This window comes from Fusarium solani (genome assembly GCF_023522795.1).
Source record: "Fusarium solani strain SB1 chromosome Unknown bctg00000017, whole genome shotgun sequence".
In the NCBI taxonomy this organism is placed as follows: Eukaryota; Fungi; Ascomycota; class Sordariomycetes; order Hypocreales; family Nectriaceae; genus Fusarium; species Fusarium solani.
In genome coordinates, this window is record NW_027072140.1 from 1 (window position 1) to 224618 (window position 224618).

Consider the following 224618-nt stretch of genomic DNA (forward strand, 5'->3'; position numbering starts at 1 on the left):
TGTTGCTGGTCAGTCGCGCTTAGTTTTGAAAAGTCTTCGGCGTCTCGCAGTTCAAGCCAGTCTTCGATAAATGCCGCTTTGGCCTCCCTGAGATTAACTATGCCCTTCGTCCGCCGCTGGGGGTTCACGGTGGACCTGGGGGACGGCAAGAATTGAGCTGGCGAAGATCCTCTATCGCTTTGCGACAGCCCTCCCCTGCTCCGTGATGATTTGCCCGTGCGCCTTGACGGCCGGGTCCCGCCCCTCGCCATGTTGACGTCCCCGACTAGAAGGGGAACGGATGGCGACCTGCTGATCGCCCTCCGCCGGCCCTCCATGGCCTCGATGTACCTATGTTGAGACTCGACCGCAGCCTTGTAAATGTGGATATCGGCCAAAGACTTACTTCCGATTATGTTTCGATAAGCGGTTCGCGTTTCCCACCTCTTGTCGTCCTTTCCATCCATTGTCCATCCCACGAGAACGTAAGTGACAGTATGCGTGAAAGACTCGTTACATCCAGGATCGATCAGCTCCAAGTCATCCTCTAACTCACCTGAGTTCAAACCCCGCCAGGCAACTCCCCAGATCCTGGGCGCTTCCGCATCGGGATAGTGGAGCCTGCCGATACCCGGTAGTGTGTCTCCAAATCTGTTCCTCGCACTTCCCACGTTCTCATCTTCTGGTGGATTTTCCGCATAGCTACGGGGGAATGCACGGTTCTCTAGGCGGTAGGTTGCTGAATTCTTTTTCCCATACATGTTGATGTACTTGCGAAGGTGCTTGCCGAACCATCCGACCGTCTTCACACCTTCTTCGCTCACGCCACTTGTGGAAGGGATAGTCAAGAGCGGCTTGCCATACTCCGGATCTTCAAACTCTGTCGTTTCATCATCATCTTGGAGGAACAAAGATCCATTCGGTTCGTCAGCCTCAATGGACTCCATAACATCAGGGCCCGTCCCGCCGCGCCATGTCTCTGGTTCTTGTAGTTGCCCTCCTTCATCTGCCGCCTCAGGCTCGTGCCCAGGCTCATTTTTGCCGTTGCCGCTGAGATTTCCGGGTGCCTTTGAGCCATCATCATTCTGGAAAGATGATGTGCCATTGCCGGACGGGGGCCCTATTGGGGAGAGGCCACCGTCATTCCCATTCGTTCCTTCCAGACCCGCATTGTCTTGGAGAGTGTCTCCTTTTTCGTTTGGTCCCTGGTCAGGCGGGTCTACAACCATCGACTCGGCAACTGCACGGAACGTAGTGACCTCATTACGCATGCCATCAATCTCGCGTTGTTTTTCCGGACTTGCCTTATCATAGGCTGCAGACGCGCGTTCCAGTGAGGCCTTTTTTTCTCAAGCTGTTGTTGTACTTGCTTCGATCTTGTTATTCTCGCACTCTCAGCTGAGGGTAGTGCCTTGGACTTCTTTTCCTTTCCCTTGCCAGGTGCCATGGCTATTGCAAATGAAATGGCGATTTAGATGTTAGCCACTGAGGGACTGCCTTGCCTTAATATACCTCTCTTGCTTCCGTCCTTGTCAGCTACCGAGGAGCGGGAGGCGTCCGTACTCGGACGATTACCAGCAGTGAACCACTCCTGATTGAAAAATAGACAATGAAGCTCAACTCTGACAGCCATTACGAACCACCGCGGCCTTGTAATATCCAAGAATGGATTTTTAACATTGATGAGTATGAAATATGATTTTCTTTTTAGTCTCTTTGCCTATTAGGCTTCTAAGTTGATCTGTGGAAGCCTTTTGAGCAAGATATCTAGAAGTGAGTCCCGTTGGAATGACTATGAGTCCTCCATATTTGCAACTGGCCATGTGAGCCATTTCGCCGGTACACTCTGAGCCCCAATCCCCCAAAGCTCGCTTGAGATGCTATCGCGGTGTGATGTTTGCCAGCGCCCCAACAAAAACCGGCCTTGGATGTCCCCGTAACAACTTTCCAGTTTTGACGCGCCGCCAATCAACGCCCGATCTGGATTCACTGGGGGCTTATTTTTGGGCGCTACCGCCGTAGAGAAACACCAGTTGCCGTATCCCGCTCTGCAATACAGAAATATCCTTGGACATAGCATGAAGTCTCCCGGAAATGGACAAACTTCTTCCAATAAGGCCGAAAATGGACTTCGCCCCTGCGGTGCATCTCACATATCTGTAAGCAAGCCAGCGCCTGCCGTCCCAGGACGCTTTACGTCTTTATTAATTGGCTAAATCACTTTCTAGTTCCGGAGATGAGGCTGCTTTTACGTCGCTGCCTGGACTTGCTTTTTACCACAAAGGAAAAGGGTAGGAATACCCCGGATTTATCAACAAAAGAAGAATCACAAATTGGGTCTGAACTCAGCCAATCGGATCTGAGAGGAGGAATTGATCCGCAACGCTCGGATACGTACGGGCCCGTTGAATCTCGCTTATGCCCCACACCTTCAGCGTCTACAACCGAAGCAGACAATGTAGCCTTGTGTTCAATCGAGACTGAACTTGTAGCTCGCCATTGTCGATTCCGGTATTGGTGGAAACCAAAACCCACTTACTTCGAGCGGTCAAGAGCACCGTCTCCAGAGGATTTGAGCTTCTAAAAGCCAGGAGAGTGCTGAACGGACCGATTTTGAAAACCGCCTGCTTATCCTAATGTTGTAACTACGCACGGCCCACTCAATTTAGGCCGTCTTGCTATCCCTTAAGCAGGCAAGGAGCTCTAGCTAAGTCACTCCGGGGGGTTCAGACCAATCATATTTATTGGTCTAAGAGATACCTCGATTATCGCTACATCCTGCCTCGGGGTAAGTACTCATGGCATAGTGTTTTAACAGGTGAGAGCGTTCTTACCGCATAACCCAGTTACCCCGATAACACTGGGGCGAAGTACGGACCGGAGCCCCTTGCCAGCTTAAGGGATGATCCCAATATCTCCAAGCCGTAGCGTCCTACCAGCCCAATTCCACTCTCGCGTTGATACTTTTGCCGTTCAAAGTTCGTTGTTCATTGTTCCAGACGAAATCGTGGCGTGTGATGATGGGGTAATGGGAAGGTAGGAAGGTATACAACCACCTTTTCAATATATCAACTCTGGGCGAGTGCGCAATCGTTGGCAACCTCATGTAACATAGGCCAGTCTTGGCCTTCTCTCGCAATTCAAGTTTCGCTTTTTTCTGTTCATTGCATATAATTCTTTACCGCCAAGAAATATGAATTGTTTCCTTTGGCCTCTATTGATATGAATGAGGGTTGGGGAAGAAGATTCAGTCAAAACCCTGCACGCTCTTCTCGAAGTGTTGAGTCTGCAAATACTTGAGAGGACAGTAGTCCTTGACATGATGACCGAACCAAGTCAAATGAATTCAACGCCGGCGAGATCATGGAAAATTCTTGCGACCAGAATGTGAACAAAAGCATCTGCTCACTACAAAGGTGCTGCACCAATTCGGTGGGCTCGTTGAGCAAATCAATTACCCCAAAGGCGACTTGGCGTTGTCGTATGGAACGTGTGATTTAGTATATAGCTATATAGGATTAACAGTTCTAACAGTTCTAACCTAGCTTCCAATCACCCTTCTTCTATTCAAAGTTTCTATAACACCGGTACCTCCCTAGGGCCTCCTGCATTATCCATCGCAGTAATAGTCCAGCCATTCCCGGCCTCGACTCGTCAGTCAGAAGGCCAGGGAATTCCATGTATTTCTGAACGGATTTGAGGGCCAGAAGCGTCATCCATGCATCGGAAACGGATGATAAATGTGTATTCGTCCGACTGCAGCTCTCCGTCATCGATTGCCTCAGACATGGATTGCTCTCCAGTGTTCAAGCACACGTAGGGCATGGTGGCTCGGACTTTGTCCTTCCTACAGCCGAACAACTCAGGTTGTCCTCCTGGTGTGACCTTGCTGCAAGCATTGTTGCCACCGACTGAACAGTGCCGTCCCCCCATAACATCGCCTAGATGTCTAGCATCATCTTGCAGAGGGCATAAATCGACCCGGGGAGTGACGTCGTGTTTTTCGCCACAGAGTTGAGGAAAGTGCGCCCAGACAATCTCGATGTGGCTCCCATTTAGGCTGCTGCGCTTCCACTGAGGTGACCAGAGTCCTCGCTCATCGATTTTTGTACCGCCCGGTGGCGGAATGACATTGCTGTCTGTCAAAACCATGTCCGTCTCGCGGAGCTTTTTGATCCCCGCACCGTAGGTCGTGGTTCCATCCCTCAACACCAAGTACGTGGCATATCCAGAGCTCATAAGCCTTTGTTGTCTCCCTCGATGAACTTCACGAGAAACCCTGACGGCCAGCCAAATCCGCAAAGGCTTCTCGTCTTCAAAGCTCTCACCCCCAAAGCTCTTCCAGTAGCGTAAAGGGCTCCTAAGCCTCGTCATCAGACGTGGTACATCAGAGCCAACAAGGAAAACGGCATGGCCCTTCGAAGCCATCATGTTGATCCATTGTTCATGCCCAGGGATGTCTCTGATGGGCTTGATATACTTTTCCGATGCTTTGGAGTCTTCTTTTTCGGGCAGGTTGACGAGAGCAAGAACATACGCGGCTTCGGAGGCCGACAATTGCGATAGAATTTCGTCGAGGATATGAGGGCATGAGTAACATATTGTATGGAACGAAGAGCGATTCGGTCGTAACGTCATGTTCATATAGTGTACAGATAAGACCTGGCTTAAAAGGAGTAATGATGAACCGATTGATTGAGACGGGACACTCGTTCGAAGCCAAGTGTCCCATAAGCTATATATGTTCCCATGACGACTTACCCTTGCCATTAGTAATATCTTATCAAGACAACGTGTATGGATGTTTTCTTGGGGAAACCATAGGGTGAGGCTCAGGGGAAGGTTGGTTTTCTCTCGATCGCCATGTCTCACGATGATCCTTCTACGCAAGTTTTGAGGTATTGATATGATAGCACTAAACTAGGTAACATAGTTAGATTTTTCGTATCATGGAAATAACCGTAAGAGGCTATCGTTATGCGATATCGCACTCTGGCAGGCGACCGTCTTGATTTTGGGATCAAGATGCCCTCTTACAGGTGAAGGGAAAATCACGGGTTGGTTTCAACCGGAGTGCTACGCCCCAGCCACAGGCGCCCCAAATAGCTTCCGTCGCAATCTCTTCATCTGAGTCATTTCCGCGTACCCTTGAATCTCAAGAAGAAGATCATGTCCAGCTTCTGCAGAAATCTTGTCTCATTTGAAGATCTGAGAATGCCGTTGTGGATCCTGAGGGAGATGAGGGATATGCAGATGAATTGGTTCTGCATTGCCTCGACGGTCTCACGGCCGTAGCCGTCAAGTGTCACCAGATCACCATCATTTCAGTCAAGTATCACGTTTTCAATCTCCCGGATAGTATGTTGTAAGCTAGCCTTTGGTCTTGTAGCCCGGGAGTTTATTTGGCGATTTCTTCATTTTCCGTGCCGAAATAGGGCTTCTCAGTCAAGCTATCCACCACGTTCATCGTGGCTCTTTCATCCCCACAGCTCTCTCATAAACGGGACGGCCCTTCCCTTCTTATCCGCGATGGTTAACTCGACGTAGAGGACCATCTGCAACTGCCAAAAGTCAGTCCGTGGCGTCTTTTCCAACGTTCTCCCCAAATGCCTGGCATCCGGGCGAACCTGAGATTGACAAGATACAGACAGTATCTGTGAGGATCTAGCACGGGCTGGATACCGTCATCTGTGGCACCTATTCAGTCCTCCCTGGGGCGCCAATAGAACGGGGCGACTACCTAGACATTGCCTTCTCTGCTTCGGCGCATGTATTATGCATTGAGTGAAAAAAGTTCGCTCCAAGTCTCCTCTTCATCCTACCGAAACTTTACTTTCTCCATTTTTAAGCATTAACGTCCCCTGCGAGCACGACCCCGGCAACTAAAGCTAGATGCAACACCTAAGCCTCCCAACTGCCCAAGAACCAATTCACTCGGTTCATACACGAACACGGACCGTTCAACTCACCAATCAGGGTTGCTTTTGGGCGCCTCGACCATGGCAATCATCAATCTGTCATTGGTTGAGCCACGGCCAATAGAGTAGAGTGGGTCTTTTGGAAAGAGAGGCAAGAGCGAGGCTTTGTTTTGTGTTCTTGACCTAGAAATGCGACCGGCACATAGCGTGCAGGTTGCCACGAGTCCTGTTCTGATCCTCCCGCATTATCTCCCTCTTCATGTTTTGCTCTGCCGACTCAACTTCCATCTGGTGGCGTTCCTCGGTGTTGTCAAATAGAGGACACTTGCCAGTGATACCAAAGTGGTTGTAATCGCAGGTTGTGGAACATACATAACATTGCATGTTGCCGCAACTTTTGAGGGGGCATTTCATCCTGTTGCACCCGTCCGACTTGACAAAGGGGGTTTGACCTGTGTCCGTCATTCTTTAGTTATAGATATGCCAAAAAGAGGGATGGTTCACACATTTGTTGCATTTCCGGATGAGGGCCATTGACTTGGCCTCCTCCACCCTCTGCGCATCGGTTGCGCTTTTCTGGCCTCGGCAGGCTGGCGATCAATTCAATTCAATCACACATCTGGTGGACAAAAGATCAACAAGTGAACCGTGCGAGCGCGCAAGTGCCATAGAATTGACCGTGCCATCCATGCTTCAACTCAATCGATGTCCTAGATTGAATTGATCGCCAGCCTGGGCCTCGGACAACACCAGCACAACCCCATGGTTCATGGCTTTTGTCGTGGCATATACGGCAGCTGATGATTTCGCATGCAGGATCCTGGCAATAGAAGTTCACACTCGACTCAATAGGGGGTAGATGGCAGCGAAGCCGCAAAATGGACACTGACTTAGAGGCTCAACACCATCCCTGGCAAGGAGTTCCTTGACTTCTTTGGCCTCAATCCGGTCTAGTGCCTTCTGAAGAGTATCGTCAATGAACTACTTCCGCTGCTGTTGTGAGAATCCAGCACCGCAGGGTTCGATGGACATGCAACGAATCTCATGCTGCGCTCTCCCGACGACAGCTTCGGCATTGCGACAAGCACACTGCACGCAAAACCACTTGGTAAAGTCAACCAGCACGCCAAATAGAATCAAGAATAGCACTCAGCATCACTTACGTGGCTTTTCTCGGCATTGCAGCGTGTCATGCCAGATCGGGGAAAGCTCCCGAAGCAGCATTCACACTCGGCCGAGTTTTCGTCACTCCGGGGGCCGGGACTGGTGCGCTGCTTAGACCCCGTAGTTGCCAGGTCAGCAATTCTACTCCGCAGCCGCTCCCTTCGCTCCTCTCTAAGAGCTTGAAGCGTAATGTTCATCTCTCTCCTGATGGCATCGTTGAGCCTTATATCCATCAGGCAGGTTTCAGTTTCCCTGCTGGTGTTCGCGGCAGTGCACTTCACAGCCCATGGCGGATCGTCGACGTCCCAATAGTTGACCATGTCGCTCAGCTCGAGGTAAGATCTCCTGAGGTCGTATTTGTTTGTGTCTAGCGCTTTTTGGATGTCTTCGGGAGGCAAGAAATGAAATTCCAAGCTGATCAAGTTCTCTCTGGCGTGAGGTTAGCGCCCGTGGCTGCGGGAACAGAAGCTCAGGGGTTACTGAGATGGCTTCTTCGTAAATCCAAGATGCTCACATATACTTTTGTTCAACTCTTGTCGAGCTATGCATGTGCTGGCCCTCGTGTTTCCGTTTAGTACCCATTCTCGATGGGGCTGTAAGCCGGAAAAAATGTCGATTATTTCTTTCTCCTTGATTGAGGCACAAAAAGTGGCAACAGAGTGATATGCGAGGAAAGACTTGGGGTTTCAGAGACTGCACCAGGAGACACTATTTATAACATAGCCCTTATCCTGCTTGAGCTTTCGGATGAGACAGGGTGGCGCCAAGACGAGGCATAATCCCGAGTACCGAGTACCACACCTTCCTGAGACCTGCCCCAGACCGATGTAGAAGGTACAAACCCAAGCACGAGGCGTACACGTTCCTGGAGGCTCACGGGATGACGTGGCCCCCGAGATACGTCCACAGGACCCGACCGTTCCTAGATGAACCCGGTAGCGCAGTTCGAGCGGATACTGGGGTGAGCTCATACCCACAGTATTAGTGAGTTCTGGGCATAGCAATCGAGAAATTAAAGAGTTCGTTCGCATATCATACCGCACAATCACTGCTCTCCTCTCGCTCTTGTACGGCACACGACCTCTCTCGTTTTTCCCCAAAAGGGAGCTTCCACCCGAAGTCTTGCCTGAGGCGGATCCGATTTAAACGCAGAACGCGGTGTAGTTCAACCACCCCCTCTCTCCTGGGCATCCCCTACCGTCCTGCTAGGAAACGCTTTCTACTAAACGGTAAGGTCGGCCCTTCGATGAGGGAAGTGTCTTGGCCACCAAATAAAGCATGCATACTATGGACGAGGGTTTGACGAGTGTTTACGAGTCACCAGAACGCACAGCAGCTATCACGGGAACAAGGTGCAGCCCACCCTTTCTCCTCCTTCAACGACAGTGTCTCCAAGGATTTGCTTAAGGCGCAAAAGAAGCTTACGTGCCATGAAAGCCCGGACATTGAAAATGAAATCGGGCATCGAGAGGGCTCCACCGCCCGCCTCCCTTGGCTTGGCACGCTTCCCGTTACTGCTATCAAGTAGCGTATCTGACTTGTCCATCCGGATTTCACCCCCAAAACACACACATACACACGGTGTCCACTCTGCAAGGCGCTGTGGGGGGACAACGTAAACCTCTGACGAGGGCGTCGAGTCCACGTTCGGGCAGCTACCAGGAGTGGAAAATCCTGCTTCGGCGGCCAAAGACATAACAGGATACCTTGATCGTCTATTTAATCACCTGAGGCCAAGGGCAATCTTTGCCTTCTCTATACTCGGCCAGGTCCATACTTTACCTCCTTTACATCGCTGCCTTTTACCCGAGATAGCGGGCCATCACGACAACACCCTCTTCATCGAATTCAATATGGCCAACCAGCATCAAAGTCTTACTGCTGAGGAAGTTTTCAGCTCGAATGGTCACCAACGGCAAGACATCATTGCCGGGAAGCTTTCATGGCTGATACGCGACGAATATCTAGAGGACATCATCCAGCATAGAGAGTATATGGAGGCATGTCCGAGCATCAAGCGCATTTCCATCATGACTTTTACTGATCAATACTAGAATGAAACTCTGCCCAATACTTCTCTCATTGACACGCAGCCCCATATCCAATGGTTCATGAGGCCGTACCTCATCGACTTCCTCGTCGAGGCCCATGCTGCCTTCAATCTCCTTCCCGAGACGCTCTTTCTCGCAGTCAATCTCCTTGACCGGTACTGCTCGAAGCGACAGGTGTATAAGGAGCTTTACCAGCTGGTCGGATGCACCGCACTCCTCATTTCCGCCAAGTACAGCGATAAGAAGCGCCACGTCCCCAAAATCCACGAGCTCAATACCATGTGCTGCGAACTGTACAACGTCAGCATGTTTATCCGGATGGAGTGGCATGTGCTCGATACCCTTGAGTGGGTCATTGGGCACCCGACTGCCGACTCTTTCTCACAACAATTGGTGGAGGAAGAAGGAGAGGACCAAGAGGTTGAGCACATGGCCGCCTACCTACGCGAGATCGCCCTCTACCACCGCGATTTCGTTTCAACGAAGCCTTCCATTATGGCCCAAACCTCCCTCGCCCTTGCACGAACTATCCTTGGTCGGGCCGAAGTCAGTGACGGAGAACGGGATCAACCCGATTATCTAAAGCTGTCGGACCACCTCCATAACCCTCCACCCACTCTAGTCCTCAAGTACTCGACTATCCACTTTTCCTGGGCGTCACAGAAGCTTGTCAAGTTCGTAGCTGAGCAAGCTGCCATCACCTGCCGAGCGATGAATCCTACCATGCCTCATATCGAGCACACCAACAAGTATGCAAGCGACGTCAATAGTCCGCCCCAAGAGGGCCACGTGGAAGGCCGAGACTATGTTAGATACCCCACTCCTCCTTAATACATGGCAAACAGCACGTTCAGTATAAGACAGAAATGGCGTAGCAGCTCATACCGGTATGGGGAGCATTCAGGACAATATTTTACGTCAAGTTCCAGTCAAATTAGATACAGTTATCGTCCCTCTGAATATTAGTTTTGTTTTCGCTGTGTGTAGTTGTAAGTCAATTCGTTGCCAGGTTCAAGCCGAAACCAATGTGAGCACCCATTCAAGTTGTCAGAGGGATTTCACACCTCTATGCGGCGAGGCACAACGGCAAGTATGCTGAATGACGCAGATCTTAGAGAGCTGGCTCCAGGTGTTTGCGAGGGTGCGTAAGGACAGGCTTTCACTGCCCAGCGAGTCACGCTATGAGGCTCTCGTTGCTCGAGTTCACAAGCCGTTCTTTCCATCTCTTCCCACCGTGCTCCCTGCTTGAACAGTCATGTAGAGGTTCCATCAGGCATGAGTGGTTACTAGGGCATTTTGGTCAAATCCTTGGCACACTTGACCGTGGTCTTTCCGGCTCAACGATTACTATAGCTCGAACTCATTTTCCAGTCTTGTGGAGCATGGGAGGCCTCGCCTTTGACAGTTCGACGGAATGACAGCGGAATACTGGGGAATTTTCAGCAACAATACAGCAGGCACCAAGAGACAGCGCTCGTATCCATGAAGCAGATGGCTGCCCTGTTGCAGGGCTGAATTGAAGGAGTAGGCTCAGTCGTAAATTACACACAATGACGTGGTCGCGAATACACCTCCCTGATCCTCTTGCTCCGCGTACGGATCCCCCACGGCGTAAAAGGGCATATGGAGAGCACAAAATGGAGAGTGGGTGAGAACGTTCAACTTTAGGCGCCCGGCGCCCAGTCAGAGAGAGTGGCGGTGGAAGCCTTCATCAGAATGCGGGAAGAGACGGGCGTGGGGTGCAAGGCAGACCGCACATGGCGAGGAAAGATGGCTTGAGACATGGACCATAGGCCATCACCAAGCGCTGGATACGCCCTCAATCCTCCCGCGGCCTGGTGGTTCACCCCTCGTCACTCCCGTGCTGGCCTTTCCTACGCCTAACGTTGGGAATATTTAATCTACAGTGTCTGCTCCTCACCTACCGTCCGCTCTCCATCTATTACCGATTCAATTACCAGCTCAGGTCTTCATAGCCTTGGTTTGCTTTTACGCTTTCAAACTCTTAAAATACCACCGCCTCTCCTCGAACAATTCGTCCTTCCACCACATCCATCCATTCTTGCCTGTCAATTGCGTCCATATCAGAGCCAGACCGACAGAAGGGGGCGAGCAGAGGTTCGACTTATCGTCCCAACCGTGCCTGGGCTATCTAGAGCTTCGTCGCTGACAAGAGCGATATCGAATCCCGCGACGCCTCTCTACTTCAACTCCCACTATCAACCAACGTCCACCTTGCCCAAAATGTCTACCTTCATGCCACAACCCGCTTACTCACACGTGGCAGCACCTTCTCTTCCAAGACAATTCTCGCGTGCCAGAAGTGCTTTCAGCGCTTTTGCCAAACCCGATGAGGACTGGATCAAGATTTCTGACCTTGCCGAGCGCCGACGGATACAGAACCGCATTGCTCAGCGCAGCTACCGTATGTTACTCCGCTTGGCGACCCCAAGAACCTGGCTTCCACCCGGCTAGACTCCCGATGACTTCTACAAATCTGATTCTCAACAAAAGCTGACGCCCATGACCTCCTGTAGGGAAGAAGCTCAAGCAGCGTCGCGTGGATCTTGAGCAGAACTCGAAACGATCCTCCAAATCCGGAACGCCTCAACCTTCTACCGCCGCCAAGCCTGTCGTCTCTCAAGGCCAGTTCATTCCCTCAATGGAGCCAACTGACGGTTTTTTCCCCGGGATCTATGGCCCTCGAGCCCGCTCCGACAGCCCCCCTCAGTTCACTTACTCGACTTATTCTACTTCCGACGAGGTCTTCCTGGCTCCATTCGGCTCCGCTCAGTCCTATTCGATAATGGCCACCGCTGGTGCCTATCACAGCTGCCCCCTAACTTCCACCGTCCCTATGATGCTTACCTCGGCGATGCACGCTAGCGCCGCAACCAAGTGGGAGCCCTCCAGCGATGACGAGCTGGCCACTGACATGATTTATGGCTACATGCCTCCTATGGATTTTAATATGCTCAGCCCCTGCGACCAGCCAAAGCCACACGTAAGTTACCTACGCCGGTCCAAACCTCCTCCGAGATAGTTCAAGATCTATGTTTCTAATGAAGTTTGCAGATTTCTAACTCTTCCGACTACTTAGCCAACTACTCAAAGGCCGGTTACGAATATCCTACCATGTCTGTGTCAAAACCAAATTAGCCTGGCCCAGCTCATCCCCAGAGGGAGACTGAAGACTATATCCGCCATTTTCACCTGAATACAACCAAGGCGAAGACGATGACCAAGACATAGTTTGCTATCGATCATGAGCACGGCCAAATGTAATCAACGGAGTACGGGATTGTTTTAAGTGAATAGATACGCGGCGGTGGTGTTGGGCAGATGTTATCGAGCCATGGGAGGAATTAGATGACGAAGGTGCAACATACTGTATGGATGACGCGCCATCCGAGTTCTAAAGTTACAATTGATCGATTGCAAAACTGCGAGCCAGTGAATTAACCAGAAGATCCTAGGTTCTGGCTTTACTCGGACTGCCTGACGAATGCTATCCGACAGGGCATTGGTCCTAAGGCACTCATGAACCTGGCGCTCGTAAAACACGATGCAGGTGCAACTGTCTAACTGCTATATTAATCCTCAGTCTTGGTGAGAGGCCGAATGAGACAACCACAGTGGTTGGGTTTGCTGGGTACCAAATCTCTTTTTTCGGTACCAAATATTTCAGACTGTTCTGCCTTGATATGCACGAAGAGGAAGCAGCATCAGCTGACACTAGCACAGAGGAAGGCCATTCATTGTCTGAGAAGTGACGGCAAAGAAATGGGTCTTGTGGATCATCCTCCGACGCCTCTACTGGTTAGGCCGAACTTGATGGAGCTAATTAAAAAAAAAAAAAATCCATTGGCGACCTCACGCAGTCAAGAGGGGCAGAGTGTGTATAGTTTGGCCGCAACAGGTCACCTGTCGCTGCGGTCTTATACGTAAACGTGTTAGACCGTAGCGTCAGAGAGGGCCCGTACGCGCTCCCCTGTAGGGAGGCAAGTGCCTGTATATTGTAGTAGTGCTATATACAGAGGGAAGGCGGGAGGGTGAAAGTCGAGTCTTGACTGCGTGAGATGACGAGATACCTGCCGAGGCGAGCAATTGACTCCCCGTAAGGCCGTTACAGGAGAGAAGAAATCCCTCAGGAACCCCTCCGAGTCGGGAAGTCTATTCTGTAGTGTGGTCATCACGTGAGGCAACCCCAATAAAACTACTCCCAAAAAAAAAAAAGGAAAAAAGTTTTTGCAGGGGGAAAGTTGCGCCGCCGCCCCCTAACTTTAGGACCAAGTCTCGACGTCCTAGGTAAGAGTTCAAAAAATCTTAGATAGAATCACAAACTCTTATGCCGATGATGATAGCAGCAATCGTCTCAATTTTATCGAGTGCATCCAGCAACTCTGCACAGTTTTACAACACGCCGCGGCCAAATTCTAACTCAGGGAGAAACCCCAAGCGCTACTGGTCCGCGTACGGCCTGGTCACCTGAGTGCCGCCACAACACAGCCTGAGTTGTTGGCTCATCACCGCTTTGAGACACGTCACGATCATTATCCACGCAATCCAAGTTTCGGCGACGCCGTGAAACAAGAGGCGTGTGATAAGGCAGGGCGAACATGCAACTATGTTACCGCAACAGAAGAAGCCTGAGGACGTTGTCGATAGCGTTCTCAGACGCGCCGAGTTAGCCAAGGTAAGTCCGACAGCGCAACTCGGCCCACCCCACCCCCACTGACTTGGTCTGGATCTGGTGATGGCCCCAAAGAGATCGTGCTGACTCGTCTTTGTCTCTACGGGAAGATTGCTCGCCGGCTGCAGAATCGTCTCGCCCTTGCCCAGTTTAAAACCGACCATGGATGCGAAGACCTTTCCTTCGGCGCTATAGAGCTGGCATACAGGGGCGAGATACGGCAAAGACATTTGACCGAATACGACCTCCTTTCCCGCTCTGCTGCGTTCACTGCCCAGCTTCCGCACCCTTCTGCCCTCCCAAGCCCGCCGCACGAGGCGGACCCGTGCTCGCAGGCCAATGGGCACGCCAATGCGCGGAAGCGCGCTCTTTGCCCATCGTTTGTCGAAGATAGCCCATGTAATCCCAGCAAACGACCCTGCCCATCCCCCACTACTGTGACAACCTTCAACGACCAGTCACGGAAGCATAGTGAAGATAGTGAAGCGCGTTCTCAGCCATCGATCGTCGACCAAACCTATCGCGGACGTATCGCCTCAGTGGTCCAATATATCGGTAATCCCCCATTTAGCCCGACCGTTCCTGAAAGGGACGACGACTTATCAACTGCCCGACTTTTCCACGCCACTAATCTGCGACCGTCACTCATGCCAAGGTTCCCGTCTACTGCCTTACAGGAAACAAATAATCCAGACCCGGTTCCGTCAGTCAGCCCACTCGGCAGCGGCAATCTCGTCCCTGCCACTCCAGCATCACACTTTGACTGGGCAGATTTCATCAATGTCACACCTAATAGTCCAGCTCAGAATGATGGGAAGACCATGTCGTCTATCCACTCAAAGCTGCCTCCTGTAACCGTCAGGAAGCCTTAAAAGGCCGAGGTCACGATAGCTGGATTTGCCCAGCTATCCTTCACAAGGGAAAAAAAGAATGAAAAAAAAAAAAAAAAAAAAAGATGGCGGAGGATCGATACGTTTTACGATCCTTCGCCATTCATCAAGCAAGATCCGCGGGCGCTGTACGGGAGCTCATACTTGGAGGTTCAATATGCTGAAATGAACATCAGGCGGCTGATGCCAGCCATGGTCAACATCGTCAGCGGTCGAACTAGCGGCACAGGAACATTGCCACGAAGGGCTCTGACAGGAGGCAATAATTAGAGAAGCACATAGAATACCGAGCACGCAAAGAGTCGAAGGCTGATGAAGAAGATGAGTACATTGACAAAGCTGGTTGCTGGGTAATATGACAGGTGTCACGGTCGCTGTCAAGATCAGGTCGCTCATTCAATAGTGTGACACCGATAGGGCCTATCCGAGCCGGATAGAGACTATCCGAAGGATCAAACACACAGAAGTCTCAGTTCTGGCAACAGACTTTAACTATAAAAGACTAACATTTAGACCCTCATTAGATAGAAAATAAAGAGTCATCCCCAAATTCGATCTTGGCAAGAACTTCAACTACGGAAGCAGAATACTCAGCTCTTTTGTCTTCTTTCATTCTTCCCTTCTTTCTTCCCCTTTGCGCCGTAAATACGAGAAACGGAACGGAAAAGGTGCCGGGGGGCCAAAATAGTTTCTCCAAGATTAGGACGAAACCGTCTGCGGAGAACATTGGCGTACTAAGGCCGTCGTAAAATCAAGAGCCTGATGTGTCTCCCAAGAAAAATATATAGATCAACAACTTCCCAACGCGATGACAGCTAGACAATACGGTTTTTGAGTTTACGAACCCCTAACCCCATCTTCCTTGCCGATCGACCATGATGAAATCTAAAGGGCATTCAGCGCATGGTGCTACAAATAGCAGCAAATATAGGCCATCTAAAGGCTCTTTGTCTAATGCAGCACGGGTTGGAATTATTATCGCCGCAGTCATCTTTAGTCTGCTGTTAATCACATTCTGCTATTATGCGGTCAAAGGTTAGTCGACAACCCGTCGGAAGGTTTTTGAATTCCGATATAACATGGCAATTCGGTGCTGAGACAATAGCATAGAGCGGCGCCGTGCACGTAACGAACAAGACACCTTCAGTTGGCACAAAGTGATTCGTAAGACGTTACGTGCTGCCATCTGTCTTTGGGTGTTTCTCCCGGTTTATGCCGCGCAGAAACGACGCAAAGCAGCCAAGATTGGGTCATGACAAAGTAAGCTCTGAAAGAAGTCCGAGTGCTCTCATTTCCCACACTTTCCCATGCAATTGTCTAAATAGAGGGAAAACAGCAAAGAGTCTGGGGAGAGGGCTTTCTAAGTTGCTCTTGAGAGTATCTTCATCCAACGCCTGGCTTTTATGGGATCGATTATAACTGTAGTACTGTCCATAGTTGGTAAAGAAGTGACAACTACACCACTCAAATCCTACCATGAAGCACGTGGGAACAAAAGGCACCATCTAATACAATATTATACAATTCGTTGCACGATGGGTAGATGGAATCCCTCCGGGTCTGGATGCGTACGCCTCAAGCTTCGTTTGATCTCTGTGGTGACCGATTATCATTAATCTTTTGTTCGGCAGGTCTTCAGGGCTGGAATGGAGTTGGCCCTTGTTGTGGTCCACATAGGTATGTCGGACCCGAACTTCACGCTGATAGTGTGGCTATGTGTTGTTTCATTCCCAGATACTCTACTGTACAAGCCTCATTCCAAACAGACTATCTAGAGATAAGCGCGCCGAATATTATTCGGAAGGGAGATCGGACGGCTCAGAAATACCGATTTTTACGGCCAAATAGCGGCCTTGCGATCTCGGATTCTCTGCTTATATTGTCCAATTCCCGCCTATTCCACGTCTAAAGTATGATAAAATCCTAAATAGTGGCCCGCCTGGAGAATAAAAGAACCCACAGAGCTGCCATTGGCAAGTGGTCAGGTCTGCACAGTAAATCCTTGCGAATCTGCCATTGCTCGACATGTCAACACTTGCTGATTCCTCTGAGCCATCCGCGCCACGCCTGCTTAGCGTTCAAGGCCGACTTAGGACTCTGCAAGAGTCGCTCAGCTCGCTTAGCAACGATTGGGAAAATGCTCGATCGGTAAACGACTTTATGTTGATTACATGCTCACGAAACAAAGCCGCAACTCGTCTCGTATCGGAATCGGTGCTACTTGAGCGAAGAGACACGATAGCAGAAACCATAGCCCTCATGGAGGATCTTGGTTTTCGTTTGTTCTCCGTTCAACAACTGGCGTATGATATGGAATGGGAGGGGGGCAGCGAAGATCAAACCACCCAGAAGCTTGACAGCCAATTCGATGAAATATCGGACATGATGGCGCGAGTGAAAAAAAACGCCGAATCGCTGCATATTGGGACAAATGCCATGATCGAAAAACTAGCCGAGTGGATGAAGCCATAGCAGTATTACATCGTTTCTTAGGCATCGAACTGGAAAGTACTGAAGCAGATGGATGGAAGCATTTCAACATTAGCGGCCCAAGGCAGGGTAGGACGTTTCGTGCCAAAGGGGTTGTAATCATACCTTGTGGATGATTATTACTTATACTAGAGATCTTGGATTATTTGGTAATAGATCTAGGAGTCAAGTATCTCATCCAGACTTAGTATGCCTATGATAGCCTCATGGTGAGAGAAAGCTCTCATTTCGCAAATCGCCAGAAGAAAAATAACCAGCCCCTGATCCAGCTGCTTGTACCATCGATGTTTAGTGATTCTAAGGATTATTTTCCACCCCGTATTAAGCCGTCGTAAACCGTATTTACCGTGCTACCTTTGTCATTAAAGATCGCTATCGGGGCCAACCCTAGGCCTGGCCGGTCGGTTCGCCCGGTTGGTCTTTGAAAACGGCCATGCAGGGACAGTTTTTGCAGCCTCATTTTCCCTTATTGTTATCAAAACACGTCTATACAATGATCAGAAGTCTCGAGGCTTTCAAAATACGGTCACATGGTTGGCCATTCTGCCGCGTTCTAGGTAAACTTTCCGCGCTTTTCATCAAAAGAGATTATCTTGTGGTGGTTGTAACTAAGTTACTCTGCAATACCCTAGCGCGTGGCTTGTACCTTATGGTCGATATTGGGGGTCGCCTCGGCAAAGTATCTCTACCTACTGACGATGCCAAAACGGAGCAACTCATGTCGCGAATCCGTCATTCTCGGGTGTGGAGACATCTGGATCATCTCGCCCATATGGCACCATCGCAAATCCTTGATTTGTGACAAAGTAGGCACATAGTGCTCACAGGCATCAAACTCGATCAAGAACGAGTCACTGTCTTGGGCAGAGCGAAAAGTCCATTCCTCCCCGTTGTCAGACGCTGTTATAAACCAAAATCCGCGAGTGACGTATTTTTCCACGGCATCTTCCGCCTTTCGATGGACAGCTTCAGGAACTTGCCAACGAAATGCGCGCTTCCCTGATGCAAGACGGTAATACAGATGTATGGCTATATGCTTGCTCAGCATGCACTGCACGTGGCTTCCGTAGAAAGACAAAATGCTCCCAAACACCGTCTGCGATAAGCCATCGGTGATGGAGGTCATTCGATGATCGATTGTTCCGACCACTAACTGGACGGACACCGCACTTCCGTTCCGATGGGCCGTGCCAGAGAGAACCTTTGACGCGACGTTCTCGGGATATACATGGGTGATCTCTTCGTGCGGCGGCAGGAAAGTTACACGGCCGCCCTCCCGTATGAAGATGGGAATGAGATCCTCCATCCAGCCGACCGAGCCATTCTCGCGAACGTGTATTGTCATATCCCTTAACGCTGGGTACATGTAGCGGACGCTATTGATCACTATCCGCTGCTCCATCGACCATGAACTTTTGTTAAAGAATGCCTCGTAGGCGATAGAAACGATCTGGTTCTGGTTCAAAACCACTTCTGACTTCTCTCTCTCAACTTTCGGGCGGCCGACTCAAGGCTGGATTCAAATGTCACACCCGACTTCTCCAGGGCATTCTTGACTGCTATGATCGATGGCAGTATAGGGGGCACATAGAAATCCCAATCGGAATCGTTTGTGGAAGACCCCGGAACAAAGTATTCCAGAGCTCTAGATCCGGAAAGCACTGCACCGTGTCTTGCCATTACCTCCAATAACTCGGTGCTGTCGGCAAAAGGGCCCGTGCTTTGGAGGTATCGAGACGGATCGATGCGTTCAGCCAGAACCGGTAAAAGGTCATGTGTTGCGCGCTTCAGGGATACAACGTCTGCGATTGGCAAGAGACCAGCGAGGTGCAGGATAGTCTCGTTCGGTAGCAGCTCGAAGAGTCCCGTTGGTGTCTCTATCATTATGATTGAACGGCAAAGCGGAACAGGTTCGTTACAACAAGGACCTAGAACCGTTGGCACCCGGTCGTTCCCTATGACACTTGTGTCAGGTAATACGGTTTTCCCAAACTCGGAATTGACTGAAATCCAACGAGACTCGGGCTTGTGTAAGCTCCCATGACATGCTTTTCAGATCTGAGCCTAGTCGCTTTATAGGGGTTGTTCCTCGCTCCGGATGGGGCATTCGGATTTGGCCGGGACTCAAAATGGCAATTACGTGCCTCTACTGAAGCGGACTAAATAGTATCAGAGTCCAAGATCTGCCGTATAACCTTCAACAGATCAGCCCCTAACAAACCACCCCACCTGCGGAATGAAGGAAGGATGGCTCAAACTGAGAGTGGGTGCGTGATACGCAGGTGGCGACCAAGTTGCCGACAAGTGGTGGCCAAGAACGGTCAGCACGACCGAGGGCAAGGCGTTGTGGAATGAACTTGCGACAAGTCGGGTCAATATTGAGACGTCTGACGAAGAGCAGAGCAACTTGTTATAACTAACTTGTTGCTTTTCTGTCTTTTTATCCTACACACGTACATTAGTCAACTTCATCACTAATAGACAGACGACTCGATTGATAATAGGCTGTAATTGGCGCGTCCAACCAACTGTGGCCTGTGAATATGATGCTCTCCGACTACCATCTGCGTCGTCCCAATGTCCTCGGAAAATGCCCCGCCGACTCGAGGCGAGCCTGCTGCCGACCGTCAATTCTCCACCTGGCCATGACAAGGTTTCTTTTCCCCTTTGGAATTCGATCTTTTCTTCCGAGACTGCCGAACTTACCAACAACAATAATACATTCATACATCTATGCCTAGCTCGCCTCAAAGCCCTAGTCTCATCACACCCTTGCGATGATCTTAAAGTCCATCGCTTAGCTCGCTATAAAATATTTGATATGGTCAAGATGCAGTCGCAAAGCATCCGTAGATTGAGGCACCAACATAGATATACTTGATGACCTATTCAAAGCACGCAAGGAGGCAACGTCGCGCGCAAAATAGCTAGACTACAGGTCCCCATCCAAAGGCGATGGATGAGACACCATTCTGAGTTGTGCCAAAGGACCGAAACAAGACTGCGTCTTATTTGTCCCAGTGTAGTCTAGACCATGCGAGCGACCTATTCATGCCTGCATCGCTCCTTTTTAATAACCTCGAATGCCCTACCCAGAGCAACTCATCCTCAATGTCTTTTTGGCATACTATATCTAACGCAGCTTACTGTTACTTCGCCAAGGCATCGCCCACCAACGGACTAGCAACCAAACATTCCTACATGAGGGCCGACACCAACGCAATGAGCCCTCACACTTCTGACGTGCCGGGGGGTGGGGGAGGGAGGGGTACTAAGAGCATCTCTTCGCACAGAGGGAAAAGTAGAAGAGACAAGAACGAGTCATCGCAGACGTCAGTCGACCGTATATGGACGAGATTCTCTCAACGGGAGTTTAGTCAAGTCGTTAACGTCATTCCTTCCGACTCGGACCCGGGCGCCCTCAATATTTGTCAGTCGAACAAGTTGCTACAAGATGATTATGCCTGAGCCGCCGTAAAATGTCGAAGAAAAGTCGAAAAGACTGTTGACGAATGCAAGCGTGTCAATATGCGGTAGCGTGACCTAACTTGGGATCTGGTCAGTTCGCCTTCTCCCCCGGCTCACCAACGATGACTGGCCTTACTCTAGGACTGGGACTTGAAACACTAGAAAGGAGATTGTCTGAATGGTTTATGTGAAGAAAATTACGACTTGAGCGCCGTGTCTCTGTCAAGCTCGGAGGACAAAGTACCCAAGGCCGTCAAGCGAGTCCACGAGATATTCGAGCAGCCCACGTTCATGGAACGCATCCAGGGTGGCGACATTACGCAGGGCAACTTGAGCGACTGCTCCTAACGGTTGAGGATAACATTCTGTTGGAAGAAGTACGGACGAAGCGGATTGTGTAGGTAGTGAATACACTCAATTTCGAAGAGCATGGTCTTTGGTAAGCGTGTTGCCGTCTGACTACGAGAATATATCGACGTCCTGCAGGTCAGCGTAGCTACTCGGCATGAGATTCCTAGTCAAATCAGGAGCTGCCAATCAATTTGTCATTTCGTCAGCCAACCCACCCAAAAACCCCAAGTCCACTCCTTGTCGATGTCGTCGATCTTGAACTTTACGTTCGGTGGCACGCTGCTCTACAAAACCGCCCAGTGATTTCCAGACACAACTTTCTCGACGCATCAGGGATGTATGCATGTATATTTTGACGCCTCAAGAATGATTCTGGGTCGTTTTGGTCTAGGGTTGCTATCACGCTTGTCTTGAAGGAAGGGAATACCTGTGAGCGCATCAAAGAGTCAGGTATGCGGAGTAATAAGCCCAGCAAGAACGGTAGTAATTGTGAGATGTATGATGAGGAATCCGACCAAGCCTACTTCGAACGAAACTGTGGCAAGTTCCAAGGGTATCGAGTGGGAATGTCAATCAGAGAACCCTTATCCCAGGGCAGGGCTCACGACTTCGACCTAGCGGTTTGTGTCTGTGCTATCTCGAGGCGGTGAGACAGAAATGTCCAGCCCGGTTGTACTCCAGGCAGCAGCCGTAGCTGCAGAAGGAAGAAAATCTCTGGGCAGTGCATAACTGCAGAGGTCGGTCACGCAGCATGAAGCTACGGAAGACAAGGAGTGATTGAGGCCCTGTATGTTGAGGGCCTGAGAGGGCCCAAGTGGTCGAGTAGCTGGCGGCTGCTGGTGTTGTATGGGCAGCCGGGGCTGCCGAGGTCGGTCGTACGGGAAGTCGAGGGCACGGGGCCGAGAGTGTCTAAGGCTCGCAAAGCCGGAAAGTCGAGGCTCAAAGAAGCCGGAAATACTACATAGGAAAGAGCGCCTAAAGGCGATGCCAAGAGCTCGCGAAGCTTAGTGTCGTTGGGAACAGGCGTCACAGAGAAAGGTCAACTCTCTGAATCCCTCTCTTTTGGCATCTGTTAGAGTCCCGTTAGCTCTACAACTGCGCTTGCTGCCATTTTGGCCTGCAAATATTTTCGCCCTAGCAGAATGCTAACAGCGGGTGCCAAGGGAAAATGTTAACAGGAGAGAGTTGGGCAGCAGGTCGGGTGTAGAGTAATCGAACCAGGGGGGAGAACGACAGAACATTTCCTTAAACTGCTAGCGTTGCAATACTTCAAATATCAATCGATTCGTACTTACGTTAGTCTCTTTCATCGAATCTGACTTAGCCTCGCATTCTGTGCTATCCCATGAGTGCCCACAAGACTGCAAACCGTATCTTGCCCCAGTGTTATGTCATTAGCCATCAGCTGCTTCTCCTGGTCGCATGACTGCTAAGGCCTTAACATCGCGATACTTCGTTCTCAGGCGGATAATAGAGAGTAACGAAGTATCGTCGCCACTGGGAGTTTTGATTGGCCTCAACCCCCCGTCGTGACCTGGTTGCAGTCTTGTGGGCACTCATGGGATAGGACCGAATACTGAATGGCGGGGCCCAGCGCAAAGCCGAAGCCTCTCGGATCAATGCTCATCCGCGGCACCCCACCTCGTCAACGATGTCAGCGAGCTGGCCTCCGATTTCCCGCTTTTCTCTTTCTCTAACCTCTCTATCTACGCTTGTCGACTAGCCTCTATAGACACCAGCAACTCTCGAATAACGTAATCTTACCTGTTGTGGCCGGCTTGGAGGTTTGTGTCGCCTTGATACGCATCCTGTTATGGGGGGTTGAGATCATGTAAGAAAACCCCGCTTTGTGCCACCACCTGAATCGATTGTTTATTTGGACTCGATAGCTTCTAGGCTTCAGCCCAGGTATATCCATAACCGCTGCAAAGTGTTGAAGAGGATGACTCACAATAGGCGAAGCAATCTAAGGCCATCACAGTCAGGACAGTGGCTGTGCAGACCAACGGGATGCAGAAACAGGAAAAACAGAAAAAACAGCAACGAGCTGACTCACGGATCAAGAGAATCACTCAGCAGCGTAAGCGTCGGTTGCAACTAAACAACGAACTCTACAAAGTGGGTGTTTTGAAGGGCACAAGTCAGCCACCGCCCCAAGGCGATCCCAGCAGACATGTTTACATATATTTTGTAAACAGTAGCAGATACTGCCTGCAGGATGGCAGCCGAAGGGAAGTCTGTTGGGAGAACGTCGAATTTAGAAAAGGATATGCGGCTAGGAATCTGGAAGAATTGGCGGTCCTGGTGATTGGAAAGATAGTGAACCGGACTGAAAAGGAGTACATTCGAGGTGAAGTATAAGTCATCATCTTCGGCCACCTAGGTAGCGGGTAGATGGAGACAGATGTGTTTGTGATTAGTGATAGCCAGCAAACGTCACCAAGCTATGCGGCAAAGCCAGTCCAGTCAGCGCCCGCGTAATATTATGTAAATTATTTCTGGAAACGGATGGCCTTTGACTTGTCTCCAGCCAAGGGCTTGTTAGCAGCGGAAGTTTTACTTCCCAAGGCACAAACTCTAGACTTTCGCCCGTGGGCGGCATGTGGAAGCATGTCTCGCTCGTGGTCTTCCTTCCTATGTCGTTTCATATGTTGGCCGACTTCGAACTAGCTATTGCCGGCCCTGGAAGAGAAGAAGCACTGACATGCGACTCTCGCGATCCACGGTAGTTTGGGAGTAAACTGGACATCCTATCGTTGATGATCCTGCATTGTCTGGGTTGATGAACATCGAGGCCGCACACTTCAGTCAATTCAGCCTTGCTGCAGCAGGGCAAGCACGGGTTCGGTCGTTGGTGGATGCTACTTACTACTATTTCAACCTGGTCTGATTTCATAGTGCTTTGGGGACTTTCTGTAATATTCGAGCCAACCTGACTCGGCGGTGGCTCAGGATTGGGAACCGGTTGTTACGCGGCATGCATCATTTACCCGACTGCTGGAGAGATCAGTGTGGCTAGTCAAAGCAAATCCATGGCGTCAAAGGAGGAATGGCGATCAGCAGGTCAACAGCGGTCGACATCATCCTTGCGTCTCTATACAAACACAAGGCAGTCGCATCGGTCACAGTTCTCACGCATGCCCTCTTCATGAAACGACATCTAGGCGATACTAAATTGGGTAAATTGGCAACTACCTCCGCTTTCCTAACCAAGAGCCCCTTTTCCTAATCAGTGACTCTTCCAGAGGGTCATCGCCGGACGGAAGGGCCCCCCAAATAAGCGAGTACCCTTGGCCAAGCCTGAGCTTCAGCGTAAAGTCTCGGGCTCTTTCCCTACAATGGCATCACCTTGATGCCGCTCTTTCGCTGCATCTTCCCGTTTGTCACGCTGCTGATCGTCATGGCTGCCGTCGAAGAGCTGCCAGCCTTGCGGCCGGAGTCGGTACACTTCCGCTTTGCCACTCCACCCGTCCAGTTCTTGCCGGCCCGTTTCTTACTCCCCGAACATTGCACGTTACCTTCACCGCTCCCGTCGGACATCCTCGGCCATTTGACTAGCCTGCTGTCAGTCGCCCCGTCTTCCGATACTTGAATCGACAACATCAGCTTCCGCTGTCCTGAGAGAAACAGGCGGTGTCGCTCCGAGTTTCAGGTACTGGATTGCCATGCCGTGATTCCCAACGTGGTTGTTCTCATCGAATACCTTCTCGGCGGACAGTTTGTCGATAACTCGGATGAGCTCATGCTTCTTAAGGCTCTTTGCCATGCCATACCAGTTGTCCGAGAGATGAGCCGCATGGGGCGGGTACTTCTTCCCCATCAGGATGTCGGCGCATTGCACCGCTGTAATCCGGCCCTGTGCCTGGACGACGCGGATGGCAGCAAGCGCGTGCTCGGAGAAGTCCTGCTGCTCAAAGATCAAGCCCGCCTTGCAGTTGTCGCACGTCTTGCGACACTGTCCCGCGATGAATTCCTCGCCGAAATACCGAAGAATCTCAGCGCGCCGGCAATCAGACCTGTTGTCGCAGAACGCTGTGACACGGTTCAGCATAGACATCTGCCGCTCCTTCTGTTCCTTGCTCCCTTCGCCGTCGGCGATCAGCTTCTTCAGAACCCTTATATCCCCCTTGCCGTAGAAGAGAATGCAGTCCGACGGGTTGCCGTCTCGACCTGCGCGACCAGTCTCCTGGTAGTATCCTTCCAAGCTCTTTGGAAGTCCATGATGCATGACGAATCTCACATCCGGCTTGTCTATGCCCATACCGAACGCAACAGTAGCAACGACAACCTTGACTTGACCCCTTTGCCAGCCATCCTGCACCTCCACCTTTTCCCGAGGGTCCACGTGAGCATGGTAATGCCTGGCCATTATCCCCTGTTTCGTCAAGCTCTCCGCAACCTTTTCTGCATTCTTCCGAGAGATGGTGTAAACAATCCCGCTCTGATTCCGGTATTGCAGTCTGATCAGCGAGGCAATGCTGTCTATCGTCTTATCGTTTGTCGTCTTTGGGCGAACTTCGTAATACAGGTTTGGGCGATTGAAGCTCTGCGAAAACGTTTGGCACCTGTCCATCCCGAGATTGTGCCTAATGTCGGCGATGACATTCTGTGTTGCCGTCGCTGTGAGAGCCATGACCGGCACGCCAGGGTATCTCTGGCGGACCTGGCCCAGCGCCTTGTAGTCTGGTCGGAAATCGTGGCCCCATTGACTGATGCAGTGGGCCTCATCAATGACGATGCGCGCAAGCTTGCCTCTGCCATGCAGAGTTTGCATCCCACTGTTGAAAGCAGTGCTCTTGCTCACCATCTCGGGCGTAACATACAGGAGCTCAACATAATTCTCCGGGCTTCCCTCCTCGAACGCAGCCATCACTTGCCTCCTGTATTCGGCAGAGCACTCGCCATGGAACGCGACAGCCTGAATGCCCAGTCTTTTCATGTGGTCGACCTGATCCTGCATCAAGCTGAGCAGCGGCGACACCACTACGGTGACACCCTGAGTCTTGCCAGTCTTGACAATAGCCGGTAATTGATAGCACAGGGACTTGCCGCCACCCGTTGGCATCAGCACGAAGGCATCTTTACCCCCCAATGTGGCATTGATCGCCTCAAGCTGATTATGACGGAACTCTTCCATTCCGAACCGGTCTTTGAGCATCCTTCGGACTTCAGGTGACCATGGGTGTTTCATCAGGTCAGCGGGGATTGATCCTGGCGTCACCGAAGGCAGTGGCTTCCTTGACGTGGCTCGAGACTCTGCAACAGCTCCGCCGTTGGTAAATGTCTCCGACCCCGAGGAGGCTTCTCCAAAGTCTTGCGAGACGGGAGCATGGGTCTGACGAGCCTCGTAATCTTGTGCAAAAGCAAGCATCTCCTCGTCGTCGTTAAATTCGCCGAATTCAACGTCGTCGGGGAGGTGATGTATCGCCTGAGGCCTTGCCTGACTATCTGGTACCAGGTTGCTGGCAGCTCTGGGCGCCGGCTGGGGCTGAGGTTCATCCAGATCGGAGAAGCCGTCATCATCAGCATCCAGCCCTCCTGCATCCACAAGCATGGAGTTCACCGCCGAGGGCGTCGTTGCCGGCTCTGGCCGGCATGGTGCACCCGTCTCTCTTGCCGGTATGGCATCCTTCGACGCCACAGATGCGGACACGGTGACGCAGTTCTGAAGCATGTGCTGACCGCCCATCACGACCGATGGTGCAGGAGGGGTGCCGGAGGTTGGTTTCCGAAAGGTCTCAAGGAAGCCAGCTACGTCCAGCCCACTACCATCGATTGTTTCGACAAGGCCCTGTTCCACCGCATGGATTTCATCAGTGAGGTCGTCGAGTCGAACCTCGTCCCCATCTGTGTCAAGGCCTTGGACGTAGGCCTGGGTAATGGTTTGGGCAAGCTCTTCACGATCCCTACAAAGCGCCCTGTACTCATCCGCCGTCGCAGCGAGATCCCTGATGGCCTTCTGTTGTCGTAACAATCGCTTCTTTTCCGCCTTGATCTCGCTTCTTTTTTCCTTCGGCCAGCGTTCGCTCATCGCTTTCATGAACTTTGCACCGTTTTGCTCAATGAGCTTGTCCATCAACTCACTCCATCTGGTCAAGGCCGACGGTTGCGAGCTCAGCTGATACAGAAGAGCCGGCACTCGACTCGACTGGGAAGGAGGTTTACGGGGACGCTCGGCGGACGAACCCCCGGGGGTCGCCTCGGTGGTCTGCGAGCTGCCGCTTGTCGCCACGGCGTGCGCTCTGGAAGCCGCATTTGCAGGACATGTTTGGCATTGTGAGGGTGAAGCAACGTCTGCCAGGGCCCGAGGCACGGGTGTCGGCGCTATGTGCGTACCCGATCCTGTTGTGCTAGTCGTGGGGATCTCCAAGAGAGCGATTGAACTATTGTCAGGAGGCGCCATCAAAAACTTGTCGCGGGGCTCGGGAATGAACGGTTCATCCCCGCCATCTGTGAGCGATCGAGTCTGATGAACGGCGTCGGAAGCTTCCGATCTTGCATCAGACCTTTCCAAAGAGCTTGACGCTTTCTTTGGGGAAGGTCGAGTGCCAGTGATGGGCACCGTCTCCTGCTGGTATTGTCGCTCGCGGGCAAACTGACCGTGCACACGTCTTGACGGCGATGCTATGGCATCTGAGTCCTCCTCGCTGACGGGTAGAATTTCGGCCGAAAGAGGATGTTTGCTTTCATCGCGGGTTCGGTGTGTTTCTGTGCGGCACGATCCGCCGCCTCTTCCACATTTTCCAGATTGACCTCGAGGGCTCGGAGCAGGGGGGAGGTACCGAGAAGCTGATAGATGTCTGGAAAGTCGCCCGAATCGCTCGATTCTTTCACGCCACTCCCTTTGCCCCGCCCGTCTTTACCGCTCGACGCAGCTGGCTTTGGTCGAGATGCGCAATCTTTGCACCAGAGTTTCCCATCGCTGCCGAACGGTAGCGAGCCCGAGGAGGCAATGGTATGATCAGGAAGGTCCAGGTACGCCACACCGTCGGCGTTGAGGTCGCCGGACTCGGGGCTTCTCGCGCGAAGCAGTCGGGTCTGGGTCTGGGTCTGGGTCTGAGTCGGGGTCGGGGTCGGGGTCGGGGTCGGATTCTTGGGTGAGGCGCCTTGCGCATGTGTCTTGCCAAGATCCGACCTCGATGTGCCTGGAGCACTTACCGAGATTGGCGCGTTGGGTAGGAGTATCTTGTCGGGCTGAGCGATCAGCGGCGATGGAGATAGGAGCGAGAAACTGCTGGGATCTTGAAACAAGACGAGGCTTCCTAGATTTCGAACTCGACACCAGTCGGGTCATGGTGTGTCGCCCTCCGATATCACCTCGTCTGTATCTCGAAAGCCGGCGCCGAGCTCGCCTGGTCCATTGGACGTGGTCGACGCGTCGTCACTCGAGCGCGTTCTGTCGTCGGATCGATTTTGACAGCCCGGTACGAAAGCCCCGTTGTTCTTAGCAATACTAACATCCATGTATGGTTTGTCTCGGCCATCTTCTCGCCACCCAGGCAGCCATCAGGGTGGTGTTGCCTAGCGCGTCACGTGTCAGCTCCTTCGGCAAGTACAATCACGCCCAGGCTTGACAGGCCGCTTCGCGCACCTCTGCCAAGCTCATGCCTCGACCAGGTCGAGGACATTTCCAATAAAAACTATTGTCTCTGATGGTCACTGGCAACCTTTGACTCAAATTTGATCAGATTGGTTGGATTGATGCTCTATATCATTACGTGGGTTGTGTCTCAGTAATCGACCTGCGTGCTTCAAGATTACCCAGCAATTTCGACAGCAGCCAACCAACGAACACACTATTCCTGTTCATTGTTTCTACCTAGTGTTCTTGCCCTTCTGGCACGCTCAGTGCGACGACCCATCTCATTTCTCCCAAGGGCGTCCAGGACCGGGCGGGCTCTGGGCCAACTTTGTTGTAACTGGTCGAAGGCCCACAACGAACAAACCCTAAAACGGCTAGCCCCTTAGACGCAAAGCTCAACAAGGGAGGGATTCAGGCGTGAGCCCGATAGGAACCTAGCCTTTTACCATCGTAGCTCATATAAACAAAATTATCGTCTTCGTCCGTCCCCACTGGGTTGCAAGTCGAGAACCTCTGGACGAAGCTAATGCCCGACAGAGCCCGTCGCGAATTCAAGCAGAATAGCACCTACCACGTTAAGCAATGGTTTTTACCCTCGTCGGTACATGTGTGCCACGACACGACGCGCGCTTCAGGGGTCCACACGGCCCACCGACAGGTTAGGACGGAGCAGCCTCCACCATGACCGTTTTCCCGCGACGGTGTCTCCTCCCACATCCATCGTGCTAGAGTGCAACAACATTCCCGAATGCGCGCCTGCCCATGACGACGACCCTGGTGGGAGCTCGGAGGTCGCTTCAAGTTATCAACATGAGCAATAATCCAGCGCGACGATCGGGCAAGCGCCTTATCGGTAGGTGTGGGTAGAACGACGAATCATAATAGGGATGGCGCGCTGAATGTAATCTAGCAGCTGCCGATTTTGAACAGGACGGTGACTTCCAGTTTACCCGCAATTCAAAGAGGGAGAAGGTAAAGGAGCCGGAACCCGTCAAGAAGGCTGAGGGGTGGGGAGCCGGACATCAGCGGGACCGCGCGCTACTGGGGGCTCGGCGATCAATGGAAGCATTCCGGAGGAGAAGGACGTGGGGACGAATGAAACGATTGCAGCGGCAAAGCCTGCGACGAGGAAGTCTACGAGGCGAAAGGCAAGCGCCGATGTGTCAAACAAAGAGCCCTCGCTCGAAATTGTCGAGGGACGAAGCAGGAGGAACGTACGAGTATCGGGAGAAAGGTTGGAAGAGGCAGCTCCCGCGCCAGGCTCAGTTGCTGTTGCGCAGACAAATGGCGCACGTCATAAGCGTGGAGGTCGCGCAAAGGCACCTCCTCGGGGCCCCCAGATCCGAATCAGTCACAGTAGAACGAACCGTCGGTGCAATCAAGCACAGTCGCCCTCGCGATGAGCGACACGCCCGTCATCAACCGGAACAAGGAGATGCGAAAGAAGGGCAACACCAACCGACGTAGCAGCTTGGGCATGAGAGGGCGAAGGGCCAGTTCCTTGATCGAGAGTGGCCAGGCGGCCATACCACACCGGGAAGTCAACCCGGTCGAGTTCTACAAACACATTGAAGCAGAAGGCCTGACGGAGCCTCGCCGGATGAAGCAGCTATTGATCTGGTGTAGTGAACGTTCTTTGACAGAGAAGCCTCCTCGCGGAACGCCAAGGTCAAATGCTATTCTAGGTGGTGAGTAGTCGAGACGTATCTGACCATCTTTCTGCAGATCCTGTTTCAGGGGCCCAGCTTGCTAACGCTGAACAGCCCGTGCTATCCAAGACCAGCTTCGCAAGGACTTCTCGTCTCGGTCCGAGCTCTCGGACTGGTTTAGTAGGGAAGATGAGATGTCAAAGGCCCCCGTGGTCCTGCGGGCTAATCCCAGGAACATGGAGCTAGATGAGAAACGGGATCAACTGGAGATGAACGTTAGAAGGTGTGTATAAGATAACTGGTGCTTTATCCTGAGACTACAAGTTCTGATTTTGGATAGACTACAAGAGGAGAAGAAGGCGTGGCGGGCAATAAGAAAGCCGCTACTCGATGTACCACCTCTCTTCCCCAAAGGTGAAAATGGGCCTGTTGCTCTGGCCGATTTCGATTTTCTGGATCCCGACGAAGGCAAGATCAGGGGACTGCTGACAGACGAAGCTGCATCTTTCAACGCAGTTCGGACAAAAACGGAATCCCGATTGGGTACCATACAGTCGTTGCTCGAATTCCAGATTGACCAACTCGCAGACGCCGTTCACAAGCTCGAGCAGCGGGTTTTTCTTGCAGGGAAAGAGGCGGACAAGGTTCTCAGCATTAGTGCCCTGCGTTTGCGTCAACGAGAAGAGAAGGAGAAGACTGCCGCAGGGACGAGGGATATGCCTGTTATGGAGGTTCTTCATGGCTTAGGCAGTATTTTGCCCAAGAGAGGCGGATGAGGACATACTAACTCGGAACCGGACACATGAACTTTGATGCCCCGGTCCTCGTCCCTTGCATGCTCGGCCCATGAAGTTGATGGGGAGATGAGAAGGCCCTTTTCTTCAATCGATTCTCTCATCTAGAACTTGTGCGTGTAGATTACTGAATGGCTTTTCGATGGACTTGGGTTGGTTTACTATGGATTTTCTCTTTCTTGTTCCTAGTGAGCTAGGCATTCTATGTGCTTTGTGGTCCTTCCTTTTTTTTTCTTTCTTTTTTCCTAGTGTTATTGTCTTTCTCGGTGGCCGGCGCCTGCTACAGAGGCGCCCGGGCGCGCTTTTAGACCTCGCGCGCCCGGACGCGCAACTCTCGCCGCAACACAACACAACCGCAGAGATCCGAGGCTGGAACAAAACGAATGGGAGAGAGAAGTCTGGGCTTTCCCGTTGTGGTTGGGATCAAGACGGCGGAAGTGTAATTGGCTTAGCGTATCCAGCGGCCCTATGAGATTAGTTCTCCTGGGCGTAATAAAACCTACCTACCTACCATCTTCCCGCTAGATATGCAAAGAAGCAGAGAACCCCGATAGTATACTATACCCAGTACACGAGTCAATCTCCATCTTGCGTGACGTTTTGAACTTCATGATCCGCACGTCCAAAGATAGCTGTTTTTTTTTCTGCTTACGTAAAATTTTTAATTGATCGAGGCTCGAGAACATGTCGCGATGGGGGATATGTCTTCGCCGAATGCCGTGAGTTGCGACGAGCGAACTGACTTTGCTGCGTTGTCGCCCCCCAGGAGAGCAGGGGGCAGTGATAAGGCCCATTCCACTTTCCGAGGAGGCATTGCCGTCCTGGAGCGTCATGGGATGCCAGTCCATATGTGTTGCGTGACGCCTCTCCCTCTGATTGGTCAAGAACAGTCCCTATTGTGGGGCGCTAGGTGGCTGATAAAACCGGCTCTTCAGCCACTTTCCTTTGTAGAAGAACAAGGCTCTTTCAACCTCAATTCCAACGCTTGCTACTGTGAAACGCGCTCTGTTTAAGACATCCTCAGGCCTCAAGACGCGGGTGACTGACTACTAGATCAAAAGACGACCGAAAAAAACAGCCCATCACCTGCCCCGGGGCGTCTTCTCCAGGACCTGTAGTGAAGCAACTGGATGGGAGCTCGCGCGGGACGTTTGCGACCGGCCGGCCGCTCCTAGATAGTCCCAATATACGACGGTGCAAGCACTGCAAAGAGAGTCTGCTGGCGACGGCGGCAAAGGGGCACATTGCGCGGTGTCTTCGACTTAAGGAGGAAAAGGCGTAGAGGAAAAAGGAAGCGCGTGAGGCTAGAGAAATGGCAAAGAGGGCTGCAAGACAAGAAGAGCAGGCACGCAAGGAAGATGGGGAGAAGGGTGAAGGCAAGGGTGATGATTGCAACTGCAACGACAACGACGACGGTATCGCAGCCGACAAGAAAGCCGCCGGGAGCAAAACTGGCAAGGAGGCTGCCGGGAACAAGTCCGACGACGACAAGGAGGGTAGGAAGCGAAAGGCCGATGGCGATCCAGATAAGGGACCCAAAACCAAGAAGAAGAAGGATGAGCCGAAGGCCAAGGTGCCCAAGCCCAGGGGCAAGTGTTTCTTAATGACCCTTCTGTCGAGTTTACTAACTATTCGCAACAGGCCCTGTGGACTTGGACTTGCAATGCGGTATAATGTTAACCAACAGTCAACCGTGTGCCAGATCACTGGCATGCAAGAGGCACAGTATGCGTGCCAAACGTGCCGTTGCCGGCCGAACCCTGCCATACGACATGCTTCTTGATACATACCGGAAGGAGAAGCAGGCAAAACAACAGGGTAAGTCGGTCCTTGTTGGTCGCCAGGTACCGAGTGATCAAGACAGATGGCTAATATTTACTTCCTTGGCTGGTCCAGAGGCAGCACTAGATGTTAAAGCTCCTGTGGAGGACGAAGGCCAGGCAGAAAATGGATCAGTCGGTCGACCTAGCGGAGGAAACAACAGCTGGCATGAGTCCGCTGGTCCATTGGAAGCCGATGCCGGTGCTTTCACAGATATCCACGCATAGAAGTGTGATCGGGTTGGCGCGAGGTTGCGTGGGACATAGCGCGACGGTGCCCTAAAAAGTTTTAAACAGTTAGTTGCCAGCGCTATTCTGCCCATCGCTAATCAGTACTATAAGCTTCCCAATCTCTCCGGAGGATCTCTCTTATTCTAGAGTATAGCTTCTCATCCTCTCGTTCCCATGGCTTGTCTCGAGGGAAAATAAGTTTTCGCAGCCCATTCAATAATGGGATAAGCGGCTCGTAGTGCTGCGTGAAATTATCGGAGATTGTGTCCATGAAAATCCCCTCTTTCGCCACGGTACCCAACTTTAGTTTTGCCAACTCTTTCATATCAACATAGTTCCACTTATCGAACTCTTGGACGACTCTATTCTCGCCTGGCCCGTTGTAGTGGATGCATATCCAGAACAGCACCCAGAAGAACGACTCGAGATCGTGCATAAAGGAATGCTGCTCGCCCAGTAGCGCCCCGATTGCCATGAAAGCCCGTGTTCCCGTTTTCCCCTTTGCCACTGACGCAGCCTCTCGCGACTCTTTGATGGCCAGGTCAAGGTCGATCACAAAAGCAGGCCACGACGGATTGTCGTCATCCTCGTTGATCATGAGATTGTTGATCGAGACGTCTCGGTGAAGCAAGCCTGCTCGGTGCAGAGACTCATGTCCCTCGATGCAGCGCTCAAACGCAGCAAGCAGAGCCGACCGGGAGCTTGCCTTGTAGATGGGCATTCCATAGTCTCGGACAATGAGACGCCGATGTACCCGGTTTGGTATTATGCTGGCGGCCTTTGTTGGAGACACAGAACAGGACCGCTTGCTAGAAGGAAGAGGAGCACCGATTTGGCTAGATGACCGCTTCCTGCTGGCACCGGCTCTGCCGCGATCCCCTCTCGATGTGCCGGACGCGACGTTGCTCCGCCGCATTGGTCGTTCCGGACGGTAGTTTGCAGCTTGCGTAATGTCCAGCCCCCTTCGAACGTTATTCCGGATGTCATCATCTTCCCCGTGAATCTGGACCGTCTCGTGGTGATAGTACCGAGCTACGTTAACGACACCCTTGTCAGTCACCTCGCGTAGCAGTTCGCCTTCTTCATCTCGTTCCGGATACTGCCACGAATCCTTAATGACAAGCAGCATCTCCGGCTGTCCTTCGGGGGTGGGCTTTCCAACATGTCGTCGCTCTACCAGCTATGCAAGGCGCCCGCTGCATCTTCTTGTCGATGATGATCCGCTCGGTCGAACCATTCCGGTTGACCTCGATGAAGCGCTCCCCGTTTGCCGTCATAATCGTCGGGTCGAACCCTAGCTGCTCCTCGTTCATCCAGAGAAAGCCAAGGACCGTGGACACAAACTGACGCCCATCTTTGTTAATGTCGAACTGCTCCGATGCGATGCCCCCGAGCCGGTCAAACGCCCATACCCTCATGAGGGACCCGCAGATGGTAAAGCCTAAGACGAAGCGACGCGTGTCCTGCGCAGTAAGCACTTCCCTCGCGTACCTCCCCAGGTCAAGCCACGCCATCGAGGCTTTGTCGGCGGATGGGTTGCTCTTCAGCTCTCCAGGCACCAAGATCTGCGACCAGTGGCACCGCGAGTCTTTTCCAGCCTTCGTGTTCTTGACGAAACCGACGTCCAGCTTGTGCTCTCCGGTGGAACCTTGAATTGGCTTGTTGGGTTGTGTAAGAGGCCGTCGTCGATGTTGATGCGTTGAGATTGACCCGTGGCCGTCTGCGAATGCCGCTAGCTTGTCGCTGAAGTCGGAAAACCAGCTCAGCACGTCATCCTGGTTCGCGTCCTCGGGCCATCCCTTCCAACCGTCCTCAAAGAGTGGATCGCTGCCTTCGATGCACTGGTCAAAGAACGCCTCGGAAACTGCGTCAAGGCCGACCACGCCTCCAAAGTACGTGTTATGAAAGTGACGGAGCCCGACATACATAGACCCAAGCTCCTCTTTCAGCACGTCGTCCACGTATTTGCGGTGCTCGGATGAGTTTGCGAAGCTGCTTGTGTTGCGCAGCCATGGGGTCTGTTGGAGGGACGAGGCTATCGGTCGGGGAGGCGGGGTGGATTCGGTAACGGCGACGTAGACTTGATCCCAGATTAGGGTATCAGGTTCGCTAGTGAGGGCTGATTTCAGGAGAGGTTTGACGCGATCGAAATTAAAGTCGTCGGAGACGGCAGCGGAAATGAGTCTGAGGAGATCGCCTCGGAGGGTGCCACGACCGGTGTTTGTGAGGAGCAAGCCCGAGACCGTATGGCTTTGTAGAGCGAAAAGGAGAGGGAGCGTGAGGTTTCGAAGATCTAGAGGCTAGTTAGAGTAGTGCTGCAACAAAGTGTTGGGCGCCACACCTTCTTGGTCAAGTTCGTCTAACGCGTCTGGACAGCAGGAGATACCTGCGCCTTCGCATATCGAATTGAAGGACGCACAAAAGGCATCAAGGCCATTTCCAATAGGGTTGTCCTCAATAACCTTGGACTGCGATTCATTTCTCATGGCGGATGGGACACATTCAGAAAGACAGGAAAGAACCGAGGTCGCGTTTGTGACATCGCGTTTCTGGTTAGCAACCAGACCGGGGCAACCGCCGGCAAATCTTTGATCCGTCATGGCCTGTGAATGGCCGGATGTTTATGTATCTTATCTTATCATATCATATCACATCAGACAAGAGCAGGGACCTCGCGCGCTGAGTGGAGACTTCGTTTTATTCGTCATCTTGTTGGCTGTGCCCTTCCAGACACAACCGAAGACCTAAACCCATCATTGATCCCCTCATTTTGCATGTAAAGTTTGGGATACCCCGGTCAGGGGCAATGAACAAGGCGACGCGACCGGCTTAGACCATAAGAAGAACGCGTGGCGCGCAAACGCCAGCCAATTTGCTCGACTTTGTTTTTGATCAATGTTTCTCGACTCCTCACGCCCGTCCCACGTTATGACTACCCTCCTATCGCTTCCGGTGGAGACTACCCAGTTAATACTAGGATACCTCTCCGCCGATGACCTCTGTGCGTTCCGACAAACGTGCCGAGATATAAATGCAAAGACTTTTAGTCGATTCGCGCGTACATACTTCCAGACGCGTTATGTAATGCTGGAAAAGGAAAGCTTGAACACGCTTATCCACATCTCAGAACACCCTTGTTGGGGCCGGAAGTGCGCACGTTGGGACTCTGCACCGATCACTTCCCGGAACCAGAAGATGACTTGAGGGAAAGCCAAAGCCTCTGGAGCATTATGGCTGGATACTCAGACTCGGATGGGCTTGACTTGTGGCCTAGCGGGGAGCTTAGTATGTGCCCAGAGGATGATGATGATGATGATGATGACGACGACATCCTCAACCAATCCTATGCAACTACATATCGTCGAAACTTCGATGCCCAAGAGGACTTTCTATCAGGCCCGGATATCGAAGCACTTGGACGAGCCATGAGTCGCCTCAGCAACTGCACAACACTCCTCCTGACCGATGCATGTATTCCTTGGGGCGCCGCTCGGTTGGAAAGGGAAATAGGTGAACTCGACAGAGGCCTAGGTTATGACGATGCTGGTAGCGAACGGTTTGTGAAGCATGTGTTGCATGTCATGCTTACGGCTGCAAATGCAAGCAAGCTTCCTCTGGAGGAATTGTGCATCTACCTTGGTCAGGAAGATAGGCCCCAGACCAAGTCCCCAATCGGCTTCCACCTGCTCGACTTGCCACCGGGGCATATGGCGCAGTCCGAGAGTCGCAGTGACATTACCAGCCTTACGACTCTAAAGTTACTTGCTTCTCCGCCGTTTGAGAAAACCTCCGAGGAGAATGATTCCGCCCCTACTTGGAGCCAGAATCTTACCCGTTTCATTGGTCTTTTTCCTCACCTGGCGCACTTTTCTTTGGCCTTCAGCAATGACTTCGATCTCCAAACTATTTCTCCATGTCTTTACAGCATATTGTCAATCCCCCCAGCTACGGAAACTGGAATTAGCCCGGTTGGAAGTCACCGAATCGGAACTGGCTGGCTTACTTCTCCGCCATCAATCAACACTGGAGGAAATCAGTCTTCGGGAAGTGATGATGGATGACAAGGTTAGTTGGACAATGCTGTTGAAGAAGATCGAGCAGATGCCCCAAGTTCACGGGGGTGACGTTGAAAGACTGCTGGCTCTCCGCGCTCAATCGCTGCGGTGTAACATATGATTATGAGCTAGGTGCGGTCTATATCAGAAACAGACAGGGTTTCAAAGAGGCAATAGCTATGGTGGAGGAGCTGGAGATGATATGGAATCTGGACTGAGCCATGTATAGGTCTTGTTGGAAATCCGAGGATCCCCCTTCCCTTCAGGATTAAGACCATCAGTCTGAAAGTCCTAGACTTGGAGTTCAAAGTCCTAGATGGAATCATTTAGAGATATAAACCCGACAGGAACTCTCATCTCAACAATAACAATCAAGTTCAGTCGATACCTGCATTCAGCACCCCTGCGTAATATTTCCAACATAGAATCGCTGGAGCGAGTGTGTTGGACATTCATCTTCGACTCTAAATATAGCCCATTGTATCCCACATTGACTTTGACGAAGCAAGCCGCCTAATTCGGCCAGGTGCAAATAGTGATGCCGGTACGAGCCTCGACGCTTCACATCGACACACTCTGATAAATACCAGTCCTCGCGCCGCTCACACCACACACTTCTAACGCATCACAGCATACATTTCAACATGAATAAAGAACACCATGAAAATCCTCATATTTCAGTGAGAGTTACTGATGTTCAAATCACTGGACGCGGAGTGAAGACCGTTCATATTGATGGTGAACCTCTCAACCGTCCAGTACGCAGCTTATTCGATATTCGCCGCGTGTACCAGAAAGCGCTGCAGATTGCTGAGTTGGAGCCTCTATTGAGCCAAGCCGAGAAGCCTTCCCGAGGGATTGGTAACGATCGCGTAGAAAAACTCCCTCCTGGCATAGGTTTCTACGTGCAAACGCAGAAGACATTATACATCTACTTGCTTCGAATCTAGGTGTGTATCCTACATGGAGTTACCACAACCATCACGGAAGAACAATCAGCTCCCATAATGACTACCATTACACCATCGCTCACTATAGGGCACACTGTCAGGTGTCGAAGGCCCTAGGCTATTTACTGGTTGTTGTGGAGCAAGAGGGGGGGGGGAGAGAGGAAGGGCGAAGGCTTTGAGTTTGTGGATTAAATAGTATCCTCCGCCAGTACGGTTTTCTGATGAGGAAATGAGGAAAAAATAAAACCAAATTTAGCATCAATGTAGTCACACTCTAGCTTCAGAGAACAAAGACTGCCTCATGGCAGTGGTGACTACTCTTTAACGTCTCGACTGTAACATAGCAACAGCAACCTCCGATCCCGTAAGTCAGGGCGTAAAACAGCTCTCCGCTACGCTACGGCAATAGCGATAGTGTACCTTGTTTCGAGTTTTGGGACTGAAATGGCCGTTGTATCTTTGCTAATCCAACGTCTTTCTAGGTTATTAAGTCCTCACAGCATTTCAATCCCGGGCAACCCCAGGTCCCATGCTTCCTGCATACTAGCCGACGGGTCTGACAAAGGACGTAGAAATTTGGACTAAAGCCCAAGTTGAGTAGAATTCGGCTAGAGAAATCCAGAGCATGTAAATGTTTTTAAGATCTGTGGCACCCAGGACCAACGGCACCTCGTGCCCGAATGCCCCCAAGCACCCACCAAGAGGGCGGAAGGCGACAGCCGCATCACCATCGTAGGCTTCGTACATATGATAGAACTAGTATCTCCAGGTGCTCTTCTCGTTGCTAGAGCTGCGGGCGATAGACTGCCTGGTGGCGCGCAGAACGACCGAGGCATTGGCGTTGTTAGCTTCCTTACCGCCGTCGGCAGCGGATCTATCATCTTTCTCATCCAGTTCCTTTTGTTTCTATTCCTCAGAAACTATCTAGTCCGTGTTTTGTGAGTTCGCTGGCCTCCACCTGGGACCACACCAGATACTGATACGCGCAATCAGCAAGTCAAAATTATATCTAGCCCCCCCCGCACGAACGGCCGGAACGGCAACGCTACGGGTTCGTCACCACCGTCAAGTGGCTGTGGAACGTGCGTGACGAAGACACCATAAAGAGGTGTGGGCTTGATGCGTACTTCTTCCTCCGATACCTACAGACTCTGCTTGCTATCTTCGTCCCAATCGCCGTGGTGGTGATACCCGTGCTAGTGCCATTAAACTATGTCGGCGGACGGGGTAGTCAGCTCAACTCTGACGGAGGGGGAAACTCCACAGGCCGGCACCCGGATCAGACCACGGGGCTGGACACTTTGGCGTGGGGGAAATGTGCGGCCGACGAGCACGCATCGCTACTGGGCGCACCTCTCAATGTCTGTCGTCGCCGTGACATGGGTCTGCTTCATCTTCTTTCACGAGATGAAGAGGTACGTAGAGGTGCGGCAGAGCTATCTCACGAGCGCCGACCACCGGGCCAGGCCTTCCGCAAGGACCATATTGGTAAACTCGATCCCCGCTTCGTTGTGCACCAGAGAAAAGCTGCGGGACCTGTTCTTCCTGTTTCCCGGCGGGGTGGAGAACGTGTGGGTGAATAGAGACCTCTCCTCTTTGGCAGAGAAGATTGACCGCCGCGATGCAATCCATCGTAAGCTCGAAGAGGCCGAAACGCTCCTCGTCAAGGCTACCCAACGGGCGTGGAGAAAAGCGGGCAAACCGGTGTTGAGACCTGACGGCGTGTTGGAAGTCGCAACCAGCGGGTACGAGAGGTCGAAATCGGCGTCTGGGCGTCGGATGCCCCGAGTTCCAGGCCTCAGTCGTATGGATTCCGAGAAGCAAGGGAAATTATCCATGAGAGACTCTGGTGATGGCAGCGGTGGCGGTGGCGGCGGCGGCGGCGGCGGCGGCGGCACTGACTGCGAGAAACATGACAAGGTATGGCCTTGGTGGGAGATCCTGAGCAGTGACGACCGACCCTCCCATCGGCTGCCGCTCTTTGGCTTGCCATGGCTTCCCGGGATCGCGCCCTTCTCGAAGAGGGTCGACACCATAGACTGGTGCCGAGAGCAGCTGGATGCTATGAACTCGGAAATCGAACTGCTGCAGAAGAACCCGGAAGATCGCTTTCCGCTCCTGGACTCGGCATTCATCCAATTCAATACCCAGGTGGCAGCTCACATGGCCTGTCAGAGCGAGATTCTCCGTCTCCCGGGGCAGATGACCCCCAGAATCATCGGTTTCTGCCCCAAGGGAGTCATTTGGGCCAATCTGGGCCTATCCTACCGGGCGAGCTGGTTCCGATCGATGGCGGCGTACGGCATCCTGCTCGTCATGATCTCGCTTTGGTCCATTCCCGTGGCCTGGACGGGCGCTCTGAGCCAAATCGACCAGCTTGTCGAGGGGAGCCGCTGGGAGTCGCTTTTGGAGGACAGACAGATGCTCAGAACGGCCGTCCAAGCATTCGCAGGCCTCCTGCCTACCGTACTGTTGGCACTTCTCCTCTACCTCTTGCCGCTGTTCCTGGAACTCCTGGCCGAGTTCAAGGGCGTCAAGACCCACGCATTAAGGGACGAGTTCGTCCAGAGATTCTACTTCGTCTTTCTGTATATCCAGATCTTCCTCGTCGTCTCCATCGCCTCCTTCTTTACGGCATCGATCGGCGAATTGGCAGCCAACGTGCGTGAGCTGCAAAGAGCACGAGACGTGCTCGACATGCTGTCCAGGAATCTGCCCAAGGCGGCCAACTACTTCTTCTCCTACATGATCCTGCAGTCGCTCTCAGCCAGCTCCGCGACGCTCCTGCAGGGAGGCACTCTTATCACACGCTACGTTCTTGGGCCGCTGCTCGATTCGACACCTCGTGCCAAATGGCTCCGCCATACTAGCCCCGTCTCTGTCAGATGGAGCGCTGTTTTCCCTGCCTACACAAACTTTGCGTGTATCGCCCTGACGTATTGTATCATTTCTCCCCTCATATCTGCCTTTGCTATTCTCACCTTCGCCCTTCTCTGGGCCGCTCAGCGGTACATGATATTCTACGTCTACCAATCTGACTACGACACCGGAGGGGTGCTCTACCCCCGCGCGCTCAATCAGACCTTCACTGGCGTGTACGTGATGGAGCTCTGCCTCGCCGGTCTCTTCTTCATAGTGAAGGATGGAGATGGGAGGCTCGCTTGCACGGCGCAGGGCGTGATCATGATTCTGCTATTCATTGCTACAGTCCTCTACCAGATCTGGCTCAACAGAGCTTTTGCACCTCTCTTCCATCATCTGCCAATAGAAGGGAGCGATTGTTTGAACGAAACGCTGCGCCGGGGCTCATCCACCCAGGAGCATCGCGTTGCCGAGTGCAACGTCAATGACGAGGCCTGCAGCCGGAGCGACAAAGTCACTAGCCGCAAATACCTTGAGGTGGCCGCTGATAGTGCAGAATATTCCGAGCTTCCCACAAGGTTGGAAGATGTGCCCGAGGGTATGAGAGACATGCTCGTCCGCACTGCCTTTGAACACAGAGCCCTACGTGCTCGGTGGATACCTAAAGATCATCTTGGGGTAAGCGATTGGGAGGTTCGTCAGACGGCGAGGGGGCACTCGCCACGTTTCCGTGTGTAACCGTGGCGCTTCTCTTGATGAAAAGGGTGTCGTATCGTTTGACTTGTGTCCTCCGGATCAAATGCAGTTTGATCGAGTCAGACTATAGACAAGGGTGTGTCTTGTAGGATGAAGCCATGGTTTTAGGGAGCAGAATATACCATGCACTACCACCCTTTCGACTCCACCCTTTCGACTCCACCCTTTCGCCACGCAAAAAAAAAAAAAAAAAAAAAAGGAAAGAAAAAAGCACCACCAAAAATCAGCAACTTTACTTACACAGAACTTGACCAAAATGATAGATAGGCATAAAATTTTTCGTTCTATAAATAATAAATGCACATATCTATTGAATCCTGGTTCTTTTGATAACCCGCCCTGATCGCGTGGTTTGTTGATGGGGGTATGGTTTCCTCTCCGATTTCAATGACCGAGCCAGCCTCCGATTCTGACTCCGGCTCGCCTGAACAGCCACCTTCCACCATAACAGCCATATTTTGAGTCTTCTCTTCGGATATGGCTTCTCCACCAGCTAGAGTCTCACCAAGAGTTATAAAGCGTTTGTTAGGATTCGGCACCGCCTTCCTCTTCTTCCCTCTCTTCAGGCGAGCCAGTTCCTCCTCTAGGCTAGCAATCCTCCTCAGAGTATGCGCCGCTACCATCTGCTGTTGAGCCTCAAAGCCCTTTGCTATTACGTTGTACCGCCTCCGTGTCTTTGGTGTTTTGTTCAGCCCAAGATCACGAATTTGACGGCTCGTCTGTGGTGTATCGTCCGAGTCAAAATACGGCGTGGGTTCGGGAGTCGCTCTTGGGGCTGCCATTTGGCCTATCTTGTTGGATTTCTGGGTGCCGCAGCGCTTTGGCACGTGAGATCGGCCAGTTCCCAGTAACCTCCAGCCGGAGAGTATGTGTTCTTCTCAGTCATTCCAACTGGACGCGCCTTGGCGTAGGCCCTGATGAAATTGACCTTGTCCTTTGGAGTGGAATCAGTCAATGACGCGAACTTTTCCAACTCTCGTCAATATGCGGCTTTGGAAGCATTGAATACTCCATTGTCCAACGGCTGGAGCCCATGAGAGCAGTGTGCTAGCAGATAACAACAATAAACGTTGTTCAAAAAGCACGTGGCCATCCATTCGTCCTTCCGTCGCTCAGTAGTGATCTTGAGCTGAAGGAAAGGAAGAACATATCGTTTCATGACTCCCATGGCCATCTAAAATGATCAGTCTCGCGTCAGAGTCGTCGGCAGGCATGGTCTGGGGCAGATAGACTCTTTCAAGCCATTCAACACCAATGTGGTCGTCAGTCCACCCGTTAGGCGAAGTTATGTAATACCAGTCTGCTACCTGCTTGAATTCCCCAAGAAACCACTGTTTCTGGAGTTTTTTCCCCTTGAAGATTATGCCAGGGATTAAGCCGCGGCCGTCAGCCATGACAGCTTCGATAAATGAAGTCCAATTTCGAGTCCGTGGTCCCTTGAGAAATGTCTTCCGCTTTGGGTCCGCGCTTCCAACAACCAGGCTATCTAAGCCTAAATAAAAAGGATTAGTCGATCAAATTTCAAGCACTGACAAGGTATACAGATAGATGCTTGCCGAAACCAGTCATAATACCCCCTTCGTCAACGTTGACGATGTTTTCAGGCTTGATCCAGCCATACTGGCCCTCCCTGATATCAAAGTACCAGTGAACTGCCTTGGGCGTGAAAGAGTTGAACCTGTTGACTTCCTGACGTCTACCCCATCTTGGTCTTTAGGTCTATGCGGCGCTTGATAAATCTGGTCACCCAATTGCGTCCTAACTCGGGATGTTCGTCCTGCTGTCTCAACAAGCGGATGACGCAAGCGAGGATCTGTTGTTGGATTGCGCAGGAATGCCGAGTGCACTCGATAACAAATTTTTATTATTGCTGTTCTTAACTCCTTACAGTCGAAGGACCTTTGAGGTCTTATATCTTCGACTGATTCCGCCTAGGACTTGAGTCCTACAGAGTCCTAGATGACAGTCCTACGATCTGAGTTTTGGACATCAAACTTTTAACTTTAATCTTGATCCTGAAGTTGAGGGGGAACCCTCAGTTCTTCCAACAGGATCTGACTGTGGAACGGAGCATAGCCCAAGGATTTCTGACGGAGTATCCAGAAAGCCAGTCTGTCCTCTTGATTCTTGGACAAACGTCGGCGAGGCTGAATCTACTCTTTCACGGCTGTGCGGCCGTTACGTCTGTCGATTAGAGTCCCTCGGGGCACTCCTCGTCTCTGAGCCGCTTGAGAGGGCGAAAAGCCATTATCAGTAATATCCAATATAGCCTCAACCATGTCGTCCTCTGTATATTCCCATCGAAGCCGCGAGATAGGCATTTTTTGTCGTTGTCAAAGACAAACACAAAAGAACACGAGAAAGAGCAGTGACGAGCTTAGTGATTAAACTGGCAATGTTTCAATAGCACGACCTGCATATATCGCGTACCCCGCACAGTCTTACGGAGTCAAAATAATCACCTCCAATCATTTCTATAATCAATAGAGGTACCTTCTTTTAGGTAGCTATTTATTTTGGCCGACTTTCGTGTAAGTGAAATTGATGAGTTTTGGTGGTGCTTTATTTTTTTTATTTTTTTTATATTTATATTTATATTTATTTTATTTTTTTTGCCTGGCGAAAGAGTGGTGGCGTCGAAAGGGTGGTTGTGCATGGTATATCAATCATTTCAACTTAGAAAATCGGATGATTTGATTAGATTGAAGGATGAAATTATCCAACTCGGTTGGTATGATTGTTGTGTTTGATTGACTGGCTGACATACGGGGAGCACTGATTATAGGCGTCTGCCTGACAGTATTCTTCCGCCACCGACCTCATCGTTATCCCAAATCTCTTCCATCCTACGTCGACGACAGCCGTGACTCGACAATGCCCATTCCGCCTAAAGCCAATCCCTAGCATCTCTCCTCTCATAGATAATTATGCACGCAAGTCTCTTTCACGATGAAACATCATCCTAGCCATCGGCCGTGCCCACGCGCCCTAAATGTCTAGCATGCCGCTACACTTCTCTACCCTAACATCTAGTGGCGACAGCCATCATTGCATATGGTAGGTATACTGTTCATGCAACTGCAGGAACAGGTCCCCAGGGACACTACGCGTTTGGGACGGTTCGCGAGCCCCATTTGGACGCCAGTGCCCAAGCGCATCTTCTACGCGAGCGCCCCTCACACCCTTGATCGCTCTGGAAGGGAACAACGGAAGGACCACCCACTTTTCCTACGCCAAACAGACGGATCGCCCACTTTTCTTCTCACACCGATCAAGAGCGATCCACATTTTTTTTTTCTTCTGGGGGCCTCTCCTTATCAATCAGAATTATTCACCAAGGACAATGTCCAGGTGCTACAGCCACGTAATTTCATTGCAAATCCAGCAGCTACATGTGCTGGTCATATCAGGATTGCCCCAAGGCGAATAGGAACGTAAAGACTAATTGAACAGGGGTGGTCAATCGGGTATCATTTCCGGTTGATGTCATCCACGTCACACATACCACCTCCTCAGGCGGGTCAAGAAAGAAAACGGCCGGTACTACCTCCAAGATCGTATGGGGAGTGTGGTGGTCGTTTCTTCGACCCGCCTACAGTCAGATATTGAAAGTCTGTCAGGGTCAAAGAAGCCCAAGCCGTGACCCTCACCATCTGCGGCAACGGATCAAGGCAAGGCGGTCGTAACGAACGGGAGGTGCGGCATGCTCGACTTGCGCCTTGCCTGGGTGCTGCTTCCACACTTCCATGACCATCAACATGTCATCCACGTTTTTCTATCTACCAATTGGTCTACCAATTGGTCCACCCATGTGCTTCTTTGAGCAGACGCCGTAGGTTTGTGATTACTGGCGCTGGGGTCGACGCAGACAACAGTGTAACAAAGACTGGCGAATAGGCGAGACGTGTAGACTCAAGTTCGTCTACAAGACCAAAGCAGAACCCGGTACGTGCAAGCTCTGTAGCGACACCGAGAAGAAGCAGCGTCGGTAGGACAAGATGAACCGTGATGTCGAGCGTTGGCAGCGCGATGGCAATCGAAAGGCTAGGGTTGAACGAACATGCGATGAGACGCTTGCTTTGATGAACGCAGTCAGCCGGATGAAAGCAAAGTACGAAGAGAAGTTAAGATCGCTGAGATCATGTAATATCCACGAGGCGTTTCGAGCCAAAAACCAATGATGCAGGATCAAAACGTGGTCAACACCCGGCGGCGCCAACGGCGACAATGGCTCCGCCAGTACAACTTCGGGGCCCGTGGACTATGAAAAACCATGACCAAGAACGTGGATGTAAATGAAGGCAGACTGGAATCGAATAGATCTCATCAGGGCACTATTCATTATCATCATATCAGCCTCCTACCCCTTGGACGGCACATCAACCTCCCTTTCCTTCTCTGTTTTGCATCGTCTGTTCAAGAAGACGGACAGGCCCAATGCTCCTACACATGCTTCCGTCAGTCTGGACTAGTCTTGACTACAACTTCTTCCAATTTCCCCTAATCAGCTAGATTCTAATACACATTTCATGCCAGGGCCTATCAAATATATAAATCCCTCATTACCACGCTGTCATCAATCCCAGAGTTCACGTCGCAACGTCTGCTGAGTCCTTCCCACTCCAACGCTGTCTCTTGGCGACATGGGCAGGCTCGTCTGCTGGTTCTTCCCCGAGGCTGCTCTTAGCCACCTTCCGTTTTCCTGTTACGTTCCTTGATTCCTCCGGAGCCCTCGTCCAAGTTTCCATCTCGTCAGCGTTGAAGACGCCAACGACATCTTGCCCAAAGGCCTTGCCGAGCCTCTCTCGAAGACCCAGAAAAGGCCATAATGGAACGCTTGTGTATTCGATCTTGAAACCGGACATGGTCGCGCCGCTGTCATCCGGTAACGCCTTGAATGGGTCGTGAAATTTGCGCAAGAATTCTTTCGTCATGTGTGCTGTGTATACAATGAACGCGCGGACGTGGCTGTGTCGTGGATGAGGATTTGTAGCTTGACATCCTTGAGGCTGGAAGATGGAAGGCGCTCCCTTTGGTCAAGACGACGCTTTTGCATATCCCTGGACGATAAGTGAGGGTAGAAATGGCTTTGGGCCATGGCGAGGAAGACACCCGCAAGGTACGGATCGCGCTTGGAGCTCGCTGGCACGAGTTTGCGAGCCTTGACTTGATGAAGACGGGCTACCGGCTCGTTCAGAGTTCCTGGGGGCCCAGATCTGACGTGAAAACAATGGTTTCGAGAAGAGGCAAGTTGAACCATGTCGATGTAACAAATCATTCGAGGTCTGGTTCGGCTCGAGATGGGAGAAGATTGGGAAGATATGGCGTCTGAGGTCAAGTTCCACATGAGCTCCGCGGTCACCACATCTAGAAAGGTGGAGGTGCCGACATGAAGACTAAGCCCAACTGAACAAGACGGCTGGCTGAATGTGTTGGGCCAAAATGTTTCAAAGACAGACCCGATAGCGCCAGTGACCAAGGCTCGCTCTGAATCGGGAGGAGCTTCCTGTATGTGCGTGAGCTCATCCATAATTGACGTAGCGGTCGGCGGACGGTTCAGATGTCCGCTTGAAGATGCAGCGCTCGAAGAGGAAACTTGGCGAGGTGTGTCGCATGGAGAAAGTTCCTGCCATCGGACGTCGAGGAGCTTCATGTGAAAGTCGGTTCATGTATTGGGAGGCACGAACAGCGGGGTTCCTTCATTTTCATGGAGGATATCATACAATGAGCCCCTATCCGATCTATGGATTCGAGGCCGTCGCTTCTCCCGCCGAAGAGGAACCGGTTTCTGCGGCGCACATGGCGTTGAGCTGGGAGATGCGCTGTCCAAGGTTTCGATTGGAGTCGGACATGTTGTCGACGAGGCTACCTTGTCTTCAATGACGCAATGGTTAATGAGACTGCCGTCGTTACTGCCGCGATGCAGATTGCAGATGTGTCTGCGCATGAAGAATGAAGGACGAGCTCCCTCGTTGCGTTTCCGCTTTGTCGTGATGTATTGCTTCGGTTTATCTTGACACTGACATGATGCGTCTGCCCTATATATATGTACTCAACAAAGACGCGTCGCCAGACCGTCGTTGTGGGCGAAATAGACGCGAAACCGACGCAAGCTTATGAATGGGGCCGTTGGTTGGAGGGAAGGTTATGTGCCAAGAGGTCGGCCTAGACGCCACTGGGAGGACACAGAGGCTTCATATAGACGCAAGCCATAGGGGCGCATCTGTGTTCGTGGGAAAAGAAGAAAAACCTATGGGAGGGAACCTTCCAGCACTCCCACGAGGGATCGAGCAGGTACAGTAATCGGCGCAGGGACAGGGTTCGTTATGCAACGAACCATGCCATCTCCCATGTCAAAAGGGCTGACAAATGACAAATTTACGACGGCATGGGAGGAGCAGGGTACCCGACCGGTAACAGGAACAGGAAAGCCTCGATACTGAATACGGTAATGCCTAACCCCACGTCGTGGCGTGGTCGATCCCAGAACCCCGCGCCATAGAGTACTGTCGCACTGAGCGTGCTAAGAAGGATCAAGGATCAGGTAAAGAATAATGGGCAGCAGCAGTGTGTTGATTGATTGTTGTCTGAGGTTGTCTCTTGTGCGGGGTATTCCATCCCGCAGAGTTATTTAAAGCATACGGCTAGATTACTAACGCAGTTGTTTCATGAGGCCGCGAAGATCATGCCTACCCTGCGACAAGTACCCTAGAGCAACCAGAAGCAAGCCTGAGCGCCAGGGTCACTTCTTTGTCAAAAGGCTATGTACACAAGGGGGCGGGGGCCTCGGAGCACCTGAATAAAAAAATAAATATATCTAATAGGAGCGCGGAATACATATATTTGCATGTAGATGTGGCCTAATCCGATTAAAGGAAGAGAGTTTAAGACTCTAAATAAGGCTAAAGCTTTTAATAACACGTAGCTGTGATAGGCGGGTATGCCTTTATAAATATAATTAATAATTAAGAACTAACTTATAATATGGTCTATGATTTAATATAAACCTTAGATAAGTAAATAATATAAAGTATTACTTATAAATTTTATTTTTTTATATTATAGGTTTTTTAATAATAAATAAAAATACTTAAAGAGTTTTATAACTAATTAAATTATAATTAATATGTATAATAAGTAAGCGATATAGATGTATAAGTAATATACTTTTTCTTATCTCTTTAAACGTTATCAATATAAAAATACTATAAACTATTTAATTAATTAAAACTACTTATTATATTTTTCCTTAAATATCTTAATTACTACTTAATATATTCTTATATTATAATTAGTCTTACTATAATATTATAATACTAAGTACCTAGTTATACTAACCTCTTTTAATTATTACTCTTTAATAATTTAGCTACTACTTATATATTAATATCTATCTAATTAATTACTCACCTTCTTTTTTTATTATTATAACTCCCCTTTTCTATAACTTAGTCGTTTTTGCCCTTTAGCGCTAGCTTAATATCTTATTTATTACTTAAAGGTCTTAGACCTCTGCTCTTATTAAGGTTATCTTATATATAACTACTTTTATTTCTTTTATTATTAACTTTAAAGCTTTAAGAATTAACTCTAGAGAGCTATTTTTATATCTTTTATTTTATCTCTTAAGGTATTTAGACTAAGATTAAGGCTTAATAATCATCTTTGAAGTCTTTAAAACCTAAGGGGTTAAGGGCTTAACCTCTCCCCGGCTAGTATTAAAGTCTATAGCTATATATAAAGCTTTAAACTATGCTTTCTGTGTGACGAACCGTCACAGCTGTGGGCACCTTAACCGCTGCGCCACGGGGCAAAAGATTGGGCCATAATCGCTATTGTAGCAATTATAGAAGGCGCTTCAACTGCCTATAGAGCCTATCGCTTACAGGGGGACCAAGCCTGTAACATTCTGGGTTAAAAGAAATAGACCTAGCCTCTTTAAAAAATACCTTAATACTCTTTTCTATTATAATAGCTTAAAATAAAGCATAAAGGGTTTGAAAGCACTTAGTCTTTAAAATATATATTATAAAATATCTAATTAAATACTTTATTTCTTTCTTATAAGCTTTCTTAAGTATGCTAAAGTATTTAATATTAAGTAGCTATAATAAATAAAAGTAAATAAAATAATATTAAAAGATGGTTTAACCTTATAAGATACCTAAAGGTAGATTAGTTATGAAGTTAAATTTATTTTTTAATAAAGCTAGATAATCTTATTATACTAGTAATATTTGTTAAATTTAATAAAATAATAACTTTTATAATTATTAAGAATTAAGAGATAAATAATAATTATTTAATTACTTAGCTATAAATAAGCTAAAGTATTTAAACTACTTAAGACTAGTCTTATTATTAGTCTAGCTATTTTAAGTTATTATAATTACTTAATTACCTAAAATGTTACTTTCTTAGTATTAATTAGCGAGGTAGTATTAGCCTATATTAATAATAAGTAATATAATTAGTTAGCTATTTATATTAATTACTTAAATTACTCCAATTTATGCCAAGTTTCTAAGCTATATTACTTTTAACTTTAAATATCTATCTAAGCCTATAATACTTATTTTACTTATAATTATACCTATAAAAAAAAGCTAGTCTGATTAAAGTTATAAATGATATTTAATTATATATTATACTTTATAAATTACATTTAGTATAAGTATAAATTAGTTATAAATAATAATTAGATATTCATACTTAGCATTTTAATAGTTATATTTCTAAAATATAATTATTTCAAGCTCTAAACAGTACTTAATAAAGTTTAAAGCATAATATATACTAATTAGTAACTTACTATAGCTAGTAAGTAATTAATTAGTTATTTGTTGTATAGTATAAAGCTAAAAGGGAAATCCTCAAAAACAAAAGTTAAGAATAAACTAAATAGAAATCTATTATTCTAGACTAAATAGTTTTTAGAATCTAGGGATAATAGTAAATTAAGCTTAAATCCTATTCTAGCGCTAATATAGTCTTGGTTTACAAACCTAATAAGACTTTATAGCCTTTACAATACTTAGGTTTAAGTTATTTTAAAGAGCCTAAAGGGTTAAAAAGCTTTTAGCCTTAATATTTAAGTAAAATATCTTTAATAATTAAGAATAAATTAATTAAATAAAAAGTTAAAGATAAGAGAGAAATATATAATACTTACTTATTTATAGATCTTACTTGTTATATATATTAGCCTAAGGTAATTTACATAAGTATTTTTAATATTTTTAAAGAATTAAGAATTATAAATTATAAATATAAAATAATAACACTGTTCAATATATATTAAATAAAAAACCTTTTTTATTATTTAATTAATTTATAATTTTTATAAACTTTTTATATATATTTAATTACTTATAGAAATTACTTTAAGTTAATTATTAATATTAATAAAAATAGTTTCTTTATTTAATAGCTTATATTTATATTTAAATAATTTTTTATAATCTTTAAGCTATTTATTAGCTTAGTAGTTTATAAGATATTTTGCAATCATTAAAAAAGAATTTATTTGTTTATTTTATTTATTTACTTTTTAATTTATATTTTATAATTATAAGTTTTAATTACTTTTAAATAATAAAATGAAGGCTATCTTATATTATTATTATATTATACTTATCTATTTAATCTTTACTTATAATACCTCTATATTTTAAGTATATATAAGAAAAGCCCTCTAAGGAAAGAAACTTATATATAATATTTTATTATAGCATATATATATTAGGCGTAGAGTTCTTATTATACACGTATTCATATATATCTCTATAAGTTAATTTAAAAGGGGAATAAAACTAAGAGTAAAAATTAAATATATTATTTTTTAATATAAGATATTATTAATTATATTAATTCTTATATGTATTATTAATTTATGTTAAAAAGACAAAAAATATTTAATTTAGTTTTAAAAAATAATTTACTATAAGGTTAGCTTATAAATATTAAAAAGTTATAATATTAATTTATATCTTAGATTAAATCTATAAAGTTTTTTAAATTAAGAAAGTTTAATATGGTATTTCTTAAGTCATTTTTAATAATAAATTATAAAACAAATAAGTAATTTAAAAAATAAAAAGTTTTTTTAATTTCTTTAATTTAAATTTATTTTAAGTATTTATTAAAAAGAAATTAAAGAGTTATAAAAAATAAGCCTTACTAATAAATTTATAAATAAAATTTTAAATAAAAGCTAAATTTTTATAATATATATATCTTTATTTTATTTAATATTTTATACGAAATTAGGTATAAAAATTAAAAAAAAAGTGTTATATATATATTTAGCTATAATTACTTTAGGTAATTATTACTTTTAAAAATATATTATTTCTTTATATTAAGAATAAAATATATAATATTAAGAAATAGAAGTTTTTAAAACTATAGGTTTAGTTAAAAGAATTAGCTCTCAGAGTTATTATTAGATATTTATAAATTTTAAAAGTAATAATATTAAGGCTTAATATTAAATTAAAGCTTAATAATATATAAATATTTATAGGCTTATCTAATTATATTTATTTAATCAAGTCTATGATATAAATATCTTAGTATATATAAGTATACATAATAATAATTTTTCTTTTTAATATTAAATTGTTTATTATTTTTATAATTTTTAAATACCTGAAGATATAAAGTTTATTTTTAATATTATATACATTCTTATTAAAATTCTTATTATATTTTTAGTTATTTATAAAGACCTTAAATTTTAATTTAATTAATTAATTGAGATATCGTATATGATTAGCGAGCCGGACAGCAAGCGAGCCGGACATTTATACTGTATAGCTAAAATAAGTAATTTTAGATTTTCTAAAACTAGCTATAAAATAGCTAAAAATCTAGAAAAAATAGTCTTAACTATTTAACTTAAAATAAAACTATATAGTAATTTCTTTAGATTTTTAAAGAAATTCCTTTATAAAGAAATAGCTATTTATACAGTGCGAATAGGATATTTCTAAACTAGCTTAGTAATAATTGTTTTAAAATCTAGAAAATTTAAATATAGCTTTTGTCTTATATAATAAACCTAACTTTAAAATATCGTCCATTTTAAGCTTAGTTTGAATTTTTAAGAATTTTCCTAAAATCGCGCTTTAAGGTGTATTTTATAAGTGTCCGGCTCGCTTGCTGTCCGGCTCGCTTATCATATACGTTATATATTATTAAGATAAATAATAATTATATATATAAATTATATTTATTTAAGCTTTTATAATTACAGTATAAAGTTTATATTATTAAGATTATTATAATAGTAATTAAGATACTTTATTCTTTTATTTTAATTAATATAAAATAGTAAAGTATTATTAATATATTATAAAATTATATTAATAAGGTTTAAAATACAATACTTTAAAAAAAGTTATTAACAAAGTAATATATAAGATAATAAGTAAATAAATTAAATTAAATAACTTATATAGCTTTATAACTTAATTAATTAAACAGATTAAAATCTAAGATTTAATTATATTATAATATTTAAAAACTTTTTAGAATATTAGATTAATTTTTATTAAAATTATAATATACAATATAAAATATTAATTTTAAACTATTAGTAAGCCTTATAATTATAACTTAATTTATAAAGTTATATTATATTATTATATAGTATATAATAAAGAGATTAAATTAAATTAAAACATTAATATTTTAAATACAAATATATTAAAAATACAAGTCTTTATTATTGAGTATTATAAGAATTAAAATATAAAAGATAAAGTTCAAAGTTATTATGATAAATAATTAATACCCTTAATTAACTTTAAATTAGCTTTATTAAGATTTATTACCGTTAAATAGATTTAAGTAATAATATATTTTAATATTATACCATTAAGAATAATATATATTAAATATCAGCTAAATTAAACTAAACTTTTTAATGTTTTTAATTATTTAAGCTAATATAATAATTTTAATCTTTATGTATATAAATTTAGTTTTTATTATAAATGTTCAGTAATAAAAAAACTAATAAGCTATAGCTTTTTATATAAGGTATTTCTCTTAGGGATTAAGTTTATATTTTCTTTTAATTTTTACAATGAATTAAATTAATATTATTTTTATCATTAATAATTAATATTAAGATATAAATTATTTTATAAAAAGCTATTTTAGTTTATAAATATAATTTCTTTTTTTTTTTAAAAATAAATTTATTTTAATTATAAACGCTTTTTAAGGATCTCTTATAATATATTAAATAAAAGAAATGAAATTTAAATATTATATAATTGCTTAGTAAATTATTTTCTTTAATATTATTTATCATAATAAATATTAATTTAATATTAATTATATAATATTATAATGAAATTATATTACTTTTTATTAAATATTAAATGTAATATATATTTATATTTTTTCGTATTATATTATAAGAATTTAATATATTATTATAAGCTCATATAAAAAGAATTATAATTAAATATAAAATATTATTATAACCTTTTTATATAATTACTTTTAATTTTATTATTACCTTATTATAGATTCTTACTATAGAAATAATCTAATTTATCATTTATCTTAATAAGTTTAATTAATTAACTTTTAATAATTATATATACTTAAAAAAGATAATATTCTTAATTAGATATATATTAGATATAATAAACATTTAAATAATAATACTTATTAATTTTTATTTTTTTAATATATTGAGGTATCTTAATATTAATTAATAACAATTAAGATTTAAAAAGCTATTTTTAAGTCTTTAATAATTAATGTTTTTATAAGTATTATTAATTAATTATTAAAGTTCTCTTAAAAAAAACCAAGTTAAGAAGAGAATAATTAAATAATACATAATTATAATATGCCTTATAATTAATTACATTAGTATTATTATAAAACTATATTAATAATATAATATTAAATTAAATTATAAAAATACCTAATAATTTAATATATAACTTACATTCTTAATATAATATTAACCTTATACATATTATTTAAAGTAAAACTAAAAAAGGTTATACTTGAATATTAAAAGTAATATAAAGATTTCTTATAAAGAAATAAAATTATTTATTAATAACTTAATATTATTAATTAAGATTTAATATAATATAAAATATAAAGAGATTAAGATCAAAAAAACTAAAGTAAATTACTTATACTTATTTAATTTAAGATCAAAATTCTTTTTATCAATAAGATTGATTATAAGATATTTCTTTATATATAATAAATATATCAGTTTAATTATTACTTATTTAATATATAATAATTTAATTTTTATATCAAATATTAAACTTTTATATTAATTTATCTTAAGTTAATTCTTAAGATTAATAATTATAGCTTCTTAAGCGAATAAATTATAATTATACCCAAGTAGCTTTTAGTACTTCTTAAATTACTTACTAATAAATTAATTTCTTTAATACTTTAATACTTTTATTTTATTATTTCTTCATACTAAAAATATCTATAATACTTTTTTATTAATTAAAAATAAATTAATATATAATTACTTTTTACCTAATTTTTATTTATACTAAATATATCTTTATCTCTTAGATTAATTTTATAAATCGTTTTATTTTAACAATGTTTAAAAGGTTTTTCTTAGCTTATTAGTAATATCATATTATAAGACCTCTAATATCTCATAAGATTATTATATTTTTCTTAATTTCTTTACCTTATTTTAATATTAAGATCTTTCCTAAATTTTATAATTTTTATTAAAAGTTTATCCTTATCATGTAATATTTATAAGCCCTTTATATTTATACTTAGAGGTAATAAAAATAAAAAAGAACTATAATTTTATATAAATTAGTAATAACAAATAATTATCTTAATATTTAAAAATTACTTTTTACTCCGTAATTAGTATTTAATATTAAGATATTGTATTCTTAATATAGGTTAAAATTAGTACCTTCGTTAAGGCTATCTTAAATATCTAAACTTAAGTAATAAATGCTTAATAATAATGTAATATATATTTATTATAATAGCTTTATAACTAAGAGTAAAAATAAGCTATAAGATAATAAGAACTCTTAATAATAATTAATATCTTAAAGTATTACGCCTATTACTTATAAGGACTCTAAGAATTTTTAAATTTGATCTATTATTAAGTACTTATTAAGGTTATTAAAGACCTGTAAGGCAAATTAGCCCGCCAAGTATATAAGCTATTAGCCTTGAAATTTACTTTTAAATAATACTTGGTAGTAAAAACTCTTATATATAATATATTTAAAAAAAAAAAAAACTATATAAATAAAGAGTTTCCTTATAAAGATATTTTATTTATATATATAAAAAATATATTTAATATATATAGTTTTATTAATATTTTAATACAGTATTATTACTCTTAAGGATAAGGCTATTATATACTTAATATATATATATATAATTAAGGTTAGAATAAGGGTCCCCTCTATATTTTATAAAGAGGCGCTATAAAGCTATATTGATGATATAATACTTATTATTATGACTTAATATTAAAAATTAAGAGAAGTAAAAGGTAATGCTTTATAAATTATTAAGTAAATAAATAACTTTCAATGAGTCTTTAAGTACTTCCTTATACTTAAGGTTATTATTTTTAAATAATATATTTTATATTTAATTATTAAAGACCTTCTTAAAAATATAATAATATTATTTTTATAACGTTTATAATAATTTAAGATATTAATTAAAAATATATAAGTCTAAGATTGTTAATATTAAGGATTTATATAAAGGCCTAAAGAATTATTAAAAGATATAAGGATTATATTGTTAATACCTTTAAGTTATTATATTATAAAAGAAATTAATTATCTAAGAGTAAAATATATTGAGAGCAAAGATTTTTTATTAGTATTATAATAACCTAAGAGTACGGTGTATATATTGATATATATAAACCTTAGTCTTTATTAGTAATTTAGTATTAAAATTACTATTCATATTATTAATTACTATTATATAACCCTATTAGCTACCTTTTTACTTACCTCATAGCTAATTAAACTAGGAGTTATTATATGTTAGATACAATAATTTAACTGATAGATTTTATAATTAGGTATATAATTAACCGCCATATGGGCTAATTAATTAAATTAACGTATTTATACTATAAGGTAAGGCCTAGGGAGCTCTCTACCTTTTAAGTAATTTATTATATAATACTCTCTTTTTACTTAGCCCTTTAGCGCTTAATAATAATGATAAATATAATATAATAAATATTACTTTTTAATATATATTTATTATAACAGATAAGGCCCCTTAATATTAGTTCAATAATATATATAACGTTATATGTAATTATAACTTAGGTTTTACTTTCTAGGCTAATAATAATATATTAAAGCTCTAATAATAACGTATATATAATAGCTAATTTCTTAGTTAATATATCTTTATATAATATCTCTCTTATTATATAATATAATTACCTTAGTAAGTTATTAATTAAGTTTTTATTTTTAAGCTAATATTAAATATTAAAATTAAAAGTAAAAAGCTTATAAATCTATTTTATTAATTTACCTCTTAGTTTTTTTAATAATATTTTTATAATACCTTTAAGAGCTTAATAATTAATAAATATTAAAGATTTCTCTAAAGGGCCTTATAAACAATAACTTTAATATTTAAGGCTATTAATTATAGCTAATAACTCTTATTATTTTATAACTTAGTATTATTTTATATCTTAAAGCTTTTATAATTAATAAGTAATAAATTATTATTAAAAGTTTATTAACTAAGTCAAAATACTTAAAATAGCTTTAATTAATATATTTATTGTAATTATAATTAATTTTAATAAGTCTTCATAATAAAAAATAATTATAAAATAATAGATATATTTTGAGTTATTAAAGATATAATTAATTTTTATAAAATAATTAAGGTCTTTTAATGTTATTCTATTTTTATTATTGTTGAATTATTTTATTAAAAAGCTTATTATTATTAAATAATATATACCAAATTTTTAATAAAAATCATAAAACACTAAGAAAACTTATATATCTTTAAAAAAGATTAAGATTAATTATTTTTTAATTAAATTAATATATAAAGGCTTTATTTAAATATTTTTTTAGATAATAAATATATCTAAGGAATTTAATATTTTATTAATAAAAATTATACTTAAATGCCTTTTTATAGAGTTATATTTTAATAAGCTACTATAAAACCTCTTATAAGTAATAAATATATTTTTTCTTAATCTAAGAGTATATAAAGATATTATTTATATATAAGATATAATATATATTAAGTAAATTAATAAGTAATTAATAAATATATATTTAAAAGGTAATTAATATATGTATTAATATAAAAAACTATAATAATATGTTTAAAGTAAATATAGATTATTTAGTTATATTTATTATACTTTAATAATAATTTATTTTCTTTTTATTCCTAATATAATATTAATATAAATATATTTAAATTACTTATATTATAATAATTTTATTTTAATATAAAGTATTCCAGGTATTTTATAAATACGCTTTTCTTAAAGCTTCTTTTATAGGTTGTATTTTTAAGGGAATAATATTTTCTTATTTAGCTATTTATTATTATCTTATAGCTATTTCCTCTTAAGGTAATTATTTTAATTTATGACTTAAATCTAGAGGTATTTAACTTCTTAAATAATATAATATGCTTTTTTTATAAGCTACTTTTACCTTTTAAGCTTTTTCTTTAATTTATTATATAAGTTATAAAAGAAATAATAAATTATAACTTTATTATTTTTTTATTCATTTAATAAACTCTTATAAGATATATATTAATAAGTAAAGTATTATATTGCCTTATTAACTTTTTATATTAGGGTTTTAACTTAATTCCTTATTTATTTCTCGTAGAGCTTTAAGTTAATATCTTATTTTTATATAAATACCTTAGATTCTTTTTATATAAGACTTTTTATTAAGCCTTTAATATAATTAATTATATTACTTAATTTATAATAAATAAATAAACTTATTTATTACTTATTTAATTTATTATTTTAATATTATTTTTCTATAAAATTAATTACTTACATTAATTACCTTAAGCTAATTATTAATATTAATAATAATAGCCTCTTAGTTAAGATCTTATAATTATATCCAAGTATCCTCTTATAGTCCCTTAGTTATATATTAATTAGCTAGTTAATAAGGTATTTTATGATCTTTAATAAAAAGTCGTCTTAGTTTTTGTTCTTTATTTACTTTTTTTATTTTTATTTTTTATACTTATAGCTTCTCTTAGATTTATTTAATAAAATTAAGGCTAACAATAAAAAAAAAAAAAAGCTTACTAAGCTTAATTATTATTTTCTTCTTAATAAGGTATATCTCTTAGCATGAGATCCAATTTATTATATTAATTTTAATATAAATTATTAGCTTGTACCTAAAAAGTTTATAATAACTAATTTATCTATTAGGCATAAATCTCTATACGTTTAGCATATAAGTAATAATAGCACTTGTTAATTTATAGCCTCTTTAATTAGCTCTTTAATATCTCTTAAATAAAGATAATTTAATAATATATTTCTTAGGTTATTATTTATAAAAGATTATAGAGTAAGTAGGTATCCTAGGTAGTAATAAGGGTTTTTTAAATCTTTTATCTTAATTTTATACTAAGTATTTATTAAAAAGAAAATCAAGAATTATAAGATAATAAGCCTTAATAGCTAAATTCAGGTAGAATTATGAATTAAAGGTAGGTCTTTAATATATATAAGACTTTAATTTACTAAGCCTTTGATAATAGCTTAGCTGTAGAGATTTTAAGAGTCCTTTATATATATAATATTTAGCTAGGGTTATCTTAATTAGTTACTAATTTTGATAGCCGCCTTATATCCTTATGGCGTAGTAATAAACTTAGAAATAAATAAAGGTTTACAAGTTTAATTAAGTAACTTCATTTAATTAAATATATAATATATATATCTTAGCTTATATAAATATAAATGTATTACTGATTTTAATAATAATTTTAATAATAAAACTTATTAAAATATAACTTTATATAGGGCTATTTAAATATAATTTATATTAATAAAATATTAAATTTCTTAGATATATTATTATATAAAGAAATATTTAAATAGACCCTTTATATATGAATTTAATTAAAAAATACTTAATATTAATCTTTTATAATAATATATAAGTTTTTTTAACATTTTATAATGTTTATTAAAAGTTTATTACTTATTACTTGATAGTTATAGGTTTTTTAATAAAATAATTAAAAAATAAAAAAACAAAAAAAAATTAAATACTTTATTTAATTTATAAAAATGAATTATATCTTTAAAAGCTTAAAATATATTTTTATTTTATAATTATTTTTTATTATTAAGACTTATTAAAATTAATTAAAATTAAAATAAATATGTTAATTAAGGCTATCTTAGTAATTTTTATTTGATTAATAAATTCTTAATAATAATTTATTACTTATCAATTATAAAAACTTTACAATATAAAAACTTTAAAATATAAAATAATATGAAATTATAAAATAATAAAAATTATTAATTATTATTAATAACATTAAATATTAAAAGTAAAGATTACAATATCTTAGTAATTTTAATAATAAAGGCTTTATACTTAAAGCTAAAAGTCTTAATAGGCTTAAATTAATAAGGTTTATTTATATAATTATTAATAGCTTGAATGACACGCTAAAGCTAGCTCTATTTATAATAAATAGCTTATATTTTAATTAATTAAAGAGGTTAAAATCCCCTTTATATAATAGCTCTCTCTTTTAATATTAACCTTTTACTTACCCTTATAATTATCAATTACTCAAAGAGATTAAAAGTACTTTTATTATTCTTATAAAAGGGGGTTTAAGTATAACTAATGATAACTATAACTAATTAATTAACTAATTAATAACTAATGAAGTAATAAATAATATATTAAAGAAATTATAATAGCTTTCTATAAACACCTTTAATTAAATAATTAAAGTAATATAGGTGATACCTATTAATATACCCTCTAATATAACTAAGGTAGCCTTACTAAGAAAGCTTATAAGCTTCATAAGAATATAAAAAGTACTTATAATAAGCTATAAGTAATAATATTAAATAAAGACCTTAAGAGAATTAGTATAAATTATAATTGTATTAATATATTTTGAATTACTTAGCTAATTATAAGTTAATTAGTTAATTAATTTTAATAACTATTATTACTTTTAATTAAATCTCTTATTATAAAAATAATAAAAGTAATTTTAATTTTTTTTAAAGTAATTAAGAATTATAAAAATAATTAAATAATAAATATTAAAAGAGAGAGCTATTGTATAAAAAGAATTGTAATCTTTTTAGCTAATTAAGATATAGGCTATTTATTACAAATATAGCTAGTTTTAATATATTATTAAAGTGATTAATAACTATATAGATAAAGCTTATTAATTTAAGCTTATCAAGACCTTAGGCTTTAGGTATAAAGCTTTTATTATTAAAATTACTAAGATATTAATTAAGATACTTTAATCCCTATTTTAGGTAATATAGAGTTAAAAAAAAAGAATTATAACTTAATTTATATAATTATGATATATTATTATAAATTATGTAATAAAAACATTAACTTAATATAATATTATTAATATTTTGAATATAAATATATTAAATAATATTATAATAGTTAAGTGAAATATAAATCTGTTATAACTAATATATATATAGAGAATAAAGACTTATATATTAGGTTAATTATATACCTCTTATATAATAAAAAATATAATACTTAATTAAAAAATTACTTAAAGGTTAAGGAGATTTAAGGTAAAATAAAAAATTATAATATTAATAAGCTAATATATTTTATAAATAGCTTAAAGAAAAGTAACTTGTACAAGATATTATTTATAAAAAAAGCCTTTATAAATACTTAAATTATTATAAAAAGCCTAATATATAATGTAACGATTTATTATTAATTAAACTTATAATCTTTAATTATATTAATCTTTTTTACTTAGCTTTTTTTTACTGAGTTATAATACAAATAAAAGGTTTAGCTTTTTTAAAAAAATGCTTTTTTTATTAAAGGCTCTTAAAAAATAGCTATAAAAATGGGAATATCTTATTAGTAAAGATATTAAATTTCTTCAAGACTTAAAAAATAATACTTAATATAAGGCATAGATTATAATACTTATAATAACTATAAAGACCTTTTATGTCGCTGAATAAGAAGATTAAAGAAGTTGATTAGCTAGGATCTAGCTACACAGCTATAGGTATAATATTAGGAAATGAGGGTTATTAGCATTATAGGTCTTAGAGGGATTAGTTCTTAGAGTTAGTATTAGAGTTTTATAAACTTAAAAAGAGTTAGCGTTAGGGCTTAATACTAGACTAAAACTTGGAGGTAAATAAAGGTCTATAGGTTTGATTAATTAAACGTATTTAATTAAATACATAATATATATATCTTAGTTTATATAAATCTATAAATAATAATAATTTTAATAGTAATTTTAATAATATTAATACAATTATAAAAAGAGAAGCATTATTAAATTATTATTAAATATAAATTAAAAATTTTAAAAAATAAAATAAAATTAAAAATGATTACTTAAGGGTTAATAATATTATTAGGCTTAATTTTTATTAAGTCTTTATTTTTAGTCATATTTTTATTATAAGTAAAAATATAAATAATATAAGCTTACTTAAAAATAAAAGAAACATTAATTAAGGTATTAATAAAAATATATATAAATTAGGGCTTATAAAAATAAATAAGCTTTATAAGCTAATAATAAAGTATTTAATTATTAGTTTTCTTAGCTAGGTTAATATATTAATTCTTAATATTATTTTAAGTAATATTATAATTATTCAAAGTTATAAGATAATACTAAATAATAATATAAAAGTTTTAATATTATGAAATAGTATTAAGAAGCTTATTAGAAATCTAAGCTAATAATTGGTAATATAAAGTTAGTATATTAGCTAAGAGAATTTATAGTATTATATCTCTAAGTATAATACTTATGATAAATATAAATAATAATACTAATAATATATATTAAGTAAATATTACTATAAATATAAGTAAAATAATTAAAATATAAGTAATTATTAGCTGATTAATTTATAATATTGATATTATTATTAAAGATATAATAAGGCTTAAAGATATAAGTATTGATTTTAAAAATAAATATTTTTTATAAAAGAAAGCTAATACATAAAAATAAAATATATAAAAAAACCTTAAATAAAAAATAAAATATTATGATAATAAAAAGAATTAATCCTAAATACTTAAGGTAATATAATAAAGAGCTTTTACTAAGGCTTTATTTATAAATTAAAAGACTTAAAGGAATTATTCAAAGCTTGTTTATTTACTTAAAGATCTTAAGGACTAAGATCTCTAAAGGGGAAGTAGTTATAAAGATATAAGATCGCTGGTAAAGTTAGTAGTTAAGTAAAATAACCTTAGCTAAATATTATATCTATAAAGACCTCTTAAAACGTTTATAGCTAAGCGATTTATTGTAAAAGGCTTAATAAGTTAAAGTCTTATATATAATAAAAACTTACATTTTATTTATGATTATACCTTAATTTAGTTATTAAGGCTTATTATTTTATAATATGTATGATATGTATATTTAATAAAAAAGAAACTTATATTAATAAATAAATAATTGTAATTATTTACTTATAATTATATTATATATAATACCTTATCTTAATTATCTCAAGTAAAGCTAATATATATTTATAAGTAACCTTATATATCTTAATTAATTATTTTAGGCTTATTATTAATTTAAGAGTAATATATTATATTAAGGCGCTATTTAATCCCTATAAGCTAATAAAAAGCTTATTAAAAGGTATATATATAATCAGACCTTTTATTACTTATAATTAGTTTTAATATATTATATAAATAATAAAAATAGCTAAGGAATTATTACGTATAGTATAATATTTACAATATTTATTACTTTTAATATTATTACTTAGGTTAAGTAATCCTTAATTACTTATAGATATTTTACTCTTAAAGGTCTTATAAAAGAAAGATTTAATATAAAATTTATAGTAAAATTATTATAAAGTTATTGAGGTATTAATAATAACTTAAATAATCCTTACTTAAGTTATAATTAACTTATATTTTACTTATAAATATTATAATTCATAATAAAACTATGAATAAGTTATAAATTTCTTAGTTAAAAGAAATATTTTGAAATTAAAGTAATTATATTTTTTAACTTAGGTATTTTATAATAAATATAATATCTTTTACTTAAATAATATAAGTTTATAAGGTGTTTTCATTATTTTTATTATAATTATTTATTTTATTACTTCTTAAGACTCATAACTTATTATAATAAATTAACCTTTCAAAAATATAAAATTACTTATTATAATTTAACTTTATATTACTAAAATAAGAATTAAAGTATCTTAATTTATACCTTAGTAATTTTAATAATGAAGGCTCTATACTTAAAGCTAAAGGTCTTAATGAGCTTAAATTAATAAGGTTTATTTATATAAGTATTAATAGCTTTAATAATATATTAAAGCTAGCTCTATATATCATAAATAGCTTATATCTTAATTAATTAAAGAAATTAAAAATCTAACCCCTTTATATAATAGCTCTCCCCTTTAATATTAATATGTTAATTATAATTCTTAATTACTTAAAGAGATTAGAATTACTTTTATTATCCTTATAAGAGGTGATTTAATTATAATTATTAATCACTTTAATTAATTAATAATATATTAATAGTTATAATAATTATTTCTTATAAAAACATTTAAGTAAGTAATTAAAACAATATAGCTAATACTTATTAATATACCTGTTAATATAATTAAGATAACCTTAGCGAGGAAATTTATAAGCTTTATAAAGGTATAAAAGGTATTTATAATAAGCTATAAGAAATAATATTAAATAAATACTTTGAAAGTATTATATTAAATAAAGACCTTGATAATGTAAAATATATTAAATTTTTAACTTTTAATTGTAATATATTTTGTATTTAATTTATTTTTATTTAATTATAATATTAATAAAAAGATTAATTTTATTAAAAAAAAGCTTTCTTTATTAAAAGCTTTTAAAAAAAAGCTAAAAAGAAACAAGTTTTTATTAATACAGAAAATTAATTCCTTAAAGACTTGAAATATAATTAATATATAACATAACTTATAACTCTTATTATAAATATTGATACTTTTCATTATATAAATGAAAAAATTAAAAAAATCTTATTATAATTTATTAAGATCTAGCTATATAGCTATAAATATAATTATATTAAGAAATAAGAGTTATTAATATTATAAGTTGTAAAAGATTAATTCTTAGAGTTAATAGTATTAGAGTTTTGTAAACTTAAAAAGAGTTAATATTAAGGCTTAATATTAAATTAAAACTTAGAGGTAAATAAAGGTCTATAAGTTTAATTAATTAAATTTATTTAATTAAATATATAATATATATATGTCTTAGCTTATAGAAATATATAAATAATAATAATTTTAATAATAAATAAAGTCAATTATATTTACTTCAAAAAGAAATAAAAGCTATAATTCTTTTATTAAATTATTATAATGCCTTTTTCATAAATCTTATCACTTAGTCTTATAATTTATTATAAGTAGTTTAACTTTAAGTCTTTAAACAAATACTTTAAGTAATTATATTTTTTTTATCTATTTTTTTTAATTACTTTTAATAATATAAAAGTTAATATTCATTAAAAGTAATACTTTTATTTTTTATTTTTAGCTCTTTAACATATGTCTTGCTTATACTAACTTAATATATATCAAGTATTATAGCTTTATTACTAAGTTAATATTTTAAGCTAAAACTAAACTTAGCAATTTTCTTATTTATTTATTTTACCTTCTTACAAGTATCTTTTTACTTATAAAGTATTACAAGTTCTTATAGTTTATAATAATTATAAAATAATTATAATTATATAGCTCTTACTTTTATACTTCTAAGTAATATATAATAATTAATATTTCCTTATTATAAATAAGTTAATTATATTTTATAAGGTTATATTACCATAAAAAGAAAGTAATTAACTTAAGTCTTTTTATAAGTTTAATTATATATGTATACCTTTTTAATATTACCTAAGAAATTAATTTTTAAATAACTTTTTTAAAAGGGATTAAATTTAATTCATATAAGAGTGTTAATTAAATAGTCTTTTAGCTCTTAAAATTTTACTACCTCGTAGGGATCTTATAAAAAAATATCTCTTTTTTATAAGCTTTATTAAAAATATAATAGTTCTTAAGAAATTAAAAATAAAGATTTAATAATAGTTAATAAATCTTATAAAGGTTTATATATCCTTTATTATAAAAGGTATTATTTACTTATAAATAGCTTATTATTTCTTTAAGTTATAAGTTATTTTTTTGTATTTTAATAATAAAGCCTAAGTATTTCTTAAATAATAAACTTATATTTTTTTAAATCTAAGTATAGTTTAGCCTTTTTAAAGGTATTAAAAACTAATTAAACTTTTATTATATAATTCTTATAAGTTGTATTTATATAACTTAAAATAATATTTATATATATAATATTAAATTATTATTATTATTATTATTATTATTATTAAAATTATTTTATTTATATATTTATATAAACTAAGATATATATATTATATATTTAATAAAAAAAAATTAAGAAATTAAACTTATAAATTATTATTTATTTTTAAGTTTTAATTTAATATTAAGCCTTAATATTAACTCTTTTTTAAGTTTATAAAACTTTAATATTAACTTTAAGAATTAATCTTTTTAAAACCTATAATATTAATAACTTTTATTTCTTAATGTTATTATATTATATTATAAGCTTAGGCTATACTTAGTCCTTAGGTTAATTATATAACTAAGGTTGAATAACTAGCTCCTATTTAGGGCTTAATCTAGGTATAACTTATACTTAACTTAGAATCAAGTTATAAAAAAAGATTTTTTTTATAAGATAAAAAAATTATTATTAATGCTTATTAATAAATATAATAAGGCTAATTTATTATATTTCTTTAACTTGTTTTAGCCCAAGAAAATTATAATTTTTTATTTATTAAACTTTTATTAAAAATAGATAAATAAACAAAAGCTTTTTCTCTTAGGGTCTTAAATAAATAAAAATTAAAAATAATTACATTATCCCTAACTGTAAAGGAAATATAATAAATAATATATAAAAAGCTATATAGCTTATTATTAGAGCTAATAGTGATAATAAAGACTTAATACTTAGCCTTAATATAGCCTTTTTTACCTCTCTTTAATCTTATATTCCCTCTCGGGGGGATAAAATTAGCTCCTAAGATATAATTACTAAGCGCCCTCATAATAAGGCTTAAAATTACCTCTTAGCGCTAATAAAAAGTAAATATAAGCATAATATTTAATAAGGATTAAAGGTATTTGTATATATAAAAATTACTAATAAAATATATATTAATATTAAAATTCTAAAGATATAAGGAAATAAAAGAATTAATAAATATAATTTTAAAAAAACCTTATGAGAGAGATTTAAGTAAAGCTTATAATATTTTTTAAAGAAAAAATAAAATATAGCTATAAGCTAGCTAATTTCTCTAAGTAGTTTAAGATCTTACATAAAAACCATTATTAAATTATGATAATTTAAGCTAAGATTAATTATATAAAATAAGGTCTTAAGGAGGTAAGGATATATTTAAATATAAGTAATTAATAAAAAAAATAATTTAAATTATTATAATTTAACTTTCTATTACCTAAAATAGGCATTAAAGCATCTTAATTTATATCTTAGTAATTGTAATAGTAAAGGCTTTATACCTAAGGCTAGAGGTCTTAATAGGCTTAAATTAATAAGGTTTATTTATAAAATTATTAATAGCTAATAATATATTAAAGCTAGCTCTATTTATAATAAATAGCTTATATCTTAATTAACTAAAGAGGTTAAAATCCCTTTATATAATAGCTCTCTCCTCTAATATTAACCTTCTATTTACGCCTATAATTCTTAATTACTTAAAGACGTTAAAATCGCTTTTATAATCTTTATAAAAAAAGGTTTAATTATAACTAATAATAATTATTTTTAATTTATTAATAACTAATTAGTTAATTTATTAATAACTAATTAACTAATTAATAATATATTGAGGAGATTATAATTGCTTTTTATAAAGAGGTTTAAGTAAATAATTAAAGTAGCGCGGCTAATACCTATTAATATACCTTCTAATATAACGAAGATAACCTTACTAAGGAGGTCTATAAGCTTTATAAGTGCACTAAAAATACTTATAATAAGCTATAAGAAATAACATTAAATAAAGCCCTTTAAAGTATTATATTAAGTAATAGCCCTAAGTATTTAAAATATATTAAACTGCCGATTTTTAGTTATAATATTTTTCTTTTTCTATTTAATCTCTTTTTACTTAATTATAATATTAATAAAAAGATTAATTTTATTAGAGGCTCTTAGATAAAGTCTAGAGAAAAGGTAAGATATTATTAATCGAAATAACACCTGTCTTAAGGGCTTATAAAATAATTAATATAAGGTATAACTAATAACCCTTATTATTAATATTAATACCTTTTATAACGCTAAATAAGAATATTAAAAAAGTCTTATTATAACTAGCTAAGATCTAACTATATAGTTATAAGTATAATTATATTAGGAAATAAGGGTTATTAGTATTATAGGTTTTAACGGGATTAATTCTTAGAGTTAGTATTAGAGTTTAAACTTCAAAAGAGCTAATACTAAGGCTCGGCGCTAGATTAAGAGGGAGATAGAGGTCTATAGGTCTAATTAATTAAACCTATCTAGTTGAGTATATAATATATATATCTTAGCTTATATAAATATATAAATACCAATAATTTTAATAGTAATTTTAATAATAAAATTTAAATTATGAAACTTAATTAAAATTAAATATAATATAATAAAAAAGGAATATAAAGTAGTTTTTTATATATTTTATAACCTTAGAAGTATAATATATAATATCTCTTTTCTTTTTAAGATTGATTTATAAATCTTAATTTATTAAATTAATAATAAATTAAATAATATCCTTAGATCACTTATTTTAAGATAAATTAATTACTTTTTATTATTTAACTTTATAATTAGGTATTATACCTAGAAAGAAAAACTATATAATGAACAGGCTATTAAAAAAGTATATAAGACTATTTAATTAATTAGATATATAAATTAAAAGAGATATTAAAGACTTTATTAACCTTTACCTTAATATAATTTATATTAAAAAAAAACTTAATATCTTAGATAGAGTTTATTCTTAGGAATACAAGGATATAATTAAGTATTTTTATATATTTAAAAAGCCCAAAGGGCAAATAATGTATTTATAATTATATTAATTTAAAAAAAAAACTCTTTGTTTTTTAAGCATAATAACTTTAAAAATAAGCTAAATAAGATTATAATTTACTTTTATTAATAATAAATAACTTAAAAATATAAAAGAAATTAATTAAATTATATTATATTAATAATAGCTATGAGAAGAGAGAGGTAATTTATAACCTTATAAAAAAAAGATACTTTTAAATAATATATAAAATTAACTCTCTAAAGTAATATAATATTACTTGATTTATTAAGTAAATACCCCCTAGAGGCTATTAAAAGCTATTGAGTATACTTAATATTTTAATTTTTTAATTAAGGTTTATTTTAATTATTAATATATATCTCTTAATAATAGATATGATATAATAAAATAAATAAAAGTAAGTTCTTTAAAAAAGATCTTAGGTAAGGCGCTGAGGCGCTTTATACCTAACTTTATTTACTAATTTAATATAATCTTTATAGTAATTATAGATAATAGGCCTAAATTTAAAAAAGAATTTTTATTTTTAACTAAGGAATTAAAAATATAAAAGATTATTGTATCTCTATATAACCTTAAAGTTAATAATATTAATAAGAAGGGATATTATTTTATTTTAATAGCCTTAAAGAAAGAAAGTAAAAAGAGAAATTAAGATAATGTAATAACCTAGAGAGAGTATTTTTTATTAATAAAATAATTATAAAAGTATTATATAAATACATTTTTATATTTTTATTTATAAATAGGAGCTAATATACCCTCTAGAAATTAACTTTTTTACTTAATAATTAATTAATTCAGACAAAATATTATTATTAAAAGAGCTTATTTTTATAAGGGTTAAAGACTTTAAAAAGAAAAAAAGATATAAAAGTAATATAATAAAAGATTAATAATATATTTAAGGTAAAGATTATAAAGAAATAAAATAAAAAGAATCTTTCTAAGCTAGGAAAGACCCCTCTCAGGGTTAAAGACTTAATATTAAGATTTAATATCCCTTAATTAAAAAATATATTAAGAAAAATAAAATTAATATATAAACAATATAATTTATTTTATGTCTTTAAATATTATGATAAAATAAATTATTATAAGCTTAAGATACTTAATAGCTATAAGACTATTAAATTTATTTCTAAGAATTAGTTAAAAACATCTATAAAAGACAAAAATAATTAATAAAAAGGGAAATTAAATAAAAAGGAAATTCTTAAGAAAGTTGAAAAAATTTAAAATAATACGAAGTAATATATTAGTAAGTAATTAAATACTTAATGAAGAAAATATTAATAAAAGTAATAAGAGAAATAATAAAAAGAAAAATCTTATTAAAAAGAGTAAAACATTATACCTAAGGAAATAAACTCTATATATAAAAGTCTCATTCTTTAGTTTTAGTATTAAGTAAGCTATTTAATATAAAAATCTTTAAAAAGAAATATAAAAAAATTCTTTAATATTAAACACTTATAAACACCGTAAGGTTCTTAATAAAAAAAATTAATATTATGATATAATTATTAAGATTTTTTAACAAAATTTAGATATTTACTTTATAAAGTATATATCAGGTATTTAATTAAATACTAAGGATATTACCTAATATATAAGAAATATTATCTAAGATGCGTAAGATATAATAAGAAATAGCTATAAGATTATTTATAATATTTTAAATATTATATTTAAATTTATTAACCGTTAAGAAATAAACTTAATATAAGATTAATAAAATATATTTAGAGCTAAATAAAGGCCTTAATAAAAAGACTACTTATAAATAAAAGTTATTAATTAATTAAAAGCAAATATAAACAAAAAATTATATTATATTATTAACTAAATAAAAATAAGAAAAATACCTTATTATATTTACTTAAATCTATAATTAATTAAAATATGTTAATTCTTAGAAATTAAATTAAGTAGCCCTTTCTTTAAGAATAAGCTTTTATATTTCTTTAAGGAATTAATATTTTTACTTAATAAACCTACTAATTAAAAGATACTTATACGAAATATAAAAATAAGATATTAAGTTTCATTAATTAATTTTAATCTTACTTGAGGGATGTTTTAAAGTTTTTTTTTAAAAGATAATTAATTCAAGAGACTCTTAATTATAGATTTAAATGAATATTTAATTATAAATTCTTACTTATAAGACTTTTAATATTAAATATAATTAATATATTTTGTATTTATAAAGCCTTTAATAAAAATAAAATTTAAAAACAAGCAAAAGATATAATTAATATTTATTAAGTATAATTAATAATAATAATAATAATAAATAAAGTTATAATAATTAAGAAAAGTAATTTTAAGAGTTTCTTAATACTTTAAGTATATAATTAATTACTTAAAGAATCATCTATAAAATAAATAAAATTAATAAGAATACAAATAAGCTAAAAAAATATTTAGAGATTAAAGAAATAAGCTTTTTAATAATCATGTTAAAAATATTATAATATTTAAAGAATAATTATATAAATACTTTTAGGTTTTAGCTTAAATTATTATTAAAGGTACGCTTTATATATAAAGGGTAATTATCTTAGTTAAAAATAAAATAAAAATGAATCTAAATATTAAGATATTTATAAATTTATTTAATTATTTAATTAAAAAAGGTACAAAAAATAAAAAAGATTTAAAAATATACCTTAAGAAAACTAATATTTTTAGCCTCCCTGGGGGTAATCTTAAAACCCTTCTAGTTATTTTATTATAAAGAAATACCTTTCTAAAAATTCACATATAAGATCTAAGTTTTAGTAACAGCTTAGATATTAAGAAAAAGATTTTATTACTTAGTAATAAGAATCTTAGTAAAAAGTAATATAAATATAATAAATTAATTAAATAAAAAATATAAAGAGATATAAAAGTAAAAAAATTTAAAAAAAAATGAAAAGTTATATAAGTACTTATATAATATATAAGCTTTATTTCTTTTATTTAATATATTATAAGAGACCCTTAAATAGTTATTATAATTAAAATAAATTTAGTTTAAAATATTAATTTTAATCCTTTTAAGCTTCGATACCTTTATTATAATTATATATATAGCTTAATTTAAATTCTTTAATATAACTTTTTATAATCTATTAATATAATTTAAAAGTAATTTTAAGTTATATTAATGTTATTTCATTAATATTATTATAAAATCTAATTTATTATAACTCCTTTTATTAATTTACCTAATTAAATTATCTTTAATTTATAATTTTAAAAATATATTTAAAATATTATGAAATATATTAAGTATATAAAATTTAAATTATGTATATTTTAGTAAATAATTAATAGCCTTAATTAACTTTAAATTAGCTTTATTAAGAATTATAATCTTTAAAGAGATTTAAATAATAATATATTGTAATATTATATAATTAAGAATGATATTTACTAAATATTAGCTATTTAAATTAGTTTTTTTTATTTTTTTAATTACTTATGCTAATATAGTAATTTTAATTTTTAATAATATAAATTTAGTTTTTATTATAAAAGTTAAGTAATAAAAAAGCTAATAAGCTTTAGCTCTTTATATAAGTAATTTCTCTTAGGGATTAAATTTATATTTTCTTTTAATTTTTAAAAAAAGTAAATTAATATTATTTTTTTAACTAATAATTAATATTAAAGTATATAATTATTCTATAAAAAACTATTTGAATCTATTAAATATAGGTTTTTTTTTTTTAAAAAAAAATATAAAAATAATTATAAAACTTTTTTAATCTCTTAAGAAGTTTTAAGATTAATAATATTAATTAAATAAAAGTATTAAGTTAACCTTGTATTTTATAGAAAGTATTATTACTAATTTTATATTTTAATAACTTTATAGTATATATACTTACAAACATTTTCTAATTCTGTTTTTTTAAAATATCTCTTACGGAATTAAAAAAAAAATATAACTGTTATATTTATTAGGCTTTAAATTTATTAAATGCTAACTAATTTGGAGAGAGGCTTAATTTATTAAGAGGCTATTATTGTTTATATATATCTTCATATAATATACTAAAGTAATATAGTTATATTTTTTATAATTAAAAAATACATTAATTTTTTTTAAAAATCTTTAAAAATAATATTAATATGAATAAAGATATCTAAGTTACTTATATTATAAGAGCCTTTTATTAATATAATATATAAAGTATATTTATTAAACATACTTTTCTTAAAGTATTTCTTATAATTAATAATATTAAGAAAACAATAGTTTTTACTTAATTATTATATTATAATTATTTTCTTTTAAAATAATTATTTTAATTTATAATTTTAATCTTTAAGCTTTATATTTAATTTCTTATTTAAGTTATAAAGAAATTATTAATTTATTATTTTTTTTATTTCTCTCATAAGGTCTTATAAAGTATATATTAATATATAAAATATTTTATTAATACCTTATTAAGTCTTAAGGGGTTTATATAAGTCTTTAATTTAATTTTACTTTAATTATTTATTAAAAAGAAATTAAGGAATTATAAGATAATAAGTAAATCTTTATTTTACTTAAGACTTTAATTAATTTTGCCTTTTATAATAACTTAGCTTTAAAGATTTAAGATATTGTTATATATATAAGATCTAACTATTATTATTTTAATTAATTATTAATATTAATAATACTTTATATTTTTATATGTAATTATTTTAAATTATTCCTTTTTTATAAATAATAAGACTTCAGTATTATTATTAAAAGATATTATATGAAGCTATAAAAAAATCTTAAACATTTAATAATATAGCTTAATTATAATATATTATATATATTATCTAAAAGCTTTTTTAATTAATTATAATTAAAAGATTAATAATTATAAGTGCCTTTATATTTATTAAATTAAATCTAAATATTAACTTAATAAATAAACAAAAATGACTTATAAGGTAAATAAATAAATTAAGATTTAATAAATCATTTATTAATATAATTCTTAAAAAGGTTTTATAATATAGCATAATAAACATAATATAACTATATAAAATACTTATATTAAATGTAATATCTTTTTATTAATAAAAGAAATATAAATTATAATTTAACTAAAAGTTTAAATTATTTTATATATAATACTTAAGATAATAAATATAATTAAATTAAATTTTTAATTAAAATAAAAAATAAAATATATCAATAAATAAGTAATATAAATATGTAAATAAATAATATAATTTTTTTAAAAGACTTATTATAATAAAAAGAATTAAAAATTATTTTATTAATTAATATTATATTAATATTATATTCTTACTTTAATATCTTAATTACTACTTTATATATCTTTACATTATAATTAATTTTATTATAATTAGTATTATATTAATTCCGTATTTATATTAACCTTAAATAATTAGGATTTGATAATAATTCTATTAATATTTATATATTAATATATATTTAATAAATTAACTCTTATTATTCTTGTCAGTTTTTGCTTTATACTTACATTTTTGTTTAAATAATGTCTTATTCATTATATATCTTATTTATTCTGTAAAGAATTTTCTAAATATTTATAAGGGAAAGTAATTTTAATCTTATAAATATTTTTTAATATATTTTTAAGACATTAAGACTTAATTTTAAAAACTTATTTTAATACTTTTCAACTTTTTTTCCTAACAGATTTAAACTAAGAATTAGCCTTAACAACCATCTTTATATACATAAAAATATAATGAAAAACCTAAAAAAAGTTATATTTTAAATTATATATTATAAAATATATACTTTAAGATTTCCTTTTATATATATTTTAATTATATTAAAATATATAATAGTTAGGGGCTATGTAATATAAAATTAATACATTAAGGTTTAATTTCTCTAAGTAATATATTTTAATTATTTTTATATATTTTTAAGTTTAAAGAGAGATTTTAAACTATAAGTAATATTATCCTTTTAATAAATTTATTTATATTAATTATAAGCTTTATCATATATTTTCTTTACTTAGTAATTTTAATATAAAAAAAATATTCTATATTACGTTATATTAATATAATTTGAAAAAGATTATAAAAAGCATAATCCTTAATAAAAAAAGTTTAAATATAATTATTATTTAATTTAATAATAATTAATATATTTTTAATAAAGTATTGATTTTTATAATTATTAATATTTATATATTTTTTATAAATTATGATATATATATTATATAATAAATCTAATAAGTTTCTTAAATTAACCTTTAAGATTTTTATTATTAATAAAATTTTATATTAACCCTTCTAATTAATACTTTTTAAGTAAATATTCTAATACTATATCCTAAAATTAATGTTTCCTAATTTATAATCTTAATAAAGCTTATCTCTTAATATAATTATATTTTAAATTAAAAACTTTTAATTATTTAATTAATAAAATTTTTTTTATATTATGGGTTTTAATATATTTTAAATTATAATTAATTAAAAAACAAATAATTTAAAAAGTATTATAGTTCAAAATTATAAGTTTAATTAATATTTAATTATTAAGGAATATCTTTATTTTAATATTTTAAAGGCTTTTATTTAATATTCTTACATATAGCTTATTATAAGTATTTTTTATATTTTTATTTAAGGTTATATATAAATAAAAATATAAAAATAAAATACACTTAGAAAATATTACAATTAAAACTAAATAATTAAAAAAATAATTTTTTTTAATATTATATAATTATATCTTTTATATCTCTTAAGTATTATAATAATTTATAATTTTTTTTATTTTCCTACTTTTTTGATTAAATTATTAATATAATTTTATAAAAACTCTATAAGTTTTTACATTACTTATAATATAGGTATATTTTTATTTCTAAGTTTATTTTATTTACTTTTATTGATAAAGTTTATTATTTAAAATAAGTTTAAAAATTTTTACTAGGTTTATTAATATTTTTATCTCATACATAAAATATAACACGATAATTGATAGAATTTGTATTTTTTTATTATTAAAATATACATATATTATTTCTTTGTTAAAAACGCATATATTGTTATTATAATTTATATTCAATTCCTCTTTTTAATTATTATATATATAAAAAGCCTATATATATAAGAAGTTTATATATTTTATTTTACTAAAAGTTATTATAAAGTCAAGTTAATAGTATTTAAATGTATCTTATTAATTTTATTTCTCCTCTATAGCTTTAATAACTATAAAAATAATATGTTTTTTAATAGCATTTTTTATTAAATATATTAGCTTATTTATTATTATATTTTATGTTGATATATTAAGTATACCTTACGCATTAAAGTTCTTTATCTTTCAATTATTATAAAGCTATATAAGTAAGTGTTAAGTCTTATTTAGTTAAATTATTTATAAAAATTAAGATATTTATTAAGACTTTTCTTATTATAATATAATTAATTCTGAGATTTTAAGCTCTTTAATTAATTAAGTTATAAAGCTATATAACATATTTAATTTAATTTATTTACTTATTATTTATAGAGTATTTCTTTAATAACTTTTTTTAAAATATTTTATGAAAATATTGTATTTTAAACCTTATTAATATAATTTAATAATATATTAATAATACTTTAGTATTTTATATAATAAAAGTAAGAAATAAAATATCGTAATATATATTATCATGTTCTTAATATAAAAGACTTTATATGTTAATTATAAAAGCTTAAATAAATATAATTTATATATATAATAATTAATTATCTTTATAATATATAAAAATTGAAAATTAATTATCTTAATAATATCTATCTTAATTATTTAATTAAAATAAAATTTAACCTCTTTATATAATATTAATTTTTCTTTTTAATATTAAAATTTGTATTATTTTTATAAGTTTTAAATACTTAAAGATATTACACTTATTTTTATTATTATATAGGTTAGTATTAAAAGTCTTATTATATTAATAATTATTTATATATATATATATTAAGGTATTTATATCATAGATTTCATTAAATAAAGTTAATTATTTAAGCTTATAAATTTTTATATACTACTAAGCTTTATTTTAATATTAAGCCTTAATATTATTACTTTTAAGGTTAATAAATATTTAATATTAACTCTCAGAGCTAATTCTTTCAAATAAACCTATAATATTAAAAACCTTTATATCTTAATATTATATAATTCATTCTTAATATAAAGAAATAATATATTTTTAAAGTTCATAATTACTTAAAATAATTACAACTAAATATTATATATATAAGAGTATCTTTAATTTTTATAGCTAAGTTATTATAAAGTATTAAATAAATTAAAATTATATATATAATAAAGATTTAGTTTTTATTTCAAATTTTATTTATAAATTTATTATTAAAGCTTACCTTTTTATAACTCTTTAATTCTTTTTTAATATATAATTAAAATAAATTTAAATTAAGAAACATAAAATAAAAAAACTTTTTATTTTTTAAAATAATTATTTATCTTATAATTTATTATAAAAAATAAGTTAAGAAATACCATATTAAATTTTCTTAATTTAAAAAACCTTAAATATTTAATTTAAGATATAAATTAATATTATAACTAATTATTATTTATAAGCCAACATTATAATAAATTATCTTTAAAAAATAAACTAAATATTTTAAGCCTTTTTAATATAAATTAATAATACATATAAGAATTAATATAATTAATAAAATCTTATCTTAAAAATAATTTATTTAATTTTTAATCTTAGTTTTATTACTCTTTTAAATTAACTCGTAGAGATATATATAAATACCTAACAAGTATGTGTCACACCTATACTGTGCACTAAAAATAATAAATCTTAGGCTTAATAAAAATAGCTACAAAATAGCTAGAAACTTAAAAAAGAATTTTCTATTATTTAACTAGTAAATAGACTATATATAATTTTCTTATATTTTTTAAAAAATCCCTTTATAGAGAAATAACTAATTATACAGTGTGAATACTTTTTTTTTTTTTTTGGAAACGCTTAGTAAGTAATTTTTTAAAAAAATCTAGAAAATTATTTTTATATTTCTAGTTATCTAATAGAGCCAACTTTAAGCTTTTAGCCGTTTTAAGATTAAATTAAATTTTCTAGAGTTTTTTAAATTACTTTTAAAAATAGGTGAAAATGCTAAGAAATGTCAAAGTGTGACACATACTTGTCTGAGACACATGCTTATCATGTACGTTATTCTTTTTAAATACAAAAATAATATCTTTATTCTTATAAATATTGTATTTATTTTTTAACTTAAAGGGCTTAATTACTTATTTATTAATACGGTAAATTATTTTAATCTTAAAGTTAAATTTTCCTTATATACTCTATATCTTTAAAGCAGTTCATTTTATAATTTAGAAATCTAATATTAATATATATTTAGTAATTCTTATTAGCTCTCCGTAGGATTTAAATTAAGTTCTTTAATAATATCTCTATTACTAATAGGTTTTTACCCTTAGCCCTCTTTAACCGCTTTTCTTAATTAATATTTAATTAAAAAGATTTATCTTATAGGACTAAGGTTTTTATATATAAAATCTTTTTAATATAAAAGTGTATTATATCATATTACATTATTTTAAAAAAAAACTCTAATAAGTTATAAGAAATATTTATTTTAATAATAATTAATAATATTCTTACTTATTTCAGCCCTTTAGCCTAACCTATCTAATATATAATTATTTTGTAAAGGCCTAAGACTATTAATAATTCTAAACTCTAAGGTTGTTTTTTTTATTTATTTAATTAATTTAATAATATATTAATTAAAAAATAAACATTATAACTAATTTATAACCTCTATTTAAAAAGAAAGTATCTTATTTAATCTTAGTAGATTTAGCTTAAAAATATAAAAATAATAAAGAAATTAATTAATATTAGACCTAAGTAGGTCTATAAATGATTTAATAAATTAAATACTAAAAACAAAATCTTTTATGTTAATAACTTTCAATACGATAAAGTAACCATCAACCCCAAGTAATACCTTTAAAAAAATTATGCCTAATAACTCTTAAGTATTCATAGCCCTTACTAAATAATATTAAATGATAAATCTATATATTAATAATCATTAGGCCTTATTTGGTTAAAAGGCATAAAAGACGTAATTAAAAAGTAAAAATTATTACGAGTTTTTAATTAAATAATAAGTATATATAGCTAAGGTAAAGCTAAGAATAAATAACCTTATATCATTAAGGGGAGGCCTAATATTTATAATATTTAAAACTTTATTTATTTAAATTATAAAAATAATAAAATATAAATAATTAAGTTTATTATAAAAATTATACTGATTAATTTTAAAAAAGAAATTAGCTTAGCGAGGTATCTAATTTGCTAACATGATAGCTATTAATTAATAATCATATAACTTATATCCCTACTAGCCTTATAAACTTTTATAATAAGATAAATATTAGTTATTTTTACTTAGCTGTAAATACTTATTATAAGATTAAAAAAAAATATATATAAAAAAATAATAATAAAGTAAAAATATTTAATTAAATAATCTATAATAGTATAATATTTATATAAAAAATATAATAATAAAATAAGAAATAATAAAAAAAGATATAATAAAAAAGGTTTTATAAGAATTTTTAAGAGCTATAAAATAAGTATTAAAGCCTTATAAAGACTTATAAACTAAGGGAGAAAAAGTCTTAAATTATTATAAGCTATTAAGAAATTTCTTATATATAAAAAAGGGTTTAAGATAGGTTATTTTTAATTATTAGTATTTTAATTATAATTAGTAAAGAAATAACTTTTAAACTCTTTTTCTATTTAAGTCTGTATTATTATTAATTAATTACTTTTATTATTTTAAATTATATTTACTTTATTAAGAAATATATAAGGCCCCTCTTTTAAAGTCTTTAATAAAGTCATTAAAATATTTCCCTCTAGCTATAATTAGTATATTCTATTTCTCTAATAAACCATTTACCCTATTCCTATAATAAAATCATATAGTCTGTCTAATAGTAATTCTTCGTTCCCAACTCCTAAGCTACTCTCTATATTATTGCCTATTAATTAGTTATCCCTCCTTTTATTTCCTTTAAGCACGGGACGAGTTATTAAGCTGGAGCCCTTGAAAGACGTTTCCTCACAACGGGGGACAGGCTCCTCCAAAGCCAGTCAGGGGTCCAAAACAAGCTGTTCCCAAAGGTCCTCTTATATACTCTAGAAACCGGATCCCCCAGTATCTCTCACAAGTAAATCAGCTAGGTTTACGAGGAAAATTGATTTCGCCAGCAAAAGGTACCCAGATCTCACTTCTGGCTCCAGATAAGTCCTATATAACGCCAGAATCATTCACATACTAGTTGTATATTTATTTTAAGAAGCTCTAAAATTTCTAGACCTCTGACCACCACACGGTGACGTACCTTCGGTCAGCAAGCCATACAGGCCAACCCTCCCCCTTTAAACTTGTCGTCCTCGTGCACACACTCTCATGTCATCTTCGATGTTTGTATCTCTTCATTCCTCAATGAATTTCTCGCCAAGCTATCACTCGTGGGGTTCTCATAGCGATCGAGTTGAGGTGACTCCATTCCCTCTCACTCAGCACCTTACTCCGTTCGGTATTCAGACCACCATCGCCCCCCTCCCCATAGAGTTAAAGTCCTACCGTACTTCCGACCGAAATAGCTGTATGTGTGTAGTAGAGGCCTGCATAGCTAGCAAAGCATCTCATGGCTTAGGATTTCAGGGGGTGAGGCACTGAAGATGGTACATAGCCTGCTCATTTTGAGACTGCTAGATGCATAGCGAAGCACAATTGGACGTGCTTCCTGCACAACTTTCCCATACACATCCTTGTTTCACTATTCAGCCACAGCGATATGCATATTTCTGAGTTACTTAGCTAATAGCATAACTTTGTCCCGCACCGCGCCGCGCCACACAGGACCAGTTTCGCACACCCTCCCTGGTCTTACTAAAACACGGCGCAGGTGGTAATTTACTCTTGTTTGTGTAGACGTTCCCTCCCTCCCCTCACCCCTAGGAGGTGGAGGGGGGAGGTTAAGGTATAAGCATGGATTCCCAAGAAGTACCCGCCTTAGACGCTATTACACGGTTACGCAATAGAAAATAATTAACGCAAGTAAACCAAGCCAGGCAGTGCTGGCCACTCACCAGACCTCTGCGTAAGCCCAAAGCGAGCTAGCTACCGCCTAGGTTCTCCTCCTCCTTTTCTGTCACGGCCTCAGCCGCGACAGGCGGTTGGCCCCGGCAGAATCTCTCTGTGTCACCTAGGGCCAATAGGGATACCGGGTGATGGGCCAGCTAGCCTGACGAATCACAGGAGGAGCGATGGAGCGACCAGCAGCGACGGCTTGAAGCATCAACGCTCCCAACGCTCCCAGCGCTCCCAAGGAACAGCACGAAAGTGTATAGAACACCCTCACTTGCATTTCCCTATGTACCAGCTACCTCAGCTATCAATACAACTTGGTTACACTCAATACCCTTGAGCACATTAACAGACGTGACGTATACCCCGTTCAAGACAACGCCAGTATCCCCTGCCAACATAAACCCAGCACGACCGGTTTATCCCTTGGGAATAATACGATGGTCACAATTATATTCCATAGCTGTTCTCAGTTCGGTGCGCACTGCCAAATTCATACTCATTATAGGCGCTCGAACTATGAACCACTACGATATACTCATTGATGAAACACCTCACTCTAGTCCAGGTATTATCATTGTGGATATTCGGTTGCTCTTCCGTGTACTGCTTTCAGCCTTATAAGCTGATCATATATCACGGGGATATATGGTTAAGGCAAAGGCTAGAAGGGTAATACTCTATTGGGACGCACAGTAGATCACTATACAAACAACAGGCTAGACATATCTAATGCGAATGCAGAGTCCAGGGGGCTTGAGCTAAACCGTGTCCCATTTCTAGACTAAAGGAGCCCAGAACGGATGTTATGGAAATGGGCACCGTGGTCGGACAGATGGGATTTTCACGCTTTCACCGTGGCCATAAATAGCTCTTACAGTAGTACTTATATCAAGGCACTCCTGCCTATTCAACATTCCGTGTTCGATTTTAATGGATTACAAATATGACTTTGAAGAAACTCTGTGTCTTGACTTTGGCCAGCTAGCCAAGTGGGATAAGGCCTGGGGCGTCCTCGTCGGGGACTTCCACAGTTTTACCTAGCCCCTAGTCCTATGAGGAAGGCAGGGGACATGGGCTCTTATTAGGGCTCAAGCGAGCAAACGTAAGACTCCAACGCCCATAAGAAGCCCGTCCCCAGACATAGGACGGGACACCGCTGGGAAGCTGTCTGCATGAGCCTTAGGAGTCTCAGTAAGCACCTATGATGTCCGTGGAGTTTTCACATGAATCTACCCTTGGTTCTTCAGACAACAAAGATTTTCATAGTTGGTGCCTTGATTGTCTGCGGTATAGATAAGATTCCCATGATGAATAAGCAGGAGATGGGCCCGCGGTTTCTCATCAGTCGAGAGAACGGGGAAGGGGTAAACCATAGGATTTCGGTGCTTCTGGAGGAGTTGCCTAAAGATCAGGCCCGGTAAAATTATCTTTCCTCTTAGGTATACTCTGGTTCTATTCTGGGCCGGGGAGAGGGGGGTGTGGAGGCTGGACAAATTACCCGTTAAGACAATGCCAAATGCCATTGATATCCTCCGAGGTTTAGGAACGCTGCTCAGCTAAGGGAATATGTTTCTCTACTTACACGTTGAAGTGTATTGTATGAGAAATATCATGCACATGAAGAGATAGCGGAACTTTTAGCGAGACGGCTGTAAAAGAAGCTGATGTATCCCACTGTGCCTCTTTACGTAGAGACTGTCCATCAATATATTAGAGAACTTGATCATGTAATGTATCAAGGGATAGTTTGTTTTTCCTGAATAGCATGCCACGGTCATGAAATGGTCTCAATGCCGTTATTACGATAAAATCTCTGTCCATGATATATTATGCCCTGTGATGCTAAAGCCGCATCTTGCAAGCCATAGCCTTGAGATGAAGCAGGGAAGATATATTTTCTGAGGTAAAGATGGAATGAAGGTAGTAGATATTATAATCTAGCTGAGGAGGGGAGGGCCATGCACGTGTAGCAGATGTGATGCTTTTGTCCATAACTTGAAAACCTAGAGATATGATCGGCCTGGTAAAGGATTTCCCCTAATGTCCTTGGACTATTATGGCGGCCGATTGTCACGCATTTACCGCCTTCCTAGTCATACCATCAAGAAGTCCAGCATTATGTGGTGCTAGATCTATAACCATCCATTCCAGCACCAACAAGCTTCCTTCGGATTCATGTCGCTTTCATAACTACACAGCACATATTGAAGCAACGAAACAAGAACAAACAGAGCTAGGAGTTATAGCCGGGCGAGTTGTAACCTAAACATACCACGAGTATGGTCAATAAGACGCAAAGATCAACGCCGGAGGAGAGTATGCCAACACAGAACGTATGAGGGTATACTAAAGCTGTATCAAATCCTTATATTTTTATCTATGCTACGTTCTTAATCTCAGAGGCACTTACCTGTAGAGGCGCTATAGGTACGCCCGAACTCAGACCTCGCGCTAGTCAACTTCTTGGCCCGTCTCCCGTTGGTGCAATGCTTCTTGGACCTTGCATTCCCCATCGTTCTGTGCCCTCTTCCCCCTACTCTTTTAATTTTGTTGTTGCCTCCTCACAGCATGACCAGACAACATTCGATTCACCTTGAATGCCTTATCCCATGTCTGGACAGCAGATATAAAGTTCTCCAAGGTGCCTTGTTTACTCTACTGTGCCTTACCTAGGGAAGTCGAGGTCACCAGCTACAAAGATGGAAAGCGCCTCGTAGACTGCGATCCTTACGATTCTGGCGTTGCAGACTTCTCACACCCGGAGGGAAGTAAGCAACTTCGAATATGTACCTCTTATCCCCAGCCTGTCTGCTGTACTGCTGTTCTCTATCCCAAGGGACGCCAATTCCACCACAGACCTGAGACCCTGCCGACAATTGGGGATAATGGGGTTTTCCATGTGCCATCCAGAGTGTCATAATTACTTCCTCGACGTCCATTGACCGGTGATAAAGCTATCCGTTTTAAACAGGCTCCAGGAACTGGCAATGGAATCAGATCCATAAAACTAGTTCACTGTCCTAAAAGTGAGAGACATACAAATGACAGAACCCAGACCAGCTATTTTGGAGGGATGCGAACCATTCACCCGCATTTTGTCTTGAGGCCAGTTGAAGACCAGGAGCCACAAGATAGGAGGCAGCTTACTATCATAGACGGCGGTTTTTCTTTTTGTTTTCTTCCTTTCCCACCCCTCTTTCTGGTTCTTTTAGGCTATACAGCACGCGTACGCGCGCAGTTCTAGCATATTCAATGTGAACCTCGCGAAAGGGGCTCACCGCCTTCTAATCGAACTTCCAACGAATAAAACCGGAAAGATCGCCAATTGAGCGGGCTCGGCAAGGCTAACAGCACGAGGGCCTTACATACGAGTCTTAGAAGTTGATGATGCTGAACCAACTCGCTTTTGCCTAGGCGTACCAGTTCAGAGAGCATTCTTCTTCCTCGAAAGTAAACGCCAAAGGTGGGGGCAAACGAACCGAGCAAAATGGAGGTCAATGCAACTAGAAACATGTCCTAAATAAATCACAATGTTTCTGGAATACGTCTTATCTTGAAAGGACGGCTCATATCGCACGTCCACCGCCCACGTTCGTACTCCACAAGAAATCATCAAATACTCTTTAGGCGGCCTCGTCTACCGGTGCTACCACTAGGTCTTCAAGAAGTTCACGCAGTGACTTGTACTCTGGCTCTTTCATATACCTCCACTCATTTGCATCTTTGGACCAGTTGTCTGTGTTTTTAAACTCGTTCCTCCACTCAATGAGCTCTTCCTTGGTAGGAGGGCGGCTTTCTAGAACTGCCTTGCATTAGAAAGAAGCCTGTAGGTGTTATTCAATGATCTTACCTAGTTTGAGAGCCTGTTTCGCCTTATCCTCGCTCGCATCGTCCTTCAAATAACGAGCTGCTCTTAACAAATCTTCCGCAAGGAGCTGAAAGCCGGATACCAAACACCATCCCAACGAAGGTAGCGTTGTGCCGCAGAGCTTCAGCGAGGGGTTGCTGGACATTGTAGCGAAATGGAACACAAGTTAGGGATGAGTAAATGAGCTGTTTAGCTAATGATGAGAGACAAGGTGCAGTCATTTGAGACTTAGGCGGGAATGAATCAACCATTTTATACTCTGTGTCTGAGCCCTTTAGGGCGGGCCACCGCCATGTTTCGAAGACAATTACACCGCCCTTATGTTTGGTACATCATCGCCCATACCACTTTCTGTGGCTACGCAAAGCGGAAGTAAAAGACGAGGATTGAGTCAAGCGGGTCAATATTTTAGTCTGCTGCCTATCAACTGCAGCACCTCACAACCGACCGAGTTTGTGACTTTGGGCGACAACAATAGCAGGGGCAACAAGGCAAGAAGCGAGGCAACAAAACGCGACAGAAGGCAACGGCGAGATAGCATGGGTGGTTCGGAGCCTGGTGGGAAATGAAAGGTTATCAGAGGTGCCAGGATGTTGACGGTACGTCAGTGGGCCAATCCTCATTGTTGAAGCGCATCCATTGCCGGGTATCATCACCATACTCTTCCGAGTCATGTAGCGGATCAGTGGACCCAGGGTAAAGAGCCAGCATGTTGCATGAGGTGAAATAAGTCGATGAATGCTCAAGAGCCTCCATCATTGGCTCACCAGACTGACTCAATTGTGCCTAAAGGTTCGGGAGGCTTGACAAGCGCCCGTCTAAGGCACGCTTCGAGGTGAGCCAACATGCGTCTTGCGGATGTGCCATTCCGCGGCATCAAATGGGCCGAGGCCGAGTTTGCGAGTACGAGGTGGGCGGGTAAGTCTTGCCACGACCCGTGGAGGTGTTGATGTGGATCATCGGTGAGAGCTTTGGTAGTCAAGAATTTCTTCTGCACTTCTCACAATGGAAAGTCTACCCGCGTAGCAGACACCGGCAAAACCGGAGATGCTGGGAGGCACTCACCGGTCTTTGTCAAACCAAGGATGAACAACGCTTGGCCTGAATCGCCTAAAGGGGCCTTTCCATTCTTGGTTTCCGATGCAGCCATGCTACTGTACAGTACACCTCGATGGCGGCAGCCACATGATCGAAAAGGGGCGGACGGCGGGTGACCTGATCCACTTCTCTCCTCTGGCTTCAAGACGAGATTAGATGTTGGCCTGGGCAAGCTTCCCCCGTGCCACCTCTCATGCTCTCAACCGAGTCGATTCATGCAAGTCTCCTGCCTACATGCTTCGTGCTTTCCAGCCCCTGCAGGCTTGGTAGCGCGACGCCGTTCGAGGAAATGTCGAGGAGGTAGGGGCATGACTGGTCAGCTTGACAGATGAGGTGTGGTAGGGCGGGCTTGACTAAGGTCGGCTGAAACCCGCCATCTCCCCGAGTCATACCATGCGGCTGATCACAGTGTGCTCGGATCCTTGGGGGCCTCAACCGTAATTGTAAGAGATCACCATCGCAAGCGGCAACGGGGCACATGTTTGATTTGGGTAAGCTAGACCGTCGACGCTGAGCCTTATTCACCTAAGCAAGGGAGCCTGCTTTAGCTGCCAGGTCACTTTAATTATGAGGCCAACGACCGAACAGGCTATCCCTATGTGAGTCATGTATCTGCATCCTCCCACAGAAAGTCGCTATTCTCGCCCTTGCTCCGAGACCCCGGCGTGGAGGAAATCAGTGCACGGACTCTGACTAGGGGCGTGATGCCTGCCTTGGCGCTGTTTTCAATACCCGGACTTCCTTCTGCTGGGTCTGGAGCGTGAGTCGGTGGCGAGTCGATCATTGGTCAAGGGAACTAGATATGGAGACGAGTTGCTCAATGAGCGGCTGTCACATATACAGACTATCCCCCAACTTGACCTGTTTTCTTCCTCTATCTGCACTCACATGCACTCGAACTCAACATGCCTTACATAGATGATAAAATCTCTTACACCGATGAGCCTCGACGCCCTCCTGGCTCGCAGTTCGGTGCTCCGCTGAATATGAATGCATGCCCCTGTCTTCCATTGCGAGTGATCCCATTTGCCAGATATCCCGGGCTTGTACCTGACGCAGGTGCTGGAGCGAGACAACGAAATCAGCATTCAAGGAGAGCCGGGCTTGACGGAGATCTCGCTGTTACCCAAAACTCGGAAAGGAGGTTTGTTAGGCAAGGAGAACCAGGGTCCCGACGAGGGGCGCCGCCGGATTGATGAACGAACGTGCGGATAGCAAGGCAACTGCATAACCCCTTTGCTTTTTATCTGCAGCCTTTGTTCATATTCTGGCGAGGTCGCTTGCTCCGGGAAACACGGCACACCTCGCTAGACATCGATGGCTACATTACATGGGACCCATCTCATCAACGGACAGATCGCCCACTTTTTCTCCGCCAACAGACAGATCGCCCACTTTTTTTACGCCAACGGACAGATCAATCTACAACCTAATTTTCACGTCGGCCGATCCATGAGCCCCTTTTCACATTTCTCACCAACAGGCCATTCCCCACCCAGACAGTGCTCATCGAGAATTAAGTACAGGTGTTGCACCCTCTCTCATCTCATTGGTGCACCTAGCCGAGTTAGGGCTCAGGGAATTGGCCGTGGAGTGCCGACGATTCACCATGGGCCTTACCGTCAGCAGCTCTGTGCGGGCAGTGAAGTGCGCAAGGTTAGTAATATCCCCTTGCATAAACGGAGCCTATCCTGAGCTTTAACCTGGAACGTTAATGTGACCCTCGGCAATGAGTCTGGAGATATGAGTCGGAACTCCCCGTGCTTTTATGAACACGTCAACACAAACGGGTTTCACGCAGAGCTTAACGCAGCGCGGGAGAGAGTGCAGCTAGTCTGCCTACACGGCCCCTCTACCCAGCAGCCCAATAAAAATGTTTGTAGGCGGCGCTGGTTGCCGCCGCAAAGACTTTCAAGCAGCAGACGCTTTGGCTATTGCTCCATCACTGATTTCCGGCGAAGATATTCATGGGGTCAGGTGATGTTCTGACGCTGATACTGTCGTCTCTGTACCAAGCACGTCAGGCGTCGAAGACAGATGTGTGTCGGTGCATTTGCCGAAGGATCGAGCACTGCGAGGGTTGGAACTCGAGGGGGTGCTAACGCTACCCAGCTAGTATTCAATATGGCTATCTAGAAAGCTGGTGAGTGCACGAAGGAGACAAGATAGCGCTCCCCAGGGCTGTATATGATGCTCCCTTGTGTTGATCGTTTCGTTCCTGCTTGGGGGGCTCAGCTCTAAGATAGAATGAAGATGTCCAAATGAGCCAGCAGCAACCGTTTCTATGAACCCCCCTGCCAAAGCCCAAACATTTTCTTCCGTCATCAAAGTTTCCCGGTGAATCTCGCTCGGGCTGTTACTGATGGCCGCGCAAGGGTTTGTGCGCTCAATGCCTTTGGGGATGCTTGTTGGGTTGCCCAGACGGATAGTATTGCCTCTTTGCATCCAGAGCATAACATTCCATCGGTTATTTGCACCCAGGGCTCTAGATTCTCTGTCGAGGGCAGCAAGGCTGCTATGGGATCTTGGTGATGTGGCTGACGGCTCACTCTGCTGGGGGAATCACGGCGGTCCATCTGATTAGCGTTGTGGACTGTGTTCAGATGAGAAGCCTTATCGGAGAATAGGGTAGACTACGGCTCTAGGCATGTCAGGCCGAAACTAAAGCAATCTGGCGCCGGTGGCCGAGTGGATTCAACTAATGTCTCGGTGTTGGTTTAGTTTATTGCGATGAATCGAGGGGGAAACTACTCTTGTTTCTTCTAGCGAATAAGAAGACATTGTTATTGTCGTCAATGAAGGCCCCAAAAGAGGCCATCAGGCACATAGCAAAAAGACATGGTCATAGGAAGACGCATATTTAGAGTTAGGATCGGACGCAATGTCTCAAATGCAACAGGATAACAGGATGATACAACAGCCGCCTCAATGATGGCTTTGCTGCTGAATAGGCCCTCTGTCCAACACACTTTGGTGCTTCTTTCCTATGAATAAGGGCAACTGGGCCTGACTAACTTGAATCATGAAAACTACCCTTGAACTAAAAGTGATCTGTGTATCGCCTATAGCCGGAGGAAACATATCTCTGAGTGGGCGCAGTTCATTCCGTACCTCAGGCGACTGATGAGTGACTGACATAACATCATACTTCGCCTTGGACACCCTCGGCGCTGGGCTCCTCGTCGTCAAGCTCGGTGGCACCCTTCTTGCCCATGCCCCTCCAGGAACTCATCGCCCTCCATGATAGTGTGGAGCTCAAGACCAGAGTCCTTGGAGTAGACCCGGATGCCAACGATGCAGACGGCATTCCATGGAGCAGGCGCCCCCTCTTCTTCGGTCTTGTCGTCGTCCTGGACTGCTGCTTGTTTATAGGGAATGCCGTGAGGCTTTGAAACTCTCTCATTGGCCAAGTGGACAACCTCCCAGTCCTCAACGGGAGAGTCTGAGGACTCGTCGGCGGAATTGTAAGCAGGCCGCGCCCTGACAGGCAGGGTCTCTTTCTCTTCAGAGAGAGCAGGTGTTGCTCCGTCGATCGGACGCACCTCTTGCTTGTTCCTAGCGGCCCCATCCACAGATTCCACCGACTTGGGGGTCAGGTGTGGTGAGCCAGGCGAGATAGACACTGCACCAGCAGTTTCAGCCTCAGGGCTCTCGGGATCACTCGGGCCCTCAATGGAATCCAGAACATCCTTGTCGGCACCAGACTTGGTCTCAACGCCATTGAATGCTTCGCCCCCAGACTCGCCGTCAGCCTCGTCCACCGCCTCAGAAACCTTGGCCTCAGCCTCAGTAAGCCTCATCTTCATCTCAGCCCTCTCAGCCCTCTCAGCCTTCACCTTGGCATTGTACTCCTCGCCTAGGCGATTCTGCTCGGCCTCCTAGGCCTCACGACCCCTCTGCTTCTTCTCCATGTTCTTCTCCTTCTGCGTTTTGGAAGCGCGCCGTCTGGTCGAGCGCAGCTCCCGATCGAGGCGGCGCCTTTTCTGTCGGCACTCAGAGGCCTTCTCCTGGCGGAGCTTGATGCGCTCATCCATATAACTCCTCGCCTTGCCGTGGGCCAGATCATATGAGTGACCGACCTGGGGAAACTTCTTATTCTCAACCCTGTTGCGGCACTCGTGCTCAACGACTTCTTCGACGGAGTAGGCATTGACGTCTCGCTCGCAAGTAACCTTAAGATGAACAACATAGTTGCCTGCAGGGAGTTCTGCAAGATCCACCGACACCGATCGGTCCATGACATAGTGGCCATGGGGTCTCGCAACGTAGTCCTCAGCATCGGGGCTATCCTCTTTGTGAAGCCGAAAATCTAGATGGAATGAATATTGTCCCCAGAGACCGACGTAGTACCGTCTATCGAGTTGGGACAGAACCAGGCAAAGGGGTGAGTTCTTGGTCAAATTGAACTGGAACTTCTTATAGTACTCTGCCTTCCATGGTATGTCGACTGCAATCCAGCGCTGACAGCATCGCCAGTCGAGGCCACGGAAACGTCGCATGCAATCGAGGTGGGTAAACTTTTTCATGAAGTCCTCGTACGACACCCAGAAGACAGAGTCGCTCCCAAACGTATGGCCGAGCTCTTTATTGGCCTGGGTTGTCCACTCCTTAAAACCATCACTCCAAGGCCCTTTCCAGGTACCTTCGCCAACCTTGCCTCGAGGATCCCGGAGTTTCACCAAGCGCTCTCCAGATTCGAGCATTCGAGCGTCCATAACGACGTAGCAATGTCCTTCCGAGATGCCGTCAGGCCGAACGTAGTTGCGTCCCAGATAACCTGTTGAGGCACCAAAAAGGAACTCGTCATTGGCTCTGGACATTTTTTTTATCCCAAAACTCGTCCATTTTGGGGATGTTGGATATCTGTATCCCGGTGGCGACGTTGCCTGAGAGGTCTTCTAGACCCTCGCTCATCCAGCCGCCAGATAAAGATGCATAGTCCCCGTGAGCTTTAGCATAGGCCTTCTCCACCAGTGGGACCCAGGTCTCGTTCTGGTCCCTACACTGGGCAAAGAAGAGGGCCTTAGAGCCGGTCTGGTAGGTGTTTCGATACACCTCCTCGTTGTCCTCGCGGCTGATTTGTTCTAGGAGGTGTCGCTAGATGTTAGGAGGGTTCCAGTCGGGTGACTTGAGGTAGAGCTTGTCGTCAATGATGGTTTGGATCCACTCGCCATCTCTGAAGAACACGAAGGCGTAGATACCAACCTCGGTATCGTAGGCGACGCAGATGCGCTTCAGTTCATCTGGAACATTGCCAAGAGCTGTCAGAGCCCCCGTGAACCAGCAGTTGCCCAGAGCTCCTTGTTGGACGTCGCCGCCGTTCACATTCTTCATGAAGGTAGGGTTGTCGAAAATCTCATGGACTCGCTTGACAGATCTGGGGGTTAAGGCTGAGGGGGAAAGAAGTGTATCCTTGTCGAGCTTAAAGCGCTGTGAGCCAAGGCTATTCAAGCAATGGCCCTTCTTCTGTTTGAGGTCTCGATCCTATCGCAATTAGCAGCGGAATTCACCGTGTGCAGTATTCTATCTTACCAAATCCCAATCGTGGTCCTCGTATCTCATGCCCACTCTCTTGCATTCTTCGGCCTGATTCTGAACTATGCGCCTACACTTCTCCGCAGTGCGCTCGTACGGGTCCAACAGCAACTCATTTGATTGACAATAATCAGCCGCACTGAGCGAGAGGGATCCAGAGGGGAGGACGGCAAGGGGTTTTCCAGGGTGGCGGCTGAAAAATCCATCCCAGGTGCGGTCGATGGAGTCCTGAGGCGAAAGTCTCTTCTTTTCTTCTTTCGCCCGTTATTTCTGGTGATAGTGACGGTGGACTGCTTTCGAGGGCGCCCAGAGCCATCTGACTCCGACGACGAGCTATGACTGTGCATGTCGTAAGCCGTAGGGAAAAAAAGTTGGAGGCCCGGGAGAGGGTGTAATGCTGCTTAGGAGAAAGAAGAGCAGGTGAGGGAGCCAGTCGTAAATGGTTCTCTATACCTGACGCTTTTCCCTCTCGCAGATGGATTATTTGTCAGGGGTGAAAGGGCAATGGCCGACACCAAGTTCCAATGCCTACACCGGCCCGACCTCGACCAACTACTTCTTCGATGTCGCCGCCAAGCCAGCCAACGACCAGGATCCTTCAGACAGCAACCCTTCTCCCTTGCGCGAAGCCCTGGACTGATTCGCTCAGTTTTTCATCGAGCCGCTCTTCCTCCCCAGCACGCTGGATAGAGAGCTGAAGGCCGTCGATTCCGAGAACAAGAAGAACCTCCAGAATGACACCTGGCGGTTGCATCAGCTCGAGAAATCTTTGTCGAATCCCAATCATCCCTTCTGCCACTTTGGGACGGGTAACTTTGAGGTCCTCAAGACCCTCCCTGAGGCCCGTGGTATCAATGTGCGGGACAAGTTCATCGAGTTCCATGCCAAACACTACTCGGCCAACCGCATGAAGTTGGTTGTCCTGGGTCGCGAACCGCTTGACGTTCTCCAGAAATGGGTCGTGGAGCTTTTCTCTCCCGTCGTCAACAAGAAGCTGCCACCAAACAGATGGCCCGGCGAGCTTCCCTTCAGAGAGTCCGATCTCGGCATGCAATGCTTTGCAAAGCCCGTCATGGACTCGCGGGAGCTGAACCTTTACTTCCCCTTTATTGATGAGGAGTTCATGTTTGCCAGCCAGCCCAGCAGGTATATCAGCCATCTCATTGGACACGAAGGTCCCGGAAGCATCATGTCGTACATCAAGTCCAAGGGCTGGGCAAACGGCCTTAGTGCGGGTGCTTACCCCGTCTGCCCTGGCACTCCCGGCATCTTTGACGTCCAGGTCCGCTTGACAGAAGAGGTGCGCCATCAAAACAGTGTGTTTATGACCAAGTAGTGCTAACATGACGCAGGGCCTTAAGAACTACCCCGAAATCGTCAAGGTTTTCTTCCAGTACATTACCCTCCTTCGCGAGTCTCCGCCCCAGGAATGGATTTTCCAGGAGCAAAAGGGAATGGCGGACGTGGATTTCAAATTTAAGCAAAAGACACCAGCAAGCCGTTTCACCAGCCGAATCAGCTCGGTCATGCAGAAGCCCCTGCCTCGAGAGTGGCTGCTCAGCGGTCACAGTCGCCTTCGGACATTTGAGCCTAAGCAAATCGAGGACGCCGTTGCCATGATTCGCCCTGACAATTTTCGAATGGTTATCGTATCTCGCAACTACCCTGGAAACTGGGACCAGAAGGAGAAGTGGTATGGAACCGAGTATCGTTACGAGAAGATCCCCGAAGATCTCATGGAAGAGATCAGGCAAGCCGCCTCAGTATCTCCCAGTGAGCGCCTGTCATGCCTTCACTTGCCCCATAAGAACCAGTTCATCCCCAGCCAGCTTGAGGTTGAAAAGAATGAGGTCACAGAGCCAGCGCTCAACCCACGAGTGCTGCGCAACGACGGCATCGCCAGGACATGGTGGAAGAAAGATGATACCTTCTGGGTTCCCCGTGCCAACGTCATTGTCAGTTTGAAGACGCCACTGATCGACTCATGTGCCGAGAGCGACGTAAAGGCTCGTCTCTTTTCGGATTTGGTACGCGATGCGTTGGAAGAGTACTCATACGATGCGGAACTCGCTGGCTTGCAGTACAATGTCAGTCTTGATTCGCGAGGTTTGTGCTTGAACGTTAGTGGCTACAACGACAAACTTCCCGTGCTTCTGGAGCAAGTCGTTACGACGATGCGAGATCTGGATATCAAAGAAGACCGATTCGAGATTGTCAGGGAACGCCTGACCAGAGGGTACGACAACTGGCAGCTTCAGTCGTCCTACCACCAAGTTGGCGATTATACCACCTGGCTGAATGCACCGGAGCGAGACTTCATAGTGGAAGAGCTTGCCGCGGAGCTTCCAAGCATCACCGTCGAGGGCGTGCGACTGTTCCAGAAGCAGATGCTGGGCCGGCTGTTCATCGAGGTCTATGTGCATGGCAACATGTACAAGGAGGATGCTCTGAAGATAACGAACATGGTGGAGTCTACCCTGAAGCCTCGAGCCCTGCCTCGAGCTCAGTGGCCTATCCTTCGGTCGCTCATCCTGCCGCGAGGGTCTAACTACGTCTTCAAGAAGACCTTGAAGGATCCTGCCAATGTCAACCACTGTGTCGAGACTTGGTTCTATGTCGGCAGTAGAGAGGACCGTGTCATTCGCACCAAGACTCTCCTTTTGGACCAGATGCTGCACGAGCCCGCTTTCGACCAGCTCCGTACCAAAGAGCAGCTGGGCTACATTGTCTTCAGCGGGCCTCGAGTGTTCTCAACAACGTACGGTTTCCGCTTCCTCATCCAGAGCGAGATGACTCCCGAATTTTTGGATTCCCGAATCGAGGCTTTCCTTAGGAGATACGTGGAGACACTAGAGAAGATGAGCGAGACAGAATTCGAGGGCCACAAGCGAAGTCTCGTCATCCGTAGACTGGAGAAGCTTCGAAACTTGGACCAAGAGTCGTCTCGCCACTGGTCACAAATCACCAGCGAGTATTACGACTTTGAGCTCGGTAGGTACAAGCAAATGGAAATATCTAGGAGCATGCTAACTTGTCATAGCTCAACAAGATGCTGAGCAAGTCAAGAAGCTGACGAAGCCGGAGATGGTGGAATTTTTCAACAAGTATTTCGACCCTGCCTCAAGCGAGAGGGCTAGGTTATCGATCCATTTACACGCGCAAGGAAAAGCTGAGGGAGTGGAAAAGAGACAGGAGGAGGCTCAAAAGAAGGCCGACGAGGAGGCGCCGGCTGGAGATATCCCATCTGCCATTTCCACCGCCGTGGAAATCACCGACGTACGGGTCTTCAAGGCAAACCTACCAGCCAGCTCAGGGGCACGACCGGTCAAGGGAGTGAGCGAGTATGAAGATACGAAAATGAAGTGACCGCAGTCTTGTCGGACTATAAGGGGGGCCGGATCCGGAAGGAGGTCGGCCAGGCATGGTCCCGGGTTTCGCGCCTTGTGTCTCCGTAGCCCAGTCTCTACGGGGAGTACCTACACTTACTGTGTTCCTTTAGTTCTTATCAAGACAATGAATCACGATGTGCAAGAGATGATGTTTCGGCTGCGTATCCGTTGAATTACCAGTCTCTCTACTCCCCGTGTCGCTGAAGGTAGCAACTGTAACACCCCTACAAGGTCCTCGCGCCGTCTCCTGTGGCACACTACTCTTTCTCAACAATCTTGATGGTACATTCAATCTGAGTGGCAACCAGACACCAGCTGTCTTCTTCCGGATCATCATCTCCCTGATGAATCTGCATGAGAACGACAAGCATGTGTCTGAGCTTCGCGCAGCGGCGATAAATCATTTATCGCCTGACTGAGATGCTTAACGCCAAAATCATTGCAGCCCTTTTAATAACAGTGGCTGGCATGTCTTTGACTGTGTAATGGTTGCTGTGTGTGATGCACATCACCAGAAATGGGACCTTTTTTTTTTAAAAAAAAAAAACATCTATGTAATAATACAAACATATCTTACAAACATATCTGATCAATTTCGGGTCTCGAAATTAACTACTCACAATGATGCCCAAGCCTCGTCTTTGCCTCATTGTGACTCCTCAAATAAGCGTGGCCCAACGATGGATAGAATTTGTGTCCTGGAATACTGTTTCTCCCGCCTTCCAATCTAAAGGCCTTGTATCTGATCTGTCCATGTCTTGATGAAACGTGCAAGTGGAGTCGAGGAGTGATGCTCGACACGAGGGACACTAGTTGTCACCGTGAGGCAACTCCTTCATGGAACCTGACAGAGAGACTGGCCAAACTGGGATGCAAGGCACCATGGCTTCCATGCCCCCCACCAGACATGTTCGGCGGCACGAAGGCCTGATACCATATCACTGTGGGAGGAGGAATCAGGCATGTAACATTGTGATGGCCGGGAGTAGTCGTGCGAGGAGTGGCTGTTGAGGAAGGAGGCGGCGGGGCCCGGTGGACAGGCCAGTGTGCAGGGTAGGCATAGGCATAGGCATAGTGCGCATCTCCTCGAAAGGGGGAGGTTCTCTCTTGCCGGCTGGGAGGCTTTTCAGGATTCGTGGAGGGTGAGGAGGGTACCCGCGATCGCAGCATGCTCTGGGGAGGAGGTGGCGCCGTGCTGCGGTACATGGGTATGCCCATCCGGCCCATTTCCCCTCCTCCGTTCTCGATCTTGATGCGCGGTTCGGGTGGGGAAGACGACCGTAGCGCCGGGAGCTGATGGGTGCCGAAATGCGGAGACGGTGCGTACCGCGGGGGCTGCCGGATGGCGGGCAGGGGGACCTGCTCCAAGGCGGGCAGGCTCGCGCAGCTCGAGACTGGCGAGGATCCATAGTCAAAGGTCTCTGAGGGGCTGCTAAGCGCTGTAGGAGAGCACAGGGGAGCTGGGAGGATGATCCTATTGCAAATCTGGCGACGGCGCTGCTGGCGCTTCTTGCAGTTGTACTTGCCAATGTCCCAGATGTCAAAGTGCTGCCGATAGGAACGAATGCTATATCCCGCGAGCTTGTCAGCAGTTTTCTCTTGTAATACTGTATAGGTTCATAGAAGAGCATAGAAGCTTACCATGCTTTAAAGTTGTACTCAGTCTTCATAATGCCCTGTACATCCTCGAGCGTCCTCCCCTCCTGGATGTAGAGCTTGGTAATTGTCGCACGGTGCTCGTTCCAGGGCTTCGCCATCACCTTTGTCTGTCAATGAGAACTCGGTCAAAAACTTTGGTTGGTTTGAGGGAGGGGAGGAGAAGAGTGCTGTTATGTCAAGAGGGGATAGTTTCTCGAGTTGCCCTGTCTCAATCCTATGGGACAATGATGGCTGAGATGATGGTAAGAAAGTCGACGGGCATTGAGGTACTACAAGGAGATGAATTGAATCTTTCTTTCCCCTTTCTCCTTCCCTGATCCTTTTGGTTGGTGTAGTATATGAGTAGCGTTGGGTGGGCGTGCTGTTGTTCTTCAAAACCCTGAGGCGATAGGGATGGAAGGGTTAAGAAAAAGATTGAGACGAACAAGGATCAGAGGCGTAGCTCGCTTTTGAGAGAAATCACATACGTCTAAACTGAGTAAAAAACAGGAGCTCAGAGCATTATTAAGTACTTCGAAGAGTCCCGCATGCCCTTAGAGCCTCGTTCTCGCAAAGGGTGGGAGGGGAAAACTTCACAAGGCAGCTGCAGTAGCGAGGCAGACATACAGGGATAGTTGAGTTGTATACCTATATTTTCGACTTTTTATTTTCCCACTTTTAACCATGTACATCCTCTTCTGCAGGACTTTCGAGATGACTGATATTAGCCAGGCTTGTGTTAAGGTAACACACACGTTGACGGGCCAGGCTGGTCGGTGGTGGCGGTTCAACCTCATCCTGCTGCCAAACGTATCACCCACAATCATCGTAAATCACCCGATACTCTCAGATGAGATAAAAATGAAAGTGCGGTTCACATAGGAGTGGGAACAAGGTGAGAAAAAAAAAAAAAAAAAAAAAAAGGCCTGCTGGGCTTGGCCAGGCTGCCGCTGAGCTGGCTAACGCAAGGCGGCCAGGCTACAGGGCGCGTGCCCCTTCATCTGTGATGGGATGCTGCGTCTTTGAGTGGTTCGCCCCGGAGCCTGATTCTCACTCACAACCGTGGGCGCGATTTTGTCTTTGTCCCTGCAGCAGGAGGCTCGGCGGTACGCATCCTACGCAGGGGGTTGGGGTGAACGACAAATCCTCTCCTCTTCAGCGTGGCACTTGCTCTAGTTCAAAGAGGCTGGCAGCAAAGTGACCGCTGGCGAATGCAACCGATCATCCTGGCCACCACACGCAGTGAATCTCCAACCCGGTGCAAGGCGCACAGTGGCGGCTCAATCATGCTAGTGTGTCTGTGTGTGCTTTTTCAACCTAGGCCATAAGATTGCAGCTCCGAAGCCACAGTGGATTGTCTTGCATGTATCCGTATGACCTCGACGCTGCTGGGTTGAGCAATAGGGAAGGGAGGCTTTGTGAGCTGAAGTTATGGCTACCTCCACCTTGTCTCAGCTTGGCCGGAGAAGCCGGACGGTGTTCCGATCCTTGCGGCGGTTTGCCGTTGCCACTTGCACAAGCTGTACATGGGTCTCGTTTGATCTCCAAGCCTTGTTGTCCCCTCTCCCACCTCAAACCATGGTTGGTGGACACCATGCACAGGACTCATAAGCAGCCACATCTTCGGGGCTGTCACAGAACACCTCGGATTCATGGAAAAGGCGTCACCATCCCCAGGCCTGTCTGCTCTTCGCTCCACTTTCAGCACCTTTCAGCATCCAGCCCCAGATCCCCAGGGTTAACTGACCACCTCACGAAACCTGCACTACTTGTTCTGTCAAGTCACAATACAGCTAAATGTCAACGCCGGCGGTATGTGGCCTGCCTTGGCCCAAGCCTCGACCTTTCCCCTCGACCCTTTTTCTAATATTAGCATTTTCCTGTCTATAGCAAAAAGCCAATCTTGCCCGGATAAGGGATAACCAAAGGAGGTCACGAGCCCGCAGAAGAGAGTATCTCCAAGAGCTCGAGCAACGGCTCCGAGTCTACGAACTCCGGGGCGTCGAGGCATCCTCTGAAGTCCAGCAGGCCGCCAGGAGGGTGGCTGAGGAGAACCGTCAGCTTCGCGGCCTCCTCAGCCTAAACGGTATCACTGATGAGTACATATCTCATTATTTGCATCGCGACACCGCGACAGCCCAGACCGACCCGACGCCAATCCCTCACTTCCCTTCGAGAAACCCTAGCGAGGCCGTTCAGTCACTCCAGCACGTTATAGCGCCCAGGAGACCTGATTCTCTCGATCCCGGCATCTCCTGTAGTATGCCGTCGCAGATCAGCTACGAAAGTAACGACTCGACGAGTATCTCGACGCTGTGGGTGCCAGGGCAAGCTTACCAACCTGGTCCGGCAAACTGCCACCCACTCTCTGGTAGCATTTCCATTATAATGGTACCGTCTCAGATGTACCTACCGCAGCAAATATGCTCGCTCGTTCCGGACACTCGAGCACCACCCACTGAAGCCAATGACTCAGTTGCAGAATTGGAACGCCCGCCCAAAGGCGCCTAGGGCACGGCTGTTCCGTGGCGGCTATAGTCGTAGTATCACTTAATCTTGCTCTCTAACGGGGTTCGGAAAATACTCATTGAAGGTTGGGGAGATGGCTCTCCACGTCGCCAGCCCTCAATAAATGCAGCTATACTACGCAAAGAATCCCCCCTTCGATCTCAGTAATGGTTGCTACGAGCCTTTCCCACCAGGGATCCCTCTCACGAATGGCCTCTGGTAGAACCACTGGAAGCGTTGGCGTCTTGATATCATTGTCGATCCAGCACCAGGTGCGCTTCAGACTCTGTAACAACAAAGGAACGCTCTGATCCAAGCTCATTAGCATCCTGGCCTTGAAGAAATTGTCATGGGTGCAAAAAACATCTCCACTTACACTTCGAACCGGTGTCTTGAGGACTTGCTCAAACCACGTTTGCGACACCTTCTTGTGGTCGGTGCCAATGGCGAGCAAACCCAAGATGAATGCAGGCAGGAGGGGTGCTTGTGCTGTGAAACACGGGCCTGACGTAGGTATGATGCGAATGCATCTCGGGCGAGGTCATCCATTTGGCCGACAACTGACGGATGATTTCGGGGCAATCTTGGGTTTCTGTCAGCGCCGTGGGCCTCCTGAGCCAAGGCAGCGAAGATAAAGGTATACTGATTCAGCAGGTTTCATTCGGTCCTTACCTGAGAAGTCGGCATAACAGGTAGATTATTGCTGTGATCCTCCATGCTTCAGCTGTCACCTCTGCCACCTCCACTTTTGATTCGGTGATCATGACAGTCGACCTGGATCTAATCCATTCGATCGGCTGAGGACTTTCTTTAGTCATCTCCCAGGATTTATGCCCACGGCTCCACTGCCGGGTTGTCTCGAGATCACGGAGAAGGTATTTCGGTGTCATCTGGAAAACAATACTCTCTGGCTTTCGCATAAGGCAACTGACACAATACGACACCTGTGCTATACTATGCAATAGCTGCCTCGACAACCCGCATCCGCCATTGATCTCCAATGTCTCTCGCTCATTGCCGAAAAGTAGCCAGTTAAACTCCGTGGCCCGTTCCGGTAGGTTCAGTAGATCTGCGTCGGGGAGAGGGGCGAGTAGCTGGGAAAAGATCAGGCCGCGGCCGACGATGACAGACAGGGCATCGCGGAGATTACTGCGTTGGACGGCCACGTTCTCCCAAAACGGACCACCGGGATTTGTCTGGTGCAGAAAGTGTTTGTATTGCTTGTAGCCTTCCAGCTAGGATGGAGAGCTAGGTTTTTTATGGCGCTCCTCAACCTGGACAACCTGCAATAGCGTGAGAGTTGAAGGACAGTGATTTAGGATCACCACTTACATGGATTGTGGAAAGAACGACCCCGAGGGTGATAGACTCCTCTCCTTCCCCAGGTCCACTACTCCCTAAGCCATTAAGTAGCTCTTGGTAATACTCAGCAGCCATTGCGTATCGACGGCAAACTGCTTCCCGGATGCACTCGTCTGCTTGGTAATCGTAAATATACATACCAGCCAAGCACCCGATAGCGCTAGCAATCGCATCAGAAACAGCTGTGTTGCTGCGTGCCTGCGCTAGGATTAGGGGCCATGGGTTCGTTTCTGCAAGAACGCTCCTTCCGGTACACCAATTCTTCAGGTCTTCCATCAATGTCAGTATTTGATACTTGAACAGGGGCGAACGGGAAACCATTTCGTCGTACAGAATGTGAATAGCTTCTTGTCAAATCCGTCCTTCTGACTCTGGAGTCCAGAATCCGGCGACGGAGACATCGATCTGCTTTTGCGCGGGTCGGGCCTGATCGAGTTGGGTCCATGTTTGCTTTGCGCGGGTCGTGATGTTTGTTGATGGCACAAATGTCCGGTCTCTGTCGGTTGTCAACGATGATGTAGATCCACTTGCTGTATGGGACGGGTTACGTGAGACCGCAGTCTTCGTCTTGCTAGTACGAAATGGCAGGCGCCCGGAGGCAAGAGCGCCCTCGTTACTGTTCCTCTTCGATCGAGATGATATCCCCAGCGTTGGCAGCCGTCCCGAAGTTTCGGATGGGGGCCAATTCAGCTTGATGTAACCATTTATTTTACCGTCGTTTGGTCGAGAGTATCGAAGATCGTGCTCGTGTAAAATGTCCGGGGAATCTTCAGGCAGAGTGAAAGGACTGTTGAGAGGCCTCACATCAGACGATGTGGTTCTTCAGGGCTCCGCGTCAAGCGAATCTTCAGGTAGAGTGGAAGGACCGTTGGGGGGTCTCGCATTAGGCGATGTGGCTCTCTGGGGCTCCGCGTCAAGCTTTGCAGTTCCATAAGTTGGTTTGGGTTGTAATAGTCGTGGTCGAGGTCAGTGACGGGCTCGTGAATAGGAACACAAAGGCTTGCCTGGTGAGACGGGAGTAGAGCATGGTTTGACTGCGACGGTTGTCAGCACAGTGGTCTACCACGCCATGCCACAATTCTCACACGCTTTCACACGATCGATGAAAGCTTTTTGATTGGGAGCGGTGATCTAGGTGACGAGGCGACGATGCAAGAGGTAGAAGAGGGGTAGACAGCTTGACATGGTTCGCATACTCACCTTGATGAGGCAGTAGGGTAGAAGGATTGGTAGATTCAGCAAGGTGAAAGGTCGAATCTGGCGAAGCTGCTGGTGGCAAGGGCTCGGCAGGGAAGTCAAAGACTTGGGAGTCCCATCCAATGTTGTTGCCGTAGTCGTCACCGTTGCCCTCGTAGCCGTTCGCCCATGGAGGAAGGCCGTTGTGACTCTCAAAGTCAAGCCTGACGCGCTTGGGACATCTGGTCAAAGCATCGGGGCTTGTCAAACACTCCATGAGAACCGACCGTCGTCGCCCTGACAAGGGAGCTAGCGATAAGAGAGCTGAGGTCGGTTTGGGGTGTGCCGCACTCTGTGGGCTGGAGCTGGACAGCAATCACACCGCCTGGACCACCGCCGGTCGAAGAGTTGGTTCGCAGGAGTAGACACAGTGCAATTTCTGGGAAGAAAAAAGACCGGTGAGAATTGAAAGGTGGATTAAGACGAGGGAACAAAAAGGCAACCGCAGGAGAACATGGGTTTATGCGAGGTTCTGAGCTCCGCCTGTCAATAGCAACGATGTACCTATCGCCATCTTGCTGTCGACAATCTCCAATCCTCACGGCTAGGCACAGATCAAGGCGTTGCTGAAGGTATCGATCGAAGGGAAGCGAGGGTGAGACCAATCCTGCCCAATCAGACGGATTTAGCGCGACGATGCCAAGAAGGCCCACAGAAACCGCGACTTTTAGCGCGACGATCAGCGTTCAGGGGTGTTCGGGCCCTGACTATCAAGCAAACTGTCAAGGGGTTTAGTGGGCCCCCATGCCCTGCAGGAGTTAGCGGGGGGGGCCCCTTGGCACTCGCACTAAAAATCGCGGATGTGGTGGGTAGGTATGTCACGAGAACCTTGTCCCCAAGGCTGAGAGCCCATACCCGACGTGCATCGCACGCCCTCTCTTTTGTTTGCAAAGCGGGAGAGGTCGGGAGGAGCTAAAATAAGAAACGCTAGGAACCCGCCGGTATTGTTTGGAGTGCACGAGGGGCAGGCCTCGTTGTGGTGGCCGTGCCGGGTGGCCAGCTTCACCCTCATCTTGGGCTGCGCTGGGTGGCTGAGTATAGAACTGTTTGGGGGGTGGGCGAAATAGGCCTGCCTATGGACTAGGCACGAGTAGACAATCCTGAGGAAATGCTGAACGAGGACATCCGCGACGAGGGAGGGTAGCCTACCCAGAGCACGACCGGTGTATGCGGCAGGACTTGTTCCCTTTCATCGTCATCCTGCGGTTCTACGCAGCCAATGTAAGCGCGCTTGCTTGATTGACCCGTTGTCCGAGTCGTGGCTACCACAAGATGAATGTGTCAGGCCCGTGGGAACCAACCAAGCCACAACGCATCAACACCCAGACGCCGCCCCAGGAGCAGATACCAGTTGGGGAGCGGTACGTGACCCGACTTGATTTACAAACAGGGCTTGGTGGAGCAAGCTCGATGAGGCAAAAGTGCCCGAGTTACTCGCACTGGGCTCGGGGGACAACAGCGCTAAGATGGGTAGAGGCTCACCCGCCCCCTGCCAGGCCACGGTCTATGAGCCAATTCCCTTTACTCCGATCAAGAATTGTACACCTGTGCTCTCCAGCGCATGCTCAGAAGGTCTGAGGGCTTGCTTCCTCCGTTTGGGCGCCGCAGCAGTCGGCACGTCACTCTCTCCTACTACTGCACCTCCACAGCCTGGCCAGGAGGGATGTGCCTTGAAGAGGTATCAAGAGTCACCCCTAACCCAACTGACACCGCTCTCTCTCTCCTCATCACCAAACTCTCCTTCTCCTCTACCGTTCAGACAATCATCTTATCACTTTGTGGCCGGCATCATTGCCCTCTGTCTATCATCTATTGTTGCTCCTTTTTGCCAAGGCAAGCTACTCCGAAGGTTACTGTACCACAGTTTTGCTGACCTCTCTACTCACAGCGCACGAAATGTCCGCTCCGAAGAAGCCCGGTGAAGAGGTCCTGCAAATTGGGGCTCAGATCATCACGTTAGATGCTCAGCTGGGGCAGTGTCTTGATAAGGAGGAATACGGCACGATGCTTGATGACGAAAACGCCGCAGAACGTATCAACACACGACTGAAGTACATCGCCGAGTCGGCTAAGTATAAAGTCGGTGAAAATGACACCACCAAACCGCACAAATTGCTCGACATTCTCTTCGGAAAATTTAATGACCCTAAAGTGGGCCTCCCTTTAAGAAAGGTTTCATTCAAAAAGACGTCTCCTGAAAACGAGACGATGGGAGGGCCCAAGGACCGCGACTGGCTGACTCTGGTACACGCTATTGGTGTTACCTGCGGGAGTAAGGGCGAATATCCTGATTTTGAGGGTCACTCTGTCAGGAGCTGGGCGAAATGCTATTTCAAGGAACACGGGGGAATGCCGGAGTATAAGGATGGAATGGGCGTTTTCCCTCAGTGATACAAGAGCGGGCTGCCAAACACCGAGATCGTAGACAAATGTAGTTACCTCCATGTATCTCTCAACAACACTGTCCTATGATCTATGCTGTTGTAACTTAAACTAGTTAGAATGAAACGCATTTACCTGTGCGCGCATTGACATCAGGGATGATACCGTAGCTCCTACTGAAAATAGTGCTTGTCGGAGGGTCAGAGATACCACTGGTATGGTCATGTCATTTTCCAACGCAACGAGAGGCTTATGATGGAATAATACCGAGTCAGGCGTCGTCAAAAGCGAAGCTATTGAAGAGAAAAAGAATATGAGCCAATAAACAACTATAGAATACATAAACTAAGAGCAGTTTTTGTCCCTACCCAGGCCTCAAGCTGGGGATTCACTCGATCGCTTCTTCCCCCTGACTCACTTTCTGGCTCCGACGGCTTCTCACTCCGTAAGAATCGAGTGCGGCGTAGAACTCAGTCCAGTCCTCTAGTAACATTGCCATAGAACTGTGGTGTGACGAGCCTGAAGCGCATCCTGGAGTCGTCGTTCCGTGCCTTGCTCCGCCGTCATATGAACAGCGAACATGGACATGCGTGCGCAGCTCGAGGGGAGGACAGTGCGCATACACAAGATGACGCCGATCCCTCATTCCAGCGCAGCGCGCGACCCGAAACATCAAAACTTAGTAGTGCTGGCATTGTAGAACGTGATGGTCTGTGGTATAGTTTCAAGCAGGGTCGATTCCAGTGCGCTCCAGAAGGAACCACTCAGGCTAACAACTCCGGGAACGTTCGTTGGGTTGACCACGTTGAGAAAGGCCGCCTTGCGGTGTAGTAAGTGTGCGAGGATGGCCGTCCGCTTCTGCTCGTCGCATGATGCTTGAACTTTTGCCATCTGCAGGCCCGTATATTGGGTATCCCGCTACTCCAGCGGAGGAGCCTGGTGGCTAGAAGCAAGTCCAGATCCTCGCAGACTGGTCCCAGATCTTGCTAGGCTGGGTTTGGCTCTTTGTTGTCGAACGCCAGAGAAATGCTCCGTCCGGAAGCTCTTGCTATGTGTGGCACATATGGATCAATCACTACATCGGACCGCGGGAGCTGCAGGACAATGACCAAATGTAGTGTCGCCCCTGGCAAGCTACTCGGCCTAATCAAGGGTAGGAAGATGCGGAACTTCTTCACCCACGGTAAGACACCCCCAACTGCTCGGGTCTCATCGCTGGAACTGCGGTTCCGCCTTGTAGGATGTGGACTTGTTGCCCCCTTCGTTGCCGCTGTCACTCCCCATCGGCGCTGTTACCGAACCGGATGTCGCCCCTTCTATCATGCCAGGCAAACATGACGAGAAGAGCGACTTGAAGGAAGCATCGGAAACCCGTGGCCACGGCATTGTAGACCGTATCAACTTCCGAGGGGCGGGGCACAGCTATAAGTTCGACAATAAAGAGCATCTCCTACAAGACCATGGTGGCACAGGACCGCAGGGGGGCATGTCAGGCCGGCTTCCCCGCCTCCTTGTTTTCGTGCTTCAGGGCCAAGAGAGAGTCGATCTAGTACAGGAGCGCGAGGGTATATAGGATCGTTGTCGCCACGGACCGAGCGTCGGGTAACTTGCCAGACTGGATGGTAAGAACTGTTATCAAGCCTATGTCGGTCGCTGAGACGGGGAATATGGCAGCCAAAAGCCAGAGAAAAGGTCTGGCATTACGCTTGCGCGTTTTGGCCTGCTTAGACTGAGCTCTGGGGAAGTAGAGGCAGGCTGTTGCGGCGGGGGTAGTCTGAGAGACCTCGAGGACGGCTAGGAGGTTCCATATGATGTTGAGCTCGGAAAGGTCGGGGGAAGGGTGATAAGAACGGGAGGCGCGGGGGGGTATGACCAAGTCTGTAAAACTGTTAGATCTTGACCTATTTTTTGTAATATCCTGTGAAAGCAAAGAAAGCTCACTGGCATAGAGTAAAGATTGAAGCCGCAAGCTAGATAGCATCCACCCACAAACCACTTCCAAATGGCTCCTGCCTACGGACGCATCGGGAGGCAGCGCCTAAGGATGCCTGTGTCGCTACAAAGCTGGAGACGTTCAGGCCTAGGGATCTGCGGCTTGCGTATCTCTTGAAGTCAATATAGTCGAGCAGACCGAGCTCTTGGTCCTGTTGTCAAGTTTGGCGACGTGGGCGTGGCACAGGGCAGTCCTGAATCTCAGGAGTTATCGTGACATCGTGGAAGCATGTTCCATGCCGGTTAACAGGGTAGAGACCAAAGGCCCTCCCAATCCTGCGGGTACCAGAGGAAATGGTTGTCTTGGAAAGTCTTGCAGTGGATGACAGTCTTTCTTTCTTTTTTCTTCTGGGCAGTTTCCCCAGAGTGAAAATGGCTGGGCTTTCACAGTGCCTCAGACTGACGAGGATGTTGCGGCACTGTTTTGCAGGCTCACCCTGACAAGCCAATATCCGCCGCAGACTCGCAAACAAATGACTTATCCGGATCTGATCAAATACTCGCCAAGACGTTGGACCCAAGCCGCCAATTGGACATCATGGTCCTGCTTGACGCTTGTGAGGTAGCGGTGAAGCAGGGGGGGTACGTCTGGAAGAAGCGCGAAATCTCATGCGCCTGACACTGGACAAGCCGGATACAGTGCTTGATGGGATGAGGTGGGGGGTGCAAAAGTTCATCCGAATGATGGACGAGCTCCACCTGTACGGTGTTGTCGGACTCCGTACGTATGAGCTCGCGGTTCGCCGTCGTTCGTTTCCCCCCCAGCCTGATTTGGCCATCCGGATGCTGAGTACCCAGGTGCAGCAAATGCGCTCTCCAAGGTGGCGAACTTTACCAAGCGGCACATGGAAATTCTTCAGGGGAGTACCAGAACATCTATCGACCACAGAGATCATTTGATTCGACCTGCCTGCGCGTTCCCAATATCGTTTACGTTCTTTTCGCTGGACGCTTTAGGTGAGAAACGTCAATAAGTAAATAAAAGGCGCTGTGTTAATCGGGAAGCCGTGATGCCATTGAAGGAGCGCATCGATTGCATGGCCAAGATGCACTGGGTGAACGGTTCACTTTCCGAGTTGACACTTTCTGCATATTTATCTCTCTAGACACTGCTTTTAGGGAAGTCCAGAACATGGCTGGTAGGGAGGTGGTCAGCCTAGCACCACTCCTCCAGCGCCCCGGCCTCCTTGATTTGTTCCCAAAGCTGCTCGACTGTCTCAAGGCCAAGGTTGGTGGATTCTCAACGCGGTCTTCCCCTACCCACGCTGACCAGGTCAAAGCACAGCCTGATCGCCTCGGTCGCCGAGAGTCGGGGATGGAGGGTTGTCAATATGGATCATTGGAAGCCACAGGTGTTTCGGCTTGAGCCAAATGCGACCTTTCCAGTATCCCAAGGCCACCTCAACACCGTCGTACTCCTTCAGGAGTGTGGAATGGTCACCCTAGCTGATCACAATGGCAGGGAGCTAAGGTGGCAGCCGGACCAACTACTCTGTTACGCCGGGCAGAGTGTGCATCACAGGAACGAGAGGGACAGACCCCTTTGCCTATTGATTCAGCTAGAGGTAGAGGAAAATTGACACTGTTAGGTCTGGAAGCGCCACGTTGATGATCCTGTTTGATGAACTGGGAAGGGGTGCGGACAGCCGAGGGATCAGGCGAGAGAAGACGAAAGCATGCTAGCTAGATAGGGATGCTCAACGCTACTCATGCAAGACGTATCCACTCACTAGTGAGTCAATCCAACAACCATAGGCCCAAGACAGCCACACGATGATGCTACAGACCGAATCTTACAGGTGTTACTAATGGGCCAAAGCATGGCAAGATTGGGGGCGGTCATGATGGCAGTTGAGTCCCAATTCCGTCCACCCCCAGTCTCGACCGCCCCCAGTTATCGCAGAGCCGCTTAGAACGTCCATTGGTGTGGTGTTTTCCATGGTGTGGATGTTTTCTTCACTCCAACCAACAGGCGGCGGTCTTCTCAGGCAGTTCCCCCTAATCTGGGAGGCTAGCGGGGGAGAAAATACACGAGGCTGAATCGACTGTGCCCTCACCTCCCTGAGTCTCGCGTTTTATGCCCCCCGCTGGGGAGGCCACAGAGGGATAGAACACACCCACAGGCAAGTTTCCTCCACTCTTCAAGAACAATCTCCTACCTCTGTTGGGCTCTAATTCCTTCTAGAGAGCCCTCGACCGATGGCTTACCCGTGAATCGCCACCCTTCAGCTTCCCGCCGCCGAGTTCCCCATCCCGGAGCTGCTATCACCGAGTCGTCCACCCCAAGTATCCCACCCCCGACTCTCCCTCCGTCGACTCATATGTCTTGTTGCTGTACCGCGACCCATGGCAAGCAATGTCCCGTCAGTCATCTCAGGCCCGGCAGCGCAGCGGCATTGACCAGCGCCAGTCATTCAAGGCCAGTACTACAGTCTCTAAACCCCGTGATTCATCTGGCTCCGCTAATCGGTATCATGGCAGACCCTCTGAACACGATTGGCCATGACGCCCAGTTCGCCGAGTCTCGCGACGATGCTGTGACCACGAAAACGAAGGCACGATAGGTTTTCCAAGGCGATGACCGGACTATGAATGAGATGATCGTCCTCTCCCAATCCAAAATCCATCCTCCAGGCCAATCGGTCTTTATCCCGTACCACCCTTGGGCGATACTACCACGAGGGTTTCTATCAGCCGGAACAATTACAGCATGGCTATGAGCCTTGTTCATCCCCTCGCCGATCGAGCATATAATCCCTTATAGGCCAATGAATGAGATGGTCCTCTCCCAATCCAAAATCCATCCTCCACTGGCGCCGGGCCAACGTCCTACCTATCATTGATCACCGCTACTGTCTGGAGAGACTTTTTCGGAACGATATTGCGCCCTAAGAAGGCACTTTCTATACTGCGTGGAATCCTTCCAGGGCGCACCCTATCTGACAGTCACGGAAACCGTGTTGTCGGCGAAGCGTGGTACTTCTTGGAAACAAGGGAAACAGAATGCATAGATAGTGGGCAGAGTTCTGTGAAGTATGGCAGAGGCTCAGGGGCAGACTAATGGATAGTAGGATCACCGTGTTCGAGTCATGAGGGGAATCAATTCAAGATGGCGCGCAGGCTTCCATGCCACGTCGCCAGCATCTCTTTCTGCGCAGTAACTTGCTCGGGATAGAAAGTCAACGCCGCTCCTATTGCTTCTTTTGTGCTTTATTGCCGTATCCCGTAGATCGTATCCCGACCTTGCTGTGAAACTATGTTGCATACCTGGGTTGCAGACTCATACCGTCACTTTGCGGACTGTCATGATGATTTCGTTCTTGGACACACAGAGATCAACATCTCTATTAAGAGTGACGTGAATTCGTGTCATATAAGACGGCAGAATCGATATCTTTTTTCGAGATGTAGATAGAGAACCTCGCGTCCTGCCCATTATGGACGACGCTTTCGCCGATCCAAGGAAGCTACAACATCCTGAGTCACAGCCGCAGTCCAAAGCCAGTTGAGCCACTGATTCAATCAGTGTGCTCGAAACATTCCCGAGAGCCTTGCCCAATCAAGGGAGAAGAGCATTGAGATGATAAAAAGCTGCACATCCAAGACAGGGTCGATCAACTGCATCATGGGCTCACATTGCACAGGATTACTCGCGTAGAGTGTGCCGAGATAAACTCACAGGTACCTTTATAAGCATTTGCTGATGATTACACTGTTCTGCTCAAAGAAACCCGATCGCAGATCCACGCCATCATCTTCGTCGCCCTGGCAGAGGTCGCGATTGGATTGGGCTCTCAGGTGAGAGCGATCAATGGCATGGTGACTGAGTGATGGGGTCTCGTAGAAGCATGGAGAGCAATGAGACTTGGTATGAGAAGATAGATCAAGGCCTCAGATGAGCTCCGACGGTCACGGCTTGGCCTTGCGGATGAGTTGCCTTTCCGACACGCGTGATCCAGAAGACTTGGCCCAAGGCGGTACCTAATTTATCCACATAGGGAAGAACATCATCCACACCAAAACGGAAAGTCCACTGGTGAGGATGTCAGAGTCCTCAGAGAGATTCAAGTCATTGAAGAACACGCGGTGCTTCAAGATATAAGAGTATAATAAAATATACCGAAAAACTCCTATAGAATACACAGACCAAGTGTGGCTCTTTGTTCCCACCCAGTCCTCAAGTTATAGATTCACTCAACCTCTTCTTCCACCTAGCCCACTTTCTAGCTCCGATGGCTTCTCGCCCCTTGAGAATCGAAGGCAGCGTAGAGCTCGCGCCAGTCTTCTGGCGACATTGCCCTGAGTTCTGCTATCGTCGGAAGGTAGAGTTCGCCGTCCTCGTCTAGGAACTTATTCCTCGTCGGTGCAGAACCAGTGTTGGCTTCCTTAGTCGCTCTAAGGATTGAATCATGCTAAACAACCGTCATGTAACTATTGATACATTTGTCTTGCAGAGCATGAGAAGCCTTTGTTTTGTCACAAGCTTACCTCTAATGAGCCGTCCTTTTCACTCCTCAGCTGTGCCACTGTTCTGTTAGTCTTGACAGCCTGTCGAGTAAACCCATTCGCATGACGGCCTCCCAGAGTTGAAGTATCTGGTGCATTCGCTTCAGCAGCTATCCGTCGCTGGTAACCTGTAGCCGTTTCCCCTTCGAAGCAAGGTTCGGGGTGCCTGGCTGCTCCGTGTTAGTAATCGCTCCTCTCGTAATTCCACCCCCAGATCAGCCATACAAATGGCATTCAATATTAACATGTATAATTACCTGGTTCAGTGGCGGTCGTCACCACAGAATCGTGCATGAAACTGGCTGACGTGAGGCGTTGGATATTCCCAAGTGCAGGCCCACGTTTGACTTGTTGTCTATCTGGGCTCGCAGCTCGGTGGCCATTGTGCCCATGTAGATATTCCATGATAGTGCAGAGTACAGAGTTACAGAATATGGGTGTAGCGTGATATAAATACTTTGGACTTGGCACCCACAACACAAACCTGCGTGTCCACGTGGGGTCGGCTAATCCTGATACCTCCTCTGTCGCCATGGTTAAGGCATCCCGTATCTTTATTCTATATTAAGAGTTATGTTTGAGGCTGGCGACGCGCGGAGCGTCAGATTTTTGGCAGTGCTACTGTTGCCGGTGGCGTGAAGGTAGCCCGATGTGTAATTTTAATGATTAATTATAGATACAGCTGCTTTCTCAATACTTGTATGTCAAGCAAGTCATGAGGGGTGGGTTGTCGTTGTTGCTGAAAGGTGCCGCAAGGTCACCACCGTACGACAAACTAGCACCCTGTAATGTAGAAGAGAACGTAATAAATTTCACCGCGGAGCACAACAGTTCGCACATCCAGAAGATGATCGTTCCTTGTTGTTCCCTGCTCCTGCCACTCTAACAACACCTGCGAGGTTTCGCAGCGGGCCAGATAAGTGACTCCGGTCTAGCCATCTACAACCTAGCCTGCTTGGCCATGCGCTGACAAGACTCGTCGATGCACGTCCGCATCCCATCGCTGCCACATGATCACCGTTGGTGGGGGCCCTTCTACACGCGCCTACCAACGTTCCGCGAGCCCATCGGCTTTATAAAACATCGGTTATTCACTCGGATTGTCTTCACTACCCGCGACATTTCCGCTTCGAGCCACTCATCACGAATCTTTCCCACTGCCAGTAATCGATTGTCTTGTCCACTTTCCTTGCCCGTCTGCGGCTCGGCTAATATCATGCTTGTGCCACTTCTTCCTGCCTCGGCTGCTCCATTCGCTCCCCGAGCCTCGTCCGTCAGTGTCGTCCTGGGTTCAAAGGTTGAGCCTTGGCTCACACAAACCCTCAAGCGCATCAACCGAGAAGAGCAGCGTCGCCACAACCGAGTAAAGCAGCGTCGCCTCAACAGTGCCCCTCAGCACCAAGGATACCTCACTGAGACTCTATCGTCACCCAATGCCATTTGGACCCTAGCTTCGATCATGCTCCCTAGTACTCCCGAGGCCGACTTTAAGGGTGACGCCAACAACCTCTTCGTCGGGGCCATCATGAATTACAAGATCATTCACATTGAGGGATACGTCGTGTGTATCGATATGGTTTTGCGCAACAAGCTCACCTACAAGCTCACCAAAGATACCATCGACACCCTCATCGAGCACCACAGGGAGGTCTACTGCGTCGACGTGGCCAACACCTGCGATGGGGAGCAGCGGTGCAAGAAGCTTCATGAGGAGTTTGTTCAGACCATTAACAAATTTGTCTTCCACGCCGACGTCTCGGCTCTCGAAGGACTCGAAGAGGGTGGAACTGGCGAACTTCTCAATGGCGAGAGCGAAAAAGTGAAGAATAAAATCCTCTCTCTCATGGAACATCCTCACCCGCGCGTTGGTGATGTCACCCAACAGACTCCGGTGTTTCCTAAGGACAACGCGTGGCTGCAACATGGCATGCCGAGTAGCCAGCTGCCTGTTGAGCTGTGGGGAGTGCCCTCTTCGAGCTCCAGCGTTGCTTCACCTGCTAGCACCGATAACTGTCTCGTCTGTGTGTCTATGGCACAAAGCAATCCGGCGCCTGCCCCCGCTTTCACCCAGCCGCACTCAACAACCCACCTCTCCTACAATTTGCCTCAGGAGACGGCCCTCATCTTTGCCCTGTCCCTCTCCAGTATGTCGGCTGCTACACATTACGGCGTTGGCATGGCAATGTCTGGAATGGGTGACAGTTGCAGTTTCTGCTCGGGTCAATGCCAGGAGTGTGCGGCTATGCATGTCTTTACCATAGCCCGAGGCGACAGCCTCTCCTCAGTGGTGGTGTGATCGAGCAAATACGCTTCTTTTCCCTTATCCATGCCCAAAGCTCTCGGTTAGTTGAGGCCTCGTGGCGTCGCGCATATCAGGGATAGTGCTCAGAAAGAAGTCTACTCATGTGTTACACAGTGACCACGACTGACACCATCCCAGATACTCGCGTTTTATCGGTGGGACCACACCTCGCCCTGGGAGGAGCAAAGGCAAAGCGGGTAGCCAGACAGCGTGATGGATCATTTTTCACTCAAGCACCGTTTAGCTGATAGAGCTATGAAGTTCTCAATCCAGTTTCGCCCAGGACAGACGCCCCGGCATCGTGCTCGAGAAGAAAGGAGAGGTCAAGACAGATATTACGGTTAAGCCAAACACGTAGAAAAAGCCATAGAATAGACAATAGGGTCCGGGGGTTAGGTAGTGAAATGTGCGAGGATTCCTACTGTTGACTCTCAGAACAGGATTTAATCGTGATCTAATTTTTATATACCTCGCATGTGTTACAATTACTCTTTGTATGGAAATGTACCTTCGTTTGAAAATACATAGAGCGAGCGTATTGGAATCGTCATCGAAGGCAAGGCTTCGGATAAACCTCTCGCAACAGGGCAACTCAACCACTATTTAGCTATACCGGCATGGCCCAGTGCTCTTTCCAACCAATGTACTCTTTGCGTTGGCGTCTATCGAGGGTGGTTCAAGACTGATTGGTCTCGCCTCGCTGAATGTCTTGTGATAGGCTTGCTTGAAGGCCAATTTCTCCGAGTGTTTGGCATCCTATCTTCTGCAACCAAAGCATGATCTCACTACTTGAGGCTATTTGGTGTTAATATCACCGGACTTTGGCCTCTAAATGCTGACAGTTTTTCGTCAAGTCTCCTCGTGTTTATGGAGCATATAATGACCGCTCGCACCGCTCGCACCGCCCGTAGGTTAGGTGCCTAGGAACTTTGGGCTATCTGAAGCTGACAAGGGAATAGGATAGAGTATCGAGCACTCCTGACCGACAATGTAATTGCAGACAGACTGATATTTACTAGTTATCTCCCGATACTTCCTCTACCTTAGCCCTCCATTAACCTAGTCCCATCAACACATTCTCATCTCTGCCACCAACCTCAGCCTCGCCCAACCTGATGACTCTAGCTCTTTCAATACGGGACCTGAAAAAGTTTCTTCTCAAGGCCTGCGAAACTGAGCTCGAACCCTGTTGCAATCAAGGAGTCCACAATGGTAACAAACGACTTGGGAAAAAATGCGATTTCTCTGTCCACCCACTCTTGATGGAAGTAATCCCTCTTGGTCTGGAAAGCTCGCAAGGCCTGTGAGATCTCTTCTCGGGTTTCCTTAATACCCTCAGGTCCAGTTGCGAACTGCACCGCCAATCGTCTTACTTCGTCCCATACGTTGCGGCGTAGCCTTCTGTTGCCCTTGAGAAGACGGACCGTAGCTTCGGGGCCGATAAAAAATGCATGTTGCATCTTTTCCGCGATGACATGGCCTGGAATGTCCGGGTTGCTCTCCCCAATGCTCATGAAAACATCAGCTGCGTAAATCACCTCTTGTTCTTCGAAAGCATCCCGTAGCGATTTTCCCAATGGCAAGAGCGATGGAATAGCCGCAGGCCTCTAGTGACCTAGAAGATAAAGTGGTAGCAGAGAGCCCCCAACATAGAAGGTACCCCACATTGTGACGAAGGCGTCCTCTGTTATCTGCACGCCATGGGCTTTGAGATAAGGTATCATTTCCTGGTAGGCTCCTAGGGGCGAATAAAGAGCCGCTTCGAAGACGTGTGTTTGGTCGTTTGGCCCAAGAGCCCATCCTTTACTCAAAAAGAGCTCAAGTATGGCTTTGGATCCAATAGCCACAGCCGCGTAGATTGCAGCGTTTTGATCCTGTTTCGATATCGAGATGCGGTCGACCAATGTCCGTACAACACCAAGCTTATTTGCGTACACAGCTGCTTCAAGAACACTTCTAGAATCTGTGGTCTTTCGTTCATGGGGCACGCCGATATCTAGCAGGAAGTCGACGGCTCGGCTGAGCCCCAGAGATGCAGCCACGTGTAGGGCTGTTTGGGGAACCCACTTGAAAGACTTAGACTCTGGGCAGAAGGTGATCGATTGTTTAACTGCGGTAGGCTTAGACCCAGCATCTATTGCCTTGCGAAGCAGACTGAGGCAGATGTCTGGATCTTCATATGTAGAGACGATGGCCGGTACCACCGCGACCGTGGATGACGCAGGGAATTGGCTGCCGAGGAGCTTTAGCCAGCCGGCGTTGTGAAATAGACGGGATGTAGAGATAAGGGCAATCAAGTCGGGGAAGTTGCAGTATCCCATTATCCTACAGAGTATTTCGGATGATAGGCGCTCCATTGGAGTCGCGAGTGGTGTATGGAAGGAGCAAAAGCCGTTGGTGGAAAGGTGAACAGCAAAGGAGGCAGGTTTGAAGGTTAAGGTCATTGTGGCCCAACGAAGCCTTTATAACCCTTGCAAGGGCATGCCGGTGACAAATATGCTTGGGAATAAGATGCTGGTTTCGTAAGGGGCTCCTTGGCAGATCAAGGATCTTTTTCTGAATCGTTACCCTCAGCGTAGCCCAACAATGGTTGCAGAATTGCAGCCGACATACCCACATCCAGGTGCACCTGCTCAGCCAGGGCACACTGGATAAAAGGATGCCAGTTCTATCATGTCTTCATGTATTTTAATGCGTAATTGGGGTAACTGGAATCTTGACATACACTGTTCCCTTCTTCCTGTGTTGCTGAAGCTTCGGTATAAGGTTTAGTTGTGTTACGGCTGTGTTATTTCCGTTGGGTTGCTCAGAAGCCCACCCCTCGACCAAGCACTGTTCCCTTTCTCGCCCAGGAATCCTCCTTCGCTGGCTGCTCCCAACCCCTGCCTCTGCGGAAAGAGGAGAAGGTCATGATGGCCTTATGTTGGCTGAGGACTAGAAGTCAAGGCCCCGCGATCTCTGCATTTGACTGGTTCACAGTGTCTTTGGCTTCGGCAGGGTCATCCTTGTGGATTTAGGCGAGTTTTCGCTCTCGGCAAGGTTCGTTGCATCTCTCCCGGCTGCCTCGTGGACCATGTCGGTCATTCCGAAATTCCTACATTGGAAACACTAAACGCGAGGTATGGCGTCCCCAAAATAGCCCATCAGTCAGAACAACAGAAGAGACAGTAATCAGTACATCAAAAGGCAGTGCCGTAAAACACTGCGACTAGACGCACACAGTCCTCCCGCGCACTTTATGGCCTAACAATCAGCTAATAGACCTAAGGAGACATAGGCGGGCATATCTAGAGACTACCCCTAAAGTGCTAGGCCAAGCAAGATACATCAACTCCTATGGCACGCCGAGTTTTACATCTCATCTCTGCGCTGGCACTGCTTGAAAACCATACACTTGTTCCTTGAAGATGCACTGCTTTCTTCACTTTCCGAACTTTACTTTCCGAAACTTCGACGTTGGATATGCTTATTCCAGTATTGACTGCTACGCAATGCCGCCTATACTTAGCCTGAACATCACCGTATTACTTAATCGATATTCCAGAGTGGCCAATCCGATATTTCCACCTCCTTAACAACATAGCCCTTACCCTCGATAGCTACGCATAACCGTTCCTCATGTACAAATAGAGAGTAAGGCAACTCTCCGAGGACCCAATCTATCTTCCACCCGACCCGAGCGTCGCAGATGGCACAGACTGTTTTGTCTTCCTTCTTCCCTATCGCTCCATCCTGATTTTCCTCTTTGCCTACTGTAGCTCCCTCTCTGCCCCCACTAGTCCCCCTAGGTTTCCAATCGCAGGGCCAATGTGTTGGTTCCTTTCTTATTAGCAACGTACCCTTCATATTCGTGAGGCACAACACGAACTCTCAGCCGGGGCCTCTTCATTGGATGATTTGGAAGCTGTTCTGCGTGGTGCAGGCCCACAATGAGCTTCCTTTTCATGTCGCCGAAAATGGGTTTTGTTGTGGTCCACGTTTTAACAGCTACTCATCGATCGCGGGAAGAAGGGGGATGAAAACGATTGGTAAAGTGAAGAAATTTTCATTCTGCAGAAGAGGCGCGAGCGTCCTTTTGTTTCTCGAAATCCCCTTGTAAGAAGGCACTGGTTGCCTTCGCAAGGCAACCAAGCACAGACCACCTGCTTTCCGGCGGTGTGATGCTCGCTTCAGCGATTTACTGGATTTGCAACAGCCCATCTCGTGAAGGCGACGAGATGCTGTCAGTTTTCATGTCCAGTTGTGTCTCGATGGCTTCAATTGCCTTCTTGGCTCTGGCATATCGAGATTGCGCCCGGTATTAGCTTCAACATCCTCTGTTATTGTGGTCGAGGGCCTTTTTCGGCGATATCGTGGAAATCAACAGCAACTGTGAGGCGCTGTCTACATCTTTCATATTGGCGCCCGAATGGTCAGCGGCTCAAACGCGTCCTTTGAGACCGTCCCAGGCACTGTCGAGAAACGTATCCATTACCAGGCCTTGGGACAGCCCTGGGGAAACAAAGACTATTCCAGTTGCAGGTAGCCTCCTAGATTGGGTCGGCCGTCGGGACCAATCAGCATGAGTTGTACCAGTTCAGAGAAGAGGGAAACAACTTATCCCATTGGCCGCTTTGAAGGCAAGGTTTTCCTTTGCGCCATCCGTCCCGTCCTTTTCAATCTCTTGACTAATAGCAGTCCCATGGTCCATGTGATGATATACGAGTTTCACAAGACCTAAGATTGGAAATGGTCAACCGGCTTGTAGGGAGTTTGCTGCAGGAAACAAGCAGGCGTGTGTTATCCCTACGAGTAGATCCTCTTACATAACACAACGCAACTCACCGGGTCGTGAGACTATCGAATGTAACCTGGCTCCGGCTCCATCCGTTGATGGAAGCTCGACTGACCTCATATTTCACCAGTAGCTTGTCCGGAAAGAAGCCTTTAATAAGTATTTCACAATACAGTCCCGCTCCTCATGTTAGGAGAGCGACACACTTTGCCAAGCTCAAACCAAAGCCCCAGTGCCAAGATGCTGCCTGTCCGAGGCCGGAGTCCGCAGTGAGTCCGCAGTGCTTCCAAGGTGGCAGCGACGAAGTCAGATATCTCATCAGCAGCTCCAGGAAGTCAGCTTTCTCATACATAGACCTCACTGACCTTGGCGTTCCTGCGGCTCAATAAATAGCATCCCTATTGCATCTAGTAACCAGCGCCTCCTTCATTACTCTAGAACTGTCATGATGTTGTAGCCATGCCAAAACATCCTGGATTGGACGAACAAGCCATGGGAGTCGTGCTCCAGACGAGGAGTAGTACAGGGAATACGTCATGTTGGGCATGGATTCTTGTTGCTCGATGCCGGTTCTATGACAGACTTGCCCCATCGTGGCCTTCCGTCCGCGAAAACCCAACTTACATCGTCTTCGAAACAGAGGAACAGTCAAATAACACTCTTGTTCCCGCCTCATTGTCAAGTGCCCCAGTACGGCCGACTTTTTCAACTATATATTACCCTAGTCAACCTTAGTCCCCAGCATTCATCGCATTTACTCAGAGTTCACCTGCAGATAAATGTAAAATCTTTGTGATTTCGAATTGGAGCCGTGTCAAGTGGGTCCTGCCCAATTTGACTGGCCGGATCATAGAAGCAATAACAACAAACAATAAGCCAAGCTTTATGTTGATTTCCTAGCACTACAGTCAAGAACTATCGTAAGAATTCAGAACAAAAGAAAATCTCATCCTTTTTAATGAAAAAGGCCACACTGGATTCTCGTTCGATTGTATTGTGAGGGTTGCGGGTGTCGTGGTGACAGGACTAGCGGCGCTGCATAGTGGCGAGAGTTCAAGCCTCCGTTTCCGTTTCCGTTTCCTCGCCTGCCTTGGATGGGCTTGCTTCGGAGGCTGCGGAGGCTGCGGAGGCAGAGTTGGTGGTTTAGAGTCCGAACAGAAGGTGGTGTATAGTATCATTATCTTTCTGGACTTGAGCTGCTCAACCTCGTAGGAACACGACGAGTCATCGAGATGCTGACGAAGCTCTCGCTTTGTGAAACTGCACCAGCAACGGAGGCAGATGGCGCTAGCGGCGTGCTCTCTATCGTCAAAGTCTTTGTCTGTCCACGTCTGAATGTTGCTACACCTTTGACACTGTGAGGTGCCGCTAGGAAGCTCGTGGTCGCTTCGACAGACCGTAATGTACCTTTTATGACCCTTCATACGTTGACTACTTCGAATGAGGCCGTGATAGGTAACGGCATGGCTGATGTTGTGGGATACCGCCTTATGACTGGACAAACAGGGAAGGTTGCCGGCAAACTTCTGAGGCTGGAATGCGGCAAAGAAGCAAACCTCTGTAAACCCCTCAAAGTCCGCTTCTGTGAGAGCCGATTGTGCGTTGATTGGGGTCGTTGGCTTTAGGGAGGAATGCATCTCGCTGGTGAAGATCGAAAAATAAGTATGACATAGAAGATTCTGAGTGTCCATCTGGAAAAGGCAAGTAGAGTTGTTGAAGTGGCTGGACTACCTCTGAGAGGAAACGTCAACAAAGAAACCAGGGCAAAAAATGAGACTGAAACAGCCAAACCAATTAGAAAAGGTGGAAGGCGGACAGTTTTAACTGCCTGATCCACATCGGCTATGGTGGGGGTCCAGCCAGGCCTTTTAGCCTCCCTCGGTTGCTTCATCTCTTCAGTCTGACGACGGCCTCTCTCACGGCTTTGCCTTCGCAATCCTGCCTTCCACCCGTACCTCCGCCTAAGAGTGGACGGACCCTCCCCCAGAAACATCCAAGTCCTACAGCCTACGTAACATACAAGAACGTTGCGGCCACATTACGAAAGGGTCCCCGAATCCCAGGAGTCGATGATATGGAGATCTTCTTGATGAAGCTGTGCTAATGTGGCAATATTGCGTTGAATATGAGACTTGGAGGAAGGATCCCCTCAACGTCTGTGATTGCTAGGGCCCATCTCTGAGCATTGATGAAGTGGCGTCGGTTCGCGGATGAGACTCTCCACCAGGAGGCGGGGGCCATCCGGGATCGCCTGGGTGCATGTCTGTCAATCCTACCTGACACACCGGGGTGGGCTTGCTGCTGGTGGATGCAATCCCATCCTGGCGTTGATCAATCATGGACCCCCTCCTAGAAGATTCTCGACACTGTGTTGGACACTGTGTTGAGCACGCCAGGCGAAAGGGTCCAATGGTGGACTTACATGGGTGGACGCACGGTCGGACTAATGCAGGTTCCAATTTTATGCTTCCTTCTGGGCCGAGGAGCTGAACGACCATCTCGACAGAGGTCATCATGCTTGCTTTTCGTGTGCGACATCCCCTCCGCCGTGCACCAGCCGGAATGGGAATGCCGGGCTTGGTAACCTTGTCCCAATGGCCTACGCACTCTGGCTTACATCAGCACCCAGCGTGCTTCCAGATGCTAAACACTCGAAGCACAAATTTGAGCCACCTCTCCTCTCTTCACCATCTAGCCTCCCACGCACGCCACGAGGTCCCTGTTTATCGCCAGAACCACGATGGTCAACACCAGACGCACTCGCCGCCAGACGCACTCGCCGCCAGACGCACTCGCCGTATAATTGTAACGCAATCTCGCGAACGATCATCGAGGCGCACAAGATGGCCGGTCCTTCTACAGTCTTCCATTTGCAGCGATTGCCGGCTTCGAAGTTCAACGATGCCGAACTGACCATCATCCGTTCCTACTGTGAAGAAACGTATCGGCTGTTGCTAGAGACTTTGAACGCCCACCAAGCCGCTACCCAACGTACCATCAATCCCAATGACGATACCAAGAACCTTGGGCGGTTGGCCATCTCGCATTATATCTTGAAGCTGCTCGAGGACGCTGAATCCACCCTACTCTTGCCTTCGAGCTGTGGCCTCACACTTGAGCAGCGTGTCAAACGCATCCAGGGTCACCGCAATATGAGGGAGTGCCCGCAACATAAGCGACCGGACGTCACGGCCTCACAAGCACTTCTTCATTTGCGGCGCTACGAGAGTCTCAACGCCGACTACGAGAACGGGAGCCCTGACGAACCTCCCGACGAACCCCCTCTCCATGCATTGTGCTTCGCATCGAGAGCATTCGGTGCTTTGTACTATAAGCTCCCACCTGACATGAGTCACGAAGACCCATGCCTACCTCTCCTCATCCCGCTGTACGATTGGCATTACTGGTACCTCATGAAAAACCATTATGAACAAGGTATTGAGGACCTCTTCTTTACCTATGGCTTAATTCCGCCTAAGGAACCCGACCAAGTCGGCGCTCCTGAAGCGCAAGCCTTGGACGCTCGGCTTGCGGAACTCAATTCCGATCGGCTGAAAGACGTGTTGTATCGGTTGCAGGATGTCTCGAATAGGATGAGGTATGAGGTAAATGGCCGGCGAGTAATAGGCCTACCTACTTATGGGTAGATTTTTGTGGGTGCTGCCTCGTTGTACGGGCGTCAAGTGATGGAAATGTTGGCTGGTTAGAATAGTTACTTTTTCAATGTTCGACGAAATGACCTTACCCTGTGGTTCCGGTCTCCTGGGGAGCTACTTCCATACCAGAGATGACACCGCCTAGCTACCTGCACCCTTTGGTATTCTTTCTGCGGCGTTGAAATATAGTCAACAGAGTCGGCACACGAAATATCCGTTTGTTATACGAGTCCCTTCTAGTCACGAGCTTGCCACAGTTGCCTTTGACTTGCCACCGGGTTATGCGGCATCAAGGTCTTCATTCCGTTGTTCTCCGTCCCCGCATTCATCCTCTCCAATTTGGCTCTGTTTTCAGGCCACAAAAGAGGCTCTTTAGACCACTCCGGAACAGGAAGTGAGGCCGACACTTTCGGAGAGGAGGATCGGTTTTTATGAAGGTATTGACGGCAGCGGAGTCTGAATGACGGCAGTGCGGTTCTGCGTGGAGTTTGGGTTGTGGTTCTCTTGGTGACCAGGTCTAGTCACAGCCGAACACGACACGGACAAGCCATTAACCAGGATCACACCAAAAGAGAGGATGGGGCCGGGGCATGGTCAGGAAGACAACTCGCAGGCGGACGCCTCCTTCACGATTAAAGCCCGTACCACTGGCCTCCACACCCCCTCCAAACGAGAGCCTGGTGGCCTGCTCGAGCTTTGAGTCAAGACTGAGATATCAGTGGGGCCTGGTTCTACTTTCAAGGTCCGAACTCGCAGCCTGATGCCACCGGTGTGGAGCTGAGGGTTATCTCGCAGATGGATGAGGCTCTGCAATGAGGCTCTGCTCAACCCCTTCCTGTTATAATGTGCTCCAGCCAACAGTTATGAGCAGCTTTGTATAGCATATTCAATCTCGGTCTGACCTGTTCCCGCCTTAATCAAGACATCCACCGAAATGAACACATCGGCCGCATTGCACTCAACGTGTGTCCCTCCCATATACACCTCCAATCTACAGGTCTGCTGATGACAGCTCAGAAGACCAGCTACTCGACCGAGGCTATAGTGGCGAACGCAACGAAGGAATTTGCAAGGGGCTTCAGACGACTCGCTAAGCGGCGAATGGCTGTCCGCTCTGCCGAGCCTTGGGCGGTGGCCATCATCGCTATGGCAGACCGCTTCATCTATACGGATGGATATCTATGCTACACAATCAACAAGGAGCATCTGCGTATTTTCAACATACGTCAGACTCGTGCGATGGAGCCGGTGGTTAACACCCAGGTACTTATGCGTTGTGTGGTCCGCGACTTCAATCGATCTGCGCCGTATACCTTTGAGCCCCTTTACTGCGCCAAAGGCATCCTCTCGTGCCTGGCTACCCAGGTCAACGGCGAATCCACGTACTGCTGGCTCATCATCTTTAAGGTGAAGGATAATCTCGAATGGATGGTCGTGAAGGGGATATCTCCGGAGCATCAGATCTTGATCCGGAACAACGAGGAGCACCTGTTCTGCATCACCAAGCCCCACGAAAGCGTCGACGACTCCTACAGATGGGGTATTCAGCAGCTCAACCTTAGGACCCGACAGTGGTCGGATGGTCAAATCATCCTATGGGACTTTGACGGCTCTAAAGCAGGGGAGGACATCTGCTTCGAGATCATCGACCACTATTTCTACTGTGTCTCGCTCGAGCGGAGACACCAGACAGACCGTGAATTATGGGACCGCTTTTACCAGGCCGTGCGGTTTCCTGTGAATGATGCAACACCTGAGAGCCTTGAGAAGCCCCCAGAAGGTCACCTCTGGTGGCGTCATGATTCAGAGGGCCTCATCGACAAGTGTTGGACTTCCTTGCAACTCATAAAGGACGAAAACACGGGAGACATCTTCATCATCGAGATACGTCAAGAATGGCACCTAGGGAGTGCTGGAAAGCAGCGGACGTGCTACAAGAAGCGACTCAAGTTCGGTCAAGGCCATGAGAGTTCCGGAGAGCCAATCTCTAACAGAAACTCCTCCACCGATCCGGAGTGGGAATGCAAAGAAGACTCCCAGATACGCCACTTTGAGAACATCCACATCGGCGACAATTAAAGCGATGCCACTATCTACACCCTTTTACAGTGTCCACTCCATACCTATAACCCATCTTGCGACGCATTCGTGGATCTTGTATACGGAGAAAAGAGCCCCAAACATATTTTGCAACTCAGAGTACGCCCAAAAGTGGAGATTGTGGAGCAGGACCAAACAGTAAAGCTGTGGCCAGAGAAACCAAGTCCCTCTCAACCCGATGACGCCTTGGCTCAGCTTCATGAGATCATCAACCTATCACAGAGTGCTGGCGACGTTGAATGGGCTATGGATGAGCGAATTCTAGTATACTCACATAAACCAGCGCCTGGTCAACCACCTGATCAACTGAGGCCCATCACTCTGATGTCATTTGACTCCAGCCTCCGATTCCCGGGTTTCCGAAACATCCCTCCCGCACCACAAACGCAGACCGTGCAAGTGTAGTACAACCTGGAACAGCTGAGCTCTCGCAGGAGTCTATCTGCGGTGACCCCGGCATTGTTGCGTTATCCCCGTCGACCTACAGATCGGGTGAGTGGCCGTCCCATAGGGGTGGAGATGAGGGCACCTCGCTCTTCATCAGGTCGAGCCTTCCACTGTACCAAATGATGAGCATGGGAAATGGCACTCAACACGGCTTTTACATGTCATATGACCGGCAAAAACAGTTGTTGGTCTGACTCAGGCGCCCTGAGTATCGTCTGTGTCACCCTCCCCTGATTTGGCTACGGTGCTTGTGGTCTGTCTGCTGGGGAACGAGACATCTCGAGACTATGGGAAGGCTATGTTCCCTTGACTCAGCTGTCATCGTCGTCTCCAACGTCGTTCTTATTCTTTTCCGTCTCATCTTTTTGGAGCCCCTCGTCTCTGTTAACGCCACTGTTGAGGATGAACTTGTCTGGCTTCAGCAACTTGCGTGTATTCAACCTTCTATGTATATGCCGTCTAAAAAACGGACCTGTCTAGACTTGCTCCATAAAAATCCTTCCATCGATCGTCCCTCAGGATCCAGAACATGAGATATCAGTCCACTCATGGCCTGAACCGTGAGCACCAACAGGAGTCACCCAAGTCATGAGCCACTAAAATAATTGCAAGTATGTAACAAGCTTATTGTCAACTCCTTATGTAGAAGCAAGCTCCAATTCGGCTACGTAAGCTGCATTGCCCATTGCCAGACGTGGACATTATTTTCTCAGAAGGTCGACGTTGCTTTCATCTATCAGCATTAAACTAGTACGTCTGATTTATTCTCTGGAAAACACTGGCCTGTACGCAAGCCCTAGCCTTAAATACACTCGGCATCCACTAAAAAATATACACTACGAGAGCTCTAACTCTTGAACACACCGAACTCAGGCAGTTTCGTGATACCCGCCAGTGCAGTTGAACAGTCGACGGAAAGTCAACACCAATCGTCGGATTGAGGCCGACCACTGCATCCTCGAGATTGCCACGAAACATCCCATCGTCTTCCTTCAGAGACTAGGTAAATGAGATGTTTCCACGGTCCACAACTTCTCCAATAGCTCGGGTCCTACCGAACACTCGTCACCATACCCGATGAGGTTGATATCCCGGCGCCCTGAAACATAGACCACCTTGTGGGAATATCCTGCAAGTTTTGTTTGGGCGGCAATTCGGACCCACGTCTACCGGTGGGTGGATTGACGAAACCTCCGCACACCGGTGTCGGGAGCTCGAGGACTTGGCTCGTTCGGCAGCGTTTTAATGGTCGTTCGCCTGGTGAACTCCCGCCTCCATAGTTTTGTGGCCTTGCCGCCAAGCTATCCATTCCTACAGTCGTCTTGCTCGTCTGGGACGGGAAATCCGACGCTTGGGCCCAATAGATTAGCCATTGCGCGTGCATGATGAGGTCCCGATGTGAGTTTTGTTCCTCTTCCATACTCGTCACACGCTCTCTCATTTCTCTCACCTCTGCCCGAAGCTGTTTCACTTCCTCGGACAGCTCATTCTGTTGCCTTTTCTTCTTCTCTCGATGCCTCTGTGATGCTGCAGCATTTTGCTTCCTCCTTTCTTGCTCCTCTGACCCTCCAGCAGCGACGACCGGGATGGACGTCATATCATTGCTTCCTGGGAGCTTCAGAAGAAGCTGTCCTTTGCGTACTCCGAATAGTGCATCCGTCATGGCGGGCATGTGTGATGTGGTGTTATCCGGAGGAGGCATACCTTGACATGGTGGCATATCTGGGGAACGGGTAGGTGGATCCTGAACCCAATCAAAGTTTCGGGGCGAGAGGGTAGTAGCAGGTGGCAGATGCATGTGCGCCTCGAAAGACGCCGTGGACGGCTGAGAGTTCGATCTTGCAGCAGTCGATGTTGGTAAAGGAGAGACCCTGGTAGCATCAATGGCAGGTTGGGAGCCCATCGACCGTAGTCTCGCATTTTCGAGAACTTTGTGTTCGCGTGATGCCTCTGCCGAAGAGACATTGAATTTGGGTAATGGCTGACAAGGACCTGGCCCTGGACTTGGCAGCGACAGACGGCAGAGACTTCGTATATGCGGGGGTTGTTTCGAGTCCGAATTTCGCATTGGTTCGTTGATGGCAGGGAATGGAGACGTGGTTGGAAGGGTTGCTGGTATGGACCGGCCAGGTCCGAAAGGTTGCACAGTTGATCGTGGCCCGGATGTTGAATACAAATTCGTGATCGACTTCCTGAACCCAATTGACCGTAAGTCGGCGTTGCAAGCTTCATGTTCAGAATCTTCGTCTGTGTTGCGCAAGTCCTTTGAGGCTGGCATCGGGTTGAGGAGATTGCCCAGAGAAGGATCAACCGGCTCTGCTGTATCCGTTGCGTATTGGTTCATGCTTCATACAAAAAGGCATACCATCCAGCCTAGCATCAAATCTTGTCAGGATCCTTGATAGAGGAGACGTTGTATTTATAGATCGATGGCCCGTCGCGCAAGACATCCTCCATTGTTCCCCGCCACCCTTGGGTGCCCCTATTGCACCTCGGATACTGCACCCTAGTCATTCAATATGGATGTCACTAACGAGCGGCTTCACAGTTCCGGCGAGGAAAAGCAAGCAACCAAATAACCCACAGCGACTGCATTAGCGTGCTGATTTTGCCCTCTGGTACCCTTCTCATCCCGACCCCCACGATTCCATGCCCTGAGTTCGAGCCGACACAGTGTCTGGCCAGGCCACCATGTGCGGCGAGGTGCAGCAATTCCGAGCTTGGACCCATCAGGTGTTATGCGTCGCGACTGGGATGGCAATGCTTATCGCCGGTCCAACAGCTTCAAGATCGAATGGCGTTCTTAATGTCAGCCGATTATCAACGAACTGAAGCTCGGCCGGATCAAGCAAAGGCGTGAAGCGATACCGCCCACACTGGCAACCTGTGTGTCGGCTAATGTGCCTGGAAAGTGGTGGGATGCTCAGGTGAGTCTGGTGCCCTGCTCTGAGCCTTGCTCTATTTTCCCTTCCCATTTGTCTTTGCACCAGGGTGGCCTTGTAATAGACCAATGGAACACCAGACTGCTCTCTTCCTTGTATCACCATCTGGGAATTTGGCTTTTGATCAGGATGAACAATTGCACTGCGACTGCCTATTCATCGCACTCCCTGTTGGCTTGTCATCATCTACCCTAACTGATCCGTAGATGGCGCGACCCTGCTATGATAGCGCTGGTGCGGGTGGTGTTAAACCAACAAGTGGCAAGCCATGTTAATCTGGCTCGCGTTGTTCTCTCCCGCTCCACTACATGCCTCGCGGGGACGTTGGATCAACGCACATGTACGTGCAGGGGTCAGACACTACTACTTTGGACGCGACTGTGCCGGGAAAGGAATCAAATGAAGCGCGTGTGCCGCTCTTTTGCATCGACGATGGGACCGCGGTGGCTCAGCATTGGAGGCAATGACTTGTTGTGGCCCGCAAGCCCCCTGGTCCCAACCCCAAGGGGACATCACTGCGGGACCACCGACCCAGGCGGAACATGAACCACAGTCATGACAGGGTAGGAAATGAGGAGTGGGCTCTCTCGGCACGTCATATCTGTGCCTTTTCTCGGGTTGGAGAAGCAAGGGTCCGCCAAAAGCGCATGCAGCTGCTTCGTACTGCAAGTCATACGGCTGACAAGCAATGACGCGCACCGCTCCAGGGGAGCCCAGTTCAAGACTCGCGAGAGTATGGCGCCGTGTACAAGGAACTTTGTCCAGCTGAACTGGCTGTCCGCTTTGGTGCAGGCGGTATCACACGGCCACGAAGAGGCCTGGAAGACCAATGTGCTCGTCCCTGTGATCTCAAGCGTGTTTTGTCATTTATGAGCGTTGAGGAAGCTTCAATGATTGCGCCGGTCGCTCCTTGAGTGAATCTGCCCTCGCCCAACACATCGACGAGACAGGATACAAGATGAATCATCGTCCACTAGACGAAGCAGTTGCCGCGGCAATTTACGATTGAATAGATACTTTTGGATTCAGGGGCAGAAAGAAAGGATGGGAAATAGCAAAGATGAAAAACACACCGCAGCTCCAAAGCCATCCTAGTGTCAGCATTTCCAGCACAGCTAGATGTGCTCAGCACCCTATCCAGAGCAGTATTCCGAAAGAATGAAGAACAATTTATCCATCGACACCACTCAAACAATCCGACTAAAAAGGAAATAACTAGATACGGGTATTATACGTAGATTTAATAGTCACGAAAGACAGCCTCTCCCAGCACCTCAGCAGCTATTGCTAGCCATTCTATGGACCACAGTTCCGCATCGCCCGGGTCGATCGATATTGTAGCTTGGGGATCTCCATGTCGATACCCTCGTCGGCCTCCATGATATCTGGATCTACCGCTAGCGGCGCTGAAAGATCCATCTGGGCTGGCTTGGCAGCTTCTATCTTGCCGGGCTCCTCCTCGCCGGGCTCCAACTTGTTCTCCTCCTTGGTAGGTGTCGGGCTGCCTTCCTTGAGGCCAACGCTCATATCCCGGCGCATGCTGATGGGCCTTCTCGTGCGAACCTTGCCCGTCTCACCCGTCTCCTTTGCGAGCTCAGGCTCCTCACGTTGCACACGCTCCATCTCCTTGTTGGCCATCTCTAGGACCTCGGTGAGTCGTTTCTGAACCTTGGAGATCTCGTCGCTGCAGTCTCCGTCACGGAGGAACTGGTGGGCGCCATGCTCGCACATGCTTTGCGCAAACTCAAGATCCTTATCCAGGTTATCGTATACATCGGGTGGTCCATTGTTGGGACCGTTTCGGGATATTGACATGGGACCGAATCGTCTGCTGCTCACATATCGCAATGAGGGGAGCTCGTCCTCGCCATTGCTTCCATCCTCTGACACATCCTGCTCAGCGAGCTTCTTGATCTGGGCAACTCGGGCGGCCATCTTGGCCTTGCGCATCAGGTTTCGGCTTGACGAGACAAACCTCACAAGCTCGTCAAAGAATCCTTGTACATAGCTGTCATAAAACACAATCATCGAGCTGCGTGTTCTATATGGCTGAGGGGCATCTTCGTTCGACATCATGGACGGTGACTTGGGCCCCCTCCCGACCCGGGCTCGTGCCCGGGCACGCGCTGCCTTGATGAGTTCTTGCTGCTGCTGGATGGATTCGGGGCTCGGTGTGTGCTTCGGAGGCTCTGCGTGAGTTTCTGAGGGCTGCTCCGCGTTGGTAGGGTCTTCGAGAATGGCATCCCCATTGGGGGGTTCGGCATGAACTACAGGAGGGTCATCCTTGGGCTTGAGAGATTCAGTCGATCCCTTGTTGCGGAGGGACTTTGTCTCTGCATTCTTGCCCTCGGCAGCGGCGACAGCGGCCAGTTCGGCCTGACGACGATCTATCTGGCCGCTGAGGTTGTCAAGACGCTGGAGCCAGTCTGGGACGTTTGTGGAAAGGTTCTTCAGTGCATCCATTATGGTGCTCGGGAGGGACAGCGATTGCGCTCGCGATTCGTACTGAGAGTGAAAGGAAAGATATCAATGATCGCAAGAGGGTAAAGATAATAGGACCTGCTCGGTAATGGTGGCAGTAATAAGTTGGGAAAGGACTGGCCGCTCTGTAATAAAAGTTGGCGTAGAGCGTCGACTGTTGATGGAGGGACAGGGAATATTTGGAAGCGCGTCAGCAGGCCGGCCCCCAACCACAAGCACCTGTGCCGCGGCCCTTTCGCGAACTGTTTGCTTTTTGGGTCTCCGCAATCCTCTGACTTCCGCGGGACCGTGGTCCCATGCCGGGGCCAACTCCGTTGATACCTTTCTACTCCTGGCGCGACCAGTGGGCACGGCAAGGATGGGTGGTAGAGAAACACTGGCGAGGGGTGGTGAGACCTGGCGATCTCAGCCAGATCTGTGTGGCCTAGAATGGCCAGAGCTGTGGAGGCTACACTAAAAGACGTTAGTTGGAACCAAGGGAAATCTTTCATGCTCCAGCGCGCAATCATGTGATATGTCATGGTACAGGGGGTGGCATGGGCATGACCATTGACCATTGAACTGGGCAATCATCGCCAGAGCCCCGGGCCGCCGTCCTCTAAGAATTGACAGATGCCTCACCTCTAATTTACCTGAAGCCTCGGCCTTCCACGTTCCCCGAGCTCGCTACGCCGATGCGGTTCGTTGTGACGTGGTAGTTGTGGCCCAGTCCATGGCAGCTGGTACCTACATCACCAATACGGACCCGACACGGCGCATAGAACTGCCAGAGCAAGTGGATGACTGTTCAGATCGCTGTATGAGGCGTGTTAGGGGAGGTTATTCAGTTTGGCATGAATGAAGCCCCGATCCGGTCGACCGTGGTCCACCCGCGCGCGCCCTGTGATCCCCTGATTCTGCCAGTGTATAGCGCTGAAAAAACATTTCGACTACGTACTCCAGGGGTTCGGCGTGCGAATGCAAGAGGTGAGTCTCGTGTTTCGCTTCATTCTTCCCCCCGCCCTGGATTGATCGCCACGAACGGGGATGGGCGACGTTGGAGTTCAGTACTGCGTCCCGACTCGCCCACCCTCAAGCAAATCCACTGCGGCAACACAGAAATCAGGCCTACAGCTGGTGAAGCTCTCAGTACTCAAGTTGATCAGCCAGCCACTGTATCTTCTCGCCTTATGCTTTCCAAGTTGGGTGTCGGCGCGTCGGCGGGCTGCCTTCTCGGGCCTATCAACCGTGGACGGTGGTCAGCTTTGCCTTTTCGCCTGTGTGGTAAGCGGATATGAAAAGTGGATCGGTAGTTCCTGGTGGCGTAAGCAGTTGATTCGCTCGCAGATGCAAAATAAGTAGTCGTCGGTCTTTCCTTGCCGGGGGAGGGGGTGAGACACCCCTGCATGCCGAACCCCCGTGCCCCGCCAACACAAGAACGGCACAACCAGAGAAGGATCACTTGTTGCTGCCGACTCTGCAGCCCTTTTCGAACGGGAAAGGCCTCAATCCCACGGTGCATAATACGTATTACTCGCTCGTGTGGCGAGCCACTGCTTGAACTTGGGCTAGAGGCCTAAATTCATGTCAAGTTTCCATTTGTCAAGAACTGGACCAACATCCTTTCCTGTTGGTTTCTTCCCCCAATAGACCCGATGTGCGCACCATGCCTGGTATGCCTTGGTTTCAGACATGCAGATTCACTGCCACTGTGCGTTGAACACGGCCAGATCAGTTGGAAGCACCGTTGATGGCAAATAGCCCGACTGCTTCCACAAAGCGCTGGTATGAGGGTCTGAATCTGACCCATCTATCTGTTTGCAGAGAAGAGCAGAGTACCTGTCTTCCGATGCCCAGGCAAGACTTCTTTCAGCTATTTAACAGTCACTCGTAGAGCGGCAGGACAGCGTCTGGCGTCGTCACTGCTTGGCCGTTGGTCTGGGACGGGCTCGCACCTGTCGGCCCTCATGTCACCAATCCAGCTCACTGATGTAAACCCTCAGCCAGCACACTGTAAGCAGTAAAATCACTAGGGTATGGCCCTGCAGTCTCGATCTTTCCAGGGCGTCTTATGGCTGCCCAGTCGGTGCTGGCAATCTGCTCACTAGGAGTCAGGGGAGCCGCTCATGGCAGCTGGTACATCGGCAGTGAGTGCTGTACACAGTGCGCGGAGCCATCGAAGAAGCAAGGAAAGGCCAGGCAGGTCTGTGGCCGGAGTGTGGTAGGGCGAGCCTTGCCCAGGTGTGTACGAACGAGGCCCAGGCCTGTCTCATTCGGTTCATCCACGCCAAGCTCCCATCACACTCCATCGGCATGCGTGTCAAATGCATCGCATAGCGCTAACCATGCCTGTGTCTGGTTGTTTCAAGGGCCAGAAGCCCAGAGTAAGAAATCACAGTCGCAAGACACCACGCGGGTTAGGCGAAGAGCCCACAAATGTATTGAATTCTGCATTGAATAGCATACACCGATCGAAGCAGATCCACCCCATCATCACTGAGCTTCATCACGGCTCGATTTCAGCGCCATCGCTCGGTTTGGGTCTCCAGGTGTAAATAACTGATAAGCCATACACGGCCCCTGCTGGGGCGACACGTACCGCGCAGCCCCATGGGATGGTGACATACATCCCTGGCTCCCATGGCAAATAGATCCATTCCCCGGACTCTCTAGACCTGTACTGAACGCAAGAGGCGACCTCGTACAGTGGAAGCAACACCAGGAGATCCTCAGACTCGGCGGAAAGGTCGACTCCTGCCGAAAGCCGGAAAGGGCTCTTCACAACAACCCATACCTCTCGCCCAGCTGTCTGAGCTTTTTTCAAGAGAGCCTTCCCCTGGTCGAATAATCAGCAGAGACTCTGTACTTGGGTTTCTCAACGTACGTGATAATCTCGAAACTTCTGGATAAACGCACGTTGTTCCGGAGACATCACATAATAACGCAGACCCCTCCCTTGGTCTTCCATCCACTGCAAATCACTAGGGGAGCCCAGGCTCTGCATTAACGATTCGACATAGGCATCCAGATGTTGCCGACGAACCATATCCATTTTAGATAGCGAGGAAGCGGAACCAGTTAGCAACAATGTGCGACTCAGCACTTGGTTTGAGGCGTTGGTGAGGATTCTGCCGAGTTTGCACCCCCACAAGGACTAGGCTCGATAAGATCGCGGCTAGCGAGAAGGTCTCGGGCCGCTAGATCTTCCGCTTCTCAAGTCCGACTACGGTGGGCGATAGGGGGGACTGTTGCAAAACTCCCTGTCAGTCCCTTTTGAGTCTAGGCGCCCCGCCCCTTAGTCATCCGAGTACTTCGGGTCGGCATGGAAAATGTACTGCGGACTAGCAGCGAGCCCGCGCGTTCATCTTCTCTGAGTCCACCTCCACCTGCAGCAGCAAATGTATTAAACGAGCCCAGCAGTCTACATAAAACTGGCTAGCACATTGATACGCACAACGCAATACTCTAAGCCCAGTCTTGACAGAGGGATTGATATTGTCCAGGCGGATTCGATTGAGAGACGTTTTTTTTTTTTACCAAACAGTTCTCGTTTGCCATGCTCATGAAATCCGGACAGCAGCTGTACTAAGACGAGCAGAGCGTAGGTCGCCCAGCCTCCTACCCTAGAAGCAGCGCTGGAAATATGTATATGCCGACACTCTACAGAGAATGCAAATGCAATAATTCCGACGCCCTCGGGATTGTCGAGACAATTTTCACAGCCCAATGGCCCCAGTTGGGGCCGGGAGTCGAAATCTTGACCTCCATCTTGCCCGTGGCTAGTTTCTGTGTGCAACCTTCACTTCATGGTCCTCGCCCTCCAAGCGTTGCGCAGCGTCTCGAGGCAGCGACAGGGCACCGCAGTGATCCCGCAGTAGATGAGCAGCGGACTAGCACAATAACCTCCTGCTAAATTGAGCCTAGCGTTCTTCATCCGCCATGGCAGAGGGCATGGTCGTTTTGTTCGACATATATTAAAAGCTCATCTCCAACAGCAGTCTGTTTACCTTTTCTTCCTTCACCAGTTCTGCACTCTTCATTCAAGCGAAATGGGCCCTCCAAATATCCCTCCTGAGCATGCCTATTGTATCCAAGCCGGAAAGAAGCACTATGATCTCTTTACCACCATATACATTGGCGCGAACTATTTGCGGCCGGTGCGGCTTGGCCAATCCCTTTCGATCCCAGCGTCGGGCCCGGTCAAAAACACCGGCACTTCCTGGCCCATATGATGAGGTGGTCGAGGTAGAGGACTCTCCACCACGGCCGGTCAGTCCAGCAAGTCGGCTGCTGCGTGACAGACCGAAACCAGTGTCATCCATCGGCATTGGGTGCGCCCAGCTACTTCCCAGCGAAGTGTCTGCCACTGGCGCGGGGAACACGCGGGCACGCATACCTCCCTCCGAGGTATCAAGCGACCATCGGTTGATGACTGTCGCATCAGCGGCCAGTCGCGCTATCCAGAACTCCAAAGGCAGCACCAGAAAGCCGGCGACGCAACACACTGGCTACCATTGGGTTCATGTCAGCCTTCTACTTGTGAGCTTGGAGGCCAAGTACTTCAATGGACTTGCAGTGGAGGTCCCAGAGACGGTGCTGCCGCTGAAAGATACGGTGATCAGGTTTTCCACAGCAGATCTGCTGACTTGGCCCTCATTTACTGAGACTTTGTTTGATCACCTCCGTCCACTTCCACCCACGATCGATCCTACGAACAAAGATCTCTGGACCGTTTCCTACGCTTCGAACTTCTCTGGCAAAAAGATCGTTACCGTTTCCAATACCGACAAATACACGACGCCGTCGAGCATGCTCGCATCGGGGCACTTTTCGAATAACCAGGCTGGGCAGTTGAAGGTGCTAGTTGTCCTGACATCTACGGAAGTGGTTGATAAGCAAGAGCCGGTCACACCACTGAGGCTAGATGAGTACTCGACCCCCGTCAAAGAAGGCAAGAAGCGGAAGGTCAAGCAAGAGGGTACAAGCCCGTCCTCTGGGCGCCAGAAGCGTGTCAAGCAAGAGGCGCAGATTAAAGAAGAGGCGGATACTACAGAGGTGGGTCAGGTCAAACAGGAGATACACGTCAAAATCAAAAAGGAAGAGCCTGTTCCAACTTCCTACTATCAAAGCCCGACGAGCGACGAGCCTGAAGATGTTATCAAAGAGATCGTTGGACATGGAGGGGTGGTAGATCTAAGTGAAGTGGACGATCCACTTTGCGATCTTGTATTTGACAACATGCCTGATGCGAAGGGAGGCGAGGGCGGGTCCGACCAAGAAGATGAAGTTGACGAAGAAGATTGTGAGGAAGAGACGCGTTTTGTTCCGGAGTTCGTAAGAAACCACCCCACTGCATCACCGAGCCGAGCACTGACCCTAACAGACAAACTCAGAATTGATTCGTCGAACCGTTGGGGAAACTCAAACACGACTGTCCGACACTGATGTTCCTAGAGCCCTTCCGCCAGCCCACTCTACACGCTTCAAAGGGACAAAAACCCCCACGACGTTTGCCGTTCGATATAAGAAAAGGAAGGATTGACTACTCTGGCTCCCCATTTGAACTGTCGCTTTCCTCTCCGTCATCACTTATTCCCTCAATGTCATTTCCTTCCTCGTCTTCAAATCCCAGCTCAACAAGTGGTTGCTCTGCTGGTTCTCCATCTCCTAGCTCTTCTTCTTGGGCTTGATCTGCCCGTTCAAGTAATGCTTGCTATATGCATTTAGATTGGTTACATCGCAAAAAGACAGTGTGCTTACATATTCGGCAACTCCCCCAGTTGGCGCTTTGCGGTATGCCAGTATAGGCTGCCGGCCACTTTCGATGTGTTGAATAATCCTGTCCCGGAGACCAAGATAGAAACGCTTGAAGGGCCGTAACTTGTCTGGCTCCTGGCTAGTCCCAAGGACAACCTGATCGTAGCCCATTCCACGGAGAACTTGGAGACACCAATCCTTTGTCTCCGGTTCCAAACACGTGCTAATATCAATATCCGCCAATGGTCGCTCCATTTCATGTAGAACTGAGCGATCTATGGGGATACCCCAGTTGCATGCCTTGTCCGGGTCGGGGTAATGGTAGTTCATCCAGGGCTGGCCGTGAACCACGTGCGGACGGTTCTTTTGAAGGCGTATTCGATGAAGATTCCACGCCTCCACAAAGTCGAAGAGTTCTTGGCGTAATACATCTTCGAAGACGGCGTAGATGGCAATCTGATCCTCCAGCATGTCGCCGTCGAAGTCGCCGTCCCTGGCGAGCTCCCCAAAGTAGTCTACCCACTGCCGGGACGAGACATGAAGCATACGCTCCCACCAACTCTCAATCTTGACATTTTTCGTACTTGGAGCTGCCTTGTATGAATCCTTCAATCGCTTGCCTTGCTGGAAGACTTGCCCATGCCATTCCACTTGTCCGTCCGTGGTCAATACAAAGTTCCAATGGGCTGCTGCGATCAATGGCGTTTCGCTGCCCCTGTCTGCTTGCAAATACCATGGCCGGAAGCCATAGGCGTCACATGCCGCCAGGTACTGCTTCAGTACGCTCAAGGCAGTTGTAGCAGAGTGGCCAACGTAGAACCAGATAATGTTGCGCGAGTAGGCGTCGATGGCGGCGTATATCTCGAATCCGTACGCCTTGAGCTTGTCATGGCCGTCAATGCACCACTGGTAGTTTGGCCCCGGGACAAGGAACTGTCCCTTCTTCCTCCGAAACATCCTTTTTCGGAGCTCGACCTCATTTGGGAACATGATTTTGTACATCGCAAAGAGGGGGTCTCTTGGTACCCAAAGCTGCTTTTGCTGACGTAGGTAAGGCTGGAGAAGGCTTTTGCCATACCCCGAAATGGCGTTGGACCGTCGCGTCATTTCGATGATGGCTTGCTCTGTCTTTTCCAATAACGCAAGTCGTTCTTCGTCGCTATTGAGCCTGCGTACCCAGCGGCGGTCCGGGTGAAGCCTGATGCGCTTTAGGCCTTCTTTCGTGACCGGCCAGCCCTGCCTCTGTAGAACGCTGAGCGTTTGCTTCTCCGATAGTCCAACGCGGAATATCAGGTCGCGTGTCGCCTCTATCAACTCCGGAGTTTCTCTGGTACGGGCTTGCTGCCGCGGCAGATCCCATTTGGCGATTCGGCGAGAGATTGTACTGAGATCGACGGCGACATGGTAACGCTTCCGAAGCTTATACTTGATCTTGCTTCGCGAGACACCGTTAAGGTAAAGGAATGTGACATAGTCACGGTATTGATCGATCGGGTTCGGTGGCCGTGCCATTTGCGTCGGCGTTAGTCGAATGTGTGGGCATATTTCTTGGTGTTCACACCATGAAATCATGAAAGGGGCAGAGCGGCGACGACCTGGTCTTTGTCCTGAGATGGGCTCACCGCAAAGCCCCGCAGCGGTGTTGACACTGGCCCGCAGCGGCTTAGCGTCAGGGGCTGTCGGTGGAAAGCCACCGAGGCACCAACAGGATCAATGCTTCTCATTTGGGAAGGTAGTACTACTGAGTGCCACCGGTAAATCGGAGTAGTCTTCAACCCTTGGTACTACAAATATTTACAGAACCCAAATTTGTTTCAGTTTAGTTCCTTACTTCCCTCTGCATCCTGTGGAAAGGTCAGTGGTCGTCGGCGCTGTCATGTCCACGGCTGATTTCGCCACGGCTGATTTCGTCACGGCGGGCGGCACTGTAGCCGCTGAAGCGACGAATGCAAGTTCGTCCAGGAAGCGCAAAGGGTTTATGCGGCCCAGCGCCCGCAAATCCACAGGCAAAATTACCGTGAGATCTGGTCAGTTCCTTTTCTGACAGAAGGACGGCAGCTCACAAGGTTGTTCGAGCAGAAGAAGAAGCAGACGAAAAAGGTCCCTCCCCTCGGCTCGGTGCGAGACTTTCCATGTCGCGCCTGCGTCACGCGCGCCACCAAGGCTCCCGGTCATGAATGTGCCTCCCAGGACAGTATGTTGGATTGCCTTAGAAGTATACGACTGTTATGCTGACGAGCACGGAATAGATACTGGTGCTGCGTGCTGGGACTGCGCAAAGAACGCTCACACGTGCAAACCGGTAAGGCATCTCTGCTTGTGTAGGGCGACGACTCATTGATGAAGTTGCATCTCTAGGTCCCTGTTGGTGCCGTTGGTGCTGTCCGTGTCTTTTGGGAGCTGAATCGGCAGCTCAAGCGTGCAAATGCCGATCCAGATGATGCCTGGCGAACTGCTGCACAGCGCGCATCACAACAACTACGAGCTTGCGGCAGTGGTGCGGCTCTTCCTGCCACTCCAGGACCAGCTCCCGCTTTGGCCTCGTTTGGCGAGATAGCCGAGAAGAGCCCCGAGGAGCGAAAGATCATGGCACTGGAGACCATTGCCGAGGCTGCTCGGCTCTGGATTGTGAGCGGGATCAAGTCGTCAAATACATTTTCACTGCTAACTCGACGCTCAGCAGCTCAACAAGCCGGACGAGGAGGAAGAGGAAGAGGAACAGGAAGAGGACAGTTAAGCGTTGGTGTCTCCCGATTCGACCGCCATGGTGGCGGCTGATCTGTTGTTGGATTGCGCAGGGGTGCTGCGTGCACTTGACGAAAAAGTAATTATTGTACTGATTGTAATTATTCTTGGTTAAATTATTCCTTTGAGGCTTTATATCCTTGAGTGATCCCATCTAGGACTTTGAACCTTCATGGTAGGACTTCAAACTTTAATCTTGATCCTGAAGTTAAGGGGAACTAGCAGTTTCTTCCAACGATGTCTGTAGAACGGGAATGAAAATGCGCTTTGCTGGTCCGCTGCGGCCCCGCTGCTTTACTTGCATCTGTTGAAACGCGAAAAAAATGCAGGTAACCTACGCTGAGGTACATGGAGCAATGTACTGCGGGGCGGGGTGTCCATGCCGCTAGCCCATTTCGACACTTTCGAGGTGGATTTTGGGGTTTTGCAACAGTCACCCCTATAGCCTGCCGTATCCGACACTTGACGCTCGGACATTGCGGCTGGACACAACTTTTGGATTCTCCGACGCTTGATCCACCCGCGGACACACCGATCCACTCTTTCTCGCCTTGGCAACACTCCGATCCACTATTTCTTTCTCATCACCAACCATCACCTCTCTCCTTTTCTCTCTTCCCTTATCATTTTCAGCCTGTACAGTGCCCGCTGAAAATCCCAAAACTCACCCCCCTCTATCATCTAACGTACCTGACCGATAATGAGTTCGGGAAATTTCATATTGGCTGGTAACACCTTAGCGCAAGGCGTTCTCACCACTCACCAAGGGTCCGACGACCCTGCACTCGAGGTTGGCCACGCTCCCCTGCACAAGCCGAGTTTATGCTAAGCCTTTTCCTAGGTTGTCAACCCTTCAGATCCATTACCTCTCGGTCATGACACCGGGAGCATGGTCAGCAGGTCCGAGTCGATCAGAGGCTCCCACCACTTTTACCAGGATGAACAGATTTCCGATATGGTTGACCGATGGAGAGACTCTCCACATGAATTTCCTGGCATGTGGCCCGGGAAGAATGTGGGATGTTGGATTCACGAAAACATTGGTTCATCGCCAGAAACATCTCCGGTCGATATCGTCAAGCGTCGGGTGTATCTGTTCCACTATTACAAATTAAGCGAAGAATTTGGGGAATTTTTCTTCGCCCCAGGCAAAACAAACCCGCTGCGGCTCTTCCTGCAACACTCCTATATGCTGCCGTCGGATGAAGAGGAGCTGTTCAAAAAGAACCATGCAGCACGCCTGATGGGCGGTAAAAGGTATGATGACTTGGCCACGGCAACTAAGCACCCTGGGGTCATATTCCTGCTCACAACCTTCAGTTCTGGACAGTGAGTTATCCGCCCAAAACGTTTTCTACTTTCCCCGGTAATACTAATTGCTTGGATTAGTATAGAATCCAAGAATCACGATCCCAGTATCCTGGCGGCTGCCGTCGAGAGCATTGCACGCCTAGGTGAGATGAAAAAGTATGACGAAGCTGCTGAAAACATCCACGATGTCCTGAAGGGTTGGTGGACCAGCTGGCTCAACAGCATTAAACCTAATTCAAGTTCCCGGATGCCAGTTCTGTCTTTATTCTCCAACAAAGAGATCGCAGAGTTCATCCGTCCACACCCGTCATGTCACAGTCAAACTGGCAGATTGCTGTCGACTGGTACAGCAACCTCCGCGGTCCTGGAACGAACCGGCCCTATTCAGGAGACGGCTTTCACAGCCCCAGAAGCCATCGTTACAGCCGAGGACACCGGCGGGATCGAAAGGCAATTCGATCTCCGCAACCTCCAGCAAGCCCTTGTCTTAGTACAGGATATATCGGGCTACGAGAGATATGTTCGGGTCCGTACGTTGACTGACGTGTTGAGCATTCATGGTGCCGGGATGCAATTGCAGCCGCCTCACACCGTGAGCAATCATGGTGCCGGGATGCAACTGCAGCCGCCTCACATCGTCTTCCCAGCTATGGCGATGCCCAGCGAAGGCACCTTCTCTAGTAACATCTTTGTCAACCAGGAAAATCTCTGGTCATCCGACATTGTGTGAAGCATCATTTTGTTATTTATTTAATATTACAAACACTGAATATCCGCTCGGGTCCCTCCAACACCGGAATGCAAGGTGGATCGTTGAGTCAAGCTAGCAATGACAGTTTCTTCCACCCTCACCTGCCTTCTCTCTGTAGCTCTTTTCTTGAGATCTTGTAGAGTGTAGATTAGAAAGCCTTGCGTTGCCGTGGACATTTAATCACGATGGCAAGTCCAAAATTGAAGCTGAAGCGAGCCTTCAGGAACCGCCAAGGCAGACTTCAGTGACTCCCCTGCTTATCCAATATCAAGTGCGGCGTTAGTTGAGTGGCAATTAAGAAGCATCGTATCATTCTGATCAGCCAGCGAATCTTCAGTCTTCAACTGCATCCGGATCACAAGACAAACTAGTCCTTAGGCCAAGGCCGTGTCAACACATAAGCTTAATGCTGAGACGGCCATGAGGGACCCGGAGAATACAACTACGCATGTTCCGACAGCAATAATCCGGCAGATCTTCAACTGGCTCGCACATGAACCCCCCCGCCCAAGGGGTCTTCCGATCATGAACCCACACGACACCCATCACCAGCGCGTAGTTCGAAATAGGCATGATTAAAGCAAGGGTAAAGACTATTGTCTCGACGCTCGCGTACTGAAGTACCAACGGTAAAATTATCATGACACTGCACTCAAAGAAAAGAGCGATCATTGCCCATTGGTGATGCTCAAACCATCGACTCGTCCATGGGATCATGTCAATTGTGGGCCTAAGAGCCAAGCTCTTCTCCTATTACAGTGTTGACACGTTATCGGAAGTTGATGGGACCGCGATACCTCTCAAATGGCGAAGAGATGCAGACAAACCGTTCCCCGGTTGTTGCACAGCAGCACACCAGAGATTCCTCCCAGGTGGATCATTGCGCTGGCATGTAGAACACAGGTGACGATGAAGACAACTCGAATAGCCACCCAGGATCCAAGCCAAACACGCGGCAAGTTTGGCTTTCCGTAGACGAAAAGACTGAAGCAACCAAAAGATAGTATAGATAAGAAGGCAGCATCGGCTAGCCGAGTTAGCAGACCATGATATGATCAAAACAAATAAAAGAGGGTGAAAAATGCAACGATTCCGAATCGGATGTGCTGTCTGGCGAGCATCGTAATTGAACCTCGCCTCTCGAGCCGGCACCTTGTGGATATTATGAGAGCACCGAAAAAGCCTACTGTAGCCAAATCAATCTACCCCGGCCTTCTCTACGGTCCCTCTTTTATGGCGCTATGCTAGGCGGGTAGGACAAACGATCTGGTGGAGATGATAACTGATGAAATCAATCACAGATCAGTTGATCCATGTATTACGAGAGGGGAGCATAGGAAGCTTGGGCATGATACGGCCATTTGAACAGTGTCAAATTGGTGATATCGGCATATCTGCTAAGCACTGTTTCTGCCCAAGAAATCACCCGACTTGAATACAGTTAAACCTCCCTTCCTTCTGCCCACTCCTCCCCTGAGTAGATCATAACCGTCGGCATTGACATTGCTGGCACAACTTCATTCCCTGACTGACCCCCACTCTCACCCGTTCCAGTCTGCGAAGTGGTCTGCCCCCCACTATCTTTGCTGGATGTGCTGGATGAAGTGGATGAAGTGGTTGGGGCGGAGCTCGAGTCTTCTGGCATGGCTTGGGATGGGACATTAGAGTTTTCATAGCCTCGAGGGAAGAGCCCGCAAACCTACCTAGGTAATGGATATATCCTGGCGATGGGGAAGTGGATGGCACGTCAAGTTGATAAGCAGGGCTATAGAAGAATGTCCTCGAGGTGAATGGATTGAGGTCTTGCTGTTCAACTTCCAGGAGGTGCAATCCCGCATTTTATGTTCGACGAGAGTTGTCTAAGCCTGGCAGCTTGGCTGAGAAAGTCTGGTAGGTCGCAGTGCTCAGCCAAAATTGCCACCACAACGACCTGCAGCTGCAGCAAGTACGTGTCAAGGCTCCCCTGAGCAATAGTGGAAGGGTTGAACTAGATCACCCTGCTTAATTGAAGTCACGGCGTGTTATCACAGGCCATCTCATGCGGCCTCTCGGCCCGCACCGGTTCGCCCCTGCAGTTGCATGTCGGCCATCAGCCTCATTTTCATTCCAAGCGTCCAATGACCTGGTATGGCCTTCACTCCTTTCACTGAGTCGACTCCTTAGAGCGAGCAGAGGGGATGAGGTCTAGGCATACAGAATCCCCACCATTCCGCACCAGTCGTGCCATTGACCCGTCCGCCTTGAAGACCCAACAGCTACTGTAGTCCATAGATACCAGGTGCAGCCCCTGCCAACCTCTGCGGATCTAGATCGAGATCTTGCCGCTCCAAGGAGACAACAAGGTCCAATTCCTGACGTGACTGGATCAGACCATATCGCAGCCTCGTCAAGAAGGAAGAGAGTCCATAGCACACAAGTCAGCTTTCATGCCCGGTACGAAGACATGCACAGGCGGCCCCCAGCCTAGCTCTGCATCAGCATGGCTTTTAACTGTAAAGACCTTTTACCTACCGGTAAACCACTGGGGGTCCAACGGAATGGCCTGTGCTGGTTCGAGAAGCCCAGGCCATATCGTTTGTCGACTCAAATAACGAAGTAACTCCAGCCTCTTCCGTTGATCTGTGGATACATCTGCCATCTCTTTTACTCGAGGCCTTTTTCCAAGCTACCCGTTGGCTCATGTGGGGCTAGGGCCCCACATGAGCCAACGGGTAATATTGTGGCTTTTCCATGCAAACTCATGGTGCCCACTAAAAGCCCACGAAATCTTCTAGTTCCTCTCAGTACGCCCGTCAGTGGCTCAATATTCTCATTCCTCGAATGCCAATATCTTTTGAGTTCCACAGGAACGCACGCATATGCTGCATCGCTAGTCTACCTGCTACACTACGCTCGTCTTGGGTGGAAGCACAGATATGTCCCGTCGATTCCACAGCCGCACCGTAAGACGCTGGCGGGTTGAATGAAATCCATCCACCTCACCCAATGGCTTCGGCGTCACCATCCAGTCTCTTTCACTCTTCAGAAAAAGCCAGTATGGTATATCGTCTCTGCACGCATGGCCTCGATTTTGTGAGTGGCTTCCGGAAAGCTATGGATAATCTTATCGTTTCTCTCGTTCCTCGAGAGGATTTGTTGCCCGAGTCGAAGACAGGCCATCAAGTTTTCTCCGTTAGCTATGAGTGAGAACAATAAAAGAATTCCAGACATGAAACACATACGCCAATAGGTCCGCATGTATATGCGCGAACAGCAGTTTCAAGCCATAATGTCGCAATTCCCGACACCAAACGCCCACACGAAACCACATGGCAACCACCCTCATTGAGAAGCACTTGCCTCCCCCATATGAGACTCAATATTGAGTAATCTCTTTTCCATCTTGGGAAATTGAAGTAGGATTGTGTTGGCCGTTCCCTGTAGTTCTTGTATGCTCTCCAACAGCATGTCTTGAAAAGCGGCTTCCCTATTCCTCGTTAGCCAAATACGCATCTTCAGGGACCGCGGGAGGATTCGAAGCATACTTCGGAAGGAGTTCTTTACATTGACATTCAAAACCCTTAAATATGCAACGCTGGCACGGATTGTCGCTGTCGCGCTTTTCCTTTGCTGCACGACGGTGTTCACACGCCTGTACTGGTCGATTAGTATGCATTTAAGCCACGCGGAGGATCGCGACTAACCGTAGTTACCCGTTTGCGGGGACCGTCGACTCGCGCGACCTTTGTGCGAGATGAGTCAGATCTCGACGTACGCTCAACCTGTTGCTCAGGTACAACCTGAGAAAGTGATCTGTTCTCAATGCGACCTTCTCAGGCGCATGAGTAGCCGTGTTATTCCAAGAAAGCGAACGAGAAGGCAGGTCAGGGGAGGATATTGGGTGAAATTTGACAAATATCCCGTTTGCTGAGACATTGCGAATTGATGATGATGGAAGGAGGCACAGTTGGGTATTGCAACCAATATATAAGTGTTCAAGGGCGGAAATAAAGGGGCATGATGGGAAGGTTTCCGAGCGAGGATGGGGGCTGCGGAGTGCCTTGGCAGCGTCAAGCTGAGATCGCCACAGGGGTGATGGGAGAGATCAGTGGTGAACAACTGCACATGGTTGTCGACGTGAAATCGCAGACGAATGGGCTGATTGCGCCGAATCCTTGTAAGACGGGCAAAGCGAGAGACGCGGAGTAGAAGTCTCAAGAAAGCAGCTTTAATATATTTCTGATTCTAGTTACAAATTAGTCACTGCTGACCTTATCTTCCATCTCATTCAATGCAGCTCCTGACGCGCTACCTCCGCCCCAGTTTGTGGCTGATACCTATCAATGACTATCTTGGATCCCATTCACTAAAATCTTGTCCCTCTGTGCTTGGTAACGTAGCGAACTTGAAGAAATCTTAGACCGCATTGGATGACTGCAATCAAGGGAGGGCTTACTTACCGATATTCTTCTAGAAACGCGAGTCAGTTTAACGTTATTTGGTATACCTCCAATATGCGTTGGCACATTCAGGACATGGGCACAGTCCCCACTCAGGCACGGGAAAGCTTTGGGTGGGTGTTGAGTCTGTACACCCTTTTTTGCCGCAATGTATTGTCTTTGTTTTGACCACCGAGTAGAGCGGAGTTGCAACGCAATTGCCATACGTGATGGTCGTCGAAATACGCTGACACATGGCTGCTGTTGTCAAATAACGACTATTAGAAAATACAATTGTGACATTGACGGAGACTTACTCGCAAGATGGCACAGAAGCGTGTAAATAGTAGATAGCTTTCGTGATGCTGGATAATTTGCGAGAAACATGGCTGAAAGAGCGGGTGCATGTCTACCTTAAATACAAATACTTACCCTTGGATTTCTTATTACCAGACATGGCAGGCACACCTGCCGACCAGTAATGAATCCGTGGCTGATGTGATTGACAAGGAACGACGGCGGGCCATTGTACGAGAGTATGATGATGCCTTTGTTGAGCTATCACGTTGGGCCGCAACGTGGCGTTGGGTGACGGCAGAAAGTGCAATCTCGCCTGAAACGTGGAAGGACGAGACTGTAGAGATAAAAATCGTTGCTACGGCGAGCTTGTCAATGCCACAAGCGTCGAGTTGCTTCAATTGTCTTCCCCCACCACCGCTTTCGGAGTGGAGGCGAGGGTTTGCTATTTTATGAGCTTCTACCATAGAGGTGTCAGGTATATCCACTAGCTCCCGGAGCTTCAGGCCCATCCTGACCGTGCAATCAAGTCCGCGGTCACATTGTTTGGGAATACAAAATCAAGGAAAGAGGTCGCCGCCATATTCAAAGTGAGAGAAACTGAAAAAGTAGATGATAATGCTGTCAAGATCAAGGCTACGGAGAGCGTCACAACCAGGCCCCTGCCAACCCTCAACATTTGCGCAAGCACCGCGCCAAACCCAGGAACCGAGTTCAGTACAGCCAGCACCAGCTCCAACACGTCACGACACCCGTAGTCAGCATGAGCCGTAGGTAAAGAGAAGTCCAGACAACAATGTCGATGCAAGAGACCATTCGAGGTAACAAACTTGGAAGGCTCGGGGCCAAAATCCATTATTTCCGCGGGCCCTCCCATCACATACCTAATCTTTGTATCGACCGGCAACCAGCAACCAAGCACCAGCTCCATGCAACGTGAGCGCCAATGTACTGCCCTCTCCGTAGCCTGTCCATCGTAGCAGCTCAGTGTCAAAGAGCATGCGTCTAGGCAGTTGTGGCGGCGAAACCTAGGGAGGCCGTAGTTGTAACTTCTGCAACATCCATACCCAAAGAATCCACCCTGGCGTCGGCATAATCCCAACACCGTGGCTCGGAATCAGCTTCTGGCACGTCCACACGGTCTGAGGCCCCGGCGGAATCACAGCCAGGGTCGAGTGCTGGAGAATAGCGCATTCTGATCGTCCACACATATTGCATGCCGTCTTTTCTTTCATGTCCAGTGGATGAGAGGCTCCAACCTTCGAGGAGGTCTAGCCCGGGGTTTATTGTAGCCTCGTAATGAAGACACCTTCTCATAGAGCACGTGTCCAAAGAGAGTGCTGGAGAATTTGGCGGGTTTATAGGGCACATGTCGTCACAGTCGTCTTCTCGTTCGTTCGTTGTTTGGGCGATGAAGTACTCATCGTCGGCATCGCAATTGGACAGTTGAGTGGGCTTCTGCGTAGTGCCGCTGGGCCGGTACGCGCCTCCGTTCCGAGTATCCAACGACAGACACCGGTCCGATTCGGATAGAGAGGAAGTGGTACCACTTTTCAACACCGGCTGTCGGTTCTCGTGAGTGTTAGTGTAAGAAGACTCATTGCTCCGGATGGGAAGCTCAACTCATACGTTACCAAGGTCAGGGCGGGCGGACAAGGTGGCGCTGCCGTTGCCATTGAAACTGTCTAGGCGAGACGGAGGACTCCGGTCCCGGTCGCTCTCGTGCTTATCCAGAGACTCGGCCATGGTGACGCTCGTGCTTGAGGAAGGGCCGTTGCAGGAGACCTATTTTGCTCCATCTCGAGCGGGGATTTGGAGGTATATGAGCTTCTGGGTTCCTGTTACTCAAAGAGCCTGCACCACACAGTTGGGAGATGTCCAGCAGCCCTCGAAGGACATGGTTGTGTTCCCCAAACGAGAGATCCCGGCGTTCCTCGGTAGATGCCAGGGCCCTCCAGAAGCGGAAAGCAAGATTGAGCTATCCCGAAGATCGACGCCCCTGCTCGCCACTCAGCCCGAGCCGTAATATCGACCTGTTCCACACCCGACCGCGATGGCGCCTCCCTCCGCGCAAACAAGGAATGGTTGACTCCCCTGCCGCCATCCAAAAGGCAATACGTACAACAGAACCAGCCCCAGCTGCATTAGCCTGGCCGAGTTGCCACTCCGCGACCCTCCGTCAGCACAGTGCCCACACCCTACTGCAAGGGGATCACGGTCCACCAACACCTTGATCGAGGCGCCCACTAACCTCGAGTGCCAGGGCGAGGGCCGATCGCTGAGAACAGACCCGCTCACCCCATGTTGCGGGTTGACCAGGCCAGGTTGCAAGGTCAAGCTTGAGCAGCATCCCAGCCGCAACTTCCTCTTCACCGGCGATGAGTTCGTGAGACAGGAGGGGCAAGCCTGGGCGGCCAACCCTTTTTTGTGTTTAATTAGATAGAATAGGATCTAGACCGATTATTAAATAATACTACCCAGTCTAAGGCACACTTGAAGAGGAGATCCCACGAACCCACCCAACACCCGCAAACGGCAGAACCTCAACTTACTCCGGCTTTTGACCGTAGATCACCGTGACCAACCTCCATAGATGAAGCTTCGGCGATCGCAAGCCCCGACGAACACCATGCGCTAAATCAATAACCTCTTGATAACTCCGTTGGAGTACTCCAGCGGCTGCTCGTAGAACAAGCCCTTCGAGATCGCAATCTAGGGCAGCAAGATGGTACCGACCAGTTTCTTTTAACCGTTCGTCTTTCGGCCAGCCACCGACGGGCATCTGCAGTGTCCAATACTCGGTCAGCACAAGTCAAATCGCCCCAAGGTCATGGAATCACCTTGGCCCAAGTCCTCTTGATATTCGTAAATCCAGCCCGCTTCATCGCCTCCTCCACCTTGCCGTCTTCCACGATTGTCAATGGCCGATTCAACTTGGTTCCTGCATCCTCCAGGACATTTCCCCATTCGTTCAAATCAGTATAATCTTCGAGACTTTCGTGGTTGCTCTGGAAACGCGGCGATATGCCCCTGTACTCGAGGTATCCGCCGGGGTTCAAATCTTTATACCGTCTCTCCATAAACGCATCGCAGTTTGAGATGCACCCATCCATGCCACGAACATGTATGAAATCGAAAGGTTCTCTGAAAGTCGATTCCAGATTGCAGTTGTCGACTTGGCTATGTCCGAATCAGCGATTCGCTCTGTATTGAATTTGTTACGACGTACAAACGGAGGTTTGGGGGGGTCCAGTTGGGTTGAATGGGGGAAATGTCGGTGGCAATAACGTGAGCACTGGGATGTTCGTCGGCAAATTCTCTGCTTGCTCATCAGCTCTTGGTTCCCAAATCTAAGCACCGCTTTGGCCATACATAGCCCAGATTCCTAGAGTCGTTGGCCAATCAGTTCGAGAAATCAACGCATTGAACCGATGTGTTGCTCACCTGTTCCGGTCCCAATATCAAGAACACGCTCCATAGTATCGTCAGTCCGGACCGTCGCATGTGGGGGCTCACGAGGAATACCTGTACATTCCCGATAGGTGCCGAATATAGTTTCCCTTTATCAAAGCGCAAAAAGCCTTCATGGCTGCAGAGCTTTGTTGTGAGTAAGGCATCAGTTGAATCCACGGGGTCCCATCTTACAGTATGTCTAATGACTCGCTCTGCTGTTCATCATTCGGCCACCTTCTCAACTCAATTAGCTGACGGTCACGTAGTAGGTATGGGCTATACTGACAAATACTTATCGCCGTCTCCAAGGTCGGCATGATACGATCTTCCATTTTCATGTACAAATTCCAAACATTTGGAATCGAGAGACGACGTGGAGTCGGCATCCGAGCCGTCGTCAAAGTCCGATGTGGCCCCTTCATCTGAGCCAGGGTTCACAGGTTCGCCATTTCGGCCGCCAGTAGCAGAAGACACGAAACTGCCGTGTTCGCTGTGACCAAATCCAGAGTCCCGTGAGCCATATGATGTAAATTCGGCGTCCGCGTCGTCAGCGTGCCCCGATGCACATTGCAACGCGAGTCTTTTCCCTTCTTTAGAGCTAGAGTCATCGTCGTCGCCACGTTTGCGTTTGTTGGTTACGGACTTGGCTGGTGAGTTTGGATGGTCGCCGACCTGTGGTTCGTTCGCATAGTCCGCCGCTCGCTTGGTATTGGAGGAGGGCTCATCGCGGTCATCCACGTTGGACAGTGACTGTGAAGTCCTCCGTGACGGAGCGCCTTCAGCGGACCGTAGAGCTAGTGGAACTCCTCCAGCCGTTGGGACGCAAACAGACATGTTGATCTCGGAGGGTATTCGGTCGACGTTCGCAGAGTACTCCTTGGTTCAAACTCAGGAGCGCGCTAGTCAGTACACAATGAAGAAGAACGCGAGGAGAGGACGAAGTAAGAACAATATACTACGCGTCAATCTCTTCCCGAGACGAAAGAAATCACGATAAGGGTGGAACTGACCGGCACATGACCCGGGGACGTCGCGGCCAGAGTTGAGGCGATCAGCTAGCGCCATACGAGATTAGGCGGGATGATGATTCGCGATTCAATATTACCGAAGCGCTAAAGTCATGCCTTCCGGTGCAAGACACAGCTAAACTCCGAAGCTAGGTTTGACTCCTGTCGGCTGCCGTCTGCTGGATTTAGTGTGTGCTTGGAGAAGGGCATCAAAGAGTGCTCAAAGGCGCTATCATCACTTTACCGGCAGACATTGCCAGCATGTCTCGCTCCGGTCTCCTCGGCACGCGTCCAGCGATCCCCCGCAACGCAGGACCCCAGCCGCGGAGATTTTGGACAGCTAGGTGACAGATTGGGTGTGGTGGACAGAAAACGGCTCCGAGGCGCTGATGAAGGCGAGCCGAAGCCCTCGTCGGGCCACCCCAACAGAACTGACCTCTACATGGCTGACATGTTGACTTCCGAGCCGGTATAGCGACGCCCAGTGCCACGTCGCTTGCGAGACTTGCTCATGATCCTATTGTTCAAGGAATAAAAAATCATGGGTAGCATTGGATCCTTCATGGCAGACGATGGGTGGTTATAATATGCTCAAATGAGGCTGAGAAAAATTCTCATCCCCACTGCTAAATATGTACGTGAGGAGTTTCAAGTCACACCGACATTCAGTCATAAGCATCCGATTGAATGTGCATTTCCAGAAGGTAACATTGAGATGCACGAAGCACCCCTAATGTTGTTCTAAGCCCCTAGCAGACACAGTTTCTCCCCAGGGTCTACAGCGTCTGTACCACAACAACACATCACTCCAAGTAGAGAATTCAGTAAGCCAGTTAATATCTAGCCAGAGCCGGGAGGTAGTCGATTGGTCATCCTCGGCGACATCGATCCGGGGCCAACGAACGCGCTCCTCCGAAACCACACTCAAGCTTGTCTGAGGAAGGCTACATGTGGACTGCCCAATCCCAGAGGATGGATTCATATGAGACTCAAAGTTTCAGCGCACCTCAATTCGTTTCCGAACCCAGATTGTCCCGTCCCGTGTCGAGTCGCTGGGGTGACAAATAATTCTCGGGCTTCATCTGGCTCGTAGCCAAAACAGGCCGGCAAGGCAATCTAGGCAACAACAGCGTGGCTTGCTGGAAAGTGCATCCGAGGGAGGCACTGCTTCGTGATATATGCAATCAAATCCAAGTACTGCCCCTGAACATGATCCCTTTAGCTCCTTCCTCCCGAGTCTACCCCTGTGATCGTTTTTTGAAAAAACGATCACAGGGGTATCCGGGTGGGGCAGCTAGCAAGGGATTCGTCACAGCCAACTCGGGGTCCACTAAACGGAAAGGGGCGAACGGGGCAAGAGCCACTCAGTTGTTTCTTCTAACATCAACAGTTCTTTCCACTATGAACCATGGCCTTCGATCAGCTCGATGGATTCAGCGTACCAGTCAACCAGGACGCACGTTACATCACGAGAGAAGACCAAGAAGCCGCTACCCGTCTGGAGAAGGAAGGACTCTCTCGGCCTTTAACGATTTCCACCGTGACAGCAACATCTATCTACCTAGTGGTATGGCATGAGCAACATGAAGCGGCAGTACAACTGATATTATCGCCATTTACCCTTCCTCAAGTTCCACAACAAACTTTTTATCACGCATTCTTTTGGTATATACGATGCTGCAACGACGGTCCGGCGGAAGATTATATCACGACTGTCGTGGGACGAGTGTACCATATCTACTTTCCACTCGGCAAATGCCAGTTCGGCGAAGATAAGTAAGCGACACGATATCTTTCATGCCTCGTTCATTGCACATATACTTACATGAGGGTAGCCGGCAGGAATTGCCCTTTGTCAATGCTGTGGAGGGAACAAGCTGCCACGACAGGGCACAACTGGGCCTCGATCATCTACAGCAGCCCCCTCATTCAGCGCTCAAGAGGCGGGAGTATGACAGCTCGCACAATCTCATAGCAGCGTACGATACTGCAGCAAAAGGAGACCTCGGACGATCACCAAAAAGACGCCAACTACTTAGCAACGGCCTCGAGTCGGGCTACGGGTCGGATAATTTACAATACGGGCCACAACAAGCCGAGCCAGAGGATGACAATCTGGAACAGGATGAGTTGGGACAGGACGAGCCGGAACAGGACGAGCCGGGAAAAGGAAGCTAGAACAACGCGCGGCGACGGTGAAGAAAGAAGCCCAAGCACTGGTAAAGAAGGCATCAGCAGGGTTGAAGGAGTTAGGCGTCAAGGAGTTCATCACAGCGTTGCCACTTCAGCTGACCGACGGTTGCGTTGAAGTCAACATATCCGAGGATCAGTACAGCTTTCAAGACTCAACAGTGATGTGGGAATGGGCCCAGGAGTTCGGCATTACAGCCCAGGGGACGAAATGGATGGTGTTCCTAGTGTCGAGCTGCTTGAGAATTGTTGAGAAAAAATTGGGAAAGAATGTCTCCGCGCTTGACGAAAGTCAAGAATTAAAGAGAAGGAGGTGGGCAACAGGTGTCCTTACAATGAATAGGATAGTCAATCAGATGGGGATAATGGGGCTTCGGCTTTATGATGTCTATGCCAGTAAGTCTATGTCTGCAGGAGCTTGGGCTGTACTAAACCAGAATTCAGAAAAGGATTTTATATTTCATAATTGCTCTACGAAAGCGGAAGAGGTTCGGAATGCTGTTGCCGATATGACAGCTAAGGCCCTATCTACAGTGGAAATACTCATCTCTACGGATGCACGCGTTCTCTTTCTTCCGTATCTCATTTGGGCCATTTTAGACTCCAAGCTTGAGGAAGGGGAAAAGTTGCCGTAAAGAGACCCTCAACTCCTTCTACGTCTTGACAATTGACACCTTTTGACAGGCAAGCAGATGTCTGCAAAATCCTCGGCTTGGGCGAGTTCGCTAATTTCCAAATCCACTCGCCATTTGTTCCGTTCGATCAGCTGTACTCGGAACAGGAGCGGCTCCAGCGGCCCCCGGAGCAGCATTCGGTCTCTGCCGGAAGCCCGGGGCCCGCTCCTTTGAGCCAAGAGGCATCAACCCAATTTGCAAGCTCGCAATCGAACCGAAATACACAGTCTTTGGCTCCACCAGAGTCAGAGCCAATCGCTATCCGGAACCATGTAGCCGAGACCCCAGGGCTACAGCCGGTTTTGGCAAGTCCTCCTACGACCATCTCCGGTAACGAGGCAGAGACGCTGCCGTCTTCGGGCCCCATGATGTTTGATGTCAGACGACTTCAAACAGGTGCCTCGGCCAATGCCAGGCCTTCCTCAGAGACTTGGTCGGAGAATGCAGGGTTACGGGACCGCGTTGTACCCCACGAGGCCTCAGAGAGCAGGCGTTTCCTTCAAGGACTGCGGGATAGCGTGCCACACTCACCTGCGTTGCCGGTCGACAGACTTCTGGATACATCGCCAAGTTCGCCGCACATGACATCAGTCCAACAGCAACAACGGGTTCTGGAATCGAATCAGCCTCTACAATTTCCGGTTCCAAGTTCCGACAGGGCCCTCCCGGAGAACGGCCCTCGAGAGATACTGAGCCATAGCACTAGCATGGCACCCAACAGCCAAGACCAGAGTGAATACATCCATACACGCCAAGATCTATCCGCTTGCAATCACGCCCCTGGGACCCAAAACCATAACCACCCCGCCACACCAAGCGTACAAGAGCAAGCCGACTGTCGAGCACAGATGCAAATCCCGGGATTTCTACCAGGCCAGCCTGAGTCTTCGCAGCCACGGAGCCATGCCACGGAAGCAGCGGGTGTAGAAGCCCCCGAAGGAGGTGATGTATTAACCCGAGCATCTTCGCGTGACACTCCTAGAAGTGCGTATAACAACCCGTTGGATGATACATCATTTTGGGACGATCTCCTTGATGAGAAGGATCAGGCCAGCATGGATACGCTGTTCAGTGTTCTTGATGCGAATGTAGTCAACTAAGATGAGATATTGAGCTCTGTACAGAGGGGATCTTGAAATGAGATCAAGGGTCTACACAACTGCTGACCGATAGTCTCGTGGGCAAAAGATCAAGGTGCTTGTGCTTAAGGGTCTCTAGATACATCCAGTCTTTCTAAATCGTCTCCCGGTTCCTCGTTGCTCACTTCACTTTCCCCACAGAATCGCAACATGTAAGCCCGAATCGGCCCTCCTTTTGTCGCGAAAAGGACGCCGGCCTCAAGCATATACGCCTCTGATTCCTTCCATTCAATGGCTGTGTTCAATTTGGGTTCCTTTCGTTGCAACCCCACGGTGACCTTTTGTTCGGACGGAAAAGGCCTGGGAATGATAATAGCCCTTTTGTCCACAGGCGTCGTTATTCCCCCCTTTTCCAGAACGACATCTAAACCTCGCCAGTAAATGGGGCAGGCTTCTTTGCCGGGCCAGTTAACGATATAAGGGTTCTTCTTAGTCAGTTCGTCAACATATCATTCTGAGACTCATCAGCCTTACCAGTTCCCTTAGAATATTTCGAGCGGCTGCCTTTTGTGGAGCATCTAATGGTCGAACAAGTGTTTTAACTGATCTCAGGACGACTTCTTGGCGTCTGTCGGGTTCCTGTGGTTCGTTGTGTAGTTCATCTGCACCGTCGAGAGAATGCTGTTGGGCGGGGGACAAAGTGAAGTGCGTGTAACCGTCGTAGGCAATGGCTTTGGACATGATGGCTGTGGTGAATGATGGAAAGCCTCGCAAGGGTATTTATACCTAGCGCTAATTACAAACCAAAACGCTCCATGTCATAGTTGCTTGGGCCGAGTTCGAGATGAGCGAAGCCCGATACCCATTGTTAATGACGCACGAATGCCTGACGCCGGTCGGAACAAAGAATGACCGACAGCCAGGCGGATCACAGTGAGATACAGTGTGTGAAGTTTTGAGTTAACCACCCTATACCTAAACGGGCAACCAAGTATAAGACAAAGTCTCCTTGATCTGCGAAGGCACATACAACAAAAGCCATATCTCAACTCTCACGAGGATTTCTTGGACTCTGACGTGCTGTCTGATCTTCGTGTCAGCAAGTTGGAGTTAGGAGTTCATTCTTAACTCACCGTCAGAGTCGGGCAAAGGTTCCTCATCAACTCCAGGTACTGCATTGATAATATCATCCATAGATACTACTCCACTTCCCTCCCCAACTGTCGAATGTTCTGTGCTGCCTTCTCCATTACGAGGGTCTGGTTCGCTCGTAGACATGTTGCCAAAGTGTATTTGAAGTTTGAGGGGCGTAAGCGTTGTGATGGAGCTTGAAAGTCCGTTACCGAAGTCGTCTAGCCAAGTTGGAGCTGTAGGTTAGCGATTAATGTCCCAAACAACGGCAGCAAGCAAAGCAAAAGTGTGATGCAGCCTTTCGAGCCTTGGAAAAAAGCAAATGTCAAATACAAGATCAAAGTTGAACCGGCCACTTGCCAGAGAGCAAAGTTTGGAGGTTGGTGGCGGAAGTAAACAATAACGAACCTAGGTGAGAATGAAACGTTCAAGACAATGCAGGGAACTGGTGTTCGAGTTTGGGCTGTGTGAACTCAGAGCTTGCCCTTCATCTTAGATGGGGAGGAATCTCCCATCTTATACTCAGCGAGAGCATTTCAGCAACCCCCGAGAGCTGAGCAACTCTGATGGGCCGGGCCACTCCGCCAAAATGAACATCACAACAACCCTGCAGTTGCAGCAGTGAAGTCGCGACAACCCCCAAAGGTGCATCAGTTCACGGGCCACAATCTGCAGCCTCCCTCTTGTCTTGCCCTAGTTTAGCCCGGATGTTGGCAGCAGGGGTTCCATCGCAGACATGCCGAAGGTACTTCATCGACCACCAGGACGCCATGAACACGTCAGGGACATGTTCCTGTTGTCTCCCCTTTGTCGAATGCAAGAAGTCTCAGCCTAGTTGCATGCAGGTTGGTCGCGACCTCGTTCTCGCTGCATTGACATGCAGCAACCGTCGAGGGCGGGAACTCCGAGCCGGGCTCGAGTAATAGGACAGGAGGCTCTGCCAATGCGTACATCGCAACCCTGCAAATGGGATGGCAGCAACTACGAGGAGAACCAACAGCCCTAGAACACTAGCCAGCAGGCCATCATATGCGACCTCCCTGCTGTTCTAGTCTGCTTATGGTGTGGTTGCGTGTTGTTGCCAGCCCGGTTTTCATCATGAGCAACAGCCACCATGAACACGTCAGAAACCTGCTCTTGTTTTCTCCCTCTGCCTAATGCGAGAAGATCCCAGCTTAGTTGCATGCAAGTTGGTCGCGGCCTTATTCGTGTTGCGCTGACCTGCAGCAACTGTTCGAGGCGACTGCGTCGGTCACTCTAATTCCGTCAGGGGTAAGCCATGGCGACCGAGAAATTGGCCATACGGAAGCCATTAGCGCAGCCGAGGAGTTCTCATGAGCTGAGCCATACCGCGCCCTGCCCTCCATCAGTGGAGTGAGGCGGCCAAGCTAAGGATGAGGGAGTGGGCTCGGATGATTGGATTTGCACATAGCGAAGCTCGTATCTCTACCAACATAGCTCAAAGCAATCTTGTCCTGTGGTTGTGTGTTGTTGCCAACCCGGTAAGGAACCTGTTCTTGTTGTCTCCCTTTGTTGAATGCGAGAATATCTCAGCCTAGTTGCATGCAGGTTGGTCGCGTTGCGTTAGCCTACAGCAAACCGCTCACTCTAATTATCAGGGGATAGCCATGATGACCGAGTAATTGGCTATATACACGCAACTATCTGCACCAAAGCACGGTCATAGTAAGACGCGCTGCAAGAAACATCAACCTACAAACCATAAAATGTAGTTCGCTTTCCTATTTTGCCTGAGTCTGACTTTCATGTGGTTGCGCGTGTCTCGGCCGACACCTCGTCGCGCCGCGTGTATCGCAAACACATCCTATTGGATGATCTCGCATGATTGCCATGCAGACCCATGAACTTCGTGGAGATGCCACCAGCAGTGATGATGTTGGTCCTCCTGCGTTGGATCTTTCCATGATGAGCTAGCCCCCAAAGTGGAATTGCTACTGACTTCGTTCTCCCACGTTAAGGGCCTCGACTTGGAGATGTCAGAGACGTTGAGTGGCCTGCCTTAAAAATAGCAATGGTGTCCGGTTGAAGACATCGTGAGGGTAAAAACAGCTACCCGATTCTGAACAACTTATCATAAGTGTATGCTTTATCATAGCTTCGTGCCTGGAATGGCTAGATAAACCTGCAGGATCTTCGAACTCCTTGCTCATTCGTGAGCTCGCCGCCGGGGACCAATAACAAAGGTCAATCGCGCATTACTGGTTAGCGCCCTGGCTCACAAGCTGTGTTCCGTTTCACAGGCTGTGCTCCGTTTCACCGGCTGTGCTCTATTTCACAGGCTGTGCTCCGTTTCGCCGGCTGTGCTCTATTTCACAGGCTGTGCTCCGTTTCGCCGGCTGTGCTCTATTTCACAGGCTGTGCTCCGTTTCACCGGCTGTGCTCTATTTCACAGGCTGTGCTCCGTTTCACCGGCTGTGCTCTATTTCACAGGCTGTGCTTCGTTTACCACCTTGGTGACGTGGTTTTAGTGGGGGGGGGGGGGGCGAAACGGGAAAACCCACATGCCGAACTGAAGAGGGGTAAGTTGCAGCCCAGCCGATGTTTCCGACACTCAGCGTCAGACCCGATGGATTATGAAGAAATCAAGAATGCTGTCCTCAGGGACGGCTTCTTCTCGGTCGAAGATACAGTCATCGGTACCCGGGTTGATGGTTTCGCTCGGGAGAAATACCCATTCCAAACAATGCACGGTCTTGCCCTTCTCCAAGCAACGCTTGATGACGAGGTTTAGTGCATGAACCCCGCATTTTGAGCACAGTCTAACAAGTTGCAGCGAGTCCGAAATACCGTGGAATCTTTGCTTGATCGATGCGGGCTGGGAATGTTCAAAGTATTCGGGCCTCATCCAGACACCGCGCGAGCTCTGTTGAATAGGACGACCGACAAATTACTGGCCTTGACCACGATTCTGTGCCCCAAGGCTTCGAGACTCATCCTCTTTGAAGACAGCCACAGACACGCCCTAGCAGCCGAACCTGGTGGAACAGGACAGCTCGAGCTGCCTCGCGAGACTATGACAGAAAGGGGCTTCAGGGAGAAACAAATAGACTTGGACGAGGGTGGATTGTACGCATCGTTCCTGCTTTTTAAAATAAAACTAATCACGATTCTAGGGTCATAATCGACGGGCGGCTCTTCACTACGGTTGTACAAGGCGCTATGCTCGGGATCGCTTTCGCAGTGCCTGAGGAGCTTGGTCATTGGGCGAAAATGCCTTATCCGAATTCTGCAGATCTACAAAACAAAGTCCGAACTATGGACAGCGAGAGGATTCAGATGAACATCAAATTTGTGGCAGCCAAACGACTGAAATAGCAGTCACTACGACGCCCGTGTACCATCCAATCCAACCATGGCCGAATCATATCGATGCTGGTCACCGACTTCACCAACAGCATTGATGTTGGAATACAGATTGGTCGATCCTAGGTCCGCATCTGCCATTATGAGGGATGGTGTTAGATGAGGGTAACTCCAATCCAAAGGGTTTTGTAACAAGAGCGTTCCTCTCGGGTATTGTAAAGTACCCGCCGCGTCTGATGTGAGGTTGAGAACGTCGTTTCTCATTGGTGCATCCACATGATTGTGACCTGCCATTGTAAGGCCATGACTTGTATAACGCAAGAATTAATTCAGTAAGAAGGGGCATACCAGTTACTGCTTTTACGGCTGCATCGTCCATGATGATCGTATTCTCAGTTGTCTCTGGAACATCCGGGGCCGCCGGCTGCAAAGTTTCGTGGTCTGAAGTTCCACTGCTGGTTGCAACTCCAAGACTAAAAGTGGCCTTGTTGGAAGGCATGAGCCGTGCTAACTCGGCTCTGGCGTTTTTACGTAGCTTTGTCTGCTGCGATTTTGCTTTTCGACTCGGAAGGTCATGTCTGTTCTTGCTGACACATGGGTGGTTATCGAACCTTCGTGCATTATCAAAGCGATCACGACAACCTGGGCAGATTACAACACCGCTGTCTATGCATTTGTCAGTAGCCGATCATTCTGCTCAGGATCTTGGGATAATACGATTCAAGAAGTGTCGTTGTAGGGATCTCATCTCCGTGTATGTCTGGCGGTCTTTGCAATTGGGGAAGGGGCATGAAAGCCTCGTCTGCTTGTGAGACTCTTCATCATCCAGCTGCTGGTAATCCTCGGTGAAACCCAAGCCACGATGTTCCGAGATTTGTTGCAATTCACGCATCAGTTCCTGTAACTCGAGCGTCAAACCCCGCATGCGGTCTTGTATTGCCAGGGACCGTGACTACGCCAGTCAGTGGAGTTGTTGCTAAAAGGACGCAACGAACCTTGTACGAATTGACATGCTCATCAAGATCTCCAGAAGTTTGGAAGAACAACTTGCATTCTCCACATTGCCACCCCTTTCGCAGTTGTTGGGTCATTTCAGCACGGTTTAATGGGATCAGGAGATGGGAACAAGAAAGAGTATGACAATGCGACGGAAAATGGGGGTGGGGGTGAGGAACACAGGACAGTCAGGTGACTGGCCTCAAAACAAAGCGCTCACGAGGTATAAAGGCCATTCCAGCAGGCATCTCGTGTTCCCCGACAACCACCACATCATCACTTTCGACCACGTTCAGCCGAGAAGGTAATGTCCTCAAATCCTACTGAAATGATGCATAGCTCATGGACCATTTCAGACCAGAGTTTCAGCAAGATGGCGCCGTGCCCTATCTGCAACGATACCGGAAAACAAGGGGAACTTGACTGCACCTTATGTAATGGGGGCAAAAACAAGCCACAGTCCGCGTCTCGGCAGATCTTTCATCCCGATTATGCTGGCGCGGGTTGGCGGTCAGCCCAGCCTTTGCAGCCTTGCGGATTGTGGGAGAGATGAGGACATGGAAGTCATGCGGCGGAGGAAGACGAATTTCTCCTCTCAAGAAAGGGCGAGGAGGAAGGCTTGCACCGGGGCGATTGACTACGTCATCCTTAACGGTTTGGGGCTGTAGATGGGAAATCCAAAGCACTAAGCCCAAAATGTAGTATCCGTATGGGATTATCTATGCCTTGGATCGGCGATGAATGCACGCCGCTTCACCAGTGAATCTCCAGTGACCAGCCAGTGAATCGCCCAGTGGCTACCTGGTAGATCACCAGCGATTCACAAGCAATTCACCGATAGGCCACTGGTGATTCACCAGTGAATTACAGGTGAATCGCCAGTGGCCAAGGGGTTAAAGGATAGGCCCAGCCAGTATTGCCCGGGCGCAAATGGGTGACAACCGACCCCGCAGGGCCCAGAAAATCGCGCATCAAGCTAGGCAGAGAGGCCAGGGGCGGGTAACACTTCACAGGCCACTCCAACTGTGAACTGAAGTCGGCGTTTCCCTCATTTGGTAGAATGATGTCACCAGCTTGAAGGTGACTCAGCCGACATGGCCCAATGGTGTGCAATTCCTGCCTTTGCGGCCAGTTCTGGTCAGCTTGGTTGAGACGCTGCAACCGTGCAGACAATATTGCCAGGCGTGAATTGCACTTTAGGCAACCACCCAAAAAGGTCCATCTGAGCTGCGACGTGCAGGACAACACCGCGGCGGGGAAGAATATAACTTTGCTACAGTCCCGCATTTCGTATCAGCAATTCCAAACAACAAGGATATAATTTCCAGCTCTTGATTTACTTCAAAAATCTCATTGCGACCACCCGCTACCTAGACGAGCACCATGGTTAACTGCAGCAAGTGTGGTTACAATAACGTAACTAAAGCTACAACATGCGCCAGTTGTGGCGAACCCATCTCTGTGGTTGTCAAGAATATGTCGGCAAGCCCTTGGGTGGAGGAGGTTGCCATGAACCGTAAGACCCTCGCGTCATATGCTCTGTTTCATGTTCGCTTTTTTTGACAATGTCCTCGGTGTCAGGCGGCCTTTGGCTTGAAGCGCCGGAAGCCGAGGAGCACGTCGTCCTCAGTGGCCGCATGATGAATTTTGCCGGAATGGTAAGAGAGTTGTCAGGTTCTATGCATGTATCAGGGCTTTCGCAAGATACGGGCCTTACCGAGGAAAAGGCACTCGAACTGTAACTAGCTTAGCGTACTGGTTGACCCGATAGGGGTTAGTCCTCCCGGGCGGAATAACTTTCATTCATTCACTTACTTTTACCTTTCCTTAAAAAAAACAAGACACTTGCATTATACCCAGCAAACTACACCGCCCCTCCTCGGATCGAAACCATGGCTAGTTTCTTCGATACGCCTATTCCAAATGACCAGATCTTCGCCAATGCACCCAATTGCCGGACTCGGCGGGAGGCAACCCAGCATTACCTTCACAGCACGCATTTTTCTGAACCACAACCGCCAACCGACTCTGCTGTGAAGATCCTTCATCAAATAACCCATCCATTCTCCATGGGCAAGCTTATTGACCGGCAAGTTGCCCTCCAGAATGATGGGTGTACCATTCGAAAATCCGTTAGAATTGGTCGTTCAAGCCTTAGCGCAGAGAAGCGTTATCTCGAGCTAATCAAGGCGAAGACATCCGTTCCTGTGCCGTCCGTCCGTCATTACTACTTATCGGAGGAGTTCGAGCATCTCACCATGGACAACATTCCTGGGATGACACTGGAGAGAGCCTGGCCTACTTTGTCTCCATTTGAACGGGAGTCCATCGCCGACGAAGTGGCATCGCTTGTCGAACAGCTCCGGAAATTGCATTCCCCTTGCATTGAGGCGGCTTTGCTGCAGAGACAGCCTTTTCGAGCCGGACTTCGAGGTGTTACGGCTTTCAATATGGAGAGAATCAAGAAATTCCTGTCCAACGAGCACATCGTGGCATATGTTCACGAGAGGAGCGAGGCAGTTGACGGAGAGCTAAACGTATTTACACACGGAGACCTGGACTGGGGAAACATTTTAATAGCTGATAAACGAGTCTGCGGCATTATCGACCTGGAGAGCAGCGGCTTCTTTCCACCGTATTGGGAGTGGGTAACGCTCAAGAGTTTATCACAAGAACTCCCCGATGGCTCCTGGTTTCGCCTTTTGGAGCAGCGACTTAGGAAAGAAGACTGCCTCGGCTGGAAGGGAATGTGGGAGGTAGAGCAGCTCATTATGGCTCTAGACCTCTTTTCGCAGTGGGCTCTGACACCAGCAGGTCGGGACGAGAACCGAAGCACAGGATGGGCGGAAGTTCTAAGAATCCTCGGTCCAGGTGTCGGCGAACCGCCTCCAGTTGCGTATGCCATGGCAACTGAGCATCCTTGGTGGCTGGAATCGTACACGGAGGTAACTCGGAAGGCAGACGGGAGCAAGGCGAGTCATCTGCCTCTTCGGGATGACGCAATCGACGCTGGAAAGAGTGAGCGGAACTGAGGGACGGATTCAGACTCGGGCATATTATGTCAGTCACAGTACTGCCAGGTGATGTCTAGAATTGGGTATCAGAGGATGTGGTATGACGGTGCCCTGGAAAGCCTTGAACAATTGCCAGCGCTAGATATTCTGCCCACCGCTAACCAGCACTCTAAGCTTCCCAATCTTTCCGGAGAATCTCTCTCATTCTAGAGTACAGCTTCTCATCTTCTCGTTCCCACGGCTTGTCTTGAGGGAAAACAAGTTTTCGTAGCCCATTCAATAGTGGGATAAGTGGCTCGTAGTGCGGCGTGAAATTATCGGAGATCGTCTTCATGAAGATCGCCTCCTTTGCCACAACGCCTAGTTTCATCCCTGCCAGCTCTTCTGGATCTCCAACGTAATTCCACTTTTCAAACCGCGGAACAGCCCTGCTCTTGTCTGGTCCGTCATAGTGGATGCATATCCAGAATAGGACCCAAAAGAAGGACTCGAGATCGTGCATGAAGGAATGCTGCTCGCCTAGTAGCGCCCCGATTGCCATGAAAGCTCTTGTCCCGGTTTTCCCTTTCGCTCCTGACGCAGCCTCTCGTGATACTTTAATAGCCAGGTCAAGGTCAATCAAGAAAGAAGGCCAGGAGGGGTTATCATCATCCTCGTTGATCATGAGATTGTTGACCGAGATGTCTCTATGAAGGAAGCCTGCCTTGTGCAAAGACTCGTGTCCCTGAATGCAGCGATCGAACGCGGCAAGTAGAGCTGATCGAGAGCTCGCCTTGTAGATTGGCTTCCCATAGTCTCGGAGAATGACACGCCGATGTACTCGATTTGGTAGTATACTGACGGCCTTCGTTGGAGACACGGAACACGATCGCTTGCTAGAAGGAAGATGGGCGCCAGTCTGGCTAGATGACCGCTTCCTGCTGGCGCTGGTACTGCTGCGCCCTTCCCTTGATACGCTAGAGGCGATGTTGTTCCGCGGCATTGGGCGCGGCGGGCGGTAGTTCGCAGCTCTCCTGATATCCAGACCACGCCGAGTATTGCTCCGAATATCATCATCCATCCCGCGTATCTGAACTGCCTCGTGGTGATAATATCGAGCCACGTTGACGACCCCTTTATTAGTCGCTTCACGTAACAGGTCGCCTTCCTCATCGCGCTCTGGGTATTGCCATGAATCCTTAATGACAAGCAGCATCTCTGGCCGTCCTTCGGGATGGGCTTTCCAACATGTCGTCGCTCGACCAGCTATGCAACGCGCCCGCTGCATCACCTGGTCGATGATGATCCGCTCGGTCGAACCATGCCGATTGACCTCAATGAATCGCTCCTGGTTTGCCGACATGATCGTCGGATCAAATCCAAGTTCCTCCTCGTTCATCCAAAGAAAGCCAAGGATCGTGGATACAAACTGAAGCCCATCGTCATTGATGTTGAATTGTTCGGATGCGATCCCCCCAAGTCGGTCAAACATCCAGACCCTCATGAGAGATCCGCAGACAGTAAAGCCCAAGACGAAGCGACGGGTGTCCTGCGCAGCGAGCACTTCCCTCGCGTACCTCCCAAGATCAAGCCATGCCTCTGAAGCTTTATCGGCAGACGGGTTGCTCTTCAGCTCTCCTGGTACGAGGATCTGGGACCAGTGGCATCTCGAGTCTTTCCCAGCTTGAGGATCATTCACAAACCCAACGTCCATCTTTCGTTTCCCCACAGAACCGTCAATGGGCTTATTAGGCTTTGCCAATGGCCTTCGTCCATGTCGATGCGTCGGAATGGACTTGTGACCGTCCGCGAATGCCGCTAGCTTCTCGCTAAAGTCAGCAAACCAGCTCAACACATCATCCTGGTTCGCATCTTTGGGCCATCCCTTCCAACCGTCCTCAAAGAGTGGATCACTACCTTCGAGACATTGCTTGAAGAACGCCTGGGACGCCGTCTCAAGGTCGGTCACACCTCTAAAGTACGTGTCGTGAAAGTTGCGGAGTCCGACATACATAGGGCCAAGCTCCTCTTTCAGCACATCGTCCACATATTTGCGGTGCTCGGATGAGTTTGCAAAGCTACTAGTATTGCGCAGCCATGGGGTTTGTTGGAGAGAAGACGCCGTTGGGCGGGGAGGCGGGGTGGATTCGGTAACGGCGTTGTAAACTTGATCCCAGATAAGATAATCATTTGGATCGTCGGCGAGGGCGGCTTTCAGAAGAGGTTTGATGCAGTCGTAGTCGAAGTCGTCAGAGGCGGCAGCAGAAATGAGTCTGAGGAGATCGCTTCGGAGGGTGCCGTGGCCTGATTTCGAATGGAGCAGACCAGCAACTGGAAGACTTTGTAGAGAGGGAAGAAGGAGGAGCGTGAGATTTCGGAGATCTGCACGGGGTTAGTGGTGCCCGCAAACGAATCTCAGGCGGATTACCTTCGTAACCAAGCTGGCCAAGTGCGTCCGATGAGCAAGAAATGACCCTGCCTGCACTGATTGAGGGGAAGAAGCGCGGAAAGTATCGAGTCCTTTCCCAATGGGATTTTCTTCGATGATCTTCGATCGTGGCTGACCCGTCATACTAGCAAGCCTGTGATGGTGTTTTGGCAACGGTTGAGTTCGATCGGCGGAACCAAGACGCGTTTCGCGTGTTCGGGACGGCGGAAATATCCGCAATTCAGGTGACCACACGGTCCTGTCAGCGGGCGACCAGGCTTAGTCAGCAATCAAGCCCCCGAGGGAGCCCATAGGCTCGCGGTACCCGCGAATTTAAAATTCCGCGGGTACCGCGAAAATGACTAAGCACAGTGCCATTTGCAGGATTGTCAATATAAAATGGGTTATCGACACTGTCTCCGCGGGATACAGCAAATGTCGTAGGGTAGGCATGATCTTCACGGCCTCATGAAACAACTGCGTTAGTAATCTAGCCGTATGCTTTAAGTAACTCTGCGGGATGGAGTACCCCGCACAAGAGACAACTTCAGACAACAATCAATCAACACACTGCTGTTGCCCATTATCGTTTACCTGACCCTTGATCCTTTTAGCACGCTCAGTGCGACAAGACCTTTCGAAATAGCAAGGACGAATTTTTGAAATAAAAGACCCAAAGAAAAACCTGTATGACTCTCGGACGGGTTAGTTGAATAATCACCTAAGGTCTAGCCCATCGCCCGGTGCGCTTTTAGACCATTACGGCGTGTTGAGACTGTATGACTAAGATGGTCTGATCTGGGGATCCCATACATGTACGGCCCCGTACACTGCACGCCTGGGCCTTAGTCAGCAATAGCCCACTGTAACTCCTCCCCCAAGGGCCCTATATTTATGGGCTATCTTGACCACGCAAAATACAGCATTTTGCGCCCCTTCTATGGCCTTCTATATGACATTTACTGCAGGTAGGTAATTTCTTCTCTAATGGCTCCTGTGGCTGCTGGCTTGAGGGCTCTTGCGGTTGCTGGCTGGGAGGCTCTCGGGGCTCTCGGGGCCCGTGGTTATGGTGGGAAAATCGGGCTTCAGTGCGTTGTTGGAGATGCCATAGCTCGTATGAGTTTTCTTTGGCAAGGATTGAAAATTGGCAGCCTTGACGCCAGTGATTGCAAGCATATAAGATAGTAGGCCGCTCAGAGCCTCTCCATTGTGAACGTGAGCGTCGAATAATCCATTTATAGCCGCCAATTGTTGCATAAATTGCAAGATCAAGCTCGAGCTCTTCTCGTGAGGGATAATATTGAAAAGGTGGTAGGTCTTCCATTAGATATTGTAGGTGCTAAGTTATAGGGCACTTAGGGCACTGAGAGGAAAGGAGTTACAGTGGGCTATTGCTGACTAAGGCCCAGGCGTGCAGTGTACGGGGCCGTACATGTATGGGATCCCTCTGATCTGCTGGTGGCAGGGATGTGGATACTATCGGTATGTGAGGAGCTGTGCTCCTCACATACACATGTAACTTAGACCTTTTAACATCACTGACAATTATTCGCTTCATCATCCTTCGAGACAATTGCGTCTTGCCCTCTTTCAGACCCGGTAAGTGACCCGCCCAGTTGAATGAAAGCATTCTTAGCTTTCGGGTTGCTCACCTCTCACATTCGTCTGTTGATCAAGCGGCACCGAAGGCCTAATCCACATGTGTCCCCGCCACGGCTTGACCAGCTACCTGCAATTGGGCACCTACATATCTGGCGTGTGCTCATCATATCCGCCCTGCTTGTAAGACTCGACCCCTACGATGGGGCTGTTGTGGCTGCAGCCGGTCAAACAAGCCGTCAATGAGATATTTCGACAAGGGTTCACATCAAAACTAAAAACGGCAATAGATCGACGCACTTTTCTCTCTCCCCGGAGAGGAGATCACCTCATCAAGGTCCATGGTCCCTGAGTTTTGGAAGCTGACTGAAGGGCATTTGAGCGATGATACGACCGTGAGGGCAATTCTATACCCCGTACTCTGTACCCGCAACCACATTAATTGGATCGGACTGCAAAGTGCTACCAACGCCCCCCCCCTCCCTTCTCCTTGTGTCTATCCCCAGTTTGCGCCAGCCAATTCTCCCTTCTCGCTTTCCACTACAATCCTTCCTCGACTTCCCCGATCAGGATTGATTACCCCAGAGATTGACGTATCATAATGGTAAAAGGGCATCCTACCTTCATGGAGACGTGTGGAGGAGCTTTTAATTTAGGTACTATTTACCGCGCGGACCAGTTCGGGGCCGAGCGGCCCGTCCATTGCGCACTAATTCAAGGTTGTAACGGGTGTGGTGCTGGCAAGTTGATGGTCTCACGCATCCCGGCAGCGAACAGGGGCGTTCAGCACTAATCGCGTCCACTACGCGGTGGTCACCACGATCCACGTCAGTGCTCACCAGGGCATCAGAGCTGTTCCTCGGACGGGCGAATTGGTATCCTTGCTCATGTGGCGCGCGTAAGGACGGCTACGCAGTCGGTCACGGTGAGTGTCCTGGACTGGGGTAGGTAATCCCGGCTGCCCCTTTGACGCCCCACTAAATCCACAGGTCACGGCTCGAATGCTCCGTACTCCTACTGTCGATGCCATGCCGAAGCCTCCTCTGCCCTCCGGGCCCACGCCGAGACGTTAGGGTACTTCTACGTCGGAGGGAGGTACGGTGGCAGTCCAGTCGCGCCGATGCAAGCACCACGTGATTGTGCAATCCAGCCCGCGCATAAACCATCCACGCTCCGCTCAGCCACAAGCAAAGAAATCTCTCAAGGAGCACAAGGTCGGTGTGCACAATCTGTACGAAGCGGACCGGGCAGTGAGTGTACTTGTTGAGGCCCCACCAAGTAGATTAAGATGTGGCAGAAAGCTACTGAATCTTATGTTTCCAGACTTGCCGACTGGCACCGCCCTTCTCGAAGAACTCCTTCCGATCGTCGACACACGCAGCCCTCCTGCATAATTTCTGACAGAACGACCAGCTGTTGGATCCAAGGAAAGACAGGCGTGCACACCTCAAGACCGACCTCCAAACCCCCAGGCTGAGCAAGACCCATCGACTCCTGTGGCTCACCGGCATGCCACGACCTGCCCGTCCGCTCTATCGATACCGGTAGAGGCTGCTCCTGCGAACCATCCACCTCACTGAGTCCGCTGACGAGCATCTCATGTGGCACAAGACATGCATCTTCATCAATCCCATCCCTGAAATACCTTCTTGACTGCAAGTTCTAGGGCCAAGAGCTATGCGCTAACAGAGCGCTTCACAAGAGCGCCTGCGGCCTACTTTTGTCCTATGCCTGGCTACTACCTGCCAACATCGACTGGAACGCCTGGACTGCGTTCATGGTGGATTTAACTGGCCACATCGATACATCTACGTTATGCCAAGTGGACAGTCGCTACGGCTATAGTGAGCTGCGCCTATCGCGGCTCAACACTCTCTACCGCTTCGGTGCCGCCGGTTTCTCGCTGCGGAACGTAGTGTACGGCTTCATTTCGGGCTCGACACGCTACACAACCTTCCTTGAGCGCAACTTTGGCTGGATCTTGGCTGTCTTTGTCTACGTATCTGTTGTTTTGTCGGGCATGCAGGTGGCATTAGCCACGGAGAGATTTGGTGACGACAATCGCTTACAGCAATTTTCATATGGAATGGCACTGCTGTCCATGGCCTTCGTCTTGGCGGCAGTTGCAGCCATGCTGCTGGTAGGGTCTGCGCTTTTTTGCTTCCACCTCCTGTCGACCGCTTAGCATTGCAAACGGGTGGCCTCGCAACGACGGGACAGGAGCCGTGCCGGATGACGTAGGATGGAGAGATTATGGCTGTAGAAATTGCTTGCGAACTGTTTGGATTCTCTTATATGTGTTGTAATGAGATGCGGACGCGCGGGGAATTGCCGTCACATCACTTCGTGGTGGCTAGCCGCTACGTGCCATTTTGCAAGCCTCATGTCTATTGCTAGCCGATGACCTCAAGTTTTTTTTTCTTTTTTTGGCGCATCATACGGCTTAATTACATAAGTAAATCTTAAAGGCAAGGACTACGACGCTTTCGTGTTGTTCTAAGGGTGTTCTTTACATACTCCTCTTGGGGTAGTCTCATACGGAAACTCTCTCTCAAGTGATAATTACGCAGTTGTAAACACAGACGAACGTGAAAATAACTAAAGTTTAGGGTACAAAAGAGATGGAGAGAAAGAGAGAGACATGAGTTTAAATCTCAAACTTATTCTACATGGATAAATTGGCCTCAAACGCTGCAACAACTTGGGGCTAAGATTCCACTTCACCTAAATATTTTCAGAGTCCGGCTGCCCTTGCCACTCAGCCTCGTATAGAGTGGTTTCTTTCACCTCCTGCTTCGACGTAGCGGGCCGCTTGCGTCTTGATGCATATAATAACGATAAGCACGTCAAGATAAAACAATCCGTCAAACCAGGGGTGTTTAAGAACCTGCTACGGCCACGCCACGCCAGCTGTTCCCCATATAGCGCCCCTACATCCCCATATAGCGCCCCTACAGATCGTCGGCCGCAAAGGTAGATATCCGAGCATTGAGAAGACCAGTAGTGGGATCTTGGCCGACAACGTGTTTCCAGTGAATCACGATGACGATGACTGCGGGTACTTCGTTAAGGAGGTGCTAAGATAAGCAAGGAAATAGTACCTCCTGCTCCGCTTCCGTGAAGTCAACGAGGAAGCACGCCAGGCGGTCCTACCCGGCGCCCCATCCTGACTCAGGATGCATTTTTCTGTACACGTACGTACGTACGTACTGTATTTTGGGTAGCTGTACGTACGTACAACTTTTCTGTACGTACAAAATTGTACCATACAAATTTCCTCCTTCCTTTTTAGGCAATAGTTATGAGTACGGGCATTCTCACAGTCCTCGTCTCCTGCCATTCTATTCTCGAACCACTGATTCCACTTCAGTACCAACCCCCAATATATCACCCGTCGACTGTAATACACCCTCCCACTCAAAATCTCCCTTAACAGAGGCCATCACACCATCCATCCAGACCTTCTTGCCCTGCGCATTCACAAATAACTCGAGGTACGAATCTTCAAGTTCCAGCCAGTCCTTCTCCTCAAGATCCGCCCAGCGCTTTTTATGGGCGTACTTCTGATCCCTAAGGCGATCTAATACGCGGTCATTCATAAAAATGAAGGCCTGCATGTCCGCGTGCATGGGCGTAAGGCGATTTCGAGCTTTCGTGTGTATGAAACTGATAGCAGAGAAACTTCGTTCTGAAGGTACGGAGTTTGCAAGCGTGTTCATTACCTTCACAGCTACTCTAGCCAGAATCGAGCCCTGGTTGAGGAGGCACTGCCACGCCATTGCTGGCCTGAAGCCATCGTCGTATACAGCGCTGTGCTTATTGAATAAGCCGTCTGGGCCGCCTGTACGCATTCGGAAGTGTGTGAATTCGGAGAGGGCACGGTGATACTCGTCGTCACTTTCCAGCTGTTTCTGCAAATATTCTTGTACGCGTGCAAAGACGCTAGGCGGAAGTTTCGAGTTTGGACCTGTTGTATCAGGCCGGAGGGCATCAGCGATCCAATGTATATCGTACGTTTGCTTATCAAGCCTAGCTTTGAATATAGCGTCAATATCGTCCCACGGAATATCAGGAAACTGATCAGCCTCTCTCATCTCAGCCCATTTGCTTTTGATTTACAGCCAGCGATTTACAACGTGTGCAATTCCCGCCCCATCAGCCTCAGAAACGTGTTGAAAGTCGTTCACCGGTTTCAGCACGGCGATCGCAGCCTCGAGTTCTAGCCAGAAGCTGCTGTCTTTGATGATCCGAACCGCTTCGGGCAGGAGAACGGGGCAATCTTGAGATCGCAACTCATCCCGTACATCTTTTCGAACAGACCAGTCTCTGGCAGGATCTCGAGGACGGAGGAGGGAGAAGAAAGAATTGTACTGGGAACCCCAGCGCGTAATTATACTGTTCGGAACGAGCAGGTTAGCATATCGATTTCTCAGTCGCAGCTAACAATTCACCGGTACCTTCTGATTAGCGCGCGAGTTACTCCGTTCCACCTTGTGCGCTGGCACATTCTCAACCTTTGTAATTGTAATTTAGACCGTGAGAAGAACACGAGCAGGGTGCTGACGTTATTAAAGAGATCCTCAAAGAAGGGAAGAAGAAGAATATCTTTAATCAGAAGCTGAAGGCCGTGAGAATCGCACAGAGAGAAGTTGATGTGTGAGAGCTCTGGGAATCCCCCTAGCAGGTCGTGTACAGAGCGCATCGTATTTTCGGTATCCGTACAGATAGAATTGATCCTGGAGAGATCGCCGCCGCACAGTTGCTGCATTTCTCCCCAGATCAGCCGCACCCAGTTCTCTGCCGTGTGCTGTTCGTCTCCCGTGTCAAGTGTTTTCCAGTAGAAGGCCGGGCCGTCTGGTACCTGTACCGAGATATTAACGATCCTGTGGCCCGAGACATTATCGGAGGCGTCAAATATGATGTTGAACCATTCCGAGCTGGTAATACGTTTGAAAACCTCGTCATAGATTTCCTGATAGAACTCGGGAAGAATTCGCGTGATGACGGCACGGCTAGGGGGCTTCCAGCCAGGCTTGATGCGAGTGAAGAAATAACGCCAACGACGGCTCTCGAAGAGGCTAGGGTTCCGTTTTTGACCGTCAAAAACGGTATTTGACGGTCAAATTCCTAAAGGGGGTTTTTGGCGGTAATTTACGTCAAAAACCCTCCCGTTTTAGGCTTAGCTCCAAGCCATATTAGGATTAGTTAGTGAACGGAATAGGTTTAGTGCGTCATATCACCAATTCCCTCCCGCCATGTCGAAAAGTAATAGACATGGAACTGTCACAATGAGTAAAGGCGGCCACCCTGAAACTCTTGGTGTTCATGAACACTTTGCAGCGGCCCCAATTCCTCCAGGAGCGGGTAAATTCACTCAACTTCGCGTTCGGTGCAAATATTGTTCTAAAACGATGAACTCTGTTCCTTCAGAGCGTTCTCTCAGTGCTACGAACTACATTCATTGTAAGCTTCGGAATCGGCTTAGTCCACTTAGCACTGACCAGGTCACTTTCATCTATATGAATAGTCGGGTGCTAAAGAGCTTAAGGCGGTCAAAGATAATCCGGCAGAACCGATGGCTGTCAAAAACTGGGAGACAGTTGATGTTGCTCGGCTGATGAAGGTAGAAAACACCTTCCAAGACTCCATTTTTGTGGATGGCTGGGGTTGGGAAGAGACCGATTTAGAAAATAGTGGAGAAGAAATGGACATCGGCCAATGAGAGGTTTTTGTCATGTAAAATACCTCGAGGTTTCTGACGTCAAAAACTTTGGTCAGATAACGTACTCCACAAGCGAGCCGACCGCACAAGCGAGCCGATCACTATACTGTACAGCTAAAAATAGCAATATCAGATTTTCTAAAATAAGCTATATAATTATTAAAAATATAAAAAATAATTTTTAGATATCTTATTAAAAAAGTCATGAGACAGTATTTTTTCCAGATTTTTAATTAATTTATTAAGCTTTCTATTTATAAAAATCAGAAAAAACACGGTGTGAATAAGGTTCCTAGCGCGCTAATAAATATGAATTTTTAGGATTTTTTTTCTATATAGGTATTTTACTAATTAGCTTATTTCCAAAATTTCAGCCATTTTAGGCTGAGTTTGAATTTTTAAGAATTATTTTAAAATCACGATTTAAGGTGAAAATCTGAATGATCGGCTCGGTTGTGCGGTCGGCTCGCTTGTGGAGTACGTTAGGTAAATTACCGTTCGGTAAAGGCAGCCAATACAGACACCGCCGGCGGTGCAAATAATATCACGTGACTCATGCACCGCCGGCGGTGCAAGTAAGATCTGTTATGTAAGAGGCATATGTGGCCTTATTGAAGAGGGATAACACACTTCAAATAAGCCCACCAATTCACCGATCAACAGCTTCTACAGCGTCAATTGCATGATCAACAACTTCTACGGCATCAATTTAACTTGCCGCGCCTTTCTTCTGCTACAATGAACTCAATTGGACCTCACCGTCGCTTCCCTGCTGACGCCCTCCCCCTGAAGGCCAATTCAGCTCACGGGAGGAGCTGCGTACGGCGATCAACGCTTGGGCGCCGCCGCGAGGCTATGCCTTTATAACGGGGAGATCTAGGAAGACTCCCAGTGGAAGGACTGTGGTTATCTTCAGCTGTGACCGTGGAGGGCGCCCACCGCCCCCCAAAGACCCAAAGCAGCAGAAGCGAGATACCATAACACGCCGTACAGGATGCCTCTTCTCTATTATAGCGAAGGAAAGCCTGTGCGGCGGTATATGGAGTCTGAGGCATCGCCCCGAGGCTGTCTATGGTCAACATAATCACGAACCAAGCCTCAGCCCGGTGGCACATCCCTCGCTTCGCCAGCTTTCACGCGAGGATGAATCAACGGTCCAACGACTCACCAACGCTGGCGTTGCACCAAAGGAGGTTAGATCCTACCTACGCATCCACTCAGATACACTTGCTACACAGCAAGATATCTATAATTGCATTGCACGGGGTAGACGGGACCTTGCTCAAGGCCAAAGCCACATACACGCCCTCGCTGATCAGCTCGAGAGCGATGGCTTCTGGAGTCGAATTCGCCTTGACGAGACTGGCAGAGTTGTGGCAATATTCTTTGCACATCCGAAGTCACTGGGATACCTTAAATCATACCCCGAAGTGCTTATATTGGATTGTACGTATAAGACCAATAAGTATAACCTGCCTCTTCTCGAGATAGTTGGTGTTGATGCCTGTCAACGAACCTTCTGTGTTGCATTTGCCTTCCTCAGCGGCGAGGAAGAGCATGACTACATCTGGGCTCTTGAACACTTGCGGTATATATACGAGCTTTATGGCATAGCCCTTCCATCTGTGGTGCTCACAGATCGCTGCCTTGCTTGTATGAATGCGATTTCTTATCATTCTTGTTTCCCCGAGTCAACCTCGCTACTGTGCTTATGGCATATCAACAAGGCAATCTTAACCCATTGCAAGACTGCTTTCCTTCAAGTTAGGGGCGACCCTCAAGGGCTTGAAGCGTGGAACAAATTCTATAGCTGCTGGCACGAGGTTGTTGCCTCACCGACTGAGGTTATCTACAACGAGAGGCTTGAGAAGTTCAAGAAGCGATATATCCCTGACCACATCGACGAAGTGGGCTACCTCATGGAGACCTGGCTGGATCCCCATAAGCACAAGTTTGTCAAGGCGTGGGTTAACCAATACCTTCACTTTGAGCAATATGTCACATCACGTTGCGAGAGCATTCATAAGCTTGTGAAATCCCACTTAAAAAACTCACAAGCCGACCTCTTCGAGGCCTGGAAGGCCATCAAGCTTGTTCTGTCAAACCAGATTGCTGGGCTTGAGGCCAACCAAGCTCAGCAGCATGCCAGCACACCCCTTCAGTTATCTGGGGCATTGTATAGTCATATCCGTGGTTGGACCTCACATCAAGCCTTACGGAAGGTTCATGCTCAACGGGAACGACTATTAAAGGAGTATCCTGCCTGTACGGGGGTCTTCACCCGGACTCTTGGTCTGCCGTGTGCTCATATCCTTCAGCCTTTGCTGGAGCAAAAGCAGCCACTTCAACTACACCATTTCCATTCACATTGGCATCTCCAGCGCTCGGGAACCCCCCAGCTGCTTATCGAGCCTCGTAAGCAGTTCGATCGCCTAGTGGCCAGTTCAACGCTGCCGCCGACAAGCACACAGCGGGAGCCCTCTGCTTTCGAGTGTGTTGAGAAGGCAACACAGCCAAAGGCGCCGCCAAAGTGTTCAAAATGTGGCGAGGTTGGCCATACTTTGAGGTCTAAAGCATGCCCCTTACGCTATGAGCATCTATTGCCGGCCTCCACCGAGACCGCTACGACAATGCATACAACAACACACACATCCACTCGCTCTGTGACCCGGTCATTATCCCCGGGATCCCCATCAGGGGCCTCTATTGTCTCTGAGACTATTACAATAACACATACAACAACACACACAACAACCCGGGTGCTGTCTCCCTCGGCAGCTAAGCCAGCAACCGCCAAAGAGGCGCCCGTATTGCGAGCTGATGACCCCTGTGCCATCTATCAGCGATACAAAGAATCACGAGAGGCCTGGTATGCTGCGTTGCCTCGGGGAGCCCCTAAGACCAATCAGCTATATCGGAGGGCTATGGGGCTGCCAACCCGCTATAGTAAAGCGGACTATGACTGGTGCCTTGACTATAAGCAAATGGGGAGACATTGCAAGGCAGGAAGAAGCATTAGAGAGTGGACCAAGGAGGAGATGATGAGTTATCTTGATTGGGATAAGGCTGAGAATGAGCGTGTTGAACAGAACGTAGGGATAGAGATGGCAGAGCAGCCTTTCTCGGGGCGGCGAGGTATGCGGGAAATATGGGATGCTGCCGAGAGAGATCTTGAAGTACAGGAGGGATGGTACGGAAATGGGAACCCCCCAATTAGTATTTGTAGTAATAGTACGGTATGCAATTAATATATATCATTACAAAGACAAAGAAAATGCCAATCTCCGAGTATAATTATGGTGACCCAATTGCTTGATTGAATAGAGCTATGGCCGAGTTCATATGTAGTGCAGAGTGGGCTTGGTAATCGCTCATAGGTATGATAAGTCGCGATATAGCAACAACACGATAATATTACCTATTGAACTATTTACTGTGTGCCCTGCCAAATCCACGTAACATACCCATTCGGATCAACGTTCCAGATATAAATCCCTGACCTCTCTGTTGCCCGGATCGTTGGTAGGTAAGTGGTCATCCCTATAGCGGCTGTTGGCCATATTGTGCCCGGGATCGTGACATTCATACGACGGTATGAATTATCGAGAGTCTGAAGCTGGCTGCGAGTCCACATTGGAGATGTATCTGGAAAAGGGCACTGTTGCTGTTGACGCAGAACGCTATTGAGATACCCAATATGCCACTCTCCCCTAACCTCATATCCAAATGACGATACCTCTATAGTAATTGGTTGCCCTTGGGGAGGAAATTGGATGGCTTGAGCTCTTGCAAAGGCCTGGGGGTCCGCTGTATATAATACAATGGGAGTTGTTGGATCTGTTGGCAAGGTCCTAACAGACCGCCAAACCTCAACTGGGAATGGCGTTATTGATGCATGATGAAGGCGCCCCGGGGCCTGTGCCTGTTGGTTATTGGCAATGGGCCGTAGAATAAACTGGTTGTTATTATTTACTGTTAAAGGCCCTGTTGGTGTTGCTGTATTATCCATAAAGATGGGGATGTCTTGAGGGTTCTGACGCTGACTTTGGTTGCAGTTATACATCTTGATGATGATGTTGTATATGAGAATAGAGTGTATCTTCTAATAGAGAAGGCCCTGCTTTATATATTTCACGCGTTGAAGTGATTCACTTACATCGTGATCGCCGTGGTGTTCTTCACGGCCTTGGGCAGCCTGATGCGTCGCCAATAGATGATATATTATTCATTGAACAGCTATATGCCTAGTGAATCATTCACTCTCTTCAATTGCACGCATCAATGCTGTTTCTTTAGCTGAAGGAGAGGATATCTCTCTCTCACACATATGCCTCTTACATAACAGATCTTACTTGCACCGCCGGCGGTGCATGAGTCACGTGATATTATTTGCACCGCCGGCGGTGTCTGTATTGGCTGCCTTCGGTAAATTACCTCGACGGAACCCTAGAAGAGGCTGAAGTGGCGACCGCCGGCGATTACAGCAGCGGCGGCATCATAGGCGAAACTGCGGCTCTCGTCCTGAGAGATATGCTGAATTCCGACCTCCGTTATCTTCTTTTGTATAGCTTCAGAATATGAGGGAAGATAGCCGGCGTTATCTTTGAGCTTGGCGCTCTTGTCGCTGCTTAGCTTGCCATTTGTCACACGCAGCGAGGTGCTCTTTCGGCCTCCCAACAGAGGTCGCTGCAAACTCCTTCTGGAAGTGACGGCATCTGTATCGCTTACTTTTCTTACAGTTAGAGCGGCCAAGGTCGATAAACTGTCGCCAAACGAAGGCAGCGTCAGCTTTGATGGGCGGTATCTTTTTGACGATACCCTCATTGAGGAGAGAATTGCAGAGATTTTGTACAGCTCCGTACTTGTACGATGGGACCCATAAATTACCGTGTTAGGCATATTATGGGTCCTATCGTACGTACGCAGTACACGTACGTACATTTTCTTTTTGTACGTACGTACGTACAACACGGTTGTACATCCTGTACAACATCACTAGTCACAAGTGATCAACACTCTTAAGGAGAAGAGAAAGGACCTCCTCAGCACTTCAACGCCGGCTCTACAATCCCTCCTCCCCAAGGAGTCACGATTTCGTGATGCCCGGGAGGTCTCACGACATGTTCGTCATAAATACGGCCCGGAATTCAGTTCGCCAACGCGCCAGCGCATCGCAGTCGTTGATGACGTTCTCGCCGAGGCTGTGACTCTCTCCGACTTAGCAGAATCACATATTAAGTCTCGTCAGCAGCGGATCGCCGCCGCGAGCAACAAAAGGAAGGCTCGGAAGTCAGTCAAGCCGTCAGGTCAGTATGTCAATAGTGTGACCGTCAGGCAGATACGGGAGAGTCTAGATACTTCGACTCAGAAGGAGCAAGAAGAGGAGCTCCGCCGGCAAAGGAGAGAGGCAAAGAGACTACAGAAGCAACACTTCGAGCAGTACAGAGAGGAGTGGAGGTCACAGTGGAAATACGACATAAACAACAACGGCAAGCCGGTTCATATCAGCTTTGAGCAGTGGCTGCGATGGTCAGGGAAGAAGAGAGATGACGACGTAATCTCTATCCCCGATTCATCGCCGAGGGCATCACTAACTCCCCAGGAAGGCTGGTATTACGATACTACGCATTCTGCCGCGAGTCATCGCTTTTATGAGCGCCTGAGAGAGGCCACTCGAGCTGGTATTTATCGCAGACCGCTACAGGATATGCCCTTTCCTCTGTCGAGCGATGGAGTTGAGTTTCGTTTAAGTAACGCCGCGGAGGAGCCTCCTACTAATAATGATACTATCACAGGTGATACCGATGAAGAAGACGATGATGAAGATAGCATCGAAATGCTTGACCTTACCCAAGAAGCAATAGAAGAGCCGGAATTACCTCCTCTCCCCCGCGTCACCGCACTCCTCAACGCCCGTTCCCTTCACCACCAGATATCACCGAATCATGCAAATTTTACGCCCCCTAGAGGATTCACAGGAAAGCTGCATAACTGTGCTTGGCCCTCCTCCAACCACAGAGTGAATTAGCTGCTATATGAAGAGTCAGGAGGCAGGACTTTGAGATACCAAAGAGAAATACCCAAAACGCTTAAATCATCACAATACCATAACCCACAAGCACACAGCACAAGAGATCTTTTGAGTATAGCTTCATTACACCTAAAATACACTGCATGGAATTTTTTATTAGGTTTAGGACATATGCTAACCGGCAAAGTGGGAAATTCGCCCTCGGCACACTATATTTGCAGGTAATGAGGTGTCCCAGAATTTCGCAACTGTCCCAACATTTTGCCGCCCACTCCATGAGTGGGACCCGTATCACACAGACCCACGGGTAGGCATAATCTCAGGAAAAAGGCAAGTCATACGTGCACCGCCGGCGGTGCAAATAAGATCACGTGCTATAATGCACCGCCGGCGGTGCGTTTAAGAAACTGATGACTAAGCCAATATATAGCCAATCAGAAGCTAGCAGAAAGGCAAGCCACTATAGCCACACTTAGCCACAACTACCTTCTTTAGCCAACGCATTCAGCACATTCAGCGCATTCAGCGCAATTAATTACGCATAATTTACGTAATTAATTTAGCTAAATGCACTAAGTTAAAGACTATATATATTAAATTAAATGCGCTGAATTAAATGAGCTGAATATGCTAAATGCGCTGAATTAAATGCGCTGAATTATATGCGCTGATTGCGTAAAGCTAGGGCTTAGTCATCAGTTTCTTAAACGCACCGCCGGCGGTGCGCTATATCACGTGATCTTATTTGCACCGGCGGTGCTTACCTCAGGCACTCAGACCCACTCACTAAGCGAACAGACGCGCGGATCACGTGGTTCTTGTGAGAGGGCCTGAGACCAAAACTTGGCAGTTGGGTGGGATGATGCTTCGCTCCCATACAATTTTGCGGTAATCATAATGTTTCGCTGGGTCGACCCCCAACCCTACCAATTACACCACGTCATAAAGGCCTCAATTCAACACAAATCAATAAGATAAATATATTAGGAGGACCCCACAAGCCCCAAATATCCATTGATCGGATTTTTTTTTCCCTCGCGAGGCGTTGTTGTTGAGTGGTGGCCGTCTAGGGCAGTCGCCTCGCCAAATCTCCAGCATCACCAAGCGACCACGACCCGTTGGTACCTCAATTTCCTTGCGAGGACGACTCCCACTAGACATGTGATCACGAGATCCAGATCATCCTTCTGGTAAGCTTCATTCCAATGTCCCCCCATCCGCGTTGGTTTGATTGACACCAATGCTGACTGAAAGACTAGAAGTCAGCCGACAACGAGCGCATGCGTTTCATTCCTCCTTCCAACCTTGTTCGAGTCGACATTCACGTATTGATGGTGCTGGAAATCTTGTGTATTGCAGGATGTTGGAAACTGCTGCCAAACACATGGATGACGTGCAGTTGAGTTCCAAAATTGAGTGCATCGTGGGATTCAGACCCCGCGCGGGTCAGGTCCAGGCAATTCGCAGGCTTGTAGTCGAAAAGGATGACTTGATTTTGATTGCACCCACTGGATGGGGCAAGAGCGTTGTCTTTCAGGCTGTGCCAGCACTGACTGGAGGGATCTGCATCATGATCATGCCGTTGATGCTTCTGCAAGAAGACCAGGTCAGTGACATGCCATCTGCCACAGGAAGCTGCTCATATCATTTATGTAGGCTGCCGCAATATCTCGCATTACAGGCTGCAAGCCATGCATCCTGAATGCAGGCACAAACTCAAAAACGTTGCTTGACAGTATCAAGAGAGGCGACTATACTCACGTCCTCGTCGGTCCTGAGATTGTACTGTCTGCAAGATTCAAAGCCATTCTCAACGATCCAACATTTCGAAGCAAGCTTGTACTTGTAGCCATAGATGAGGCACATGTTGTGTGGGAATGGGGTGAGTCATTCAGGAAGCATTACAGCCAGCTGGTTGTGCTGAGGAGCCTCATTCCTGGCACTGTGCCGTGGTTAGCATGCTCTGCAACTCTGGATCCTCAAACCTTGGCCAAGGTGCGTGAGTTGTGTGGATTTGACGCAAACGTCTACATCCAGCGTAGCTCTGTTGATCGCCCTGATATTTTTATTTCGTTGAAGCAGGTAGAGCATCCTCCTGCCACTTTCAAAGATCTTGAGTTCCTGATCAAGCCGGTAGAGCAGGCTGTGAAGGATGCAGTTGTAGAGTATAGCTCGAACCAGGCTCGTGCTGCTCTTGCTCTTGGTGACATTCAGGGTGCAGCACGGTTGATCTCTCTCGGTATCAGGGAGCCGTCGAACGGTCAGCTCGGCCACGGATTCAACAGCAGGCAGTGCTGCATGAAGATCTGCAAAACTGTGGTGTATTTTGACTCCATTGCAGAGCTGGAGGCGGCAGGAGCTCTGTTGACGGCAGCTTTGATGAGGGCCGGTTGTTCCAAGACGGCAGCAAGGAATGCAATCCAGGCATATCACTCAGAGCTTGCAGACTTTGATAAGACCTCAATCTCGCAGGAATTTGTGAAGCCTGACTGTCAAAGAGCCCAAGATAGCTCAAGACACCGCATTATCTTGGCTACAGATGCCATGGGTATGGGCATCAATAATCCTGACATCAGACTTGTCGTTCAGTGGAAGCAACCAGCCACACTCTGCTCCCTATGGCAGCGGGCCGGTCGAGCTGCTAGAGGGGCTGACATCAGAGGGGAGTTTATCTGGTTCGTGGAGCCGTGGTGCACTGCAGCATCATCCATACCCAGAAATGAAGTTCAAGGGCCTCTGCAGCCGAATACGCCGAAGAGCCGGCTCTCTCAAGAGCTGCTGGGCGTAATCAATAATCAGAGCTGTATTCGAAAGAGCATCCTCACCTTCTTCGGTGAAGATGCAACCTCATATTTGCACCCGGTCGGGGCATCGTCATGCTGCTCTCTCTGTCGAGGTGACAAGACAGTCTCCCAGGGTACAGTGACCTTTCAGCAGCCGAAGATTCTGATGTCGCAGAAACATATTGTCGATGCTGTGAGAGTTGCTCTTCTGAAGTGGAGAAAAGAGACTGCTAGGACCTTGTTATCCTCAACGGACTCAAGGGAGAAGGAAGACTGGATCATGCCAATGCCAGCGGTACGCCAACTATCACAAGCAGCATCTTCGGTAGACTCTGTCGACACTCTAGGGTTGCTGGTTTGTTCCCGTTGGTCGGAGTGGGAGGTGCACGCAGTTTCAGTTGTAGAATTGATGAAGAAAACGTGTTCTGAAGCTGTCGCTGCGAAGAACGCAAGATATCCACCAAGGCGTCGTCGTCTGGCTGAGATTGATGGCAACAACCAGGAATGGATGAACAGACAGCAGAAGAGGATGAAAGTCTTCAGATCGTAGAATACGCGTCACGGATCCCCATACCCATCAAAGAACTGATCGGCTTCATCGAATGCTTCTTCCTCGGCGTCAAAGTCGTCTGCCGTGACAGTCTGCGTAGCCATGCACTCCTTCTGGTTGAATTTGCCCAGTGCTGGACCAGCCAACCTCGGAGCTGCAGCATCAAACAAATCTATAGCTTCATGATTGACTGGCCTGCGCTGCGTGCCAGAAATGGAGCCACTGTCTGTTAGTGCTTCTGCCATGATGATGATGTCACGAGCAACACTCTTGTCTGGATGTTTGCCGTTGTGGCCCATGTCCAGGAAAGACTCCATATTCTCTGCCAGAGACCTGAAAAACTCGGTGTTCAGGGCACAGTTCTCTATGAGATATTTGACGGTGATGGCCGAACCACGGCGGTCCTTAAATATCGTTTTCAACGTGCCGTTGTGGAACTCAACCAGTCTATCGGTCTCATACCAGCTGTCATCTGCGCCAACCGTGTTCACAAGACTATTTGCCATTATGGCTCTCTGAAGCTCTGGCGACGCAGCTTCCGTGGTGGTCAGACGCAAGAAATAGAGCATTTCATATGCGTACTTGTGCTGGCCGGATCCATGAAAATAGACTGCACTTCGTCGGATGGAACGCAGAAGCAAACCAAGGTCAGCATGCTTGATAGCATGTTTCATAGTCAGGTAGTTCTGAGACTGCTGGAGGAAGAGTATGTGATTCCTGACCTCTAGATTTTTAGTGTATCGCGCGTCGAAGATGTAAGACTCGACAATTTTATCCACGAGCTCGTTAATTTGTACTGTATCATAGCTTCTGAGGATATTCCTGATATCTGACTCCGTACGGCCAAGGTCAAGCGCTGCAAGGGTTGACCACATGATGGCACAGATTCTGGCTTGAAAACTGTGGATGACGAGCTGCTCCAGCGAGTAAAAGTCCGCTTTCTTCTTCTGTATGCCCTTGCGGATCCAGAGATTTGCGGCATAATAGAGTGTTGCTTTGCTGCCGTCACCTGCTGCACCGAAGTGCACTCGGCTCAACATGTAGAGGTAGTTCATTCTCAAATGAAAGAGAGCTGGCACCGGTAGTGCCCATCGCAAGCCGTCGACGGCCCGGGCAGATCTGGATCGACGCGACTTGACTGTTCTGATTCGTTGAGTCGTCTTCTGGTCGCCATAAATGAGGAAAAGCCGCTCCTGGAATACGTCTTCTGGCAGCTTGTATTGCTCTTCGAAGATGTTCGCTAGAACATTCAGGTTGCCCACGTTTGTGCTCTCGTCGTGTGGAATAGGCCCTAGAGAGGCATGACTCGTCTTCTGTCTTGCTAGGATATCAATCGCTGGCATTGAAGGAGGATTCGACATGGCAATGCAATCCGGAAATGCACTTTTTATAGCGTCATAGACAAGATATCGGGAAGCCTATGACTTTATGGTATCAGCCACTTGAACAGAATACAGGCAACTGGATTCTTACCTCCAATTCCATGGCATCTCTCTCATTTCCCGGTGCGCAGATGATATCCGTCAGTCTCAGCTTTATCGACTGGTTCAGCATGCTCTGCTTCAGTCCACCTTCTGGCATTTCGATGCCAGAAATAAGCTGACCAGTAGTTACTGATCGAAACGAGTCTTCATTGTCAACTCGCTGCTCCTTGGCATGTTCCATCTGCTCGAAGTTGTCGTATGCAGTGACGACTGTTGGCTGCTGTCCTCTCGAGGTCACTTCTCCGGCGGCTACATCTGACTGTCTCTTTACGGCGCGCAAAACCGTCTGGTAAGAGCTGCAGAGCCCAAGCCGGCACAGAGCTTCCAGTTGTCTTCTTTTGACACCTTTGGAGTGTAGATATAGACCCATTTGTAACTGGAAACCTGATGCCTCTTTCAGATGCATTGAGCGGCACATCACTGCCAGTATAGTGATGAGACATCCTTGTTGTGGGCTATACTGCTCTTCATTGCCAGCCGAATTGACATGCCATGGCAACATTGCGGGACGGAGAATGCTCATGAGTAACGGACAACTATCATCTGCAGCCTTGATGACTTTGCCCATGTTCAGTCGTGTGAAGGCGCCGGCTTCTGCTTGCTGTGTTGCTCGAAAGGGTGGCATCTCGCATAGCTTCTTCACCTCCCGCCGCAAGTTGACACGCCCGACATCAAGGTGAGAGATGAGGCGATAGCGGGCACATACCTGGCTATCGTCCGCCGAGTCATTGTCTCCCATATATATCTTCAAGACCGCCGGATCCTCATATGCCGCCTTAGAAAATGCAGCTCTTCTCTTGCCACTGGCTGCGCCTTTAGCTGTCGACAGTGCTTTGACAAAATCGCCAATGCTGAAGTATAGGTCATCTCGCATATATTTGATAGCCAGCTCCAGCTTTTCGTCATTGCTACGTGCAGACTGTCGGGCAGATGTATTGGGTTCGACGAAGGCAGGCGGACTGCTCATCGCCGGGAGGGAGGAAAGAGGTGACGTGGGCGGCTCTATGTCGATATCCATGTCGATATCCATGTCAAGAACTAACTTGTCGCGGCGTCGTGAAGGCGAATTGACGGCTTCAACAGGCGGCGTGTCACGTTCTCAATAATACGCAGTGATGTAGATGTAGTCACGGTGACGAAGCATTATTCCATACAAATTTACAGTTGTGGGCTCAGGCCCTCTGGGAGCCATTACCCCTTTAGGGAAGGCGTCGCGCTGTTAAGCGCGCCCAGTGGGTCTGAGTGCCTGAGGTAAATAGGTTTCTACGGTTGTTGGTCACGTGATTATTGCAAAGGCATGGCAATTTTACAGTCTGGCCAACATTTGAGGATCTGATCTTTTTTTGAGGCTTTTCACGGAATCTGAGCTTGACTGGAGATCACAGGAATAAAATAATTAATTCGCCTCAAAATAAGACCTAATGTCTGCCGAGCGCGGATTCCGGCATGTTATGATTCGACATGGTTGGGTTAGGGGAATGGCCCAGCTGAAATGTGGGGGCCCTCGCGTACCGGAATGGCTTACAGTAGGTAGCAGGACGGATGACTCGCACTGTCGACTTGAACCCCACTCCTCCAGATTTGGTCCCTGGCCACTGGGTACCTTTGGTACTCAAAGCTACCTATAGCTGTGGATCTGGGTTGCTTACTGGCCGATTATCAGGTCAAATTTGGACGGAATGCCTGCTTACAATGTACCTTCATGTATCTCACGGTCACTCTTCTTGGCCTGACAAAGAGCATGTTATTGTGGAGAGGACGCTCTAGGTGCTCAATACTGTATACTAGCCGAAGATAGTTCTTCCTTGAGCCAGACTTTCGGGCGTAGGCTGGCCGAAGATAGTTCCTCCCCGACTTAGACGGGGATAGCTCCTCTTGGTTCTTTCGCAAATCCAAATCGTGCTGGTTGAGGTCTTCAGGCCGCTCCCGAACTGTATGGTTGGTAGGGTCGAAGTCATTGAGACTGGGGATAGGGCCAATAGAGGAAGCTTGAAGATTGTCTGCCTGGTCCTGAGCGTTCATGGTGTCGCGACGTGGGGATTTTCGACAAAACTGCAATGCATGTAAATGATTAAATCGTGGACAAAAGTGGCATTCTGCCTTGATGGACAAGTCGTGATCGGCCGCAGATATACATACTACAAGGCAGCCGTTTTTGACCACAAGCGCTTCACTTGCACGGTTTTTTTTTTCTTCTTTTTTCCTCGTGGGACAACAAGACCAAAATCTACCGTAATGGGCGTGCAATGGATCCCATTGTATGAAGCGCGCACATCCTTACCGAAACCAGCAAGGGCGGTGGGTTTTGTTGTCACGTAGACGCCTGCAGTGCGCAGGGATCGGGATGCATTACATTACGGCCGAAATGGCGCGTGCGACGTTCTGGTTTGGCTACATGAGGTCAATTTCAGCCACCGTCCATTCAGTCGCGCCAAGGCTGACAGCAGGCGGGACAAACATCCGACATTGAGCTTTCCAGGAATGTTAACCACCTTCGATACGTGCATGATCGGACACCCTAGTAGGCCGATAAGCCAAAATTGGTCGGCTTGAGGGCGCAGTAGGTTTTACAAGCTTGACAAGTTTTACAACGGCTGCTGGATTGCAGGTTTCTCGCAATTGCCTCATTTGGCATTTTGGCTGGTTCAAGTGTGGATAAACCAGCCGAAAGATGCATTGCTGGATGAGCTATGTGAAGAGCTCATTCGGCTGTTGCATTCCACGCTTCGCGCTAGAATTTGGCCATTTGCGTTCAGCCCCTCCAACTCCACAACTCCGTCACGCACAGAGAGCCCTTTTCAACCGCTCAATGACCCATAGGGGCTTCATTTGAGAGGATCAGACTCGTAGCGCCGCGTGGTTTGGGCAATTTCAGGGCTTGCATTTTAGTATCGTACATTTTTGACCTCGTGGTCAAGCTACTGGAACGTCTGGGGAAATTTTCCGCCATGGGAGCAAGTAACATGGCGGCGCGATCATGCAGGTATTCCATGCAGCTATGGCGTGCGGAACATGTCGTGCAGGTATGGACATGCAGGAATGGCAGCCGACCTGAATCCTTGCAGAGCCCGCACGGATCAGCGGGGCGGTATATCACTCAACGGTCGCGAAACGTCTGCGGAAGGATCCGTTCCTGTCAACGAGTAAGCGAGGAACGAGTCGTACCCGATCCCTTTTTCGGCGCTTTGACGAAGAGCGAAAACCTTGGATTTTTCAGTGGGGAAACAAAAGGTGATTTCCGCGCCCTTTGCATCTGTCCAATTCAGTCCGATCGGCTTCGTGTCTAAGTGACCTATCAACTTCAACATTATCGGGCCATCTGCATCGATTTGTCATTTCGTAGCCACATTTAACATTATTGCAGCTGATTCCCGACGTGATGATCAGGTCCGCTTGTCACACTCGAAGTGGCTCTAGCTTCTATTGGATCCACTCTAATTTCAGCACCTCTCCACTCGGGGCGCACCAGACGAGCCCCGCGGTACGGCAGGACCAAACGTGGCAATCATCGGCCGGCGCGCAACGGACGGCCGGCCTGGCACTAACTAGTACCCACCCTGGCTGCCCGGGGAACAATAGTGGCCGTTTCTTGCCTTTTGGATCTGAGCAACAGAGATGAGCAGGTAATGGAATGATGCATGGGCACGATATCAGGCAGTTGATGGACAAAAGGCTCGCACCTTGTTTTACCCACAATCGCAGGTTCCGCGCCGATGTACGAGTCACCATCTGCTCCTTTTGAGTGGTAGAACAATACGAGACAAACAGCTGTTCGAGCCTGCCAAGAGCCATTTCCCATCGGGCTGGACCTCGGTGGTTACCCCTTGTTGCACCTGTTGGTCGCTGCCACCGTTAGCGTTTCAGGCCCGTGGGTGTATATTTCGAGTGCTGCCGAGCACCTTTGATGATCGAAGAATTTCACCCGCAGTTTCTCATGTCCGCTCTCTCTAATCATCGTTTTCATTCCCAATTTCGACTGCGCGTCTCATCATGAAATATCCTCCGCGAAGACATCGCCATAGGGCCCATGTCTCTCGAGCGCAACCATACACCACAACCCAGTATCGGATAGCCCAGAGGCTACGTAGACCCAATGTTTGGTCTCGTCGCCGACAGTACCGACAGTTTGCGGGCCCACCCCAGTCGACTCATCTGAGGCAAAGGATAGTTGCCCGGCTTGATCCGCAGTCTCCAGCTTACCGGCCGGCAGGAGACGAAAGTCCCGGCTACCAAGATGAAAGGTTCGTTTTATACCAGCATAGAGAGCCTCTCTAATATGCACGAGCTGAACAAATCGTAGAGGCAACTATGGTGAGGGTTTTGTCGGTAACTACGGTGACGACTTTGTCGGCGACTATGGCGACGGTTTTGTCGGCGACTACGGCGAGGAGAATGCGTGTCAGGATCATCCGGAGCTGGAGCAGCGCATGAACCAGATTATTGAGATTGCCAGGGTACAAAGCAAACAGTGATTCTCCCAACAAAAAAAACCCTTCCCCTCTGGATTGGCCTTAGCTTCACTTTGACGTATCGTGCGCTGACACTTCATTTCTTTAGAATTCATGACATAGACAAAACGTCAGTACTTTGGATAGGTCGAGTGATCTCGATTTCTTGCCTCTATATGCTAACCATTATACCGGGCAGAACGAGGGAATTGGTTCAGCAGTACGTAGTCGCCTTCGGCTCCTTCCCCCCTTCCCCCCGGGTCGCCGCTCCTGCTGACGATTGAGTTGGATAGAATGAGGGAAGTAGTACAACAGTAAGTATCGACCTTGAACTTCTGCTTTGCCTTTTTTTTCTGACATGGTTGCCTGCAGGGTTTCGACAATGCGCGAGGAGTGAGTGATATCTTTCATCTCAAAGGAAATATATTGAGACGCTGAACGTTTGTAGAGCACGAGAACTGCCGAATAATTTAGTTGAGAACATCTTGCTGCCCCTTTTTCAGACAGCCGAGACTCTATTGCAAGGAGAACAAGACCAAGTGCGTCACTCCGTGACGGGAGAACATGCAACAATGGACCCTGTCGAGATGTCCATTAAAGGCAGCGAACCTCGTTGCTAAAGACCATATGATAGTCAGATATTATGATGCTGTGGCCAACAGAGGGTTGCTCTTTTTTTCTTGCGTTTTTTGTTTATGTAGCCGAGGAATCGATATCGATGCCTCGTGTCGTGTCGGTGGCACATTCTCAGACAAGGACCTTCAAGTGACGTAACCCTATCCAGGGTAGGATATACCCTAACTCATCGAGTAGGTTCATGATAGGGTTACCTCGATGCCTCGCGATTTCAGAATGAGCTCTCTCCACTTCCTAGGATGAGATATGCATCAGTTCAAATGGAGCTACAGATAAAGGGAAATAGGTGTTTTGGTGGCGATGTCTGGATGCTTGAATTGTCTTTTCCTTCTTTGCCTCCATTTTTTGATCACTCATTACGTGGAACATCAAATGAGTTTACCTAGGCATCGACTTGGTTGTGTTTGGGCTGTCACTGCTTCACAAAAACCAGAAACGATTTTAGCAGAGTAGACTTTTGAAGATTTAATGGTATAAAGAAGGATGGCCCTTGTCTTCCGAGGCATGGCATTGATCGTGTGCAGGCCAAGATATCTTAGCACCTTGATTGATTGACCGTCCCTCTTCATGTCCTGGCACTTCAGCAACAAGAATTAGACCAACCAGTATTTGACGTGATTGCGAGAAGGGCTACTGATGCGGATGAAGATGATGCCATCCATGGTATATCGCAACGCTAGAGGCTCCCTCAAGGAGCATCCAAAAGTGATTCGCTCTTGCGCAAGGACGTTTCATCACGTGATAAGCTGCTTTCAACCTGCCCGCTCGCGCTCTCAGTCGATCCTCTTGTGGCAGGGAAAGCGTCGAAAATTGATGCAAGGGTGTTGGGATGGCGTGCATGTGCTTCGGGGAGAAAATGTAAATTTCCGCCATGAGTATCCACTCACCCGCTGCTGAAAATTTTGGTCAAAACACGGACAAATGCGGTGCTGAAGTCATTTGCCGACGTCGAGCGCTTCTTCCGGCCACCTCAATTGAAGACGCGAATGGTGGGTCCGCTCGTACAGAAAATTGGCGGCCGATTTGGCGGTTTTCCTCCCACTCCTCAGACAGGAATGTTGGGCTCATTTGGGACGTTTGGGACGTTTGGCGCGTTTGGGACACTCTGCGCACTCGGCCAGAAGGTCGCGCTAGGCCAGAAAATTGGCGGCCGATTTGGCCGTTTTCCCTCCGTCTCCCCTTAGCGTCATGACTGATTAAATATCTCCCGCATCCTCCCATCATGCCTCCGGATCTTCTTTCCCTTTTCCCTCAACGCGTTCCTGCAGGACTTTCCCTGCGAGGAAAAGCAGGAACGCGTTGGAAGACCTTGTGCTGCATCACGAACCTTGAATGGCCCAAAACTGAGGCCCCGACCCAAGTCACTGACCCATTCAACGGCAATCGAGATGTGTGGACAAGGTCGAGACCTAGGCATGCCTGGGTGGACGAAGCGGGAGCGGGTGAGGCGCAAGCCAAGGCCGTGATGACGCGAGGTCCCACTTGCAGCTGCCGATGAGGCGAGCTGGAAGAAGAACGGGCTAGCAACGATGTTGCTGGTTCGGATGGAGTCACAGGACTCGGAGCAATGCTCTCAAGCCGATGACGATTGAGCGCTGCTCTCAGGAGGCTACTACTATATTTCAGCCCACGACGATTGCTGCTTTTACCAGGCTACATTTAAGCCCACGACGATTGCTGCTCTTAACAGGCTACTACTATATTTCAGCCCATGACGATTGCTGCTTTTACCAGGCTACTACTATATTTCAGCCCACGACGATTGCTGCTTTTACCAGGCTACATTTCAGCCCACGACGATTGCTGCTTTTACCAGGCTACATTTCAGCCCACGACGATTGCTGCTTTTACCAGGCTACATTTCAGCCCACGACGATTGCTGCTCTTAACAGGCTACTACTATATTTCAGCCCACGACGATTGCTGCTTTTACCAGGCTACATTTCAGCCCACGACGATTGCTGCTTTTACCAGGCTACTACTACATTTAAGCCCACGACGATTGCTGCTCTTAACAGGCTACTACTATATTTCAGCCCATGACGATTGCTGCTTTTACCAGGCTACTACTATATTTCAGCCCACGACGATTGCTGCTTTTACCAGGCTACATTTCAGCCCACGACGATTGCTGCTCTTACCAGGCTACATTTAAGCCCATGACGATTGCGCTGCTTATTCATAGGCCTTAAGTTTTTTTTTCCCTTGCCTAATAAAAGACGGCAAGAGGCTTTTTTTTTTTTTTTTTTCTTGAAACATTTTCTATCATTTCCATATGCGATCGAACGTGAATTCCCGTAGTGTCTTTCCATCTAACTGGCCAAAGAAGCCACACTAACCAGCACGAGCCGATCGTGTGAACATGTAATGCGTAAGCTTCTGTAAATAATGTCATACGTGCAAAATTAGATATGCCCTCCAGCGGTCCAATGCTCGCTTTTCGGCCTACTGTGATAACTCATTGTAGACTTACAGGACCGGCACTGACATCGACGGAATCCGGCCAATGTTCTTAGACGATGGTTAAATTAGAATCGAATGAAATATTGCCCTTTAGCATATCTGCGTGTTATTATATCTTCTTCTCTAGTGCTGCTAACTCTGCTAGTTTGACATCATCGCTGCTCTCTCCATAAGCTGACATCATATCAGGAGAACGTTTTATCCGGATATCAGGGTTATTTTATCATATCAAATATCATATGAGGATAGGCAAGTCTGGATGAGGCCAAAAGCTTCACTCGGTCGTTCTGGGGCGGTGTATATTGGACATCAGCGAACGGTGTATCTTCCTCTCAGACGACCGACAAAAACGGCCCTCCGTCTACTTGTCTAGAAAAGCCGCCGTGGTGGAACGGCGATTCGCAACTCCCCCAACCAGTTCGCCTCGATAAGCTCCCACCGTCCTCTCCGCAAAAAAAAAAAAAAAAAAAAAGATATATAAGATCGGTTACTCTAAGCCCTGTGCCAGACAATTGGTTCCGTAGGGATCATTGGTGACACCAGTCGATTGATGAGAATTATCTATAGAACAAAAGAAACCGAACAGCCATGTGTTCGGGCATAGCTATATAAGCTCATTTCGTTAGGATTATGCGACAGGCCAGATGTAAAACCGGATAGTAAAGCTACATCCGGCCACACGGATGTTATACGACACCCTCAGACGAATCCATTGATTCCTGGATGAGATCGGTAATTTGGTTGATATAGGCCCTCGGACGAGTTCACTTACTCTTGGATGGGATCGATTGATCTAAGCCCTCAGACAAGTTCCTTGACTCCTGGACGGTATTACTGAGGCAAAGGAGATCCGAAAGCATTCGGGGAGGATTGGAAGGGTATTGAAGCACAGCCAGTACGCTGGAGGCCGAAAAGGACAAAATCGTTGTCCAACCTCCGGGGTGGACCCACCACTCGCGTCTTGGCAGGCGGACGTCGGCAAATGACTTCTTCATCTGCGCTTGTTTGATGTCCTTATCAAGTTTGGTAAGAGGATCGCTAATTGGTGAGGCTAGCACGAGTTAGACAGCCCTAGAAAATCATGATGCTTCCGGGCTGGCTCTCACAACACGAATGCCGAAATCATAAGCGGGGTTGGAGACGTCACCGTGCCGTCGTTTCTGATATTGATATGGTGTGCTAGATCTAGATCTAGTTCTAAGCGTGGATATTGTCCGCCACTTTGCGTGTATTATTGATGATTCTGCGTTTGCCTTTCTACCCAGCTTTCCTAAGAGCATTGAATTTCGGATCTCGACATCCCGTCCTACATAGTGATTGGCTCGCCGATCACGACGCCCCTTCCTCCATACCGGAAGCGATGTTTCTGTACCTCGAGTTTGGATAGTGAAGCCAGTTGTCGGTGTTGTCAAGCACCTCTAGCGATTGGAAGCTCGTCTCGAGGAGCGATGCCGATCCGCTCTTGTCGGCGGAAGCCTCCCAGAACATGGCCCCACCCAAGCCCAGTTGCTTCAGATAGGCGACTTTCTGCTGCACAGCCTCCGGCGGATCAAAGGATATGAGCTCGCGTGTAGTGGCATCGTAGCTGTAATGCGCATGGGCCACGGGGTCGAAGCCCGGCACAGCCCCGTCCTTGGGCAGCGCGCTGTAGTCCCAGACGCCCTTCTCCCAGCTGCCGAAGCCCACATCGACGAATGGTTCACCGAGTCCTGCAGTTCCCTGGAACGAACGACCGTAGATGGGCATCCCGAGAACGAGTTTCTCAGCCGGTACACCAGCGTCAAGATAAGCTCTGACGGGCGCCATCGGTGTTGAAGGGGGTGGGCATCGGGTTCTTCGTCGTTGGCGTAGAGGTTGGCGTTATGACCGGTGTGGGTGCTCCACGATCCGGCGTAGTCGTAGGCCATCAGGTTGATGTAGTCAAGAATTTGGGCAAGGTCGGCCAAGTGGAGCTTGCTGTAGTGCTCAAATCCCGCTGGGGCGGCTATGGAAAGCTGGAAGCGATGGCCCGAGGCAAACTCGGCTGCATACGAGTCCAGCTCGTCTCGTACGGCCTTCAAGAGGAGGACCATGTTGGTGGCATCATCCTCGTTGGCTGGGTATTCCCAATCGATGTCGACGCCGTCGAAACCCCAGTCCTTCATTAGGGTGACTGCAGACTTCGCAAAGGTGGCTCGTGTGGTGGTGCTACTGGCGACCGCGGCAAAATTCGCGGACCAGGTCCAGCCGCCGATGGAGAGCATGACCTTGAGCTTTCGATTGGCTTTTTTGAGGAGATAGAGCTGTTTGATGCATCCGTAGGCATTATCGTTGCCTTCGGCCCAAGCTTGAGCAGCGCAAAGGGGACGTGTAAGCGAAAAGGGAACTTTTTCCTTTGTGATAGACGTAGAAAGACGAAGGTGAAAATAAATTGGAGGAAAGAGATAGTGAGACATTGGAAGACAGCAAAAAAAAAAAAAGGGGGAGAGGGAGAAAAGGGAGTATTACTTACAATCGCCTGCGTAATGCTTCTCGAGATCGGCGTAGGTATCTTCTGTATAGCTTTGACAGAACAGCAATTAGCAATCCGCAACACGCACACCTCACCGATAAGCACATACACTGTCCCATCCACTTGAACATTCATAAAGGCGTAGAGAATGTGCGTCAGACGCGAGACCGGGAGGTCTTGAGGGTGATAATCCCTCTGGTAGATGCCCCTGTGATGGGTAGTTTGTTAGCCTCGCTTCCGTCCCTCTCGCTCCCATGCCCCCCCCCCCTAAACCTGACGCCCAAGTCTGCATAACCTACCAGTTGACAAAATAGACCATGTTGACGTAGCTGGTGCCGCGTTTCAGAGGCTCGAGCTGATGTCGCTGCAAGACATCGGGCTCTGCCAGACTCAACACGCTTTGGAGCGTGATCAGCAACGAGATCAGCTTGAAGCGGGTGAGGAAACATAACTGCGATCGGAAAATGAGGTGGAGGCTGCTGTGAGATGCTCGGTCGTCTGCAAACTAAAAAGCTGCGGTCCTGCAATTGTATATGTATAGGTATTTAGCTGAGAAGAAGGGAACCGCGCGGCTAGGCAGCCTCCTGAAGCTATAGATCTCGACCGTCTTGGGAAATTGGTTGAGGATAGGCCGGCCCATTTAGGACGGTTGCCCAATCCCCAAAGACACCTGCCACTCGCCATATTCGCCCCGGAATCTTCATTTTTGGACGTACATTATTACGCGACATCTGTTTTTCTTCTAGCATCTAAGGCATCTGAGGGCTGTCGTGTTAAGCCTTTCGAGTTCACCTGGCCGTCAAAGGGGCATTTTTGTCGCATGAGTTCCAGCAGCCTCCACCATGCAGGTTGGTGCGTAGGAGACGAGAACATCGGAGGCTACCCGGTACAGCATGACATCAGCTACCGACTCGCCAGTTTGTATTTTCACTATCATGCCCAGCAATCATCTAAATCCTGCTATTGTGTGGTGCTGTAGAAGCATTGGCATAGAGCATGGTTCCAGCCTCACCAGGCAGGTCGGACAGTGCAATGCATAAGCCGCAAGCCCTGTATGTTCCGGGAGTCAGAGGCGGGATGATATGCACGATAACCTAACATGAAATAGTGTCGATGTTGGCGGTGTTTCGAGGACGGGCCTCTTGCACGGCATGGTCAAGGCTTCGAGGGTTCAGCGGGCTCCCGTTGACGGAGAAATAACGGGAGATGGGATCACTGGAGTCGTAGGTGCGCCATCTGACATTTGTAGCTGCTCTCTGGCGCCAAAGTTGGCAAGGTTTTTCCTTGACCCAAGGCGCTACGACGAGGATCACGGTGCAGGCGCCCTGCAAGGAGTTGTGCTGAGCATTTGGTTGGACGCGCAGCGGACGGAGGAGACACAGCTTGCCTCTCATAATGTCCCAACGACAGCAGAGAGAAAGGAAGAGGGCGAACTCGATATCTAAACTACATCTTGCCGTTCCTTAGACCTCTAAAGTTTAGCTTGCAGGAGATAAATATCAAATGCATTTATCAACGAGAACGAAGGGTTCTATTCTATTCGTTCGCCTGGGAACTTTTCTAGCCTGCCGTACGTCCATGCTCTTGTCCTGAGGCGCTATTCACCGGCCTCTATTGAAGGTTGGGACTCCGTCGCCATCTCGGACCTGAGATGGTCCGCCACCTGTTGCGAATTAGACGAGGTACTGAGGCGGCATAGAGAGAAGCGTACAATGGCATCCAGGCTTGGAACATCCTGGCCTTCCGGAATGTGCATTGCACAGACCCATTTGTGGCGGATGGGATTCCTGTAGACTAGGACACAGGCGGTATGACCGTATACTCCGAATTCAACGCTCTTTTTCGTAAGCGTGCGGCCCCTCTTTCTGATAATGGCCTTTTGTCTGTCATCATGCTGGTATAAGCTCTCGGTTACGGCAAGGGGCGGCTCGGTTGAGGTCGGAAAGCAGGTCTCGGGATCTCGGGTTCGGGCTCCCGTTTCACTACCGTCAGACAGCGCCTTTTGTCTCTGGTAATTCCGATGTTGGCGTCCTGCTTTCTTTTGACCTACACAAGGTCAGTCACATAATTCCTAAAATCGATCGTAAAATCCCTACCGCGCCAGACTTTGCCACGGACGAGTCAGCCGATGGCAACGGCATCGGACGAAGCCTGCCAGCGCGTCTTGTATGGTAGCCTTTGGGCTGCAAAACCAACTCCTCGGCTGCTGCATCCGGCTGGTCTGGAGGGGGAAAGCTTGTTGAAGTCGCCAGAGAGGCGAGCGATATGCCCTTGGTCTCCATTGGGAGAAAACAGTTCTGAAGCCAATCTCTGCATCGTCGAAAGCAGCGTTCTACATAAGTAAAGTAAGTAAAATTTTCAGGCTTACTTACTTACTTACTAACGAAATCCTTACTTACTTGCCACCGCGAACTATTTACTTACTTTACTCACTTACTTGCAAGTAAAGTGGATCCATGTACAATAACCAATCATCGTAGAGCGTGGTATCCCGATCCACCCTGGGCTTTGCCCAGGAAATCGCATTACTGCGTGCCCAGTTTCTGAGGCATTGCAATGCCTCCACAGTAACCCAGTGCAAGGCGTTCGTTTATGAAGATATGGTGAGCTTTGCGGCACTGAAAACACGTTCATTTTCGCTGGACATGGCTGAGATAGAAACTAAGTCCATAGCCATATTGAATAACCGAGGGAACTGAGTCTTGCGGCCAAGCCACCATTGCAGCAATTACGACCCAAAACATTCATTCACTTACTGCCGTAAAACCTCCAGGGCGGATGGGCGGGGCTTGCGGTTTTGCCCCACTTACTTGGATCTTACTTGCTTACTTGCTTCTTGGAGGCTTTACTTACTTACTTGGCTGCCGGGCTTACTTACTTACTTATTACTTACTTACTTGGTTACTTACTTGCAATTACTTTACTTATGTAGAACGCTGGTCGAAAGGCCGAATAGGTTGATCAGATCCCCAATAATCTTTCCCACGAGTACCTCCATTCCGTGATCGTAGGCTTCTTGCTTCTGCGCCCTTGTGGCAGCGTGATTGAGCTCTAGTTCCTTGATTTGTCGGCCATCCGAAAGTAGTGCCAGCTGAACTAGCGATATGTCATCTTGGGGAAGGGTCGAGAGCAAACTGTTCCAATCTTCTCCTCGAACGATCTCGAAGAATGGCCAACTCGTCGTGAAACGCAGCATCGGGCTCATGAATCCCTTTGAGATCTTGATCCCAGTTGGAGATTGAATCCTGCAACCTGACGGCACGACTCGAGCAGGCCATGATGTTCGGATGATGGGCTTCAAGGAAGGGAGTGGCCTCGAGCATCGCCCTGTATCAGACTAGGTTGGTCGGGTGTTTTTTTTTTTTTTTTTTCTTTTTAGGTTCCTAAGCGCCGCCGAAAATTCACAAGTTGTGGCGCGGTATTTCACTTATTTGCATGAGAAGTCAGGGCCTACTTGGACGATCTGCTTTGTCAATAAAGCCAAAAATAGACGCGCCGGACGACTTGGTCCATTTTCGGCTGTGGATCAAGGTGCTGGAGAGTGTGGAGACGATAGGCGCTTGCAGATGCGCTTGGTATGATGGCGTAGGATACTGTAACAACACGACAAGTTACGGAAATGACAACTGCAGCCCCCCTTCTGTTTATACATTTGAGATTATTACATTAAACTCTACACCCGTGTGAGGCGAGAGTTTGCTGGCCTTTCTGTCACATTCTCTACACCAGTCCTCACGCTGCCGACTAGTCCGAGCTGGCCGCAAAAAAAAAAATCCCATGGTGCATTATTAGATACGACGGTACCAGGAGCAGTGTTATGCTATTGTCCGCAGCCATCCTCCCTCATTGAGGCCCCCGGAATGGCCGCGAGGCATTCCATAAAACGCCTCGGGTTATGCATAGTGAATGAGTGAGAAACCTGGCGACGAGCTCCGAAGCATCGGATCGTGCAAGGAGGGCTGGCTGCATCGTGGTGTAAGAAGCTTCACTCGGGGCGCATCCCTGCGGCCGTAGAAAACCCTCACTGCCTGGCTTGGTGGATCTCCCCTCAAAAGCAGTCCAACGTGACTAAACTTGCTATCTTGAGAGCCAGTGGCAGGCTCATCCGCTAATTCTGCAAGGGCTCGCGCGATTTGTGAAACTTCGTGGCGACCCAAGTGTCCTACGCCTTCGATGGGGTGCGGAGGAATGACGACGGTGACTGTTTCGAGGCACGGGATATTCGAGAGAGCGACGAAAATCCCCATCAAGTTTACATTCGGCAGGACGAGAAAAGCAACATGCTGTATGCGAGGTATCATGTTCCCATGAGCATGGAGTCCCCTTGCTAGCTCCGCACCAGAGCGTGGAATGCCCTGCAGCAGGCATATTGTGCGCTCGAGGCACATATTGACGGGAAAGTACTCCGAGAAGCAACAGCTGATCATGGTCCACTCAATAGACGCTTCTTTACATGCTAGAGCCACTGTAGATGCTCCAGATCGCTGGACAACCTCGCACTTTGGAGGGAGACCGTTGCCTACTTGGCTTGCATCGTCTGTCGTGATAGATACCACCGACACATCTGCTTTCCATAGAGCTATTCTCCATATTCGGCATCTTATTTCAGGCGGTAGGAAAGGAAACTTGGGGAAGGACGTTGTGGTGGAGACGAGCCTCGGTCCTACCTTTGGGGCCTCGCCAGTCTTCATTATTGCCACTTCAGGTTGGATAGTGCGTGACTGGTAGTCAGACACAAGGCCGTTTGAATGAATCTGGTTTATGAGACGGAGGGAGTGTTACTGGCCGTGACGAAGAAAGGCCGAGAAGGCTTTCTGGGGCCCTGTTTGTGCCCGGATCAAGAGGTGCACCTGGGCGAGCCCGTGGAATTTATAAGTGTGAAGCGCAGAGTGGATGGAAAAAACTGGTAGTACTAGGATCAATTGGGATTCTGGGGGCTGCTGGTCAACAAGATGCAGATCCCAGAATGTGTGGTCCGTAGACGGCCTTGAACTGATGAACCGCGACTGCAACAAAGAAAAGTAGATAACACCCGACAAAGCACGACCCCTGGTCCGCACTAGAATAGCCTTCCGATACTTTAGGTGATGTAAAAATCATACAAGATTTGTGATAAACTGAGCAACCATTGATACCAGAGGAGGGTGCTGATATAATACGAGGTTTCTATACGGCCGTCGTATCTTGAGATGTGAGATGCATTCAATTGTGAAGCGTAACATGCAATCGAGGGGAATATCCTCTGGTATATCTCACCGCTGGAAGGATACCGGTACTAGTTATCATACATGGAGGAGGCTGCAGCGTCGCTGTGGGTTCTCAATCGTATTGTTAACATCATAATTTGGCTTATGAGCCAGTTTGACTTTTGCTCCTCATCATCATCATCATCATCATCATCTCTCTCTCTCTCTCCATTGCATTTCTCGCCTACTGCGCCCTTTCCTTCCCCGACGTGCGGCTAGGCCCGGTCACATGACCAATCAAGCCCATTCACGACCTCCTTGCTACTTTCTAAAGCCACCGCCTTAACCCTTATGCCATGCGCTTTCCGTGTTTTTTTGCTGGAATAACTCGCTTTGTTGAATCGGAGTGATGGGCGTGAAGAGTGAGATACGTCAGGCGGAATAGACGGGCAGAGGGAGTCCGTCCATCCGGGATGGCGGCTCTATCTACACTCTCTTCCAAAGCCATCTGATATGTGGGAGGTGATGTATCCTGATCTGTCTGGCATGACCGGTGGGCATACTGTGCGACTCCCATCCCATTTATCCTTTCAACTTGAAGGCTGAGATGGCTCGAATCGTGGTTGGATATGCTTGTATTCTGTCCATTCCCGGTGCGGGCAAGCTCAGACTGAGTCTTCAACCGGGGATTGGTCGCGATCTGATTTTCCACATCCATTCTATATCTTGCCGGAGTTTCTTCTGTCGTGTATCTTTTGCGTTTGCATCCTGTTTTGATTCGCGTCCAGACTGAGCCATACCAAGCCGAAGAATACCAGGCATTCCCGTCCCCTCCGTGGCAGGTGGAATGCGAAGCAAGTGCGCGGGAACCAAGCCACATTGAACAGGATGACACGAGAACAACAGGCCAGCAAAGGGCGAGTATCGGGGTGGCGATAATGGCAAGGCTTCGCAGGCAAATGTCTACCCTCAGGCGCGGCCATTTGTGAGCAGCATTGACGAAAAGTATATGGGCGGCCAATATGGCGACTCAGACCACCCCAGTCAGACCGGCCTGTCCGGTCTGACGGTCTGACGAGAATTGGCCGGTCTGTCGGTCTGCGGTCTGTCAGACGGACTCAGACGGTCTGCCAGACGGTCTGTCTGTTAGCCACACTGGTTGATACATCATACGCGCCATCCCTGCAAGGGATTGACTTGGCCAACCACCTGTAAAACCCTAGCCACCTATGAGGGTAGGTCCCTCACCCCTGACCACTGACCTAGCGGCAGATAAATAGGGAAGCAAAATCAAATTAGTATCCTGTAGGTCTCAGTCCTGCTGCCACCTGTTGGTTTCACATTGCTTTTGACATCCCTCAAACAACCGGAGGGACCTCCGCGATGGCGCCTTGGCATCTTTCCTCGGGGTCGCAAGAAAAAAGCAAGTACGTCGACTAAGAGGTTGCAAACGGAAACCGGCATAAAGATAACGATACCGTTCGGCTGCGGCAATGGAGATTATCACAATGCCAATTCAGGGACCGAAACCACATGTTCTACGCAATTACGTCAAGAGCTTACTTGATAAGTCCGTCATTGGAAAGGGACATCGGCAGTCGTGCACAAAAGAACGTTGAAATTGTACCCCCCTTTTTATCGCCAATGGTGCTACGTCCGTCCTTCACTTGGGATCCGGCATTTGTCTTGATACGGACACTATCACATGGAAAACGCCTTCCACGATTACGACAGTATCGAGCCATCGATGTATTCGTGCATAGGCTCCGAGACCAAGCCCACATTGACACGCGATGATGTTCATCTGCCCGTCTAGAAACAACGGGACAAAATTGATAACAGATATCAGTCCAGACCGCCTATGAAGCTGGTGACGTTTCCAACGCCAGCGGACGGGGCAATAGCATTAGCTCTTAAGAACATCACGAGCACAAGTAGGTTAAACCAGCTTGTTTTGCCTGAACGTCGGAAACATCTTGGAATCTGAGTGAGAATTGATGCTGATGGGGATGGCGGAACTGGGGGGTAGCGAACCTCTGGTGCTGGGCGGGAAGAGGTAACCACCGATGTACCCTTCTCTCGTAACCGTTAGGTACAATGGTTGACTTATAGCCAGTAGGAAGCAACCCCGGCGACAGCGGCGGTAGTTGGTCAGCAAACCAGTGACAGCAATCAGCGCTCACTGTCTGAGCGCTCCATAATGACGACCGGTGACGTTTGACTGAGCTGTTCTGCCGTATTGAAAACCATGATTGCAGTGGGTGCAGAAGTGATAGACCATTTCCCGGTGCCCCTCTAACTCGCCACTGATTAAGAGGGTCGTCATCGATTGAGCAGTCGAGATAGATGTGGTGGCTCTCAGAGTCCCGCACGTGCTGCTGCAGGCTGCCAAATGGCCTTTCACGCCTTGTGAAATAGGCATGGCGGCTTGAATTGCGTATGTTGCTCAAACGCCGCAGATACGAAACCCTGCCATAAATTTGGCAGTACTATCACGATAAGTAAAAGCAAATAGCAAATGTAACCGTTCACAAATGCACACGGATGATGGGCGAATGCTATGACATATGCCTGTGTATACAAATACTCTGCCTTCGCTTTCAATCTGTTTTCACAAAATCCAACCCAACCAGCCGCCTCTGTGGACGACCAATATTGCAACCGCCCGCCCTTAATCTTTCCCTCATCCTCGGGCTTTTTTTCTTTTCCCTCCTTTCCTCCCTCTCCATGGATACAACGACAATTTTATTATCGCCATGGCCGAGTTCGTCCACACCCAGATCCTGGGCACGACATTTGAGATAACGTCGAGGTAGCGAGCCTGAGAAATGGCACGCTGTTGCGGTGGTTAATTGGACCCTAGATATTCGGAACCACAACCTGTGGGATTGGGAGCATTTGGGCTCGTCTGGTACGTGACTGATTTGTTGATTGCGAACAGCGACTTCTGGGGAGTGTGATAATGGTTTAAACCCTCACTTAGCTCCGCGCGAGACCAGCTTACGAATCAAAACGTCGCCATCAAGAAGGTCACGAAGCCTTTCACCACGCCCTTCTTGGCTAAGCAGACATACCGAGAACTGAAGTTGCTGAAGCGCCTCAAGCACGAAAATGTACGCTCCAGTCTCCCACCACCCGCTGGCGCTTGCTGCTGACTCCCCCCTGGGTGATCTCTCTCAGCGACGTTTTCATCTCCCCAGTCGAGGATATGTATGTCCAGCGGCGGCATTGCTTGGCCAGCCTACTAATTGTTCAATAGCTACTTTGTTACAGAGCTTCTCGCTACGGATCTGCATCGGTTATTAACATCAAAACCGCTCGAGAAACCGTACATCCAGTACTTCCTCTACCAGATCATGGTATGCATGCCTGGCAGAGGCTTATCCAACCAATCGTGCAACCTCGCTGATAATGGCGGCAGCGGGGCCTGAAGTATGTGCACTCCGCTGGTGTTGTCCATCGAGACCTCAAACCCAGCAATATCCTCATCAACGAGAACTGTGATTTGAAAATCTGCGATTTTGGGTCTGCGCGGACAGAGGATCCCCTGATGACCGGCTACGTCTCGACGCGATATTATCGGGCCCCAGAGGTCATGCTTACATGGCGAAGGTATAACGCAGAGATCGACATTTGGAGCGCGGGATGCATCTTTGCCGAAATGCTTGAGGGGAAGCCCCTCTTCCCCGGCAAGGACCACTTGCACCAGTACTCAATTATCACAGAGCTTCTGGGAACTCCTCCTAAAGATTTCATCAGCACCATCGCAGCCGAGTCTGTAGGTATTCCCAAGAACCAGTGGAGCGGTATAGTATTCAAGTTGAGGCAGACGCTGCGGTTTGTCGAGTCCTTACCGAAGCGCGAGCGACACCCCCTCAAGAACAAATTCAAGAACGCCGAATTTTCGGGTGAGATTCAGGAGTTATCCATCCTCTCTCCAGCGTCTGACGGTCTGACTGAACATCCCAGCCCTGGAACTCCTTGATAAGATGCTCGTTTTCGACCCCAAAAAGCGAATAACAGCCACCGAAGCTCTAGCCCACCAATACCTCGTCTCCTACCACGATCCCACCGACGAGCCTGTTGCGCACGCGAAGTTCGACTGGAGCTTTGACGAGGCTGGCCTGCCTATGGATACATGGAAGATTATGATGTGACCCTAATAGCCACCAAACTCGCCGACACCCTGGTTGACTGACGAGATTCATAGATACTCGGAGATGCTTGATCGTCGCCATGTCACATGACATTTAGAGATCAAGGGCATCGTTTGCCGAAATTGAGGGAGTTCGCCAGCTGGTTCTGAGTATGTCTCAACATCAGTGATGGAAACCCAATCCACGACTCCAACGTAATTGATCAATATATTGACCTCGATCAATCTGCATCTCAATCCACGAACGCTTCGATTATATAATCCATCAATCCACAGAACCCGCCCGTTGATTGAGATGCGGACATACGTTAACGCTAGTCGGGGCGATCATAGCTTGGCGCAGAGGCCCTCTAGGGGTCCCATGTGGGCGAAATAATATCCGTCCTTGTCAGACAATTGGTTCCGCAGGGATCATTAGTGGCACCAGTCAATTGATGAGAATTATCTAAAGAACAAATGAAATTGAACAGCCATGTGTTCCGGCACAGCTATTTAAGCTCATGTCGTTAGGATTGGGGTCCTTGATGCGACAAGCCGGATGTGAAACCGGAGACACGACTCCAAAGTACGGGCCGCGTTTCACATCCAGTCGCACGAACCTAGTGGTGATATGCGACACATATTTACTAGTAGCAAGTTTCTAACTGCGTTGAAGGCATTTGGTTTGCGAAATTTTCTTGGTTCGGTACTAGGATATTTGGGACTCATCGGGCGTATATGAAACATATGAAACCGACTGAAACATATGAAACTGGGGGAGTTACAGTTTCATATGAAACCGGGTCCAGGGACTGTTTCAGTTTCATATGAAACAGTATGAAACAACACGCGTGGCTATCCAGCACTGCTCTGTGATATCAAAAGGGCTTGAAGCCCAGGAGTCAAAGATAGCCTCGCTGAGCGCAAGAATCACCAGTCTGGAGGAGGAAGTCGGCCGGTTGAGTAGAGGCAAGAAGAGAAAGGCCATACCCAATCCTAACAAGAAGTTCATGACATTGGCCGAGGCTCTAATTGCTGGTGACACTATTTCCGAGCCAAACCAAGCAACTGCAGAGGCAGATGTGTCAAGCTCCGGAGACCTTCACTTACTGTTGGAGGAAACTTGTCAAGATCGGGATGTTGGAATGAGGCCAAAATTAGGCAAGGATCACGATGAACGTGAACGACCTCAACTAGCATCAGGCAGCAGCCTGCTGCCTATGAGATCAACAGATTGAACACAAGTATAAGAGACCAACCTTCGTCGCTCCTTAGATGGGGGGGACAATACAATCGACACTGATCTTTTATTTTCAATGTCTGCATTCGTGTATCAGTGCTAGGTTGACAAGATGCTGTTGAGGATGTGATTGAGGTGGTAGGGCTGGAAGAGGCTCTGTGGTTCAGCTCGCACGGACCGTTTAATGGCCCGAGCTTACCAAGGTGGGCACGGAAGGAAGAACCTTTCGGAACTTTCGTTTCTTCGGGCACTTTCGTTCCTCCAGGCACGGATAGACTGCCCCGGATCGGGTTTGGCGCCATCCTCATGTTGCTCCACGTTGCCCCACATAAAAACCGTTGTCCTTCCCTCAGCTTTCTCCTTTTCTCTTCTCTTTTCCCATCTTTCCTTTTCATTCTGATCAGTCCCTTGAAAGAGAAACGGCAATTCCACACCCTAACAATGCCATCGACCATCGGGATGCCCACGTCGAGCCAATGGTACGACCGTCACCGCAGATGCACGGATGGCTGCTCGCACGAAGGAAAGCTTGAATTGATCACCTGGACATCCACGGTTGGTGGGGATCGCATGGGATGGGGCAACTGCCTAGCTTCCGAATCCGACGAACTGAAAGAAAATTTGAGAAGGAATTCAACTCCAACGAGGAGAAGATGTACGAGTACTGGCCACAGGGTTTCCGGTGGACCTGTTGCGGAACGGAGGGAGACCAGCGATTCGGATGTGACCACCATGGAAACGGAAGCACGCCATGTAGCTGCGATTTTTGCAAGGTTAGTACTCTTAGGCGCTTGTTCGACACGGAATAAAGACATTTGCTTATCAGAGGCTGTAGATGGGCAAACCAATTCCGGACTCCATCCATAAACACCGGACAGAATCTGCTGCCGGAAAGGGGCTGAGACTCTCTAGAGGTCCGGACCCAAGAAGCTTCAATAGGAGCCAGGGCGGCATAGCGGAGATCATGCGCTTGTCCTTGGGGATGCCTTAAATAATTCACTGCACGCAAGCACGATATACAGTGATTCCTATTAAACCGGGGTCTACTTTGGCGTGAATGGACGTGGATTGAACCCCTGTACTCCTGGAGATCCAGCACTGGTCCTGTTGGAATAAGGCAAGGACCACGATCATCATGAACTTGTTCACGATGAGAGTGAACGACCACAACTAGCATCAGGCAGCAGGCTGCTGCCTATGATATCGGCGGTTTGAACATAGGTATAAGTGACTGACCTTTGTCGGTCCCCTGGATAGAATCAAGCAGCTCAATATGACTATCTCTTCTGCCCACTCTCTCTGTTGCACCCTTAACTTCTGAGAGTTATGAACCCGGTCTGCCGGCTTGTGTGACCCAATTATCTGTTCATTTTACATCAGCCCATGACAACGGCCCGTGATGCCGTTACGCTTCCCAATTAGGAAGTCGATGAGAGAGCTGTGGTGTTGAACTGTGAGCTGTCACCAAGCACACTGCCAACAGCCTGCCTGTGGTCAGAAGAGCCCTGCTCACCCAAACGGTCAATTTCGCCAATTGAAGCCGTCACGATGTCTCCACCGAAGGAATCGAAGGTGACTGCCCTTATCACGCGTCTGAACACTCGCTCAGACTGGACCCCTTGGTACGGAACATTTGGGATTATGTTGATCCTGATAAAACCGACACTTTGACGCCTCCGCCGGCACCCTCTGCTGCCCTAATCCCCGCTGCAGGATGGGAAGACTTACAGGCGCCGGCCCAGGCCGCGGCGATCGAGCTTTGGAAGACTCATCGCCAGATTTGGAGCGATTAGGAAGTCGCTCGCGCAAGGAAAGCCGATGACTATCGTCAAAGCATGATTCCATCATCAAACTATCAGAAGCTGTTGACACATCGATCTCTGAGACGTACAGGGAGTATATCTCTAACGTCGATGGCCTCAGGGCTAGGATCATTGCCCTGAAGAAGCGGGACATGCCGTTGCCGCACCAGACCGTGAGAACGCTCATTACAAGTTCCTGGATATCTCTCAACGACGCACGATTCGAGATTGGGATTCTTGGGCCACTCAGTTTGAACGGGCCTATGATCGAGCCCAACGACTGAAAGTTGAGACCATCAACGAGGCTGTTGCTGTGAAGGCATTTCTGCGAGCCATTCAGCATCATGCTCCTGCTTTTTGGACTTTCTGGACCCAGTACAATATGGCTGAAAGGGCCAAGCCGGAGGGGCAAGGTAAGTCAGTTGAGTTGAAGGTCCTTATCGACCGGTTCCGCGAGAATGAGCAAGAATCGAAGGCATCTCGAGCAAGCGGATCAGCCAACGCAACGTCAATTCATTCACCTTCCAACCCCTCTTAAGGTGGCCCCAGACTTCGAAAGGCAAAATGCCCAGGGTGCTTGCGTATCCACCCTGTATATACTCAAGCCTGGTGGGAAAACTGTTGGACCTACAAAGCTGTTTTTCATCCTGAACACTCTTAACAGGGCTTTGTTCCTCCTCCCCAGTCAAGAAGTCGATTGGAGAAGTGGTTGCGCGATAATCCCTCTCAAGCTGCCATAGCCAGGACTTGGAACCCTGGGAATGATGTCTCTGCTGGTCCGAAGCAAGAACTCGCCAATAAGAGCCCCGAATCGACCGAAATTGATATCCCCAGTCAGGGACCTCCAGGTCAGGTGAATGCGGCTGGGGCGGTTGCCCTAGTTAACTTCACAGGCTCTCGAGGGAGCCTTTATCACATAGCCATTTGGGATTCTGGACCCAACGTACACGTCTTCAATTCGGCAGCCTGGTTCAGGAACGGCGAATTGAAGCCTACCGACGAGTTCATCCTAGCAGGGACTCAGGAACTCAAGGTCGAAGGGAAGGGCACTGCTTTTGTTCAGACCAGGGGCTGGAATGGGGGAAAAGGCATCACAATTCGACTCCAGGATGTCCTGTATGTCCCCAGAATGCATACGAACATCGTATCAACGAAGATCATGAAGAGGGCCGGTTTTCTGTGGGATACACGCGATGATACCGTCTATCGCCGGTCGAACGGCGAAGTCATCGCTCAGTTGTGGGAGGTTGAGGATCAGTACGCGATTTCCTCGATCACGCCCCCAACGGTCATGGCAGTCAACCGACCCTCGAGCCGCCCACAGAGGGGTGATGCTGAGCTTTGGCATCGCCGATTGGGCCATCCTGGACCTGATGCCATGGAAAAGCTCACGAAAGAAGCTTTTGGTGTCGCTATGCGAGGACCAGTGACTTTCGAGTGTGACATCTGCGCCGTCAGCAAGATCTGGCGCACGGTATCACGAAAAGCCCCGGAAATGAGACCAAGAGCACCCGGTGCGGTCATCAGCTTCGACCTACACTACTACCAAGTTCCCGGTTATAACGGCGATAAATACTATGTGATTTTCACCTGTGTGAACGCCGGAATGAGGTTCTTCTACTCCCTCGGCGCCAAATGCGACATCAGGGATGCCCTGCGGCATTTGAAGAGCTTTCTTTGGACTTCCTTTGCCATCAGGATCATGATCATTACGTCAGACGACGAGATGGCATCCAGCTCGCACCGTCGGCCCCTTCAACGCCCACTCAGAATGGACATCCGGAACGATCTGGGGGGGTGGTCAAGGACAAAGTGAGGGCTATGAAGCAACAGGCAAATCTCCCTGGTGACCTTGAGACAGAGATCGTGAAAGCTTCGGTGTATCTTCTCAACAGAACGCCGACCCAAAGGAACGACGGCGATGGTTGGAAAACACCGTACGAGCGTTGGTGGGCTTGGATGAGAAAGAACGTCGCACAATTCGCTCATATCCCTGAGAATCCGAAGCCGGATTTACGGCACCTCAAGGCATACGGATGTATCGCCTACCCGATAACGACTGATACGCTGGAACCTCCATCTGACCGCGACCACGCACGCCCATGGCCCCAACATGGCCGTCCTGGTCACAGGCTTGTCTTGCGGCTACTGTTTCCAAGCCGCGCCTGGTCATCCCGCTGATGGGTAACAGGCTCGATACGATGCACCGTTTGTGCCGATGATATGCTGGATAGTGTGGTCTGTTGTCGGTTTTCGCAGAAAAGTCATAGATACCGTAAGAACTCACGAAATTCGAACAAAATTGAGTTCAACTAGTGTCTCTTGGCAAGCCACACAGAGGGCGGGGATGGGCGGCAGAACTGATTCCGCACTAAAAATAGGTAGGGGGCTTGTTCCCACTTCCAACCTCCTTGCATTGAAGCTGCCCCCCGACATCGTGATAACGAAGATGGCTGCCGCCGGCTTCATAGACATCATATGTGTGTTTTTGGTGTTGAAGATCATGATAAGGCTATGCGAGGCTAACTAATTAGATGTCACATATGACTTTGAGACCGCAGCCTGCTTCGAGGTCGGACAGACCTACCGCCTTGAGTACCGACTCCCTTCCTCACCGGGTGAAGAAGAGGCCATTTCCCTAGTAAAATCAGGCTCTCATTACGGCTGGGTAAGGGTGCGCAGTAGGAAGCCTGTTGACGATGTCATGAGGCAGGGGAAATTATGTCTGTAAGGTAGAAGGCAAAGGAAAGAGGTGGAGGAAGATGGACTGGAGGTTAAGAAAGGAACGTGAATGGCAAGAGGGAATAGCCTTCTTTTGGCAAGATAATAAGGTCAATAAGACTTCTGAAGGCGCTGATTCTTCTAGTCTAGTTAGCTAATATATATCGTATCTCCTTCTCGAGGATTTTGCGAGTCATCATCATCTCGCAGTCGTTGGATCAGATCTGCCTTCTTCCCTGATACCTTGAGGCCCCTCTTCCGCAGCCGCTCTTGCAGCTGCTTGATGACTTCTTCGTGATATCGTGTACGCAGAAGAAGCTCGTCATCGTCGGCAGCTAGGAATTCCTCCTCGTCACATAGGGGATCCACGGGGTCTTCGTCTTTGACGATGACTTCCTCGGCTTCTTCCCACCCAGTGAAGTCAATCTGATCAGAAGGTATATCCTTGATCCGGATCAGCCAGTCCTCGGTCCCGTCAGGGCGTACGCTTATTCCGCAGTTCAAGAACGCTTTTTTGACCATCTCTGACTGTGCATTAAGACGCTTTAAAGCAGAAGCAACCACATGAGTAACCATAACTCTCTTATCACTAACTGACCAGTTAAAATCCTCTCCTTTCTCTCTTTCCATCCGCTCAACATACTCGTCAGTTGCCTCCTGTAACCACCGCTTAAAAGGAGCGTTGATAGCGGTGTCAAGGGGTTGCAAAAGACTCGTACAGCCAGGGGGGATAAGGGCAAGGGAAATACTATTATCCCTTAATTTCTTCTTAATCCCTTCGGTCTTATGGAACGTGGCTGCATCCATCACGAGCAACATATCCTCTTCTTCGCCCTTAATAAGGGGAAGAAGCTTGTTGTCAATCCAGGAGGAAAAAAGCTCCTCGTTATTATATGCTGTTTTATTGAACTCCACGTCGACGTCAGGGGAATAAAGATGCTGCTCCTTCTCGTAATTTTGGCCGCCTTCATCGGTAGGGGTACCATGAAATATAATAGTCGGTCGAAGCCTGAATTCGCCATCTGCGAATATATAGAGAATCAAGGTGGCCTGGCGCTTATTCCATCCACTGCGGTCGCTTTTCCCAGAGACCGATTTTGCGCCGCGTATTTCCCAAGTGAAGCCATCGAGATACTCAAATGGTATTGGGGTCTCGTCTAGGTTGAGTATTAGGCGCCGATAAAAGCGGCGTTTTGGCGAGTTTAGGATCATCGTGATAGCCCGAGATTGGAATCCTAATGTAGAGATGCGTCTAACGAATCGTAAGAATCTATTCACAATATCGATATAATCCTCTGGCCGCTTAGTTGACTGCTTCGTCACTCGTCGTTTTACAATGTTATGACGCCGAAGAAAGCCCCTCCACCAACCGGTGGAGAAAGGGAACCGGGAGGCTTGGTCCGGGTATAACTCCTTGTAAATAGCCTGTGCGTGCCGGCGGAACCAGGAGGTCGTAGCTACTTTCCCTTGGGCGCGGCGCTCTAAGAAAGAGAGGTATACTCGATCTTCAAGGTCCGGCCACTTAGGGCAAAGTCTGCGGATATGTTCTTCAAGGAAAGACTCACGCTTAACGTGCCACCCGTGGATCGTGGTTAGGGGTATTTTGAAGTGCTTCTCGGCATCACGAAGCGTAGGTTTCCTCTTCCACCCTCTTCTTATAACATGGCCGTGGATCAGCCACACGAGGACTTCTGCCTTCTGTTCCGGTGAATAGCTTCTCTCCGGGCGTTGGATTGGCATGATCCTCTTGACCTTCCGCTCTTCAAGAGGCTTAGGCTTTGGGCCAGGCCTTTTCCTTGGTGTTGAGGCCACAGTCCAGCCGGCATTAGGATCAACCTCATCAAGCGGCGGCATTGTGTGAAAAACGCGGTGGTGATAGCTTCAGATCGGATGAAAGAGAAACTCCAAAAATCATGGCCCGGGGGGACATCTGATCTTCTGATATTACCCCTCAATTGATCACTTCCACATATTAACTGTATGAGGAAGTGATCATCCGGGAAGCAATGCGCCAAGACCGCCGGTTGAACTCAATTTTGTTCGAATTTCGTGAGTTCTTACGGTAGATCCCCCTAGCTCGGCACGCCCTATGCCCCAATAGGGGACTTTTTGGGCCCATCGGCCCCCGGACGAAAAATATACCTACATACATACATACATACACACATCAAGAGCAACGCCCCGGTCGACAAGGCAGCCCCCAAGGCGCACATCGGGTATTTGGTCGGGTACAGGGCTTCTACGCAGTTCCTGATCTGGATCCCCTCACTCAGGAAGACCGAAGTCATCGTATCTGCGAATGTGGGCTTCAATGAGGCCGTCAACTATGACCCGGATAGGGAGGAAGATGCACAGGCTGTCCAGCAATACACCTATGATGCCCTGAAGGAGATGACCCGTATCAACGTTGAACTGGTCAGGGACCGGCACGACTACGAGGTTACTCTCGGGCTAGTGGGTGATGAGCTAGATGTACAAGCCAGGCCTCCTGAAACACGCCCCGAAGAGCCCTGAGAGGAAGTCACTCGCGATGAGGCTTCCAGCCAAGAAGGGGAAGCCACGGGGGACGTGTTTCTCACACCGCCAGCCTCAAACGCAGGCGACGGCGAAGGCGAGCCGGCTGTGACGGAAGCAGCCAGTCAGGGTTCACGAGATCAATTGATTGGGGTGCCAATTCGAGAGGTTCAGCAGCTGGTATCAGACGATTTCAGCAATGACTGGAACTCCCTCGAAAGTTAACATTCTGACCCTGAACTTGGACCACCACTTGCAGAGCCCGATAGCTCTCAACGAGAGGATTCAAATGATGCATCTCTTGAGTCGTTATCGGGTCTGGGGGGTGAGGGCCCAAAACAACACAACATGACATTACTCAGTCTATACCGGCACAATCCCGACACAAACACAAAAAGAAAATCTATCGAGCAGACCCGAAGGTCCAAATCTTCCTCCATATACTCACCTTATTCTCCTCGGAGTTCTCCTCCCTGACATTATGTTGGAATAATTGGGAGCTTCCCCCTCACTTCAGGGTCACATCACAAAGTCCTAGATTGAAAGTTGAAAGTCCTAGATGGAATCGCATGGGATATAAACCCCTAGGGAGCTCTCACCATGACAATAACAATAACAACCTTGATTTTATCAATCACACCCAGCATCACTGCGCAATTCAACAACAATACCGCAGACTCTCAACTCGTTGCTTAAAAGGCATGCTCATGGTTGCCTCATATTCTGTGAGCTCATCTTCGCCGCGGGTAAAGAGTTCTCGGTGATTATGAAAATTTAGATTCACAGGGTTATCGATCTCGTCTAGGATCTCAAAATCAATGAATATCTCGAACCAACCGTGACCATCTGACCACTGGGCTAGGCAAGTCGCGAGATCCCAACCTGCAAGGCGTGCGTGCGATTCAGCATCCGTTTTCGGACCACAGGCAGGCTTCACAGCCATTGGGAGCTAAAACATTGCGAGAAGTTAGTGAGGGTAAATCATCCGCAAGTTCTAGGGGGAACTTACCAGCTGATTGATGCTTTCAATATCCTTCTTATTTAGGAGCCCGTCTATGAGGACTTTGAAAGGATTTTGATGTTCAGGGAAGTGTTCTTTTATGAGTTCTTGGCAGCGAGTTTTCTGCTCCTCTGTCATAGCTAAACCGAAAGAAACATGGCGAGGTTCTACGATCCACACCACCTTGGTGTTAGAGCGTTTCTTCATGGCCAACATCAGCGCCACGGCGGCGGCTGCGTTATCCGAGTCGGTGAAATCATTGTTGTATATGACAATGTTTCAGCCTGAGTGTGGCTTGCCGGCATGTCGGACTGCGCTGCGATAGCCATTGTGTGACTGAGGCAGAGAGAAAATGAGGTGCTTGAGGATGGATGTCGAGTTTTGGGTTAAGATGCATTTAGCTAACTATATATCCTACATTAACCAAACAGGTTTGCATCGTTCATGTAGTGCGGTGGATGTAATGGAATCTGTCATTGAAAATCCGCCTGGGGCTGTGCTGACGTCATGCAATCCCCTTCTGTGCAGCTTTTTAGGTTTTAAAATTGTTAAATCTTTTTTTTTTAAAAAATTTTTTTTTTTTTTTTTCATCTCCTCTACCAGAGTTTAAGTTTTCTGTCTCACGAGGTAATGCCTTGGCCTTGTTGCAAGCTCTCTGTCCATGGCCGTTATCAGGCAATCTAGACTGTGCTTTAAAATCGGGGCTGTTGGCTGACTGAGTGGGATACGCGTGGCCTCGTCGAGGGGTGGCAAGGGATTGAATTTAACACATGACGTACCTACAGTGGTCTCGACCCTCTCACACAGGGATCGGGGTCATGGGGTTGGTGCACAACCCTACTCGTTGGCTGAGACAGGATGGGTAGCGGGGAACCCTGATTCAGTGCCAACGCTTAGATTATTTCCTGCTTATCGGGCCAAACACCCATGCCCACATTCTTTCTGTAAAGATTTTCCTCCCATTCTCCCCAGTCACGGCACTTTTCTACGCTCTCCTGCCATTCCACCTTCACATTTACCGTATTCGAAAACCCTAGCTTGTCAACTACCCCTACGACATGGATGACCCATCTTGGGCATGGCCAGCCTGGAAATTTGGCATGAAGAGCGGAGATTTATTCACCAAGCTTCACAGCCAGTATAACACCTATCTGTGCCCAATTCAAGATCCTGATGCCTTCCATCACGATATCTTCGAAATCTCCCACAAGGCAAACTCTGCTGCCGAATTTCATCATTTGACCAACAATCGCAGTCAACAACGCCTCCACGAATTAAATGAGGCTCTCGAATCTGCGAGTCTCGAAATCATCGCAAATCCAAGTCTTATCAGCACGCCTCAGTGGGAACATGCTGTCCAACTCTTTCGTACCAAGTCCTTGGATTCCCTGGTTCGCTACTTCGCTTCTTATCTCCCCGCCGACCACATTTGGCATTCATCGTGTCACGCTTTCGCTCCTGCCACCAGCAGCACTGAACCCGAAGCCCATTCGCCTGACACGGAGTTTGAGGGCATCAGAATATACGACCTCAGCAGCAATTCTGTGATAGATCAGCCCGAGTGCTTTCGACCGCAAACACCTAGCTCACTTGCTGACTATGGCGAAGAGGTTATGGGATCTGGCGACGACACGTCGATGATGCCCTATCCCAATACATCAGAGGCGGTAAAGAGTGGGAATGGAATTCCGGATAGCAAGAGAGTGTACCCCGCTGAGAGTTCACCTGAGAACTTCCCCGTCAAACAGGTCAAGCATGGAAGCAGCCACTCGGAAAGTCAGACGGATCGTCACCTTGCTTGTCGGGAGACAGCCCAGCCCATGACATTGGCGCCTTCGGTCACGGCCACACTGGCTTCAGGGCCGTCGCGAACCATAATAACTTGTTCTAGCTCTATGCAGCCTACCAATGGGGCTCGGGCGGGAACCAAGCGAAAACGCCCTTGAGAAATATCAACTCGCACGAAAGCCAATCGTGCGTCGCCTAAGGTGAGGATCACAGGGGAGGAGGAGGATTTGCTAGGTGTCGTATGACAGAACTAGACCTAGAAACAACTTAATTCATCTATAAACATGATTATCTCGCATCCTTCCACACTACTTTATTCCCATACCCCCTTCGGCATGCCTTAGGGCCGTCAAGTTCCTTCCATAACAAAACCTATATTGTCATTCGGGCGTACCCTCGAATCGAGCATAAACTTCGGGCAAAATGGCTGTTCGTAAGGGTAGGACTCAGACTTGAGGCGGCGGATCTCATGAGAGAATCATGATTACTAGCAAAGTGGTGATAGGAGAAACGAGATACACAGAGAAAGCAAGTGACATGGAATGAGAGCAGGTATTCAGCAACGCCGTTAGGCATTTCTTCTAGTGGACTTGAAGCGTCAAGGCCATCAACCACCCAGAGCTCTACCACGGATAATAGGGCATCGAAGAAACTGGCTAAGCATCTAGGAGCAATTTGATAAGATCCGCATTCTAGATATGGAACAATATATGTTCGGCTGTTCAAACGTGGCCAGTGTTTCTCGGTCCGTCCCGGAGCCTTAACTTCCTCTCACCATCCGCCCTCGATGTCTTCAAAACATGCACCATCACCTCATACACTAGCATTGTCGTGGCAGATGATGGTATGGCGCGGATCATACTGGTGCCCATGCCGGCATATAAGGCACGCCAACCTTCTTCGCGCAAAATTGTCCGAGATGTGTTGATAATGCCCCGGCACTGAGAAGGTAGTCCCTGGCGCAATTGATCTTTGGTACGGGTTGACCCTTCTCGCGATTGGATGTAGTGGGAGGCCGGGCCTGAGTTGTTGTCTAACGGCATGGAAGGCTGTATTCTTCGTTGTATTTGAAGCCTTGTCCTGATGACTTCGTGGGGATACGTGGCAGCGCCGGCACACATTTTGCTCAGGGAACTAGATATTAAAATTGCGGGGATCTCTGATCTGCCACCTTCTTCTGTCCATCCAACCCTGACCCGGTAAAGCTTCTTTTCAGCTGCTCGTACAGAGGAAACTGAATTGCTAGGTGAATAACCCCGAGCAATGCTGGAGTAAGCCCTGAATAGAATGCAACCATTCCCTCTTTGCGATAGATCGACTGAGCGACATCAAGAGCAGACCTACTACTTCCGGGGGTGCCGGACTGGGTCATAAGCCGAGTCTTGACAACCCACAATGGATTTGTGGATATCGTAGAGCAGATGCCAGCAGATCCTGCTGGAACGGATGAAACTATCCATGCCTGCTGAATATCTTTGTTCGGATCAGCAATCTAGAGTGAACAAGAAGATGGGAAGGGGGTATCCATGCACCTACCAAATCTCGTAGTTAAAGCTTCGTTACTCTCGTGATAGATAGTAAAATACACTGTCCATCTAGGGAGGTACGCCAGCATAGCTGGCGCTAAGCCTCGGTACATGCCCCTGAAACCCCCTTCTCGCCATATCAAGCGACCAGTCCCAAGCAGACCTCGATCCTGCAACGGGCGTCGGACGCTGGCTGAGGCTGAACCGAGGCTCTGTGTCGGGAGGCCCCCCGCCCCTTGCAAGTTGGTTTTGATAACATCCAGAGGACAGGCTGCAATGCAGGAGGCCAGCCCGGCACTAGCGCCAGAGATACTCTGGATTGTAGAGGTAGAACAACGTGTCGCAATGTTTTCTAACCAGGAAATCGACTCGCATGAAGATTGGTTTGGAAGACAGGAATTAGGACCTGTGGAGCCCAGCTGGGGAGAATTGGTGGGAGGCATCGTGACTGCATGTAAAATAGCAGAATTATTTCTCTGTCGCTAATTCTTGCTTGTGGCGGATTGAAAGACGCGTAACAGGTGGCGATGAATATTTCGTTGACTTAGGCATCCACCTAATATACTGCAAGCATCTTGAATTTGTCTGCAGGGGGCTTGGCACATGGAACTTAGCGTGGCGGAGTTGGGCATTCTTGCATGATCACCAGCATCCGCCTCGCTGTGAGTCAGATCAGATTTTGCCTGCTTGCTAGCATGCGGCAGGCAGAATAAGGCAAACATAGTGCATTTGTGGCCTCCTAGCCATTCCAAAGCGGCCATATTAGGAGCGTGATGCCGGTGGGGAATCTTGCGGTTCATTTTGTACTCAACAAGCCTTCGCAACTTAGTACCAGCGAGCCTCAAACTGGTGGATTTCCAGCGCCTTTATAGAGCTACCATGGTTTGTACGCATCAGCTATCTTGTCTCCTTGCCATCGGTTTCTCAAAATGTCGTCTACCCATGTCATCTGTTCCAGCACTCTTTATTCGTCTAATTGCGTCACCGCTAGCTAACTATCCCGTGTGCTGGGTCCTATGATACAGCGAACAGACCTGCGTATTTGGATATGATATATCGATATCAACTGTGCTATCTGGATATATCGATATCGATATAACTCTCTGCCTCTTAAATGGATATCCAGATTGATATCCACCTAAATACCGCTCTCTGATTGGCTGAAAAGATCTTATCAATTGATTAGATGATGAAAAGGCTTCTGTCGCATATCACCACTAGGTTCGTGCGACTGGATATGAAACACGGGGCGTACCTTGGGGTCGCGTATCCGGTTTCACATCTGGCCTGTCGCATAATCCTAACATGAGCTTAAATAGCTGTTCCCGAACACATGGCTGTTCGATTTCTTTTGTTCTTTAGATAACTCTCATCAATTGACTGGTGCCATCAATGATCCCTGTGGAGCCAATTGTCTGACAACTTCTCTCAATTTCAACATCAGCACCACCATCTCAGTACTCGTTCAAACGGCCCTAGGTATTCTAGCACAGTTAGCTTATCCAGGTGATTTATCGACCATGGCATCATCTCAGACCACCGCCGCCTCTACGCCCTCGATTTCGGACCAGCCCATTACTGGGACGTCTCTGGACTCTTTCCTCTTCTTCAAAGCAACGTATCCTGATGAGGACACCCAGAACACCACCGACGGGTCATGTAAGCGCAATTCCAGGGGTATGGTGATGTATCGATGTCTCCATTGCCCTGCCGATAAGCCCTGGGCGAATCGGAAGCGGGACAACGCATGGCATCACGCCCGGCGGTGCCATGCCGATATTATCTCTTCCCTCGATCGCACGCTCATTGGGGGCAGTTCTTATGTTCTAGATGATGAAAGGGAAGCCAAACGTCCTCGGATTGATGCTTTCTTTCCCTCTCGTTACTCGGATGTCTCTCTCCGCCGTATGTTCGACCGCGATCGGTATTTAGATGCAATAATCAGCCTAATCACACGCCGCCGGCTTGCCTTCTCAGCAATTACCTGGGATGAGATGCAAGAGATTATGCTAGCAGCTAATCCTGCTATAGAGGACCTTTTAGTGACCAACCGAAGTGCTCTAATGCGACTAATTGATGCCACATATGAGTTATATTCTTCTCAGCTCATGGCAACTCTTGAAGCTTCCATCTCAAAGATCCATATCCTCTCTGATCTCTGGACATCGCCCCATCGCCATGGGATATTCGCCATCTTTGCGCGATGGGTTGATCAGGATTATCAGCCACGAAGGGCACTGCTAGCGATGCCAGAATGTCGCTATAGCCATAGTGGTGAAACCCAGGCATCTCTAATTATCGATACACTGGCAAAGTACGGCATTGCTTCTAAAGTGGGCTACCATGTAGGGGATAATGCCACTTCAAATGATACCTGCTTGTCTTATCTCTCACGGCGGTTACGAGAAGACTATGGGGTACGATAGCCCTTCCCTTATCTCTGGATTAGGATTAATTGGTTGCTAGTTGACGTTTGATCCCTCTAAGCGCCGTATCCGCTGCGTCGCCCACATTATTAACCTATCCCTTCAAGCATTTCTTCTCGCGTCTTCAAAAGAGGCACTAATCGCCGCTCTTGATGCCACCGATGATACCTCAAACGATCAGTTGTTTGCACAGTTCTACGACACCTTGCACGACGCCGGACAGACACCAAGAACAGATGAGGCCCATCAGAGAAGAAGAGCTTCGCGAAGAGGCAATCGTATACTTGAGAACTTCACTGGATGGCAGCATATCGCGCCCCTACGGAAAGTACACAACATCGCGGTCTGGATACGTAAATCTACGCTTCATTCGGCTATATGGGACGATGAAATAAAGCTCCGACTAGGCATAGATAATGCCACACGTTGGAATTCATGGTATCGATTGTTGGATAATTTTCTGCGGTATCAATCCCGTGTAAAACAGTTCCTAATTGACCATGATAGAGAGCTTCAAGACGATATCCTGCTAGCTTCAGAGTGGGAGTTTATTGAACGGACGCATCGTTTCCTACAGCCGTTTGCCTCAGCTACGTTGTTAGCCGAAGGGGCGCGATCTACACTCTCCCAATCACTCTCGATAATGGATGTTTTATTGCGACAGTACGAGAAGTATAAGGTCGGTGGCGATGTTTTTTTCTTTTATCTAATTGATCGGCTAACTAATTGTCTTATTTAGGAGCTTTATAGTTCAAAGGAAAACCATGATCCCCACATGGTACACTGCATCGATATGGGCTGGTTTGTACTTAATAAGTACTACACCTTATCAGACCAGACACCAGTGTATGCCGCCGCACTCCTTCTCGATCCCTCGAAACGAAGAAAATACATTGAGCGGAATTGGCAAGAATCCTGGCACGCGCCTGCTATTGCTGCTGCCCAGCAAATTTGGCTAGATGAATATAATGCCGCGCCAATCCCAGAATCCTTGCGGGTGCCTCTAGATGTGTCCTCTTCATCTGGGAGGCAGCACAACGAGCTGGATGAGTTGTTGAGCGATATTGCTGTTACTGGCCCTATCTTAGACGACGCCGATGACTTCGAAACCTTTATTGATGCACCACCGACCCGGATAACTGGCTCTCCTCTCCAGTGGTGGCTACATCGAGATCAAAGGAAAGCATATCCGCGGTTATCCCACATGGCAATTGATATCCTCTCAATCCCTCCTGAATCATCTGATGTTGAGTCTCACTTCTCATCGGCGCGGCGTACGCTATCATGGGATAGAGAGAGCATGACCTGCGAGAACCTGGCGAAGGTTGAGTGTGTGGGCAACTGGATGCGCGAGGGTATCATTGTACCCAAGTCTCACGGTGGCAGGGGCGTTATTTCCAGCGTTGCTGTTGAATTTAGCGTTGAAACAGAGGCAGAGGACTTTCTAGATTAGGGTACTTTCTTGTTCTTTCTTCTAGCCTACAAGAATTATATGTGGTTTATCTGGATATCAACCTTGCTAAAGTGGCTATGTGGCTGTATGGATATCTACCTGGATATATCGATATCCAGATAATTTCTCCCACTTATCTGGATATCGATATAAGGGCCAGAATTTCGGTGGATATCGATATACGCAGGTCTGCGCCCTGCTGTCTCAGCAAGCCCATGACGCAGGCGCGGATCTGACTGTGGGACGGAGCATAGCCCAGAGATTCCTGGCGTAGGATCCTGAAAGCCAACCTGTCCTCCTGATTCTTGGACAGACGTCGGCGAGGGTGAATCTGCTCTTTCACCGCCCCGCGGCAGTTGAGTCTGTCGATTAGAGTCCTTCGCGGCACTCCCCGTCTCTGAGCCGCCTGAGGTGAAAAGCCATTATCGGTAATATCCAATATGGCGTCAGCCATGTCGTTCTCTGTATATTCCCATCTAGGCCGCGAGGTAGGCATTTTTCTGTCGTCGTCAAAGACAAAGGCCAAAAAACACGACAAGGAGCGGTGAGCGGCTTGGTGGTCAGACTAACAATATTTCAATAGCATAGCCTGCATATGTCGCGTGCCCCACAAAACCTTACGGAGGCAAAACAATTACCTCCAATCATTTCTATAATCAATAGAGGCAACTTCTTTTAGGTAGCTATTTACTTTGGCCAACTTTGGTGTAAGTGAAGTTGACGAGTTTTGGTCGTGCTTTTTTTTTTTTGCGTGGCGAAAGAGTGGGGTTGGCGAAAGAGTGGTTGTGCATGGTAACACTTGTGAAAATCTCCTTAGCAGACTCGGCCATCAATGCTGTAAAAGCACCGTGAAAACCACCCTCTCCATCTTCGTTCCTCAAGGCTCTTTTGCGCAAACCGCGGCCGGTTTGCCTCTCCTGTGTTCCTCAACTACGCAATGGATAATACGATGCGAGACAGTCCGGGCCTGGGAGCCGCCACCTCGGGTGGAAACGCAAAGTTATCCATGGTCTAGCAATCGTAGTGTCGGTTACTCGGCGCTGACGGCCCTGACTACATACTCAACACCCTCGATTTTAACCTTGTCTGCCTCGATCCAATTCCGCCCTTCAACTTCAATCTCTTCGACTGCTTGATTCGATCTCGGAAGACACTTGACATCTCCAGACTCAAACGATACTTGCCAGCTTTGGCTCGAGGGCTCAAAGTCTTCTCTGTGTGCCGAAAAAGAACCAGCTGAGGCCTTTCTGATCGCTAAGTTAATACCGCCAACTCTTCCAACAAAAGTAGTTCCATAAGCACTCTGGAGAACCCACGATAGTCGATCTGATGTCGTCTTGGACGTGATATCCTGCCACACTTCTACGTAATCGGTCACGGCGCCTCTATTGTGGGGGCAGGGCGAGCTCCCGATCTCAAGGTCATCGCCATTCGGCAGCTTCTCGAAGTACGCCTCGTCCGGGACGGTCAGGTCTAGAGAGTCGATGATGTGTGTCCAGCGAAAAGTGGCTGGAAGCAATCGTGAGCAAGGTCTGACATGATAGAAGATCAGAGAGGACATACGTGGATTATATTTCAGGAGTATACGTTTACCCCGCCGGCTCCATTGAATCGACCGAGTCTCCTTGTCCACCCTCAAGTCGATGAAGAACCCGCACACGTTAAGAGTGATGGTTTCGGTATCTTCGTATGCTGGCTCGAGCAACCAGCGGACATTGATGCGCTGGAGAGCTTGGGAGGGCATCTCTTCTGTATCGATAATAATCCGGACTTGACGAGAATCTGTGGTTTTCCGGGGAGTTGATACTTATCAGATCAGAGGCAAGTCTCCCGCATTTAAACATGATTCAGAGAGGGTTACCACTGGTCCACACTCGGCAGCGGAAAATCGCGTGTTCGATTCGCAGTTCCGTCGCAATCCAGACATTTAGCACTTCCAGGTTGGCAGATCAGCTACTCTCACAATTTATCCCTCCATCCTTTCCCAACCGCCAGCCGTCAACGAATCCTAAACACGGCCTCATTCTCACCCAGCGCATATTCACCGCTCATTGCTCCATCCACATACGCAGGGCCAAGGAAAGTATACTCGCCATCTTCACCCGGCAAACTCCTCAACAAAACGGGTAATCTGCATCCCCAGAGAGCGCAAACCATGTCACCAGCGCGAAGGTTTCCTGGGCCCAGTCCGACGAGTCCCTGGTCTGTGACGAAAAGCGATCGGCCGCGGAGTCTGATGAATATGAACTCGAATGAAGAAGCGTGCGTTTCGAACTTGGCTGACGGTCCACTTCTCTCTACCTCTGTCGCGACGCTCCACAGGTCCCGACAAGATTCTGGACAGAGCCTAGAGGACTGGAAATACGAGCGGTCGCCCGCCAAGAGCTGAAAGAATGCCGCGTCTCGCTGAGCGGGCGAGTATCGTCGTCTTAGATGCGACATCGCCAGGCGTTCCATGTCCGCAAATGCCGCGTTTCCATCGCCCTGGAGGCGACCCGTGCTGTGGTAATTTGCCTTCAGGTGCGAGAACCGGGTCTCAAACGGGCCAATGCTCTCTACTATCTTGCCCATACATACGCCAGGAGCAGTGAGCGTATCTCCAGAGATAGCTGCGTTTGTTTGGCGGTTTCGTCCCGGCGTGTTGTACAGCTCCGTGAGCCCCCTCAGCCGTTGCCAGATGTCCGGAACCCAGCTAGGACCGGCACCAGAGCATGGCGAAAACAGGGTGAGAAACCCTAGATTTCGGTAGACGTCGAGATATGTCTTGCAGAAGTCAATAAGGACCGCGGAATACGTCTTGCGGTAGTCTAGGTTCAAACGCTCACGAAAGGCTGCCGGAAACAACCCAAAGAGCCCGTATATCTTGTCCACTGGTCTGGTGGCGTTTAGGCGTGAAGCATCCCGGAGAACCGTCGCCGGATCAGTCTCGCCCCGAATTGCTGTCGTGAGTAAAAACATATCTCGGGGACGCCAGTACCCAGCCCCGTCCAGGTGGACATTTCCTTTCCGAGTCTCCACGAGGAAACGGCCGAGCCTTTCGAAGGGCAACGACTTGTGACCGTACATCAAAGTGACGTCCTTGGCGGCCGCTACCTCCTGCACGACCCAGACACGAGTCCAGTACGGTCTCGAGAAGAGAAGAGACTGTCCAGGGCCAGCTGTAAGTGACCGGGTGGCGATTCTTGCTCCCATACACTAGAAGCGATGTAGTCCATGGCATGGCCGCCAGCACTGTCAGCTTCGCCGAGCCAGGCGATGACCCGCTTGGACAGCTGATAAATGTCCCTCATCATGGGTACCTGCTTGCTCATTTCGGATGTACTACCTTGGTCGATGCACATGGAGTCCACCCACAGGACCATGGGCTCGGTCGGGCTGCGGATGTACTTGAGAGCGGCGTGAAGGTTGGGTGTAATACCGAATAGTCTTCCGTTGACGCTGATGGGCTGGAGGAATGTCGAGTCGCCCCAGGCGTATGACAAGGCTGTGTAGTCACATGGTTCGGGCGAATCAAGACACGCGGCTTCTAGGTCGCCTACGATGGGCTCGGTCATGATTCCGGGATAGAGCTTTATCAACCGGATCCCTCGGTGTGCCGCGTCCAAGGGGACTTGAGCGTAGACGTCGCGGGGGAAAACCGACGATATACCGTCCTCCATGGTGCATGTATGTATGTATGTATGTATGTATGTATATTTTTCGTCCGGGGGGCCGTGAGGCTCCAGAAGTCTCCTAAGGGAGCACAGGACGTGCTGAGCTACGGGAGTCTACCTATGATCTAACCATACAGTGTCCCCTATCCAGCATATCATCGGCACAAATGGCGCATTACATCGAGCCTGTTACCCGTCAGCGGGCGGTCCAGGCACGGCTAGTAAATAGTAGCCGCGGGGCAGCTCATGACTAGGATAGTCATGGTGGAGGGCTGTGGTTGAGGATGGCCGCAGCCAGACAGAGAGCGTTGCGGCTCCCTGTCTGGCCAAGCCTATGTAATAGAAAGAGGTAACAACAGAAGAGAAAAGAGAATAAAGGAGGGGGCAGACGCCACTGCATCTCAGGTCGGCCCCTGTCTAGTAGCGAGGGCAGATCCTATCAAAGAAGGCGCTTATCTTGGCCAGCTTGACGAACTTATCAAAGTCTTTTCCTAACGCCAGATTCACTGCCGTATTCGGCGATGGAGCGAGCCTCGCTCGCTTCCGTGGCGGTACCTTTCTGCAGTAGAAGATATGGTCAGGTGTTTTGCGTCGATTGCATGAGCAGAGTACTCGTGCTTCAGTATGATTGAACCTCTCGTGGTATGCGGCAAAATCCCCGTGAAGGGACCTTGCGGCGAGCAAGTGGTGCAAGACCGTACGCGGGAGCGATAGCTCCGGCGGGCAAGCTACTGTCGCCTTGAGATTCAATCTCTTGTACTGCTCAGGGGAGGCGGAAGACCACCAGGTTCCGAATGCTTCCTTCGGTTTCAGCCTTGCGAATCTTCGCAAGTAGGCCAGCGTTGGCCTAGCGCCCTCGGGCTCGGGCAGCGAGGACGCTGCTTTTGCTAATTTATCCGCTTGTTCGTTACCGGGGATGTTGGTGTGGCCCGGTACCCAGCGCACCTGAGCAGCCCCATGGGATGCTGCTAAGGACTGGAACTCGAGGAAGACTTCCTGGGAGGAGTCTGATGGTGTGCCCCGCAGGCATGTAGCAGCGGCGAGGTTGTCCAGACAGATGAAGATGTCTTGAGTTGCTGACTCTTGCAGGTTCAGGGCGGCCTTTAAGCCCTCTAATGCTCCTGCTGCTTCGGCATCGAAGACCTCGGCCGGCCCGAGGCGACCGGATCCATCAGAGATCGGGAGACCGTTCTGGTGGACGGTAAAGCCGTAGCTAGCTGCCCCGTCCGAAGACAGGGAGCCATCTGAGTATACGACCAGGACGAGTGGATTGAGAGTCTGGACCCAGTGAAGGAAGGCCTCAGCCGTCTTCTCTTTCGATGCTGTCTGCAGCGGTGTCGTTTGCTCATCGCTAAAGCGTTGCTGGATAAGCTTTGGTCGTGCGCAGGGTGCGAGGAGCTCGTCGGTGCGTTGAAGCCGTGTCCTGAAGCTGCTCTCTGGCGGTGCTTGGTATTTTCGTTTGATAAGGTCGTGGTAGGTAGGTTGGCGGGGTGGGCGTGTCCGGCTCGCCAGGGGGTGAGCCTCATCAAGCGACTTGAGTCGCGCCGAGAATCTGAGTCGCCTTGCTTCGAGTAGCTGATCAACCGGCGGTATCCCGCTTTCTCGGTGGAGAGCAGCGATTGGTGTTGTCCTCCAGACGGGAAGTATGGCTCTCATGGCCTGGTTCATGGCTTTCGTCATTCTTTGTATGAGATGCTGATTACTTGATGGCATGTCCTTGGCAGGCTGGCTCCACCGCGGCCTGGTCCTGCCCGGGTACCACGCCTCGGAGCCGTGCAGTAGCACTGGCTCGACACACGCTCTGACGGCGCTTCGCACGGCGCTCGGGAGAGGACCGTGTATCGTGTTGGTCAGTCCTCGCAGGTGGTAGGCGACGGCCTGTGCCTTCGCCGCCCACTTTTCGACATGGATCCGGAACGACAGCCTGCTATCGAGCCAGATGCCAAGCCAGCGTAGAGCTGACTCGGGGTGTTTCTCGACATCGCCGTGACTTACTGCCGGTGCCGTCCTGAGTTTGCCGCGGGAGAAGTGCATGACTTCAGTCTTCTTCGGGTCGAAGGACACGCCATTTTCCGCGCCCCAACGCACCATCTCCGCGATGGCGCTGGATGCCATGGCAGCACTCTCGTCTACTGTGTCGCCTATGGATAGGATGGCCGTGTCATCTGCGTAGCCGAAGCGGCCTTGGGGGTTGCCCAGTCGGTAGATTGGTTCGGTATAGAGCAGGAAGAGGATCGGCGATACCGGTGAGCCTTGGGGGAGGCCGCACTGGAGAGGGGTGAAGGGGGTAAGGGTGTCTTGATACCTGACACGGGCTGATCGATCCCTCATGAAGGACTCGGCCCATCTAGCCAGATGGTCAGGCCAGCCTTGTTCGCGAAGACGCAAGACCAGTCTGTTGCACATGACGGTGTCGAAAGCACCTTGGATGTCCATCGTGACCAGGGTGGCCACCTTCTTGCGTGCAAACGCTTCTTCGATATCATGGATCAGGGCGGCCACCAGGTCTGTTGCTGACCTTTTGGGAGAGCCCCGGCTTGCTGTGGGTGAAGGACGCTGTAGTGGACAGCTGCCCACGATAGACGGCGTGCGATCAGACGTTCCAGCCCTTTGCCGAGGCAGGAGAGCAGAGAGACAGGTCGCCAGGCCCTTGGCGACGTGAGGTCGCGGCGTCCGGGTTTGGCGATCATGACCACTTCCGCCTCCTTGAACGGTTTCGGGTGGTGGCCTGTCGTCAGGCATCCTTTAAACAAGCGGCAGACGTGCGTCCCGATGATGTGCCATACAGCCTTGAGGAG

The 224618-nt window shown here is 46.4% G+C and overlaps 56 protein-coding genes across 56 annotated transcripts; 28 read left to right on the forward strand and 28 right to left on the reverse strand.

Moving 5' to 3' along the window:
• Positions 1–171: 171 nt before the first annotated feature.
• Positions 172–1426, reverse strand: MRS44_018718 (uncharacterized protein; the record flags this gene model as incomplete). The annotated part of the gene is made up of 3 exons (XM_065615229.1): positions 172–265; positions 331–1294; positions 1372–1426. 3 exons carry the CDS (start codon positions 1424–1426, stop codon positions 172–174), a joined length of 1113 nt encoding a protein of 370 aa, XP_065471301.1.
• Positions 1427–3633: 2207 nt separating this feature from the next.
• Positions 3634–4617, reverse strand: MRS44_018719 (uncharacterized protein; the record flags this gene model as incomplete). The annotated part of the gene is made up of 1 exon (XM_046281743.2): positions 3634–4617. The coding sequence occupies one exon, from the start codon at positions 4615–4617 to the stop codon at positions 3634–3636; it is 984 nt and encodes a 327-aa protein (XP_046124507.2).
• Positions 4618–8914: 4297 nt separating this feature from the next.
• MRS44_018720 (uncharacterized protein) lies at positions 8915–9943 on the forward strand (the record flags this gene model as incomplete). Its single annotated transcript, XM_065615230.1, has 2 exons — positions 8915–8950; positions 9116–9943. The coding sequence occupies 2 exons, from the start codon at positions 8915–8917 to the stop codon at positions 9941–9943; spliced, it is 864 nt and encodes a 287-aa protein (XP_065471302.1).
• Positions 9944–11356: 1413 nt separating this feature from the next.
• On the forward strand, positions 11357–12271 carry MRS44_018721 (uncharacterized protein; the record flags this gene model as incomplete). Its single annotated transcript, XM_065615231.1, has 3 exons — positions 11357–11537; positions 11650–12116; positions 12188–12271. The coding sequence occupies 3 exons, from the start codon at positions 11357–11359 to the stop codon at positions 12269–12271; spliced, it is 732 nt and encodes a 243-aa protein (XP_065471303.1).
• A 1468-nt stretch (positions 12272–13739) lies between these two features.
• On the forward strand, positions 13740–14677 carry MRS44_018722 (uncharacterized protein; the record flags this gene model as incomplete). The annotated part of the gene is made up of 2 exons (XM_065615232.1): positions 13740–13808; positions 13934–14677. 2 exons carry the CDS (start codon positions 13740–13742, stop codon positions 14675–14677), a joined length of 813 nt encoding a protein of 270 aa, XP_065471304.1.
• Positions 14678–16720: 2043 nt separating this feature from the next.
• MRS44_018723 (uncharacterized protein) lies at positions 16721–17167 on the forward strand (the record flags this gene model as incomplete). Its single annotated transcript, XM_065615233.1, has 1 exon — positions 16721–17167. The coding sequence occupies one exon, from the start codon at positions 16721–16723 to the stop codon at positions 17165–17167; it is 447 nt and encodes a 148-aa protein (XP_065471305.1).
• Positions 17168–17870: 703 nt separating this feature from the next.
• MRS44_018724 (uncharacterized protein) lies at positions 17871–19069 on the reverse strand (the record flags this gene model as incomplete). Its single annotated transcript, XM_065615234.1, has 2 exons — positions 17871–18541; positions 18664–19069. The coding sequence occupies 2 exons, from the start codon at positions 19067–19069 to the stop codon at positions 17871–17873; spliced, it is 1077 nt and encodes a 358-aa protein (XP_065471306.1).
• A 5500-nt stretch (positions 19070–24569) lies between these two features.
• Positions 24570–28298, reverse strand: MRS44_018725 (uncharacterized protein; the record flags this gene model as incomplete). Its single annotated transcript, XM_065615235.1, has 3 exons — positions 24570–27793; positions 27868–28110; positions 28163–28298. The coding sequence occupies 3 exons, from the start codon at positions 28296–28298 to the stop codon at positions 24570–24572; spliced, it is 3603 nt and encodes a 1200-aa protein (XP_065471307.1).
• A 1098-nt stretch (positions 28299–29396) lies between these two features.
• MRS44_018726 (uncharacterized protein) lies at positions 29397–31011 on the forward strand (the record flags this gene model as incomplete). Its single annotated transcript, XM_065615236.1, has 5 exons — positions 29397–29439; positions 29497–29820; positions 29975–30274; positions 30350–30518; positions 30576–31011. 5 exons carry the CDS (start codon positions 29397–29399, stop codon positions 31009–31011), a joined length of 1272 nt encoding a protein of 423 aa, XP_065471308.1.
• Positions 31012–32341: 1330 nt separating this feature from the next.
• Positions 32342–33077, forward strand: MRS44_018727 (uncharacterized protein; the record flags this gene model as incomplete). The annotated part of the gene is made up of 3 exons (XM_065615237.1): positions 32342–32622; positions 32671–32697; positions 32756–33077. 3 exons carry the CDS (start codon positions 32342–32344, stop codon positions 33075–33077), a joined length of 630 nt encoding a protein of 209 aa, XP_065471309.1.
• Positions 33078–33174: 97 nt separating this feature from the next.
• MRS44_018728 (uncharacterized protein) lies at positions 33175–35566 on the reverse strand (the record flags this gene model as incomplete). Its single annotated transcript, XM_065615238.1, has 3 exons — positions 33175–34253; positions 34315–35373; positions 35500–35566. The coding sequence occupies 3 exons, from the start codon at positions 35564–35566 to the stop codon at positions 33175–33177; spliced, it is 2205 nt and encodes a 734-aa protein (XP_065471310.1).
• Positions 35567–36310: 744 nt separating this feature from the next.
• MRS44_018729 (uncharacterized protein) lies at positions 36311–37141 on the forward strand (the record flags this gene model as incomplete). The annotated part of the gene is made up of 1 exon (XM_065615239.1): positions 36311–37141. One exon carries the CDS (start codon positions 36311–36313, stop codon positions 37139–37141), a length of 831 nt encoding a protein of 276 aa, XP_065471311.1.
• Positions 37142–37779: 638 nt separating this feature from the next.
• On the forward strand, positions 37780–41685 carry MRS44_018730 (uncharacterized protein; the record flags this gene model as incomplete). The annotated part of the gene is made up of 6 exons (XM_065615240.1): positions 37780–38032; positions 38086–38181; positions 38436–38449; positions 38743–39012; positions 39099–39656; positions 39724–41685. The coding sequence occupies 6 exons, from the start codon at positions 37780–37782 to the stop codon at positions 41683–41685; spliced, it is 3153 nt and encodes a 1050-aa protein (XP_065471312.1).
• Positions 41686–46292: 4607 nt separating this feature from the next.
• On the reverse strand, positions 46293–47356 carry MRS44_018731 (uncharacterized protein; the record flags this gene model as incomplete). The annotated part of the gene is made up of 2 exons (XM_065615241.1): positions 46293–46578; positions 46668–47356. 2 exons carry the CDS (start codon positions 47354–47356, stop codon positions 46293–46295), a joined length of 975 nt encoding a protein of 324 aa, XP_065471313.1.
• A 37687-nt stretch (positions 47357–85043) lies between these two features.
• MRS44_018732 (uncharacterized protein) lies at positions 85044–85433 on the reverse strand (the record flags this gene model as incomplete). The annotated part of the gene is made up of 2 exons (XM_065615242.1): positions 85044–85222; positions 85271–85433. The coding sequence occupies 2 exons, from the start codon at positions 85431–85433 to the stop codon at positions 85044–85046; spliced, it is 342 nt and encodes a 113-aa protein (XP_065471314.1).
• A 4138-nt stretch (positions 85434–89571) lies between these two features.
• On the reverse strand, positions 89572–90186 carry MRS44_018733 (uncharacterized protein; the record flags this gene model as incomplete). Its single annotated transcript, XM_065615243.1, has 1 exon — positions 89572–90186. One exon carries the CDS (start codon positions 90184–90186, stop codon positions 89572–89574), a length of 615 nt encoding a protein of 204 aa, XP_065471315.1.
• Positions 90187–90264: 78 nt separating this feature from the next.
• MRS44_018734 (uncharacterized protein) lies at positions 90265–91206 on the reverse strand (the record flags this gene model as incomplete). The annotated part of the gene is made up of 1 exon (XM_065615244.1): positions 90265–91206. The coding sequence occupies one exon, from the start codon at positions 91204–91206 to the stop codon at positions 90265–90267; it is 942 nt and encodes a 313-aa protein (XP_065471316.1).
• A 277-nt stretch (positions 91207–91483) lies between these two features.
• Positions 91484–91948, reverse strand: MRS44_018735 (uncharacterized protein; the record flags this gene model as incomplete). Its single annotated transcript, XM_065615245.1, has 2 exons — positions 91484–91870; positions 91919–91948. 2 exons carry the CDS (start codon positions 91946–91948, stop codon positions 91484–91486), a joined length of 417 nt encoding a protein of 138 aa, XP_065471317.1.
• Positions 91949–92256: 308 nt separating this feature from the next.
• Positions 92257–95287, forward strand: MRS44_018736 (uncharacterized protein; the record flags this gene model as incomplete). The annotated part of the gene is made up of 4 exons (XM_065615246.1): positions 92257–92271; positions 92571–93221; positions 93274–94912; positions 94962–95287. The coding sequence occupies 4 exons, from the start codon at positions 92257–92259 to the stop codon at positions 95285–95287; spliced, it is 2631 nt and encodes an 876-aa protein (XP_065471318.1).
• Positions 95288–96126: 839 nt separating this feature from the next.
• MRS44_018737 (uncharacterized protein) lies at positions 96127–97067 on the reverse strand (the record flags this gene model as incomplete). The annotated part of the gene is made up of 2 exons (XM_046279725.2): positions 96127–96877; positions 96952–97067. 2 exons carry the CDS (start codon positions 97065–97067, stop codon positions 96127–96129), a joined length of 867 nt encoding a protein of 288 aa, XP_046125809.2.
• A 1678-nt stretch (positions 97068–98745) lies between these two features.
• On the forward strand, positions 98746–99459 carry MRS44_018738 (uncharacterized protein; the record flags this gene model as incomplete). The annotated part of the gene is made up of 2 exons (XM_046271635.2): positions 98746–98760; positions 98839–99459. 2 exons carry the CDS (start codon positions 98746–98748, stop codon positions 99457–99459), a joined length of 636 nt encoding a protein of 211 aa, XP_046125810.2.
• Positions 99460–99586: 127 nt separating this feature from the next.
• Positions 99587–102271, reverse strand: MRS44_018739 (uncharacterized protein; the record flags this gene model as incomplete). The annotated part of the gene is made up of 8 exons (XM_065615247.1): positions 99587–99790; positions 99833–99960; positions 100022–100068; positions 100129–100652; positions 100789–101087; positions 101150–101244; positions 101623–101852; positions 101906–102271. 8 exons carry the CDS (start codon positions 102269–102271, stop codon positions 99587–99589), a joined length of 1893 nt encoding a protein of 630 aa, XP_065471319.1.
• Positions 102272–110651: 8380 nt separating this feature from the next.
• MRS44_018740 (uncharacterized protein) lies at positions 110652–111468 on the reverse strand (the record flags this gene model as incomplete). The annotated part of the gene is made up of 3 exons (XM_065615248.1): positions 110652–110840; positions 110917–111100; positions 111419–111468. 3 exons carry the CDS (start codon positions 111466–111468, stop codon positions 110652–110654), a joined length of 423 nt encoding a protein of 140 aa, XP_065471320.1.
• Positions 111469–112150: 682 nt separating this feature from the next.
• On the forward strand, positions 112151–113230 carry MRS44_018741 (uncharacterized protein; the record flags this gene model as incomplete). The annotated part of the gene is made up of 1 exon (XM_065615249.1): positions 112151–113230. One exon carries the CDS (start codon positions 112151–112153, stop codon positions 113228–113230), a length of 1080 nt encoding a protein of 359 aa, XP_065471321.1.
• Positions 113231–114366: 1136 nt separating this feature from the next.
• MRS44_018742 (uncharacterized protein) lies at positions 114367–115680 on the reverse strand (the record flags this gene model as incomplete). Its single annotated transcript, XM_065615250.1, has 2 exons — positions 114367–114843; positions 114886–115680. 2 exons carry the CDS (start codon positions 115678–115680, stop codon positions 114367–114369), a joined length of 1272 nt encoding a protein of 423 aa, XP_065471322.1.
• Positions 115681–120604: 4924 nt separating this feature from the next.
• MRS44_018743 (uncharacterized protein) lies at positions 120605–123745 on the forward strand (the record flags this gene model as incomplete). Its single annotated transcript, XM_065615251.1, has 3 exons — positions 120605–121608; positions 121907–121944; positions 122664–123745. The coding sequence occupies 3 exons, from the start codon at positions 120605–120607 to the stop codon at positions 123743–123745; spliced, it is 2124 nt and encodes a 707-aa protein (XP_065471323.1).
• A 1519-nt stretch (positions 123746–125264) lies between these two features.
• MRS44_018744 (uncharacterized protein) lies at positions 125265–126557 on the reverse strand (the record flags this gene model as incomplete). The annotated part of the gene is made up of 1 exon (XM_065615252.1): positions 125265–126557. The coding sequence occupies one exon, from the start codon at positions 126555–126557 to the stop codon at positions 125265–125267; it is 1293 nt and encodes a 430-aa protein (XP_065471324.1).
• A 1894-nt stretch (positions 126558–128451) lies between these two features.
• On the reverse strand, positions 128452–129618 carry MRS44_018745 (uncharacterized protein; the record flags this gene model as incomplete). The annotated part of the gene is made up of 1 exon (XM_065615253.1): positions 128452–129618. The coding sequence occupies one exon, from the start codon at positions 129616–129618 to the stop codon at positions 128452–128454; it is 1167 nt and encodes a 388-aa protein (XP_065471325.1).
• A 4107-nt stretch (positions 129619–133725) lies between these two features.
• Positions 133726–135060, forward strand: MRS44_018746 (uncharacterized protein; the record flags this gene model as incomplete). Its single annotated transcript, XM_065615254.1, has 1 exon — positions 133726–135060. One exon carries the CDS (start codon positions 133726–133728, stop codon positions 135058–135060), a length of 1335 nt encoding a protein of 444 aa, XP_065471326.1.
• A 97-nt stretch (positions 135061–135157) lies between these two features.
• MRS44_018747 (uncharacterized protein) lies at positions 135158–136884 on the reverse strand (the record flags this gene model as incomplete). Its single annotated transcript, XM_065615255.1, has 2 exons — positions 135158–135328; positions 135376–136884. 2 exons carry the CDS (start codon positions 136882–136884, stop codon positions 135158–135160), a joined length of 1680 nt encoding a protein of 559 aa, XP_065471327.1.
• A 58-nt stretch (positions 136885–136942) lies between these two features.
• MRS44_018748 (uncharacterized protein) lies at positions 136943–138109 on the forward strand (the record flags this gene model as incomplete). Its single annotated transcript, XM_065615256.1, has 6 exons — positions 136943–137126; positions 137196–137389; positions 137431–137566; positions 137622–137674; positions 137731–138000; positions 138056–138109. The coding sequence occupies 6 exons, from the start codon at positions 136943–136945 to the stop codon at positions 138107–138109; spliced, it is 891 nt and encodes a 296-aa protein (XP_065471328.1).
• A 708-nt stretch (positions 138110–138817) lies between these two features.
• On the forward strand, positions 138818–140158 carry MRS44_018749 (uncharacterized protein; the record flags this gene model as incomplete). Its single annotated transcript, XM_065615257.1, has 4 exons — positions 138818–138907; positions 138959–139374; positions 139438–139446; positions 139507–140158. The coding sequence occupies 4 exons, from the start codon at positions 138818–138820 to the stop codon at positions 140156–140158; spliced, it is 1167 nt and encodes a 388-aa protein (XP_065471329.1).
• A 5741-nt stretch (positions 140159–145899) lies between these two features.
• Positions 145900–146640, reverse strand: MRS44_018750 (uncharacterized protein; the record flags this gene model as incomplete). The annotated part of the gene is made up of 2 exons (XM_065615258.1): positions 145900–146457; positions 146524–146640. The coding sequence occupies 2 exons, from the start codon at positions 146638–146640 to the stop codon at positions 145900–145902; spliced, it is 675 nt and encodes a 224-aa protein (XP_065471330.1).
• A 466-nt stretch (positions 146641–147106) lies between these two features.
• On the reverse strand, positions 147107–149181 carry MRS44_018751 (uncharacterized protein; the record flags this gene model as incomplete). Its single annotated transcript, XM_065615259.1, has 7 exons — positions 147107–147314; positions 147447–147676; positions 147735–148074; positions 148124–148213; positions 148267–148279; positions 148339–148419; positions 148701–149181. 7 exons carry the CDS (start codon positions 149179–149181, stop codon positions 147107–147109), a joined length of 1443 nt encoding a protein of 480 aa, XP_065471331.1.
• Positions 149182–150762: 1581 nt separating this feature from the next.
• Positions 150763–151532, forward strand: MRS44_018752 (uncharacterized protein; the record flags this gene model as incomplete). The annotated part of the gene is made up of 3 exons (XM_065615260.1): positions 150763–150921; positions 151117–151130; positions 151190–151532. The coding sequence occupies 3 exons, from the start codon at positions 150763–150765 to the stop codon at positions 151530–151532; spliced, it is 516 nt and encodes a 171-aa protein (XP_065471332.1).
• Positions 151533–152053: 521 nt separating this feature from the next.
• Positions 152054–153318, forward strand: MRS44_018753 (uncharacterized protein; the record flags this gene model as incomplete). Its single annotated transcript, XM_065615261.1, has 2 exons — positions 152054–152175; positions 152229–153318. The coding sequence occupies 2 exons, from the start codon at positions 152054–152056 to the stop codon at positions 153316–153318; spliced, it is 1212 nt and encodes a 403-aa protein (XP_065471333.1).
• A 104-nt stretch (positions 153319–153422) lies between these two features.
• MRS44_018754 (uncharacterized protein) lies at positions 153423–154038 on the reverse strand (the record flags this gene model as incomplete). The annotated part of the gene is made up of 2 exons (XM_065615262.1): positions 153423–153785; positions 153832–154038. 2 exons carry the CDS (start codon positions 154036–154038, stop codon positions 153423–153425), a joined length of 570 nt encoding a protein of 189 aa, XP_065471334.1.
• A 2977-nt stretch (positions 154039–157015) lies between these two features.
• On the forward strand, positions 157016–157764 carry MRS44_018755 (uncharacterized protein; the record flags this gene model as incomplete). Its single annotated transcript, XM_065615263.1, has 3 exons — positions 157016–157174; positions 157223–157515; positions 157563–157764. The coding sequence occupies 3 exons, from the start codon at positions 157016–157018 to the stop codon at positions 157762–157764; spliced, it is 654 nt and encodes a 217-aa protein (XP_065471335.1).
• A 6-nt stretch (positions 157765–157770) lies between these two features.
• MRS44_018756 (uncharacterized protein) lies at positions 157771–158677 on the reverse strand (the record flags this gene model as incomplete). Its single annotated transcript, XM_065615264.1, has 3 exons — positions 157771–158039; positions 158101–158418; positions 158470–158677. The coding sequence occupies 3 exons, from the start codon at positions 158675–158677 to the stop codon at positions 157771–157773; spliced, it is 795 nt and encodes a 264-aa protein (XP_065471336.1).
• Positions 158678–160313: 1636 nt separating this feature from the next.
• Positions 160314–161780, forward strand: MRS44_018757 (uncharacterized protein; the record flags this gene model as incomplete). Its single annotated transcript, XM_065615265.1, has 2 exons — positions 160314–160406; positions 160590–161780. The coding sequence occupies 2 exons, from the start codon at positions 160314–160316 to the stop codon at positions 161778–161780; spliced, it is 1284 nt and encodes a 427-aa protein (XP_065471337.1).
• A 151-nt stretch (positions 161781–161931) lies between these two features.
• Positions 161932–164313, reverse strand: MRS44_018758 (uncharacterized protein; the record flags this gene model as incomplete). Its single annotated transcript, XM_065615266.1, has 2 exons — positions 161932–164123; positions 164307–164313. The coding sequence occupies 2 exons, from the start codon at positions 164311–164313 to the stop codon at positions 161932–161934; spliced, it is 2199 nt and encodes a 732-aa protein (XP_065471338.1).
• Positions 164314–167056: 2743 nt separating this feature from the next.
• MRS44_018759 (uncharacterized protein) lies at positions 167057–167953 on the forward strand (the record flags this gene model as incomplete). The annotated part of the gene is made up of 3 exons (XM_065615267.1): positions 167057–167135; positions 167173–167293; positions 167458–167953. The coding sequence occupies 3 exons, from the start codon at positions 167057–167059 to the stop codon at positions 167951–167953; spliced, it is 696 nt and encodes a 231-aa protein (XP_065471339.1).
• Positions 167954–168719: 766 nt separating this feature from the next.
• On the reverse strand, positions 168720–171025 carry MRS44_018760 (uncharacterized protein; the record flags this gene model as incomplete). The annotated part of the gene is made up of 7 exons (XM_065615268.1): positions 168720–168820; positions 168967–168977; positions 169024–169052; positions 169146–169853; positions 169902–170163; positions 170226–170846; positions 171009–171025. 7 exons carry the CDS (start codon positions 171023–171025, stop codon positions 168720–168722), a joined length of 1749 nt encoding a protein of 582 aa, XP_065471340.1.
• A 4911-nt stretch (positions 171026–175936) lies between these two features.
• On the reverse strand, positions 175937–176314 carry MRS44_018761 (uncharacterized protein; the record flags this gene model as incomplete). The annotated part of the gene is made up of 1 exon (XM_065615269.1): positions 175937–176314. One exon carries the CDS (start codon positions 176312–176314, stop codon positions 175937–175939), a length of 378 nt encoding a protein of 125 aa, XP_065471341.1.
• Positions 176315–176392: 78 nt separating this feature from the next.
• On the forward strand, positions 176393–177518 carry MRS44_018762 (uncharacterized protein; the record flags this gene model as incomplete). The annotated part of the gene is made up of 2 exons (XM_065615270.1): positions 176393–176404; positions 176490–177518. The coding sequence occupies 2 exons, from the start codon at positions 176393–176395 to the stop codon at positions 177516–177518; spliced, it is 1041 nt and encodes a 346-aa protein (XP_065471342.1).
• A 1363-nt stretch (positions 177519–178881) lies between these two features.
• On the forward strand, positions 178882–180854 carry MRS44_018763 (uncharacterized protein; the record flags this gene model as incomplete). The annotated part of the gene is made up of 2 exons (XM_065615271.1): positions 178882–179127; positions 179178–180854. The coding sequence occupies 2 exons, from the start codon at positions 178882–178884 to the stop codon at positions 180852–180854; spliced, it is 1923 nt and encodes a 640-aa protein (XP_065471343.1).
• Positions 180855–186328: 5474 nt separating this feature from the next.
• Positions 186329–186810, forward strand: MRS44_018764 (uncharacterized protein; the record flags this gene model as incomplete). Its single annotated transcript, XM_065615272.1, has 2 exons — positions 186329–186579; positions 186639–186810. The coding sequence occupies 2 exons, from the start codon at positions 186329–186331 to the stop codon at positions 186808–186810; spliced, it is 423 nt and encodes a 140-aa protein (XP_065471344.1).
• A 3774-nt stretch (positions 186811–190584) lies between these two features.
• Positions 190585–195572, reverse strand: MRS44_018765 (uncharacterized protein; the record flags this gene model as incomplete). Its single annotated transcript, XM_065615273.1, has 11 exons — positions 190585–190604; positions 190658–190936; positions 191238–191604; positions 191661–192250; positions 192377–192426; positions 192486–192584; positions 192676–192874; positions 193476–193701; positions 194088–194422; positions 194495–194708; positions 195369–195572. 11 exons carry the CDS (start codon positions 195570–195572, stop codon positions 190585–190587), a joined length of 2583 nt encoding a protein of 860 aa, XP_065471345.1.
• Positions 195573–196269: 697 nt separating this feature from the next.
• Positions 196270–197067, reverse strand: MRS44_018766 (uncharacterized protein; the record flags this gene model as incomplete). Its single annotated transcript, XM_046271930.2, has 1 exon — positions 196270–197067. One exon carries the CDS (start codon positions 197065–197067, stop codon positions 196270–196272), a length of 798 nt encoding a protein of 265 aa, XP_046123509.2.
• A 3251-nt stretch (positions 197068–200318) lies between these two features.
• On the forward strand, positions 200319–201719 carry MRS44_018767 (uncharacterized protein; the record flags this gene model as incomplete). The annotated part of the gene is made up of 6 exons (XM_065615274.1): positions 200319–200374; positions 200426–200473; positions 200546–200675; positions 200838–200921; positions 200984–201470; positions 201532–201719. The coding sequence occupies 6 exons, from the start codon at positions 200319–200321 to the stop codon at positions 201717–201719; spliced, it is 993 nt and encodes a 330-aa protein (XP_065471346.1).
• A 3478-nt stretch (positions 201720–205197) lies between these two features.
• Positions 205198–206920, forward strand: MRS44_018768 (uncharacterized protein; the record flags this gene model as incomplete). Its single annotated transcript, XM_065615275.1, has 3 exons — positions 205198–205359; positions 205404–206318; positions 206387–206920. The coding sequence occupies 3 exons, from the start codon at positions 205198–205200 to the stop codon at positions 206918–206920; spliced, it is 1611 nt and encodes a 536-aa protein (XP_065471347.1).
• A 690-nt stretch (positions 206921–207610) lies between these two features.
• Positions 207611–209314, reverse strand: MRS44_018769 (uncharacterized protein; the record flags this gene model as incomplete). The annotated part of the gene is made up of 1 exon (XM_065615276.1): positions 207611–209314. The coding sequence occupies one exon, from the start codon at positions 209312–209314 to the stop codon at positions 207611–207613; it is 1704 nt and encodes a 567-aa protein (XP_065471348.1).
• A 152-nt stretch (positions 209315–209466) lies between these two features.
• MRS44_018770 (uncharacterized protein) lies at positions 209467–209974 on the forward strand (the record flags this gene model as incomplete). Its single annotated transcript, XM_065615277.1, has 2 exons — positions 209467–209509; positions 209562–209974. The coding sequence occupies 2 exons, from the start codon at positions 209467–209469 to the stop codon at positions 209972–209974; spliced, it is 456 nt and encodes a 151-aa protein (XP_065471349.1).
• Positions 209975–212032: 2058 nt separating this feature from the next.
• Positions 212033–212920, forward strand: MRS44_018771 (uncharacterized protein; the record flags this gene model as incomplete). The annotated part of the gene is made up of 1 exon (XM_065615278.1): positions 212033–212920. One exon carries the CDS (start codon positions 212033–212035, stop codon positions 212918–212920), a length of 888 nt encoding a protein of 295 aa, XP_065471350.1.
• Positions 212921–215808: 2888 nt separating this feature from the next.
• Positions 215809–218167, forward strand: MRS44_018772 (uncharacterized protein; the record flags this gene model as incomplete). The annotated part of the gene is made up of 3 exons (XM_065615279.1): positions 215809–216705; positions 216755–217067; positions 217548–218167. The coding sequence occupies 3 exons, from the start codon at positions 215809–215811 to the stop codon at positions 218165–218167; spliced, it is 1830 nt and encodes a 609-aa protein (XP_065471351.1).
• A 133-nt stretch (positions 218168–218300) lies between these two features.
• MRS44_018773 (uncharacterized protein) lies at positions 218301–221826 on the reverse strand (the record flags this gene model as incomplete). The annotated part of the gene is made up of 5 exons (XM_065615280.1): positions 218301–218643; positions 219229–219676; positions 219731–219973; positions 220198–221311; positions 221362–221826. The coding sequence occupies 5 exons, from the start codon at positions 221824–221826 to the stop codon at positions 218301–218303; spliced, it is 2613 nt and encodes an 870-aa protein (XP_065471352.1).
• Positions 221827–224618: the final 2792 nt, after the last annotated feature.